Source organism: Lissotriton helveticus, chromosome 6 (genome assembly GCF_964261635.1).
Source record: "Lissotriton helveticus chromosome 6, aLisHel1.1, whole genome shotgun sequence".
NCBI classification, from domain to species: domain Eukaryota; kingdom Metazoa; phylum Chordata; class Amphibia; order Caudata; family Salamandridae; genus Lissotriton; species Lissotriton helveticus.
This window is the reverse complement of record NC_136067.1, coordinates 118,825,245-119,113,602: the sequence shown is the minus strand read 5'-3', so window position 1 is coordinate 119,113,602 and position 288,358 is coordinate 118,825,245. Positions and strand designations below refer to the sequence as shown.

The window sequence follows — 288,358 nt, the reverse complement described above, 5'->3', positions numbered from 1 at the left end:
GCTTACTGTGCGATAAACTGGTGGTGTTTTCATTGCTGCATATGTGTTCATTGAAAAACAATACAATTGCTTATAAAAAAAATTTATTATTCATTCTCATTTCTCCTTAACATTACAGGACAACAAGCCCAGCCAATGCGTTTCGTCCCTGGACTTCATCAGGGATCATATCAATCATAGGCACTCAAATGATCATCCATCCTCTTGTTCCATCTATTGTGAAGTAGACAACTATTGCTTATGTGTGACAGTCATGTGTAACTTGTGCTTTGAGGTCCAGATCCTCGTTAGTAAGGCTCGAAAAATCCACTCGCATTTGCGAGCCAGATTTAATTAGGACAAGTTACTTTAAGGTCCTACTCGCCTTTTCTGGCGAGTAGGAAGACAAACTGACTTTTGACCTCTGTCTCTGAAAGCAGAGCAAATGTGACAAGATAGCAAGATTTAAAGGCATCTTTATTGCTCACAAAGTGAATGAGCAATAAAAATGCCTTTAAATCTTGTTAACTAGTCACATTTGCTGGGCTTTTTGAGACAGAGGTCAAGTACATTACAGTTAGGTTGAGTAGTTGTTTTAAGTTACTAGACCTGCAGGTCTAGTAAAATGTTTATGATTTTCCGAGCCCTGGTTAGTTTATGGGGCTGCCTCTAAAATCCACCAATAAAGTGAAGAGCCAGCCAATAGATTATAATGCATGGAGCTGGGAAATGTTAGATCTCCTTTGGCCATGCAAATTGTTGTCCATAGGTCTTACTGGCCCAAAGAGCAATTACTTACCCAGGAAGTTTTGCTTAGATGTGGTAATCTGTTGGCTTGCTGTTCACTTTATGGGTGGATTCTAGAGGAGACTCCATGTTCTCATGGGGATCTGGACTCGTTGTACTAAATGTCCCATTGCATTTAGTGCATTTATATGATCTTTTCTCCACACCGGCCCCTCTGACGTTAGATATAGCTTTGTTTAGACAGTCATGGCAAATTCAGTAGATGTCCATCGCTTTTCACCAGTATGGGTTCTTGGCTCCAGCAACAGATCACACTTTGCTTTGAAGACATTGTCCAAACCAGCACATGAACACAGTTTCTCCCTACTGTGAGATGTAGTGTTTGTGCTCTTTCTGATTTAAAGTGATTTTTACAATAAGTACAACTGTATTGTTTTTTGCCAATGTGCGTTCTCTGATAAATCAATAGATCACACTTTACTTTGGGGGGCTTGTCACATTCAGTACATTTGTCTGTTTTGTTCACTAGTGTGGGTTCTCTGGTCTACTAACGACTTTGAAGTCTTATCACATTCAATACCTACAGATGTTTTTTCATCACTGTGGCTTCTCTGATGAGGCTGAGCACTTCTTTCAGTATGGCTGCATTGTTACATTCATGCATTTATATGGTATTGTGCCAGAATGGATCCTGTGGTGTAGAAATTGGTCTCTTTTTGTTCTGAAAGCCTTGTGACATTCAGTACAGTTACATGGTTTTTCACCTAAGTGGATTCTCTGATGTTGCATTGGATCATACATTGCTTTGAAGGCCTTGTTGCATTCAGTACATTTATATAGTTTCTCACCAGTGGAGGTTCTTTGATGTTGAAGTAAGTCTCCTTCTGATGTGAAAACCATGTCACATTCAGTACATATATATATAGGTGAGGGGACTCTGATGCCACCTAAGCACTACTTTTATTCTAAAATCCCTCCCACAATCAATACATTTATATGGCTTCTCACTCCTTTCAATCTGAAATCCTTATCACATTCAGTACAGTCATATGTTTTTTTTATCAGTGGGGGTTCTCACATGTAGCATGAGTCGTTCTTTGTGTGCAAATGCCTTGTCACATTTATTATAGTTATATTGTGTTTCACAACTGTGAGATATATAATGTACTATAAGCCCTTGCTTTCTCTTGAAAGACGTGCCACATTCTATAGAGTCGTAATCTTTTTCCTGCTAATGTGTCACTTTTTTTTGCAAGAATCTGAGTGAGAAATAAGTAAGGAAAAGGCACCTTGCTTTGTATGAAAGTGTCTGCTGTACTTTGAAGAAGAGTGCAGGAGATATGCTAGGGAATGGAGGGTTGCTTTCTTGGCTCCTATGCAAGGGTCCAACAACTTGCCATCCCCAATATGTCTGGCTTCGACTGAAAGTGCCTGGAGACTTCCATCCATCCATGCTTTCAATTCCTCCTCATCCATGCACTCAGCCACTCATCCTTGCACTCCTGTATCTATGTATTCAACCAGTGACTTGTTATTGCATTCACCCTCGCGCCCTGCCACAACACTAAATAAACAAACTAACAAACCAACCAACTTTCAAATATCAGATAGATCTAATGAATCTGCATCAAGTCTGTAAGGGGAGTGAGACTATTTCCAGTAGTGTGTGACTGCTAGTCTGTGAAGCTGTGCTCAAAACCTGCTTTGTACTTATTTAATGATGGAAGGGACTTACTTTTTAAACAACAACGTAGAAAAAAAACCTCTGTGGAATCCTCTTCCACTTTCCCTAATATGACTGCCCAAAGCTTTGGACCCATAAATGATGCAGGCTGCCCATTTTTTACCCTTGTCCAGGGACCACTGGCTTGCAGCCTGCACCCCCTGGATCACTGACTCCTATATCATTTGCACAACTAGCTGCAGTTACTGACATCCCAAGCATCAGTTACACCAGTAGTCACAGATACTCACCCTTGGCTCTGGGTCTCGGCCTCTGGGCTTACAAGAAATGCTCGGGGGCACAGTCTAGCAGCTGATCGTCCTGGTGGACACTGGTCCCAATGCACCAATCATAAATTACCTCCAGCTTCTATGCGTGCATGCACACACAGGGCCTCATTTCCAATGAAGCTGTGCCACGGGAGCATCACTTTTTGCGATGGCATAGGAGTGTGTTCCATATTTACCAGGCAGCTCTAAGCCAATTGGCATGACTTAATGAGGCCTTATGAATATTGCTCCCTTTAATGCAGTTTTCTGTGTGTTGCTGTGGGCTTTCCCAGCAACACCCATGGCTTTTTGACACAGCCCCAGATTTACGAGGAATCGTAACTATGAGGCAGTATTTTTTTGATTTATAAACTCTTCGTTTGTGCAGAATTATAGAGACCACCATACAAATTAGTATTGATTACATCTGTGTCCATTGTCTATTCTGACAGATTGTAACATCCTGCTTTGGCTGTGTCATTCTCTGCTACTCATTGAAGCCGAAATAATATAGAGTGGAAAGACTATATCCCTAAAGCTCTTCTATTGGCACATTAAAGTAAAATACATTTAACTTTCGTATAAAAACGATAGAATGAATGAATGAATTAATTTATTTGTGTGGTTTCTCAAAACCATTACAATAAGACAAAGTAAAAAAAAAAAAGAACACTCCATTTTTAAAAGTCTGACAATTTAAAACAATAAACGTTATGATTAAAATCTGCAAGTCTAAAATTCAATTATCATTAAGTCCAAGAAAACTTTCTTGAGCTCGGCCAACAGTTGTTCATGCTCTCGTTAAGCTAAGCAATTAGTTCAAGATGGTATATGACCTCAGTGCCAAAGTTTGTCTGAGTACTTAGCGGGGAGAGTCCATCAGCTTCATTCAAGTCTGTTGTACAAATTTTCCAAACATAGCCATGTGCTTCACTGTGTCCAGTGTGTACAATTGATGGACTGCCTCCTTTGCAGTTCTAGCCCCCCGTTGTAGCAGGATGGGTCTAAGATAATGTCTGCGGACTAGGCGCAAGGCCGGGCAGCAAAATAGGATATGGGCCAAGGACTCCCGTTTGTATTTGCAGAGCCGACACTCCATGATCGCCAATTTTGTCGGCCCGGAGGGGTACAACTCTTTGAGGGGAAGAGGATGTAATCTGAACGCGATGATCCTGTGAAGGGCTTGTCTTCCCACCGCCTGCGTAAGGTGTAGTTTTGGGTTGTACTCTGTATGTGGGAGGCTTTGGGACTAGTGAAAGCCTCTTGATTTCAGTGATTCCATGTCTGAAATGCGAGAGCAAAGGCAAACTTGCTTTTTTATTGTATTTTTAATGGCAGTTACTTGATTATCTTGGGGTCCCAGTTTTCTGTTGCAAGTTTCAAAGCGTCTTTGGCAACTGCAAGGCTGGCTGACCAGGGTTTACCAGGTTCCAGAAAAATACTGTTTATGATAGACTTCATTGTATTCTCTGGTGCCCCCATGGTAAGAAAAAAGTATTTGCTCAGCGAGGCCATCTCTTCCGGCTTTTGTTGATTCAGGTTAAATTCTAACCGCACTAGGTTGTTCCTGGTGCATGCAGGGAGGTTGAATAATTTTTTATAGGCTGAGCAGTACATTTTTTCTAGATCTCTCGCTACTTTCCCCGGAAATGCCTGTTGTGCATAATTAAGTGATGGTATTATTTTCCCCCTCAGGACTCTTTGGATAGCCATTGTTGTGGGGCTGTGTAGAGTGGCATATAGCTTACAGAGGGCGTAAATAATACTTTCCCCTTTCGTACGCATTTTGTGTAAATGGACTCCTGGGCATCCTGTTTCGCAAAACCAAACCCCCAAATAGTGGTCGTGTTGTGTGCAATTCAAAGTCAGCTGGCCTAGCCTCCAGTTGGCAGGGTATGCTCAGACGTGAGTCCCTTGTTCACTTGGCCACTGGATTCAAGATAGCCTGGCTGATGAGGATTATGAATCCGAAACCGGTCCCAGGATGCTTGTTTCCGGTCCAGGGAAGACATGGCTTGGCAGTTCGGGCTGGACTGTTCCCGTGAGGCACATGGTCAGACTGATTTGCATATAGCCATGTCTGAACTGGGGTGGCTGAGTGAACTAAAGAATGGTGATGGATTAAACCCAGATCAGTTGACTGGGGGTGAGTGTTTGATTTGCTCAAACGCTCCGTCCATCATCCCCTTTTGTATCGCTTTGTTCGCCCTAAGTTGGCAGGGTATGCTCAGACGTGAGTCCCTTGTTCACTTGGCCACTGGATTCAAGATAGCCTGGCTGATGAGGATTATGAATCTGAAACCGGTCCCAGGATGCTTGTTTCCGGTCCAGGGAAGACATGGCTTGGCATTTCGGGCTAGACTGTTCCCATGAGGCACAGGGTCAGACTGATTTGCATATAGCCATGTCTGAACTGCGGTGGCTGAGTGAACTAAAGAATGGTGATGGATTAAACCCAGATCAGTTGACTGGGGGTGAGTGTTTGATTTGCTCAAACGCTCCGTCCATCATCCCCTTTTGTATCGCTTTGTTCGCCCTAAGTTGGCAGGGTATGCTCAGACGTGAGTCCCTTGTTCACTTGGCCACTGGATTCAAGATAGCCTGGCTGATGAGGATTATGAATCCGAAACCGGTCCCAGGATGCTTGTTTCCGGTCCAGGGAAGACATGGCTTGGCAGTTCGGGCTGGACTGTTCCCATGAGGCACAGGGTCAGACTGATTTGCATATAGCCATGTATGGACTGGGGTGGCTGAGTGAACTAAAGAATGGTGATGGATTAAACCCAGATCAGTTGACTGGGGGTGAGTGTTTGATTTGCTCAAACGCTCCGTCCATCATCCCTTTTTGTATCGCTTCGTTCGCCCTAAGTTGGCAGGGTATGCTCAGACGTGAGTCCCTTGTTCACTTGGCCACTGGATTCAAGATAGCCTGGCTGATGAGGATTATGAATCCGAAACCGGTCCCAAGATGCTTGTTTCCGGTCCAGGGAAGACATGGCTTGGCAGTTCGGGCTGGACTGTTCCCATGAGGCACAGGGTCAGACTGATTTGCATATAGCCATGTCTGAACTGGGGTGGCTGAGTGAACTAAAGAATGGTGATGGATTAAACCCAGATCAGTTGACTGGGGGTGAGTGTTTGATTTGCTCAAACGCTCTGTCCATCATCCCCTTTTGTATCGCTTTGTTCGCCCTAAGTTGGCAGGGTATGCTCAGACGTGAGTCCCTTGTTCACTTGGCCACTGGATTCAAGATAGCCTGGCTGATGAGGATTATGAATACGAAACCGGTCCCAGGATGCTTGTTTCCGGTCCAGGGAAGACATGGCTTGGCAGTTCGGGCTGGACTGTTCCCATGAGGCACAGGGTCAGACTGATTTGCATATAGACATGTCTGAACTGGGGTGGCTGAGTGAACTAAAGAATGGTGATGGATTAAACCCAGATCAGTTGACTGGGGGTGAGTGTTTGATTTGCTCAAACGCTCTGTCCATCATCCCCTTTTGTATCGCTAGCCTCCATCTTGCCAGCTTTTTCTAAGGGTATTGCCCAAAGATTGTTTTCGATTTGGATGGATTGACAACCAGCTTATTTTTTAAGTTCCCAGGGCTGTAAGTGCTTTTTGTAGGCCTATTTTTTGTGGTCTAGTAGTACCAGGTCGTCGACGTATTGCATTCATTGGATCTTGGCATGCCCAATCCTAGGTGTAGCTAGTGAGGCTCCAATCAAGGCTTGACCCATATCTGCGGTGTATAAGTTAAAGAGCAACGGAGCTAAGACGCACCCTTGCTTTAGGCCGCGATCCGTATTGATTTTCTCTGTAGCAGATGCGCTCGAAAGTTTAATTCTTACCCAGGTTCTCGAGTACAATGAGCGGATTGCTTGTAATAAAGATGGGTCTATGTTCCAGCGTGCCAACTTCTGCCAAAGGATGGAACGGTCTACGCTGTCAAACGCTGCCGAATAGTCAATAAAACAAGCAAAAAGCAGCAGGCTTTGTCGTGACACGGCTTGATGTGCTAGATATGAGAGCGCTATTATATTGTCCACTGTTGATGCCCCAGGTCTAAACCCTGTCTGAAAAAAGGGCAAAAGGCCTTCAGTACTGGTCCAGTTTGATAGTTCCACCAGGAGGGTGCGCGCGTAGGCCTTGCCCTCGATGTCAAGCAGGACAATCATGCAATAGTTTTGTGGAATGTATTTTGGCCCTTTCTTATGTAGGGTGCAATAGCGACCCTCTCCAGGAATCCGGAACGTCCCCCAAGAACCGGCATTCAGCATATAACTTGGTCAAATTGTCCTTCCAGAAGTCGGTGTCAGCCCTGAAGAGGGAACCGGGCAGGCCGTTGAGTCCTGGTGCCCCATTATGTCTGATCTTTTTCAAGGTTATACGAACTAGAGTTTTTACTGGGAGTGCTCGGTCATCCAATGTTTTTGGCGCGTGAGCAATGATGTCTAGTTCTCCACTCGCGTTAAGGCCTTCGTTCGGCAAGGTTATGCTTCAATCTTCTTTGTACAATGTTTTCACGTGTGTGGCCCAGGTGCCTGCGTCGAGTGAGTTCTCTCTATGGTTGTCTATTTGATTAGAGAGTTTAGATATCGCCAGAACTCTTGCGACTTGCAAGGTCTCAGTAAGTCGAAGATCTTCAGCCATTTCGCATCTATGCATTCGCGTTTCGCAGCCCAAACCTCCTTCGAATGGCTATTTCCGGCTTCTTTGAGTAGCCTTTTGGCAGATTCTGAGCCGGTTTTCTGGTAGGCCCTACGTTTGGCATTTAAGTGTTTAGCGCTCTCATTAATTGCTGGGACGCGTCCAAAAGTGTGTGATGGGTATGGGGGGTCCTGCTAATTGTGCGTCCTTGGAGCAGTAAAGCTAATTTGCGTGCAACCTGATTCCATTAGTCTATGGCGCCCCTGTTGTTTGCTCTATATTTCCAGCCAGCCCATGTTTTTTTCCATTTTTAAACTCATTGGTTGGCACTGATCCCCATTTGATTCTTCTTGGTAGCACATGCAATTCATCATCATTAGATGCCCCAATGCAGCACACGGTGTACTGAATATCTACTGTGAGATTTAACGTGGTTGTTAAAGCGGCATGGTCGCTTTCGTTTCGCTGGTGTACTGTGTAGTTTGCCATGAGGTTTTGTATTCTTCCGCTTAATAAGATGTAGTCTATTGTTGTTTGATTGTTATATGTGGGGGCAGAGACTGCCTCTGGCGCGTTCTTTAAAAACAGAGAGTGTGCTGTTAGCAGATTATAAGACTGTATCAGGGTGTTGAAGGCATCTGTAGCCTCAGAATAGTTACTTTGTAATGCCGAGACCTCTATGTTGTGTGTATTAAAGTCCCCAAGGATGATGGATTCCATAAGGGCGAATTGTAAGAGTAGACTTTCTATCTGACTTATCAGCTGGGTCAGCTTGTCTTTGGCACCCGGCCCTTGAGAATTGTAATAGACGTTAATTAAGTGTATTGAGAGAGGACCGTTAGTTGTGGAGAAGCCTTTCAGGGTGCCTGCCAGGAACATACTTGACGTTGTTTTTATTTCTGTGAATTGCACTTTCAGGGAGTGCTTGATGTCTATAGAAATCCTTCCTGATGGCCTTCCAAATATGTTGCCTTTGATGGCTGGTTTACAATAATCCGCGTAACCTCTTCTTGATATTGGGTTAGTTGCCCACGTTTCTTGAGTGCAGATTATGTCGGCTCCTTCTAGAAAAGCCAATGTCGCTGGATTGTGCACAAGCTTTGAAATCCCAGTGATGTTCCAGGTCATGATGTTTAATCTTTGAATAATGGGCTTCAAATTACTGTGTTTGACTGAGCCGATTTTTGGGAGATACGGTGTAGTCACCTTGCTTGCAGGAGGACGGGTATTATGAGCTGGGATTTAAGGCCCTTGACAACCAAGACCAGTCTTTGCTAGTATTCTCCTTCATTGAGCAAGACCGAATGCCTTGTCCCAGATTTGTTGTTATTTTAATTATGCAATCATTTGTTAAATTTCTTTTTGTGCCGCTTTTAGTCCCATGAAGAATGGACTTTGTTGGTGGAAGTAAATAAAGCAAGTCGTTCGTGGATGTCTTTTTCTGAGTGTTCTGTTCCTGGGAAACTATTGGTTCCTTCAAGTTGCTGTTTTTCAGGAGCATTGGATATTTTAACACAGTCTGAGTCGTGATTTTTATGCCCCAGTTTTCCAATTGCTTCTTGTTTCTTTTCAAGGCCTCAGCCATGGCTGGGTTAGTGAAGATTAGTTCTGTGGTCTCATTGATCTCCCCTAGTCCTGGAGAGAGGAAGGAGACACTCTCAATATCCGTTCTGTATGTTTTCTTGACCTGGGATATTGGGGCAAAGTTTTAGGAGATTACTGCGGTTAAGGATATCCCACTTACCCTGTGAGACATACTCAGGGTGCAGCAATATTTTCTGGTCGTCGGGTTTTGTGGAAGGCAAGATTTGTTGGATGATCATTTCCCGCGGTTCATGGACCTTTGTGGAGTTTGGGATTTTCTGTGCCAGGGTATCAGCATTAACCTCTGCCCGGTTTGTTTTGGCCACCAGCTGCTGGGCATTCATCTCGATCTGTGATCTAGTCGGCGTAGGTTCCAACTCTATGTTAGTGGTAGGCTCACTATTGCCTTGAGATGCCCTGTGGTCTGGTACTAGGATGGTAATTTGTATAGTTTCTTGGTTCCTGCTGCTCATACTTTTGCCCGCCGGTTGAGTCAGCAGAGGACCCTTTGCATTAGGTTTCTGGATTTTTTGTAAGTCGTGCTTTCCATCCCTGGTTTGCTGTCCTTGTAAATGGTTGGAACACCAGCTTACTTTTTGTTCCCTCGTGTCCACAGGATTTAATCCATGGTCCGTGCAATCATCCGCAATATCAACAAAGCTAGTTTCGAAGTTAACTTTACCTGATATTGCTGCGCATGCAATGTTTTCATTTAGGTACTGAGGCTGAGGGGGAATATTAGTCTCATAATGATCAACAATGTGTGCCTTGATCTCCTGGTTTCCCGGCAGCAACCATTGCCGAATGGAGCCATTATTATTGGATTTGTTTTTTCTTTGTTTGTTCAGCTTTTTTAGTTTTTTCTTGTTTTTCCGGGAAAGATGATCGGTGTCATAGCTTGCCGGCGTTGAGGTGTTTTGAATTTCATGGTCATTGTCAGAGTTAGGGTTAGTTTTTATTGCAAATTCTATAGCTTTGCATGCTCATCCTCTGCCCTTGTCGTAGTTGTATCTTCCTGAGGTTCTTTGTTGTTGATTTGCAAATTTTGCGAGTTTTTAGTGTTTGTATGCTCCTTGGTGTTTTGCTGGGAGTGTACGATATTTCGTTGCATGGTAGCTTCCTCCTTGAGATCCTCAATTAGTGTGTTCATTATCTCTCGAAGTTTTTCTAAGTAGAGCAATATAGGGCTGCAGCCACAGCCCTCTTGTTTAACTGTTAGTGTTGTGTTTGCCTGGGCTCTGTGAATCAGAGAGTTCAAATGTTCTAGCTTGGAATATATTCCTGAAATCAAACCAGCAACTGTTTGTAGTAGGCTTATTTGAACGCCCAGTTTATCTGCATGCATTATTGCTGCTTTAGGCATCATTAATTAATGCTAAGTGGTTTTCTGGGCGGCTTCTGCTCTTTTCCTGCCCCCCCTCTAAAAGGGCTGGGGATCAGAGGATCATTGTCATGTACAGGCCCGCTGTGGTTTGAAGAGTTGGTTTCTAATGTTTCAGATGCTTCTGCTGATGCGCTTATTACATGGGCTTTGGCTATGCTGGCTCCATTGGCTTTGTTGACCGCATTAGGTGTACTGACCGCGAGGCCCGTTTGCATGTCCCAAAGTCGTTGGGTTGCTGAATTGCGTGGACTATTATGGCTAGACATGCCTGATGCAATTTTTTGTTTGTGCTGTTCTGCCCCCCCGAACCATAATTATTTCTGGTGAGAGTGGAATAGCTAGGGGCCTAGATGAGCGTGGTCCTAAAGTTATATTACTGGCATCTGTAGGAGGACTGACAATACTGATGATTTGTCCTGAGCATGGTGAGCTCACTGCTCCTCTCGATTCACCAAGTTTATCGTTTGGCGTCGTATGGAGCAGAAATTCTCTTATGTCTCTGTTGCCGGCTGTGCTGGTTGTTCTTTTTCTAGAACTGAGACTGTTCTTATTAGCCATGGGCTCGTGTGGAGTAGAACCTTTTCCTAATGGAGTTGCAGTGCTAGTACTGGGGCTGGTAGTAAGACTTCTGTTTGCTGGTCCTCCAATGGGCCCTCCTTGGGGCCTGGCCCTAATTTAGAACTCCCTCTGCCCAGAAGGTAGAGCAGTTTTAATTTTTGGCGTCTTGCTGATTTATGGGGGCGAGACTTTTCTTGATGTTGAACCAGATTTGAGTTTCTTGTTCTCATATTTGTAGTTGCCCTAAGGTCGCGTAAGGTCGTGTAAATAAAGAGTAGTCTCGTTGAGGTTTTTTTGGGCTACTGGGCTACTGAAATAGTTAGGGTAGTGGTACTTGATGAATTAGTGCAATCAGTGGAGGTCAATGGAGGTTAAGTTGAAAGACTGCCAGGCAATCTGGCTATTGGGCAATCTGACTGTACAGGCCCAGAGTCTATGTCTCAGGGACTCCGAGCTAGTAGATGTTGTGGGAGCAGCAGATGTACTTATTAATGCCCTTTGGAAGGGAGGGTAGCCCGCGAGATGGAGAGAACTACGGCTATCGATTACCCCTTGCTTAGTCCCCAATTTATTACACAAACGTTCGATGCGAAACTTGGTACTCCGTACTTACAGGAGGGCTTAAGTGACTGCCCTTGGTGCGCCCTTGGTGCGTGGCGCAATGCTTAAATGTTAAATGTTGCTTTTCCACGGTCGAATGCAGCTTTGCGGCTCCTGCCAGATTCTAAAGGCCTTTGCGGTTTTCAACAAACAGAGGAAAAACAAAAAGGGTGCCTCATAGTTCCAGCCTTTGCAATTGGTGTTTATTGCTTTTGTGGCTCCAACCGCGTTGTGATGGCGTTGTGGTGGCGATGGGGCCAAAGGGACGGCAGGCTGCTCCCTCCACGCTAAGGCGGAGGCTTTTACGAAGATATAATCCAGCCGTGTAAGGTGGGCGCTGGCAGGACGTGGCGTTAGAAGGGCGGTTAAAATGGGCGTTGGAGGTGCCTTGCCGCGATTAAGCAAATTTAGCGGGCCCCGGCCGCGTTTTAGAAGGGCATTTCCTTAACGCTCCTGGCTCCCGGCGCCTTCTTAACGACTCCTGCCGTGACCAAATTAAGAGTTTGTTGGAGGCGGCTCGTTTAGGAAGAGCCTATTTGCGGCTCCAACGAAGCCCGTACCCCCCGGACCCAACTGTCGGCGGTTGGGCCTGTTACCATGGCCACTCCGTCCGCGGCGGTCGGTTTTACTATGGTTCCGTCCGCGGTCGGCGGTCTTAGGAGGCATCCGTCCGCCGCGGTCAGGTTTTGCTGGAGAGGAATCCTAATAGCACCGCCGGGTTTCCCACGGTGTGGTCGGACGGTCATTTCCCGACGAGACTGGCGGTCCGGACGCTTCCGTCCGCTATCCTAATCGGCCCCTAAGTCTGCGTAAGTGACCACTAGGCTTGCATCAGATCAATTGATTACATATGATTGTTGAGTATTTGTCACAATGTTTAGGTGTACATCTAAGTATACAGAAGGTGATTGCTCGCCTAGAAGAGTTAAATCGCATAGTTTTGAAATGCATTTAATATGTTTTCTGCATAAGAGATGGGTGATATATTGTATTCATATTGCAGTTAGTTTTGATATGTTTTCTTAGAATAAAAAGTAATCACTTTTATTTTACATTGTAATAGGGGTCACCGTTAACAATTATTACTGTCCTGAAGATGGTCTCGTGTATGGCAACGTAGAGACCGAAACGTCAACCAACATCTTCTCTTCTATAATTTGTCTTAATTTGCATTAAGAAGAAAGGTGTCTATAAATGCTACAGTGAAGGTCTTCAATCACTAATGTCACCTCTCACATTGTTCATTGACTGTTTGTAAAAGTAACCCCTTTTTCTGAATAAGATAAAGTTAAATATTTTCCTATATACACCCTCTCATTGTTTTTTTATTAATATTTGTCTTGTTTTACATTGATGATTTGAATCATATGTGAAAAGCTAAGATTTCTTGACTTACTATCAAATCAAGGTACCAAATATCTGGTATTTATTACCACCCAAGGTTATCATTGATTTTGACCTTACCAATTTAGTATACTATTAATTTAAATCATAACATGTGACTAAATCCCTTGACGGCACTTCTACTCTACCATATAGGTTAACACATCTGCAGCCTAAGCAATTGCCCATCAAGAAGTTGTTCTCCAACGCCCCTCCCTTTAAAATAGTTTTTAGGTCTGGTTTGACAGTACAGATGTCACAAGCCATACGTGATCAACAGAAAAGGAGCTTTAAGAAATACTAGCAAGAGGGGCTTTGGCACCAACCACATGTTTATTCACTTGAGTACAGTATTTCATTGGCAGAACTTGTGTGTCTCCACTGAAAAGAGAGATTGTATTGCAATTATTGTCTTGTGGTACGCTTATGCTCAATACAGCAGAACTGAGTTGCTTACATTGCTCCACCCTAAAGCCAGAGCCACTAGAATTATGTGATTTTGAGCCTATGGTGCTTTCCACATAATTATGAATTTGCCACATAATCCATCATCTGCTCCATAATCTGCAAATTTTCACAAATAAAATTGTTTATAGGTCAAGCAGATCAACATTTACTAAAAACTGGTGCGACACGTATTACCACGCTGCTGAAGGCCCTTTGTAAAGGTTGATCAGTCACCTATCTATAATTTATTTGGAGTTTTGAACCGGCACTGATGTGAAACCATTGCCCAAGTAGTGTTAACCTGTGTAAAAATGTCAAAGTGGGAGAGAATGTGGCGTTATGGCCCGAGCTTCTGACTTTGGAACAGAGAAACTAGGTTTGAGTCTCTGTGTTGGCTTAGCATTCTGTCATTTTGTGCAAATCACTTAATCAAGCTGTGACTAAAAAATGAATATGATCTTGTGTAATGTAGCTGGTGCTCATGTAAAGGACTCCAGTACCTTTGGGACAGAACAAAATTAAGTGATGCTATTGTATTGCTTTGTATTATATTGCAACGTTTGTATAGCGCTTATTACCTCTGTGTTTGACGCTGAAGCACTTGCCTGCATGGGTAGCACGCAACACTTTGTAGGGTGTTTGGTTGGAAGTGTGCTGTCTTTGTTTTAATCCTGTGTGGGAAGTGTTTCCATGTTGTGCATGAGTACCACTGAGGTAGGATTATCCTGTTATGGGTTGCAGCACTTAGCAGTGCGATGGATGAGGAATTGTGAGAGATAGTTGTGCTGTTTATGGTTTTCAGGTAACTGGCAGGTTTGAACAGTTCTGCAGGTCCCTTTTTAGTATTTCTTTTGTTCACAGTTCACTTAGCCGGTTAATGGACTGGGTTGTCCATTATGATATATTTTGTTTAATGGTTATGGTCCTGAGCAGGCATAATATAAAGGGAAAGTGGTGGAGATATGTGCTGGGATGGACATTGTTAATATCATCATATCAGATTGTCATTGCGGGATGCCAAGAGGTGGTGGTAGTATGTTACTTGTCAGGATCTACAGTGTTGAACTAAATTAAAGCCCCCTGTTGGCTAGCGGTGGATCTCTTCAGTTATTCTGTTCCTGTTCCATTGGTGATGGGTGGTTTATTGCTGTGGACTGGTATAGTACTAGTTGATGGACATGACCCTTAGCACTTTTGTCTTAAGTGATTCAAGCAGTAATAGGGAATTATTAAGCTGGCTGTATGAACCACAATCGACTGTCTGCTGAGTGTTATGGTATTAGTTTTGGTGTGAGTTATAAATCGTATTGTAATTGCATTATTTGTTACTTACTACCCTTGACAAGGCATTGGTGTGCTTTTAAGCAAGGCAGCACACTGCTCCAAGTCTCAGGATTTGTATTTTTTAGTAACTTATTGGAATTAGTTTGTGCTCTACAGGGACCATTGCATGCCTTCACTTCTGTTTCTATGTGGTAAATTACATTAGAAGATATTAGAAGTGATCTTTGCTGGGCGAGGGGGATATGGGAATTTCTGCACTTGTTGGTGGCATTAATAGATGAGCTATTGGAGATAAGATATTGTTAGGATGTAGTATTATGACTTTTAAAGGAGAGGTTGTGATCTTTGAAATATGGTGGGAGCAATTTTCTGAGAAATAATCATCAAGATTAAGGGAAACATGCATGTGACGTGATTTCGAGTAGGCTGTACTCGTAGAGCGGTGGCATGTAGAGGCTGGAAAACAAGCAGTGGCAGCTCCTCCATAGGGGCATTTGGGTGTCACCCCACTAAGTGCAAGAAGCAGAAACATACATTGGTAAAAACTACCATTTTATGTTTCTGCTTTCCGCACTGCAAGAAAGCAGAAGTGCCTGGTTGGGGGCGGGAGGGTGGGTAGTCCTGCTCAAGGGCACGGGGGAGTGGCTTGCCCACTGTTGTGGGTACTGACCAAACAGTCAGTACCCACAACAATGGGTAAGCCACTCCCCCCTACCCTCGAGCTGGACCGTCCCCTCTCTGTGTTTTTCTATGTAGGCTGCTGCATGCAGCCTATATAGAGAAAATGGCCCTGCTAGGGTACTCTCCGCTGTGCCTCATCAATCACAACACTGCCATTGGAGCGTTGTGATTGGCTCCCATGTTAAGTCACGGCGGGTGGCATCATGGCTCGCGAGCCACGAGTCCACCGGCCGCGACTGGCTTCTAATGGATAGCTTTTCTTGATGTAATGAAATTGAGTTACTTTGGCATTTAATATAAGGTGCAGTTATTATTTACTAGGGCTTCCTGTGCGCTGTGCGCTCTGAGCTGGGAGGTTGGAGCAGAGAGATCTCCGTGGCACGCGGCACCAAGAACAGAATGGCGCTGGACACCCCGAGGCCGGCGCTTTGGCCGGAGCGCTGACTTTGAGCTTCTGCAACCTAGTAGTGTCGACCAGTCGGGACACCTCAACCCACTGCTCTATTTCACAGACAACTGGATTACAACCAGATCAGCTGCATTGAAGATGGAGCGTTTCGAGCACTGCACGACCTGGAAGTCCTAGACCTGTGAGTACCCTCTCTGCATGCTCTCTGTATGTTTTCTTTTCTCAGCTCGAGGGGTCTCGTGGTGAAAGGGGTACTGTAGCTTCTGCTGCAGAAGGTTTTTTTAGTTTTTTTATATATTGTGTGTTTTTAAATCTTCAGAGCACTTACCTACGAAAACTGAACACCACTCCGAGTAGGGAACGCGCCCCTGGCGCTATGCTGTGTCATCTTGTTTGCACAGACATTAAAATCAATAAGGTTTCCACATGGGAGCATTACAAGCGCCCGGTTCTTATGAAAAAGAAATGACGTCAAATGAATTGTGTGTTAAATATCTATTTATTTTACAATCTACAGACACATTTTCTCTTGTTGAGATGCACGCATTTTTAAGGGACGAAGTATGTTAGAACTATTGCATGATTTGACAGCGCAGAATGCTTTCTCTCTTCCACGCAACATAGACACTTAATGTAAAGCTTGCTGCACCTTGTTGATTTTACTCCTGCGACTGAAATGCCGCTGTAGTTTGTTTAATATCTTGAACTTCAAAAGGGCAGGCATTTTGGATATTTTATTACCTTTGATGAAAGACGCACATGTATTTTTACTCTAAAGTTACAGTAAAAGGATTTGGAAGGAAAACGTGCACACAGGCTGGCATGTTGCTTTATGTTAGACTCGTATTGAAACCTATATTTCTTTCTATTCAGGAGGGTATTTTTAAAATTTTGGTGCACTTTCTCCCTTTGTGTTTTGTAAATCCATAGTGTGGTCACGTGGTTGTCTTGGTCTTGGAAATGACCGTTCCCGAGGAAAGAGAATACCTTTCGTCAGGTCATTCTTTAGCAGGGTAGCAACTCGTTTTAAGTAAGCCCCTGGTGCAGGGGGCTACAGATAAGATTTCTCCTGAATGTTAAATGGTAGTGCCTCTGTTCAGATAAAGAACATCAGGAAAAAATCCAGCGCTAGCGCTTCAACATATGCCTTATGGTAATTAAATATACATCTGTACAGCCCCTCTGCAGAGACAATTATCAAATTTGCTAAGGCAAAGCTGATTTCAACCATTTCCTTTTGCCATCTGGGCAAACACATTTTAACGCGTAAGAGGCAGAGCGAGCAGAGTATCAGACCTGGCATTATACATCTGAGTCCCACACCATCATGGGCATTGTCTCTTGGTTATCAACTCTTTTTCAAATTAGCTTGAAAATGCACCACTTTCCTACTCTTTTTTTTAAAATGTTCTCAGTGGAAGAACCCCCCCAAACCCACTCTAGGTGGTGCGGCCCCGCTCGCTACGCTCGCTCGCCACAGTGCATTATGACAATTGTTTTATGCCCTATCCTTTTCAAATGTCACCAGCCTCCACTGAAAACAAGGAGAGAATCATTTGAAAGAAAAAAGAGAATCAAGAGTTGGGAGTTTTAAGTCAAAGTCAGTTTCCAAGCCGGGTTTTTTAATATTGTGGATGGTTTTTAAGACAGCATGCAAACCTATCAACAGAAATACCCTTATTTTCATGTGTTGCAATACCTGTAGGCCATGAAAACACTACTGAGTGCACACACCACCATTGCCCCTGTGTAAATTGTAATAGAATAAATATGGTTTCATTTTCTCATAAAATTCAATGGTAGGAAAACAGAATAGGAAAAATCGTACTTTAAATGTTTGTGCAGGAATTGTCCCTCTTGTTTCACTCTGATGATCAGGGTCAGATTAAGGAGAACAGAGTCTGTTTTAGTTCATTTGTTTAAAGTAATGCCTATCTGGACAGGTAGCATTGGTCTGTCTCCAACCTTGAGCACCCACAACATACACACAACAAAGTGTGAGATCCTCTATCTGGCTGTCATTCAATCTTCCTGTAGCACTAATCAGATACACAAAAGGAAGTCCCTGCCTAGAAGCTTCCTTACCTGAGCAATAGAAACTACAGTCCCACTCTTCACTCTTCCCAATTGCCAAACCAGCAGTGATCAGGGAGAACACGTAATTAGTAACTCTCCATAAAGAGGGCCTCAGTAAATTTCCAAGGGGAGCCCTGTCTCCATTCCTTCCCACCTCAGAGTCTGGTGTCTACCTGTTGTAACCTGTATTGTATTTATCTGGTTACTTTCTCCCTAGCTGCTCAGCCAGTGTGAATGTGATGCATGGAATGTTGGTCTGAGAGTCTTGAATAGAATGTTTGGGTACCTGGATGCTTGAGTGTGTCATTTGGAGTATGGGCTGAGCAGCAGGCAGACTTCTCCTGGTGGGGCTGCTTCTCTACAACTCAACTACCTGTAACTAAACTCAATAAATCTACATAAAACTACATCCTGGCTGTGGACCTTGTCACTACAGATTTTTGGCTAAGATTCTTGACTCTACAATTCAAAGCATCTACTTCAGTTGACATCTTATTACGCCTGGTCTCTCTGTGCAATCACTCAAACTACGTTGTTCTTTTCGGTAAGTCTTCTGCTGCATGGTATCGTACCTACCTGCTGTGTGTTATCACTGCTGAGATATGCGCAATGGTTCACGTGGAGCTCGCTGCTGGGGAATGCACAGTGGTTCATGTGGAGCTTGATTTTAGGTGCCAGCAGCATATGTGGTACTTTTGTGCATAAAAACACCTTAAAGGCATTATTTTGTTACACTATGGTTTTTCAACTGCATCTGAGGCATCTATGGCATTTCAACGGCTGCGGTTATTTTTCAAAGTGTGGCATGAGTCAAGTATCTCACGCGTGCACTTACCCTCTGTTTGTGGGTGGCCCAAAGTCTCTTCAGTGACGTTCTCCTACGAGGATCCTGGTTTCTTCATCTGTGACGAACCAGCCTTTCACTGCCTCTGTTCTGCTGGGCGGCAGCTTTTGGCACGCGCATGTGTCATGAGCCAGCCGGCGCAGGCGTGTCAGCGTGCCGCCATCTTGAAATTGGTTTCTGCACGGAAGCAGCGGGGCTTGGTTTGCCTTGTATTGGCCGACTGGTGCAGCGCAATGTACATGCTGCAATCTTCCTTCCGTGTGGTTGTCATGGAAACTACGGCAGTCACCATAATCGTGTGCATGTTTTCGTAAAACCGAAAGGGCATAGTCGAGGGGCAGCCACAAATTTCTCCTTAAGGCAGCCACAAATTCCTCCTTAAGACGATTGGTGTCTGTGACATGCACAGCTCTGGAAACAATGTATTTTCTCAAGGTATTTGTATTGCGGTGATTGAAACTGCGACTGGTGGGGCCTACGACAGACTCTCTGGGCCCGATTCACTGAACTAACTTAAGACAAAATCCTAAACTTACTACCATTTTGTTATTCACAGAAGTTAGGACTCCTAACTTTAGGACTCCTAAATGCGTTCTGTGAATACCGAAAGTCTTAAAGTTAGGAAATTTCTCAGTTTAGGAGTAGTAAAGTTAGGACTCCTAACTTTAGGACTCCTAAATGCCTTCTGTGAATACCGAAAGTCTTAAAATTAGGATTTTTCTCAGTTTAGGAGTCCTAAAGTTAGGAGTCCTAACTTTACTACTCCTAAACTGAGAAAAATCATAACTTTAAGACTTTCGGTATTCACAGAAGGCATTTAGGAGTCCTAAAGTTAGGACTCCTAACTTCTGTGAATACCGAAATGAGTAAGTGCCTTCTGTGAATACCAAAATGGTAGTAAGATTAGGATTTTAGGCCAGATGTAGGTCGGTCGGTAATGGCCGAAAATCGGTATTTTCGGCCGTTACCGACCGGTATTCCAGAAATGATATGTAGGGCCCTTAATTTTACAGAACCGGTAAATTTACCAATCGGTAAATTTACCGATTCTGTAAAATACCGAATCGGTATTTTTACCGATTCGGTAAATTTGAGATGTAGGTGGGACTCTTCTGAGTCCCACAAGCCTTACAAAATCGGTATTTTACCATCAAATCCAATTTGATGGTAAAATACCGATTCCGGTGTGCATGCACATGTGTGCATGCACACCTCTGCCATATGACGGGCAGACCTGCCCTTGGGGCATGTATGCCTGCCACATGGCACCCGAGCCTGTTTTGGGGGGGCCAGAGGGTGTCAAAGTGACACCCCCTGCACCCTTGCTAAAATCGGTAATTACCGATTCTGTAATTACAGAATCGGTATTGCCCATTGATTCCTATGGGCTTCACAGCCCATAGGAATCAATAGGAAATACCGATTCGCTATTTCCAAATTCGGTAAATACCGAATCTTAAAGATTCGGTATTTACACATCTGGAAATACCTACATCTCCCCCTTCATATTTACCACTTCTTAAATACCGTATCGGTAAAATTCTGTATTTAAGAAGTGGTAAATAAGAATTACCTACATCGGGCCCTTTGTCTTAAGTTAGTTCTGTGAAACTGGCCCACAGTGTGTTGTGTAAGCATAATGGTTCTTACATGTCAATCCTATCTACAATGTATTATCACCATTATTCACGGATGAACACTAGAGTAAAGTTGTGGTGTAAAAAGTAACAGCTGACTTTGTTGGCAAATTTGTGTGAGGCATCGCTCACAGGAGGTCTTGTTGGGTCTGGATTGGTTACTGTTTTAGTTAAAAACAACGTCTGAAACAAAGTGTTTGTCTGATTTTGTGCTGAGGTTGTAGTAATGTTCATCACTTTCATGTTGTTTTAGGGATGCAAAGGTATTACATGGGTATTGAGTCAATGTTTATAGAGAAACGGCCAATCGATTAATATTCAGCTTTTTGGTTTGCTTCACTATGTATGTTTAGTGCCTTATTATATTTGTAGTTCACTATGGCATGACACGGGTGAGATGTCCCTCACCGGCAAATTAATTTGTTGTGTTTTTTCATTTTGTCTTCATTCGGTCAAGTTCTCCATTGTATTCCTGCCTCTAGTTCTATATGTTTGTTTTGATGCTATATTTGCAGTTTTTACATGTTCTTGTTTATCCTGCGTGGGATTGTTGTTGGGTGTTGTAGTCCCATTCAACACTGTTAATGGGTTTTAGTCCCATTCGACACAGTTCATGGGTTTTAGTCCCATTCAACACAGCTTTCGCAGTTAATGGCTTTTGGGGTCTAGTCCCACTAGTCCCATGGATACAAGCCCCATGTGTTACATTGTTCTGTGCACGCTTCTAAACTACACATAGGGGTTCAAACGGGTACGAGTCCCATGTGTTCTACTGTTCTGTGCACGTTTCTAAACTCCACATAGGGGTTCTAATGGGTACGAGTCCCATGTGTTACATTATTCTGTCCACGCTTCTAATCTTCACATAGAGGTTCTAATGTGTATGAGTCCCATGTGTTCTGCTGTTCTGTTCATGTTTCTAACCTCTTATTAGGGGTTCTAACAGGTACGAGTCCCTTGTGTTTCATTGTTGTGCGCACTAGTTTGCTGCACTCATAGTTGTCTGTCGCTAGGCCTTTTTGGCTGTATGGTTAGCAGTCAATATTTTTTTTTCTTTCTCCGTAACAATTTTTTTGTGTTCATGTTTGGTGTAGATGTTCCAGGTTTCTGGTCCATTTATTTAACCTATATTTTTGGGGAAGTCAGTTTGGGTGTCTGACATCCATTTCTTATGTTTCTTTAAAAAGATGATAGGAGGATGATGGGTGGGTAATATATATTTTATGTATATTTATCTTTGCATCTCCTCTACATTGTTTATTTTTCTTGCATGTACTTATTGTACATCTCTTGTGTATTTTCTCTGAATTTACTTTCCATCGCCTTTGTACTTTGGCCTTAACCTTTAATTTAATTTTCTCTTGTACTTACTCTTGCATTTCTCCAATGTATTTTATCCCTTGTCCACGCTTGATTTTTCTTGGTATATTTGCTTTGATCCCTTCACTTTGGGTTAACTTTTTCTTGCTTTTTCTCCACTTTTCCATTTTTCTATTTCTTGGGGTTCTCCTTGTTTGAACCTTTTTCTTCTTTGTGGTTTCCATTTTTGTTTTGTGGAAGAAGAGAAGGTATGTTGTTTCCTGTATTGTATTTATCTGGTTACTTTCTCCCTAGCTGCTCAGCCAGTGTGAATGTGATGCATGGAATGTTGGTCTGAGAGTCTTGAATGGAATGTTTGGGTGCCTGAATGCTTGAGTGTGTCAGTTGGAGGATGGGCTGAGCAGCAGGCAGACTGCTCCTGGTGGGGTTGCATCTCTACAACTCAACTACCTGTAACTAAACTCAGTAAATCTACATGAAACAACATACTGGCTGTGGACCTCGTCACTACACTACCCTTAAGTCATAGGAAAGCAAACAAATGCTGCATTTACACTTTTACATTTACACTTTATCTGGAATGGGGATCAGTAGCAGGACATCAACCCTCACCGCATACAAAGCTAGAAAGATAAAGAAACCTGGTGCCAGATGTCAGCTTCCCTCCCTCAATGAATTGTGTGACTGAATGCAAATCACGTTGTGGTTCACATCTCTGCCAAAATTGAAAGCTTTGCGAGCCAGGATTAACAAAGGAGCACCGGCTGGCTGGCTGGCTGGCTGGCTGGCTGGCTGGCTGACAGCTGAACACCTCCTTTACCCGAAAGTCCTTTGCTCACTGCCTCTGTCCGCCCATTCATCGATTAATCTCAAATGGAACAAGCATTTACAATGCAATGGTCTCAGCATTATTAATGGTAGAGCTATTGGCATTGCTCGTGACTTTTTTTTTTTTCAATCATAAATAAATGGCATTGTCATTTACATTGCCAATAGCTTAATCGCTCGCAAATGCATGACCTATTGCATTTACACCCACACAGAGCCACACACACAAAGTCACCCAGACACACATACAGAGCCACCCACACAGTCATTCACATAGAGCCACACTCACTCAGACAGAGCCATCCACACATAGAGCCACCTACAAAAAAAGCTATCCACACAGAGCCACACACACACACAGAGTCACACAGCCACGCAAACAGAGCCCCTCACACACACACAGAGGCCCCCCACACACACACAGAGCCCCCCCCACACACACAGAGCCCCCCACACACACAGAGCCCCCCACACACAGAGCCCTCCCCCCACACACAGTGGCCCCACACACACAGAGCCCCATACACACACAGAGCCCCACACACACACACACAGAGCCCCACACACACACAGAGCCCCACACACACACAGAGCTCCACTGCTCCTACTGCACAAAACGTAGAGCCACATAAAGCTGCATTCACAGGGCCTGGTGAAATATGGAAAGTATTTCACAGGTCCTTATGAAATAACGGCTTCATCACCGCCAGCCTGTAACTGCTGTGGGGCTTCACCACTGCCCTTTGCCTAATCAAAATTCTATTCATGACAAGTGCACAAATCTGCACATTCTAATTCCAATCAGGCCCATTGTCAGCCGCAGCTCGCGCATGACAAACTCCTCTCTTCTTTAGGCGACTTATTTTTAACCCTAGCCAAGTGTGTTTCTCCTAAAATTCTACATTCCACTCACTACAAGACTAGTTTTTTCTACAAACGAGCAGCATTCCGGACAGTATCTACTGTTTATTACATGTCGCACGGTTGTAGATATATGTTCATGTATTCAAGCCTAGTACCTGAAAAAAACATGGAATATAAAAATAAACCGGTAGTGTTTGTTACTTTTCTACACTGCCACTTTGGGGTTCTGTTCACATTTACAAATGCTGGTGGCACAGTAAACTGACAGTACACGGTCACTTGGCATGCATAATACATACGCACACACATATATAGCTATTACACCCTTGTCTGCTCGGAACAGGAGCTGGCACTTAACCTACACGATTGCAGAGGACATAAAATACATACGTGTGCCTAGAGCCGCTGACCAGCGATCTAGGCACCCTTGGAGTCAGATCTGATGTAACTGCAGCGCATATGGTGAAAGCCCTGATGGGCGCCGCGCCAGGGCCTGTGTTGTTCTGCCGGACCAGCGCCTTCTGCTGCCGAGCTGAAAGCAGCTGTTCCGGGCGCTGGGAGCGGGGGCTGAGCAGGGAGGGGAAGAGGGCTTTCACTTTAAGACTGCCAGTCTGAAGCCGGGGGATCCTTCAAGCTCAAATGTGAAACCACTAAGACAAACCAACCCGTGTGAGCGTATCCATTCCTCTGTCGTAACGGCCAACATTATAGCGCCTAGTAGAAACGGAGTAATAAAGCTCATATGGTTCATGCAGCCTCAAGTCAAAGGAGAGCGAACGGGCCAGAAAATATTAATACCACGAATCCATAGCGCCCTAATCATACATACCTTGCGGTTTATGGATATTATACTACTGTTTTGCATTTATGTAGCGCTTACTGCCTCTTATGCGAACATAATGATTATCTGTATAGGCAGAGGGCGGTGTCATTACATTTGTGCCCAGCGTGCCATGTCAGGACTATGACAGTCGTGATACGGATGGACTTCCGGCCAGGGGGCATTGCTTTTGTTTCAGTCACGTCTTTAACACTCCGCAGAGAGCGGACTCTGCCGGGCTATGGCGCCAGCATCCAGGGAGAGGACGCAATGGCCTGGAGGCACCCCTGGACACACTGGGCACCAGAGGAAGGGCCATGCCAGGCTGGTCATGTTCCGCGCGCCTCACTCGAAACACGGATTTCCGGGGAGTTTACCGTCACCTACACAGTGACGAAGGAGGCCTCTGGGCCAAGCAAAGCAGTTCTTACTGTAAATCAAGCTTCGGGGGCAGCACTGGATGAAACCTAATCCCCACTAAACCTTCAGTACCAGTCAAGAAGGTGAAAAGGATGGGAAATAACGAGAAGTGAAAAGAGTTGGCAACTGAAAGAAAAAGAAAAGAGGGGGGGTTGGGAAACAGACCATGTCACACAGCAAAAACTTCAGTACAGCTGGTATATAATTTAGACCTCGGTGTATGGAAGGGGAAGGGGGCTTATTTCGTGGGCAATTCATGAGAGCAGTGCGTCAGTCGCACCAGTGCCCGGAACCCTGAGAGGCCCGCTGGACCCTGAGGATTGCTGGACTTTATTACCGGAGCAGCAATAGAAGCTCGTTTTCTTTGCTGCCCGGGGGCCCATGGCACCCCTCCCAGGGCCCTGGAGCCAGGGCAGCCGCCGCTCTTGGCTGCACTGTGTTGTACATCTGGAAGGCCACGGTGCACCGAAGGAATCAATGCGGCTCCTACGCAAGTAGTCTAGAGGGGCCCCTATGTGCCAAGGCTGCTCCCAGCTTGCATACGGGAGGGCTGCGGTGCTATGCCGTGCCAGGACAGCACCTAGATTCTGGCTGGACTGCCGCGTCATTTATGCAGAAAGCTTTCGGCGCTAACCGCGCGAGGGTAGCTCCCACATCGTGCGTTCCGTACAGTCTCAGTTAAGGAAGGGGCATCGGTGCCAGCCAGTGCTTGGACTGCACCTGGCCCGCATCAGTTATAGAGGAGGCCTTCACTGCCTGCCCCAGAGTGGACCGCTCACTCATCCCGGCTCGCTTCATTTATACAGGGGGCTTTCCACGAGGACAGCTGATGAGCCCCCAGCTTAGACCAGAAGTGTCTACTTCGACCAGTCTACTTACTGTCTACTTAGACCAGAAGTGCCTACTCGGGAGCCAAGACCGAAAAGCATCTTTGAAGGGTGTATGCACCTCACTAGACTCGGCGGCGGCCGGGCAACAATGGCGGCCGCAAACATCCGAAAATATCGGATTCGGGGGCGTGTTTTTGGCGTTCTGAGTGACGGATGACGTCACAGGTGGAAAGAACACCAAAAACACGCCCCCAAATCCAAAAGAGACGGGGCTTGATTGGAGTGACGCCCCTCTCATCCAATGGCTGGCCTCCGTTTAGGAAGCCAGCCAATGGAGGAGAGATGGAGGAGAGAGGCGGGTTCAAGCCCCGTCTAAAAAACATTAAATCTCCGACCAAAGACTGCGCAAGCGCAGCCTTTAGGTCCTCGACCTAAAACTGCTTCCTCCGTGAGGCTCACCCTGCCTTTTCCACAGTGCGTGTCACACAGCATTGGCGCATACTGTAGCTGCACCGTATACGGTAAATCCATCAGACGCAGTGTACTTTACAGCAATCAGCTCAGCAGTTGAAGTGCATAAATAAAAATATGGGAACTGTGATCCCGGATACAATGGGGGTGTGATCAGAGTATGAGGGCAGGGTCAGAGATGTGGCTAAAAAGAACAAAATGTTCTCTAACTTTTTTGTTCGCCTGTCACCTACAGGTAACTGCATACACAATATACTGCACACACCTTATTTGAAAAATACATTTAAGTCAAACATATTTGTGTGAAATGCTTTTTTATAGTACACAGCTCGGCAGCTTAGTGTGATCACTTCAGATGTTTGTGGGTGTAACCTGATGCTCACTAATTTGAATCCTGGACGGGAGACATGTATTTATAGTGTCAAGAGGTCCAAACTGTGACAGAAAGCACTGTGAATAAGTAGGCCATTAGTTTAAAAAATGCATTCCACATAATATAAGATAGGTTGTGCACAGTCTAAATAGGCTGTCGTAAAATGTGCAGATTTTGGTTTTATATTTACACTGCATTCAAAAGTTATGTTTTAGTAATACACTGATTGTACTTACGTTATAAACCTTGTTATAGGTTTTCATTAAAATGACAAATTTCTGTTTATTTTAATTAAAGAGTAAACTGGCTGATAAGTTGCCTTTGCATCTGCTGAATAACCAGTTGCACAAATTTACATTTAGCCCAGATAGCAGGCAATATAGGGAGGTTGAGCTGTCTTTCTCTTCGCTCACGTCATGGAAGAGGAGTCCTTCTAGTGTTCATGAATGGTTGATTTTACCTAAAAATACGGGAACTGTTCTGAGAAAATTAATAAAGCTGGAGGATGTCGTTCTCCTGCCCACTTCGACCTGAGCAAGCAATCTAGGACTAACAAATTTCCAGTAACTGGGCCCAATTCATTACTCTACAAGTCCCTTCATGCTGGGTGAGTGAATACCAAACTTACCAATTTCTATTATCCTATCTTCCTCGCATTATCCTTGGTGGCGACGCAAGCTCTAATAATGTAATCTGGATTTGGCAAACTAACATTTGGGTCTAGAATAATACTATTGCATGCACATCATAAACAAACTAAAAAAAAACGACAACTCACTTATGAATTAATAATGCTTTTTCTAAACTAATGTGATTGCTCATCAAATACAATACAGCTTGAATCATTGATTACCATACAAGAAACAATAATTGTGATGTGACAAAGAACATCGCATAATCGATGCATTGGGTGAGTGGATAGGTGTAGAAACAAAAGATTAGATACAAAAGACATTTGCAAAATAATTATGCAAATTCAGATATAATACTAACTCACAAAGGACATTAGGAAAACCACTCTCTGGCCATGAGAGCAGCAAGGCCCCTCGAGAAGAGTTGAACAGCAAAGACTAAGTCAGGATTCAGCAAACAGGAACAGCCAGCCCAAGTAGGAATAGGAGACAGCAACGCAGCCCTATCCTCTCGTGAAGTAGAAAATCATGCAACCTAACCCCACCCAATGGGTACCTAAGTTGTACTCTAAATCCCAAGAAAGACCAACCCACAACGTATCATCACACACACTTTCTCTTCCTTCTATTGGTTGAGGAAGGGGGTGTACTATCACACCACTCTTGTCATGACAACTCTGCAAAATAGTCTATTGTCCATTTTATTCATGTTATCAACTTCTAGCCAAGGAAATGCAAATGTGAGCTTCCTTCATATAGACATTTCGTCCATCTCGGTTATGTAACAAATTTTGTGCTTGATTGATCAATTGCACGGCTCTCTAAGGAAGTATTCTGGATTTGAAGATTAATTTGTTTCTCCATGCATATTTTTCGTCAGGCGCACAGGACCCATGAAGGATGAACAGTTTCTTACTTCCCTTTCTTGCCCAGTTTTAAACACACATTTATTTTCTAAAATTACTCTTGGGTCTTTTCCGCAGGGCAGAAAATCATACTTCTATGGAAAACAAACACTATTATTATTAATCACTTATAATGCTATACCATAAAAGCACCTGCCCTGTGTGTTGCATATTTCTCAATTATACCCATGCGCTACACGAAATAATGTTATTTCCAACGTGAATTAGTATAAAATAAACAAGCAGCAATAGTCCTTTTTATTTTCCATTAGACATAAGCATTTGCGCCCTACTTCAGCATCTTAGTTTGCGCTTTCTTAAGTTCATCTTCCCTCAAGTTAGCCCTTTTTCACATTTAGTTTGCACATCACACGATTAGTAATTTTCTCTATGAGGGTTCAATCCGAGCAGGTTTCATTTCGCGAAAACCCTGCTCCATCAAAGCCCCCTTTGATGGCGACTTTCAGCCAGCACCCAATAACCCACAAATATAATTTGCCACCATTTTATCATTTAGAAAGCTGTAGTTCTCTTTTGTTTCAACATAACTCCATCTATATCCTTTACGATTTCATAGTAATTTCCCCTCCTGTTTTCTAATTCTGTTTCTTCTCTTTTCTTTTTTCTTGCTTTCCTTTTTACATCCTGCATTCCTTTCTTACATTTGCAACACTTATATATCAATAATAGCATTAATATCCCAGTAGCAACTGCAACTTTTGGTATTACTCCCTAATAAGTTATTACCAAAGTAGAAAACCAATTGCCCACGGGGGAAAACCCTTACCAAGTCTCTCCCAAGCACCATCAACGTTCAGTTCTGTTAAATCTTCTTGCAAATGTATAATGTTCTTAATATATCCCTCTAGGCTCTTACTTTTGCCAGGGATATAAGTACAGCACTGTTGAATTTTCAACATGCTGCAGACTCCACCCTCTTTAGCTAATAATACATCAAAGGCAAGTCTATTCTACAAAACCATAGATCTTATTGCAACCATCTCAGTATCAATCATCAAAAACCCACCAGCAGTGTCTGCTGATAAACGATCAACCACTGTGGACAATTTTCTAATTTTGTGTAAATTTAAAATTACCCCAACTCAAGGTATCAATGCTCCAAAAATATTACCCACAATTTCCACAGCACTAATTCCCCTCTTACTACGAATTAGTTAACTCTTCTTTTCCTTGATTCCATAACTTGTGTCTAAATGATAGACCTTAGGAAAAACTATTCCCATATGACACCCATACCAATGTGCAGGCAACCTTTAATAGGCATTCTTACCACACACATAATAGATTCCAGGGAAAACAGGATCACTGCCTCCTCTTATTCCCCATCCTCCTGTAATTAGAAAAACATGATCACACTCACAGGAACCAATGAAATAGTTATTAAAGTCAGTTTTCTATGATGCCAATCTAGAGTCATTGCAGTATGTCTCACCCTTTTTGTAATCATCTTCTCTAAACACCCACAGAGGTACATGGGACTTCTGCTCAGCAGCCTTTTTTCCTAAAACTCTGTCTTCTATCTTCTACCAGATTAATAAACTCAATCTCCTCCTGACGTATCTACAGGTCAAGTCATTTCTATGCGCATATACTATATCAATTGTTTTGCTCGAATGGAAAAACTCACCCATAGATTCTGCATTTCTAGCACTATACACTCAATTCATATTCCTTCTAATGGGAATTTTAGAAAACACTAGATCCATGTTTGAGTAGCAGTATTGCTCCATGGCTCTCCATGGCCAAGCATGCTTCTGACATTGATGAGCTTCTGTTGGATGCTAAATTAGATGTTCTCTTTATTACGGAGACTTGGCTTAGTGAGTCCTGTGCCCCGGTAGTGGAGTTGGCCATTCCCAGGGGCTATAAAATTGCCCGTGGCGACCGCCGAACCGGGAGAGGAGGGGGAACCGCAGTGGTGTTCTGGGACTCTTGGTCTTTTTCTAGTGAAGTCTCTGGCGATTGGGTGGAGGGGGAGGCTCTGGATTTTACTTTCATTCTTTCCCCTCACTTTACGCTGGGTGGAACATTGGTTTATCGTCCGCCGGTCCCCCTGGAGCATTTTTTAAAGCGCTTGATGACATCTTTATCCCGCGTTCCCTTCGCTATTCTAAGTTTTTACTTTTGGGGGATTTTAACATCCATCTGGATGCCCCAGATGCACATGATTCTAGGGCTTTTTTGGATTCTCTCAACTTGGCCCAGCTGACTCAATGGGTCAAAATGCCATCACATTCCGGGGCCATCTTATTGACCTGGCGTGCACCAATTTTGCCATGAAGGTAGGAGATCCAGAACCCGTTACTTGGTCTGACCATTATTTGATCAGGTTTTCTTGGGCCTTGGGTAGGCCCTCTCAAAGTCCTATCCTGCCTCCCGCCCTGCTCCCTGGGAAAATTAATCTTCCTGCTTTTTCGGAAGCTTTACTACAGTTACGCCCGGTCCCCGCCTCTGATCTCGAAGGGGCAATTGACAGTTTTGATCGTTGGATCAGTCAGGGGGTTAGCGTCTGTGCCAAACCAGTTCATTGTAGCAAACAGCGTTCTCCTCCCTTGCAGACTTGGTTTTCTAATGCTCTTAAGGAACTCAAATTGGGCTGCAAAAAGCTGGAGCGCCGTTGGCATCAGAAGTATTGTACTTCCACCAAGGCGATCCTTTAAATAGCTCAAAGGGAGTACTATATGGCCATTAGAAAAGCCAAAAGTGACTACTTTGCTGAGAGGATTGCGATGGCTAGAAATAACAGCAAGGAGAACTTTGCCATCGTTAGGAAATTCTTATCGCCGTGTACGGAGCAAAGGACTCTTCCTGTCTCCCTACAATGGTGTGAGGAGCTGTCCACCTTTTTTGTCAACAAGATATCAGGGATTCAGGATAGTGTGGGTTTACATTCCAGGGTATTGGATTCATCCCTGGTGGTGTCTCCCCCTATATCTAGTGTTTCTATCCCTCGGTTCACATCATTCTTGCCTGCTGCAGAGTCTGACATTTTGGCCATTCTTAGATCTCTGAAGTCTGGCTCACCCACTGATCCACGTCCGGCTCGTGTACTTGCTGGGGTGGCCGAGGAGATTTGTCCCGAAGTAGTGGCGATTGTCAATCTCTCCCTTCAGACCGCCACAGTTCCGAGTGAGATGGAAACCGGCCAAACTGTTACCCCTGCTCAAGAAACCTTCGCTGGACCCTTTGGTGCCAGCTAATTATAGGCCCATTTCTCTCTTACCTGCCTTAACCAAAGTCTGCGAGAATGTTTTTTTCGGCAGCTTGAGACTTGTGTCGAATTCTCGGGTGCTTTACACCCAGCCCAGTCCGGGTTTAGAACTGCCTACAGCATGGAGACTGATTTGGTGGAGATGTCGGAGGCGATCAGGGAGTGTCTGGACGGGGGCGGCAGGGCGGCCCCGATTTTACTTGACCTCTCTGCCGCCTTCGATACGGTGCCTCACCAGATGCTTCTTGCCCGGCTCTCTTCTATTGGCATTACGGGCCTGGCTTGGGAGTGGATTAAATCTTTTTTTTGGATGCTCGCACGCAGCAGGTCTGCATGGCTCCATGTCTATCCTTTGTCAGGAAACTCGCTACGGGGGTGCCACAGGCCTCCACTCTGAGCCCTCTGCTTTTCAATGTTTATCTGACCCGTTTGATTTATCTGGCAAAGGAGCTTGGGGCAAAAATCATAGCGTATGCGGACGACACCCAGTTTTATTATTATTATTATTATTATGGAATTTGATTAAGCGCACGGCTACCCCCGCCGGGGGAGTCCCGGCGCTGTGGATTTGGATCTGGACACCAACATCGTCCAAACGTGCCTAGCGTTCGTATTTTGCTGGCTTGCCCATGCCTCTCTGAAGTGCAATGAGGACAAATCGGAGGTCCTCTTGTACGGCCAGTTCCCTCTGGCCTTTAGACAATCTCTGTGGCCCCCTGATTTCCCATGCCCTAACTCTGTGGGAGCCCCGGCAAAGAACTTAGGGGTATGGTTTAGTGAGGATCTTCGGTTCGCTGACCATGTTAAAAAACTGACTGGTGTCTGTTTTGGCACCCTCAAGGTACTTAGAAAGTTCTTTTCTCTGCTCCCTAGAGAGGCTAAAGAGACGGTAGCCCGTGCTTTGATTCTCTCCTGTCTTGATTATGCCAATGCCTTGTTCATCGGGTATTGTGGTTCTGAAAAATCTGGATCCATTTAAAGTACTGAACTCGAGAATAAAAACTTTGTCAAAATAGGACGAATTTGGTATCAAAAGACCGAGAATGACGAGTACATCAAGTACATGTATTTTCGGCGTATTCGAGTGACGATTTCACCTCGAAATCGCCATTTGCATTCTCTACCCTTAGCTACATGTTGCCCTTTACATAGGCCTTAATCCAGTTGAATTTGATTCCACAAGGACACATACTCCTTAATCGACTTCTCCCTGACCCCAGTACAAGTTAGAACCATTGCCCCAGGCCGAACTCGTTAGGTCAGTTCCCTCCCAGTGGCCGAGCAAGATAGCATCTAGGCTCAACCAGCCATAAAACCATTTCAGCGCGCACACCTGCCATATCTGGCTCACATCTTTCTCCACTCCTTTTCTTCATTTGCTTTATAAAGGGGAGGTGACCGTTTTTATTGGGGGTCCAGCGATATCTGATGAAATGTTGGGCCTTGCCGGATGATTTGTTATGGGCAGCACGACGTGAAATATGTGCATGTCATCATGACTCTGCTTTTCTTTTGTAATCAGTAACCATAAATGAAATACCACGAATCCAAGGAATGTTTTGCCCAAGGCTGAATATTATGTATAAGAAGAGAAGCCTAACTTTGTGAAAGTGTGCAGTCTCCTGAATATACTCGAATTGTACTTCGAGGACCCTGTCACCTTGGTTGCAGCCAATAAACTAATCTTTGACTTCACCTAGAAGACTCTGAAGTTTCTGTAGGTCTGACTCAGGAGAACCCGAGGTCTCTGGGTGTTGATCCCCTGGCACCGCTGGGTTACCGGTTCTGTACCGGTTCTTAAAAACCCAGTACCTCAGTTGGCGCCCAGCGTTTGGGGCGATTCCAGTGGTACCAATCAGCCTGAAGATCGTGAGGAGCTTCGTGTGAAAATTCCGGAGGAGGGCCCACCACCTCATCGACCCCTGCATGTCGACGTGGTCCGAAGGTCTTTACTGCGAGGTTCCCCGCTTCCCGACGGCTACAAGGACTGCTGCCCTGGCTATCGCCCTGATGTTGGACCCTTGAAATTTTCGGTAGAGCGAAACGCTGAGACGAGTCTTCTGGTGAAGCCATCGATATTTTCAGTTAAGTATAAGTGGAGCGTCTCCCAGTCCTTAGTTGGACTTACTTTGTGGTATCTTGGAGATACAAAAGGTTTTTATTGGTTCTTGCAAGCACCATAACCGAAGGACTCGTTTTTTCACGAGAAATATCGTAATCGATAAATCCTTTGAAGTTTTGGAACTAGACTAGAGAGCGAGGATGCCTAGTCTTAGACTCGGGAATTGGTTTTGTCTTGGTAGTAACAATAGGGACTCCCGATTGGAGGACTCATGTCCGGTTCCTCCAGTTGGAACTCCGACTTACGAGCTATACGCTAAACATGGGGTAGGCCCCATCGTTTACAACGAGGTATGGATTAAATACACTAGGAAAGATGGTGTTTTAAAATGGCCCCAATATGGTAGCTTTGATTCTGAAATCTTAGACAACCTTGAAGTTAAACTCTTCAAAAAGAAAGCCCGGCCGGCGATGTTTGACTCTTTCCGCTTATGGCGCAAAGAAGCCAAACAAAAAGAAATTAAATTAGCTAAGAAAAATAAGAGAGAAGGGGGACTTTCAGTAATGCAAGCTGCCGTGCAGTTTAAAGATAACGAGGAAGAGCAGATAAATGAGCAGTTGCACAGGCAACGTAAAATGGCAATAGATAAATGTTATCCAGTTTTGCTGTCTCTTCAGCAAGGGACAGCAAAAGAGCGTGAAAAAGACCAATTAATGTCGCAATTATTAAGTTCACCACCCCCCTATGCGCAGAATGCCACAGCACCCCCGCAACCTTTAGTTGCACAAGCTGCGCCTCTGGCTCTTCCACAGCACCCACCAGCTGCTCTTCAGCTGGCTCCTACTTCTTCGGTGCAGCCTCCTCCAGGCCCACCGACCACTTCTGTTTCACCTGTGTTTTCTACGATTTTGCCTACAGTGTTTTCTACATCTCCTAATGCCCCCTCTATGATTTTGCCTAGTACCACATCCATTATTCCTGATACCTCTTCTGCCATCTCTACCCCCGCCTTACCTCACCCCGTTTTTTCATCTGCTTGTCCTTCAGTTTCACCTTCCATTCGGCAGAAAATGGCCAGCACTGTTACTAATCTTCTTTTACCTCTTTTTGGGTCGCCTGCTACGACCCCTAACATAGGAAGAAGACAGTTGCGAAGTCAACTGCCTGATTATCAAGAGAGAGATTCCCTGAATAGTTTAGCTCGGAAATGGGTCCTGGACACTGCAAAATATGATGTACAGTCTGTCATGGAAGTCTTCCACCAATGGGAAGCAGCGACGCAGAGATATGTGTTCGAACAGATGTGCGTCTTTCTTGGCGAAGATTTAGAAGACAATGATCAAGAATGCATCCCACAAGAGATGTGTCGTGTACGATTTAAATTTGGAGTGGGTATGATTCTAGGTCCCGATGTGGAAAAAGCAGTTGAAATGCTATTATCATATCGAAGTAAGGGAAGCAGTTCTGGATCGCCATCGGAATCCAGTGCATCTAGTAGAAAAAAGGCACGACAATACCCTATGAGAGAAGTTCCCCCACAATGGAGAGAGGGTGACGCGACAGCTGTCCCACCTGTCCTGCCGCACTTTCACCGCGTATGGGTACATGTCCCATGGAAGCGAGCTGAAGTTTTAGCACTCAAACAAACACTACCAGATCCGCGTAAAAATCCTGCAGGGTACTATAAAGAATTGTCGCAAACTGCTGGGTCATGTATAATGAATTTGGCCGATATCGATATGTTATTCGGGAACGTTGTTCCACAGCCGTTATGGGGAAAAATTCGTCATGTAGATCATGACCAGGAATTAGGTGACACGTGGGCTAATATTGCTACTGCAGACGCGCGACAAGTCGGTGGTGCCAAGCCTGAGCCTTTGATAGCGGAACTACCTGGTAGAATAGTAGATTACATGAAAACGATAATGCCTGCAATACGCGTAAATTGGGATAAGTTATCTGCATGCAAGCAAAAGAAAGAAGAAACTGTGTCAGATTTCTTCACCAGATTTGAAGAAACATTCATTGACCACAGCGGTCAAGATATGACCACAGAAGGTGGTCAGAGATTGTTTGTCGATAAATTTGTGCACAATCTACTTCCAGATTTGTGTAGGAAATTAAAAGATTCGGAAAGTTCTTGGGCAGTCTCATCTTCAGCCCAGATATTAGCTACCGCACAGTACTACGAGAATAGAGACAAAGATGAGAAAGATAAAGTAGAGAAGAAAACTAGAGAACTCAAAACGAAGGTTTTGCTACAGCAAGCCTATCCGCCACGTGGTGGTGGTAATAAAAATAATAATGGTCCGAATCATTACCAGAACACTTTTCAGCAGCCTCAGAGAAACTTGCAAAGATTCGATTACAATCAAAACCGCGTAGGTCCCAACCAGTGTCTATACTGCAAACAAGAGGGTCATTACAAATATGACTGTCCTGCCCTACCACAACGTGCAAATGGAATTTCTGGCGTAAGAGGTCGTGGTAGTCAGCAAGCGCCTAGAGGTAGAGGGCGTGGAAACGCCCCTCAGGACACACGTCCCCTTCCACCACAAAACTCTATGAACAGGTTTGACCAGCAAAATAACGTATCTGACAGGACAGCTCAATACTACGTTGACGAGTATTACACAGAAAATGAGCAGTGGGAGAGTAATGATTGCTAGGACAGCCTAAGACGAAGAGAGGGAGTTGTTTCAGTTCCAGTAGATCAGAGTGGACCTTACGTTGAGGTGATTACATCGGGTGTGTCAGAACCTTTTCTGTTGGATACTGGTGCTACAAAGAGTTCTATTATGCACTCCAAACTCCCTGGCGCACCTTTGTCTGGCGAAATGAACGTTTCCGTAGGTTTTTCTGGCGCCCCGGTTAGAAATCCAATTTCTGACCCTTTATCTCTTTCTGTTGGTCCTTGTGAATTCGAAGCACCCCTTATTTTGACAACAGGTTGTGGTGAAAATCTGCTAGGATTAGATTTGCTAAAAAGATTGTATGTGACTTTGTACTGTTCTCCCTCAGGAGTACAACTTACTTTAGGTAAGAAAGTGGTTTCTCCCATGTATTTGTCGAGAAATACACTTCCAGCAGAATTGGCACTTCTACCAGATATTCTTTGGGCTACTGGTCCGAATGATGTAGGTCTTTTAGAAATTCCACCGTATGTTGTAACATTGAAGCCGAATGTCAAAATGCCACGAATTCCCCAATACAGGATATCCAATGAGGGCGAAAAAGCTTTGCTAGCGATTGTTTGCGAGTTGATTGAAAAAGACGTAATTGAAGAAACACGAGGCAATGTTTGCAATAGTCCTGTTCTGCCTGTTTTAAAACGAACTGACCCTTCTCAGCCACCTGTGTATAGATTTGTGATTGATCTTAGGGAAGTAAATAAGATAGTGGTGCCACAATTCCCAGTTGTCCCCGACATTACAACATTATTGACTATGATTCCAGCATCTGCATCCTGGTTTTCGGTGATTGATCTGAAGAATGCTTTCTTCAGTATCCCGATTGCTGAGGAAAGCAGGGATATTTTTTCCTTTAGTTTAGGAGGTCGCAGTTTCCGCTTTAAACGCGCTCCTCAAGGCTACTGTGAAAGCCCCTCAATATATAGTCAAGCTCTGAAATGTCAGCTTGACACAATGGTTTTGCCCAAAGGTGCCACTCTCGTACAGTACGTGGACGATTTGCTCATCGCTGCGGATACTGAGAAAATATGTAAAATGGCCACGTTGACATTACTGCGTCATCTATGTGATCTGCATCACAAGGTGTCACTTTCCAAGCTTCAATATTGCCGACAAGAAGTGACCTACTTAGGTCATCTCTTATCGAAGGAGGGAAGGAAACTGACCCCAGAAAGAATTCAGGCAATAGCGAAATTGAATGTGCCAAGAACGCAGAGAGAAGTACGCGCTTTCTTGGGCATCACATCGTACTGTAGACAGTGGATTCCAAATTTTTTGTTATTAGCCAAACCCTTATTGGCACTAACGTGTACAAATACACCCAATCCCATTCCTTGGTCTGATGAGTGTCAGAAAAGTTTTCTCGAATTACGCACAGCATTATGTTCGGCCCCTGTGTTAGGCAACCCCAACTACAGTAAGCCTTTCACATTATACGTCCACGAGAAGGAGGGCTGTGCATTGTCTGTACTGACTCAGTTATACGGAGATAGACAGCGGCCATGCGCCTATTTTTCGTCAACTTTGGATCCGGTAGCACGAGCATTGCCAAGTTGTTTAAGGGCCACAGCAGCAGCAGCTGTTTCTATTCGACAGTCTGCAGGTCTAGTAATGAATAATACACTAATCGTGATGGTCCCGCATGCAGTAGACACGTTGTTAAATAGGACCAAGACACAGCACTTAACTAGTGCTCGACTGTCCAGTTATGAATTGACGCTACTAGCAAGCCATGTGCACATAAAAAGGTGCAGTACCTTGAACATTGCCACATTGTTACCAATTACAGAGGAATCGGATGCTTCAGAACAGCACGATTGTTTCCTCAGAACAGAGGAAGAGACGAAAGGGAGAGTTGATTTATTCGACACTCCTCTTGCTGAATGTGATGGTACATTGTGGGTGGATGGTTCCTGCTTTAAACTCCCAAATGGTAACGTGACTACAGCATATGCTGTCACAACTTTGCACACAATCATTGAAACTGCGCGAATACCACATGGTTCAGCTCAAGCCGCTGAACTCGTGGCACTGACGAGAGCATGTGTGTTATCTAAAGGAATGAAAGTGACTGTCTATACCGACAGCCAGTATGCTTTTGGAGTGGCTCACAGTTTTGGACGATTGTGGAGAGAACGTGGGTTCCTGACTTCGCATGGAGCCAAGATTCAGCATGGTCAGTTGGTGAATGAGCTTCTTGAATCACTGACGTTGCCCCTGAAAGTAGCGATCGTGAAATGTAGTGCACACAAGAAAGTGACTGATGATGTTGGTCGTGGAAATGCATTCGCTGATGAAACTGCTAAGTGTGGAAAAGTAAATTTTACCATGTCATATGTGCCTATGTGTTCCCCATGTTATGTCATATGTGCATGATCGATATGCATGTATCCCCTTTCTGATCGATTAAAGACGCAATTACAGTTGTGTCCATCTCTAGTATGCCAGTTTCCAGTCCTCGTGAAAACAACGAATATTAGGCCTATGTAAACCTACGTTGCCACGTTTTACAGTGTGCACGTTAATTCATTGAATTGTCCATGTTTCTAGGCCTCAAAAGGGCCCGGACTCAGATTCAGCTCCTGTCTCCTGAACCCTCTCCGAGGAGCGATACAGCCCCACCTGTATCCCTGACCCTTCACTTACTTCATGCCTCGCAGTGCCCGGCCCGGCCTGGCTCTGCCTCCCAGTCTGCCAAGAGTATGTTATGTTTCTAGTTATCAGTCCAGCCCTCCTTCTCTGCATTCCTAAGCTACTGAATCACATCAATAGTTTCCGTCATGGTCTAGCCTTTATGTCTCCATGTAAGAGAAATACTGTATTAATATTCATAGAATATTCCTCGCACACGCACTACATATAGAATTATGTATGCACCAGTCTTAGTGTCTGTTAGCCTTTGCCCTGATAACTTTTGGATTCTATCAACATGTACTCTAAACACCAGATACTAGATATGCCTGGGTACATGTCGCTCTGACCCTCCAGACTTTAGTCTCCTCTTCTAGGGCAGAAGTCATAGCCCCCAGTTCTCCCTGGTAACACGTCATTGCCAGTTTGCGCGCACCACTAGGTTAGAGGTCCCAGCTGCTCAGGTAGCCCCCTCCATGTTTCCGCCCCTTTTTATGACATATTCTGTTACGTTTACATCACATGTCTATGTATACGCCCTGTACACGCCTTCTTGTTACATCATTTTGCCCTTATCTTTCGCGACTGCTACAAACCACGCCTACTGCTACGCCCCCTGTATTGAATGTAATGTATTTGTTTAACTATAAATATTGTGCACTGTTATTAAAAGCTAGCCAATTCCCAGATCCTGCCCCCGGCAGCTGCCATCCCATTCCCATGCAGGCTGTCCTGTTCCTGTCCTTTATGTCTGATTAAAGCCTGTAGACTCCAGCTACCTCGAATCTTGACTCTTATTTATTGAGCTATCTGTTTATATAGTATCCTGAAAAATAGAACCGGTAATTAATTATTTATTTACCACATAATGGCGCCCGAATAGGGACTTGCCCTTTTCCCACGCGCCGGAGAAGCCACGCAGGCCCCCTGATCCTCTGCAGCCGTGACGGAACCATACCGGCCACGTGCAGATATTTCTGCTTCAAGTATCCCTCAGGCCCACGGAGGAGACGGAGGTTGCGGTCCAGCGTCCAGACGAGGCGGTGGAGGAACGCGGCGAGTCCCGACCAGAGCCCAAGCCGAGAGTCCAAGGTCCGAGGTATCCGGAGGCCCACCTGTAACTGAAGTCCGAAGTTCGTCCGTCCGTCGTCGTAGCAGTCCAGTCCAGTCCGAGGCCTTCCGTTCTTGCTGCCCGGTGAGTACCATTGCTGGGGTAGTATCTAGACAGGGTCAATTAATTTGTCTCTGGTCCGTGGGTTTGGGTACACAGATCCAACACAAAGTGTCCACCTAGGTGGATGCGGGTCCTGACGTGTCCCTTTATGAGACCGGTAAGTTTCGTACTGTTTTAGCAGTGCATCTAGTCATTCCAGTAAGTTCTGTTCTGTTCTCGAGAAATTCATTTCAGTATTCCAGGTAATATTCTGTCCGAACTGTTATTTTAAATGTTATTTCATGTGTTTTCAATGTTGTGGTATGAGTGATTTGTTTTCAAGTTATTATCGTGTTTATCGTGTATTGTATTGTGTCCAGATTCCAGTCTAAGTCATGCCTCTGTTCTCGAAATTACATCAGTTAAAAACCAGAAAAGGTCTGCTCGAAGAAGCAGTTCCTGTCCCGCCTAGGGACAGTCCAGGTCATTTTATGTATCATAAACATGGCATAAGTGCCATATTATATCTAGACTTATGGGTCGAGTATACTAAAGATCTAGAAGAGAAATATAGATGGCCTGTATCAGGTACATGGGATGCCGAGTGCATCATGCGAGTAGAAGAAGCATTATGGAAAAAGAAATCCAGACAGTCCCAGAAAGATGCCATCGAGTTATGGCGCAAAGAATCTCATAAAAGAACCGAAAAAGAAATCAGAAAGTTAGAATTAAGTAGAGAATCCTCAGAAAGAGCCCAAGAAAGGGAATTGATCGAAGTAGGTGAACGAGTTAAAGCCGAACAGTCAGACAGACAGAGAAATGCCCTTATTAAGGGTATGTATCCTCTTCTTGCCGAGGGCTTGTCGAAAGCAACCCCGGAAGCACCATGTAATTTCCCGCCGCCATTAGTTCCGATTAAGCTACGTCACAAACCGACCGCAGCTGATATTTTTCTCTCGTCCTATTTGGACGACACGGTCCCAGAATATGCAAATCCTGTTCCGCCCGCTCCTGTAAATAATGTAATTCCTGTCCCTCCAGCCACCGGGGCACCTGTTACAGCACCTGTTACGGTACCCCCGGTCCAGCCCACAGTACAAGTACCCGCTACATCAGTCACTCTCCCAGCACGAAGAGTATCAGTCGACGATTCCAGTTTAGGGGCCGCGGGGGGAGGTCCTCCTGGTACCCCGCCGCCACACAAACGTGTAACGTTAGTCGAGTTACATGAACGTGCGTTACAGCGTACGCCCAAACATCAGTCCGTTGCAGATATCAAGCGAGCTCTTACCGAATGCCGTTATGATCCAGTCCCAGGCGATGATAATATGGTTATATATTCATTGCGCGTAAGACGGGTGACCGAGTATTTGGACACCCTACCGAATATGAAAGAAGATCTAGACAGAATATATCGTTTCATCCGTACAGGAGAGGATCCAGAAGGTATTGGCGAAATCATGTCTCTAAGGAAAGCTGAGACTCAGCTCATGCTATTAAAGTTTCTAATTAATTGTTTAATAAGGGAACAAGATTATCCGACTAAAGATCCGACCGAAATGAGAGTCCTGACAAAGTGGAGTGATAATATAGCCGAGGGAAGACACAGGACATTAAGTTGTATAGAGAGTATGTACAAGAAAATTCGTAAGGAAATAATAAGGTTGCACGAGAAACGCAAAGCAGCACAAGTAAGCGAGAAAGAAGACGACTCTGATACTGAAGAGGTAGACGACGAGAATCCTACCAGAATAGCGTATGTAGGTAAATCTAGACTTCCCGACCGACATTCACGCCTAGAACACAAGAAAGTTTTTCCTCCTCCAGCACCAGAACAAGGTTCTCTTGAGCAAGTATTTCAAGTTACCGATCACATTCTGAAATCACGAATCGGTTATAGTGAACTTAGTACTATGCATGGACAAGAACTAGCCCGATCAGCAGTCCGATGGACTACTGATTCTACCACTTTTCCAGACGAAATAGTGGCACAAATGTTTCTGAAACTGCCCCCAGCCGAGCAGCGACTGGTGGGTATGTATATGATCCAGCACCTCATTACACTGTATGAGGGACAACATTCTGATCCAGGTCCGTTACATGATGTTCTGAACGAGTTACTCCAGTATAAATGGAGAGGTTTAGGTACCGATTTAATTAGTGTCATTCTAGAACAGCGCCAGAAATATAGAACGTTCCTGAACCCGCATTTTGTTCACGTCTCACCCCCAGAAAGTAAATCATTCTACATAGATAGACAGCATCCGTTACGAGAAGTACACCCAGTTAGGACAGCGGGTGGTGAAATGCAACGAGTATTTGTTTACACCCCTATCACAAAAATGGAACTCTTAGAGATGAAAAAGTTAATTCCCTGTCACGACAAAGACCCAGCAGGGTTCCATCGAGAATTAAAAGACATGCTCCGTATGGGAGAATACACGTATCCAGATATCATTAAAATGCTAAAAGTCCTGTTGCCCGCAGGGGTATATGAAAAACTCAAGGAAAAAGAATGGGAGGTGGGAGAGAAAAAGATTGATTGGACAGCTCTAGAAGCTGAAGATAAAATACGAGTACCAGGTACCGGTCTTGGGGACAAATGTAAAGAATTGCCCGAGTTATTGATACAAGTTTTGCCAAGGTTATTAGCCACGAAAAAGGAAGATTGGGATGCAATCTCAGCATGTAAACAGAAACAGGATGAAGACACTAGTGATTTTTATTCTAGATTTGAAAAATGTTTTATTATTAACAGTGGTCTGAAGACGAGTAGCGAGTCATACCCTCATCTTTTTGTTACTAAACTAGTCGAGAATTCAAGCCCACAAGTTAAAAATCGAGTTTTGAAAGTCGAAAGTACCTGGCAAGCTAGTACCCCGTCACAAATGCTTCAGATGCTCCAGTATCACCAGAATAGAATCAGGGAAGAGCAAGAACACGAAAAGAGACGTATGAAAGACACGAAAATGAAAGTATTAGTTGCACAATCTGTTCCACAAGACAGTCAGAAGAGGGGTCCGAATCAAGCCAGTCATCCTGCAGCTCCCGTTAAAGGGACATGCAATTATTGTAAACAGCCAGGTCATTTTATAAACGAGTGTGCAGTTCTGAAACACAATATAGCAACGGGTAAGACTAAAGAAAGACCACGTCCGCCTAGACCAGAACAAGTACCACAGACTTCTCAGTCACCACAGAATGCACAATAGACAGTTCCAGCACCGCAGCCTATCGCTGCAACACAGCATGTTACACAGCAGATGTACCAGTATGCCCAGACAGAGTATCCAGAGTATCAACAGTATTCATGAAACAGCCTAGAGAGGGAGGTAGGCTTGCCTCTCATCGAGATACCTGTAGATCAAGAGGGTCCCTATGTACACAGTCAAGTATTAGGGAAAGACAGAAAGTTTTTGATTGATACAGGGGCAAGTAGGACTACTATCAGTCATGACGAGGTTCCAGGGGCTCCGCTCTCAGGCTCTAGAAATGTTTCCCTTGGATTTTCAGGAAAGCCTATTGTGAACGAGATTTCAAAACCAGTTTCTCTAGAAGTTGGTCCATTGTCCCGAACTACTGATTTATTACTTACGAAATCATGTCCAGAAAATTTGTTAGGCATTAAAACATTGAAAGAATTAGGGGCAGTTATTTGCTGTTCCCCAGAAGGAATCCGATTGTTTTTAAGAGACTTTAAAGGTCACTATGTATTGCATGATTTTGATCCAAGACTATCAAATGTACCGCAGCATTTATGGGCGCAAGGTCCAACTGATGTAGGTTTTATGCACATCACACCCCATCGTGTGACTCTCAAGCAAGGTATAGTCTTGCCACGAATCAGACAGTACAGATTGCCACCTGAGGCTGTAGCAGCCTTATCCAAAATTATTGATGAGCTCATTGCTCAAGGAGTGGTTGTAGAAACTGACTCCAATGTATGTAATTCTCCTATCATTCCAGTCATGAAACGTACTGATCCAAATGCACCTCCAGTATATCGATTAGTGATTGACCTTCGAGAACTTAATAAATGTATCATACCCCAGTACCCAGTAGTCCCAGATATTTCATCCCTATTGACAGCTATTGATTCTGAAGCTACGTTTTTCACTGTTATCGACCTCAAGAACGCATTTTTTCAGTGTTCCGATTCATCCAGACAGCCAGTACCTTTTCGGTTTTTGTTTAAATGGAAGGAGCTATAAATTCACACGAGCTCCTCAAGGTTTCACAGAAAGTCCTAGTATTTATAGTCAAGCACTTAAGAGACAACTAGACAATATTCACATGCCAACTGACACTGCCCTGCTCCAGTATGTCGATGATCTACTGATCACAGCCCGTTCTGAACGTGACTGCGAGCGTGCGTCACTTATAGTCCTGTATTTTCTGGCCGAGCAGGGGCACAAGGTGTCCCCTTCGAAGCTTCAATTCTGTGTCCAGCAAGTGATCTACTTAGGCCACTTACTGTCCAAGTGGGGTAGGCAGTTGACACCAGACCGTATCCAGTTGATAGCGAGTCTTCCACAGCCCAAGACACAGAAGGAGGTACGAGCTTTTATTGGCCTCACTTCTTACTGCAGACAATGGATTCCTCAGTATGCATTTCTAGCTAAGCCACTGATACAGTTAACGACACAGGAGGCAGCCGTATCGACTGTCCTCCCTTGGACATCTGTACATACACTTGTTTTTAATGAATTAAAGAAAGCCTTATGCCAAGCACCTGTTCTAGCTACACCGAACTACAGTAAGCCGTTTACACTTTTTGTCACAGAACGTGATGGTACTGCATTATCTGTTCTCACACAAGATCAAGCCGGACAGTACAAGCCCTGTGCTTATTTTTCGAGCACACTAGATCCAGTAGCCCAGGCTTTGCCTGCGTGCCTCAAGTCAGTTGCAGCTACAGCTCTAGCTATCAGACAAAGTGATTCCATAGTGTTAGGACACTCCCTGACAGTACAAGTTCCACACTCCGTGGAGGTTCTTTTAAACCGAACACAGACTCAGCACTTGACAATTGCACGTTTAACAGGTTATGAACTGACACTGTTCCAGCCACACATAGAAATCAGACGCTGCAACATTCTAAATCCTGCTACACTGTTACCGTCAGTTACTTCAAATCCTGCCACACATAACTGTGTGGAAGTCATTAACACTATGACTAAGCCAAGACAAGACCTGACAGACATTGCATTACCTAATCCCGACCTTACACTTTATGTGGATGGTTCATGTATGAGAACTAGTACAGGAGAACTAGTAGCCGCGTATGCAGTGACTACTGACACCGAAGTTATTGAAACACACCGTATTGACACCCTGTCTGCTCAAGCAGCAGAGCTAGTTGCTCTGACCCAAGCCTGCATACGTGCCAAGGACCTGAAAGTAAACATATATACAGATTCACGTTACGCATTCGGAGTTGTACACGACTTCGGAGTGCTCTGGCAGGAGAGAGGTTTCATGACTTCTCATGGAACCAAGATTCAGCATGGTCTCCTCATTCAAGCTCTGTTAGATGCAATACATTTACCGACAGCTATTGCTATCATGAAGTGCAAGGCACATACGAAAGTTACTGACATCATTTCCCAGGGTAACGATCTAGCAGATCGAACAGCCAAGCTTACAGCTCAGACCCCAGACATTCCAGTTAACACGACACGGACACTCACTCTAGATCCGACTACTTGTATGACAGTTAAGGACCCTACACAAGATGTCATAGACATACAGTTACATGCTACTCCTGAAGAAATCAAGAAATGGTCTGAACAAGGAGGGGTCCAGACAGATCAAGGATGGGTGACGAAGGGAAAAGCCACATGGTTTCTCCCCGACTCTATGGTTCAAGTCATTATTAATACCGCACATAGTCCAGCACATCTAGGAGAAAAAGCTATGTTAGACAGTATACAGAACGTTTGGTTCAACAAGCACCTACGAGCTGCAGCCAAGCAGAAAGTCCGTACTTGTATGATATGTTGTCAATTCAATCCAGGTAAAAGTGTCCCGGTGGAACAAGGTGGATTCCAACCTCCTGACCACCCTTTTGAAGTCCTCCAGATGGATTATATTCAGATGGAGCGCTGTCGAGGTTTCAAGTATGTCCTCGTAGTTGTATGCGCTTTGTCCAGGTGGACAGAAGCATATCCAGTTCCAGATTACACCGCTGCGACCACTGCCAGGCAGTTGGTTCGTGAATTCTTTCCCCGTTATGGACTCCCTAGGGTCGTGTATTCAGATAACGGCCAGCCATTCTCATCCGAGTTAATGAAACATGTTTCCCTTCTGTTAGGGTACCAGTGGAAGTTCCATTGTGTGCGCCATCCTGAAGCAGCCGGTCTCGTAGAGAGACATAATCAGACCCTGAAAATCCGCATTGCAAAAGTTTGTAAAGAGAAAGGTGTAGACTGGCTAGTTGCCCTGCCAGTTGCATTATTTTATATGCGAATGGTTGCACATTCCAGATCAGGTCTGTCCCCTTATGAGGTCGTATTCGGCCGCCCCCCAAACATGTGGGGTACACCTAGACCCCGCAGTATTACAGATGTTTCCAGTAATATGCTGACAGATTACCTAGCTTCCTTGATGTCTGCCCTACACTCTTGTCGTTCACAGGTTGCCGCCGCATTTCCAGACAATACTGAAGTGAAACCGCATGAGGTCATTCCAGGCGACCTCGTATTGGTGCGGAATTTTGATCGTTCAAGTCCGCTGGAGCCTCGTTGGAAGGAGCCACGACTTGTCCTCCTGACCACCCGTACGGCCGTGAAGTTGGAAGGCCGCAAGGGTTGGGTCCATCTGTCCCATATCAAGAAATTCCATGGAGTCCGGAAAAAGACATTTTTAAAGGACATTTCTAAAGACTGCCTGAAACCAGACATTGATCTAAATCCCGAACTGAAAGTTCCTCTGTTAGAGAAAACTCCGCAGCAGGAGTATAAGTTGAAGCTACGGTCTAGTAAAATAAGTCAGCCAGTTTAATTGTCTAAGTCCCTCTCGGGTGAAACGGTTAGACAGGTATCTGACATGTATGAGATAGACCCCCATAGTGAGAGAGTTAGTCAAAACTCTATACGATGTATCGTCATTTTAAGTTTCTTATTGTTTCTAAGTTTAATGGTTACCTGCACAAGTTATGCATTACATTTATGTTTTCCAATTTCTCATGTAAATAAGTTTGCTAATGCTACAGTAGAGCACACATTTAGTGATCTGCCTCCTCACGAGCTATCCTATCGTCTTGCTATGCGTAATAATACATTCATCCGAATGTTACACTATTCACACCAGACCAGCAATGCCACTAATTGTTGGGTGTGTGGTCGACTCCCCCCTTTCCAGACACCGAAGGGAGTTCTGCCACTCTTCCTTATCCGTTTTCACATAATGGTTCGTGTGGAGCATGGTCCACGTTAACGTCATCCTCCAATGATATGTCCCTTCTGAATAGAACATGTTTTCCAGACAAGCAAGGTCTCCCCCATAGAACAGGGTTAGATCTAGAAAATGAAGTTTATAATTTAGGTAATTATTCTTCGAATTTTATGGTCCTGAATGTTCAGTCTGATACTACTCCAGATTTGCCTGCTATTTCAGTACTACCAGTCAAAGGCGAATTATGTGTCAGAAAGAATGGTTCCGCACATGTAGGACATAGTGATTGTACTATTACTGTCGAGTATAGAGACAGTGGGAAATCTATTTTCAAAGCCTCACATCATTCTTATTTTGTTTGTGGTCAGACCGCATATATTTGTCTGCCCCTCGATTGGGATGGAACATGTTACATTGCCTTCCTACTGCCACCAGTTTTTCTAGCCCCATCTGATTATCATAGAAACACACATCTAGTACACGTCAGACATAGAAGGGAGATCGAGTCCCCAATTGTCGATCAAACTGAAACTACTCTAGAACAGTATCAAGACTTCAATAAAGGTTTCTTCTTCTTTATAGGCCCTGTCCAGAATAGTAAGTTAATACGTAGGTTAACCAGAACCCTCGAAGCAGTAGTGAATGAGACTACTTCTGCTCTAGGTAACTTAACCGAAGAGCAATCTGCTATGAGATTTGTCGTGCTCCAAAATCGTCTCGTTCTTGACGTCATACTGGCCGATAGAGGAGGAGCATGTAGAGTCATCGGATCTAGTTGCTGCATTTTCATTCCTAATAACGCGCCGTCTGTTTATTCAGCTATAACCAGACTTCATCAAATTGCCCATCAGTTACACCAGAATCCAGGCACCTGGACATGGTCCGGTTGGCTCTGGAGTATTATATCTGCCTGGGGATGGAAAGTGTTGTCATTCCTAGGTATTGCAGTAATGATCATATTCAGTTGCTGCCTCTGTATACAATGTGGCCCTGCGATTTGCGGCATGTGCGCTACCTCTTGTATTCCTAGTCCTAAATCTCGTTCCAAGACAATTCGAGACGAGCAAATGATGCTATATGAAATGATAGATGGTATCATGAATATAGATGTTTCCTGATGGAAACGTAGGGCACAAGGAGGGAATGTGGAAAAGTAAATTTTACCATGTCATATGTGCCTACGTGTTCCCCATGTTATGTCATATGTGCATGATCGATATGCATGTATCCCCTTTCTGATCGATTAAAGACGCAATTACAGTTGTGTCCATCTCTAGTATGCCAGTTTCCAGTCCTCGTGAAAACAACGAATATTAGGCCTATGTAAACCTACGTTGCCACGTTTTACAGTGTGCACGTTAATTCATTGAATTGTCCCCGTTTCTAGGCCTCAAAAGGGCCCGGACTCAGATTCAGCTCCTGTCTCCTGAACCCTCTCCGAGGAGCGATACAGCCCCACCTGTATCCCTGACCCTTCACTTACTTCATGCCTCGCAGTGCCCGGCCCGGCCTGGCTCTGCCTCCCAGTCTGCCAAGAGTATGTTATGTTTCTAGTTATCAGTCCAGCCCTCCTTCTCTGCATTCCTAAGCTACTGAATCACATCAATAGTTTCCGTCATGGTCTAGCCTTTATGTCTCCATGTAAGAGAAATACTGTATTAATATTCATAGAATATTCCTCGCACACGCACTACATATAGAATTATGTACGCACCAGTCTTAGTGTCTGTTAGCCTTTGCCCTGATAACTTTTGGATTCTATCAACATGTACTCTAAACACCAGATACTAGATATGCCTGGGTACATGTCGCTCTGACCCTCCAGACTTTAGTCTCCTCTTCTAGGGCAGAAGTCATAGCCCCCAGTTCTCCCTGGTAACACGTCATTGCCAGTTTGCGCGCACCACTAGGTTAGAGGTCCCAGCTGCTCAGGTAGCCCCCTCCATGTTTCCGCCCCTTTTTATGACATATTCTGTTACGTTTACATCACATGTCTATGTATACGCCCTGTACACGCCTTCTTGTTACATCATTTTGCCCTTATCTTTCGCGACTGCTACAAACCACGCCTACTGCTACGCCCCCTGTATTGAATGTAATGTATTTGTTTAACTATAAATATTGTGCACTGTTATTAAAAGCTAGCCAATTCCCAGATCCTGCCCCCGGCAGCTGCCATCCCATTCCCATGCAGGCTGTCCTGTTCCTGTCCTTTATGTCTGATTAAAGCCTGTAGACTCCAGCTACCTCGAATCTTGACTCTTATTTATTGAGCTATCTGTTTATATAGTATCCTGAAAAATAGAACCGGTAATTAATTATTTATTTACCACATAAGGACACTGCAAAGAATATGATGAGCCGAATGTATGTTGCGAGCCCAGAAAGATGGACTGGTGATGTTGGAATATGTGAAGACACGATAGAAAGTGTGAAGTCCATCCAAGCTGAGGCCACGGAGAAAGAGTTAAGCATGTGGAGAGAAAGTACAGGGAGAATGGATGCAAATGGTTGTTGGATTGAATCGACAGAGCAACAGAGATGGTTGTTACCCGATGCATATGTGCCTGCAGTGGTTACAATGGCTCATGGGATGGCCCATATCAGCGCGAAAGGGATTTGCGAGTTGTTGGCCCCAGTGTGGAAGAATTCAGGGATTCCCAAGTGTGCAGAGAATGTTGTCAAGAATTGCATGGTATGTCTGAAGCACAATCCTGGTAGGGGAACCCCAACTCCAGCTGGTCATTTTGCACCTCCTACGTATCCGTTCGAGGTTTTGCAGCTAGATTTCATACACATGGAGAGGTGCAACAACTTAAAATACGTGCTCGTGGTTGTTTGTGCCTTCTCAAGATGGGTAGAAGCCTATCCCCTAAGGGACAATACTGCCTTGTCCACAGCGAAAGCCCTTGTGAAAGAGTTCTTCCCCAGGTTCGGAATGCCTAGAATGGTCTGGTCCGACAACGGAAGTGAATTTGTGGGTTGTGTGATGAAAAGAGTGTGTGAAGGGCTAGGCATTAGGCAGAAGTTCCACGCTGCAAATCACCCCCAATCAGCTGGATTAGTGGAATGTTACAATGGCACGCTTAAACTTAAATTGGCCAAAATCCAAGCGAGCACAGGTCTTAAATGGCCTGACGCTCTACCCTTAGCACTCCTATCCACCAGAATGACTGTGCATTCTCGAATGAAACTCAGCCCCTATGAAATAATCTTTGGTCGGCCAGCCAACATATGGGGAGTGCCTAGACCCACGAAGTTTAGCGAGCTGCAACACCCCATTTTGCTTGACTATTTGTATGAATTGACGGCTAAATTGCGTGTTTTATATCAACAGGTTCACAACACCTTGCCTCCGGTCTCTGAGACACCGGGTCACTCCATTGACCCCGGTTCCTGGGTGCTTGTCCGAAACTTCCAGAGGACAAGAAACGACCAGCCCAGATGGACCGGGCCTCACCTCGTCCTCCTGTCTACAAGGTCGACTGTTAGGGTGGAGGGGAAGACCAATTGGGTCCACGGGATCCATTGTAAGAAGATACCCTTCCCTCTGCCACATGACCAATGGGTCCGGAAAGGAGGCACTGACTCAGAGCGCACAACTGATGAACGTGTAAAAGAAGCTAAACGTGATTGTAAGAGTGAGAACATTTTCCAAGAAACTGTGCCACCACCAGAACAATTGAACTCTGTGGAACCTGAACTACTATTTCTGGACCAGACAGTACCCGGGAAAAGACGCTACAATTTACGACCAAGAAAAACAGATTAAAGTAAAAGTGATTTATTTTATGATCCGAGAGAAAAACCTGTGGACTAATAAAAAATGCGTTTTTCCCAAATACTATTTTTGAAAGTGCAGATTCTCCCATCTAGGTAACTTGCTTATTTTTGTTTTTTTTTTGAACCGCCATCCGGGTTCCGCTGCTAGGGTCGCGGTTGATTAAAGACTTTTGGGTGCAGCTGACGACGATAGGTCGCTGGTTCCGGTTAGTCCAAGGGAGCTGCCCTAGACTGACGGAAGTATCCTTTAGCAGAAACAACCTACCGCCGCGGGCAGCACCTTAGAGAGGATGGAGTTTCCTGATGTGGAGAGGCCTGCCAAACAAATGAACTTTAAACAGAGACTTTTGAAAACAATGACGAAGAAAAACTTTATAATAATGTGTATTTTTATGCTATTTAGCGTAATGGTCTTTTTGATAAGCTATGTTTTATTCTCTTTTCACGTGACATTTGCGCCCACTACATCACCCATACCTCCCCCTACTGTTTCCTCTCATTCTTTCCACCCTTTGCCTGACCACGAATCAAATAGGAGATTAGAGTTCATTAATAACTCCTTCGTTCAGTTATTACACCAACACCAACTTGTAATGAACACAACCAACTGTTGGGTGTGCGGTCTCATGCCCCACACCACGGATAGAGGTATCCCCTATTTGGTCCTGCCATTTAGTCGCAATGGGTCAGTATGGGCATATAGGACAATGTTCATATATGCACGAGAAATCCAACCCCTACGTTCTGTAAAAGACAACCTCAAGACTAGCGCCCTAGTCAAGGGTATAGTTAACATGATCAAGGAAGTAACTTCTTACGAAGATACCCCGGATGATGAGATACTTGCATATGTAGGTTAGAATGTGACCGGATATGGCACTACATTAAGTGAGAAACAGCAAGCCAAAAGATCGTCCCCTATCTGGATCGTACCCCATCAAGGTCACCTGTGTCTGCAAGGTATTGGCAGGAATCCCAGAGCTCAGCTAGGGAAGAGTGTCTGTACAGAAACGTATGTTTTTGGATCTCAGACTTCCCCTGCCTTTTTAGCCGCTAAGGGTACTTATTTCATCTGCCATGATAGAGCCTATACATGGTTGCCCCCTGACTTCTCGGGCTCATGTTTTGTTTCATTCCTGTTACCTCCCACCTACACAGCAGCGGCGGATTACCATCGGACAAGGGTAGTTAGAGGTGTTTTGAGTAAAGAAGACACTGCAGGTCAAGAATTTGGTGACTTTGCAATGGGTTTCCTGCCGTTCTGGGGAGCCATGGCTAACAGCAGAAACATAAGGCAATTGACAAGGGTAGTTGAATCCACCGTGATTGAAACTGCTGGTGCCCTTAGTAACCTGACTGCTGAGCTCCAGTCGGATCGACTGATGACCCTTCAGAACCGGGTCGCTTTGGATGTAATACTTGCGGACCGAGGTGGAGTATGCAAATTGATCCAGTCCAGTTGTTGCATTTTTATTCCAGATAATGCTCCGACAGTGTACGGGGCCATCTCCAAACTACATAAGATTTCCGAATCTATTCATGTGGATAAAGGAGATTGGTCGTTAATGGGATGGTTCTGGGAACTAATATCTACCTGGGGATGGAAAATTCTGATGGTCATTGGGATGGTCTTAGCCATTCTTTTCCTGTTCTGTCTATGCATACAGTGTGCTCCTGCAATATGTGGCCTCTGTGTTACATCATGTGTAAGGAAGCCTGTGTCAAGACATGCGCTCAGCACTAGAATGATGTTGCAGCAACATCTCAATGACTTTAGGAATATAGATCTGGACTCAGATTAACATGAGGATAGATTAATTGCCTATGTAAGGGCAAAAGGAGGGTCTGTGGTTCTGAAAAATCTGGATCCATATAAAGTACTGAACTCGAGAATAAAAACTTTGTCGAAATAGGACGAATTTGGTATCAAAAGACCGAGAATGACGAGTACATCAAGTACATGTATTTTCGGCGTATTCGAGTGACGATTTCACCTCGAAATCGCCATTTGCATTCTCTACCCTTAGCTACATGTTGCCCTTTACATAGGCCTTAATCCAGTTGAATTTGATTCCACAAGGACACATACTCCTTAATCGACTTCTCCCTGACCCCAGTACAAGTTAGAACCATTGCCCCAGGCCGAACTCGTTAGGTCAGTTCCCTCCCAGTGGCCGAGCAAGATAGCATCTAGGCTCAACCAGCCATAAAACCATTTCAGCGCGCACACCTGCCATATCTCGCTCACATCTTTCTCCACTCCTTTTCTTCATTTGCTTTATAAAGGGGAGGTGACCGTTTTTATTGGGGGTCCAGCGATATCTGATGAAATGTTGGGCCTTGCCGGATGATTTGTTATGGGCAGCACGACGTGAAATATGTGCATGTCATCATGACTCTGCTTTTCTTTTGTAATCAGTAACCATAAATGAAATACCACGAATCCAAGGAATGTTTTGCCCAAGGCTGAATATTATGTATAAGAAGAGAAGCCTAACTTCGTGAAAGTGTGCAGTCTCCTGAATATACTCGAATTGTACTTCGAGGACCCTGTCACCTTGGTTGCAGCCAATAAACTAATCTTTGACTTCACCTAGAAGACTCTGAAGTTTCTGTAGGTCTGACTCAGGAGAACCCGAGGTCTCTGGGTGTTGATCCCCTGGCACCGCTGGGTTACCGGTTCTGTACCGGTTCTTAAAAACCCAGTACCTCAGTATTTGCTGAAAAAACTGCAAACTATACAGAATGCCGTAGCTAGACTCCTTTTTAACATCTCTAGGAGATCTAGTGTTCGACAGCATTTGCGGGATCTGCACTGGCCTGTAGCCCAGCGAGTATAATTCAAAGCTCTCACTCTCGCGCACAAGGCCCTTCATGGTCTTGGTCCTTTTTACCTTAGGAGACGCTTCGCCCTGTATGTACCCAATTGATCTCTGCGGTCTGCCTCTTTATGCCAGATGGTAATTCCGCGTTTCCGCAGAGCTCGCTTGGGAGGCCAGTCTCTTTCTGTTAAAACAGCAGTGGCTTGGAATTCGCTCCCTGCGGATCTTCAGCTTACTCAAGATTTACAACTTTTTAAAAAACGCTTAAAGACACACCTGTTCAGTCAGCTCCCTTAATTGGTTTCCATCTGCTCCGCCCCAGTCCACTTCCGCGCCAGGACACTCTAGAGTATTAGTGCGCGATACAAGCTTTCTATAACAGTATTGTAGACTACTCTTGTAAAACAGACTTGTTAAAACATTACAAGAATCTCCATAGGTTAGAGGTAAGTGAAGATAGGTCACTCCCTTAGAGACAGACAATGGTAGTTGCATGCACACATAACAATCTCTCGCATCCATCCTATCAACATACTTGTACAACAATTTTGTAAAAGCATTTAACGAAAAGTCATTAATCGAGTTATCTCGGTGATAGACATTATCATCTATCATCTTTTCCATGTTAGTTTGTGATTTTCTTTAAGTTTATCCACATGTACTTTCTCACTCAACACACTATGGGCCAGATGTAGGTAATCCCATTTTACCGACTCTAAAATACCGAATCTTACCGATTCGGTATTTCAGAATCGGAAAATTGTATGTAGAAAAAAAATCGGTAACATTTACTGGTTCAGTAAATTCAGATTCTCCGATTCGGTATTTACTGATTCGGTAAATACCGAATCGGAAAATACCGATTCGGTAATACCCATTCAACCCTATGGGCCTCCAGGCCCATAGGAATGAATGGGAATTACCGAATCGGTATTTACCGAATCGGTAAATACCGAATCGGAAATACAAAATACACCCAATTGAGCCTGTCAACCAATCAGGATCATCCACCACACCCCACAACAAAGCAACAGAGGAACCAACCAATCAAATGCATCTACCCCACGCCACTACCAGGAAGTGGCCACACTCATGCAGGTGCAGAGTAACTGAACATTCTGGAGAGCTGTGAGACACTGAGGAACTGGCTGCCCTGAGCTGAGCTGAGCTGCACAATGGAGTCCCAGGAATCACAGAGGGATGGATCTGAGCGCAAAAGGAAACTGAAATTCAGCACAGCTGAATGCAGGTGCTGGTGGAGGAAGCTGTGAGACACCACACCCAGCTTTTTGGTAAGCAGTCTCTGCATGTTGCAGAGTCTGTGAAGAGAAACACGTGGTTGGGGATACAGTCCAAGGTGAATGCCATCGGGGTCACAACAAGAGAAATTGATGACCTGAAAAAACGGTGGTATGATCTGAGGATCATAACCAAAAAAAGCTGGCAGCACAGAAAAAAGAAGCCAGTACCACAGAGGGAGGAAGGAACCAGGCACCTGCACTAACAGACCTGGAGCAGCTGGTGGAGTCCACCCTGGAGCCACAGAGTGTCCATGGGATAGGGGATGCTGACAGCTCAGCCAGCGCTGCAAAAAAACAAGGTAAGCTGCATGGACAGCAATCCTCACCCCCTTCCCTGTCCTCCTTCCCCAATGTGGTTGTGTGTATCCTACTCCAGTACAGGTTTTAGTATTTACCTGCAATGCATCATGGCAGACGTAGTCAGAGAAACATACATCACTACATTCATCACAGAAAACAGCAAGGCATGCCACACACTACATCCAGAAGCAGTTGAGGACTATGCAATTGTGTGACAGGAATGTGATTTAATATTGACACATAGGTGTACATCACCACTGACCCAATGTCCATATCTGTCCACAGAAGAGTCATCGCGCAGGACAGCGCAGGATAGGGAGGAGAGGGCACCGCAAACGGAGAGGAGTGATGACGCAGGCACAAGTGCAGGGCAAAGCATTGAGCCGCCACCCGCAGCAACAACACCAGAGCGACCCACCACAGCACAGCCTTTGTCGCCTCTGCTGTACGACTCACCACAGCAGGATTCACCAGCACTCTCCCCCACACCAACTACAGTTTCATCAGAACTGGTAAGGCCAAGGAGGCATGATGTACCCCCTCTCAGAATCTTGGAGACGTCTGATGAGGATGATGGGGAGGGTGACACACAAACGGATCCACTGGATGCAGACAATGCTGGACAGCAGTCTGCATCTGAAGGTGTGCGTACTGGTGCCAGACGCCAAAGGGTACGGGAGAGAAGCGATGCTCAGGATGGAGAGGGTGTCTTCTGTGGGTTGGAGACCACTATGGTCAAAGTGCAGCACCTGCAAACAAAGGGAATATTAGCAGTGCAGAGACAGGTGCGCCACTTAAATACCAAGATGGGTAACATTGACTGGGGGATTGACTCCATGGCAGAGAGCATGAAAGACATGGCAGAGGGAATGAGGGACATGTCGCAGTGCATGATGGCTCTCTGTGAGAAACTAGATTCTGACCACACTGAGAGGCGCCGGGATAGGCAGTACATGCGGCAACACACCAAGGCCATGAACCGGCTTGCTACAGCCACCTCCCTGCTATGTTGGCGCTCTGTCGCCATGCAAGATGGCATTGTGCACTGCTGCACGGATTTGTCTAGGGGGATGGGTAGAGTAACCTCTGCCATGGAACTACTACTGACAAACCAGTCAGCCAACGCTGGGGACACAGGTGTGGGGGACACCGAAGACACCACCAGCAGGAGCAGCTGTAGCACTTCCATTCCAGAAATTCGAAGAAGCAGCAGGCGCCAATCTGCTGAGCCTGGCTCCACTGCCACCGTTCCCACCCAGCCTCGGGCATCCCGCACTGTTGTGAGTGGGCGCAAAAAATAATGGTACCCACAGTCCACAGGACATGTCAGGATGAAGTAACCTGTGACCACCCTGTGAGGTATTCAGACATTGAAGTAGCATGGTGTGCTATCAGTATATTACCCTAGTGCTCATTAAACTACGCCATTCACATACAAAGCCTGGCTGTGTCTCCTTACTTACTTAGAAATAGCTGCGTGTGATCTCTGCCCGTCTCAGTCTCCCATCTGTGGCCGGCGTTGCTCCTGCTGCATAGGGCTCTGGCTGTTCAGTTCCATCATCAATGTCCTCATGATATGTCATTTCCACTTCTGTGCCTTTCTTGGTGGCAAGGTTGTGCACCATGGCACAGGTCGCACTTATCTTACAGCAGATGATAGGAGTGTATTGCCGTGCACCTCCGCTCTTGTGGAGGCAGCGGAACCTGCTTTTTAGAAGTCCAAATGTGCGTTCTACGATGCTGCGTGTTGCTCTGTGTGCCACATTGTAACGCCTCTCACTCCTGGTAGATGGATTAAGGTAGGGGGTGAGCACAAAGGAACGCACAGCATAAGCGCTATCGCCTAGGTGGAAAAGAGAGTGCCATTACTTAGATACTCAAAATACATTCATCTGCTGTAACTATCAAGGTGTGTCAAAGTTATTTACCTAGCAGGTATCCTTCCCCAAAATCCCCAGCAGCAAGGCGTGTGTTGATCCCACTGTTCTGGAATATGTAGGAGTCGTGGGTGCTGCCAGGGAATTTGGCTACAATGTCTGTTATGATGTTGCCAGCGTTGCATATCACCTGCACATTGATTGAGTGTGTTGACTTCCGGTTCCTGTAAATGTATTCTGTGGCTGCAGGTGGGCAGATTGGGATGTGGGTGCCATCTATACAGCCTATGACGTGAGGGAAGTGTGCCAGTTGATAGAACTCAGTTTTGGTCTTCACAAGTTCCGCATGTGTGTCAGGGAAGCTAATATAATGATGCATTCTCCGCATCATGGCCTCCAGGAACTTCCTGAAGAAACGGGACAGGCAGCTCTGGGACACCCCACCTACCGCAGCAATCACACTCTGGTAACTCCCAGATGCAAGCAGGTGTAGGCTACACAGCACCTACACATGGGGTGGGATGGCGTGCGCCCTTGGTGTTGGGTGCTCCAGGAGTGGGTGCAGGTCCCTGATCAAGTCCAGGATGGTTTGGGGGTCAAGCCTGTACCTTTGCAATGTCTCGGGCTCTGGGAGTTGGAAAAGCGTAATCCTCTGCCTGTAGACTTGCTCCTCCCTTCTCCAGACCCTCTCTCCTGCTGCCTGTAGCCGTACCCGCCTTGCAATGACGTAGAATGCCGCCATCATGGTCACACTGTTGCATTTTGGGGCCTTTTTTATAGCCTGCACCAGGTTACTACCTGCTTTCACTCTATGGTAAATACCGACTCTTAAATACCGAATTTCGTGGAATTCGGTATTTTTGAGGTTTCCTACATCTCAATGGTCTTTTTTACCATTTCTTATTTACCGATTCGGTGAATAAGTATTCGGTAAATGAGAATTCGGTATTTCAGAATTCGGTAACTAAGAATTCGGTAAATTCCGAGTTGGCAAAATACAGACTCGTATTTACCGAATCTTTCTATTTTTGACTCCTACATCTCAAGAAGCCAATTCCGGTCGGTAATGGCCGAAATTCTGTATTTTCGGCCGTTACCGACCGGTATTTGCCTACCTACTTCTGGCCCTAATAGTATTAATATTTCTATTAGAATACATAAAGTAAGGTACGACAACAATTTATGTAAACCAAACCAACATTAGTAATAAAACACTAACAAGGCAAGCGTTAACACATCTACATTTAAAACTTCGGTTTTGATATCCAGTCTCTGTAACATTTGCCTCAGCCATTTCTATAAAAAAAAAAATTTTTTAATGAAACGTTTACAAAATAGTGTATCCAAACACTTTTAAGACCTATTGCTTGCTTCACACCTCTTATTTTATATCTTCACAGCCTTTGACTCAATTGCAGCTTTAATTTTCCACATTCCTCCGATTGAACTTTAAATTTTCTTCACCCCAATTTTTTTTTTACACAGTTCATTTAGGGTGGCTTGTAACCGTTTGGGTGATACGATTCTGTAACAATGTTTTCTCCACACCAATCTGTGTGCTCAGCCGTGTCAGACACCACATATGTCCATTCAGGTGCTGTGTATTTCTTGGTGAAACTCTTGATCTTTTTGTTCTCCGAACTATATCTTCTTCTGAGTCACTTTGTTCTGTTTGGCTCGATACTTCCAATATCGTGTCTGGCGATTTTTCTTTTAGAGGGTATTTCAGCCTTTTCACTCCTTTCGGCCACACATCTCCTTTTCTGGCTTTTTAACTTGCACACTTTCACCAGTTTCAGAGCAAAGTTCACAACTCCTTTTATTCGATTCTTTTCTCTGCTGAACTTGCTCTTGATCTTTATTTTCATGCAGCACTTCTCCTTCATTGAAATCAACAGCAGTCTCACGAGTCCCAGTAGCTGGTGCCCACTTTATTAGACTTTGCTCAAGCTCAGGTTCAAACTCAGGCTCAGGTATTTCAGGTTCGTCTTGACGCTTTGCCTGTTGCTGTACTCCCTCTTATAGTCTTTCAAGTGGACTTGTGACTCTTCTTGTGTGACTCGCATGTATCTAATTTGGCAAGCCACCACACTTCACTGCTGTCGTTTTCACTAGTATCACTTGGTATGGCCCATGCCAAAGTGGCTCCAGACACGACTTTCTCACATGCTTCTTCACAAGAATCCCCTCTCCTGGACTTAGGTCATGTGCTTGTTTTCCTGTGTTGTGGGTACAACTTCTCCAACCTGAAGAGACACAGAACGCACTACATTAGCCAATCCTTTGCAATAATCGAGCACTAGATCATCCGTAATCTTCATCAGTTGATTGGCAGGTACTATCGGCTGACTCATTGCTCTCCCATAAACACAATTTGTATCTGAGTTTTCTGGTCCTTTGCTTATTGAAGTTGAATTTTGTGCACAGAATCATGCCACTTGATCAGCATACTGATATTCACTCGTCACATAGTCATTTCCAGATTTATGTGCCGGACATTTGACCACTACAATTTCTTGGGCAATTAACAAATCCTTTACATCTTTACTGTTTCTGATCGGTGATCCTAAAGAAGTCAGGAAACCACGTTGCATCCACAATTGTCCAAAGTCATGCACCACCCTAAAACCATATTGACGGTCAGTGAATATGATTACTCTCAGATTTTTGCCAATTATATACGCTCTGGTTAAAGCAACCAGTTCTGAAATTTGAGCTGAATGTACTCATTTTAAAACTGATGCTTCAAGAACCATGCAAATGTACAAACAGCATAAGAAGCATGAAGAGCACCTCTTTCATCTCTCAAACAAACGCCATCCACAAACATTACACAATCTGATGATACAATGGTGTATCTTTTATATCTGGCCTTGGTTTGGTACACAACTCTGTCACATCCAAGCAATCATGGTCTGCTTCATCCACCACTTATTCACAATTTGTACTTGGCAACAAAGTTGCTGGGTTCAGTGTTGTACATAACAGTCAAATTTTCAGCTCCCAATATTACTCTCTCATATCTAGTCAAACGACTACTCGTAAGGTGTTGCGTACATGTTCCCGTCAACAAAATTTCAACAGAATGTGGCAGATACACTCTCACTGGATGTCCCATTACAATCGACTCACTCTGTTCCAAATTCACACAAGTAGCAGCCACTGCTTTCAGACAACCTGGCAATGCTGCTGTCACTGAATCCAAAGTGGCAGAAAAATATGCCACTGGGCGACGCGCCATTCCTTGTGTTTGCGTTAGGACTGAAAGTGCACCTCCATATTTTTTGCAACAGAATAGTGCAAAGTTCTTGCTATAATCTGGCATTCCCAATGCAGGTACTTGACAAAGACTGTCTTGCTACTCTACAAAGGCCTTTATGCTTTCCTCATCCATTTGGATTGGATCAACTACATCTTTGTGAGTCAATCTCTGTAATGGCTTGGCTGTCAGTGAGAAAACACTAATCCACTGTCTGCAGTATCCAACCATACCCAGAAACATTCAAACTTCTTTCTGTGATCTGGGAGGACCCATTTGCAAGATCACAGCAATTCGATCTTGTGATACTTTCCTGACTTCTTTCTCAATTTTGAGTCCCAAATACTGAACCTCTTTTTGACAAATCTGTAATTTAGCTGGTGACACCTTATGCCCACCTACTGCAAATGATTTAGTAGAGCAATTGTATCTGTTACACATGCTTCTCGCGATCAATAGATCATCTATGTACTGCACCAACACCTAGTCTTCTGGAACTCAGCACCATGCCAAAACAATCTCCGAACCCTAACGCAAAAAGATATTGGCTATCCAAATGCAAAGGAATTGAGATAAATGCTTGACACAAATCGATCACTGAAAACCATTCTGCGTCACATGGAATTTGATAAAGAATCCCTGCTGGGTTTGGCCCTATTGGACAACAAGGTACCACAATCTTATTCACCTTTCTCAGGTCCTGAACTATCCTGTACGTTCCGATCTGTTTCTGAATCCCCATTATAGGTGAATTACAAGGGCTCCCTAGTATCTCTGTCAAAATGTCTTGTTCAATCATTTGCTCAATTACAGGTGTAACTCCTGCAATAGTCTCGGGGCTCATTTTGTACTGTGGCATTGTTGGACATTCTGCTCCCTGTTTGACTGAGATCTGAATAGGATGTTTGTTATGTTAAGTTAGCCAATTTATAGAGCGCAGCATTTACCCGGAGGTGTCTTGGCGCTATTGGATAAACTCCTTCCATCAATCCAATGTCTTTCCCTGAAAAATCCCACACATCTGTCATCACTGTTTTTCTCAATTCAACAGATACTTCGCTGTAAATAAAGGATATAAATCATTCACCTCTATTGTTGACCTCGCATCTTTTGCGCGGTTTCCCCTGACTTTTTTGCCTCTACCTCCTGTATTTTTGACGCTGCACTGGATTTCGTTTTTGCTGGTTTAGATGCTTTGGGCACTTTGCCACTGCTGATTAGTGTCAAAGTGAAAGTGCTCCCTGGGTAAATTGTTATTGTGATTGGTATCCATGATTAGCAGATTTGTTTAATCAGTAGGTCCCTAGTAAAGTGCACTGAGTGTGCTAGGGCTGGTGATTCAAATGCTACTAGTGGGCCTGCAGCACTGATTGTGCCACCCACAGGAGTAGCCCTAAAATGGTGTCTCAGGCCTGCCACCCCAGTGCCTGTGTGCAGTTGCTAACTGCCATGCTAACCTGACCAGTGTCCCCACTGGCCAGGCCTCATCCTTCCCTTTCTGTACACATTGGACACCCCTATGGAAGGCCCAAGGTACTCCCCTGGGCAGGGTGCAGTGTATGTGAAAGGTGGAGCATGTCCTAGTGTGGATGACATGCTCTGATAGTGAAATATTGCCAATTGTGTTTTTCACTATTGAAAGGTTATCTTGCCCATAGGTTAGAATGGGGAATGCTATGTATAATGTTACCCTGTATATCTTCCCATAGGAGCAAGATAGAAAATTGAAGCCTGGTATCCCTGAACTCAGAATTTAATAGCCCATATTTTAGGAAGGATGTTTTTTAAATCCTGTGTTTGAAAACAGCACTTTTAGAAAGTGGCTGTTTTCTTGTCTAACCTTTCTGTGTGCCTCTGCCTGTTTGTGAATTGACTATCTGGTTTGTGAGTGACAGGGGCTGGGGTGGCTTCAGGAGGCTGGGTGAGTCAGCACTAGGCTGAAAAAACTCCATCTGCATCTTGAGTGGTGGGAGGGGATAGCACTTGGGCCTGAATAGGGCTGTGCCTGCCTTCCACAATGCTGGCTCCACCTCCTGCTGGCCGGCTGATGACCCTGCCCCTCTCTCTCAAAGGAAGAAGCTGTCCACTGGCAGGAAGCACCCAAAGCTGGTTTGAACCAGGCTCCAAGCCCTCCGGCACAAAGGGATCAAAGACTTTCACTTGAGATAGTCCTGGAATCATGAAGGAACCTCTTCCAAGGAGAAAAGCTGGAAGACTGAAGAAGAAGGACTGCCCTGTTGTGTGTTTGTAGGCTGACTTACAGTTGCTATTCTGCCAAGGAGAGGGGGAGGACTTTCACTCCTGAGACCCTGGGGAGGCGATGCGACAATACCGCTGCACGCAGTGGACGTATTGCGCCGAATCCGGTCTGCATGGGGGGTGATGCGATACCTTGTACGGATTCCGGTTTGCAGGTTCTCCGGTAGAAAGCGACTCGCACAGGCATGATGCGACGATCTTCAGGGCGGCGACAATCTTCGGTGCAGGGCGATCCACGGCACAGTGTTGATCCTCTTTTGGTGCAGCCCCTCGATGCACTGGTGTTGGACTTGAATGTTAATGTATTGAAATCAATACTTGTGATGCTTTAAACTCACTCACTCTTCCTCTCCCCTCAGGCACCGTCATTGAGATGATTCTGAATCACTCTCCAGACACTGCAACCAGTATTGTGAAACCATTTGTAGATTTTGATTCTTACCAACTTGTTCACCTGTATGGAAACCAGCATTCACACTGTATCTCTGTACTTCAACATTCACATTATTAGGCATAGGAGCTTGTGGTATTTGTCCCTATTGTACCTGCGGTGTAACTACCAGTTGCTGCTGCAGCTGCTGTTGATTCACAGCCACCTCATTCACAGCCACCTCATTCTGCATCTGTGGTTTAACCACATCGCAGCTTTAGAGTTTCCCCTGCTGTGCTGGACAGCAACGAAAACGGGTGTGGTCATGATGAGCTCAGCTCGTCATGAGCACCTGAGAGGTATATGCCATGACGAGCTGAGCTCGTCATGAGCATGGAAGGGGTTAATATTTTGATTAATTCCATTATTCACTTAAACGGTTTTACACTCATTCTTCCAACTTTCCGCTCGCATGACAAGGAAATCTTCGTTTCGTTTCATATCTTCCTTATTTCTTTTGCCTCTACCTGTTCCTTGAACAAGAACACCACCATTTGTCACAACACCTCCCATGTTAGAAACCTGACAATTTTGAAAGTTCTGATTCTGCCCTTTTGCTTGGAAACCTGTTTGAGAATAATCCACAAAATTCCCACTCTTATGTGCTGCTTTAACTTGTGCCCACATTATTTTCTCCTACAATTTCTTATGTCTTGACTCAGCATCATCACTACAGTATTTTGCATATCACAGTATTTCATCTACTGATTTATTCTACCAGAAAATCAAATGCTGCTGAATCATGTTACAAATCTCTGGTTTCAATGCAAACACAAACTTATATACAAAGTGTCCCTTATCTTTGTCAGTTATGCTCTCAGAACCACTATATTGTTTGACACCTGTAAAAGCCTCTCATAAAAACCATGTACCGATTCTTTTGACTCCTGAGTTGTTCTATCGATCTTAACCCAATCTGTTTCTTTTGGTGAAATCTTACTCTTCAAGTAAGTAATTACCTAATTATATTTCTTCATCACTTCATCTGACGGGGCTCCAGTTTTTATAACTCTAGGATATTCCTATTTCAGCCAATCTACTGCAATTTTACACCCAGTCCACAAATCAGCTGGAATCACAATATCAAACAAACCATCTAAGTCTTTCAACAAAACTTTTGAAACCTTCACAAACCTCTCTACTTGTTTATACCATTCAACAGGTGTTTCTCTCAATCTGAGAAACTCATTCGTAAAAAGACAATATGTCCTGCCTTGACCAAGGAATGTGGACATATCCACCACCTGGAACTTCTCTCATTGGATATATGATTTCAGCTGTCACTGTTTCTATCCCTGTTTCTCTCACCGATGCAGTCGCACCCTCATACGCAAGCATTTCTTCGTTCTTTTTAGCCCATCTGCCTATCCAACGTTCCAATTCATCCCATCTCTTCAAGGTATTAATCTACTCATTTATCTGCAGTTGTTACCAGAAGCATTCAAACTCTCCAAATCCTTGTCCAAGTCCTTGTAACTATATGTCTTTTGCAAAGCCTTTGATTATTCAATGTCCACTCTATATGCCTGTGCAGCTTCAGCAAACTCCTCATGTAAGCTCTTTCCTCTCATCGTAATGTTCTTACACAAAAATAACAACTCTTCTTCCTGATATTTACTAAATCTCTCTGGACTAATTGTACCTAGAATAATTTCTTCCAAATCTGCTTTCAATCTACTCACGCCCATGCTCGGTTTCATTTTACTAGACACCATTTCTCTGATCCATTCATCTAACTCTTCTGGCGACAGTCCTACCAATCCCCGAAGTGGGAGTCACTTCTCTCACGTTCTGCATCAATTTCCTAGGCTCTACTTGCACATTTCTCTTCAGTGTTTCTATTTGTCTCTCTGCTATTTCAATCAAGGTTCCCATCTCATTTGCTCCAGCTCCATTATTGCTCCTAGCATTATTCATTGGTTCTGTTAATGCATGTACTCGTGAAATATTCTGACCCACACTATACAAGAGTACTATGGGACCAATTGTCACTGGAACTGATAACGCCTCCGCATTTAAGCACATTTGACTAATTCTCTGTGTCAAATCTTTCGCCTTATTAATCACATCTAAATCTCTGTACTGTGGAGCTTGTGGAGTTTCTATTTCAATGATTGGAGCATTTGGTGTAATTCTTTCCTGATCCTCATGATATGGTGGAGGTCTATTTAATAACAACTCATCCAACAACTCATCATCAATCTCATTTGCATCTGGATCTGTACTCTCTACATTATTCTTTTTCTCTTTACATTTCCCTCCAGCCTGATCCTCAGCAACAATCACCAGATATAATCCCTCTGAGATTACATCTCTCTTCCATCTTTTCATTTGGGCATCTCATTTCGCTACTGAATACGTACTCACTGTATTTCTATATTTTATCGCAGTTCTGTCCCTCTCTCTTCTATACGTGCATGTTCCCATTTCTCAAGCGCCTCATACTGCATAGGTCTAGGATTTGGTCTCAATAGATTCATCTGATTTCTCAAGTTCTTTAGTAGCTTTTTCTGGAAAAGCCAAAATTCCATCTGCGTCCGTATACTTCACCCGGTTTTCCAACCATGTACATGCATGATATCCACACTCTAATATCATAAAAGAAGCAGGCAAACTAGCAGGCGGTATAGGAACTCCCTCTCTAATAGGTATAGCCTCATCCTTTCGAAAACAAGGTCTTCATCATTTTTAATAACTTCATTTTAACTCTCTTTTGTTACTCTAAACTCAGAAACAAACAAGGAAATCCTTTGGTAATTTCAGTCACGCTATTCATTCACGCTGTCCAATACCAGTGCGACTCACACCAACCAACCAATAGCAGCACAATACTCTCTAATGACGCTTCCGCAAACTGCCCAATGCCAGCGTGGCTCTCTGTGACGTCAGTCTAACTCCTACTACTGACTCTCTCTTCACAAAATATTCTGGCAATAAATATACAAAGTCTTTTCTAAATAAAATTTATTAGATACAACGCAAACATTGCTGCTTTGTCTTCCCACTAAAAAAGAGATAGTTCAATCACTCATAGAAGTCCTTTTACATCCAGCGGAATATCAACCAGCATTACTCTACTCCCAATCGAGTCAAATAACTCTTGGTACTTCTTCAGGTGCGCTCTCTAAAGGTTCCCAATAATTTCCCACTATTACTAGCTTCAGAATAAGTCCCTATGCAATATTAACAACCTCTTTTGTTGCTTAATATAACACCAGCAGACAAAACACTTCTCTAGTGTGTACTATCCACACTCTTCCTCTGCCCATGAGGCTAAAACATCCCGGTATCTTAGGCAACTCTGTACCCGTTTCTTCCAGACAACATAAAGCGCTAGCACAATATATTAGTAACCAAAATCATTAATTACAATTTTTAATTTGCCAAAATAATTAATTAAAACCATCAAGCTGCTACCAAAACTGAGCCAGCGATCTAGGACTAACAAATTTCCATTACTCGGGCCCAATTCATTACCCTACCAGTCCCTTCACGCTGGATGAGTGAATACCAAACTTACCAATTTCTATTACCATATATTCCTCGCTTTATCCTTGGTGTTGATGCGATCTTTAGTTATGTAATTAGGGTTTGACAAACTAATATTTGGATATAGACTAATACTATTGTATGCTCATCATAAACCGACTCTAAAAAAATCTGACTCACTTATGAATTAATAATGCTTCATCTAAAATAATGTGATTGCTCGTCAAATACAATACAGCTCGTATCATTGATCACCATACAAGAAACAATATTTGAGATATGACAAAGAATATCTCATTATCGAAGCATTGAGTGATGGTATAGGCGTAGAGACAAAAGATTAGAGACAAAAGACCTTTGCAAAATAATTATGCAAATTCATATATAATACTAACCCACAAAGGAAATTAGGAAAACCACTCTCTGGCCATGAGAGCAGCAAGGCCCCTCAAGAAGAGATGAAGATCAAAGACTAAGTCAGGATTAGTAAACAGGAAAAGGCAGTCTAAATAGGAATAGGAGACAGCAACACAGCCCTCTCCTCTTGCGAAGTAAAAAATCTTGCAACCTAACCCCACCCACCAAGAATCTAAGATATACTCTAAATACCAAGAAAGACCAACCCACAACGTATCATAACACACAATTTCTCTTCATTCAATTGGTTGAGGAAGGGGTGTACTATCACACCACTCTTGTTGTGACAACTCTGCAAAATAGTCTATTGTCCATTTTATCAACTTCCAGCCAAGGAAATACAAATTTGAGCTTCCTTCATATACACATTTCCTCCATCTCGGTCATGTAACAACTTTTGTGCTTCGATTGTACAATTGCACCACTCTCTCTAAGGAAGTATTCCAGCTTCGAAGATTAATTTGTTTCTCCACGCAAACTTTGGCAGGCACACAGGGCACATGAAGGACGAACTGTTTCCGACTTCCCTTTCTTGCCCAGTTTTAAACACGTATTTATTTTCTAAAATAACTCTCGGGCATTTTCTAGAGGGCAGAAAATCATACTTCTACGGAAGAAAAACACAATTATTATTAATCACTTATAATGCTATACCATAAAAGCACCCACCCTGTGTGTTGCATATTGCTCAATTATACCCATGCGCTCCTCGATATAATGTAATTTCCAATGTAAATTAGTATAAAATAAACAAGCAGCATTAGTCCTTTTTATTTTCCATTAGTCATAAGCATTTGCGGCCTACTTCAGCATCTTAGTTTGCGCTTTTGCAAGTTCATCTTCCCTCATGTTAGCCCTTTTTCGCATTTACTTTGCACATCACACGATAAGTCAATTTCTCTATGAGGGTTCAATCCGAGCAGGCTTCATTTTGCGAAAACCCTGCTCCCTCAATACCCCCTTAATTGATGTTGGTTGCCCTGTCGAGTGTGGTGGTCATAAAATGTACCACATTAAGCCAAAGAATTTCCCTTTCCTGGCAGCATAACTTAACTCTGCTGCATAATTTGGCCCCCTTGCCATATAATTCCAGTGGCCCTGTCTATTGCCGTAGCATTGTATTCTCGCGAAATCTATTCATTCTACTCATCTACTCATTCAATCGACTAAAATTTCCACCTTTCTCAACAACCCAATTCCCCTGGCAAGCACCCACTTCCCCAAACTCCCGGGGAATACTTTGCTCCCCCACCCCAAAAAAGACACACACAATATGTGTTCTGCAGACATCGCTAATTTACTGGCTAGTTACAAGACTTCTAACACAATCCCCCTCCCCCTCTCCACTTAAGTCTACACTGTGCACTATTCAGACCATCTCCTCCGCCAGAAGTAAACATCAGCCTTATTCTAACCTGGCACCCTCATACAGGAACATTATCCCTATCACCCCTATAAGCCCGAACACCCCCTTCACCAAAACAGTCTTGTCAGAGTTGAGCTGTTTGCTCCACAACTGCAGATCTGCAACTAAACACAAGCTGGACATTTCTGACACCATCATTCTTCACAATCTTAACATTCTTTTCCTCACTGAGACCTGGTTCAATGACACCTCTCATACTATTTTTGATCTTCTGCTACCCACCGACTACTCCATCATTAGAAATGACAGAACAGATAAAGTTGGGTGATGTATTGCAATCATCTTCAGAAACTCTCTTCAATTCAAGGTACTTCCTAACAGCTCCTTCCATACATTTGAATGCCTTTCTCTGGAGCTTCAAGTGTGATATTGCTCCCCTTTCAGATTTCATGCCATATATCACCCACTCGGTGAATGCTCCTCTTTCCTGGTGGAACTCACTGACTTCGCCAGCGACCAATACTCTCAAAGTGAAAGACAGATTTTTCTGGGAGACTTTAATCCTCACTGGGGCTCCTTGGAAGACTCAGCTGCCAATAGGCTTGTCACTTTTCTCTTAGTTAATGATAGTTATCCAGCACTGCACGGAAACAACACACTCTAAGCGCTCAATTCTGTATCTTGTTATATCCAATGCAGAGATGCTAACTATTGCTGTCTCTATTCCAGTAGACTGGTCTGACCACTTTCTCATCCCCATCCCTCTTCACCTATCTCACTCTATACCTCTTGGCCAACCTAAAAGGACAGATACCTGGTTCCGTAACAACAAAAACATTGAGCTTGACATTCTTTGTGCTTCTGCTATGCTATCACTTCCAAAGTTAGACCCTAATTCGGGTGTCAATGATCTTACCACCCAATGCCTCTCCAGCCTTGCAGTCGTAATTGAAAATGTTGCTCCACTTCAAAGCAAAAAGAAAAGGGCTATTCCTTCTGCTCCATGGTTCAATAAATCCCTTTATGATGAAAGAAAGAACCTGAGATTCCTGGAGAAACAATGGAGACAATCTCCATCCACCACTAACCTCTCTACTCTGCGCTCAGCAAGATTAAAATACCACAAACACATCTTCCGTGAAAAAGCGTCACACTTCAGAAACCTCCTCAACTCAGCAAAAAAGAGACCCAAAAAACTATTTGATCTCATTAAAAATACAAACTTCTCTCTCTCAACCTTCAAGCCTGACGATCCTACAAAGAATGCAGCAGAATTTGCTAAATTCTTTGATGAAAAAATGAAATCACTGAAGGATCACGTCATTTACCCTACACCCCTGGAGAAGCGCAAATCCTTAGTCACTTGGCAGAAGTTTGACTTCATCTCTGAAGATACCCTCCTCTTATGCATTCTTGAAACAAAACCCTCTAACCATTCTTTTGACCCCATCCTGAGTGACATTGCCATTGACTTCTACACCCACACTCTTTCCTATTGGACTTGTCTGGTTAACCTCTTTCTCAGCCAAGGCTCCCTTCCTGGTGCCCTTAAAACAGGACAGGTTACCTCACTTCTTAAAGAAAACGCTGATGCGAAGGACCTCAACAAATTCTGCCCCATCACCAACCTCCGCCCATCACCAACCTCCACCCCATCACCAACCTCCGCGGCTCCGCCCCATCACCAACCTCCCTGTTCTTGCGAAAATCACAGTAAGATGTGTAGCGAAACCACTTTCCCTACATATTAAGGATAACAATCTTCTAAAAGAATTCCAATCTGGTTTCATACAAGACTGCGGCACTGAAACAGCCGTGCTGCAAGTGATCGACGATGTCCTTCCTGTACTTGATTCGGGGGAGTCTTGTCTTCTGATTCTACTAGACCTTTCTGCAGCCTTTGACATTGTTAATCAAAACACCCTCCTAAACACTTTAAAACAGAGAGTGGGCTTGGAAGGCACAGTGCTTACATGGTTTGCTTCATTCCTCTCGGACAGATCTCAAGTGATTAAAATAGCGGGCAGCCTTTTGTCTTCAATGGCAGTAGGTCAAGGCATTCCTCCAGGATCTATAGTCGCCTATTCTCGCACCCAGTGTGTTCAATCTTTACTTGGAACCATTGGGAAATCTCCTAAGTAAATCTGGGTTACATTACCACCTCTATGCTGATGACACCCAAATCTACCTTCAGGTGTCTTCCGCACACAACATCAAAACTGGATGTTAGCTCATCAACTCATTCTGCATCCCTCCAAAACTGAATTCCCCCTCCTCTCTACCTCACTCTCTCCTCCTTCTGTTCAATCTTGGATGGATAAGCTTACTTTACTGAACAACAAACCCATCGTTGTCGACAGCCCTAAATCACTTGGTGTCATACTGCACAAAAAGCTCAATCTACACTCCCATATCAATTCCATTGCAAAGAATGCATGTTACCAACTGTGCCTTCTCTGGGGGATTTGTTGTTTCTTTCCGGAGCAAGACATTATAACCTTGGTCCAATCTCTGGTTCTCTTTAGATTGTGTAATGGTGGGAGGTCTAGTCTTTTTCTTCCACGCATCCCTACATCCACAGGCCAGGCGTGGCCTGCGGGGATCCAATAAATGAAGGGCGGCCGCTCGGGGACGTCACTTCCCACCAGGCAACCTGTGTGGCCTGAGTGTCTGTCCTTGCGCGCTCCAGTCTAACACTAGGCCACGCGATACTCCAAAGTACCCCCACTACATTGGTGACAAGCGGAGGGGGCCCAACCCTCGCTCGCACGTTCGCGCTGCTCCAGAGCGCGTCATCTCTCCACACGTGGCAACGCTGCCGCACATTGCCGCCGGAGCCGGCGCGTACTCGCAGCTCTGTCCTGCGCGCCATCCCGACCTCAGCAAGGGCAGCGCGTGCCTCCTGTGCAATACGCCGGCAGGCCAAGAAAAGCCGTCCTGTCTCCCGCGACCCGCTCGTAGGGCAGAAATCTGAGACTGGTGCCTTTTACATTGCCCATCTTACCGACGCCAGTGCAGGGGCACTCCTGTGGCCCTGAGCCCAGCGGTAAATAAGCACACCAGCACCTGGGTGCATCTTCATAAACACTGGCTGCCCCATCTTAAGGTGCACGTGTGCACAGGCCATTCCTGGGGGACAGTTGGAATAAAGCATTGGCAAAACCATCGGCAGAGGTGGAGAGAGGGGGCACACCTGCGTCTGGAAGGCCTCTGAGTTGCCAAGTAACGAGCGTGGGAGCATTGCTGAGCACTAGACTGCCCTGAAGGACAAGGGGGAAGCCTCATCAGAGTGCGACAGAAGGCGTACATCGCTATCCTTTCCGTGCACCGACCAAAGCATCCCGAGACTCTGCTTACCAAACATCATGGAGGAAGATGACAACACAGCCGTGCCAACCCGCATTTTATTCCAGCATGCAGCGTCAGGAGTCCTGCCTCCTTTTAGCGAACTAGAAGACTCCGCGACAGCCGCTCCCCGGTGGAGGACGTGGATCGAACGCCTAGACAACTACTTTGTCGCGACAAGGGAAACAGACAAGGCGGTGAAGAGATCCTTACTGCTCCACTATGCAGGAAACAAGATCTTCAAACTCTTCAAGCGCCCACTTTGACCCGCAACTGAACCCTGATTTTGAAGTTTTCAAACTCGGACAAGCCCGCCAGAGAGAGGGAGAATCGATGGATGTATTTTAAGCACGCCTCCGGGAACTAGCCAGCACCTGCACGAATGAAGACCAGCCGAAGGAGATCAGGAGACAACTGATCCAGGGATGTCGCGACAAGACACTACGAGGCCTCATCCTGCGTAAGCCCAGAATCACGCTGGAAGACATCCTGATCTTGGCCAGATCACAGGAGATGTCCGCGGCCAGAGCCACGGCGATGGACCAGGCCCTGACCAAGCCCCAGGGGAAACCAGACCCCATCAAGACAGAGCGGGCTGATGCAGTAAGGGCCAAACCGAGAGGAGACTCATTCAGGGGATCTCGAGGAGACACGTCCAGATCAAAATGCGGGTACTGCGGACATGAGCTACATGCCGCAAAGGACTGTCCTGCCCAAGGAAAGACCTGCACCAACTGCGGAATACCGAATCACTTTGCGTCCGTCTGTAGACGACGCAACAGAACCCCAGACTTCCGAGGGCAAAAATCCCCAACGCGAGCTGTTCGACAACTATAAGTGGTGGATGCTGCGCCACCTGACCACGCACAAAGGAGGCCCGCGAAACACCTACCAACTGTAGAGGAATCGTCAGACGAAGACGATGAAGAGGTCTACGTAGTCTCCTTCGCGAAGGAGCTCAAACAACACCGCAGGCCTCAACCCACCTGCATAGTCCAAGTCGCAGGGACCGAAGTGAAAGCGGTCATCGACACGGGAGCGACAGTAAACATCATGGGCCTACAACAGTACCGAAGCTTACGCCCTCGTCCTCCAGTGGTACCATCCAGAACTCGGATATATGCACATGAAGCAGACACGCCCCTGCCATTGAAAGGAAAAATCTCAGTACCCATCAGAGCCGATGACCTGGAATTAATGGCTACAATCCACGTCATCGACAGAGAGGCAGACACCCTCCTGAGCAGCCACACTGCTGAAGACCTGAAACTGATCGCGTTCGCCAGGCGGATCCGGGCGTACCAGGTAGAGGAGCTCCTGGGACCGTTTCTAGAACTTTTCAAAGGCCTCGGGTGCATCAAGTGCGAACCCATCAAGTTACACATTGATAAGTCAGTTGCCCCGGTCACCATGCGGCATAGAAGAGTCCCGTTCCACCAGCGACCCCTTGTAGAAAAGAGTTGGAGAACCTAGAAGAACAAGGGGTCATTGAAAAGGTGTCCGGGCCGACGCCGTGGGTATCCCCGATGGTCATCACAGAGAAGCCCAAGCAGCCAGGAGCCATCCGCTTATGCATTAACATGCGGCTGCCCAACAAAGCAATCAAGAGGGAACGACACATAACCCCAACAATGGATGACATTATCGCAGATGTGAATGGGTCCAAGAGGTTCTCAAAAAACGATCTAAACGCAGGGTACCACCAACTACCCCTGTCCAAAGAGAGCTGATTCATCACCACTTTCAGCACCCACCTAGGGCTAAGGAGGTACAAGAGGTTGAATTTTGGGATATCCTCGGCGGCCGAAGTATTACAAAACACCATAAGGGAACTGCTGTCAGGACTACCTGCCGACCACCACAAACACCTCCGAGACACTTTGAAACGCCTCAGCGCACATAGAGCCACTCTCCACAAGGACAAGTGCCAGTTTTTTCTACCTTCCCTCGAGTTCTTTGGCTATGTCTTCAACCAGGAGGGCATAGAGGGGCGTGGCTTGGCCGAGCAGCGGAATGATCGTGCATTAGAACGGTTCCGCCAGCCGGGCCAATTAATCCGATATAGTCCCGTCTAATAACACGCAGCACCGAGTTCCAATCAGGCAACAAGTTGCCAGAAACGGACCAGCAGCTGATGGAAGCCGAGCTGAGCCGATAACACAACGAAAGGGGCTAGTGGACTTCGGCGCCGTGGCTGGGCCTGGTTGCTGTGAAGAGCCGGGACCTAAATTTGTCGCACGCCCCGTACATAGAGGAGTGGGGCCCGGAGGCCGGAACTGCTGTAGCAGACTGAATAAAGCCAAAGAGGTCAGCGACTGCTGAGGCGGCACTTACCCTCGGACGGCCATAGACCCGACTCCAGATGTGGGTTTGTGAGGGGCTGGAGCGTGGCTTGGTGAGTTGCTCTCCCGCTTGCACTCCGGCTGCGCTCCTGCGGGGCGGCCGCGGCTGCTGGGGCTTGCGCGTCCGGGAGAGCGGATGAAAATACAGTTGGCGTTCTCCGGCTGCGGAGGCGCTGAGGAGGCGGGCCGGAGCTGGAGCATCGGCGGATCGCCGGAGTTTGTGTGTGGCGTTCTGGAGTTGGGGCCACCATTTTGTGCCGGCAAGTGGCAGATTCGAGTGGCGATGCCCCATAGCGACGACGGCCTACCGAGCTATCGGCCCTGAACGGGAAGACCTGGAGGCTCTCAAGCGGGGGAGCAAAGGACCGACGCGGCGCTGAGGGTCCCGCAGGACACACTTGCCTATGCAACAAGAGCCAAGCAGTAATTGGGGTATGAGCGGTACTCTGCCTGGGTTGAAGCGATTGCAACGCTGTCAGATCGGGAACATCGATACACGGATACAGCGTACCAGGGGAAAACATACTGACGGGGGGCCAGCCTCCCACGGCTGTATTGGTAGAGACAGTCTTTGGCGCTCAGACTAAGGGCATAAATAGAAGATCTTGGAAGAAGAGCACAGAATAACGGAAGGTAGCGCTACTGAAGGCAGTACATTGCGTGAACTGGAGGACGATATTAGCAGCCCATTTAGACAAGGGAGCTGGCGCTGCTGTGGCCGTTGTATTGTGCTGCAGCGCAGCACATATACCGCTGGAACCTATTGGTCGAGCTGCTTCTGTTGGATTAGAGGGAGGATCGCTCCTGGCGTGTCGTGCAGCCTGTAAGAAATCAGCCTTGACTTGTGTGTTTAATGTGGTTTCGACACTTTATTGTGGCCCCTTAGTGTCAGAGCCTGTACTTTATTGACATTCCCTAAGAGGAATAAGGAGGAGCAGAGCCCTCCCGTCATTGCTTGGCTTACTTTCTGGTGACCACGCCCCCTTCCCACTTCCTGGTTCCTGCTCGAGTTTGGTGCTGGCGTCTGAGGGCTCTCTGCTGGAGTTCTGTCTTCCTGACGCTGCTCTTCCTGGTTGCAGCCCCTTTGCCCCTTGAATTCTACTCCTCGAGTGTGTGTGTGAGCCTGTATGTTAAGCGGTAATACTTCGCCGCTTCTTTTACCGGTGAACGCGACGCCCTGCTATATCTCACGCATTTTGCGGGCGTCGTCAGTTCACTTTCTGCAGTCTACTTGTTTCAGAGGCTGCACTACCTCCTTTGCTTATTCCTTTCTTTTGGGCTTCCTATCGAGAGTGAGCGCTCCGCCCTGACTTGCTAGGGGCCGGGTGTCTCACCTCCTGAGTGGGTGCTGCTCCGCTGTACTCGCCCCCTGTGCAGCCGGTCGGTGCCCCTCACTCCTTTTCTTTTTGAGTTGGTTTGCTTGTGTTTGGTGATTGGTGTTACTGCTCCGCTGCACTGGCCCCCTTAAGTCAGCCGGTCGGTTCACCTCACCTTCCTTTACAATTTGGTTTGCGTCAGAGGTGTGTTGAGTCCTTCGTGAGTCCTCCTTGGCCCCCTCCCTGTTGCCTGGACTCATCGATGACGCTTGCCCGATCTACACTTGGGGTAAGATCCATAATTAATCACACTTGTCAATGTTTCACTGTGTTTAGAGTAACCATAGGGAGTGTGACTGTTCATAACGTGCTTTTGTTTCCTAGCCTGGACCATCCCCGGAGACGCCTTCTGCTATTTTTGTTACCCCTCGTATGAGGAGAGTGGTGGACACTCCTTGGGTAAATTCCCTCATACTTTTAGGAGACAGTAGACAGGAGTGTCGTATACTTTGTTATCGCATTCCTGCTGCTGTGTCTTGGAGGTGGAGGGATTCTTCTTCGCTCCTGTGGAAGTTGGCCCTTCTCCTAACAATTGGGGTATGAGCGGTACTCTGCCTGGGTTGAAGCGATTGCAACGCTGTCAGATCGGGAACATCGATACACGGATACAGCGTACCAGGGGAAAACATACTGACGGGGGGCCAGCCTCCCACGGCTGTATTGGTAGAGACAGTCTTTGGCGCTCAGACTAAGGGCATAAATAGAAGATCTTGGAAGAAGAGCACAGAATAACGGAAGGTAGCGCTACTGAAGGCAGTACATTGCGCGAACTGGAGGACGATATTAGCAGCCCATTTAGACAAGGGAGCTGGCGCTGCTGTGGCCGTTGTATTGTGCTGCAGCGCAGCACAGATACCGCTGGAACCTATTCGTCGAGCTGCTTCTGTTGGATTAGAGGGAGGATCGCTCCTGGCGTGTCGTGCAGCCTGTAACAACTCTGTGGACTCGTCCAGGTCTGGCTGCCAGGCGAATACATTTGACACCTTAAAGCAGATACCTGCGTATGGCAATTTAATTGGACTGCATCAGACGTCAATTTTGACTCCCTGTAAAAAATAGCTGCCTACGTGGTGGTGCGTTTAGAGGGACTCACGACTGTGGTGTGGAGTAGAGGATAAAATGGGGAAGCCGGACACCAGACAGCCACGGCTCAGTTTTGACAAGAAAACCGCGAAGGGGGCGGACGTGGAATCGTCGCATCAGGACCCAGTTGCGGAAAACGCAGCGAGCCCACCTCCAACCGACAGCATAAGTGAAATGTTTAAGGATCTTAAAACTAGCCAACAAGGCCTAGATGGCAAGATGGATTCCTTGGCCGAAAGAATGGACCGTATAACGCAGAGAATGGAGAAACAAGAAGGGCGGGTCAGCATTTTGGAAACAAGAGTGACAGAAACCGAGGAGGGGCAGACCGAAATGGACAAGAAAATACGTCAGATGGATGGCGTGTTGTATGCTATATAACAAAATAATGAGGATTTGGAAGCCAGGTCAAGGCGCAATAATATACGCGTTACAGGAATTGCGGAAACCACGGACATCCAAAACATGGAAAAGTACATCGAGACCATGATGACGGATCTTTTTGGTCAAGCCCTGTCGGCAATGTTCCTCATTGATTGAGCACATCGTACGCTGGGTCCGAGACCCAGACCTGGTGCGCCGGCGAGGCCCATACTTGCACGGGTCCTCAACTATAGAGATCGCGATACAATATTGAGACTGGCCAGAGAGAGAGGTGATATACAATATAAGGGCAATCATATTGCGCTATACCCGGACTTCACACTTCAGGCCCAGGCAGCCCGGAGAGAGTTCATTCCTGCAACAAAAAAAATTTCAGCAGATGGGCACCAAATACTCTTTGATATATCTGGCCAAATTGAGAGTACAGGGGCCAGGTAAGCCTACTTTTTTTACTGACGCCAAGGCGGCACTCTCATATGCTAAACAATTAGCAAAGGACAATAAGAAGAAGACAGCAGCCAGTGAAACACAGTCTGAACGCACTCTCAGTGACAATGAATGATGATCGGAGGCCCATGAGATGGAGGTTCAGATAAGTACAGTTTCCTGTGTAGAGTGTAACTGGGGTCTTATATTCCGAAGTCTGCAGCCACAGCAGTGACTTATTGTGTATAAATGCTGCATGGGAATTTGTGTCATGTTCAGTTGGACAGTAACTATTTTGACTATAATTGAAATTTATTGGATTGGATCAGGGTTAAGTGTTCAGTTCCCGGCCACCCTGTCATGAGAACAGGGATGGTTTGCCAGCAACTTGCGTACCCCGCAGGGATGACTCCCGTGGGTTCACTACTGTGGACCTTCTGTTTGCAGATAGGTGGGGTTTGGAGGGGCTATACAGAACCTGATTGGGGGGTTGGTGTGGGTGGGGGGGGAGATGTAAATTTGCTTTCTTCTTTAATACTGTCATGTCATATGCCTATACGCAAAACACATTGCCGCTTCCAACGTCACAGCTCATTAGTTAGGATGGGTCTGATGCGGGGCGTTGTCTCGTGGGCTGGTGACTGTCTCACACCATCCTTGGTTAGGTCATCGGACTTAAAGCAGCTGACCTTTGGTCTTACATATGCTCGTCTTAAGTACACCCAATGACAACACTTAAAAGCCTTTCCTGGAATGTGAGAGGCTTGAATGATCATAGAAAGGCCAGACTTGTACATTCTTACCTCCAACGCCACTCGATAGATATCTGTCTGTTACAAGAGACCCACTTGGTGCCTGCGGCGATTCCCGCTCTGAAACACTCTAGGTGGGGCGAGGTGGTGGAATCAGGATTCTCGAATTATTCAAGGGGGGTGGCGATACTGATCCGTAGAGGACTGCATTGGAAAACTCATCACATCATACGCGATAGAGAGGGACGATACATATTATTAATAGGCACACTCTATGACACACCGGTAGTGCTAGTAAACACATACGGGCCTAACACGGATAATCCTGACTTTTTTCAAACTATACGGCAGAAAATCCATACATTAGACAATGTGGCGGTGTTGTGGGGTGGGGACTTCAATGTTGTGCTGTCACCATCACTGGACAGACAGGGAGCGGCCCGCGACCACCATCCACGTGCAGCAGATATGCTGGTAGGAATTATGGACGATCTTGGCTTGGTAGACCCCTGGAGACTGCAAAACCCGACAGCTCGGGAGGGCACTTGCATGACACATCATCGTAATGCATGGTCGAGGCTGGATTTCTGGCTTGTGACTAGGGACATACACGTTTGGGTCGCGGATGCCTCCCACCTATCAAGAACTCAATCAGACCATACGCCCATCCTCTTGACGCTACAGATCCCGCCACAATATCGCCAGCCGTTTGCCTGGCCATTTCCGACTGGTGCGCTAAGAGACCAAGTATTCCGTGCAGAACTAAGAGAAAAAATAGTGGATTATTTCTCACTGAACGAGGGTACGGTCAATTCGCCGGGCACACTTTGGGAAGCCTTCAAGGTGGTGATTAGGGGCAATTGCATGGTACTCAAAACCGGGGTTCTGAGGGATATACGTAACACACTAGACAGACTGGAACGCGAAATAGGGGAATTAGAACGCTCAGTCCAACAGACCCCTACACCTATTGACCTGGCTCAGTTGAGATCAAAATTGATGGAATATCAGGAGGAGGCGGAGCAGGAGACAGCTTACTTGGGGAAATACGCACAAGCAAGGAGATACGGGGAAGGGGACAGGGCTGGGAAAACAATGGATGGACTGCTTAGAACCCCGAGGGGAGTAAATTATATAACCGAACTTCACACAGAGTCTGATGAAACAGTACGAACGCCCAGCAACTCTTGCACACAATGACCCATTTCTACAAACAGCTGTACACCTCCCAAACTAAACCGGCCCAGTCAGTGATAGATGAATACCTAGACACTGTAGCCCTGGCCTCGTTCAATAGGGGGGGCCAGGGAATATATGGATATGCCTATTAAGATAGAAGACATAAAACAGGTGATCGGAGGGATGCCGGCAGATAAATCTCCAGGCTCGGACGGTCTCACAGCAGCCTTTTATAAAGAATATGCCGATAGATTAGCTCCGTATCTATTGCGAGTATATATAGAAACAATGGAAACAGGAATACTGCCTCCCACCCTCAGAGAAGCCACTATCATCACACTGTTAAAATCTGACAAGAACCCCTCCAGGCCAGAGTCATACCGGCCATTGTCATTAATTAATTTGGATGCCAAGATTTACGCCAAGTTGCTCGCGAACAGATTACAATCAATGCTACCGCAAATAGCATTGCCTGATCAATCCGGGTTTATTCCGGGTCGCTCAACTGCACATAATCTGAGAACGCTGTTTGGGCTATTGCGCTACTTATCCCCACATGTCCAGGCTATAGCAGCCTTGTTGGATGCCACTAAGGCGTTCGACTCCTTGGAATGGAAATACCTGTTTACCCTCCTGCCTAAATTAGTACTAAGCCCAATGTTTATTAGCCAGTTAGCGGTGATATACAATATGCCAATGGCACGCGTGAGGGTTAACGGGCAAATATCAGAACCGTTTGGTATTACAAGAGGGACAAGGCAGGGATGTCCACTCTCGCCACTGCTATTCGCCATTGCAACAGAACCACTAGCGGCCAGACTTCGCCAACACCACACACACAGACGCATAGGTTTTTACATCCAGGGGGCTATTAATATCGATGTATGCAGACGATATGACAGTGTACCTAGTAAATCCCAGAGAGAATTTTGATGTAATAATGAGGGAAATGGTTCGGTTTGGTGGTTTGACGGGTATCCAAATTAACTGGCAAAAATCTACTTTGCTGCCGCTCACGGACGACACGGCCCATTGCGACACTGAATTTCCCATTGAGTGGGCGTCGGGCGAAGTGCGTTACCTGGGTATATGGATAAGCAGAAATATGCAGGAAATATGACTAACCAATTATGGTAAAGTTATGGATTGGATAAACAGCAAAGTCCAAGGATGGAGTAAACTTCCACTGTCTCTTATGGGTAGAATAGCCATTATAAAAATGGTGATACTCCCCAAGCTTCTTTATTTGTTTGTGAACATACCTATGCCCCTGAATACTCCGTTTTTTAGGCGACTCCGCTCAAGTATTATTGGTCTGGCATGGGCGGAGAGGCAACCCCGGGTCTCCTGGAACCTGCGCACACTTCCCTTTGAACAGGGCGGTCTCGGAGCACCTGACTTTGAACTCTATGCATACAGCACGCAAGCGCAATATCTACACTTTTGGCAACACTCTACACCGTTTCAACCACATGTAGCGATAGAATGAGATAGAGTTGAACCTACTCCGTTAAATACAGCGCTGTATTGCCCCTACAAATGGCCCAATATGGAAATTGACACAATGGAAACAACACGCTGGGCATGGAGGGGTATAGCTAAGAGGGCGGGTCACAGTGAGCTTTACGCGCCTTCCATGCCACTGGGGGGTAATCCACTATTAGCACCATTGAAAGACAAAGCTACTACAAAGAGGGCACAGGCCCATGGCCTTATTCAAGGCAGTAATTTGTATCCGGAAGGCAAATTTCTTACACTCCAGCAGATGTGTAAGCAGCAGGCACCTTCGGCATCGGATATGTTGCTGTACTATCAGCTGAGGGCGGCCAGCAGAGCTAGATACACAGAGTTCCCGAAAGAGCCCCCCCACTTTAGCTGCCCTGGAGGATGTTTTAGCGAACCCTTCTTCTCGTAAATTGATAACACGTATATACAGGGTGACACAAAAACACTAACCTATAACTACTAGCCAGTCCAAAGTACACTGGGAGAGTGAAATTGACTCCGTGATAACTGATGGGCAATGGAGTTTTTGCTGTTCGCAATTGGAACACCTTTAATCTAACTACCGACTGAGGTTCATACATTTTAACTTCTTGCACAGAATATATCGTACACCGATTCAATTACATCGCATGGGCCTACAGCAGATCACGAGATGCTGGAGATGCGGGGCGCTAGATGCAACTTTTTTACATTTGGCATGGTATTGTGGTCCGATAGCCCGGTATTGGACTGAAACTGGTTGACACATTGTTGACATACTCGACACTCCTATACACCTGACCCCACTAGGTGCTCCCGCAAACTCGCGGCTATGTTGCTGCTGTTAGCTAAACGGCAGGTCGACATACATTGGAAAAAAAGCAACCCTCCTACAGTAGCCGAATAGATAAATTTGGCGATGTATTTCAGAGACCAACTGATGAATTATTGGGACCTGATGCCTGACAGGTCTAGACCAGTAGACATTTGGGGGCCATTCGCAATGTGGCTGGGAACGGGAGGAGCGGATCTCCTTAGTAATGGCTAAATCATAACTGTAATATCAGGGTGTAAAGTAGAGAAGGTTACTATGATCAAGGGTTGGCTGTAGGGATATATGTCAAAGGACAAAACACAATGAGACAACAAACAAAACATGAGACAGGATAGTTGGTAGACAACTGCGCATATTCTATATTATGAGACTTGCAGAAGGGCACTGACATATTAGGATGGAACAAGAGGGGGGCTTAGGGGGAGGTTAGGGTTCTTTTTTAGAAGTTTGTTAGAAATATAAGTTTTGTACAATACATGGTTTTGCACACACAGAATCAAAATGTGTAATTATATAGCGAGAATGTACAACTAACTGTATGCTGCCGGGCCCTAGGGATGTCGGCTAAACAGCTGTGTAAACCATGCAATAAAGGGGGGGAAATGTACGCTGTGGGCCCCAGGGTTGTAGGCAAATGGCTGTGCGATCTAAGTGTTTGAAAATAAAGAACTTTCAAACCCCCCCCCCCAAAAAAAGACAGGAGGGCATACAAGTAGACCCGAGGAAGTCGCAAGCCATCAAGGATACTCCCACAACACCGACGGAAGTAAGAAGCTTCCTAGGAATGGCCACCTACTGCGGGAGGTTCATGCCAGGGTTAGCCACCCGAAGTGAACCACTACGAGCCCTCACGAAAGCAGACTCGACCTGGCAATTGGGCCCGAAGGAGGAAGAGGCGTTCCAAGGTATAAAAGATGCCCTCCTGGGAGAAGCCACGCTAGCGTATTTCGACCCTGCGAAATGGATGGAAGTACTGGTGGACGCAAGCCCAGTAGGGCTGGGAGCTGTGCTAGCTCAAGAGAGAGAACCGGGCCAGTGGGCCGCCCTGGCATTCACCAGTAAGTCCCTCACCCCGACAGAAGCGATGTATGCCCAGATCGAGCGTGAGGCGCTCGCCATCAAATGGCCCTGTAACCATTTTCACTTACACCTCCGGGAACACCCATTCACTATGGTCACCGATCATCAACCGTTGGTTACATTGTTTAATGGGACAGTACCACATCCACCCCCACGCATCAAGTGGTGGGCGGTCCAACTACAATCGTACGAGATGGAAGTGATATACCGCCCGGGGTCCAAGAACCCCGCCGACTTCCTCTCGAGACACCTCACTCAAGCGGAGGTGCTTGACGAGGACAAAGACGGCAAAGAGTTTGCTCACTGGGTAGCCCTCACATCGTGCCCCCAGTGCATATCCCTGGACGAGGTGAAAGATGCGGCCACTACCGATGTGGCATATGCCAAAACACTGGGAGCTGTACAAGAGGGCTCTTGGACCAACTATCTCCATCAAGCCAACTCGTGGACCCTGGAGGATCAGGAACTCCTCACAAAAATGTGGCGAGTCCGGCATGAGTTGAGTGCCACCGAAGATGGCATCCTGCTAAGAGGACCCCGGCTAGTCATCCCTCAGAGCCTCAAGAAACGGGCTGTCCAACTAGCACACGGGGGACACCAAGGAACCACCAAGATGAAGTCACCAATGAGGGAAAAGGTCTGGTTCCCAGAACTGGAGGACATGGTGGAAGAGTACATCAGAAGATGCCCGTTGTGCCTGCTGACGAGTGGCCCGGAGATGCCCCTCCTGGTCATCACCGAAGAAGCCTGTTCTGTACCGTGATCCAAAGTAAGCGTGGATTTCGGGAGCTTCCCAGGGGGGAAACACACACTTGTCATCATAGACGCCTACTCCAAGTATCCCGTAGTCGAGCCCATCGTGTCGACAGCATTCAACCATGTTGGACCAGTGTTAGAAAAGGTCTTTGCGATGTTCCTACAACAATGAGGCATATCGCATCGTCACATCACACCACAGTGGCCCCAAGCCAACGGAGACGTAGAACGTTTTATGCGCACGCTAAACAAAGTGTTCCGCATCACCGTGGCGGTGCAAGTGGACCCAGAACACAGGCTCCACGAATTCCTGAGAGAGTATCAGAGTACCCCTCACTGTACGACCCAGCAGAGCCCGTGGGCTCTGATGCTCCATGGCCCTCGCCGAGACTTGCTCCCCACCTGCCCGGGATGGTCACCACCCTTGCTAGACGCGGACGGAGCACAAGAGCGGAGACGACGACAAAATCAAGAAGCAAGCATCCGACAGCGAGCCACCCCAAGAAGACTCAGCCAAGGAACGGCTGTCCTCCTACGCAACCGGCGCCAAGGAGGAAAATTCCAAACGCACTATGAACCTGGTACTTTGACTGTCACCGTGAGTCATGGCACGATGGTAACTGCCCAAAAGGGAACAAAAGAAGTATCAAGGAACACATCATGGTTCAAGGAGGTCCTGCCAGAACAACGCCGGGAGACTTCGAACCAAACACCAAGCCCTGGAGCCACGTCAGTGGTCAGCGAAGAAGTAGAAGAGTCCGAGAGCAGCCCAGCCGGAGAGAGCCCTGAACCATCCGGCTCCACTTCACGCGAGGCTGACTCCGAGAGCCCTGGCCAGAACTGCACAGGAGGGCGTGCCAGCTCGCAGCGATACAGCCTGAGGCCAAATCCCCAACCGAGCCAGCGGCTGAGAGACTATGCATGCTGATGATGCCCAAGACTCGTTGGCCAGAACTAACGCAAGTACTGTTTGTTTTGCATATGTGACAAAAAGACATTTTTGAATCATTTGCAGTGTTGAACAAACTGTTTGCAATTAAAGAATCAAGTTGGATAGGGATGTAATGGTGGGCGGTCTAGTTTTTTTCTTCCACGCATCCCTACATCCGCAGGCCAGGCGTGGCCTGCGGGGATCCAATAAATGAAGGGCGGCCGCTCGGGGACGTCACTTCCCACCGGGCAACCTGTGTGGCCTGAGTGTCTGTCCTTGCGCGCTCCAGCCTAACACTAGGCCACGCGACACTCCAAAGTCCCCCCACTACAGATTGGACTATTGCAATTCTCTGCTGCTTGCTGGCCTCACGAAATCCCACCTTTCCCGTCTCAAATCCGTACTCCATTCAGTGGCTCATTTTGTCTTTGGGGGCCAAAAGAAGTGACCACATCACACCCATACTGTTTTCTCTTCGATTGCTTCCCATCAAAGCAAGGTCAGTCTTCAAGACTGCCTGTAACACCCACAAACCCTTGCACACTTCCTCCCCTCGATACCTGGCAAATAAACTTAAAATCTCAGAAGGCTCTAGACCACAGCTTTCCAAACTATGTGGCGCGACACATTCCTGTGTCGCGCCACATATGTAGGTGTGTCGCATCGGCAGAGTCGCGCTGCAGGGGCTCTTAGAAGGGGCGAAGCAACAACAAAGCCCTATTAACATGCAAAGTCTTTAACGACTTGTGAAGTGCTCGGGTGCGGATCCAAATGTCCCGGTTTTAGCATGCTGTTTACATCACCCCCGCGGGCCTTCCAGCAACAGGCAGAGTGGCGCTGCAGGGGCCATAATATGAATAATGGTCTTTTAAAGACCTGTGAACTGCTTGGGTGCGGCTGTGTGTGTTCCCCCGGAAAACGTGCCACAATTCAATATAAGGCAGAGATAAACAGGGCATGCTACGTGCAGTACTATCTACACCAGATGTATTTTAAATTAAGTAGCCCATGTGTAGATTCTATCCTGGAACTTTTCAGAGCAAAATTCTTTCCATCTATTCGATATTGCTTCTTTTCATATGGCTCTAAATTAAAAAAAGATCCGGAGACAGTCTTGTCCACCGCAGTCTGATATGGTTCGGGGCTTCCAAGTATGTTCAAGTCAGTCAATTAAGATTGGAATTTAGGCTTACTAATTTAACTAGGATGGGCGATTTTACTTTTCATTAAATAGTGTCTGGAGAAAAAAAAGTTGTAGTAGGCCTGCTCAAGAATTTCTCAGGGAAGTAGCGTTGTACTGATTTAAAAATGCATGTTACAAATGTCATCACGAATCTTACCAGAATTATAAACGATTCAAGACTTAACAAAGATTGGAACAGTCATCAGAGCTACATCTCCCTCAAGGGAATGGCCAAAGAGTCACTTGAAAAATCTGAGAAAAGAATTACATTTATACAAATCAGGTTCTAACTTCTCTCGGGAGACGTATGAGTGAGCTGGAAATAACAAGGCTCAAAGCACTGTAAATATTATTGCGGTTGTAACTATATTTGTGATTCATTCCCTCTTAAACTCTGTGTCTCCTCTTATTAGGGCTCAGAATTAGTTAATAAGGCCCTGTTTCTTAAAATTGGGGATACACACTATTAATGAGGCGACTGCATTGTGTGTGCTGGGTCAAGATGTACAGCAATTCTGCAGATTGGTGAAATATTGTGACCTTGCTATCGGAGAACTTGAAAGGTAACGTATAGAACCCATGCTCTGGCTCGTAGGAAGGGAAGCATCCCAGATTAATGCACACTGTCACTTATGAATTGCACACCTTCTTTGAAGATTTCTTTCAGAACGTACCTAGCCATACATTGTAGCATTTTTAATTTCCCAATGAATTCCCAATATTTTTCCAAGAAGCCGAGGAATATTTATATATATTCAGTTTGGCTTATAAAAATATTGTAATCTTGGTTTTCAGAGGGAATCGGCACCTGTGCACTATTGTTTTGACCCCTTTTGCAAGGATATTACAAATGAGGGAGAGAGAGTGAGACAGAGAGAGAGGGAGACAAAGGGAGGGAGACAGTCGGAAGGAGAGGGAGTGAGACAGAGAGGTAGTGAGACAGAGAGGGAGAGAGACAGAGAGGGAGAGAGACAGAGAGGGAGAGAGACAGGGAGGGAGGGAGACAGGGAGGGAGGGAGACAGTCAGATGGAGAGGGAGTGAGACAGAGGGAGGAAGACAGAGAGGGAGTGAGACAGAGAAGGAGTGAGACAGAGAAGGAGTGAGACAGAAAAGGAGTGAGACAGAGAGGGATTGAGACAGAGAGAGAGGGAGGGAGAGAGTCGGAGGGAGACAGATGGAGGGAAAGGCCACCTCCGCCACTGATTCCCTCACTAGTACCCTTTAACAGTGCCCTTCAAGTCTCTGTGTGTGGGGGGGGGTGGTGTGTGTGTGTGTGTGTGTGTGTGTAGGGGGGTGGGGGTGGGGGGGGGGTGTGCGGGGTTGTGTGTGTGGGGTGTGTGTGTGGGGTGTGTATGTGTGGGGTGGTGTGTGTGGGGTTGTGAGTGGGGTGGGGTGTGTGTGTGTGGGGCCCAAACCCACCATAGGTGGTTCAGGCTCGCTCGCTGCGCTTCCTCGCGTTACTGTGTCCCTGAAATTTTTTCACAAAAGGGTGTGTCACCAACATGAAAAGTTTGGAAACCTGTGCTCTAGACCTTCACGCAATGCGAAAAATGTACTTCTTGAGCCCTCCCACCTTTAAAAGGGAAAGATCGATGCCTCAATCCTTTTCAGGCAATGCAGTTAGACTCTGGAACTCGCTTCCTCCACTACTCCGTACCACCACCTCTACCCAAACTTTCAAAACTGACCTCTAATCTCTCCTCTTCCAAAGGCACTTTCAGAATTAATACATCCCTTTTTATGTCTCTCGAGGAAGTTGTTAGAATGTTGTACAATATGTAATTTATGCCTTTACGATCCTAATCTTAATGTATTTTTGATTTTTATGTGACTGCTACCTATTGGTTTATTTGACTTTTTCATCTATCTCGTTTGTATCTGTAAGGTGTCAGTATTGTGATGATTTGGGGGCCTAGGCCCTCATGCTGAGTAAATGAGGTGACAGACACAGTGGGGTACTGGGTTAACTGGCCCTGATCACGTGCGCTCAGCCCCTTTTATTGGCAGGGTCATCTGACTGATGACGCCTGTGGTGGGTGGGTGTTCAGTGTGGGTTACACCAACTGCAACACTAGAATGCTGACTCTCCGTCACTACATCCCTCCCAAACTTGGTGAAAAGTCAAACCAAAGAAAAGTCCGAAAACCTGTGGGAGAAAATACGGTTCGCAATTAAAATCATAACCCAAAATTACGACTCCCAAGTAGTCTTTTCCGCTGCTGGTCAATCCCTGACGATGGTGTCTTTACTTGTCTTTCCAGACTTGCAGCTTAGAGATGGACTGTACAGTCTCTCTTTTCCTGTTCCACATCCTGTGATATTGCAGATGGAATGATAGGGGCATTTGTGTTTTACCTTTCGCTGTATCGTCTCGGTTGAGGTGTTCGGTTCAATTGGTGTCTGCTTCGGACAGGATCTGCAGTTGCAGGATATCCCTCTCACGGATATCCCCCTCTCATAGGTGTCTCCTCTCACTGGATGACCCGGAGTCTCGAACCGCATTGTCGGGATGCCTTCACTCGCCTTGGCGATGTTCTTTAGGCTAGCCTGGTCTCGCGGTGTCGATGCATCTGGAGGTGTGGTGAAATTCACTCTGGATTCGGAGACGGTCTCCCTGAGTGAGGCTTTCCTGTGGGATGACGTGCTTGGTGACTTTCCTTACTCCAGACTGCTGAGCGATGTCCGACTTGCCTCTCTCGCCTGGAATCCTCTGCCACTGGAGTCTCTTGGGTGGCCTTTCCTTTGCTGGCTGGACTGTGTGGACCGTGCGGGGCTTCGCGTGAGCCGCGCAAAGGCGTCGCTGAGGAACTGCCAACGGAGTCACAGCCAAGTCGCTCATGTAGGCTCCGGTGATGATGTCGGTGTTTTGGCGTCATCGTAGCGGGACTCGGGTTCTGCGCCTTCCTCTGGGGATTTAGTGGGTGACCAGTCTTCAACCATAACCTCCATGCTTCTTGCGCCTGACGTGGGGTTACGGCCGACACATCTCTCCTACACGGGCTCCCTTTCGCACGGGGAACTCCGTTGAGGCCCTTGTCCCCTGGACTGCCGCGTGACTGCATGGGCTGTGCGGGCCTTTGTGTAGGCCGCGCTGAGGGGTCGCTGCGGAACTCCCAACAGGGCCACGGCCAAATCTTGTGTAGTCCCCAAGGACGGATCTTCCAATGGCCGGGTATGCTTGACTTCGGCAGGCTGTAGGTTCACGGGTGTGTACAGAAGGTTCCTGGGTGATGTGCCTCTTTGACTCCTGGTTGTTTGGGGCGTGAGTGGATTCACTCGGGTGGTGAGATGCTCCTTGGCGATGATGCGCCTGGATAGTGATGGCAGAGTGCTGGATTTCCTCTGTGTGTAACCAGGCGGTGATGGGCATTCACCTCTTCACCTTCTCCTTCCCTTTTGGCGTGTGTTGTGGTGTCTTGTCACTCACACCTCTTTACTCGACTCCTTTTCCTCCTTTTCTTTGTCGTGAGCAGTGCCACTCAGGATGGGTCATCCTCCTTTATTCTTCTCTCTTCTTCATGGCGTTTTGCAACTCACTCGCCATCGTTACTCTCCTTCCCTTTTGCCACGCTGTCCAGTCTCCTCACTTTCCTTCTCAACCTGACCAGGCTTCTCCGAGCAGCGGGCCCTCTGCTCGTTTCCCTCTGGTCTTGTCCCGGCATTAGGACGCTGTTGTTACTTCACTCTGTGACTGGACCTGTCGTTGCAACCTTCTGTTACATGGTACTACTGATGTCAAGGTGATGTTGTGGGACTTCGCATCCGTCACCTTCTGGTCCTCTTTGCGGACCTCTCTTGGGGTCCTCTTTGTCGACGTCCCTACGGTCTTCCTCTTTACATTTGCTCTGACATCTTGGTGGGTCAGCATCCTCCATTGCGACGGTCTGACAGGTCGGCTTCCTTGTTACGACCAACTGGGTGGTCAGCTCCTTCTTTCCTTGCGACCAACTGGGTGGCCGGCTTCTTCTTTTCTTGTGACCAACGGGGTGGTCGGCTTCTTCTTTTCTTGCGACCAACAGGGTGGTTGGCTTTTTCCTCCATGCGACCAGCGGGGTGGTTGGCTTCTTCCTCCATGCGACCAGCGGGGTGGTCGGCTTCTTCCTCCATGCGACAAGCGGGGGGTCGGCTTCTTCCTCCATGCGACCAGCGGGTGGTCAATGTCTGAGGGGTCTGCTTGCCCCTTCAGTGAAGTCCTGTTCGATGTCCTCGTGCGCTGCGATCCGATGTCCTTGTGCGCTGTGAGTAGTGTACCCACTGTGTGGAGTTCCTGCACTCCTGGCGCGTCCCTGCGCCGTCCTTCTTCGTCTTCAAGGGCTGTGTGGTGACTTGGCGCCACACGGGCCTGGCGGTTTTCTTGCGCACACTCCATGCACCCACTGTTCAGTGTTGCCTTTGTCTGCCATCTTGGTGAGGTTTGGTTGCTTCTCCTGGCCAGCCGTGGCACTAGTCTCTGGCAGGCGTGAGCATGTGTCCCTGTCTCTGCAGACGTGTATGCTTTATTCTTTTGCTTTTCCTTAGGAGCAGCCACTTGCCAGCAGGTGGCTCTCTGTCAGTCTCTGGGCAATCTCTGTGCTCAACTGTCACTCTGTCTCTGTGTGGCAGCTGTCCTCTAGCTGCTGTGTACTTTCCTTTCAGCTACCAGTAGTAGCACGAAACGGCCACCAGGTGGCAGGGTTGCTTTGGGAAGAACAGGGCCCAGGCAGTTTTCCAATTGCCGATGCTTCAGGCTCTTTTCGCTCCTCTCTGGGAGTGCCAGTGTAAGGCTTCTCGTTACCTCGGCTCTCCTCGTCACTTCCTCCACAGGGCACAGGCACACCTAAACCAGGTAGGCTCTTTCCACTCTTAGTCCGTACCCTGTTGATTCTGTGGAAGTGTCATTTGTTTGTGTCCACATGATCAGGGCACTTCTCTGCTGCAATTGTGCACGCTCTCGGCTGCACTGCAAATGTTTTTTATTTATTTATTTATTTATGCATTTTTATATAGCGCGGACTTTACCCGAAGGTGTCAGAGCGCTTCACAATAGGAACAGAACTGATACATGAGAAAATTACACGTGAGCAAAATACAAAGGCAAACGTTACATTAAATGAAGCAAAAATGACATCGTGCGCCAACAAAATATAAGAGGTAGCAAACGGTGCATTACAAAAGTGACAATCGTGAGCCAACAAAATACAAGAGGTAGCAAACGGTGCATTACAAAAGTGACAATCGTGAGCCAACATAATACAAGAGGTAGCAAACGTTGTATTGCAGGAGGAAAAAGTGACGTGTGCAGGTTACAGAAAGCATACAAAATAAACATAGAGGTATAATACTGCAAAATATGGAGGACACTCCAGCACAAGAACAAACGTTACGTAGGCACTGGTGGCACTTGTGCAGGTATCGAAACAAACAAATGTAAGAGGTAGAAAACAGTGTGTTCCAGGAGAAAGTGACGGGTGCATGTTACACACGAGTCCCAGATACAGGAAGAAGGATAATACTGCAATAAAAGGCAGACTCTCAAACCACAAGAACGCACTGGGAAGACACTTCCATAGTCATGTAAAGTAGATTTTTGAGTAGTTGAAGGGCTTCCTTCAGATAAAAGAGAGGGCATGGATTACATTTGGAAATGTCTTTGAAGAAGGAGAACTTTGAGGTCAGTTTTGAAGGCCTGGGAGGAGGTGGTGGTCCGGAGCTGAGGCGGAAGTGAGTTCCAGATTCTCACTGCGCTGCCTGAAAAGGATTGGGCCATCGATCTCTCCTTCTTGAAAGTGGGAGGTTCAAGCAGTAGATTTTCCGCATTTCGTGATGGTCTAGAGCCTCCAGAGAGTTTCAATTTATTCGCCAGGTAGCGTGGAGAGGAGGAGTGCAAGGCTTTATGGGTGATGCAGGCAGTCTTGTAGATAGCTCTAGCCTCGATGGGAAGCCAGGGGAGGGAGGATAACATGGGAGTGATGTGGTCGCTTCTTTTGGCCCCATAAATAAAACGAGCTGCTGAATGTAGAACAGACTTCAGGGGGGAAAGGTGGGATTTGGGGAGGCCAGTCAGAAGAGAATTGCAGTAGTCCAGTCTGGAGAGGACCAGCGATTGGGCCAGGGTTTTAAGGTCATGCACCGGGAAGAAGCGACGAATCCCCCAAAGAAGGCGCAGTTGGTATCGGGCAGACTTTGCAATTGAATTAATGTGGGAGAGTAGATTGAGTTTTGTGTCGAGTATGACACCAAGGGATTTTGCGCTGTCGACAATGATGGGTTTATTGTTCAGCAGATTCATCTGGTCCATCCATGATTGCACCAGGGGGAGGAGAAAGTGAGGAGGAGAGGAGGAGGAACTCAGTTTTGGAGGGATTCAGAATCAGTTGATGTGTTGCCATCCAGTTATGAATGGAGTCGAGGGTAGAGCTTAGGAGAGAGAGATCGTGTGTGGAGGCAACCTTGAGGTAAATTTGAGTGTCGTCAGCGTAGAGGTGATAGTTGACCCCAGATTTACTTAAGAGATTTCCCAGAGGTTCCAAATAGAGATTGAACAATGTGGGTGCAAGAATAGAACTTTGGGGAACACCTTGACCCACCGCCAAAGGCGATGAAAGACTGTCCGCTATTTTGATCCTTTGGGATCTATCAGAGAGGAAGGAAGCAAACCATTTGAGCACAGTGCCCTCCATGCCCATTCTCTGTTGAAGAATATTGAGGAGGGTGTTGTGGTTTACAGTGTCAAAGGCTGCCGAAAGGTCAAGGAGAATTAGAAGACAAGACCCCCCCGAGTCTAAAATTCTCAGTGCGTCATCGATCACTTGCAGCAGGGCAGTTTCAGTGCTGCAGTTTTGGATGAAGCCGGACTGAAAATTGTCAAGAAGATCATTGTCCTTGATATGACGAGAGAGTTGTTTCGCAACACATCTTTCTGTGATCTTCGCAAGAATGTCCCCAGCAGGGTCTCTCTGTTAGCAGCACCCCAGCCCACGGCTGCCTAGTCTTGTCGGGCCTGCCGCCCACGCACTCCGTCTCTCGCAGGCTTTGGCGCTGACCCCTCCAGCTGTTCTCCTTCGCCCATGCTGCAGCCTCGCAGCTCACACGCTGCGTGGGGCGGAGGGGGCTGGCTTCGGTTTATGCTGGCCACCTGGAATGGCCATGGGCTGCCTGCCGTTACTTTTCGCGGCTTCCCCCCCCCCACCGCAGCCGTCTCTCGCAGCTCACTTCGCTGCACAGGCAGGGTGGCTGGAGCTGGCGCCTGGGGCTGCGTGCCCCCCTGTGGGCAGAGCTCATCCTCTTCGCCGGGTCGGGGTAGGGGAGCGGGCAGGCACTCTTCTTTGCACGGGGGGCACCTCCTCGTTACTCTCAGCGGGTGGCAGTCATGCTCTGAACTGCGCAGTCTGTCCTCGGCGAGGGAGAGGGGTAGCTACTCCGCTCTCTCTTCAACCGTCTCTCGTTGCTGCGCCTGCCTTTCCTCACCGATACAGCGCTCTCGCTCCTCCTCCTGCGGTTGGGGCCAGCTGCCCCGTGTGCTACAGTCGCAGTTACCGGGCTCACCTCAAGCCTCACGGGCGTCACAGACTATGCGGGTGGGTTACCCGTCTGACCTTGTTTCGCTTGGGCCGTTAGCAGCAGTGGCCGGCGTCACAGCAGTCCGGCCCTGCTTGCGTTATCTTCCGCCCTCACCCGGTCTGTGGGGAGGTGGGCAGCAGGTTCCCTCATGCGGGGTGGGCTCCCGCTGGGTTCTCACTCGGCCACCTGTCGCGACCGATGCGGGTGGGCTCCGGTCGGTCCGCTCCTCGTCTGTGGCCTCTCACCTTCGGCTGGCTGGCGGTCTCTTCTTCCACGCGGGTGGGCTCCGCGTGGATGATCACCCTTGTGGGGGCATTCAGTTGTGGCCGATGCGGGTGGGCTCCGATCGGCTCGCTCTTCACCCCACGCAGGGGGGGCGCCTCACGCTGGGCTCATAAGGTGCGGGGTAGGCTCCCGGTCACCTTTTTATCTCGATGCAGGCCCGGGGCTCGGCACACGGCGCCGTTCACGGGGGGGGGTTTGCCCTCGAGGCAGGTAGCTCCCTCCCCTTTTCTAAACGATGTTTTTCAGCTGTGGCATAGCTTCCACCTCGTCGCCATTGTGATGATTTGGGGCCCTAGGCCCTCATGCTGAGTAAATGAGGTGACAGACACAGTGGGGTACTGAGTTAACTGGCCCTGAGCACGTGCGCTCAGCCCCTTTTATTGGCAGGGTCATCTGACTGATGGCGCCTGTGGTGGGTAGGTTGGTGTTCAGTGTGGGTTACACCAACTGCAACACTAGAATGCTGACTCTCCGTCACTACAAGTATGTATATTTCCTCATGTAAGTACTTGGTTCTTGTGAAGCGCTCTGACACCTTTGGGTATAAAACTGCATTAAATAAATATTGTAAAAAAAAAAATTGTAAGTGAAACAGGTCACACAGCCCCTGCTTCCCCAGCCACACACATTCATAAATCTGAGCACGCAAAAACCTGTCTTTCCATCACGCTTTGAGTTATACAGTTTTATTATGTAGGTGAGCAAAAGCAGATCGTAATTTTCACAACTATTACTCGCGTGCTAAAATAAAGATGTCCATTAAATACTAGTATCTATTCTTTGCACATGCGCAGAGTTACCCTCAGCTACCCGCGCCACAGCGCCTGTGCAGAGATTCGTGCACGGCTCTCCTTAGGAGGCTTAGCTCAGAGCATGCGCAGAAGTTAAGAAAACTTAAACATGAGGTGCCCGTGTCTGGCGTCCTAGAGATAACAGGAAGAAGGAGGATAAATGATGCAGGAAGTGCACGTCTGCGCATGCGGGGATGCATGATCTCTGACACCACCTCGGAGTTGTCAGGCTGCAGGAGAGCACGGAGTTTCCTCTCTGCTCACTCTTTTTGCAGCACAAATATTATGGAGCCGCGGATGTCCGGTACAAATTCAGCAATACAATGCGAAACTCACAAATGGGTGAGTGCGTGTTTTAACTGGCGCGTTGAATGTTTTAACTTTAAACTTGGCTGTAAATGTTTTAATACCTTTCACTTTTGAACTTGCACCTCTTCGATGTGGTTGGCTGTACAGCTTCAAGGATATATATTTATGTAAAGTTGAACAACTGCTTGAAAGCGCGCGGTGATTGCCACCGGCATGTGTGCCATAAATCGGCGCGAGCGCGCAGAATGCCGAGGTCTCTGGGTGAGCACTTGAGCTCATTAGCCTTAGTTGTAGCATATTTTCTTTCCGAATATGATAAACAGCCTAGCAGCGGCTGAACCACAGGTTGTCCCTAAAATATGTCTCACATCTGGCAGAGACTGAACTTGGCGTGCAAGATAGCAGTAAGTCTTGCGAGCTCAGGGGTACGGGGTATTGTTAAGTGGTGAGGAAGAAACATTGATATATTTGTACAGTGGATAGCTCCAGCCCCCACTAATGTGAGAGGAGGCTGGAATTCTGCTAGACACGGGTCTCAGGAATTATGTGGCTGGGATGATAAAATTATGCGGCAAGAAAAGGCACATTTTTTAATAGCATTAATTATTCATTTTTACACATGATAATGCTGTCTGCACAAAGATTTCACTTCATTAGTACCACATAGAGAACTAAGCATGAATAATGCCTAGTTAATTTTTGCAAAGGGCATTCCACTGCCTGTGAAACCCACTTTCCTCTGCTTTAGCAGCTTCAGTGGGGGTGGAGTTCTTGACGTACATCTTCTTTATGCAACGCCAGAAAAGACTAATAAATTACTTGAAAGGGTCGGTGAATGGGTGGCGGAGTCAGTAAAAGGACTGATGGATAGGTGTGTGAGTGAAAGGGTGGATGGATGAGTGAATGGATGGATGGAGGAATGAAGGAAAAGATGAATTGTAGCTGGATGAGTGAAAGAATGGATGGCTAAAAGTGTGGATGATGGATAAGTAAAAGAATGGATCGATGATTGAAAGAGGGTGGGTGGATGGATGACAGGGTGAATTAGTGGATGGATGAATGAGTGAAAAGATTGAGTGAAAGAATGAATAGGAGTGTGAAAGGGAGGCTGGATTGATAAAAGTGCGAATGGATGGATAGGATAAGTGAAAGAATATATGGATGAAGTGAAGCCGGGTCTGGTGGATTAGTGGACTAATGCTTCCACTGTAGGGGCCTATGTTTGACCTCATGGTCACAAGTTCAAATCCCAGTGGGTACACTCAGCCTTTCATCCTTGTGAGGTCAATAAAAGGAGTACCATTGAGTTGGGTAACAATAAAAATCTGTTATTCAGCGCCAAGCGGCCCTTCTGGGTGAATGTGCACTTTAAAAATACATGGTATGTTATGATAAAAGTGGGTGGATGAAAGGGTGAATGTCTGGATGACTGAATTTGGGTAGATGATGAGAAGATGGATGGATTACTAAAAGCGTGAATGGATGGGTGGAGTGAAAGGGTGGCTGAATGAATGAAATGAAAGGGTAGATACATGGATGAGCAAAAGGATGAATGAGTGAAAGGATGTATGTTGGGACGTCGTGACCCCCTCCCCCCCCCCCCCCCGCTTTGGAATCGACAGCAGGGGTGGCGTTCTTGATGGGTCTGTCCATCTGCAACTTGCCAGACAAAGGGAAGTTAGTGAATGGAATGATGGGTAGATGGATGGATGAATTACTTAAAGGATGGATTGGATGTAAGGTTTGATAAGTTAAACAATGTAAAGATGAGTGAAGTGGATGGATGATGAGAGAAAGGATGGATGAGTGAGTGAAAGTATGAATGGGCGAGTGAAAGGGAGGGTGGGACATTGATGGATGTTTGAGTGAAAGGGAGGACGGACAGATGGATGGAGTGAAAGGATGGATGGATGGATGAGCAGATGGATGAATGAAGAAATGGATGGATGGGTTAGTGAAAGGGAGGATGGATGGACAGATTGATGGATGAATGAAAGGGTCGATGGATGAGTGGATGGATGGACGGATGAGTGAAAGGGTAAGTGGATGGATGGCTGAGTGGTTGTGTGGAAGGAAGAGGAAAATGATGGATGGATGAATGAGTGAAAAGGAGGAAGGTGAAAGACTGAATGGTAGAAGAAAGAATTAATGGATGGCAGAATGTAGAGGTGAAATTGTGGATATGAGCAGGTGGATGGAAGGATGGTGAGGGTCGTGATGACTTGCTTGATGCCATAAGAGCTTTGGTTCGAAGTGGGGGCTATTTTAATTTTCTGGCTACTCCCTTGCAGCAGATGATGGATGATGTGGCAAATGCAGAATTCATAATCATGCGTAAAAAGCTGCAGCCACAGAATCACATAATTCCAGTGACCCTGAATATGGCTTCTCTTCTTTCCTGTTAAACTCCAGCAACGAACAAATCAATAATGCATATTACCTGGATTAAGAAAAACAAATAGCATAATCCATGTGAGGTCTACGGACTAACTGGCCTGTGAGGTCATAACAGGACCATTAATCAACAGTCCATTAAACCTGGAGATATTTCTGCAGGACAGCAAATCATCCTTTTGTTTGCAATCCTAAAAGATCCGTCTTGAAAAGTTATTTGTAAATGTGAATGAACATAAACTGTCACTGTTGATCTGCATAGGATGCGATAGTAGATGTCATATTTAAAAAACATTTTTTATTAATTTTTACTAAGAGGTACATCTGCTTACATGGGTTCGCTGCAGTACACAGTACGAAGCAGTCAGTTGAGCAAGCCAGTGAAAACAGTATGTGCACAACACAGCAGCTTCAGCCTGCGAAGATGTAAGATTCCAGACGAAACCAGCAAGAGGACGTTTTCAAGCATAATTTCTTCATCCTATAGGAAAAGGAGTTCATATTAAACTGTTAGAAAAAAAGAATTGTAACACCTGGGAGAGTTGGCGGGAGGGAATCCTTGCCTCCATGTTTTTAATAGTAGCCAAACCTCCTGTCCCTTTTTATTCTATTACAAGACCGGAAGATTGATTATGATGAGTTCAAAGCTGTGCAGTAACACCGCAAGATACCTGATGAACTGGTTTGTAATAAAACATTTTAAAGTTCAATGCTCTAGACCAATCTGCTGCTTTAAGAATATCCTCCAGGCGCACAGGGTGACCAGCTGAAATGTGATTTTTGGAAGCTATTGCCCCAGTAATCGAATGGGCACCCAATAGAGATTCTGAACAGGAGAAGCAGATTCCAGCTCCCCGGCAGGCAAGCCTTGTCTGAGGTTGCTGGGACCTTGTATTGTCTGCTAGTGGTTGGCACATGTGTACACTGATTGGTGGTTATATCTGGTGTTTCTATTGGGTTAGGGTTGATGTCCTCATTGGTTGGGTATTTGAGGGTTCTGATTGGTTTCTCGGTCTGTGATTCAATCGTTGTAGGGTTGGGACTAGGGCTAGGGGTAGGATTTCTGTTGGAAGTAGGGACTGGGGCTTCCTATGTTGTTGGTTGTTGGGAGTAGGGTGGGACTAGGGCTAGGGTTAGAACTTTAATTGGAAATAGCTATTTGGGGCTTCTGGTGTGATTGGTTGTTGGACCGGTTGTGGGACTAGGAGTGGGGTTGGGCTTTCTATTGGAGGTAGGGACTAGGGCTACCTGTGCCATTGGCTGCTTGGACTTGGGTTGGGACTAGTGGTGGGGCTAGGGCCTTTATTGGACGTGGAGATCAGGGTTTTTGAACTGATTGGGTGCTTGGACTGGGGCTGAGATTGGCTGCGGGGTCCTGGTCTCCTATTGGTTCAAGATGTTGGGGCTAGTGGGGTGATTGGATAGTGTTTGGGCTGGGGTTCCCATTGGCTGAGGCGATCACCTGATTGCTAGGGCTACGGAAGGGGCCGGGCGTCGGGGCTAAAGGCGGAGAAGACAAGGGTAGTTGCCTGTTTGAGCCTGTTCGAGACTGGTCAGGACAAAAAAAAAATCCTTCACTCTTGTATCCCTCCACTATCCTTTTTCAATCAAAATTAACAGACTAATATGTTCACTTCTCAAATTCCATATTCAACTATACTAATATACTGCCCAAATAACTGAATAACATATCTACTACTCAAATTACTTCATATTTATACTATACTAATTTTCAACACTAATCCTTTATGGGTTCCGGAGTGGCGCGCTACTCGCCAGAAAAGCGCTTCAACACCCATCAGGGGTAACAAGTGCTATATGAATGCAAATCTTTCTTCCCCTTTTATCCATCCGCTATCCCTCTCACTCCAAGTAACAGACTAACATCCACCACTGAAATTACCTCATATTTCACCATATTGATTCACCACTAATCCTTTATAGGCTTCCTGAATAGCATGCGTCAACAAGCGAGCGATAAATAAATACAAACCTTTGTCCTCCTCTATCCTTCTGCTATCATTCCAAATCCAAATAACTGACTAACCTATCCACCACTTAAAATGTACTTGCATGTTTCACTATACTAATTCAACACTAATCCTCTATGGGTCCGGAGTAGCGTGCTACCCACCGAAAAAGCGCTTTGACGCCTCGTCAGGGGTAGGAAGCGCTATATAAATGCAATTACAATACAATAAAGAAAGGGTAAGAAAGAGAAAAGTGTGCCAATACAAGGCATAGGCAATACATATGAGACCGTACTTACATTATGAAAAGTTATGCAGTTGCTAAAAGAGGGTGTCCCTAGTGACAAGCCTCGAGGACAGGATGGCTGGGAATGGCCTATATGAAAAGAAATGGAAGGAGGATCTGCTTAAAACCCCAATAATGGTGTTGTAAACGAATCTAGGACCCTATTTAAATATTCCCGATCTATGCCCTTATGTGGTTATATCAAATCATATCCTTATAAAGGCATAAGAATCACACCCATATTAAGTCATAGCCAATGCAGTCCAAATACGGCAAGGCTACTCCCATAGACTCCTAGAAAGCACAACGTGTTCTTAAACAAACCAAGCCTCCAGCAGCCCGGGAATTCCCCCTGCTTCTGTATTGATTTGTCCTAGAACTCCTGGAGTCCTGAAAGAACTGCGAGTTCTTAGTGACGTCTTATGTCCACCCTTACGGCACCTTCCAGGTATAAATATACCAGCATCTGCCCTAGCAAACACACGGTGGTTTGGAGCAGATCGGCTATCTACTTGCCCGACGCCCTGCTGTAGCGAGTGCCGAAGGAAGCCGACCCTCCCATTTACGCACTGAGAGAGACGCTGTCTTTTCTGCTGCAGAGAAATCCAGCTCCAGTGTTTCCCTGTCACCCTTGCGGGCTGCTGGGAGATCGAGTCCTTAGAGAGAGATACAAGACCTCCTTCATTCTATAACCAAGGTATGGAGCTGATTAGACCCTTAGAGAATTCTTGATTCAGATTCTTGGCAGAAACTATCTTAACTAAAACTGCAGCTCACTTACTCCTTCCCACGTACTAGGCTTAGGTTAGGTACACCGGGGTAGGCGTATCTTAGAAGCACCAGTTGAGTACGTTTAGTTATGATTTTATCTACATATATATTTTATCTATTTTAAATACTGTATGGCTTAGAAACCATACCATGCTTTTACAGTATTATTTCATAATACTCCTTTTACTGTACGCACTTTACTTTATGGCAAGTATTGCAATTGTGGCAACTCACTTCTCTTGCATGAGAAAGAAGACTTCAATAAATAACCTCTTTTATTGAAAACGCCTGTCTCTCTGTTTCTCTGCGCTTCTGGTGAAACTAAGCATGCACGATTGACTGAGTAAAATAGTTATCTATTGTTTCCGCGACTCTGGAGATATTCTCCTTATTCTGGTGGGAGCAAAGTTGTCATGTTTATGCGGTTGTCAGAAACTAATCCCTTCTTGTCTATTCAGGAAAGTTAACACCTTCTTGTTTACTCGAGAAAGTTTCTAGTGACCTCTGAGCTAGCTGGCATTCATAATTAAGTCTAACAAATTCAATAGAGACCTAGTCGACCTCAGTCCTATGTCTAAACTATCGTTTATGTTATTCCAATGCGTAGAGCCTATTGGGAATATAGGAACTACTCTTCAATGGGTAATACTGGTGAAGGAGAAAGTGTGCCCTAATATGAAAGGCATTGACCTGAGCTGGAAACATGCTGAATACCCATTGGGGGGATGGGGGCTCCAAGCAGCCCTCATGGGAAGTGAGCATGAGGTCTGGGTCTTCGTTTGAGGGCTGGATTCCTTCAGTGGCTTTACTCAACCCAAAAATGGAGCTGCACTGCTAGCTGTCACTGGCAGCTTTGAGTCCTTTCGGGACAGTGAGTGCTAAAGGCAGACGTGAGAGGGCAGCATGCTGATTAATGTAGGCAATAGAAAGAGAGGAAGGACAATGAACTGAATTAAAGAAACTGAAGGTGCAGACTAGGCCTGAAGACAAAAAAGGAAGTAGTAGTGGGCGCTATTTGGTACACCTACACCAAATTCCGCAGGACAATACATAAAAAAATGTGAGACAGAACAATAAAAACCCATATACATTGTGAAAAGAACCAGTGAGGCAAGAGAAACGTTGAGAAGTTGATCTCCTATTAAAAAGCTCTTCGCTTGCATATTCCTTTGCGCTAGCATACTGCCATGAATAACTGTAGAGAGTGGAGCATAATCCGTCATGGATTATGAACATTTTTCAGCTTAAATGGTACCGTTCAATAAACCTTGTTTTTTGTAAAAACATTTGCTCCTCAAAGTTTGCCTCGTCGTTATTTGATGGACATTTATTGTGAATTGCTGTCTTTATTTAGACCTCTCAATTTAGGTATTTAAGTGGAGATATAGCTGGTTAAACATTTCTTATTTGTGTTACCCATAAGTTATTACAATTAAGATACATGTATTTTTCATTTTAATGTAATTCTATTTTTTCTTTTTTAATCTAACAGGTAGCTGTACTGGAAGAAATCAAAAAAATGATTTTCTTTTTTAACCTTCGTCATTAAGAAAAGCTGGGTAAGAGGTGTCTAGCACAATGTCTTTCCATTCCAAAATCCCCAGGAAAGAACCTCCTGAGGCACCTCAAAATCTGATTTCAGTTTGAAGAACAAATCCGGTACCAGAAAATGAAAATGTAAAACTTTGATACGTACATAATGGATTGTTGATCTATAGAAGAGCATACACTTCATACTAAACAGCCAATAGACATCTACTGATTAGGGCACCATTTTACCTCTTGAGGAGACTGTTAATCAACGGTAGAGGTACATAAGAACCAGGCCATGTAAGTATACTAAATGTAGCAATATATATAAAGAGACATAATGCAACATCAGAGAATCAGCAGAAGACTCAGTGACATTAATCTCAAAAGAAGCCACTGAAATTTGCTGCATGTAGAAAGGGGTCCTCTTTAGACCCACTGTTGACAATGAATCTACAAATCCATACAGATCATGAGAACAATTGAAGATTGCATTTAAATCTGCTTGCTTTGGAAGTACATACAATAAAATTGTAATAATAAAGCGAGATTGCAGTTCAATACATTGGCAATAAAAGCGCCTTTTCCCATGATAACCAAGTGACCGAAACCATACTAGCGCTATAATTTTGCCTAGCTTCCTTTAGACTTGAAGATTTCTTTGAACTCAGGAAAGTGCACATAATGGAGAGACTTTATACATGCAGTGAATGTGACCAGATGTTATCCACAAAGGGAAGTTTAATACTACATCAGATAAGACACATTGGTGAGAAGCTACAAAAATGTACTACAAGGCTTTCAAAACAAAAGGAGACCTAAGGCAACATCAGATAGCCCATTCTGATGAAAAACCTTATAAATGTATCAAATGTGAAAAGTGTTTCAAATTAAAAAGTAGTGTTGATGCGACATTAGGAAATCCACTCTGGCGAAAGACCATATCTATTTGGACACGGAAAAGGCCACATGAGGGAGGGACTTTATACATGCCCTAATTGTGACCATGATTTTTCCACAAAGGGAAGTTTAATACTACATCAGATAATACATACAAGTGAGAAACCATATAATTATATTGATTGTAACAAGGCTTTCAAAACAAAAGGAGACTTAAGGCAACATCACATAAGCCATACAGATGAAAAACCATATAACTGTTTCAAACGTCGAAAGGCTTTCAAATTAAAAGCCGTTCTAATTCGACATCAGGGAATCCACTATGGGGAAAAACCATACACATGTGCTGAACGTGACAAGGCTTTTAGTACAAAAGATCAGTTAATAATACATGAGAGGACCCATACTGATGAACGATCATATAAATGCACTGAATATTTATTTATTTTTATTTTTATTTTATTTATTTGTAGAGCGCTACACTCATCCCGAGAGATATCAAGGCGCTAAAGCAAATGTCCTGGTAAGTCTGCAAGGCTATAGCTTAATATTTAGGGAATAGATGTGTTTTTAAATTTTTTCGGAACTGAATATAATTAATAATAATAATAAAAACATTTATTAAGCGCCTGATTACACTAAGAACAGTGCATCTCCGCGCTAGGATGCATTCCAACATGAGTTCAAACAAAGATCACTCCACGCTAAGGGGAAAGGACAGGGGAGGAAGAACACTGACTTAATACTAAACTACGGGAAACAGATAAGTCTTAAGTTTCTGCCGGAACCTTGTTTCCGACGGTTCCATACGAAGCTCAACAGGGAGTTCGTTCCACTGTTTGCAAGCTAGGAACCTAAAAGAACGCCCACCCATCCGTGCTTTATAGATGCGGGGTACCGAGAACTGCATACTGCCCATAGATCTCAGAAGGCGTTTGGACGATAGATGGTTAGCATCCTATGGAGGTAAGCCGGGCCCTTGCCATGTGCAATCCGATGACTTATGCACATGGTCTTGAACCGGATGCGTTCCCGCATGGGGAGCCAGTGCAAGATCTGGAACGCACGTTTCCCCGAAGACTTCCTCGGCAACTTTAGAACCAGCCTGGCCGCCGCGTTTTGAACATATTTATTTATTTATTTATTTATTTTGTAGAGCGCGTAGTCACCCGGAGGTATCCCAGCGCTAAAAAATCTTATCTCCTGAGTACAGTGGACCAAGGGAGGGGGAGAGGGAAGGAGGGACAAGGAAGAGGACGGGGAGGGCGGAACAAGGAACAAGATAAGGGCCAGGAGTGATTCACTGTGGGAAGAGGTGGGTTTTGAGCTGTTTCCTAAACCGGAGGTATTGAGGTTCGAGACGCAGGGCTCGGGGGAGAGCGTTCCAAAGTCGTGCAGTCTGGACTGAGAAACGCCTTCCTCCCGATCGAGCTCTCTTGAATTTGGGGGCAACAATGAGGTTTTCGGTGTCAGAACGGAGAGGTCTTGAGGATTTGTAAGGGGCGATGAATTTCTTGAGAGCAGGGGGGCCTTGATTTCGTCGTAGTTTGTGGGCCAGACACAGGGCCTTGAATTTGACCCGCTCTCTTATGGGGAGCCAGTGGAGGAGTTTTAAGGCCGGTTTGGCCGACGCTCTGGCAGGGGTATTCGTGAGGATACGGGCCGCGGTATTCTGAATTCTTTGAAGTTTATTCAGGGTCATCTCTGGGGCGCCCAGGTATATCACGTTGCTATAGTCAAGCCTCGAGATTATTAGGCCTTGAATAAGCAACTTTTGGGAGTTGGGGGGCAGGATGGGCAGGACTTTCCTCAATGACTTCAAAAGACCAAAGCAGGTCCCGGCCACTTTCTTTGCCTGCACGTTGAACGAGAGGTCGGTGTCAAGCCACACTCCCAGGCTCTTTACTTCCTCTCTGGGTTCTGGAGGAGGGCCCAGACAGGCTGGCCAGATGTTTGGGGACAGTGTGAGTCCTTTTGGGCCCAGGAGCAGAACCTCCGTTTTTGACCCATTTAATTTTAGGGCAGAGGTGTTCATCCAGTGATGGACCTCCACAAGGCAATTAAATAGATCTGCTGGTTGTTGTTTGGGGTGGGATAGTGACACAACCAGTTGTGTGTCGTCAGCATAACTGACGACACTCACTCCGAATGGAATGATGACCTCCTCCAATGTGGACATATAGATATTAAATAAAGTGGGGCTCAGGGAGGAGCCCTGAGGCACGCCACATTGGAGGGGAATTTCGGAGGAGCGGGCGTTGTTCTCCCAGATTTGGTAGGTCCTTTGAGCCAGGAAAGATGTAAGCCAGGCTAAGGCGGAGCCCTCTACACCGGCTCCCTTGAGTCTTTTGATAAGGAGTCGGTGGTCGACGGTGTCGAAGGCCGCGCTTAGGTCGAGGAGGATCACTGCCACTGATCCTCCTCCGTCCAATAGCGTTCTGGCCTCTTCAACCGCTGCTAGGAGGGCGATGTCTGTGCCCTGCCCTGGGCGAAAGCCCGTCTGGGAGCTTTTTAGTATGTTATTGCCCTCCAGGAACTGGGAAAGTTTTCTATTCACCAGTTTTTCAGCAATCTTGCTGATTCCTGGGAGTAGGGAGATGGGCCTATAGTTTGCCAGGTTTTCGGGGTCGAGGGAGGGTTTTTTTAACAAAGCTTTCACGACCGCCGCCTTCCAGCTTGGGGGTACGACTCCCTTTTGGAGTGAGGTGTTAATCAGGTGAGTCACGGGGGGGATGATCGTGGAGGCTACCTTTTTGAGAATTCGGAGTGGGGCGGGATCCTTAGGAGAGCCGCTTTTTATGGATGTTAACGTGTCTTCTACTTCTTCAGTCGTGACTTGGCCCCATGAAGAAAGACGGCAGGGTGTTGACGGTTGCGGGAGATCGTGTTCCTCACCCAGAATTGCGGAGGGAATAGCCTCGAGGATTTTTAGGATTTTCCCGTGAAAGAAATCCGCCAATTGTTGGCATTTGGTCTGGTATTGCAACTGGTTCAGGCCCTTTTTACTGAGGCCACAGAGCAGGGAATTCCCATAGTCAAGATGGGACGTGACCAAGGCATGTACTAATGTTTTCCTAGCTGTAATAGGTAGGAGATCCAAGATTTTACGCAGGACCTTCAGTATGCCATAGCATTTCCCCGCTATCTTGGCAATATGTTGAGAATATGAGAGATTGGTATCCAAGAGAACACCCAAATTCTTCAATTAGAGGTGAGTCGTAGGTCACCTCAATTAGAGGTGAGTCGTAGGTCATTCCACATCTTAGCTACTAAATAGGAGAATGATCGTCCTCCTGTCCTTACTTTCTTAATTCGCCTTGTTCTGGCAAAGGCTAATTGAAGTGACCGCAAACTCCTTGTGGGAACATAGAACTCAATCTTCACCTGAAGTATTCTAGGGCCTGTTTTGTGCAGAGCTTTGTGAGTGTAACTAAGTAGTTTAAATGCTGCTCTTTGGCGCATAGGCAACCAATGTAGTTTCTTCAAGCACATTGAGGCAGAATCAAGCTTCCCCTTATTGCAGACAAGTTTTGCAGCAGCGTTCTGCAGCACCTGTAATCGTGTAAATAGGTGCTCATTCATGCCTACAAATAGTGCATTCCCAATGTCTAACAGACTAACCAGCAAGGCTTGCGTGACAGATCTTTTGCAGTCCAATGGTATCCAGGGGAAAAGTCTGACCAGAAGCTTCAGGATAGCAAAGCCTTTGCCACAAAGGGACCGCACATGTTCCTTCTTGGTCAGGGCGTCATCAGTAATGATGCCCAGGTTTTTAGCATGTTGTTTTGGAATTGGCGCATTACCAAGAGTGTGTGGCCACCAGGTAGCGTCCCACACTAGTTTGGCACCACCAAACAATAGGATTTCGGATTTTCCTGCATTCAGCTTTAAGCAGTGCGTGTGCATCCATTGGGCCATTTCTGTAAGACAATTGTGCAGCTTTGATTTAGTAATCTCTGGTTTTTCATCCAAGGCCACCATCAGTTGCATGTCATCCGCATAGGAGCAAATGCCAATGCCCCACGTCCTACCAATTTTAGCCAATGATGAAATATAGACATTAAATAGGGCGGGGCTTAGTGAGGCTCCCTGCGGGACACCACAGCCGATGGGGCTGGGTTTGAATTGAAATTGACCGAGATGTACTGATTGTGTCCGGTTACTTAAAAATGAACGTAGCCAGCTCAATGCATTGGAATAAATTCCTTTTTCATAGAGAATTTCCATCAGGCTGTCATGAGAGACCGTGTCGAATGCTGCCGACAGGTCCAACAATATCAGAGCAACTGCACCTCCTTGGTCAGTGCATAGTCTAACATTGTCCGACACTGCCAGCAGCGTTGCCTCTGTACTGTTGTTTGCTCTGAATCCTGTCTGAGATGGATCAAGAAGATGATTTGTTTCCAAAAACTCAGACAACTGCCTATTTACTAACTTCTCCAAAACCTTGGAAAGGTAGGGGAGTTGGGAAATGGGACAATGGTTTTCAGGATTGAGGACATCCGTTCCTGCTTTTTCAAAAAGGGGAATTACTGAGGCATGTTTCCATATATCGGGATAAATAGCAGTTTTTAAGGAGTTGTTAAAAAGCTGGGTAATCAATGGACAGAGAGTGGGGGCAATCTGCGCGAAAATGAAGTGGGGGCAAGGGTCTAACGGGATCCAGATTTCACTACGCTCATTGCCTTCAAAACCTCGTTATCTGTGAGGGGTGTAAAATTGCCCATAACTGATGTGGTTTCCGGGTGAGGAGTTAATAAAAAACCTTATTTAGTGTATTAACTTTACTAGGGGAATTAAAAATAGTATAGATCTTCCTTATTTTATCAGCAAAAAAATTGCTTATTCTGTCGCAAACCTCTACTGAAGGGACTAAACTTTGGGACATGCTAGTCGGTTTACTAAGTTCTTTAACAATTCTAAAAAGTTCTTTAGCAGAATTGCAATTCTCATTGATGCGCAGGGAGTAGTATGATTTTTTTGTGATTTTTATAGCATAATTGTAAGATCTGAGCTCGGACTTATATCTCAATTTACTTGTTTGACAGCCTCCATTGGTGTTCAAGTTTCTGACATTTCCTCTTGAGGCTCTTGAGTTGTGGGGAATACCAATTTTCAGTGTAGGGTCGATTGCGAGACTTAGATTTCCCTGTAGGGGCCAGTTTATCCAAAGTTCGGTAAATCTCTGTTTCAAGATAAACTGCTTCTGTACATACTGCAAGGTCATCTGAGATCTGTATGTTAGAGCCTGAGAAATGTGTTGCAAATGCAGATTCAGTGACTAGCCTCCAGGCTCGATTTGAGGTTTGGTATATGACCGGGCTGTTAGGACAAAAGATGAGGTAATGCTCCATCAGAGAACTCACACTGGAGAAAAAACATACTAATGTTCTGAATGTTGAAAGTCTTTCAGAAGAAAGCAACCTCTAGTTCTGAATCCGAGAACTCACACTGGTTAAAACCATTTAAATGTACTGAATGTGGCAAGGTTTGTAGTACAAAAAGACAGCTTATGCCACACCAGAAAACTCACTCGGAGGAACAACCATATAAGTGTACTGAATGTGACAAGGCTTTCAAGTCACAAGGACTGATGCTTGATCAGAGAACCCCCAGTGGTGAAAAACCATATAAGTGTACTGAATTTGGTAAGGGATTTGTAACAAAAGCCGCACTAATGCTGCATAAGTGAATCCACTGCAGGGAAAGACCATATGAATGAACTAAATGTGGCAAGACAAACAAAATAAAGCAACATCTAACACTATATCAGAAAACCCACATGGGTGAAACTCCATATAAATGTACTGAACGTGATAAGACTTTTCAAAACAAAACCACATTTAAGACGACATGAGAGAGTTCACATAGGGAAAACCATCTTGGCAAAGCCACTGAAATTATGCAGCAGCATTGAAAACATGCGGCAAAGAAAGGTGCAGTCTGTAGCAGTATTATTTTTTCATCTCAATAAATATTAATAATGTATTAGCAAAGTTGCATCTATCGAATACCAGTTTTAAACCTGAGTACACCATTCAGCAACTGAAAGGTGACACATTAACCTTTTACAAAGGATCTGCCACTGTACCGAATTATGTGTGTTCGTTCTCGGGTACCAACTTTTGATCTGTTTGAAACTATTTTTTGCATGAAATCTGCAAATGGTGCAGCAATTATTGGATGTTATGGCAAATCCTGAAGGGTAAAGTTTGACTTGCTTATGGTACAGTGGACCATCCCACCCTAATTATGCTACTCAAACATTTTGCTAGGATAAGGGTGATTGAACTTCTGTTATTTTGATCTTCCTGGGTGGAATTAAAAGCACTTGAATGATTTTAAACCACAGCTAAATACAGGCCAAGGGAACAGGCAGAACAGCACCAAGCCATAGAGACTGCAATTAGTGCTGTTCCAAGTATAGTCTTCCATCCACCTCATTTCGACACTGTGAAAAACCATAATAATTTATTGATTGTGACAAGGCTTTCATTACAAAAAGAAACTTATATTGACATCATGTAACACTCCAAAATCCACAGACACAAGTACTCGTTATGGCATAGCTTTTGAAGGAAATGGGACAGGTAATACAACATTGAGGACCCACATTGTATAAAGATACAGTGGCTACAAGGGTGAACTCTTGTAAAGTTTAATATGGATGAGTGAAACTAATTGCCATTCCTGAGTTATTAGCATGTAACAAAGCACCTGTTAGGAATTGATTCATCATACTAGTTAGGAATCAGAGTGGCCACAATTTTAAATGAGCTAGTTGAATATGAAAACAATATACATATTGCATGTTCATCGGTTTATAAAAATAAATGAATGGCACAGTCAAAGATTATACATTCCAATGCAGGAGAACTTACAGACTTCATACAAACAGACTATACCACTAGGTCCTCAAACATAGGTCTAGCAACATACAGAACAACATCAATAGCAGGGAGCTCACCACCTCCTTCAACACATCCATCAACACGGCCGCTTTCCCCGAAGAATGGAAAGATGCAGGAGTCAAGCTCCTACTCATGAAACCATCCGCTAACCCCCAACAAACTCAAGAACTACCACCCCATCTCTCTTTTTTGCCTTTCACCGCCAAAAGTTCCAGACCACCAACTCACAGAAAACCTGGAGAACAACAATCATTTGGGCACTTCTCAGTCTGGATTCCATACCAACCACAGTAGCGCAGCTGCACTGATTGCAGCCACAGACGACATCAGCTCCCTCCTTTAGCAAGGAAAAGCGGTTAGCTAACGTTGTCAGATCGCATGGACTGAACATCATATCCTACACTGACTATACCCATCTCATCCTCTTGCTATCAGAAGACCCCACCACAACGCTGACCAACTTACGCAGGTGCATGACTAGCATCGCCACCTGCATGAGAGACAACTGCCTAAAATTCAACACAGACAAAACAGAAGTACTGATCTTCGGGAACAACTCCCCATGGAACGGCGCTTGGTGGCCTCCCGAACTAGGACTCTCACCCACTCCAACTGACCATGCCTTCAACCTTGGCATCATCCTGGACATTTCGGAGGGCTGGCACGGGCAGTTTCAGACCTACTTCCGCCGGAAGATCGGGTCAGTGTTCTAGTCTCTGTTCGCCTTAGATTACTTAGGGCGCAGAGCAGTTTGGGGTTAGACTGGACAAGGTAGGCTGCGCTATTTCGCCGCCTCTGCTCCTTGGAGTCTGATTTTAAACACTTTTTAACTGATTAATCGTGTGGTATATTTCTGTGCAGTCACTGGTATTTTGTGAACCTTACCTGATTGAAATAACATCTGACACCCGCAGCCCCGTTCCGACGCGGCTTGTGCCGTTTGTTTCGGAGGGCTGGCACGGGCAGTTTCAGACCTACTTCCGCCGGAAGATCGGGTCAGTGTTCTAGTCTCTGTTCGCCTTAGATTACTTAGGGCGCAGAGCAGTTTGGGGTTAGACTGGACAAGGTAGACTGCGCTATTTCGCCGCCTCTGCTCCTTGGAGTCTGATTTTAAACACTTTTTAACTGATTAATCGTGTGGTTTATTTCTGTGCAGTCACTGGTATTTTGTGAACCTTACCTGATTGAAATAACATCTGACACCCGCAGCCCCGTTCCGACGCGGCTTGTGCCGTTTGTTTCGGAGGGCTGGCACGGGCAGTTTCAGATCTACTTCCGGTCATATGACCGGGGTTGTGCCACAGCGATTGGATGGAGAGGGTCCATAAAGGAAACGGTTCCTACGTACGCGCAGCGGACGGGCGCAGCGGGCGCGCCAAAGGCAAGCCCGTCTGTGCCCGTCCGCGCCCGACCGGGACCAGGGGCCACACACCCTGGCAGTTTTTCCACTACCCATGTACGGTATTCCTCTGCACAGATGCATGCGCTACGACCTAAATGGAACTCTAGCTGTAATGTATTTGAGGCATTTAGGCATGGTCCTGTAGCTTGTGTTAATTGTACTTTTGCAATGGACACTCCTCAGCTATGCTACTGTTGCACCCCTACTGCTGAGCCTTTGTTGAAATATTCTCTTTTTAGTTTAAATTGCCGCTCTCTTGCGAAGCACAAAAGAGATATTTTTGATCTCCTAGTTAACAATTCTCCTGCTGCTCTGTTTCTTACAGAAACATGGCTTCATGCTAGTTCAGGTCCTGACATTGCAGAAGCATTACCAGCGGACTATGCTATTGTAAGAATTGATAGACCCAAAAAAATTGGTGGAGGAATTGCTATAGTTTTTAATAAAAAATATCAGTGCAAACTCACTTCATTAAGTCTGATTAATAGTGAAGCAGCACTATTTCAACTTTTTTTAAACCCTAGTTTTACTTATTCTGGTATTTTAGTTTATCGTCCCCCGGGACCTCTTTCCTCTTGGGCTGAACAATTGTCAAATTTGGTATCTTTAAGTTTAATGACTGCATCCAACTTTTCGGTGCTTGGAGATATCAATCTACATCTTGAGGATGAATATGATTTGGCCAGTCAGAACCTAATAGCTGACCTAGCTGCCATGAATATACTGTTATGTAATTCGGGTCCCACGCATAAAGCGGGACATCTGCTTGACCCAGTTTTTTCTAATTTGCCACATACTGACTGTTTCCCTGCATTACCACTACAATGGTCTGATCATTTTTTGATCAAGTTTATTATTACATCAGATGTCCAGCTGGAAGCTCACCAGCCAAGGGCTAGTATTCGTAGAAGGGAGTGGAGGAAGTTAAACATTGAGCAATTAAAGCAGAACTTGGATGAGTGTTTGCCATCTTTCACTGACATCCAAGATGATATGGAATGCATTTCGCAGAGTGTAGATAATTGGCTTTTAAAAGCAGTAGATGTCTGTCTTCCTCTGTCTATTAAAAAATGTAATTCGCACAATGCCCCAGCCCCTTGGTTTACTGAAGCTCTTAAATTAGAAAAATCTAAGTGTAAGCACCTAGAACGTGTATGGAGAAAAGATTACTCCAAGGAGGCAAAAGAAAACTATAAAATTGAACTCAAGTTATATCATAAATCATGTATAACCGCTCGAACTACATATGTTGCCTCGACTATTACAGAGTCTTTCAATAAACCTAAAACTCTATTCTCGGTGGTGAAAGAGTTGGCTGGCTCTAAAACTATTGTCAGTACACCTCCTTTAAATGCAATGAAATGTGAGGAACTTGCCCAATTTTTCACAAATAAAATTGATAACATCTATAAGGAAATAGTGTCTCATCAGGGTATCCAGACCTCCAATTATAACCTTTTACCAGATCTTTACCCTACAGCTGCTTCTCCAGTCATTAATCATTGGCCACCTCTTAGTCTTGAGAATTTGACGGCAATTTTAGGGAAACTAAAATCAGGATCACCCAATGATCCACTTCCGGTGACTATACTAAAACAACTTAGCACCTCACAGCTTTCTGTGATTTGTAATTCCCTTAACTTGTCATTGCAATTGGCCGTGGTTCCAGCGGTTTGGAAACATGCAATGGTTTCGCCATTATTGAAAAAACCTGCAGCTGACCCAAATGTTTTATCCAATTTTCGCCCTATTTCCTTGTTACCAGTTTGTTCAAAAATTCTCGAAAAGCATATTCATTGTCATCTCTCTCAGTTCATTGAGGACAACAGCATTCTTCATTTCTCACAATCTGGTTTTCGTTCTGGCTTTTCTACAGAGACTACATTGTTGGGGATTACAGAGAATCTACGTAGGCTTTTGGATAATGGTGAGACGGTGGCACTGATTTTGTTAGATCTCAGTGCCGCTTTCGACACCATTTCACATTCCATTTTGATAAAAACATTAGTTGACATAGGCATAGGCGGTCCAGCTTTGGGTTGGCTGAGCTCATTTCTTGAGAAACGTACATTCCAGATTTTCTCCAATTCTGCAGCTTCTAAACAACACACATCTCCTTATGGTGTACCTCAAGGCTCAGTCTTGAGCCCACTGCTTTTAAATTTGTATGTTAGTCAATTATCTTTTATAGCAGAAGAAGAAGGCCTCACACTTTTCACTTACGCCGATGATTCCCAGATTGCATTTTCTCTCTCAAACACTGCTCAGGGTTCTCCATCTTGCCTGCAGCTAGGGTTGAGGAGAATTGCCGACTGGATGAATCTTAATTTTTTAAAACTTAACGGCGATAAAACGGAGGTTTTAATACTGGGCCGGCACCATGATTTATGGTCTTCTAATCATTGGCCCATGGAAATGGGCCCACTTCCGTGTCCATCTGATCATGTTCGTAATCTTGGTTTTGTGATTGATAAAACCTTGACAATGCAAAACCAAGTTAACAAGGTCTCGGCCACATGTTTTGTCATTCTACGGTGGCTAAAGAAAATTTTGTGGATGCTACCTGAAGATTCTCAAAAATCCGTAGTGCGCTTATAACTTCACGGCTAGACTACGGAAACATTCTTTTCTTAGGGGCTAAGAAAGATGTAATAGGGCGATTGCAAATGGTGCAAAATGCAGCGGCGAGATTGTTGTGCAGATTGCCTCGCTCCAGTCATATTTCAGGTCCCCTACGTAATCTTCACTGGCTCAAAATTGATAGCCGTATTAAGTTTAAGACACTTACTTACATGTTTAAAATCAAAATGGACCAGGCCCCTCTTTATCTGAAGTCCCTCGTTCATAATCATGTCCCTTCTCGGAACTTGAGATCTGCCCACTTGGCCTATTTTGTAGTGCCTAAACTTAGATTAACCAGAATGGGAGGCAGATCTTTTGCCCTGCTTGGCCCTACTTTGTGGAACTCTTTGCCCTTACACATACGAACTGAAATGAATTTTGTAAAATTTCGTAGAGCTACTAAAACCTGGCTTTTCAATCAGTAACTCCCTTGTAGTTTAGAAGGAGATGTATTGCACCTGCCTGTTTAGCGCCGGGAAACCCTTTGTGGGTAGCTGTTCGCGCTTAATAAATTTAAATAATAAATAAATAAATAAGTGACCCATGAAAAGACTGATCAATGCAGTTTCATCCGCCTGCTTTCTCACCCTTCGCATGCTCTGCAAGATCTTCAAGTGGCTCCCCATCAACACCAGATGGACCGCCACACAAGCCCTTGTCAACAGCCAACTGGACTACTGCAAACCTTTCTACATGGGAATCACCTAGCACCTCCTCAAGAGACTGCAAACTATACAGAACTTAGCGGCTAGACTCATCCTAAACTGACCCACATCACCCCCACCTCAAGAAGCTCCACTGGCTCCCCATTCACAAGAGATGTGAGTTCAAGATGTTGATCTACACCTTCAAGGCCCTCCACAACCAGGGACCATACTCTAGGGTTAAACAAGCAAGGAGCAGCATTATATGCTTCAATTGCCCCATGTGGCTGAATAGGAGTGGGTTGATGCCATTAGCGCGCATATTGTAATAATAAAGATCTATTTCTGGCACACACATCCCGCCTTTGAACAAATGGTAACTTGAATACTTCCCACTCCACTCAGTTGTTGCGCTCCCCTGGCCAGCCCAGTCAAACTGGATCGTAGTGTATGGAGGAAGAATCGGCACAACGGCATCGGAATATCGTTGAAGAGATATAGAAATCTAGCGAGGACCACCATTTTGACTAAAGCGATCAAACCAGCCATGGAGAGAGGATGCTCAAGCCAAGTTGACACCCTCTCTGCAGCCACGTCAATGCTCGGCCATAATGGTCTTGCTATAGGATGTGGAGGTCTCCGCTGACCCAGATTCCAAGATATTTCACAAGTCCAAAAGCCCACTTCAGGGGGAAAGTCGCACGGGAACTCCATCATAGCAGGGGTAAGCGCGAAGAGCACAGACTTTGCCTAGTTTATCATGCACCAGTCAACCAGCTGAACCTGAGGCGTTCCCTGATGATGAGGATATGTTTGTCTGTGGTTTGTGGATATACAATATGACCTAATTTCCGTATAGTGACACAACAAGAGGTCGGGCCCAATACCCTAGTCCTTTCGCAGAGTGATGCTCACAGAGACATGCAGCAATTAGCTTAATCACACTGACAATCATGAATAGGAGAGAAGGCAGGTCACACTCCTGTCTCGCACACCAGTTGATCAGGAACATTGGGGAGGTTTTTCCAATGACCCGTACTCGAGCCACTGGCTGTTCTGATGTAGGAGTTCCATCCACTGGAGGTAACATCCTCTGAGGCCTATGCTCTCTAACAAAAACATATACTGCAACTCCAGCAAGTTAAATGCTTTTGTTGCATCAAGCAGGACCGCTGCAAGTTTAACCAGGGGTTCTAGTGTGTGCAGATAGTGTTCACATATTGTGGGCAATAGATCGCCTCTGTATGAATTCCGATTGGTCAGGCCAAACCATTGTGGGGAGCAGTGGAAGAAGTCTGTTAGCAAGTAGCTTATAGGATCTTATTATCAATGTTAATCATGGAAGCTGGCTTGTAAGAATCACAGTACTAAGGGGGCTTAGCAGGTTTCAAAATAGTGACAATGACAGCCTCTCGAAGGGAGGATCGAAGAGTCCCAGCCTCCTAGGCCTCGCCAAACACTAGGGCCAAAGTGTGTACGAATTCTTTATAGAATTGGGCCATGTAGGCATCACCACCTGGGGCCTTATTGCTGGGCATGCTGTATAGCACCTGTATGATCTTCTCTACAGTGAAATGGGCATCAGAGTACGTCCTGTGGGTATCTTCAAGCCACACAAGGGCTATACAATTAAAACATCAGTGGATATCTGCATTGCAGGGCCTGAGGCCGACTGGTATAGATGTCTGTCTGCATGACATCTGGGGTGCCACAGTGAATGAAGTATTTCGAGTCTTTAAGTTCCTTGATATAGGAAATGGCTCAAGGTGTATTGAGCATGCACGCCAATATTATTGCTGGCCTGTCACCTTTACAATAATGGCGAGCGATGGCCTCACGTCCAAAGTTGTGGACCTCTTGGTCAGCAGCTTCCCTGAACTCCTCTAACTTAGCACTAATGTAGGCCAGCAGCTGAACATTGCCGGAGGCCAAACAGTTAAGATCAAGGACGTTCAGTTTTTATTTTATTTAGGAAAGTTTTGTATAGCGCGAACGTGACCCTTGGGTATCAGAGCGCTTCACAGATACAAATACATGAGGTAGGTTAGAGATACATCTTGCATTGCATAACCATTCAGAGAATGAGGTAGGTAGGTATAGAGCTATGTAGTACAACGTTTCACACTGATATGAGGTAGGTTAGGTATACGACTATAAGGTAGTATAGCATAAAAGTGTACAATGCGCGGTATATTTAGGCTAGTACTTGACATTGGCATGTGCATATTTCCATATAATTTCAGTCTATGTCTGTCTTCAAGGTTATCATACTAGTTATTCTATTTTCCTACTGTACTGTAAATTGTACTACAATAACAATAGATCCAAATTGTCTTTATCTGTGCATTTTTCCTCCAGATTCTGGGTAAGTATAGCGCCTCTAGGTTATCCCCAGTATAAATAGTACTTTCTCTTTTCTTCCATTTCTTGTTCTGCTTTGGCACAACTATGTCGTGGTGGCGGTGATGTCCTTTCTTGCCTAAGTAAGGAATTTGCAAGGTTTTGAGGATGCCCAATTGCTCTCCAAAACAAGTGCCATGAATAACAATCCATAGTGTACTAGCCTCAGTCACAGACTGCACATTGAAAGAGAAGAATGCCAGGATGTCAGATTTTATTGCATCCCGAAACACAGGATCTCAAAGAGCATGTGGCAGCAAGTGCCAAGAAAAGGCTAGGCCATGGGCACCTGGCAGAGCGATCTCTAGGAGGAACGGAGAGTGACCAGATACTGTTCTAGGCAGGTGGGTGGCTTGTATCGCCAAGCTCCTACATCCTTGGTTAGCTGCCAATAATTAATTCCAGACCAAGTATTGTGTGCGATGATGATGCACACTGTCTCTTTGACCTCCTCATGGTATATTCTCCAAACGTCAGCCAGATCAGTAACTGACAATAATTGCACGGACTTGCCAAGCCACCTAGAGGTTGGGATCAGCTGTTTGGGCTGGATCTATCCAGGAGAGGATTATCTAGGGTCACATTGAAATCACACCCCTCCGCCCCCCCATATAACCGTTTTGGGGCTAACCCAACCATCTGTTTACAGACTTCAACAAAAAATTCAGGGCAATTCACATTTGGCCTTTAAACACAACTAATGACAGTGTTGATGCCAATTTGGGTGCCATGAAGGAGTATATATCTGCCTTGTTTATCATAGATGGCTCTAAGTATACACCAAGGGGTATATTTCCTAATGCAATAACAACTCCACATGTGTAAGCTGAGTATGGGGCAATGTATGTTTCTATCAGCCATGTTGTCGGCACCCTGTGCCTGGTGGCTGGGTTGAGATGGAGCTCCTGGAGGAGGCTAATATTAATTGAACACCTGCAATGCCTTGGGTACATTACTAATGCCCTGAATATTCTAAGTTAGCCGTCTACATGTCGCGCTTCGACCACCCGCCGGGGAAGCCTGTTAATCGATTGTTGTACTGAATTGTCCAAAGCCTCCACTAACTCTTCTTCAAAATACCTACTAGCAGAATCCCCGTCAGAGTAGTCCTGCTATTCCTCAATATTGAAGGGCTATTATTCTGCCATAATTCACAGACCAACAGATGGCCACCCAAAAAGGATAAAATAAAGTCAAACTAGGGTTAAAATTAATTGTAAGTCATCGGCCAATCAGCTTTAAAAGGTTGAGAGGTGTGCTTAAATCTATATCTGGGCTGACAGTTTCTTTGGGCACGTTTGTAAAAAATAATACATAGACTATCTGTCATGAATTGTGCTTCTTGTGAAGTGGTCCATCATGACCCCCTTCCTATTGTACTCAACTTATGGGATCCCAGAGTAAACCTTTTCCATTTCTATTACTGCGTTTGCTCAAGACTGTGCGGACAAACTCTGTATCTTAGCAAAATGTTGCTCAGACATTTCCTTCACTCGTTTGCCGTTGCCTGGCCGGCAAGAGCAACTTTGGTATTAACCACATCGCTGCTTAAGAGTTTCCCCTGCTGTGCTGGACAGCAACGAGAACGGGTGTGGTCATGACGAGCTGAGCTCGTCATGAGCACCTGAGAGGTGCATGCCATGACGAGCTGAGCTCGTCATGGGCATGGAAGGGGTTAAATAACTGCAGATCAGTGCTCGCTTGAGCTCGGTTCCAGCAGCTATTTCTGGGCTGGATTGTAATCCAGCTGAACCTGAGAAACATGCTGAATTTGTCCTGGTGTCATTTCCCATCACTGGTACATAATTCAGCATTGCCCATATGTTGTCTGCAGTCGGTTCGGTGCAGCAACATGCAGGCAGCAAGGAGTCTTTCTGATTGTAAATTCAGCTGGACCCACAACAAAGGCCTGATTTAAAGGGCTATCACCCCTCCTTTTGTTTAGGCATCATCCTGGCTGGGAGTCATCTGGAACATAACACTTAAGGCCCAATGTAGGACACCAAATACCGGTCGGTAACGGCCGATTTCGGCCGTTACCGACCGGTATTTGTTTTTTGACATGTAGTGGGCTTTAAATTTACCGATTCGGTAAAATACCGAATCGGTAAATCTAGATGTAGGTGGCACTTAAAACAGTGCCACAGGCCCTTAAGAATTCTTTATTTACCATGAAATACTATTTCTTGGTAAATAACGAATTCCCGTGTACATGCACATCTGTGCATGTACACCTGTGCCATGTGGCACACATACATGCCCTAAGGGCATGTATGTGGGCAGCATGTATGTGCGTCACATGGCACACAAGCCAGAATCGGGGGTGCAACATGGTCTCAAAGTGACACCCTGTCCCCTTGACAATTCGGAAATTTTACCGAATCAGTATTTACCGATTCGGTAATTGACATGGATTCATATGGGCCTCAAGGCCCATAGGAATCAATGGCAATTACCGAATCGGTAAATACCGATTCGGTAATTACCGAATCATACCGATTCTGTAAAAATTACAGAATTTTTACCTAAATCCTATTTACCGAATCTAGAATACCGAATCGGTAAAATTTGGTATTCTAGAGTCGGTAAATGAGATTTCCCTACATCGGGCCCCTAGACACCAATGCAATGGAAGGAAACTAAGGCACACAGGGGCATATTATCAAGGGGGTTTATCTCCGCTTTTTTGGCTTTAAAAGCCAAGAAAGCGGAGATAAAATTATCTCCCTATTACCTAGCTGTCGCTAACACCAGTTAGCGACAGCTAGTAGGAGATAGCGACCATCTTGGGCCCCACTTTGCATGTCAGTGATATTTATCACTAATGACATGCAAAGTGGGCATGCCAAGATGTTAGCGACTGGAAACAGTCGCTAACATCGCTATCTCCTATTACCGACTTTTGGAGATATTCACGCTAAGCGAGATTATCTCCAAAAGCTAACACCTGCCCTGAGCAGTTCTTAGCCATGTTATCCAATGGGAGGTGGATAACATGGCTAAGAGCATTAGCTCGGTAATGCATGAATATCGCTGACTTTTCAGCGATATTCCTGCATTGCGGCCGATTTTTATCGCATTTGCGATAAATCTTGGTAATACCAAGGTTTATTTACAATAAAAATCGACGCAGCTCAGCGGTAAATTTTTGTCTCTAACCAAGCAATAGCGATAATTATCGCTATTGCTTGGTAATATGCCCCACAGTTTGTTACCACTTCACAGGTACTTAAGAGAAACTATTGAAGGCAGGTTTTTAAACTTTGTTCAAATCCCTATGTTAGAGACATGCTTGCACTGTAAGAATGCAAGATTTGTTTGTCTGTATGGCTAGAAGAGTCTGCAGTTTTATTACAGGACAGGAGGCATTTATTGATGCATGTTCAAAGCATACCCACTATGATAGATGCAGCATGATCAACTGGCTTATAATAGCAAGTTCTAAACATTGAAGCTCTAGACCAGTCTGCTGCTTTGAGGATATCCTACAATTTTGCTCCTCCCCAAAATGCTTTAGATGCCATCACTCCTCTTTATCAGTGGGATCTAGATCCACCTAGCTAAATACGTACGGTATTTACCAATCTACTCAGCGTGGTGGAAGACACAGAAGTAAAGGGCCTACGCAAGGCTATTAGTAATTGAGGGATTGGTGTTCTCACATCCTTAGGAGATACATTGAGGTGACAGACACCGTTTAGGGTGTTAAGGAAAACTTGGAAAGAAAGCATAAGTAGATGAACATTTCATATGTCTCATAATATTAAAATGCACGCTATTAGGAGAAAAACTCATTCCCTGAGTATCCAAAACTCTTACATAAGATACTCTCCTAACAGAGACCAAGCACAAAAAGCGTTACCAGTTTAGCAGACCGAAGCCTGAGTGATAATTCCTCATTATCCACCCAGGATATGGATAAATGTATAACCTTACTTTCACCACCATGAAAGTGTTCTTGGGTTTAGGAAGATTCATAAACCTAACCCCTTTCATCAGCCTACATACCAAAAGGTGCTCACCTACAGGTTTTCCCTGCACCTTCCTAGGACCTGCTATAACAGCCGGCCCGTAACCATTAATGTCCTCTAGGACATCTGACCAGTTGCTAAAGAAGCTAAGAATTATTTTAAAATACCACCTACATCCCCTCAAATGGTATCTTCTCTCTCTTCCCCGAACACCAGCTACACTAAGACGCCCATATAGACTCATATGTTCTGAGCGTGGCCTGGGCCCATGATCCTTTAATATATCTTGAAGCAGCTTCTGAAAGTCCTGGCATGTCTGTAATCGCCCTGAAAGGTTCCATGTTACCAGTTGCATCTTGCCCCTAATAGCTAGACTTAGGAGCTGCCCATGTAGACTCTTCAAATTGGAGCAGAAATTGATAATTCACCTACAATTCCAGTAGGACTGGATACCAAGACTGGGTCCTCCAGAGTGGAGTGATCAGTACCACCTGCGCCAGCTGTCAGTGAATCTGAACCAGACATCTGAAGATCATTGTGAACGGAGAGAAAATATACTGAATCCCTCCTTACCACTCCCGAAGACATTCATCCCTAACCAGAGATTCCATAACCAGCATTAAACTGAAAAAATGGCTAATTGCACTGTTAAACTGGAAGTCTATAGATATATTCTGAAAGGCCCCCATATCACTTGAAATTGCCTGAAAATTTGAGACATCTAACTGCCATTTGTCTCAATTTCGTACGCCCTAGTTAGTTCACATATCTGATCACAGTCAGATTGTCCATATACAACAGCATTGCGCACCTTGCTGTTTCTTTCGCCAAGCTTCAAATTGCTAAAGAGCCTTCAAGAAGCTGTAAACAGTTTATGTACAATGATTACTTTTTCTCTCCAGTCCAGATGGTGCCACACCTTGCACCCCATCCCCGAATACTTGCATCTGATTCTAGCTCTATTGCTGGGGATGTAGGGAACATGGCATTACTATTCCAAGCCTGCAGGTTCTCTCCACCATTCTATTTCTTCCCTCAGTTCTGCATCAAGGGGAATATGTTGGGAGTAGGGCAAACCCCATATTTATGTATTTTATGTTCAGTCTCTGAAGTGCCCTGTAATGTAACAGACCTGGGAATATTGTCTTAATAGAAGATGCCAAAATACCTATTATTCTTGCTAGGTGTCTGAGAGATATTAGTGAACATTTTAACATATTTCTCAGTTTTTTTTCCTGATGGCCTTTTATTTCACCTCCAGGAATCTTAACCCACCTTTCTCTGAGTCTACCAAAAATGAAGAAACTCATAGTTCTTAAAGGCACCTAATCCGATTTTCCTAAAACCTGTGATAATATTAGATGTTTGTCTTGTCCCATGAAAATTGTTGTCCAGAAAAACAACCATTCTTAAACGTCTCGACATTCGAGAGGCTGCAACTGGTTTCAGTATCTTTGTAAAGCACCATGCCACTGAGGAAAGACAGAAATGGCAGAGACTTGAACCTGTATGTCTGATTTTACACTATTAAAACTGTAGATACTTCTTGTGTTGTTGATAGATGGGGAGGGATAATTTGGTATGAATTCTCCAGGTTTAATCTCATCAACTAATCGCCCAACAAAAGTATATCTCTCAAGGATTCCACTGTCTCCATTTTGAATTGGTCTGTACACTACGAACTGGTTTAGATCTTTCAAATTTATGAGTGATTGTATTTAATATGATCGCCTTGTGAGCACTGCCTTGCCTGCACTATATTAATATATTTCGCACCAGACAGTATATGTATGAATTCACTGCTTTTTTGACTCAAAATCTTACTTTGTTCAGTACTGTCTTCTATATTGTTTTTTATATATTAATGTTTCCACACAATCAAGTTGAATTAGAATTATGTTAAAAATAAGATAGAGCCCCCCTAACCCATGGATGAGGGCTACTTCCTTTTGAATGAGTCCCGTGACATTTTTTTGTAATGTATATATACATTTATACATGTCCCGTGGGCATATAGGCTTGTTTTGTTGTAGATATATAGTTCAGTCTCTCATAGGTCACTCCTAAAGCAACCATGATTCAGTACTCCACTTCCTTCTCAATGTATGTAGATCATAATAGAATATGGATTGTTATACAGTGTCTGCAATCTTAGACCCAAAACATAATATAAGCTTCTTATACTGTTAGTTATGTTATGCATAATTTTAATGTGCACAACTTGCACAGGAGGGTATTCTGGAGCTGAAGCATGTGCTGAATGCACCGACCCACAGTTGGGGATAGGTGAAGAGCAAGGCCATCACTTTTTAGAGGAAATCAAGAACTGAGGAGGGGGCTCTGATGTGCAGGGGCAGGTCGTTCCCAGGTTTTAGGAGTGAGGTAGAAGGCACAACCACCAGATGGTTCTGCCTTTGCAGGTGTTGTGTTCTCGTATGAGTCTGGCTGAGCAGTGGTGTCTGGTAGGTTTGTGGGAGTTTATGCAGTTGTTGAGGTATGTGGGGCCAATGTTGTATAATTCTTAATATCTGTGTGTGGGGAGTTTGAAGTGTGCTAGTTTTTAGGTACAGTGTGATGTGAGTGCAGGGTGAGTGGTTGAAGGTGAGCCCGGTGGCTGAGTTTTGTATGGTCTAAAGTTCTCTGGACAGTGGTGCATTGATTCCTGCATAGAGTGCCTTGCCGAAGTCCATCTTGGGTGACAGTTCTGCAAGTGTGGAGGGAGCGCCATCTGAAGATGTTCTTGACTATGTGGAAGTAGGAGACAACACTGCATTCACTTGACCGGTCATGGAGAGTATATTGGCAATTACTATTCTGAAGTTCTTCGCATTGGTTGCTGGGAGGGGTGTGGGTCGGAGTTCAGCAGGCCACTAGATAGAGTCCCATGGTGAGATGTCTTTGCAAAAGAGTACTACTTTTGTCTGGTCTGTGTTGAGATTGAGGCAGTTGGTTTTAATCCATCTGAATACTTCAGTCATGCAGGTGAAGAAATTGGTCTGGGTGTATCGCGTCTTGTTGTCGAGGGAGAGTATGAACTGTGCTTCTTCAGCGAAGGATATGATGTTGATTCAATGGGAGTGGATGATGCTGGCAAATGGGGTTATATAGGCATCAAACAGATTCGACTAAAACGGATATAGTCTGGAGGAAACTTCTTGTAACTAGTATTTAAATACCTACTTCTGTCAGAACCATCATGTTAAGCCAGCACTAGGAGGGGGCTTTAAAGTGGTTGTACTGTCAGGAACACTGGGACAAAGAGGGGTTCTGACAAGAAAAAACTTTAGCTGGGCCACAGGAGGGAATGGTTACTCAGTGCAGCTGAATGAAATGTTCGAGGTGGAGAACTCTGGTGGGTCTGTAGAATAACAAGCTGCCTGCCACTTCTCTCTACAGATGACAAAGAGTTAGCAGTAGTCAAGCATCATCACCACTGAAAGAGTGTAGCTAGACTTAAGGCCAAGTGATATGCACTAAAAGAATCCACAATTGATTGAAAAGTAACGAGGCATGAACTGTTACTGCATCATGATGAAGTGTTATTAAAAGGAGTGTGTACCAGCTCTTTCCTAAATTGGAGCAGGATATGGGGTTATCATGATAGATACAGGTATGTTGTTCTAGATACTATGTGCATTTATGGAAAAGACACAGCTTTGCCTGCAGTCTGATTGTGTCCTGGCTGTGGGTGTGCTGAGAGCCAGAAGCAAGCTTGTCAGCCAGATATCATTAAGGTGCAACAGTACGAGGACTGGAGTAGCAGTTCTTAAGTCTCTTTCTGGGAGATACAAGTTTACTGTCTTTCGTATATAGTACTGGTGCCAGGCTGTCTTTGTTTTCTTGGCAACATGTCACTTGATCATGAGCTTTGCGTCCAGGATGAAGTTAAGTTTAGAGTCATTACGGCTTATGTCATTGAGCCAGGTTTGCACTGGTTGTTGTTTGTTGTTCTTACCAAATAACAGGAATTCTGTCTTGGTGGGGTTGAGCTTCAGGTGGGTGCTGGGCATCCAGATATGGAGGAGGTGGAGACAGTTTTTGAGGTATTGACTGTCTAGAGCAGAGGAGATTGGTGTATTGTTAGTATATTTGTAAATGTTGATGCTTTTATCAACGAGTAGAGCTCCAAGGGGCTCCATGTAAAGGTTCAAGGTGACAGGAGACAGGAATGAACCATGGGGGCTTTCTGAATTCTCTGTCAAGTGAGAATTCAGGACCTCACCATTAACAGTAGTTTTCGTAAATTACATTGCTGCCATATTGAGCCATGAAACTGTTTAAATAACTTCCAAATACCTTCTAGGAGTTTCTCAATATGATTTTTAACTAGGTAGAACTCGGTTAAACCTTCCTCTGACCAATGCTGGTTTCCAAGAGGTTTCTGGAATGGTGAGCCCCCTCGTTCAGGTGCTCCAGAAAGAGACAATTTCTTCAGAAATGCACTGTTCAAGCTAGTTGCCAATTTGTTTTTGAAAAAGAATAATCATTGTTTCAGCCTAACCATTAAAACATACTTATTGTGCCACCATTTCATTGAGCCAGAAGTCAGGCTAATAAATCACTGATCAGGCCGCTCCTTTTGTAACTGTTTACCTGCCTTTTAAGTCCGTAGGCATATGTTCCATTTCTTCTTTGATTTTCTATAGTTTTATGAGACCCTCTCAGTAGTGTAATAGCATCAACGGTGTTTGATTTCATTTGTGGGGTAGTGTCTGTGATTTAAAAACTAACATCACAGAACAAAAAAAAGGTTATAGTTACAATTTTTAGTTAGTTGATTGTTGAATGATATGAGAATTCCATCAGCAACTGTTACGGTCTTGAAAGAAGCAGCATTTCCAAAATGTGCATCACTCCAAAATATACAGCCCATTAATAATTACATTTTCATTATCTCAATAAAGCGAATTGAGGTGCGCCAGGTAATGAAGTTGAATCAGTCTTGTTATTTCAAAACCTTTATTTGTACTTATTTTTCTCCAATGCACAAATATCCTTAATAACACATACTGCTCAGCCTTTCATTATCTCATGTAATCTTTCTATGATCCTACTATCCAACAGGTAATGGGTGCATAAGGGATTTTAAGGATGAAGAATATACAGACAATACTGGAACTACAGCCAAAAAACAGCTATTCTCAGTAAACGACAGAAAACGTATTTTCCCGTGCTCTGTGTCATTGAAAACGGTAGGAAGAAAACCGGAAATGTGCAAGGTGAACAAACAACCTCTGGTGGAAAAAGAACTAATCAGCCCCGTACATGCAGATGTTGAACTGGCAAATCGTCAAACTTCACAACAAAGGAAGTTTACCAAGAAGAAAGAACACATGTAGGTAGCAACCTTAATAAGAGATTCAGCAAATCATTAACCATTGAGCATCAGCATTCTCGCCCTGGACAGATTGCTGCAAAATCCAGTGATAATTGGAAACATTTTAACATGTTACCAACCAGAAGAAGAAATCTGCTAATTAATACTGATGAAAAGTCAAGACCATATGCTGAAGATGTCAACAGATTCAGGCGATCTCCATCACTGGACACACACCAAAGAACACACTCAGAAAAGAAGCCATACTCCTGTATTGAGTGTGAGAAGTGTTTCAGAACTTACTGCTACCAACAAGTACACTTTGGAGGGAAACCATATCCCTGTAATATATGTGAGAAATATTTTGCAAGCTCATCATACCTGCACATTCATAAAAGCATCCATATGGGTGAAAAAACATATCTATGTACTGAATGTGGCACTATGTACTGAATCCAACAAACGTTTTAGAGACTTAACACACCAGCACATTCATCAGGAAATACACACAGGAGAAAAATCATTCATATGCAGTGTGGTAAGTGTTTCAGAGTTGTATATTCGCTGCGTAACCACCAACAAATCCACACAGGAGAGAATTTGCACTCCAGCAGTGAGTGTAACGTGTTTCAGAACATGTTCAAAATTGCACTGCCACCGACGTGTACACACATGACAGAAATCCTATATGTGTACTGTTTGTGGCACTAGGTGGAGTGGAAAGGGGAGACCTTCGGGAGGCCTAGCGATTTGGGTAGCTAGTCACATTGGTTGCATTGCGGAAAGCGTTCCTACGCTCTCGCAGGATATCCAGTGTGTACTTCTTAGGTGGCCCAATGCAGTAAAATTGGCAAATGTAAATGTTTATTCCCGTCCTGTCAGTGTAGCTAAGGAATCCCCCCACCCTGGAAGAGCTCTCGTCTTTTCTGGGGTCACTGCCAAGTGACTATAAGATTGTGATGGGCGGAGATTTCAATTGCCACTTCGAACCTCTGGAAGGTTTAAAGGAGGGCGCCCTTACTACTGAAGATGACTTCTGGGATGTCTCACCCTGCTCATCCCCCCAACCTAAATCTTGGTCCCCACTTGCGGTGCAAATCATGTCCCTCACCTTAAACTATGCACTGAGGGCTTGCAACGGTCGCACTCCGTCAGACAGCCCCTCATTGTGTACCTTTAATAGGAAGGATCACGAATCGAGGTTGGATTACATCTTTGTCGACCTCGGTTTATGGTCCAAGGTCCACGATTTCAGAGTATCCCCCAGAACCGATAGTGACCACAATGCTCTTCTACTGGATCTGAAACATCCCGCTCCTGTCGCTGAGTCACTACCTGCCAAATCCTACCACGACCCAGGTAACCTGGCTCTTAGTTCTAACAGGCGAAGGGTAAAATGGGGGAAAATTATTAGTTCAGAGGAAAATATAAGAAAAATCTTTGACATAGCTCTCCCGAAGTTTCTAGAAATAGATGATTTAATTAAACAGCCTAGATCCCCAGATTTTAATAATAAATTGGCAATCATCCATGAAAACCTAGTGGGATCTCTAGCGGAGGTTTTTTACCCAGTGGCAGCCCCTCGACGCAAACAGTCCCGAACCTCAACATGGTACAATTCATCCTGCAAAAAGGTTAAGTCAGAGTTAATTGCCGCCATTAAAGCGGGTGCAGATAGGGCCACAGTCGCCAAACTTAGGCGTCAGTATAAGGAAGCCATGGTTTCGGCTAACAAGGAGTGGGACTGGAACCATTGGCAGGACCTCTCCTCTGCATTAGAAACCAGGGATTCGAAAAAAATTTGGACCCTGGTGAATAATGGCACGGGAGAGGTCAAAGCGGCAGTGGAATCCAACATCGCATCATCCACCTGGGAAGGCCACTATGGCAAACTGTATCAAGATATTGAACAGCCCGCCTATGAAGTGGCCCCTGTTGATACACCTATCCCCGTAGTTGGCTTAGAATTTACCCTTGGCGAGGTGCTTAGTGCAATAGAGAGACTGGCAATGGGGAAGGCCCCGGGATTAGATAGATTGCCCGGTGACCTATTCAGTCAACATCCTGAGATTTGGGGTCCGTACCTCCTTATTCTCTTTAATGCCATCCTGGGAGGTATGGAGATCCCCTGTACTTGGCTGGGAGCTGAGATAGTGCCAATTTACAAAAAGGGTTCCCCTCTTCTCCCAGCCAACTATAGGCCGATCAGCCTCATAGATGTCCCCCAAAAACTTTTCTCTCGTCTCCTTTTGGACCATCTCAATGATTGGATGGAGGCAAACTAAATCCTGAGTCCCCTCCAGGCTGGCTTCAGAAAAAAGACGTCCACCATGGACCAGGTCTTCCGCCTCATCCTCCTGTATTGGAAAACGGTGAGGATTGAGGGGGGGAGGCTATACATGGTGTTCGTGGATCTGAGGTCAGCCTTTGATATGGTTCCACGAAAAAAACTCTGGCAGGTCCTTAGGGAGTTGGGTGTCCCATCCCAACTGTTGCACGCCATAATCAGGCTCCATGATGGCAATTATGCGCAGGTCAGGTGTGGGAGGGATGGAGCGCTGTCATCAAGGTTCCCTGTTCTCAGAGGGGTAAGGCAGGGTTGCGTTTTGGCGCCAGCCCTGTTCTGCCTCTTTGTCAACAACGTTATATCTCACCTTGACGACGTTAAAGACAACGACGCCCCTCTCTTGGCCGGCAGGAGGGTGCCAGCTGTTATGTTTGCTGACGACACCCTCCTGCTTTCCAAAACCCCCATGGGGATCCAAAGGATTCTAGATGGATTTGATCTTTTCTGTAGACAACATGGTCTAGAGATCAATACAGAGAAGACCAAATTCATGATCTTCAATCCTTCCACCAAAACCAGACCCAATCCCACTGTGGGTTCAGTCAGTCTAGAAAGGGTCACAACCTTCCAATACTTGGGGGTAACATTACACGAGAACCTATCCTGGGACCCCCAAATTGTAAGATCTCGGCTCAAGCTGTCTCAACTCTCTGGTGCAATTCTGAAGGCTGTAAATTCCTCAACCTTCAAACCGATAAGTCCGGCACTGGAATTGTACAAATTGTAGGCCAAAGCGGCCGCATCTTATGGCAGTGAGTTATGGGGGCATAGAGCAGGTCCGGTTCTCGCCAGCGCCGAAAACAACTTTCTCAGACGTCTTCTGGCCCTCCCCCGGAGTACACCACTGTTTCCCTTGAGACTGGACATGGGTCTACCATCTATCACTGCTGAGCTGGAGTCTAAGCCAATAAGATTCTGGCATAGGCTTTGGTCCACCAGTGAGCTTGCCCATTATAGGAGTGATCTTGCCCATGTAATGGACCTGAACCAACGAGACAAAATTCCCTGGCTGACTTTCGTAAATAAAGAACTGTATCGTTTAAAATTACCTGAATTATGGGAGGCTCCTGAATTGGGTTGTCAAAGGCTCTCCGGCAAACGTTTAGTTCAGATCCACAAGGAGAAAAGCTTGGATCTCCTCCTGACCTCAACTAAACACGGCACCCTAACTGAACGTTTCCTACAATCCAAAAATTCATATGAATTCGAAGGTTTTATGGACATTATTTACCCTATTTTAGCCAGGAAACTGTTTATACAGTGGAGGCTTGGCACTTTGCCTGTCAAAACCTTCACCTGTAATTGGCTACACGTGGATGACAAAATCTGTCCAGGTTGCAACTCCCATGATGAAGATGAAACACATTTTCTCTTTTTTTGTCCTGCATACCAGAGACCAAGGAAACACTGGTTGGTCCCCTTATGCAGGAACCTGGGTTTTAGGAGCCATATGCATGCGTACAGAGTATTAAGAACTAGTACTCTGCCCCACATAGTCTTCGCAGTGGCGAAATTTATTTTGGCCATGTGGCAGATCAGGAAAAAACTGCTAAATGCACAACTGTCGTAAATATGAAAATTGCTTTTATACTATGGATTGTGCTTTCTGATGGACTGTGCTTTCTGATCATGCTATGAATTCTTTTCCCTAATTATGAATTTGTTTCTATCCTTATCATGTCTTGAACACCCTGGCAATCATTTCTTATGATGTGTTTTTATAATCGTATTCTTCTTTTAATATAATTGTCTAAATGTATTTGCAATGTATCTTTTATGGTCTAGAAGACCGAAATAAAGAATTTTTGGATTGGATTGGTTTGTGGCAAGAGTTACACAAGCTCATCATATCTGCGCAGTCAGCAAACAATCCACACTGGAGAGAAACCACTTCCAGGTATCGAATGTGAGAAGAGTTTTAGAGACTCTTTAACACTGCACAGGCATCCGGAATATATATAGAAAAACAATTACACCAATGCTCTGTGTGTAGGAAGAAATTAAATTATAAATCAGTTTTGAGACAACATGAGCGAATACACAGGAGAAAAACCATACAAATGTGTGGGTGTGACAAGAGATTTAACCAGATATCATCCTTGAGCAGTCAATCAATCGACAGTCTTTTTTCGGTTTCATTGAGAAAACTATTTAAAAAAACAAGAAATACCAATTATTTAATTTATTTTATTTTAGGAGTTTTATATAGCGCTAGCTGGACCCGAGGGTATCAGAGCGCTTTACAACAAGTAAATTATGTGCAAATAGGCAGTACAGAGTATGGTCAAACATGAGGATCGAACCAAGTAAAGGACGGACAGAGGCCCAGTCACGTGGACGGGTATGGAGGATGTAGTTCAAACAAGGTGTGCCCTCCCAAAGTTGCTTTGTTCACACAGGACGCATGTCCAGGAAGAGTTTCAGTGTCGCTGGACAAGATCGAAAGTTAGAAAGAGTGCAGGCTGGGGGGCGTCCTTGGCTTCTATCGGTTCATTCGAGAGCGGTCAAGGAAGAGGATTTTAAGCAGATTTTTGAATTTGGGAAATGGGATCGTTCTGATGTGGAGGGGGTTGGAGTTCCAGATTTTGGGGGCATTTCCGGCAAACGATTTTGTCACGGTTTTCTGCTTTCGAGATTTCAGCTAGATGAGTAGCAGAGTGTTGGAGCTCCTGAGGTTTCTGGACTGGCCGACCTTTTTGAGTTTGGCAGCCCTGTATTCCGATTTGTCTGTGTGCAGGGCTTTGTGGGTGAGGCAGGCTGTTCTGAAGCTGGCTCTCAATTCAATTGGGAGCCATTTGAATTATTTGAGTGAAGGGGAGATGTGATCAAATTTCTTAGTGCCAGTGACCATTCTAGCTGCTGCATTCAAGGTTGTTTTCAGGGGGGCGAGGTGAGATTTTGATGTCCCAGTCAGGGCTGCAATCCCGTAATCGATTCTGGAGAGCACTAGTGCTTGGGTGGCTTGTTGAAGGTCGCTGGGTGGGAGGAAGGGTTTTATTTTATACAGTAATTTCAGATTGAGGAATGCACTTTTTGCGGATCTTGCGATGTGTTTTTTCATGTTCAGTTTCGGGTCTAAGGTGACACCTAGAGATTTTACCGAATCCGCCAGGATGAGATTTGCTGTTGAGGGTATCGATGGCTTTGAGCCATTCAGCGATTTGTGGGTTTTCGTCTTTGTTGGAGAGGAGGAGTATTTCCGTTTTCTCTTGATTGAGTTTTAGGTGATTGTTTGAGAGCCAGTCTTGTACCTCCGTGAGTGTTGCGTTGAGTCTCTGGATGTCAGCATTGGAGGAGGTTTCCAGATAGTTGCGTGTCGTCCGCATATAGGTGGAAGGGGATGTTTGATTTCCTGAGTAGAGTGGTAAGGGATTCGATGTAGATGTTGAAAAGCTGAGGAGAGAGCACTGATCCTTGTGGAACACCCCTGTTGACGGGGTGGAGGTCGGACTCGAAGTTTTTAATTTTTAATCTTTGTGAGCGGTTGTGGAGAAAGGAAGAGAACCAGTGGAGGACTGTCTTTTCAAGACCTGCCCTTTCTTGAAGAGTCTTGATGAGCAGTTTGTGATCGACTGTATCGAATGCAGCCGATAGGTCTAAGAGGATGAGAAGGCAGCATTCGTCCGAGTCCAGTGATTTGTGAAGATCGTCTTTGACATTAAGGGTTGCAGTTTCAGTGCTGCAGCCCTTTCTGAAACCAGATTGGTGGGGGTGTAGGAGATTAATATTGTCCAGGTGCTGTGTTAGCTGAGGAAGTACACACCTTTCCAGGATTTTGGACATAAGGGGTACGTTTGATATCAGACTAAAGTTGTTTAGATCTTCAGTGTCTAGACCAGGCTTTTTCAGCAGTGGCGTGACTTGGCCAACTTTGAGGAAATCCGGAACGACTCCTGAACACAATGAGCTGTTAATGATCTTGCACCATAGCGGAGCTAGGACGAGTTTCAGGTCCTTGGTCACTTGGGGGGGTAGTTGATCCAGGGTGTAGGGTGAGGGTTTAGCATTGGAGATAAGATTGATTATCTCTGTTTCCTGAATGGGAGTGAAGGAGGACCATTGTTTTGGGGGGTTTAACCCGTTCAGCACAGCGCGAATTTTCGCGCTGTGCTGAACGTTCTTAAAAACGGGTGTGGTCATGACGGAACGGTTCCGTCATGAGCACAGCTCAACCGACGGTCATGACGGAACCGTTCCGTCATGAGCATGGAAGGGGTTAAGGAGGCGCAGTTGTTTGATTCAGACGTCTGGATCACGGCGGAGGGGGTGCAATTTGAGCCAAATACGAGGTCGATCTTAGCAATTTTGTCATTGAAAAAGAAGGCAAAGTTTTCACAACGATCAACGGATGCCGGGGTTGAGGATGTCACTGGCTTAGAGGTTTGCTTCCTGATGATATTGAGGAGTTCTTTGGGTCGTTTTTTTTGCAGTGTCTAGTGTGGAGCAGAAGAAAGATGTGTTTTTGTTCTTTTTTTTTATATATAATTTTTATTTTTCAACAGCATCAGAATTACAGATTCATAAGACATTGCCAGAGAAACAAAAAATAGCTTACAATTCAGAAAACATTATCATCAGGTTCGAAACAAATAAAGCATTTTTCAAAAATACAAAAAAGCTATAGAATGGGAAAAGTGAGTTATAAAAAGGGAAAGATTCATCCCAAGAACAAAAGAAAGCCATCATCATGAAATATCATACAGTCTTAATTACGTTAAACTTTACCCCCATTTCATCTTATATCTCATCCAGCCTCATTTTCCATTCAATTATTGGTGCCCATATCCTCCGTCCAGCTTCTTTTTTTTCCCCTCCCCCTTTTTTCATATAGGGCCATTTCTAAGATGTATATGGCCAATACCCGAGAGATCCATTGCTGTAATGTTGGGGGGTTAGGATCCATCCAAAGAGTGGCTATGTATAGTCTACTGAGGGTCATAGCTAAATACAAAAACTCATGGTGAAGAACATCTACACCCTCCCTCGCTACACCTAAAATCATAACTTCATCAGTCAAAGTTAGATGGATCCCCAGAGAATCCGCAAAAAATTGTTCCAAAGAATTTTTATATATATCCAGAGAGGGGCATGATGCAAACATATGAATTGTATCTGCTTGCGTGGATTGGCATCGCGGACAGATGCCCCCGCTTTTCCCCCCCACTGCGCTATTCTATGAGGAGTGTAGTAAAGTTCAAACATAGTCTTGTATTGTTGAGATTGTAAGTTAGCCACTCTTAGAACCGAATTTGACAGTTTTAATGACTTCTCTGCCTCGTTTCCTGTTAGAACGTACGAGAAGTGGAGAGCCAAACTAGGTCTACCACAATCATCCTCTTTATATTTACAAATTTCCCCGTATAGTTGTGAGATAGAGGATCCCCCTTCAGCCCTTACACATTCCAACAATTCGATTCTTTGAAAGTTCATGTCTCCCCCCTGTTTCTTTAGCAAAGCTGACCTCACTTGTAGGTACTTAAAGAAGTCTCTACGCCCTAGGTTATATAAGCGTTGCGCCTGCTCAAAAGAGATCAGACCGGTTACCCCTATAAGGTCCCCAATAGTTTTAACCCCTAATGCATCCCAGCTCCTCATAACTGGGTCATGAAATACCTCCGGCAGCGATGGGTTCCCATAAAGAGGGGTATAATAATTCGTTCTCCCTAGTTTTAATTTTCTCCTAATCCCAGACCAGACTAACCTTGCGGCCACCAAAGTCTTGAACCTTACTTTTTTGTGGTAGCTCCTCTCCTCATATGTAAGTAACCATTGATTAGGATCTTTCACTACAAGTTCGTATACGTCTGGGACACCATCTCTACCTCTCCATCTGTCTGTAACACTCCCCCCGAGCATACCTCTGATGTATTGCAGGACCGTTGCCCAATAGTATGCCTTAAAGTCCGGTAACACCAGCCCACCTCTCTCTCTTGGAAGTGACAACATTTTTTGACTGCGGCGTGTTTTGCCCTTAGCCCAGATGAATCTATTTGTCACCTTCTCTAACTCCCTGAACGAGTTATTGTTAAAAATTAGCGGTATGGTCCTAAATAAGTAAAGCACCTTTGGCATAAACACCATTTTAATAACATTGCAACGACCAATTGTTGTTAGGTGTAGGTTGTTCAGTTTGTCAAAATTAGTTTTAGCCTTATCTATAATAGGGCTTAAGTTCTTCGACACCACTTTAGAAAGGTCTGAGGTTATACGAACCCCTAGATATACTGCTGTCTCTACTACTCTTGGATCGGCTAGAGATATTTTCTGATTTATTACCACTTGGGTCTTGTTTGCATTTAATTTGTACCCAGACAGTCTTCCAAATGCAGCCGCTTCCTGTTCTATTTCTCTTAGGGCTGACACTGGTTCGCTTGATGTTATGGCCAGGTCATCCGCATATCCAAGGATTTTAGTTTCATGCCTGTTCAGTGCTATGGGCAAGATGTTTCTGTTCTGCTCTATCCTCCTAATGAATGAATCTATATATAAAGCGAAAAGTAGCGGGGAGCAGGGACACCCTTGCCTAGTTCCTCGTCCAATATCTATTATACCGCTCAGCTCCCCCATGGTTCTAACCCTTATTCTCGGATTGTGGTATAAGGCTTTCAGAGCCCCCACATAGCCCTCCCCCAGATTCAACTTCTCCAGAGCAGCCCAGAGAAATCCCCACGAGACCCTATCAAACACTTTCTCAGCATCTAAAAGGATCAGCGCCATAGGGTCTCGTGTTTTTGTTCTTAATGTGCTTTTTGTAGTTTCTGCGGGCTGCTTGGAGTTGATTGCGATGAAGGGCGGTGGGATTGTTCCTCCAGATTCTTTCTGAGGCTCTTAGAAGTCTTCTTTCTTCATTGATGTCAGTGGAGAACCATGATCTGGATGGAATGCGCCTGGATTTTTTTAGTTTCATAGGCGCAAGGCTGTGTAGGGTGAGTGTAATATTGGAGTGGTAAAGAGAGGTAAGTTCAATAGTTGAGAGGTGATCAGTGCTGTTGGGGAGGAGCGAGCTTTTTTTTTCTTCTAGTGTCGCTCGTGGGATCTGAGCTGTGTTTCTAACCCATTTGGGAGGGTCCTGTGTTGGGAGTTGAGTTGAGACCATTTGGTTAATGCAAAAAAGGATGAGGTGATGGTCGGACCAGTCTACGGGAAGGATATGGTCAGTGGTGATTGCGTTGCTTTCGGCAATGATTGCGTCAAGTGTTGCTACTCTGTGGTGAGTTTCTTCTGAGCAGTGTTGGGTCAAATTGTTTTCTATTAGGAGGTTGTTTAGGGATTGAATGAGCGGGTGTTTAGATTCATTCCATCTTAAATTGAGGTCACCTAGAATTATATTGTTTGAGTTACCAAGAGCACAGTGTGCAATTAGGTCAGAAAGGTGTTCCCCGAATTCAGAGGAATTGCCAGGGGGGTGGTAGAGGAGATGGCATATTGCTGGCCTGTTATCACATGTCTTGATATTGACTGAGAGACTCTCAAAGGTGCTGTATAGGCAGGATATCATTTCCGTGATGGAGATGGTGTTCTTGTGAATGATAGCTGTACCCCCTCCCCTTTGCTCATATATAAGGCATATATAGATTAAGAACCTGATCGACAGTACCAAGGCCCTGACAAAACCCGCACTGGGTATCAGATAAGACGTTTTATTCTATGGCCCAATCCACTAGTCTATTAAATAAAACATGGCCTACAATCTTGGCTGAAGAACTAATCAGTGAAATGGGCCTATAACACTTAGGGTCTTGGCAATTGCCTTTCTTAAAAACAAGGATGATCACAGAAGAAGACCACTCTTCAGGGATACACATTTTCACAACTGAATTTAAATATTAAGTTAAAAGAGGAGTCCAAAAGTCTATAATTGACTTATATAAGTCAAGCAGAACCCCATCAGTGCCAGGGGCCTTATTAGCGTGGAACACAAAAATAGTATTTTGGACATCATCCAAAAGTAAAACAGATCCGGGCTCATACCTTATGAATGAATGAATGAATGAATATGTGACTTCTAAAGCGCGAACTTAGCCCAAGGGCATCAAGGCACTTAGACAGACATCCTACAGACAGAAACCGAATCCTACATAAACCGATCTTCAGGGGAACAACCATGTCTTGAGAGCTTTATGGAAAAGTGAATGTTCTTGTTGTCCCGAAAGAGAGTCCGGGAGAGAGTTCCAAACATTTGCAGTTGCAAATGAGAAAGCCCTTCCGCCCCATCTCATCTTTTTAACCATAGGAACCACAAGGCGGTTCTTAGTTGCAGACCTCAGGTTTCTAGACGGCACATACTGTTGAAAAATGGTCTTTAAGCCCAAAGGGCCCAGGCCATAGTATGCGCTGTGAGTGAGGGTTTTAAACAGAATTCTGCGGTCCACCGGGAGCCAGTGCAGCGCCCTAAGGGAGGAAGAAACAGAATGATGTTTAGGGATGTCCATCACCAACCTGGCAGCCGCATTTTGCACAAGTTGTAAACATTGCAGCTGCCCTTTGTTGATGCCTAAATATAGGGTGTTGCAATAATCCAGTCTGGACAGTATTAGCGCAACCACCACGTTTTTACGAGCTTTCAGTGAGAGGAACTGAGAAATCTTCATTATGATCCGGATGAGCCCAAAACAGGTGGCCACTGTCCTGGAGACCTGTAGATTCATGGAAAGGGAAACATCTACCACAACTCCCAAATTCTTCCCATGGGAAACCGGGATAGGACAGGCACCCAGGGCATCAGGCCACCACTCCCTAGACCAAATGTTAAGACTATCTCCAAATACCAAGACCTCTGTCTTCTCGCCGTTCAATTTGAGATAGTTTTGCACCATCCAGGACGAAACTGCTAACATGCAGTTCTTAAAATTCTGCGCGGAATCCCTGACATTATGCGTGATCGACACCATAATTTGGGTGTCTCCGCATAGGACAAAACTTCCAACCCAAAGGACTTAACCACCCCTGCCAGAGGGGCCACATAGATATTAAATAAGGTGGAGCTCAGGGAGGAGCCCTGAGGAACCCCACAGACTAGGGGGGAGGACTCCTAGTGGAAGCTGCCCAATTTGACTATTTGGGACCGCTCCTCCAGGAAAGAAGTTAGAAGATCCAAGGCCGAGCCCCCGACCCCTATCTCCCTGAGACGCTCCACCAGTCTATGGGGAGACAGGGTATCGAAAGCTGCAGTGAGGTCAAGTAAGACCAGGAGGGTGGTGTACCCTGCATCCACCTGTACTCGAATCTTATCCACAACTGCAGCGAGAGCTGTCTCCGTGCTATGGAGCCTTCTAAAGCCATGTTGTGAGCTATCCAAAATCTGATGTTCCCTCAGATAGGCACTCAAATGAGAGTTCAGATGGACTTCGAGGAGTTTTGCTGGAACCGACAGAAGAGAAATGGGGCGAACATTTTTCAAGTTAGACGCGTCTAACAAAGGCTTTTTCAAGAGAGGCCTGACCACAGCCGCCTTCCAGCTTCAGGGATACTGGCCCTGTGAGATGGCTTGATTCAGGACCACGGTAAGAAGGGGGACAAGGGCCCCCTTGGCTGCTTTCAGGACCTTGAGAGGGCAGGGATCCAGGGGCGACCCCGATTTGATTCCCCCAAGTAAATTCCCGACTAATTCCGGAGAGAGGATTGGAAAAGAAGAGAGACTTGCATAAGAGTCAGAGGTGTTTGTGAGAACTGGAAACCAGTCACCAGCCAATACATACAGGAGAGAAACCATATGCGTGTAATGAGTGAGCGCAAAGTTTTAGAGAATCTGCACATTTTCATAGTCATCGAACAATACACACAGCAGAGAAACAATACCAATGTCCTGAATGTGGGAAAAGGTTTGCAGATGCATCACAGTTGCTCCGATATCACAGAGTATACACAGTAGAAGAACTGTACATATGTACTGATTGTGGGAAAAGATTTAAATATAAATCTGTTTTGTGTGAAGATAAATGAATACCCACAAGACAAAAACCATACTTATGAAGTACGTGTCGGAGGAAATTTACCCAACACGTGTCACTAGTCATCAACAAATACACACAAGAGAAAACATATGCTTGTACTCAGTATGGGAAACCAACAAGAATACCTACAAGCTGACCAGCAAAGGTACAGCAGAGACAAGTAATACTGACATCTTCTCAGGTCTGAGCTGCATATATTTGCATCATGGAACTTAAAGCAGTAATCTTTCAACCACTCTGCAAAGCGAAAATTATATTATGTGAACTCTGTGAATGAATTAATGATTCTTAATGTCTTCTGGGATAAAAAGGTGTTTTCCCCCAACCATGTTCACAATAGCCTCTGTCAAAAGGCAGTAACAGTGTAACTACCTCTAAAAAAATTATACTGTCCACTTTTCTTTGAAAAAGCCCAGATGGCTTAGTGTAGCACAGTGGGCAAAACAAAAAAGGCAGCAATCTACTGTCCATGCTATGGCTGATCTCAAGTAAAAAAAAGTAACTAAATGCAATTAGATCTACAAGCACTAACACTATAAACAAGACAAGGAGAAACACGAGAGACGGCCTGCGGCCGTCAAAGTGAAAGTACGGCCGGCGGAGGGCATTGCTGTGGGGAGGGGGGAGGAGAAATGCGACACGGCGGGCAGGGGAGGGGGCGGAGCGGGGAGAGCGGCATGAGGGTGTGAAGCAGCAGGGGCCTTTGAAGTGAAGCTCAGCTTCACTTCAAAGGTGTGGGAGGAGTGCTGCTGGTGATTGACTGGCGATTTGATGATGTGCACGCGCATTTTAGGTCAATGCGACACGGCGGGCAGGGGAGGGGGCAGAGCGGGGAGAGCGGCATGAGGGTGTGAAGCAGCAGGGGCCTTTGAAGTGAAGCTCAGCTTCACTTCAAAGGTGTGGGAGGAGTGCTGCTGGTGATTGACTGGCGATTTGATGATGTGCACGCGCATTTTAGGTCAATGCGCTTGCGCATTGACCTAAAAGCGCACGGGCACAGCATCAAATCGCCAGTCAATCGCCAGTCTAGGTAAAGCTTATTTAAGCCCCTATACTCCCGCTCTGCTCAATGCGCATGCGCATTGACAGGTCGCGAGACCTAAAAATAGATCAAAGGGAGTAAGAAACTGTAACATCCAACTTTTCAAAGAGCAGCTAAAAGAGTACTTGAACCTTATGATAACTGAAAGAGTCAAATCTGCAGCACATTTTTTCTACAAGAACATTTTGACTGTAAAATCTTAATTATGAGGAGGTCATCCACTGCCAGATATTAAAGTCTATAACCGATATGCCAGAATGTACAAACTTTTTAATTCCTAGGGGTGGGCGGGATTTTTTTTAATCCCGCAGGCGGAATTTGAGGTATTTAGTAATTTTGCATTACTATTATATTATAAAGCGGAATTACTAATTTATTCTGCCGCTCTGTTGGCGGAATTAATTTATCAGCACAGCTTTTAAACACTTGTTTGAACATGAAAAACATGTGCTGGCTCATTCAATAAGTGAAGTGTTAACTCTTAGCTCTCCAGGTAGCAATTACCCTAATTGGGGAATAAAGGAGTGCTTCCTGCCTGAAAGTCATGCAGCGAGTCATGGCCTGGGGCCTCCCCCGGGCTCTCACAACTCTTGGCTCAGTAACAGAGCTGCCACCAATCTGGGCGTCCTCCTCGAAAGTTCAAGGTCTCAGAGCACGGCACGAGCTTGCAAGAGCGTCCCAGCAGGATGTATGAGCTCCAAACTACATCAGCATGAAAACAGCACTAGTTCTAGGGTCCCTGGCACTGTCCTTCCTGTCCCCCGGCGCGCGTGAAGAAGGTGTGCGTGTATCTTTGTGCTGTAACCCTCTCCGGCACTCTGTGTGGAGGAAAAGGCAGCCTAGTCTGTGGTTTGAGAATTTGTTTAGTGCAATTTTTGCTGGTGACCTGGGCAGCTGCGAAGGCAGACACTCCACACTCTGCTAGCACAGACAATGTGGAGCACTTTCCTCAAAGAAGTGGTGAGTACAGATTTATAGCGCATGTGGCAACATTTCACAAATCACATATGGGTGTACTGCCAGTTTGCTTTTTCAACTGAAACGGAGTAAAAAAAATGTGAAGAACACACTAGTGAAAGGGGGGCGCCTTGGTGTTTGAAGTGCAAAGGAGGATTGCAGAAGCATGATGGCGTCAGCAGGACACAATGTTAATTCCAGAAGTTAAGAAGTGATCTCAAGAAGCACGCCTTCCTAACAACTTCCTAATAATACTAGCAAGTAGAGCTCAAAGGGCGACCCAGAATAGAACACTACACGAGGGGTTGATCGTTCTGTTTGAGTAATGACTTGGGCGAATGGACCTCCACGGAATCTCGCAGTTTTTATGTAACTCAGTGGAATTTTGCGGAGGAAAACTCCATGAGTTCCACCCCCCCCCCCATGCTCCCACATCAGTGTCTATCACCTGTGTATTTATAATTGTAAGTGATCAATAGCTCATGCAGCAATTTGTCATTAAATCAAATTTAAGAGGCAAAATGACAAAGGTTTTTGAAATTTGTTCAATATGTGTGATATGTTATATGTATTTTTATAGTGCGCAAACATCTGTGAGAGTATCCTGATGCTTTACAGGTGTATGAAGGCTAGTCTCGTGGGGACGTACTCGAAGCCAGGTCATGAGCTTCTTGCGGAATTCAAGGAGAGATGAGAAGGGTCTGATGTGCTGTGGAAGTTCGTTTCATACTTTAGAAGCGATGTAAGAAAAGGCACGACCTCCTGACCTGCTTTTATGAATTCGTGGGACATGAGAGTGAGAGTGAGAGTGAGACGTGAGAGTCTGAGTGAGCTGAGGTGCCTGGAGAGTTAGTGGAAATGTATGCAGTTGTTTAAGTAGGCTGGACCATGTGTTGTGCAGTACTTTATATGTGTGATTGAGAAGCTTGAACTGTGTGGCTTGTATATCGGGAGCCGGTGGAGTTTCCTCTGGTATAGTGTGATGTGTGATCGGCCTGGGAGGTAGAGGACTAGTCCAACTGATTCTTTCTCCTCATTCTCAGGGTGTGAAAGCTGGATGTGTTGACTGGACTGTGCTAGGCAGACATGTCCAGTTTACTGTTGATGATGATTCTGAGGTCCCTTGCATGTGGGTTGGAGGTGAGAGTGGGCCAGTGGTCTTCAGGCCACCAGACAGAGTATAATAGTGAGGCATCCTTTCTGAAGATTCCCACTTTGGTCTTGTCCGTGTTCAGTTTGAGATAGCTGGCCTTCATCCAGCTGGCTAATTTGGTTATGCAGGAGCTGGATTTGTTCCTTTTGCTGGGTATTATGTCTGGGAGGGACAGTGTCAGTTGTGTGTTGTCAGCTTAGGTGAGCATGACAATGTCGTTTGCCAGCAGAGTTATGTATATGTTGAAGAGGGTCGGGCTGAGAGAGGAACCCAGCAGAACTCTGCAAATGAGTTCCTGGGCTCTGAAGAATAGGGCGGCAGGTTGATTGCTAGGTTCTTCTGGCGCGAAAGGTGCCGATTCATTGAAGGGCAGATCCTTGGATGCCAGACTCGTGGAGTTATCTGATCAGGATGGGATGATAGACTGTGTCACAGGATGCAGCAACGTCAAGTAGAATGAGGGCTGCATTCTCTCCCCTGCCAAGTATCATTCAGATGTCTGTTCCTGCAATGAGGGTCGTCTCTGTGCTGTAGTTTGGTCTGAATCTTGATTGCATGGCGTTGAGGAGCTGGTAGTTGGCAAGGTGATCGGTCAGGCGTTTGTTGATGGCTTTTTCTAGGACCTTAGCTGGGTATGTGTAAGGACGATCCCTGTGAACCCCCTCACTTACCTGAATTGAACCCCAAGGTCTGCTCTGCCATCTTGCCTCAACACCGGAGTGCCTGTGGGGAGAGAAAGAGATGCAGAATTAAACCAGGCAGGACCTGTGGTGGGTCACACACAGTAACAAGGGACCAATCTGTCACAGAACAGGTGGGCAGGGCCCTAATAGCCGTGAACAAATTCAGACCAAAGGAAGGAGGGGACAAAAACACAGAGGCTGGCAGAACCTGGCAAGATAGAGACAGCGCAAAACTCCTAGAAGGAGAGGATTCCTGCCACAGGATGCCAGAAGAGGATGTAGAGGGAACCCAACCTGGAGAATACATTGACACCAGCCTTGACGAGTCACATGAGAAGTGGACCGAAGAGTGGTGGACGCCGTCGAAGCATGCTGGTTGGCCCGCTGCAACTGAGTTGCGGGTGAGTGGCTCGAGGGAGGGAGTGGTACATTGCAGGGTGGAGAGTCTTGTGGGGTATGTGTAATGCTAGCCTCATTCCCTCCTGCGCCACCTGGAAGTCAGCCACATAATTAGAAAACGAATAAGACACTCAGTACGAAGAATGTAACCAGCACCTTTGTTTTGATTTTAAAAAGCACAACTGTTTGATTCACCTGGTGACTCTGGAGGAATGGGATCCACTGTTTTTAAGTTCATACGTACAAGCTTGTGTGAGGTACACTACTGTTTGCTTAGCGAGTGACCTGGGTGTGGATCACTAAAACTGAGGTTGATAATCAAAGCCCTTTTTGAGGGGAGACTACCCTTGTTTCACGGCGACTAGGAACTCACAGGAGGAATAGAAAGAAACACTTCGACGTACTCAGAGGAAAGTTCAGAAAGGGATTGTTTCCGACCTGGGTTGGGTCATACATGGTTATCCCTGCCCTAATCAATATCACGGGTGAGGAGACTGGTCTTTCTTTTTTCGAGGATCCTGGTGGCGCCATCCTTTCGGGGGACACCTACACGGAAGAAAAGAGACCCCAGCATCAGCCATATTGTTGGGAAGGAAGAGACTGTCAACCCAAGAAACCCACTGAAGCTCAAAGAAATTTATCAGCCTAACTGTGAAATTAAGAAAATCTCAAAATTCAGAAACCTATACAGCCTCTGCGTCCTTATGTCTGCCAAGCCCTCCTACAGTATGGTATACTGAAGGGAAATTGGTCAGTAGACCGCAAGCTTGACTTGTCTGCTGAAGGCTTCTTCAGGAGGACGTTGACGGCCACATGTTTCCAAACTTCCGGGCTGTGTCGAAGAAGGTGTTGAGGATGAGGATGAGAGATTTGCTGATTGGGGCAGAAGCTTTGTTGAAGGTGTGTTGAGGCAAGGGTCAGACGGGGCCGACATGGTTGACCTTCATGATTGATGCAGTTTCCTCTGTGGGTATGGTGTTCTATTTGGTCAAGGTGTTCCTATCCAATGCCGGTAGACTAGTTACAAAGTTGCTGGGGTCTGGTTGTGTGTCAAAGTTGGTGTGCATGGTGGCTAATTTCCTGTAAAAAGGTCCAAGAGTTCTGTTAAACAGTTCATGAGTTAGGGTGATGTTACTGCAGGTGTGGTGAAGACCTTGATGACTGCAAAAATGTCTTTGATGCTGTTGGAGAATTGTTGATATATTTGGCTACGGCATACATCTTTGTTTCCTGGATTTGCTGGGATAGCACCTCAACTGATTTGAACACGTCCTTGTACGATTCTTTCTGGCTTGCTCTGTGCATCAGTTCTAGATGCTTGCAGTGCAGTTTAGTCATTATGAGTTCTTCTGTGTACCAGATGGCCTGTGTTCATGTTCTTGCTAATTAGCTTTGTTTGCAAGTGGCTAGGATGTCAGCACAGGTGGTTATCTAGTCATTAAATTTGTTGATGTCACTTGTTAGGTGACCTATGTGCTCTGGTTTGTTCTTATGGAGGATCAAAGTCGAATCCACCTCTGAGATGATGTTCCACTGTCAGTGAGCTGCTTGAGATTTCCTTATAGAAAAAATAGGAGAATGAACTGTTGAACAGAAATCAATTGAAGCTATATATTGCTAGAGTCAGGTTTTTATTTATTTTCAAAAAAGAAAAAGATCAGGAAATTACATGGGAGGGGGCAAGGAGCTTGAAAGGCATAGAAGCCAAACTTTCAGCATGTCAGTTAAATATGGTGACAAAGCGGTCCCTTGAGGGACTCCATGGGATTGACTTTGGGGGCTTGTGAAAGAAAGTTAGGGGGAAGAGAATCATCTATATATATGTACCAAGCAGCTGTATTGCTGCACAGTATACATAGTTACACCTATAAAAGGTTTTCTGGTGTAAAGTCGCCCGCATGATGCATTCTAGCCTAACCACTAACCGAGGCCATAAAGTATGCACGAGTCATGAATCTAGAAATCTTGATTACTGAAAAAATACAGGAGCCTTATTCTACCCTGGATGAGGGAAGGGGGTCCACATGCATCCTGTTTTATTTTTATATTTCAGAAAAACGGGGAAAGCAACAAAGGGACAGCCAAACCTGTGATCAACAACCCTGTTGTAACCAGTAGGACTCCTAAAACAGCACCATACATTGGAGCACGAACAGAACAAATGAACACCAATCGGGATGTGAGAAATTTAACACGTGGTGTTATGTTGTTATGTTATGTTAATAGTTAAGCGCACAGCTGCCCCAGCAAAGGGGCGTCCCGGCGCTACGTGGTGGGGGAGGTTATGGAACCTATATGCCATGGAGAAACTCACAGCCATTGTAAGGGACAGGGTGGCCAAATTCAACACAACCAACAGCCAGATTCATCAATGCAAAATTCTGCGAATTTCAAATTGCGATATTTACCGAATCGCAATTTAGAATTCGCAGAATGGCATTCATGAAGAAATGCGCGCAAAAAATGCGATTTGCAATCGGCCGCAATTGCTGATTGCAATTTTGCCCCAATAGCATAATAATCGCAGATTCGGCAGATTTCTTGGTTGAAATTGCGATTTCGCAAATTACCAAAATCGCAATTTGCGATCTTGCTAACTGCGAGATCGCAAAAACGGGAAGTCGCATTTTGAGCCCAATGATGACATCACAACCAGGAAGTAGGCTGTTCCCTCATTCAGACCACTGAGCCTGATAGTGGAAGCAGGACTGTGAAGAGCTCCACAACAGTGAACTTGCAGCATCACAGCAGGACATCCACAAGCTCCAAAATGTCACAGGAAGCAGCAGGGAGCAGTGCCCCAGGGAGGAAGAGGAAGATTAGGTTCTCGGAGCAAGAACTTGAGTTCCTAATTGAGGGGGTCTGTAAGGACCATGCACGCCTGTTTGGCAAGGACTCCAGGAGGGTGCCAGAGGCTGACAAGCGCCGCATCTGGCTGCGCATCAGCGCCAAGGTAAATTCTGTCAGGGTGACCCAGCAGTCAATAGACGATTTGAAAAAGAGGTGGTACGACCTCAGAGGGCTTGCCGAAGAGCGAATTGAGGAGAGGCTGGGGGAGCGTCTTGGTGGAGGAGACCCCACTGCCACACCCAACACCCCACTGGAGGACCTCGTGGAGGACACCCTGACTCCTGAAGCCTGCGTGGGGGTCACCCAGCTTGACTCGTCCCGACCCACCCAACAATCCCAATGTAAGTGCCATGTGACTGCGAGCCCGTCCCCTAACAGTGCCCATGACCCCTGAGCTAGCAATTTGACAACCCCAGTACTGCAGGCCATGCACACCTGAAATGCCCTATTGCATTGTGGGAGTTGTAGTGTAAAAACATTCCCAGATAGCCCAACACAGGCAGACCTGTCAATTCAAAGTAATTCCAAAAGCCAGTCAGGGAGAGCAGGCCTGCATGCATGTAGCAACATCTCATGTGCAAGCTACATATCATTAATCATGCACCCATTTACATCACAGGTTTAATATGAACAGGCCAGCACTGACAGCGAGGCCCTACATATAGATGAGTACCCGGAGGACACCGAGGGTGAGGGCCAACCTGAACCAGGACCATCTCAGCCACCTGCAGCACTACCACCACCACCACCCCATGTGGGCAGGGCGACCCCAGCAGTCACAGGTGGCCAGCAACCACCCCAACCAGCACCCACGGCAGTGATACAGGCCACAACACCAGCAGCCAGGAGGCAGACGAGGCGCACAGCCGCAGTCAGGTCGCATTCCAGCGGACTGGCGCGCCAGCAGCGTGACAACTCAACACGCGCGGGCAGGGCTGTCCATGCACGGGATTCTGGCCTAGCTATTGAACGCCGCATGCTTGCGGTACATCAGACGCAGGCGCATCACCTGGCTGCCATACGTCTGCAGCTCACCAATATCGTGCAGCATGTTGGACAGCTGACTGCAGCTGTGTGAGAGAACAACCAGATCCTGGTCTCCCAGCAGGACATCACCCGCCGCCGCCACCGCCAGCTGCTGACCCGCCTGTCAGCCTACACCCGGTCCAATCATATCATTGGCAATGCAACATCCCAACTTTCCCGCCGGTCCCTTGCAATGCAGGTGCAAATGGTCCAGTGTTGCCAGGACGTAGCCAGGGCACTTGATCAGGTGACAGCAGCAGTGCTCAGTCTGCAGCCAACTGCCCATGGAGAACCAGGGGGTGGTGATGATGCCAGCGAGGGCACGTCAAGCCACAGCAGCATGTCCTTGCCGCCGGTGACTGAACGCTGCCGCAGCAGTAGCCCCACTGCAGCATCACGGGCCAACACTGCAATTGAGGACAGCGAGAGGCGTCTGGGTGCGTCTGGACGGAGGCGCCAGTGACACTTTTCACTCAGCCTGCAGGGCCATGCAGTATCTGCAAGCAAGCCCTCTACCCCTGCATGGGGACGTATGACGCAATACTGTTCCCATATGCAATCATGGACAACAAAAGCCACATTATTGTGAATTAACAATAAGAATGTATGGATTCACTTAAATCCGACTCATGTCATTATTACATTTGTCATGCATGAGTGCAGTGTTGTGTGAGGGGAATGTGGACACTAGAAACAGTTAATAGTGAAGTGGTTGCGGCGCCTGTATCCTGCAGGATTCTCCCCGCGTGCATGACGCACATGTGCAGGTGGGCGGTTGTCCCCTTCCGACTCACTGCCAGAGATCTCGACAGGTATCCTGCGCTTGGTAGCAATGTTGTGGAGTATTGCACACACGGCCACGATGCGGCAGCAGTCCTCAGGCTCTTATTTGATGGCCCCACCAGTCTTGTGAAGTATGTGGAATCTGCTCTTCAGAAGGCCAAATGTCCTCTCAATGCAATTTCTCGTGCGTATGTGTGCAGCATGGTAACGCCGTTGCTGTGGTGTTGCAGGGTTGAGGTATGGGGTGAGGAGGTACTCACAGAGACCGTAGGCGCTGTCACCTAAATGAAAGGAGCAGAGGGTGAGTGCCTGTTCAGCGCAGCTACATGATCATCACAGTGTACTATTTGGGGGCATGTGTACTTACCTAGTAGGTGTCCTTCGCCAAAGTCTCCCCTGGCCAGTCGTGTGTGAATGCCGCTGTGCCGGAATATGAATGCGTCATGTGTGCTCCCCGGGTATTGTGCCACTATGTCCGTGATGAAAGTCTTAGCATTGCACACCATCTGGATATTGAGGGAGTGGTAGGACTTGCGGTTGCGGTACATGTATTCCGTTTGTGCTGGTGGGCAGATGTGGATGTGGGTACAGTCAATGCATCCAATTACATGTGGGAATTGCGCAACGTTGTAGAAATGTAGCTTGGTCTCATTCAAGTCCTGTTGGGTGGTCGGGAATGAGATGTAGTGGTGTAGCTGGGTCAGCATAGCCTCCAGGAAACTCCTTAGGCAGCGGGACATGGTGCTCGGGGATATCCCCCCTGCAACAGCGACTATCCCCTGGAAGCTTCCAGAGGCCAGTAGGTGCAGGCAGCACAAGACCTGGACATGGGTGCGCACGGCATTGGTCCTTCTTGTTGGGTGCTGCATCAGGGGGTCCAGGTCCCGGATCAGCTTGATGATCATTGGCCCATTCAGGCGGTAATTAGAGTAAATTTGCTCCGCAGTTTGGCCCAACAGGGTGACCCGCAGGCGGAATATTCGCTCCTGGATCCTGCGTCTGTTCCGTGCTGCAGCCTGGAGCCTTCGCCGCCTGACCACCATGTAGAGTCCTGGCATTGTGAGAGTCCTCATGCTACTACTGTGTTTCCTTAAGTGTGTTTGTTCAGGACTGCACCTGTGGCTCGTTAGTAATTATTTTTTTTCTTTTTTTTTTTTTACTAAATGGTTACCACCTGCTTTTGGTTCTCCTTAAATTGCGCCTCGCAAATAGCGATTTTCAGCTTTTTCGCAAATTGCGAGTTGTCATGAATTGCGTTTGCGATTATTTAGCGAAATCGCAAAACAAATCGCAGAATCCATGGATTCTCGCTATTTCCGATTCGCTATAGGGGATCCTCCTAGATTCTGCGATTTATTTTGCGATTTCGCAATTTTATTTTTGCGAATTCGCAATTCCTGTGTTTTTGGCATGATGAATTGCTTTTCTGTTAATTGCGATCGCAATAGCTAATTCGCAGCTATTACGATCGCAATTTTGCTTCATGAATCTGGCTGATGGTGTCCTTTCACCACTTGCATACGACAACAACATCTGGTGGGAAGTCTACACTTGACGATGTCCAAAACACTAAGGGCCTCAGATCTATGGGTGTAAGCTCCCTCCGACACACGACACAGAGGGCAACCCGGCCTGACTCTGACGACTGCCACATCTAGTATTCGGTGCATCCTAGCTTTATTAGTACTACATGTAGCTATGTATTTTGCACGAAATGTGATGTTTGAACCAGGCTGGGGAGAGACCTTATTAAACATTATGAATTGAGGGACTATGTTGCACCTTATTCGATAAACCAGGTTACGCAACACTGGGTTATGGTTCCTCCTGACAATAGCTTCCATGATGTATATGATGACTGTGCACAGTGTCATATGTTATTAAACCAAAATGCTAAATAAAGTTGTTAAAAAAAAGTATGTGAGAAATTGAGTGTTGGTTGAGTGTGGGTTGTGACCTTCTAAAGCAACAACAATCCTTGTCAGGGTGAACCACAAGCAGCCAGTCTTAACTTAGAGGCAATGTGCAAAGTATTTATGCTGCACACAAACAGCAATAAAGTGAAAACACAACACAAGAAATACATTATTTGACAACAATCCAATCAATAAAACCGGAGATATGCAGTTTCAAAGTTTAAGGTAAAAATAGCACCTAAAAGCACAAACCTCCCTCGTGGTTATCTGGTCGTACAAGACTGGGTGAAACTCACATGTTTAGGCCGACCACGATGGGGCGGGGGTCAGCTAGCTAGAAGGACCAGGTTAGTCCTGCTGAAAAAGTTACCTTCTAAAGTCCAGCGTGAAGAGTTCTGTTCCTGGTGGAGGAGGCGCTTGGAGCAGGGAAAGTGTTGTGGATGGTTGTTGTAATGCGAAGAGCAGGCTGGACATTGCATAAAGTAATCGCTGCAGCACCATGATCCTGTCTGCATCATGGGTGGTTGGTGGAGATCTGCGGTGGCGGTCACTGTGGTCTGTCATTGCTATAGCGCGAAATGCAGATCTTGCATGGCCTGTCATCGCTGGTGGTCGCTTTAGCGCACAGAGTTGGGTTCACTGGAGCTTCATGCTGGTGATCGGTGTGGACAGCAGGATTTTGGTGTAAACAGCTCTGTTCGTGGTCCCAAAAATCCTAAAACATCAGGATTTCTCCTTTTTGAGTCACATGAGTGCGCTCATGCTAGCTAAGTGCCTAGTAGAGTCAAAAAGTTTATTATGTTTTTGGCTCTCAAAGAGGGCCACATAAAATTACACACACAATTATACAATATGAATAATAAGTACATGACAACACATAACGAGAAGAAAACACTACTTATCTGCAAGTAAAGCAATCATCAACATCTCCCTGTACATCATTAATAAATATCTAAAAACCCTTTAAAAAATTTAAAAATTCTGGAACAAAACATTTCATTTGGATGGCAGTAAAGTGCATGGAAGAACATTTTTACATTTACAATTCCTAATTGTAAACAAATTGGTTTTAACCATTTATGGCGCAATGGGCGCAATGCAGGACAAATAAACAAGACGTGGTTACGATCCTGGACAGCATTATTACAAAAATTACATATTGGAGATACCCCATACCATTTTGCTAAAAGAATATTGAGTGGAAGCAAGTCATGTCTTAAAAGGTACCATAGTCTACGGACTCTATGGGGAATATTCCAAATGAGGTATTGTTGGGCTAGCTTTGGGATATATGTTTTTACCAGGGATTCCCTTTCTTGTTGTCTAGGTTGGGCAAGTATATCCAACTTGTAGCACAGTTCCCAAGATGTACATTTTAGTTTAGACTTTAGCTCAGAGGGTGAAAGTAGGAATAAAGTGCTTTCATCCAATTCTAGCAGAGATACTGCTTTTCTAAAGTTTTTTACTAACAACGAGAACTCGTTAAAATTGCCCAGGAGTTCCTTTTTAATAGCTTCTCTTAAGGTACCCGGTTTACTTCTGGCCAAACAGGCTACCCATCTTACGAGGGCAACCAACCCCTGTACCCAACAACTTCGGAGTCCGAATTCCAGCCTGCATGAGGATATAGAACATGCTGTGTTAAAAGAAGAGATTTTCCTTAATACCTTTCCTTCCATTATTTGCAGAAATCCCAATTGTTTCAACTCCACTAATTCAATTCCATATAGTAGAGTTGCAGGAATTTTCGCTCTAAATACATCCAGAAAGAGGGAGAAGTGTCTTTTCCCGGTAGCGTTATACAGAGAACTTAACCCCGTACCATGGGCCAGCGCTTTACGTGAGTTATGTTCGATATGGGGATTCTCACTAAGATTCGCTGATATTATTTTACCTAAAAAGGTATAGGTTTTAACCACCTCGAGTTTTTGTCCGCCAATAGCCCAATTATAACTTCCAGACCTACATTTTTTCTTGCCAAAAATGCACATGATTTTACTTTTCGATGTATTAATTTTCATGTAATGTGCTTCAGCAAATTGGTTCAATGCATGTAGACGATTAGATAAACCCTTCGGGGTCAAATCTAAAACAAGTATATCATCCGCATACATTAGGACCGATATAGCTGACCCTCCAATTGTCGGAGCTAATCCCTCACAAGCTGCAATGGAGGATGGTAGGTCGGCCGTATATAAAGAAAACAATATAGGCGCCAATATACACCCTTGTTTTAGGCCATTCTGAGAGGGGATAGATTGAGAAAGACCCCTTTCTCCACCTTGTAGCACCTTACACCATGTGTTCGAGTGTAGAGACCTAACTAATTCGAGTAGATATCCTGGCATACCCAATGCGGCCAGCTTTCTCCACAGCGTTGGACGATCCACCTTGTCAAACGCCGTGGAGAAATCTATAAATGCAGCGTATATGCCACCACCTCGAACACGTGCATATTTGTCCATAATCACCTGTAATAATGTCAAGTTATCTAGAGTTCCATGCTCTTTACGGAATCCTGTTTGTTCCATAGGTAAAATACTATTTAATTCTGCCCATTCCATTATTAGCATTAAAAGACATTTTGTGAAAATTTTTCCTATTGAGTCCAGTAAAGCTATTAGACGATAGTTAGAGGGCTTATCCCGATCACCCTTTTTAAATATAGGGATTAATATACTTCCCCTCCAAGAGTCGGGGACTGTTCTTGATGTAAAGCATGCTTGAAATACTGGAAGAAGAATCCTACTCCAGGTGGTAACATCTTGCTTAATTATTGACATGGGCAGTTCGTCCGGACCCATAGCTCCGGAAGAGCGCATACTCTTTATCACGGTAGCTATGGATTTCTCGGTAGGGAGTTCTATTTTATGCTCTCTATTTGGGCCTGGATCCCATGTATCCCCCACTGCACCATTGGGTGCATATAAGGTAGTCACAAATAGAGTCCAGACCTCTTCCGCAATAGAGATTGGAGTGGGAGTTGTTATTGAACCACATCATTTCCTTATTATGGACCAGAAATCTCTAGATTTATTATGGGTCGAAGCCTCTCTTAGCTTTATCCATAGAGAATCTTCTTTTTCTCTTTTTAACTTAGATCTCAATCTAACCCTCCTTCTTTTTAATAAGGCTAACTGACGGTCATTTTCCCCAGATCTATTAAGGTATTGTTTCCTAACGAGTTTATTTATCTCCTTATTTAGTATTAGTAATAAGCTAGGAGAGAAGTGTAACTTTTTAGGATTTCCCGTTTTCTTGGCTATCCTGTTGAGTTTTTTAATAAGATTTTCGAGATGTAGAAATTCCATACCTTGCCAATGATCTAATTCTAATAAAGTTTGGGCAAGAATATTTTGTACATCCTTCATATTGGTGGATCCCCAAAAACATCTACCTGACTTACAATTAATAGTAAGACCTCTATTCTTTAAGGACCAGGAATTGGTTTCAGGGGGGATTAATGAGACAGTTATATTAATCATTTTATGGTCACTCAAGGAAGAGTGAAAGATCACCATATCTTTAATAAAAGAGAACGTATCATAGTCCGTATTTGCGTAATCCAAAATAGATTCACCCCTAAATGATCCATGTGTATAGTTAGCGGGCGTATCAGAGGGCATCCTACCGTTTACGATAAGCCCCTCTAAGTGACTAAGTTCCTCAAGGAGAATCTTACCTCTTTTATTAGTTTTTATTTTAGTAGGCAAAAGTGCTTGAGGTATATTGTATACTTCTTCCTTAGATTTGTTTCTAAACATGTCTAAAGTTAGATTAGACACTTTGCTATTTAAGTCACCCACCAGTAATATATAGGGGGGGGCGATCAACCTCTAATAATTGTTTGACATAGGAAAACATTCGCTTTAGAACTGTGTTAAAAGTATCTTCGGGAGGAATATATGCATTTAAAATTATAAACGAAGACCGTCTACCCACTGAGGTTAGATTATTAATGGTTATAGATTGGAAAAGATGACTAGTGTCCGTGTAGTGGGAGAATTGCCATTGTAAAGAGTTAAATAACAAACAGGCAATTCCACCTTTTGCATGGCCTTTTTTAGAAGGAGTTGCAGGGGCCTCCATGACAAAATAATCTTTCCCTCCATATGGGAGATTTTTACACCATGTTTCCTGGATACATAGCACATCTGCATTTAAAGAAACTAAGAAATCAAGTTTCTCTGGGCAATTATACAAACCAGCGGCATTCCAAGAGACAATTTTTAAATGGATGTTAAAGATGTTGAAATAGTCGTGGGTTATTCGATGTATTATTTGATAAAACTCCTGGTAACCAGTTCCACATCTGATTGTCATCTGTTAGAGGAATATCTATGTTGTCAGGTAATGGGAGTACCTGAGAGACCATTCGTTAGCCTCTAGAGACCCAGATTTTTAGGTCTTTATTGCAGGTAGAGGAATCATCCTGCCTAGAAACCAACTTTGTATTTCTTTCTCTAGAGGGATTACACAGAACGCTATTAACATAGGGTAACACGTCAATTCCTCTACATTGAAAAAAAACTTCCGCTTGTTGAAAAACAAGATTAGCAATTATTTTAGAGTAAAATTTTACCCTTGTTCGTTGCCCATTTACTGATCTTATTGGTAAGACTAAATCAATATCATTTGATAAGATTCATTTTAGACTTTCAATCTCTTTAAAGCAGTTAAGCAACCAAGATCTGTTCAATTTTAGGTCTAGATCAAATAACGGGAGAAAATCCAATGACAAAGTATCCACGCATATATTAGGACTTTTTACTGGCTGAATAATTGAGCTCCTAGCTACATCAGGTTGAGGCCGAAAAGTGGGTGCAGATGGATTAAGTACCTTTGCTACTATCGGCGTGTTTCCAATATCTTCAACAATTGATGCTAGGGGTTCAAGAACATTTACCACAGAGCCTGGAACTACCCCATTCATAGTAGATTCAACAGGGGTACCCACCAATACATTGTTAGTGATACACTCCACTACCTCTTGGACGGAAATATCCGATAGTGAGTTATCTCCACTTTCTATAACATCAGGCACTTCAGGTATTATATGTTTTTGGAAAATGATTTGCCTCGGTCTTTTCTTTTTGTATTTACGTAGCACCTTCCTGTTTTTCCCTTTAGATTTTACTTTTGTAGTTTTATTAGTCGTCAAAGTTCCTTCCGGTTCTTTTTTTTCCTGGATAAAAATGGGAAAGAGTTCATTTCCACCCGTTTGTAATACCTCTACCAGACTTTCTTCCTTCACAGGAAGCTCAAAATCTTGTCTCTGTATAAAGGAAGATGGGGTAGGGGTCTCAGGGGGCTTATGAATCTCAACCTTTATGGACATTCCCAACGGTGGATTTTCCCCCAGAACATTAGTTTTATCTACGATTTTTTGAACAACAGGTTCAGTAGGAGGAATAATCACATTCTCAACGTTTTTAGCCAGCAGTGCCTTCAATATCTCGGTAACTGAAGTCAAAATACAGTCGGAACTCACAGCAAATTTACCAAGTAAGAGTAATATAGAGGACAGAATTTGCTCAAGTGCTATCAAAGACTCAGAGATTGGTTTCTCATTTTTTGGATAGCTAGATGGAGTAAACGAGCAAATCCCCGATAGATTAAATTGTGGGGATTTCAAATCACTCTGCATTGAAAGATTGTCATTTGATTTGATAGATGGAGTGCTGCTATATAGCAGCAGTCCTGATGGCGTTGCTCTAATTGGTGTTTTACTGTCCGCAAGCTGAGTCAAAGTTCTCTTGTCCATATAGCGACCACAGAGTTCAAGATCGATACTGGTAGAAATAGATACATCACCCATGTCTTCCTCCACGTTTTCTCTTTCCTTAGGAGTGTTGTGGTGAAGTACTTGCGGATTTATTGACATGGGATCAAAATCATCTCCATTTAATGTATATGTTGGGAAAGTTACTTCATTTGACTGACTCTGAGAAGGCTTATTTGTTTCCGTCTTTGTGTCTAGATTGAGATCTTTCTCCACATTAGGTTGCAGTTGCGCTTGTGGTAGTGTATCTACATCATTTATAGTAGGAATTTCTAGGGATTTATTCACAGTTTTTTCCCAAATTTGTACCAACTGCATCTGACCTTTCAATTGTAAGCTATTTTCGTGCTTTTTTCTCAGGGGAATCGATCCTGATGTTATACATGGCTTCTCCCCTAAGACTTTCCCAGAACGTAATTTCTTTGCCGTCATAATGCCTGAGGGTACTCTAGCCCAACAGCAGGATTCACAGTCCCGAATATAAACACACAAATAAAATATGAATCCACAGGGCAAGGAGGTAACGCTCGTACAGGCAGATAGCGTTTTTCGTAGCAGAAAACCAATCTGCGTGTTTTCATACAAACATATACAATGAGATACTAAAGCAAGATACTGAATGTAAATACCGGGGCCCAGCCCGGACTACCTCGGCCACTGAGGGCCACAGAGGGCCCGCCCTTTGCCCGGGCTTCGCTCCGGGCGTCCCGCTCGCGTCCCGCGAGACGGGGGTGTCGCTCTATTTCTGCGCCTCCTGGCGCGCAAATGACGCGGCGTTCGCCGCTAGGGATGCTGGGTATGGTAGTTTGTTTGCCCTCAACCCGCGCTCCGTCCAACCGCCAACTCTAAGATGTCAGGAGAGTCAGGCGGCGGCAGGCGGGAGGGCTGACACTCGCAAGCAGCGAGATTACACTCAGGCAAGTAGCGGCAAGTAGCGTCCAAGGATCCTTTCACAAGCGTTGTCCACGAGCATAGGTCTCCCCCTCTTGACCGGGGTGTCGCTCTATTTCTGCGCCTCCTGGCGCGCAAATGACGCGGCGTTCGCCGCTAGGGATGCTGGGTATGGTAGTTTGTTTGCCCTCAACCCGCGCTCCGTCCAACCGCCAACTCTAAGATGTCAGGAGAGTCAGGCGGCGGCAGGCGGGAGGGCTGACACTCGCAAGCAGCGAGATTACACTCAGGCAAGTAGCGGCAAGTAGCGTCCAAGGATCCTTTCACAAGCGTTGTCCACGAGCATAGGTCTCCCCCTCTCGACCGGGGTGTCGCTCTATTTCTGCGCCTCCTGGCGCGCAAATGACGCGGCGTTCGCCGCTAGGGATGCTGGGTATGGTAGTTTGTTTGCCCTCAACCCGCGCTCCGTCCAACCGCCAACTCTAAGATGTCAGGAGAGTCAGGCGGCGGCAGGCGGGAGGGCTGACACTCGCAAGCAGCGAGATTACACTCAGGCAAGTAGCGGCAAGTAGCGTCCAAGGATCCTTTCACAAGCGTTGTCCACGAGCATAGGTCTCCCCCTCTCGACCGGGGTGTCGCTCTATTTCTGCGCCTCCTGGCGCGCAAATGACGCGGCGTTCGCCGCTAGGGATGCTGGGTATGGTAGTTTGTTTGCCCTCAACCCGCGCTCCGTCCAACTGCCAACTCTAAGATGTCAGGAGAGTCAGGCGGCGGCAGGCGGGAGGGCTGACACTCGCAAGCAGCGAGATTACACTCAGGCAAGTAGCGGCAAGTAGCGTCCAAGGATCCTTTCACAAGCGTTGTCCACGAGCAAGGGCCTAGTACTTGGGGAGGCACCTTTTGAGGATCAGGAATTCACTCTTGCAGATGTCAGCAGGGCTCAGGCAGTTCCAGGTAGCTAGTTACATGGGCAGATGTGTTATGTACCCCAACCTAGGCCTAAATAGCAAAAGGACCTTTCACCTACATCTGTCCTACCTTGCTCTGCATAACGGTTCTAACACTGACCTTTTACCCAATTATGTGCTGAATAAATGTTGAATGGTTTCCTTGAAACTAGCCTAATTTATTATCCATGATGATTCTTAGAAAAGTCCCCAGCACATGACTTACGCCACAGGATAACATACTCTGAATAAAAGCCATGACCATCTTCATGCTAGGGCGACAGAACTACTTTGCATAATTGCAGGTAATTGATTTAGGCTCATTTACATAATCCTACTCAAAACATATTGATTGTGGTAGAAACCCCAAGGCTATCTTTGTGGTATAAAAGAACTGCCCCTTCACTAAGTAAAGAGAGGAGATGCTTCCACGTTGACCCAAGACACTGAGGTCCCTGCACGCTCAAGCTTCAACACGCAGCGGCCTGACATCCCTTGCGTAGTGTCCAACTGGTGACAAGATGGGGTCTTTCATTCTCTATATGCAAAACAATGTGGACTAACCCACTGTGAAAATAGTTAGGACTCACTGTTATGATGAACAGTGCCAGGAAACCATTAGGTTTTATTAAAAGACCCCTCACACATCAACCTGGTTGGTGTCATGCTTCATCATTGGGGTCCCAACCGGGTGGCCGAATGCCCCCCGGTTGTGCTATGACGCCTGATTACAGCGGAGCTGGTGTGGTGTATTTGTGTGAAGTGGTGTATCGAGGATTTAAAAATATCTCTGGGAATCATTGCCTAATGTGTTTATTAGTGGCGGCCCAGGATACGCAACTACTGGAGTGAATTTTACTCTTAGTTGTCTGAAATATGGTCTACATGTTTCAGCCCTGGATAAATAATGTACGCGCTTTCGTCAGGACCGGGTGAAGAGTGCGTCAGTGGCAAAAATCGTGCCACGTGAAAGGTGATTATCCAACACACGGGCTAAGGTGTATTGTTGTGCTCAGTGGTATCGGTAAACTTACCTGTAAAAACCTATTGAAATAAGGAGACAAGACACAAAAATGCAACATAAAGTGCAATCTTTAGCGTATTCTTTAGTGCCATAGTGCTGTTCTCATGTAAGTAGGCACAACAGTGAGTCAATCTGTAGTCTGAGCCGAGTGGGAGGATTATATTATTTGCACATGGATCTCTCAACAGGTATGCGGCTGTGACTGTAATGTATGTAATGTAATGTATAGGCATTTATATAGCGCACTACTTACCCGTAGGGTCCCAAGGCGCTTCGACCGCTGCGAAACCCTTCCTGGCTTCCCTGAGAGATGGTCCCTTAATGGGTATCTCCAGGGTGAGACCAGGCATCCCCGGCGGTCTGGTGGGGCCGTTAGTGAAGATGAGGCAAGCTAATGCCCAGAGTTGCCGAATGTGAACGCTGATCAGAGTGGGCACCGAGGCGAGAGAATTATCGAGTCCGCTGACCCTGGTCCAGAAACCTGCCGCGCCGGGAATCGAACCCTGGTCCCGGGCCGTCCTCTGCTCTCGGGTCTGCCGCCTCTAACCAGTGAGCCACACTACTTCACTATAACTTGACTATAACGCAGCATGCTAATAGTCCTTAACGGTGTGTCTATATCGCCTTTAACATCATAGACTAACATTCGGCATGCTGGTGAAGTGCTGTGAGTACCCCAAGGTGATTGGAATTGAGAGGTACTGAGGTGCCTGGTGATCGGCAAGGTAGTGGCCGTCCTTGCCGGCGTTTGGCTGGAGCATGCATGGCCACTAAATCATGTGCGTTAAAGAGGATTCCAAACAGTATAGTTGTAAAAAAAGGGGGGAAATCGTTACACAAAATTATAGAGTTAGGCAGAAATTCAGGGTCCAGGAGGGGTACCATCTATAGTCTCACTCTAGGGAAGGAGAAAGAGAGAGAGAGAGTAGAGAAGTGCCATTAGCAGCATGTGTGACCAGCAAATCGCAATGTAAAATTGCCGGCACGGAGTTGGAGCAGAACCACCTTACTTCATCAAGACGAGTGACCCGCTGAAACCTAGTGTGGTCTCCCGTGATCCTAGCTGCTATTGTGTCCTTGCAAACAGCCGGTATAAATGGTAATCATCTTTAGCGTGTGGGCATATGCCAGCATGTGCGTCGAGCCTACGGAGGGGAAAAAAAGAACTAGACCCAGAACTTAGAGCTGTACGGCGCATGCGTGAGCGCCATGTTGCGCATGAAAATGCATTGTCAGAAAGCAAATTTGGGCTGATGTGATGGGAAGCGTTGGTGCATGCGTGGGCGCCATCGCAAGTGAATGGGAATATAGAGAGAATTTGCAAATAAAGATGTCATATTAGCAAAGAATTCACATTGAGTTAAGTGTATAGAGGCGCATATATATGCGAAATAGAAGGCACTTTTGAATGGGCATTGGGACCATGGGCACATACTTCGGGAAAATTGAAGTGTAATTGGTTGAGGCCACCTGGATGCAAAACAAAAGACCACTCGACGGTGTGAGCTGGAGTACTGACTACTGTGTACCCAGGGCAGAGGGCAAAGAATTTCATGTGTGATGGTAAAAAAAACACATTGGGTTAAGTGTGTAGTGTCCCATGTGAATGCGATTTAGAAGGCACTTTAGAACGGACATTGGGACCATGGGCACATTCTTGGGGGAAATTAAACAGTAATAGGTAGAGGCCACCAGGATATATAACAAAGGAGCACTCACCGGTGTGTGCTAGAGTACTGGATTATATGTACCCAGGGCAGAGGGGCCATAGGCATATACATACTTGTAGAGCAGGACCTACTTAACATGTATCTCAGAATAGTGAGATCAGATTTTGTCAGATGTTTTGAGAAAATTCCGATGGTATGTAGACAAGTAGAAGCTAAAGCTAGACAGAGTAAGGAAGTCACTGAGCTGAATACAGTAGGAGAGATTACAGATAATGAGCATCTCAGAATGATTTTCTCAGGGAGTTCCACGGGATGTTATCGTTGACGCCTGTCAGATGGCTGGACAGAAGATAAATTCAACGTTGTTCCTTTTCCAAGGGGCGGCTCTGTATGTTTGGAATCTTCGGGTCAAGTGCTTCTATCACGACCCACCGCATGTCGTTAGTGGTGTGGCCTGCCTTAAGGAAGTGGTTGGTTAACCGTGTGGTGTTTTTCTTGCGTCGGATGGTGCTGCGGTGCTCACATATGCGGGTTGTCACTTTGCGGCTAGTCATGCCGATGTATATGAGACTGCATGGGCAAACAATGCGGTAAATGGCATTTCCAGTGTTACAGTTTGTGTACTGTCTAATATGCCACGTCTTACCAGGCTGTGATGTGATAAACACTGCAATTCCCACATGGGAAGTGACCTACAATGCTAGGGAGATCCCAGGCATTGTGAACTGTGTTAGTAGGTTTGGAAGGTTGGGCAGGGCGCGTGGATACCAAGGTGTCTTTAATGGATCTGGCCCTCCTGTATGAAAGTAGAGGTTTATCCCACTTAAGTTTGCCAGTGTGCAATATCTTCCAGTTTTTCTTGATAATGTGGGAAACTTGGTTTGAGACAAAGTTGAAGGTGACAACGCATGTGAGGGGGGATGGGTGTGTGTGCGTTGTGTTGCTTCTAGCAGCCCTTCCCGATTTTGATTGCGTGCACGTTTTCTCGCCTTCTCAGTTTGGCCAGATGTAGGTAATCCTGTTTTACCGATTCTAAAATACCGAATTTTACCGATCCGGTATTTTAGAATTGGTAAATGGGATGTAGGAAAAAAAATCGGTAAAATTTACCGATTCGGTAAAATTCGGAATCTCCGATTCGGTATTTACCGAATCGGTAAATACCGATTCGGTAATTCCCATTCATTCCTATGGGCATCCAGGCCCATAGGAATGAATGGGAATTACCGATTCGGTAAATACCGAATCGGAGATAGAAAAAACAAGCAATTGAGCAAACAACCAATCACGTGCCTCCACCCCACCCCTCAATCAAGCAACAGAGGAACCAACCAATCCTGTGCATCCACCCCACCCCACAACCAGGAAGTGAACTGAACATCCAGGAGAGCTGTGAGACACTGACTGGCTGTACTGAGCTGAGCTGAGCTGAGCAGAAGTACAGGATGGATTCACTAGACTCCCAGAGGGAAGGTGCTGACCGGAAAAGAAAACTAAAGTTCAGCACTGGTGAACTGCAGGTGCTCGTGGAGGAGGTGGTAAAACACCACACCCAGCTGTTTGGCAAACAGTCTCTGCAGGTAGCAATGGCTGTGAAGAGGAACACCAGGGTATCCAGGCTAAGGTGAACGCCATAGGGGTGACTACAAGGGAAGTAGATGACCTTAAGAAAAGATGGTATGATCTGTGGATTATCACTAAGAAGAAGCTGGCATCACAGAGAAAAGAGTCCAATGTCACAGGGGGAGGAAGGAGCAGGGCACCTGCCCTTACGGACCTGGAACAGCTAGTGGAGTCCACCCTGGAGCCAGAGAGTATATTTGGGATTGGTGATGCTGACAGCTCAGCCCGAGCTGCAACAAAACAAGGTAAGGGACATGCCATAATTCCTCCCCCCTTGCCTGTCTCCCTTCCCCAATGAGGCTGTGTGTTACACACTCCAGTACAGGCTTTGGGACACACCAGCAATGCACCATGGGAGAGGTAGTCATTGCAACATACTTCAGTACAGTCATCATGAAAGAATGCCAGGCATGCCACACACTACATTTAGAGGCAGTTGAGGACCATGAAATTGTGTAACTGGATTGTAATTTAATATTGAAATACAGGGTTGCAGCACCACTAAGCCAATGTCCATATCTGTCCACAGGAGAGTCATCACGCAGGACTGTGCAGGAGAGGGAGAAGAGGGCATCCCAAAGGGAGAGGAGTGAGGATGCAAGCAGGAGTGCAGGGCCCAGCAGTGTAACACCTCCTGCACCCAGAACACATGCAGCTGTCACACCAGAGGCAGGCACCATACCACATCCATCATCGCCTCTACTCTATGACTCTCCACAGCAGGACCCACAAACACAGTCTCCATCAGCAGCTTCAGAGGTGTTGGAAGTTTTCAGGACCAGGAGGCATGATGTTCCCCCGCTACAAATATTTGCGGCCTCCTCTGATGAGGAAAGGGAGGGTGACACCCAAACTGAGCCAGCGGAGGCAAACGTTGCTGGGCTTCCGTCCACTCTTGTACCTGTGCACACAGGTGCAAGACGCCGTAGGGTCCCGGAGGGAAGCACAAGTGGTCATGGTGACCGGGTCTTCTGCGGGCTGGAGGCCACAATGGTCAAAGTGCAGCGCCTGCAGGCAAAAGCAATTACTGCAGTACAAAGACAAATGCGCCACCTGAACAGTAACATGGACAACATGAACCGGGGCATCACCTCCATGGCGGAGAGCATGAAGGACGTGGCAGATGGGATGAGGGACATGTCCCAGTGCATGATGTCACTTTGTGAAGAACTGCATGATGACCGCACACAGAGGCGCCGGGAGAGGCAGTGCATGCAGCATCAGACAAAGGCCATGAACTGTCTTGCAACAGCAACTTCACTGCTATGTCGCCGTTCTGTTGCGATGCAGGAGGGGCTGGTGCACTGCTGCACAGATCTTACCAGGGGGATGGGGAGAGTTACAACTGTGATGGAAGTGCTGCTGACAAACCTGTCAGCCAACGCTGGAGATGTAGGGGTAGGGGACACTGATGACACCACCAGCAGGAGCAGCAGCAGCACCCCTATACAGGACATTAGAAGGAGCAGCAGACGCCAAACTACAGGCCCTGGCTCAACAGCCAATGTTCAATCCCAATCTCAGGCATCCCGCAGTGTTGTGCGTGGGTGCAGACAGTAATGCTGCCCACACTCCAGAGGACATGTTAGGGTGAGGTAACCCGTGTCCGCCTAGTTAGGCTTGGCATAATTTGGACTACAATGTTGTGTGATTTGACATTTACCGTAGGGCCCATTAAACTACGTCATTCACATTCAACCCCTGGCTGTGTCTCCTTACTTACTTAAAAATAGCTGCATGTGATCTCTGCCCATCTCAGTCTCCCATCAGTAGCTGGTGCAACTCCTGCTGCATAGGGCTCTGGCTGTTCAGTTCCATCATCAATGTCCTCATGATGTGTTATTTCCACTTTTGTGCCTTTCTTATTGGCCAGGTTGTGCAGCATGGCACAGGTTGCAATGATTTTACAGCAGATGATAGGAGTGTACTGCCGTGCACCTCCACTCTTGTGGAGGCAGCGGAACCTGCTTTTTAAAAGTCTAAATGTGCGTTCAACAACGTTGCGTGTAGCTCTGTGTGCCACATTGTAACGTCTCTCACTCCTGGTAGATGGATTCAGGTAGGGGGTGAGAACAAAGGACCGCACAGCATAAGCGCTATCGCCTAGGTGGAAAAGAGAGTGCCATAAGTTACATACTCAAAATACATTCATGTGCATTATCTATCAGGGTGTGTCACAGTTATTTACCTATCAGGTATCCTTCACCAAATTCTCCAGCAGCAAGGCGTGTGTAGATCTGGAATATGTACGAGTCGTGGGTGCTCCCTGGAAATTTGGCCACAATGTCTGTTATCATGTTGCCAGCGTTGCATATCACCTGCACATTGATTGAGTGGGTTGACTTTCGGTTCCTGCAGATGTATTCTGTGGCTGCAGGTGGGCAGATTGGGATGTGGGTGCCATCTATATAGCCTATGACGTGAGGGAACTGTGCCAGTTGATAGAACTCAGTTTTGGTCTTGAGCAGTTCCGCATGTGTGTCAGGGAAGCTGATGTAATGATGCATTCTCTGCATCATGGCGTCCAGGAACTTACGGAAGAAATGGGACAGGCAGCTCTGGGACACCCCACCTACCGCAGCAATCACACTCTTGTAACTCCCAGATGCAAGCATGTGTAGGTTACAGAGCACCTGCACATGGGGTGGGATGGCGTGTGCCCTTGGTGTTGGGTGCTCCAGTACTGGGTGCAGGTCCCTGATTGTTAGAAATGGGATCCCTGGTTGGCCAAGGCTTGCGCCAAGGCCAGGTAGAAATCGCCATTTCCAGTTAGGGTAGGGAAGTCACCCGCCAAGACAACCCCTGCTCACCCCCTTGGTAGCTTGGCACAAGCAGTCAGCCCTATCTCGGAGGTCATGTGTAAAGCATTTGCGTCCGCACCCCCAGCAACAACCTCCCGGGCCCCCCCACAAAAGGAACTCCACACAAGATATATACGAGAACAGCTTTTGTATTGAAGAACACACTTAGACATAAATACGCAGTTTGCAAGGTGCCAGGGGCACGGGCAGGGTTTACAAGGGACTATATACAGGGCAGGGCCATGGGACCACTGCCAGGAATATTCACATGATGGAACTGGCATTAGAACACATAACAACTGGGAGCTTCCTAGAACTAGTACTAGAACACATAACAACCAGGAGCTTCATGGAACTAGTAGTCGAACTCACTCTAACCAGGATCAACATACATGGGACATCGGATATTCAGGAGGGAAGGAAGGACAAGGTACATAACACAACAGAGGCACCCTCAGAAGGGCCACATGTAATAACTCTCATAATCACATTAATATTAGCCAATAGCGTTCAACGGGCCAACTGGCCTTCCTGGGGCTAGGACGCCCAATGTCACGATGTTCAGGGCAGGCTGCAGGTAGCCAGGGGCAAACCTACACGTGGCAGCTGCCCACGAAGTGCTGGGCAGCTGAAGGGCATCGTGGGAGCCTCGCAGGCTCGGGGGAATAAATTGCGCCATGGAGGAGCCTCTAGGGCCCAAGAACAAAGATGCTGGGCTGAGCCTCGCAGGCTCGAAAGGACAAGGGACCAAGATGGAGCCTCTCGGGGCTTGGGGGACAAAGGGGCCAATGGTGGAGCCTCTCGGGGCTCGGGGACACTGGTGCAGGGACGGAGCCTCGCAGGCTCGAGAGAGGAATGCCACCGGTGGAGCCTCTCGGGGCTCGGGAAACAACTGGACGGTCATTGAGCCTCTCGGGCTTATGGGTAAACGGGGGGGGTTGGTGGAGTCCCTCTCGGGGGACTCGCGATCAAGGACTGCCCCCCCTGAGCCTCTCGGGCTCAGTCGTGTATCGGTGGAGCCCCTCTCGGGGGACTCAGCATTAGGGTAGGCCCCACGGGCCTCTGAGCACCTGGGCGCTCGCGCTGGATGGGAGGGGCGGGCACCGGCAATGTGCCCCGACGCCCCGCCTCTCCCTCCTGCAGCACTCACCGGCCGTTGGACGCGCCGGTCTCTCCTCGTTCTCCGGGGCTCCCTCTCGCTCCTGCGGGCCCGGGGGGGGGAAGCGGCAGTTCTTCTTGGGGAAGCAGGGGCGCAGAGTAGGCTCCCGCCGCTCCCTGCCTCGTCGCTCTCTCTCCAGCCGCCTTCCCAGCTCCTCGGGCCGCCGGCCAATCACAGCGCGGGCCGGGGACACGTCAGCAGCCAAGCCCGGGCCGGCAGCCAATCCCAGCGCGGCCCGGGGGAGGGCATCACGAGGGGTCCCGGGCCGGCGGCCGTGAACTCGGGGGAAATGACAAATGACGAGGAGTAGGCTCCCTCGGAAAATATAGCAATTACGGGGATAAGCGAGGTAGGCACTCGCTGGGGGCTCGGGCCCTCCACACGAACGGGGCAAATGCCGGGTGGGCACCTGTTTGAACAAGCAGCGCTCCCAAGCGCTAGGACCGAGATGAAGCGCTCCCAAGCGCTATAAGCAGGATAAAGCGCTCCCCAGCGCTAGGGGTCAAAGGAAAGCGCTTCCCAAGCGCTAGAAGCACAGAAAATAGCAGGGTCCATAAGAAGTCCAGGATCTCAGGGGGAGCGCAGCAGCTCCTAGAAGGGAAAAGGCCATCAGAAGTCCAGGAGCAGGGCAGGCCCCAGGGAGGCAAGCCAACCCTGAGCCCAAGCAGCAGCACGCCCCTGGCCGGATTCCAGTCAGGACAAGAAAGAAAGAGAGGGAGAAGAGGTCACCCCCTCCTTTTATACATGAGATTCCTTTGTCTAAAGGGGGCAGGCAGGGTGAGAACCAGCTAGAACTGGTTATAAGGAATTCCTTTTTACTGGCCAGGCTAGGGACACCAGACGCACCCCAGGGGGGTGGAGCCAGCATTGTGGGGAAAGCCCAGCCCCATACAGGATACAGTACAAAAGGGGGTGGTGATGGACGGAGCATCTGAACCAATCAAACACTCACAACCAGTCAAAAGATCTGGGTTAGATCCATCACCGTTCTTTAGCCCACTCTGCCACCCCAGTTCAGACATGGCTATATGCAAATCAGTCTGACCCTGTGCCTCATGGGAACAGTCCAGCCCGAACTGCCAAGCCATGCCTTCCCTGGACCGGAAACAAGCTTCGGAGGACCGGTTTCTGGCATTACAGCCGTCTTCAGCCCGGCTTGCTTGAATCCAGTGGCAAAGTGAGCAAGGGACTCACGTCTGAGCATACCCTGCCACACTTATGGCGGCCAAAGCGGTACAAAAGGGGGTTGGTGATGGACGGAGCATCTGAACCAATCAAACACTCACACCCAGTCAAAAGATCTGGGTTAGATCCATCACTGTTCTTTAGCCCACTCTGCCACCCCAGTTCAGACATGGCTATATGCAAATCAGTCTGACCCTGTGCCTCATGGGAACTGTCCAGCCCGAACTGCCAAGCCATGCCTTCCCTGGACCGGAAACAAGCTTCCGAGGACCGGTTTCTGGCATTACAGCCGTCTTCAGCCTGGCTTGCTTGAATCCAGTGGCAAAGTGAGCAAGGGACTCACGTCTGAGCATACCCTGCCACACTTATGGCGGCCAAAGCGGTACAAAAGGGGGTGGTGATGGACGGAGCATCTGAACCAATCAAACACTCACACCCAGTCAAAAGATCTGGGTTAGATCCATCACCGTTCTTTAGCCCACTCTGCCACCCCAGTTCAGACATGGCTATATGCAAATCAGTCTGACCCTGTGCCTCATGGGAACAGTCCAGCCTGAACTGCCAAGCCATGCCTTCCCTGGACCGGAAACAAGCTTCCGAGGACCGGTTTCTGGCATTACAGCCGTCTTCAGCCCGGCTTGCTTGAATCCAGTGGCAAAGTGAGCAAGGGACTCACGTCTGAGCATACCCTGCCACACTTATGGCGGCCAAAGCGGTACAAAAGGGGGTGGTGATGGACGGAGCATCTGAACCAATCAAACACTCACACCCAGTCAAAAGATCTGGGTTAGATCCATCACCGTTCTTTAGCCCACTCTGCCACCCCAGTTCAGACATGGCTATATGCAAATCAGTCTGACCCTGTGCCTCATGGGAACAGTCCAGCCGGAACTGCCAAGCCATGCCTTCCCTGGACCGGAAACAAGCTTCGGAGGACCGGTTTCTGGCATTACAGCCGTCTTCAGCCCGGCTTGCTTGAATCCAGTGGCAAAGTGAGCAAGGGACTCACGTCTGAGCATACCCTGCCACACTTATGGCGGCCAAAGCGGTACAAAAGGGGGTGGTGATGGACGGAGCATCTGAACCAATCAAACACTCACACCCAGTCAAAAGATCTGGGTTAGATCCATCACCGTTCTTTAGCCCACTCTGCCACCCCAGTTCAGACATGGCTATATGCAAATCAGTCTGACCCTGTGCCTCATGGGAACAGTCCAGCCCGAACTGCCAAGCCATGCCTTCCCTGGACCGGAAACAAGCTTCCGAGGACCGGTTTCTGGCACAACAGCCGTCTTCAGCCCGGCTTGCTTGAATCCAGTGGCAAAGTGAGCAAGGGACTCACGTCTGAGCATACCCTGCCACACTTATGGCGGCCAAAGCGGTACAAAAGGGGGTGGTGATGGACGGAGCATCTGAACCAATCAAACACTCACACCCAGTCAAAAGATCTGGGTTAGATCCATCACCGTTCTTTAGCCCACTCTGCCACCCCAGTTCAGACATGGCTATATGCAAATCAGTCTGACCCTGTGCCTCATGGGAACAGTCCAGCCCGAACTGCCAAGCCATGCCTTCCCTGGACCGGAAACAAGCTTCCGAGGACCGGTTTCTGGCATTACAGCGTCTTCAGCCCGGCTTGCTTGAATCCAGTGGCAAAGTGAGCAAGGGACTCACGTCTGAGCATACCCTGCCACACTTATGGCGGCCAAAGCGGTACAAAAGGGGGGTTGTGATGGACGGAGCATCTGAACCAATCAAACACTCACACCCAGTCAAAAGATCTGGGTTAGATCCATCACCGTTCTTTAGCCCACTCTGCCACCCCAGTTCAGACATGGCTATATGCAAATCAGTCTGACCCTGTGCCTCATGGGAACAGTCCAGCCCGAACTGCCAAGCCAAGCCTTCCCTGGACCGGAAACAAGCTTCCGAGGACCGGTTTCTGGCACAACAGCCGTCTTCAGCCCGGCTTGCTTGAATCCAGTGGCAAAGTGAGCAAGGGACTCACGTCTGAGCATACCCTGCCACACTTATGGCGGCCAAAGCGGTACAAAAGGGGGTGGTGATGGACGGAGCATCTGAACCAATCAAACACTCACACCCAGTCAAAAGATCTGGGTTAGATCCATCACCGTTCTTTAGCCCACTCTGCCACCCCAGTTCAGACATGGCTATATGCAAATCAGTCTGACCCTGTGCCTCATGGGAACAGTCCAGCCCGAACTGCCAAGCCATGCCTTCCCTGGACCGGAAACAAGCTTCCGAGGACCGGTTTCTGGCATTACAGCGTCTTCAGCCCGGCTTGCTTGAATCCAGTGGCAAAGTGAGCAAGGGACTCACGTCTGAGCATACCCTGCCACACTTATGGCGGCCAAAGCGGTACAAAAGGGGGGTTGTGATGGACGGAGCATCTGAACCAATCAAACACTCACACCCAGTCAAAAGATCTGGGTTAGATCCATCACCGTTCTTTAGCCCACTCTGCCACCCCAGTTCAGACATGGCTATATGCAAATCAGTCTGACCCTGTGCCTCATGGGAACAGTCCAGCCCGAACTGCCAAGCCATGCCTTCCCTGGACCGGAAACAAGCTTCCGAGGACCGGTTTCTGGCATTACAGCCGTCTTGAGCCCGGCTTGCTTGAATCCAGTGGCAAAGTGAGCAAGGGATTCACGTCTGAGCATACCCTGCCACACTTATGGCGGCCAAAGCGGTACAAAAGGGGGTGGTGATGGACGGAGCATCTGAACCAATCAAACACTCACACCCAGTCAAAAGATCTGGGTTAGATCCATCACCGTTCTTTAGCCCACTCTGCCACCCCAGTTCAGACATGGCTATATGCAAATCAGTCTGACCCTGTGCCTCATGGGAACAGTCCAGCCCGAACTGCCAAGCCATGCCTTCCCTGGACCGGAAACAAGCTTCCGAGGACCGGTTTCTGGCATTACAGCCGTCTTCAGCCCGGCTTGCTTGAATCCAGTGGCAAAGTGAGCAAGGGACTCACGTCTGAGCATACCCTGCCACACTTATGGCGGCCAAAGCGGTACAAAAGGGGGTGGTGATGGACGGAGCATCTGAACCAATCAAACACTCACACCCAGTCAAAAGATCTGGGTTAGATCCATCACCGTTCTTTAGCCCACTCTGCCACCCCAGTTCAGACATGGCTATATGCAAATCAGTCTAACTCTGTGCCTCATGGGAACAGTCCAGCCCGAACTGCCAAGCCATGCCTTCCCTGGACCGGAAACAAGCTTCGGAGGACCGGTTTCTGGCATTACAGCCGTCTTCAGCCCGGCTTGCTTGAATCCAGTGGCAAAGTGAGCAAGGGACTCACGTCTGAGCATACTGCCACACTTATGGCGGCCAAAGCGGTACAAAAGGGGGTGGTGATGGACAGAGCATCTGAACCAATCAAACACTCACACCCAGTCAAAAGATCTGGGTTAGATCCATCACCTTTCTTTAGCCCACTCTGCCACCCCAGTTCAGACATGGCTATATGCAAATCAGTCTGACCCTGTGCCTCATGGGAACAGTCCAGCCCGAACTGCCAAGCCATGCCTTCCCTGGACCGAAAACAAGCTTCCGAAAACCGGTTTCTGGCATTACAGCCGTCTTCAGCCCGGCTTGCTTGAATCCAGTGGCAAAGTGAGCAAGGGACTCACGTTTGAGCATACCCTGCCACACTTATGGCAGCCAAAGCGGTACAAAAGGGGGTGGTGATGGACGGAGCATCTGAACCAATCAAACACTCACACCTAGTCAAAAGATCTGGGTTAGATCCATCACTGTTCTTTAGCCCACTCTGCCACCCCAGTTCAGACATGGCTATATGCAAATCAGTCTGACCCTGTGCCTCATGGGAACAGTCCAGCCCGAACTGCCAAGCCATGCCTTCCCTGGACCGGAAACAAGCTTCCGAGGACCGGTTTCTGGCATTACAGCCGTCTTCAGCCCGGCTTGCTTGAATCCAGTGGCAAAGTGAGCAAGGGACTCACGTCTGAGCATACCCTGCCACACTTATGGCGGCCAAAGCGGTACAAAAGGGGGTGGTGATGGACGGAGCATCTGAACCAATCAAACACTCACACCCAGTCAAAAGATCTGGGTTAGATCCATCACCGTTCTTTAGCCCACTCTGCCACCCCAGTTCAGACATGGCTATATGCAAATCAGTCTGACCCTGTGCCTCATGGGAACAATCCAGCCCGAACTACCAAGCCATGCCTTCCCTGGACCGGAAACAAGCTTCGGAGGACTGGGGTGAATGTATGACATTGTTCTACATTCTGTCCATCAACTGTGTTTTTTGCAATTTTCACCCCGAGTGGGCTGGGTATGCTCAGACGTGAGTCCCAGGCTCTCCACACCTCTCGAGTCAAGCTATCCAGGCTGATGAAGGCTGATAGCCAGAAATCGGTCCTTGGATGCTTGATTCCGGTCTGGGAAAGACATGGCTTGGTAGTTCGGACTGGACTGTTCCCATGAGGCACAGGGTCAGAGCTGATTTGCATATAGCCAGTGTCTAACCCAGGGTGGTGTGGAGTGCAAAAAAACGATGGATTTAGGCCCAGATCCTTGTACTGGGGTGAATGTATGACATTGTTCTACATTCTGTCCATCAACTGTGTTTTTTGCCATACAGGATACAGGCACAGCCCCTCCCTCACATCAGCATGTTAATCTCTCCATTCACCACCGGGGCAGACCCACACAGACTCCTGGAGCCAGGCTCCCCAGCCGGCTTCAGCCAATCACACGCCAGCACACCTACTGCACACACACACACCATGTCTAGAAGTGGCACTTCCCTTCTAGACACACACACGCCGCATACATCATCTTGCAGCATTCAATCACACGAGTCCACACATACCAGACTCAAGCCTGTACCCCCCACGCATCAGGAACTATCAGGGACACACACATTCCCCATGCATTCCTATGGGAGGGCAGGCCTCCCCCATCTACACGCACTCAGATCAATCAATCAATCAGTGGCACTTATAGAGCGCGCTACATACCCGTAGGGTCTCAAGGCGCTGGGAATCACCATCCCCAGGTCACATATAGCAAGCAAAAACTTCGGGGGTGGACCTGCCAGAAGGGCCCAGTCCAACACGACCCCCTTCCAGCCAAAACGCAGGGTAGGCCAATCACCACAGTGATGGACTTCCCTGCTTTGGGCGATAAAACATGGACGCGGGCCCGCGCTGCAGGGACACCCTCCATTTCTACGCCACGTTGATCTATAGACACACACAGACTTAAAAAAAAAACATAGGTCCAACCAGGCTACCCCACTGGCACTCCTTAGTTGACCACGGCTAGGACCAGGCCCTAGGCCACCCAGATACCACTGGTCCATGCCAACCCGGAGTGGGGGGTGGTAACCCCTGGCCACGACAGCCATTCTCCACTCCCTTTCTTCGTGTAGTTCCACGCTACCACTTTCTCTTCCACCTAGGGTCTGCACCCTCAGGCTGGCCAGAGGTCACGGGCAAGAATGCCCCACCCTACCTCTACTTCTGAGGTTCCGCGCTCTCCCAGGAGAAGCACCCTCAGAACACGCTCTCCTACCAGTTTCGGAACTTCCTCCCTCCACTGGTCTACCACCTGGGAACTAAGTTCACCGGATGCCCAGGGGTCAGACTCCCTCTGACCCCCTTCCAGTTCCGCACCTAACATTCATTCAGCAAGATGAGCCGCGGCAGCGCCAGCAGGCCCAGTGTTCAGCTCTCCCCAAGGCAAGCCGCGGCCGAGCCAGCAGGTCTTCCTTGTCCGGGATACAACTTAACATTCATTCAGCAAGAGGAGCCGCGGCAGCGCCAGCAGGCCCAGTGTTCAGCTCTCCCCAAGGCAAGCCGCGGCCGAGCCAGCAGGTCATCCTTGTCCGGGATACAACTTAACATTCATTCAGCAAGATGAGGCGCGGCAGCACCAGCAGGCCCAGTGTTCAGCTCTCCCCAAGGCAAGCCGCGGCCGAGCCAGCAGGTCTTCCTTGTCCGGGATACAACTTAACACTCATTCAGCAAGCTCCCCCTCTCAGAGAACTTACACTCCATTATTCAGCGAGCTCCCCCTCTCAGAGAACTTACACTCCATTAATCAGCACACCTCAACATTCATCCACACACCCTCCCCCGGACTGGTAAGACAGTTTCTACCGCCCCTGATTCCTCAACCTGACCCATGTGGCACAGGTACCATTACTCTAGGGAAGGGACAAGGACCACACACATTGGACACAATTTCGCTGCCACCACTGGATCCCACCCTTCTGGTGAATCCAGAAAACACATTGCACTTAGGGGGATGATCTACCCTCAGCCTTGCATTCTTCTCTACCCATCACAGCATATCATTCTTTGGCTCTTTCCCAATACTTCCTTTATTGTGCCAATGGTTAATGCCTCTTTGTCAGTAATTACACATAACCGGGTACAGTAAAACGTCTTTATTGTGTGGTTTTGGTACAAAACCATACACTATAACAGAGCATTTAAAGCATTTACATAGAAGAGTATTCATAAAACGTGCAAGACATTGCACACTTACATCTCAATAAAACATCTAAAAACAATTTATAACATAAGAAACACAAAATGATGTAGATTCATCTTCATGCAATTTGATATGAGCATACCTACTTAACATTTCATTCTGAGAATACTGTACAAAAGCATCAGTTCTGCAAAGTAAAATGTTAGACACACTATAGAAGCAAAAAACTAAGGAGCATATTATCAAGAACAGGCGATAAAATTATCGCCGCTTTATCGGCAGGAAACTGCTGCTAAAGCGGCGATAATGGGCTTGATAATATGCCCTTGTGAATTCCTATAGCAGTCCAGGTTAACACCAGAACCTGGGCTGCTATGGGAATTCACAAGGACATATTATCAAGCCCATTATAGCCGCTTTAGCGGCAGTTTCCTGCCGATAAAGCGGCGATAATTTTATTGCCTGTTCTTGATAATATGGCCCACAGTTATCATTTATTTCCTTTATTGCATAAAAGATTATTTAGGTGTCCCAATTTAAACAACAGACAATCAGACACAATATGTATTCGATACCTAGTATAGCTCAAGTACAAGAATGTTTGTTTTTGCTTATTACCAAAATTCTGAGATCTGTCACAGATGGGGTAGGTGAAAGACTGAACTTGCTCTTTATGCATCTAAGGAATGCACATTTCAAAAGAATATGCTAGTCTTTTCTTATCAAGTGTGTGCGTGATTCAAGTGCATCCTATGAGCTGTGTCTAGTTTTCTAGCTATTTTACAAAGAGATAGCTCTGAAGCCCTACACTTGGACCTAAACGACTCAGAGCAGCAGTTTCTTGGTTTTGGGGAAATGTCTTCATGCTATCCATAGTACATCTTCATGCAGTTCTATCCTTTCCAGCACTGTCTGTCTTGAGCATATCCGGTCATTAGAAGGCCCAGGATATCACACAATAGCTTCAGTAATCACTCCCCAATCCTCAGACTGCTAAAACAGGGCTCTTCTACTAATAGGTCTGTAGCATGTTTGTCGGTAGTCATTCCTAAGCTTGTCAGTTCCAACAGAACAAAATAAAGTGTAGTGTAGAGTGGGTGACATATTCCCCTGTGGGGAAAAGGGGTTTTGCAACTTGCTGTTCAAACCTGTATAGGATTGGTATCTGTTTAGGTCGTCTATGTGTGGTGAATCGCCTTTTGGGTGTGGATCTTGATTACTGGATAACACCTAGATCACATTTACTTTCAGGATGAAGTGCCACATGTAAATTAAGATCCCTTCACAAGAGTCTACATAATAAACTCGTAAACTATCTGACTTTTTGACCCTACTAGTTTCACAAGCTGGACTATGCGAGGAAGTTCTCCAATTCAGGCATCAATGGAATTAAGACCAAGGCCTCAATTCTAGGATGATAATATGCACTGCACAGATGTGATTATTTACTGGATGCACAATAGTGTCCCATTATGATTTAAACACCTCAAAACTGGGGATAATATCTTTATTGGATGGATTATTAGTAGACAAACTCTGGGTGCATGATATTTGCACACTTTATTTTTTGGGGGTTTTACCTGGCGAAAATAGTGCAGGCAAAATTTCTGATGTGAGCAATTTGTGTAAGATTATAACCCTTATTGAGGTACAAACAGGAGTTTGTGTATCTTTCAGATAATAGATGGGCTCAAAGTGAACTTGTAAGACAAACTAATTCACACTTTTATAAAAACATAGTACCTTGGGGAATCCATCAAAATGTTATTTCCAGCAGGATTTCCACTGTGACAGCAATGCACCATTGAAGTAAAATGACTGTAACAGGGTTATTGGTTTTCACCACTGTTGTTCCTATTTAGGTGGTCAGACAGTTGGTTACGCGTTGTAGACTCCTCCGTTTCCATCTGCTTCTCCTTGTGAAAATGACACACATTCACCAAACAAATCCAGGCTTGTATACTTAATGCGTTTTTTGGGCCAGGACATCCAGGTATCTCCTTTTGCATATCATTAGTCATCAGCAAATCATTAGCCTTTAAAAAAGGCTAATGATTTGCTATGTCAGGTGTAATTTAGTAACATTCTGCTGGTGGTATCCTCAATGGAAGATGTGTTTCCTTAGCAGAGACATGGATTGGATGGAGTCTCAGATATGATAAGAGCTCAAGCTACGCAGGGCAGCAGGCAAAGTTGTTGCACTATGTGAACTGGAGAAAGCAGAACTGTGCCATATCTACAAAGAAATTACATTTCTGGACTTTCCATGCACCAGTACGCTTTGTGCAGCCAAGCACCAATGCTGTAGACACCCTTGGCCATAGTGAACAGGTGGCTGTGTTGTGATCTGCATAGTTTTTGTACAGGAAAGGGGTTCCTTCCTTAACAAAAACTATGCTTTACAGCTATTTACTCTATGTGTGTTGCAGAATGCAGCACACATTCAAAAACAGGTAGAAATAAAGATATTTCTTCTTGTCACACCAGCCTGAGATTAGTGCAGGACTGTGGCACACATCCATGTCTACAAGTCTTTGCAGATGAGCATTTGCGTCAAAATCAATTGATGGATGCACAGTAACACCCATGCACCACCCATGGTACGCCTCCCTGACGCAAAGTACACAGTCATTGAAATATTTCACCTAGTTATTTATGTCACATTGCACTACGACTACATGCGCTCCAATTATCTTTTCAGATGGCTGGGAAAATGTGGAGGCCATAGTGCTATACTTAACAGATATGCTCCGTGGATCAATGAGTAGTGAGAGTGCTAGCATCAACCCCAAGACAGACACAAATATTTATGTGCTTAAGAGTATAGGAGACCAGCGATCTAAAAGTGCTGAAACCTGGGATGTAAAGTGAGGCAGTATGGTTTTATGTTTCAGGATGTCTCTATTTAACAAAGTGATCTTTAGTGCCGAATGGCATCTTCCTAAGGTGGCAAATGTCTTATGTGAACCAATTTCCATTTAATTATGAATTGTTCAGCTGTAGAATTATAAAGCATTCAACTGGCTTAGAGGCACACAGACAAATATGTGCATTCCTTTTTGAGGCATTTGTTTGTTTTGTCCATTCGCAGTGAGCACATATGTGTGCAAGGGCCAATATTTGTAATCCACACGGCTTCCTTCACCAGAGCTTTACTGTATGATCTGTATCAGCCTGAAATGAATTGAGGATGTGACAATCTTCTGATAACATCTTTAGTTTCTTGTAAACCAGTTTTTAGTCTATGCACTTTCACCCTACATAAACACAAGGCTATTATGCAGAAGAGTAAATAAGCAGAAGCACTATTACCAACTACATTGGGTATAGCGGAGGGGTCTTTGTATCTGTTCATGATGGTGTGTAGTCAGGTTTTAAGATGATTATATTAGAACTTAAAAAAAGGTTTTAAGATGATTATAATTTCATTTGGCATAATCAGATGTGATTGGTCCTCAAAGAGGATAACAGAACATACTGCACTAAGGGCCTCATTAGGATGGCGGACGGACCTGTGTCCGTCCGCCACCCCCGTGGAAGAGGACCGTCCGCATGGGCAGCGGCGGTCCCTCCATGCAAATTAGGATGTGACCGCCACCCTGGCGGTCACATCCTGGATCTTTAACCTTGCGGCGGGTGCTGCTTGAAGCAGCACCCGCCGCAAGGTGAAAATAGCATGTTTCACATTTACATGCACAAAGCGGCAGGCACCGTGCGGTGCCTGCCGCTTTGTGCATGCAAATGCAGGGGGGTACCATAGGTACCCCCCATGTGCACCCCCACCCCCCTTTACCCTGGGGGCCCGTAAGGGCCCCCCAGAAGCAAAGGTCCACATGCTTTTCCACGGCGGAAAAACCGCCGCGGAAAAGCATGTTTACTCATGCTTCCTAATTTGGCTGACGGTGTCTTGCAGACACCGCCACCAAATGGCCCGGCAAAACTCGCGCATCAGCGGCGGACGGACCTGCCGTCCGCCGCTGGTCCCACCACATTCCCACCGCCATACTAATCTGGCGGTGGGTGTTTGATGTGGCCGCGGCGGTGAATCCGCATCCTAATGAGGCCCCCAGTATGTGAATATATATTTTGATCTGTATATTTCACGAAAGACTCACTTCCGTTTAGCTTTAAATCCAATGCCTTTCGGGGTTGAGTTTTGAATTCTGTAGTATCCAATATCGTTCGCACACGCTTACGGAGCCATACGTCACCGATATTCTTTCTTGGGCCAAATATCCAAGAGATTTAATAGGTTACAGAAGGATCTGTGCCTAGAGTATTTTTAACTCTGTGTCGTTGTGTAAGCGGTTATTATATTTTCAGTGCCTCTTGTCTACTGAAAGCTCGGGGGCTGTAACCTGGAGGGACTATAAGAATTTGTTAACACTTAATTCCTCAAAATCCAAGATTCAGCTCATCCACAATAACTCTGCAAATTGAAACTGTTGTTTATGGTGCAAATCTTGGTGCCCTTGACCTGCTTCCACTAAGACAGTGAAAAACCAAATCACTCTGATCAACTGATCTTTTCCTTAGGTCTCGACTGCTCCTTAAAATCCCTTTCCTCCATCTGATACTATTAAGAGCACTTCCTCTACTTAAAGGCTTTCAAAGAGCAGCAGGGGCAAATGCCTAAATTGAGTCTCAATTTGACTCAATTCTATTTATTTGGGCTATTATCGAGCTACATCGTGTCTAAAATACTGCAAATTGTGAGCCACTTGGACTGAAAAAAAGAGACCAAGTGGTACTTCAAGTGAGGGACTGCACTTGCTGCCTTTTCACAAAAAGATAATTTATTAATCTCTACTTTTTGAATCACGTCTTTTCCAAGTAAGAACGTGGGTTTCTGAGGATGACTTTTTCTAAACATGCGCAGTATGGCATCAACTTTTAGCTTTCAAATGACGATTTGTGGTTTCAAATGTTAGATATTATAAATGGTTTGGCAAATCTGTTAAGAATACAGCAAGCAAAACTGTGGAACATTTTTGCTCTGCCTCTAAAACTGAACATGATCATCTAAAATTCAAGAAAAAATGCCAAACATATCTATTCTCAAAATATTTTCATTTGTGGTTCTGGGATGACGTGGTTATTTTACAATGTATCACAAAGACACTATAGGGTCAAAGCGTGTGTGAAATAAATAGCTAAATAGGCAGTGCAATTGGAGACAAATTCAGCAGACGGTTGAGATTCTGTTATAGAAATCATACTCCTTAGACAGCACTAAATGTTTGAGAAGAATACAGAGCAATAGAGATTTGTTTTTCCAGTTGTGTAAGGTGGACCAAGCTCAGAGTCTGTATCAGTGTCTGATTATCTGTGCCAAGCAATGCTACATTTTAACTGAGAGCGATTTATGGTAAGTTTTGACTTCTGTGTTGTAAGAGTGAAGAAATAAAGTGACTATTGTCTTGGCGCATTCCCTGGAAGGTGAAAGGACATGAAGTTCCACCTGTACTGTCACAGCAGATGTTCAGGATAACCTATGCCAGGACTCATTTAAAGACCCTTTTGTCCTCCAACTCAGTTGGAATTAGGGAAAATGCTGCATGGTGAAGAGGCAGCATCTTAATGAACAGTCAGACCTGGACCTCATTTAAAGCATCTCCTGATCAACCTCTTCTTCACCTTTCTACCCAAATGGAACTGGAGCAGTCATCCATGCATCAGTTTCTTCTGCTTAGTCATGAAATGAATGGGGATGATGATGTAGGTGGCGATATGCTCTATTTACAAGAGTCAAGAATTGTTCCAGCCCCATACAGACTGATCTCCCTGTTAGGCGCAGCCTCAAAGGTCTTTGCAAAAATGGTGAATCAATACATTTATATATGGACTGCAGATAAAATAATCAACCCATATCAGAATTTATATCCACTAGGGATGGGCACCATCCACCAGTGTGATGCACTATGTTACTTGAAATTAAAGTCCATAATTACAGAATATGAGGAGGCTTGCTTGATGAGGATAATAATGAGTAGGAACATGTAGAGTACTGTCCCGCCAAAAGGGCATCCTTGCAATGGACGTGTAGCAGAACACGAATACAATAAATTGAAGAGAGTTCGGGGAAAGGAAAACTTTTTGAACCTTTAAAAAAATGAGCTGCCCATCTCTCACACGAAGGGTCAGTGGGAGAACACTTTAAACTTAAGCTATCATGAAAAGAAAAAAAAATGGCTTGTAAACTGGACTTAAGGAATGTGCACAATCTCTGAGATGAGGAGCGGAGAACAGGAGAATTTCTGTGAAACATAAAATGGGACTGAAGATAGTGAAAATTAAATCATGGAAGGACTGATAAATCACTGAATGAGCTGGATGGTAGCATGGACTTCTGCAGCCTAAAACCAGGATAACATTTTGAGAGAACACTAACCAAGGTAGAGAGAATTGCAGTGATCTATAGGCAAGACAGAATAACTGATTGAACCACAATTTGTTAGGCAGAAAGCGGAAGGAAAATCAAGATTTTACAAAGCTAATACAGATGATGAAATCAGAAGGAAGACGTTTTGGGATGCTGAGGGAAAAGTGATTGATAAAAAATAAAAACCAAGATTCGTGGCATACTTAAAAGGTATGGGAGCAGGGTTGAGTCCCGGAAATCACCAGTCATCAGATCAGATGGAGATATCTTTGCCAATTGCTAATATATCTGTTATGTCAGTGTTACTTTTCAGATAACTTTCGCCTAGCCAGCCACTATATCTCATAGAATTAAGGCCAGTTTACCATTGGAATGAGGTAGAGACAAATCACATTGAATGAACTATTGTGTGTATATGTCAACTTATGCTGGAGGAGAAACTGTGAAACAGAATAAGAGAGGCAAGAGGGGTCACATAAATGTTGAAGAGGGTCAGGTTAAGAGAAGAATCTTGAGGGGCAACATGAGCCAAAGGCAGGAAGGACGACTTGAATATAACTGAATATTAAGATAAGAGGTGATCCAGGCCAAAGCATTGCCTGTGACCCCAATCTGAGAGAGCCAAGCCTAAAGAGTATGATGACAAACCACGTCAAATGCTGCTAACAAGTTTAAAAGGATGACAGCAGCAAGCCCGCCCAGGTCCACAATGAGCTGGCGATCATCCACAATGGGACCGCAGATTCAGAGCTGTGGAGAGGACAAAGACAGGACTGATGACTATTAACTAAACCAACGTGTATCCAGGGCTATAAACTAGTATGCAAATGACAGAAGATGAAAGAGAGAGAGTGACTTTGAGTCCACAGATTTCAATGTGAGCAAGGAGTCACTGTTGATGAAAGATGCAATAAATGGTTTACAGATTACAGCCAGTACAACCAATACTACCCAAGTGGGGGTGGTGGAAAGAGCAGTACATAGGAAGAGCTGCAGAAGCAAAATCAGGAGCAGATGTCTAATGAGCACATAACTCAGTAATACAAAAAGGTGTTTAAATGATGGTTGAGGGTACAATCATGAAGTCCAATACATGTTTCTTTAAAGAATGTACGTTGATAAGACAGCATTTGCAATATTGGGGAGCAATTGTGGGATCAACAGTGTAAGAGAATGGCAGAGCCTCAGAAGATATAGTAAAGAATGAGCATTATCAGTGCAATCAAAAGTAGAATCTAGAAGGTTAGCAAGCCAAGAAAACACTCAAAAGCGAGGCAGGTTGGTGCAGAAATGTGAGAACGAAGGGAGCATGACCAGCATGAAGGAGGTTCATACGGGATGTTAAAACAGTGGTGACCTCACAGGGGGGTGTAATTAAGGAGTGAGACAAGAGAATAAATAAGTCTTGAGGAACTAACCAGAGGTTGAGTGATGAATCCGGTAGCATGACCAGGGCTGGTTGGCATCCAGATATGCAAATGGTGTCATTAAGTACAGTTGTTGGGAGTGACACGTGACAGTAAACTCTCGACCAATCTCCGCAAAGGAGATCATTGAAAGAGACAAAAATATTGCAGGACAGGTGGTGAAAGCAGATCGGGGCTAAAGTCTCCAGACCAAGAGCTTCTTACAACCTCCCTAGCCGTTAATTGAGCAGCTGTATACATATAAATATATTTTTTTAACCGCAGCATAGCAATAATGATCCTCCGGAATTCACATAACAGAATAATATAACAGAAGGTAAGACAAAAATGCTGTGATTAAAGTTAGGTAAATTAAGCATGCCAGAGGTCCTAAAAGGAATGATGAAATCCCAACATATCTGTATAGGCTTAGGTGTTACTGAGCAAAAGAGGATAGTGTTTTCAAGGGTGAGTTCTGGACCCAACTTAACTTAGTTTTTGAACTTCCTGATATGCGTTATCTTGCCAACATTTGGACCTTTCCATTTAAAGTTGTTAATAGCCATGTAAATACCTAGATTGCACATCAACACTCCCGGCAGAGTAAGTAAATATGTTAAGGCAGAAACAGAGAGTTGCAGATACCCTTCAAAGTGGTTTAGAAGGTTAAGATCACTGCTGCAGCTATGATATTGATCACATAGTCTTGACCATATGTTCTTGCAGAAGTATACCTTGGTAAGTCCATTGTCCAGGTGTTGAAAAAGGCTATGATTCAGATACATGTTCTAGAGTTGCGTAGTTCCATAAATGGCAAAAGAGGCAGAATTACTTATGCTTAAACTCATACTTAAATTACGCTATAAAATATGTGCAGTTCGAAATGTCAAAATTGCAGGTACATTCATGGCTAAAATGACAGTGAGCATGTTATACAGTTGAGTATGCTGAGTGATATTATCATGGGAAGGTGAGACCTTCGGAAAGATTAAGTGAGCTATTGCCCAGAGTCACATGATGCTGAGCTGAGCTGCCGCCGGAGCCGGGGAGCGAACCATTAACCTTCGATCTCCGGAGTCAGCTGCTCTGGTCTCTGTGCACACCTCTCCCTACGTGCAGACAAAGATGTTGGAAACTGAAGTAAATACGATTGAAGAGGCAACAACCAAATGTTATGAACGGCATTAACAAGCATAACAACCGTATTAGTGATTTATTAGATAGGAAATATGGTAGAGCTTTTTTAAATCTGTTAACTTTCTGAAGAAGATTGGAGGGCCGAAAGAATGGGATGTGTCTTTCTGGATTGTTTTTTTTTTATTTGCTTGGATATACCCAAGACGTAACTGTAAAAGTGAAATGCCTCAGTAAACACAGTTTCAAATTCAAGTGGTTGCTAATTGTCTTACACCAGGTCAGTGTCTATGCTAGCACTCAGCCCTAGATCTCTAGTTAATCTTTGCTGGCCCACATCTGGCCGGAATCTGGGCAAGGTGCCTGTGTGCAGGGGCAGGTGGCTACGATGCATGTACTCAGATTAATGTAGAGCTTGTGACAGAAATAAAAACATGAATTCAAAGCAGTAGTGCCCAGCAAAGGAACAGAAAAGACCATAGTATGGCAGATTTTCAATATACCCACTATGTAAATTAGTTAGTGCCACCACACTTATCTGAAACCTGTCTGGAAGGAAAAGGGCTTGTGGTATTTCTCGCCACATAGGTTTCAATGGACTTCTAATGCCCAGCTCCAAGTAGTTTTCATGATAATTAGTCATCAAGATCAAGGACAGCAAAGGCACCTGAGAGGAAGCAAAGCCAAAGTATCGCCTGAAAGAAGCAAAAGGGGGATTTTTTGGGGGGTGGAGCAGATGAAGAAGGTCTTAAACAATCCACTACAATCTGTAGTGATCATTCACAACCATCCACAAGAGACGATGTTACAAATGTTCATGAGCTAGTAGGACCTACTTAAAAATGCAGCAATCTTGGCTCAACGTTCTCAGGCACTGATTCAGCTCTTATGTTTACAATTTTATAATTTCGCTATTGAGTCCGTCTTTCCGATTACAGTTTGATATGAAAGTTTTGTTGCCAGCATCAGGTTTGTGATTGCTTCAAACATCACTTATTCGATTCCTTTCACCTTTCTTATGTGTTACTTTTACTTTGCTTGATGACAAATCATCTGTTTAACAAGTGTAAAAACTTGATTTAATATTTGGCCTTTTGGTGGCTATTTTTATTATCTACATACTAGTCCTGATAAATTGATTCTAAAAGAACTTCCCGTTTTACTTGTCTGCTCTGCTTCTCTTACAGAATGGGCCATCTCCATATGTATATTGCATTTTATGTTGGCTTCCATAGTATGAGAACTCTGTTCTAGTGCTATATATCTGACTGTTCTCTTGCTCTTTCAAGGATGTCCTTGCTTGCATAGCTGTTTTGGCTCCATGGCACCATTCACTGTGTCTTTGGTACAGCATACATTGTTTCTATAGTCACTGGACTGGCTGTGACTAATTGGATATTGTGTTTCTTGTTCTCAGTGTCTTGTTCTAGTTTTGTCAATTATAGTATTTCAATATTTCGTTTTCTATACCCACATGAAAAGCATTCTGAGATGATCAATGTTTTCTTCAGAACATTTTTCATGACTATCATATTGTGAATTTTTTCCCTTCTCCTTTCAGTCACTGTACTGATGACATACACAAATACTTTATTCATTAATGTTCAAACTTAAAGGTGGTTTCACCTCACTGAAGTTTGTTAACAAATCCATTGCAACGAGCCACATAGTGCAAAGACACACAGCCTGGACACAAGCATGACTTCTTAGGTGAGCCGGTATGCACTTGGGCTACCTGTAAGGAGTTTTCTATTGAGAATTTTTCTCACATCTGCACAGTAATTTGAGATTTCAAAACGCCCAGGCACAGATGTTGTGCTTCTCGTGTGTTTGTGGTAACTGGTCAGGGATGAATTCTGAATAACTCTTCCCACAAGCCATACATAGGTATGCTTTTCTTCTGTGTGTGTTAGCTATTTGCACAAAACCGATTCATAAACTGATCTCTAACATTTAATTTCTAAACAATTATTACTCTTAGGTGTGTTCGTTGATGCCTGTGCAACTGGGAAGCATCGACAAACCTTTTTCCACATTCACTACATACAAATGGCCGCTCTCCCGTGTGGATCCTTAGATGACTTTGCAGTTTGGAAAAGTCTCTGAAGCGCTTATCACATTCAGTACAAGGGTATGGTTTTTCACCTGTGTGTAATTTTCTATGCCTGATCAGGCATGATGCATCACTGAAACTCTTCCCACACTCCGCACAAGGAAATAACTTAGCTCCTGTGTGTGATCGTCTGTGCCTATTGAAGTATACCATTTTACTAAATGTCCTCCCGCAGTCTGTGCAAGTGTATGGATCCGCTCTTGTGTGTATTATCTGATGCATTTTCAGATGTGTCCAGTCCCTGAAACTCTTCCCACACTCAGTACATGCATATGGTTTCTCTAAAGTGTGTGACTTTTGATGAATGGTTAAAGATGATAGATAGAGGAATGCCTTGCCACACTCAATGCATGCATATGGTTTTTCTTCTTTGAACGTTTGCTGATGCTCACATACAACTGACTTATCGGTCCCATTATTTCCACAGTCAGTGCATGGGTTGGATCCATTGACTGTGTGCGTCTTTTGATGTCTCTGCAGCTGTGATGAGTCTCTGAAATTTTTCCCACACTCGGTGCATGGATATGGTTTTTCTCCTGTGTGTATTCTATTATGACTGTGCAGTTGTGATGAGTATCTAAAATTCTTCCCACACACAGAGCAGGGATATGGTTTCTCTCCTGTGTGTATTCGTTGATGGATGTGTAGGTTTGAAGAGGTCCTGAAACTTCTTTCACACTGATCGCAGGGATGAGATTTCTCTCCTTTGTGAATTTTTTGGTGGCTCACAAGGGAGGACGAGTGCCTGAAACTCTTTCCACACTCAGCACAAGTGTATGGTTTCTCTCCTGTGTGTATTTTTTGGTGGCTGTGTAGATATGATAAGTCTCTGAAACTTTTCCCGCATTCAGTGCATGAATACAGTTTTTCATCTGTATGTATTTGTTGGTGGGTCCGCAGGTTTGATGATGTTCTGAAACTTTTCCCACACTCTGCACATGTAAATGGTTTCTCTCCTGTATGTATTTTTAGGTGCCTATGCCGGGATGAGGAATCGCTGAAACTCTTCCCACACTCAGGACATGTGAATGGTTTAGCGCCTTTGTGTATCTGTTTGTGCCTGCTTAAGTTTCCGAGATGACTAAATGACTTTTCACACTGAGTACATGCAAATGGCTTTTTGGGGGGTAGTGATGAGGAGTCTTGTAAGCTCTTCTCTGTTTCAACAGGTGTGGATGCTCCATCACTTGGTATCCCAGCTGCATTCTTTTTTGCAGCCTTCTGTTGTGGAGACGTCCCACGCTGTCCAATATTGTCTGTATGCTTCTCTTTCTTTAATTTCTTTGCATATTCATAATCTGTTCAAAGAGAGGATCATAGAAACTAGTTAATATGTTAGTGAACAATGTCAGATTATTAAAAATAACGGATTTTGAAGTGACGCACATCTCTCAAATGCGGCCTTTCACATCAATCAATTCAGCAAGCTACCCTACAAAATGTCATAATCAATCTGTTCTGGTGCAGTAACTTACAGATGCTATGCAAAAGAGGAAGACAAACATTGCCACCTTTTATACATTAACGGACTATAGTGTCTACTCTCTATAAATGCGTCCATACTCAAGCCAATAAGCTCTGGGAGCAAGGCTTGCCCTTCCCCAAGTTTATGCTTAATCTTTTTGTATTGTGTCATCCGAAAGAGATCGCAAGACCTTATTAGCCAGAAGGGTCTACAGGGGAGAAATGGATGCTGAACATGCACGTCTCTTGGCTAATAAGGAGACTTACTTTAAAACCAGTCCATGGAGCAGGAACGAGATGGTGGGAATGTGTCAACTCATCTAGGATGCCTGTAGCCAATCTTTTAAATGCCCAGAAAGGGCAAATTGATGCAGACTTTATTGGACACACCTTCTTGCCTTTGCATGTAGGCATAATTTAACACAGAGTAATAGATTTTTACAGAAACACATAGGTTTTGGTCTGTCTACACAAATTTTGGCAAGTTACTTTAAACCATATTTTCAAGGTAAAGGAGTACACTTCCATTTGAGCTGAATATGCCTCCTTGTATTTGCTGAGTTGTTCAGTAATCTCATGGGAAGTATTAGACTGGAACCTGTTGGTTAGGAGATCATTGAATGCACAAAAGAAGAAACTGACAAAGCAATTAAGTGCTCCATTCTCTGAAAAACAGCAAGTTAGAAGTAATCAATACCAATTACTCAGCCATCTTTTGTATCACAAAAGTAAAAGAACAACCTTTGTCTGACGGTGAACCTGAGGTAAATGGTTCGCTCCTTCTGGTGAAGTATAGGTAAAGGCCAGCATCTATATTGCAAGAATAGCAGAGATTTTTTGATTCTCAATTGTCTTTCCCAATACATTCCTCTGCTGCCTTTTGTACCAAAAAGGTAAAGGAACAAACTTCTCCTGAAGATGTATCTGATGTATAAGGTATGTAAAATATATTGTAAAATGGGTAAAGGTTGTTAGCCTCCGAATCGTCTACCTCCATGCATCAATAGTCTTTACTGCCGATATACATTGGGGAGAGGGGTTGGCCTAACGGCTAAGGCGCCCGACCTCGGACCTGGGGAACTGGGTTCGAGTCTCGGTAACGACGCCAAAAACCCCCTGTGATTCTGGGCAAATCACTTAATCTCCCCGTGCCTAAAATGAAAGTGTCCTCATGTAACGTAACTGGTGCTATGTAAAGCGCTCTGATAACTGATTCGGTTCGGTTCTAGTTCGCGCTATATAAAACTCTGCAAAAATAAATAAATAAATAAATAAATACAGGGCATCAGAGTCAAAACTGAAAAAAGTTCCTGTATTCATGCAAAACTCTGGGCCCTAGGGTGGTGCTGGAAGCAAAGCGGTACCAAGGGGCATGCTGAGTGGGAAAGAAGCATTAGACCGCCGTGGAGGAAAGACTGAGGAGCATGGACAATGCATGGCCTAGAGTGCCTGCTTCTAATCACTAATATCGGACACAAGTGAGGTGAAAGTGTAAAGCGACCAGAAATAACTGTTTATATGGAATAACTCCTTCATCATGACTCATTTAAAAAAAATTTTTTTTTAATGTTTTAAGACCTTTATTGTTTGAAGTGCACAGTACACAGCTTTCAGCTTACAACCTGTTCGGGCCAGCCCCGTATGGTTGAAACTCTATCTCATGTATTAAATGAACACAGCCACAAGGCCAGCAACCCTGGGGTCCGGCAGCGTATGGGAGATTGAATTAGAATTTCACAATCATGGAAACATTCGGCAATGCAATAAAACGAAAAAGAAAATAGTGAGTGTAGATCCGCAGGTCTTTGTTTTACCTTTTGTTAATATGCAAACTCATAAACACAAAGCTATGTTAGCGCTCATCGATGTCATTTTGTGAGCCGTGGCCCGCTGTAACACTAGTAAGTCACATGGAAGGATGACAGACTGGCTCACTCTCTAGGAGGGCGCGGGATGGCATCAAGGGGGGGATGAGGCTGCATAGCTTCTTGGGCGTGTTGGTTATCGGGTGATTATACAGCGTATCCGACCTGATGGGGGTGGCTGGTGTCCGTAGTTGTGTTCGGGTAGGATCACCTCGACCCTGGCAGTTGCCCTCAAAGGCCCCATGATGTAGCGTGTATGCAAAGCAATGTTAAAGGGTTTGGTCCAGAGGAAGGCGAGACCAGTAGGTCAAGAACGTTCATAACAGTAACTTGGGAAATACAAATGAAAGGGAGGAGGGGAGTGGGACGGAAGTAGCCATGTGTTAGGGGGAGTGGTGTGGCGTCAGTGTGTCAGTTGCTATTCAGCGGGCGGGGTAGCTCGGGAGGCACAGCAGGGGGCCCGTCCGCGTGTCAAGCACGTAAGGGAGGGTTACCAGCGTGAAGGTATGTCAGTTGTAGCAGGATAGTGTTGGGCATAAGGTAGTCGGTGGTAGGGCCCCTGGCTATGGTATAATGCGTGGGGGCGAGGGTGCGGAAGAGGCAATACACCCGTCACTGCGAGACAGCCGGGTACGTAGCATACAATAAGCAAGACCCGGGAGTCATGGAGGCAGCGAGCAGTGCAGCATAGGCTACATTGTGATATCGCGGCAGGACTGGAGAGGGGGGAAATGGAAAAGGGGGAATTCGCCAGGTGCAATCACGTTTCGTGTCACCAATCACAGTGTGGGGAAGTTGAGGTAACCTACACCTCATCACGTGATCCCCTGCTCTACACATTTCTGTTGGAAGGATTGGAGGATAGTGTCCCAGTGTTGTGCAATCGGAAATTTCCTGAGGCCCGCTGTTTCCTCTCGTCACAGGGCAGCGCTCTCTGCCCGTGCCCAGTTTACAAACGATAGGCTCCAATGTCGGATGTGCGGAGGTGTGTCGGCCTTCCACCGCTTAGTGAGCAGTCGCTTGGCCGTGATGAGCCCGAGATCCCAGTATCGGGCCTGGACTTTATTCAGTCGTGTACGTTTGTATAGTCCCAATATGTAGGCCTCCCAAGTTCTCGGCACTCGTTCGTCAGTGCAATGTGTCAGTAGCATGGTCACCCCGTCCCAATATTGTTGGAGGGCAGGACAGAGCCAGAGCATGTGTAGGAGGTCTGCTCCTACCTGGGAGCAGCGGTTGCAGGCCTTATCTGTTACCAAGAAATACCTATTTATCTTGTCTGGAGTGAGGTATGCGATCATTGCCCACTCCTTATCCGTCCAGTCTCGTCCTCTGTCAGTCGCCCATTTCTCCCTCAGTTGCGCAGTGGTGGGATGAGTATGGAGAAGAAGAGCTTGCGCCAGCCAGTGGATTATGTGTGTGCCATTAGTCATGACGTGGAGGTACTGCAGGAAATGATGGGTGGGCAATTCGACAGTTATGTCACCCCAGGCGGTAGTCAGTGTGCGGGTGAGGGACGCATGTAATAGGAACTGGCCAGCTGGTAGAGATGTGTCATCTACGAGGGTGGCAAATGGGAGGAGGGCGCCGTCAGAGTATAGATCTCCCAACGTTTCCACTCCCGTTGCGGTCCAGCTGTCTAGCTTCACAGCCGTCAGTGCCCCTGCCGCAGTCGGGGTACCCAACAGAGGGAGTATTGGGGCGTATGGTGTTATCGCCCGCGTTAGGCGTAGGAAGCATCTGCGCGTTACCGCAAGATGTAGTTGCGACGGGCGCGGAGTCCGGGTCAGCGGGTGAAACAACACTTGGACCTGTGACTGGGTCCAGACCGTGGCATCCGTGGCCGTATCTCCCAAGTCCCTTCCGCCTAGCCATCCTGACACCCACTGCATTTGCGCTGCCAGATAGTATAGCTCCAGATTGGGAACAGCCAGTCCCCCCGCTTCAGTTGGCATATATAATTTCGCCAGAGCGATGCGTGGCCGGCCCTTGTTCCAGAGCAGATCGCGTAACAGGGGAACTCCTTCATCATGACTCATGCAGTGAAACCAGTTCATTCCTTATCAGTTCTTTTGGGGATCAGTGTGTTGTGTGGTAGCAGTAAGGCGCAGAGTTTGCAAGAGCCTGTGGCAAGTTATTGCTCTAAATTCCTTGCTGAGGATAGTGACAAATGGAACCCACATTTCGGGGTATGCCTCCACTTTGTTTTCTGCCAAAATAGATAGTTGCTCCATTTCCCGAACCAACCACAGCTGCCCCAGCCATGCCTTATGATCTGGGACTCTCTTGGTGCCCCAGTGGGCCAATAGCTCTCGTCGTGAAGCATTAAGGGCTAAGGCTATCTGCTTCATCTCAGAGAGCACAGGGGGAAAGGTCAGAGATTTAGGAGACCCAGCAAGATATAAGCAGCGAAACGTGGGATATTTGTTTTGAAGGCTGCATTTATGTCCTGGAGTATCATGTACCAATATCTCGCCAGTTTGGGACAATGCCAAAGTAAGTGCACTAGTGAGCATGTTTGTCCACATCCCCACCAGCAGTAAGCTGAGCGGTCTTCGTTCCATTGGTTTATTCAGGCCGGTGTTAGATACCAGTATGTAGCAACCTTGTATGCTGCTTCTGTACCCGGAATGTTGTGTGCTGTATGATGGGACCTGAAATAGATGTCCTGCCACTCTTTGTTCGTGAGGGATCTGCCTATTTCCTCCTCCCACCTTAGCTGTCCTTTGGTTTTCCTAGGAGAGGTGTCCGTCGAGAGGAAAGCGTTTGTCATCGTCCTTAGTAATGAGCCACTTCTCAAACTGGGTTAAGTGGCGGGAAGCCCCTGGTCTCATCTCCTGAGAGGTTACCCAGTGAAGAGCTTGGTTATAAGTGTAGTGGTCAGAAGCGCGGATTACGTAGTCTTCCTGAAACTGATCAAAAATAATAATTCCATTCTGGTCACATAGGGAACCTACTCTTTTGCAGCCCTTTCCACGCCACTGCTGGAATGGCTCCGATTTACACCCCGGCGGGAAATCAGGGTTGTCAACCAACGGGGGTCATCAGGGAGGCAAAGGAAGCGAAACCGTGATGCATCGTCGTTGCATCGCAGATTTTCAGGGTTGTCGCCGTGATGGGAGAGGAGTACAGTCCCCACGCCCTATGTCCATGCGGGAGCCAAATCTCTTGCCAGATTTTCACTCCTGCGATAGCTTGGTCCATAAACGACCAGTGCTTCTGCGAGCGGGGACGATTCCACCCCAGGATCAAGCGTAGTTGGGATGCTTGAAAATACCGTGCTACTACCAGAACTCCCAGCTCTCCTCCTATTTTAGGCTTTGTTATCTGTGAGAAGCTGAATCACGGTTGCTTCCCACCCCATATGAATCGGTTGATGGTGGGTTGTAGGCTCCCTAGTATGGCCGGGGTGTGGTGAGGGGAATAGTTTGAAAAATATAGAGTATACGCGACATGAGTGTGATCTTGACTGCGGCAATACAACCCGCCCAAGAGAGACCTGACTGTGTCCATGTGGCTAGGGTTTTATTAGTCTGTTCCAGGAGTGGGCCACAGTTAGTTATTAGTGATTTGGCAGGTGTTAGTGCCAGAGAATACCTAGGTATGGTATATGATTGCTAACCCAGGAGAATGGAAATTGTCTGGCCAGAGCCTCCACAATGAAAGGGTTAGTGGAGAGGTTTAGAATTTGCGACTTATGGAGGCTCACCTTAATTCCAGACACCTCACAAACTCGAGAGAACTCGTCTACTAGGGCCTCGAGAGAGGCCGCAGGATTCGTCAGGGACAAGATCACATCATCAGCGTATAGGCTTATGATTAGGGCTCCCGGTTTTCCGTTTTTACGGATTTATACATATAAATACAGACGGAAATCTATATTTCCTTTGTCTGTATTTATATTTATAAACGGTAAAATACTAGCAAATGTTTGCCACGCTGCCGGCGGGTATTTTGCTACCGATGGGGCACTTGGAATGCAAGATAAGGCGCATGTACCGTGGCAGACATTTGCCACATTTACATTTTCTACACCGCAACTTTTTAACTGTTTGTTAAAATTAAAAAAAATATATGGGCACGTAGCTCCAACCCGTGTCCCGTGTAAAAGGCAGTGCTCACAGTACTGTCCGCAGTGCCCCCTCCTTGGTCTGTACCAGGGAGCATCGCTATGAGCCCCCCCCCCCCTTGCAGACAGTCGCCTCCCTCTGCTTGTAAATTACATTGAGTCCACATGTCGCCTCCGCTCCCTTACACCTCACTCTTCTCCCATCAGCCAACATCAATAGCCCCCTCAGGTGTCAGTCCAGACAAAGCCCAGCTCTCCATGGCGCCGGTACCAGTCTGATGGGCAGCAGGCTCCTGCCCTCCCCTCCCATCACTGTAAATGAGGTGTGAAAGGCAGGCTGGAAATGCGCCAAGCAATTAGAGCAGCCCCTCCGAACTGCTGAAGGACCTGCGCCCCCTAGACTGGTAGCAGGAGGGGGAAGGTTTAAAGACACCATTGTAGTCCAACGACTGAGCGCTTGAACAGTCGCACATTTGCGCTTGCAGTTTAATGAGGAGTGCGTGAACAGTCGCAGAGCACAGCTGTGCTTGCAGTTCAGTGAGGTGCACATGCACAGTCGCACAGCTGTGCTTGCAGTTCAGTGAGGTGCACATGCACAGTCGCACAGCTGTGCTTGCAGTTCAGTGAGGTGCACATGCACAGTCGCACAGCTGTGCTTGCAGTTCAGTGAGGTGCACATGCACAGTCGCACAGCTGTGCTTGCAGTTCTGTGAGGAACGCGTGCATGCTCGGGGCCACCCACAGAGCTCTTTTTCGTGAGTGCACCTCAAGACATAATGATAAATACGCTGTTAGTGCATGCACAAATGCCATTGATGAGTGATGCTCTCAAAACAATGTATGAATTCATGAAAACATATGAATAATTTCGGATTTACATGAAATAGTGGTATAGACAAAGTGCACGGTGCTGAAGGGGAGCAAAACACTCAGGGCTACTCTCACTAGCAGGCACGAGGGTGCGTTGCCGAACAGTCAACCAGCAGAGCCAGGGCGCATTTTTTTACTATCTGCTAATTTCCATGCAAATTTAAATCAGGTCAAAATGAACAATGCCCAGGGCAACTCGTTGTATATTGGAAATTGTTTAACATAGAACCAGCTAGGATGAACCCAAACTGCATTTCCCAGAAAGCATTTGGCAACTATTCTTATGCAACTCTGACTCAGATAGGTGTAGCGCGCGTATATTTCCCAACCATAAAACAACCCACCACACTTATCCTTCATACTTTCAATAGGCGAGACATGGTTCCATGAGCATAGACAGAGAGAAGGGACTAAACCCCGGGGAGAGGCAGCAGGTTTCGTTACAGTGCAGGAGCTGCCTCGCGCGCCTTTAGGGTGCCGTCAGAACCTCAAGTCTGTCAGGAAGACAGACATCTCAAGGACTGAAGCGATGTCTCGTCCACTGTAGATTTTATGTACTATCCACATGACTGCCACCTGACACTACTGGCTGTCTCACAGTACTACACTGCACTGGGTCTGGCCACACTACCATCTCATAGGCACCCGTACCATTCCAGTAACTAAACTCTCCAGAGGAGCCCCTGGCTGCCTGGTTCCGCACTGCCCTCTGAAGTACCCAAATGTCTATAGTGGACCTGGTTACACTGCCTACCTGACTGCCCAGTCCATGCAATAGGCACACGACCACTTTGTATTTGTTTTAATTTTATTTTTGTCTCGGATTTGGAGCTCCTTTTAAGTTGGCATCACAGCCTGCACTAACTAAATGAAGGGACCACTGCTGCTGAGACCAGGGACCCCTTAGCCTGCTGGTACTCTAGGTCTGTAGCATTGTGGGCATCACCGGCTGTAGCGGTTACAATTAGTAAGTGGTAGCGAGGCCTGGCACAGCACGATAGCCTGATGCCAGCGCTGGCACAGTCCCAGTTATTCATGTATCAGCCTCTTTCACGTGCACTTCCTTCCTATCTTGGCACCGACATAAAAATTGCCCCATTATCGAACCATAAACCTTGACAAGCATTGGCATAGCCAATAGGTCTCGCCTTTGGGACCTTATAAGTGGTTATCCATGCAACAGTTGATGTTGATGCACCAAGGATATTGTGCTGCATAACTAAATACTTATAAGGTCCCAAAGGTGAGACCTATTGGCTATGCCAATGCTCTTTATTTGTTTTCTAGTACAATATATACTATATTGTACTAGAAAACGAATAAAATTGTCAATTTAAATAATTGTGGAAAAATACTACCTATAGCGTTGTCTTTTGCTTGTGGCAAAAATAAATGTGGATAAATACAGAAAAAATGCCCCAAAAATAAATATGGATAAATACAGACGGAAATGGCAAAAAAATAAATACCATAAAACCGGGAGCCCTACTTATGATATGTGTGTCTGCCCCCAGGCGAATCCTGGAGATCAATGGATTGTCTCCAACTCTCTGGGCCATCGGCTCCATATATAAGGCGAACAGAAAGGGGGAGAGTGGACATCTCTGTCGAGTCCCCCTGCGTATGGTGAAAAGCACGGAGTAGTATTCGTTGACTCTGACTGATGCCCTGGGTGCTTTGTATATGCATCTTATCTAGCCAAGAAACCTCTCCCCAAAGCCGAAGCGGCGGAGCGTCTCGTACAGATATGGCCAGTGGACCCTCTCAAAGGCCTTTTCTGTGTCAACCGACAACAGGAGGGCATCCTTTCAGGGGTGGTCGATGAGATCTGTGAGATGTATAAGGCGTTTGCATTGTCTTGTCGGTATGAAACCGGCTTGGTATGGGTCTATGAGCCCTGCTATGTATGGGTTAATGCAAGCTGCCAAAATGCTCGTACATTTTTTAGCGTTGACATTTAGTAAAGCGATTGGGCGATAGGATGCGCATTCCAAGGGGTCTTCTGAGGGTTTTAGGATCACCGATATAGAGGTTTCCGTAAGGGAATCAGGTAGTGTCCCCTTGTCAATAAAGGAGTTAAATGTCGTGCCAATATAGGAGCGAGTACCTGGCAGAATTTCTAGTACAACATAGCGGTAAAGATATCCGGGCCCAGGGACTTAGCAGTTTTGAGACGGGCTATCGCTGCAACCACCTCGTCTACTTGGATAGGGCGATCAATGTGAGTTGCAGTGGCAACCGGTAGCGTAGTCAGCTGCACGCCCTGGAGATAATCAGCTAAGTCTCCATTTGGGTTGCCGCCCTCCACCTAAAGCCTGTAGTAGAAGGGATGGAAGGCCTCTGCTATTTCCGAGTCCGCAAGCACTATTGTCCCGGTCGGAGCTTTGATTGCCGGCACCGTCCAGGAGACCTCCCTTTGGCGCAATGTGTGGGCTAGCATGCAGCCTGAGTGATTGCAGATTAGGAAGAATTTGTGCTGGAGATGTAGTAGGGCATATTCTGCTCTGTCTAGATTCAACCTGCGGAGGAAAAGTGGTTCCTTTCTAATTCCCTCCATATATGGGGAGCACCTGTGTGTGTGTTTATGGATTCTAGCTCCGCTACTGTTATCTCTAGTTAAGTTCTGTGCTTCTTTTGGAGCCTGTTTTCACCCGCTGATCACCCACGGATCTCCTCAAAGTCATTATTGGTGAGATAGTCTGTGGGTGACTTGTGGATTGCATTTGTTATCTGGTCTGAGTGAAGCATTGCATTTCGAAGAAGCCACCTTGATGGGAGTGGGTGAGAGACGCCCAGGTTCAGCGATAGTGTAATCAGGGCATGATTAGAGAGAGAGCGAGGCTCGATTGTTGCTTCAGCTACGCAACCCATTAGCGCATCTGTAATCAGAAAATGATCAATACGGGCATAGGTTTTGTGGGCTGTGGAGGAATCTGTGTAGTCTTTAATGGAGGGGTGTGTCTGCCTCCATAAGTTGTTAAGAAAGCAATTTGTGAGCCATTGCAGTCCAGTCAGTGATACGAGTCCTGGCTTGTGTGGTGCGTTGTCCGGAACGGTGTAAGTCTGTGTTCATTACAAGGGTCAGTTCCCCCCCACCACCACCTCTCGGTCAGGCGTGGCTAGCACTTGTGTAAGGTAGTTAATCAGGAAGCGTTCCTGGTGTTTGTTCAGCGCGTATATAGACACTACTGTGAATTGTACTTGGCCCTATTGTAGTCTAAGCCCTAGTGCTCTACCTTTCTGTTGCGCTATTATCTCAGTGACCTTTCCCTGAAAGCTCTGGGCAAGCAGTATGGCTACCTCATTCCTTTTAGATGAGTCTGAGGTCCAGTATTGTCTGGGAGAGCGCATACGGTGGGTGTCCTTGGCAAGCAGATGGGTTTCTTGTAATAAGCAAATGTCCCCCTCGGAGTGTTCTAGATAGGATAGGAAGGCTTTGTGCTTCACCGGGTTACGGAGGCCTCGTTCACTGAGGCTCACTAAGGCGAACGTTATGCATTCTGGTAGTTTAAAATACCCCCATGTCACTGGCTCCCTATGCCCTTGCTGCGCCTGCAAGAAAGCAATGGTACGCCCTGCTATATGGTTACCACTACAATTGCCGCCCGTGCAGTGCCTTGGTTGGTGCGGAGGAGAAGAGGAGAAAGAAGACAGAAAGACACCCATAGCCAACAAAAAGGATACACTTGGAAAAAAACCAACAGGAGACCAAAGTCTGTCAAATCCGACGATTCGGGGTGAGGCGTATCCGACCAAGAGAGGACTGTATCGGAAGAGTACCTACTAAAAGACCCAGAGTGGGTCCACTCATCGTGCGAAGGACTGGTCATCTGGAGGTCGACTGTTTGTCTGCCCCTCTGCAGCCTCACTTAGGGCCTCACCGGACCCATCCTACCACCCGGGGTAGGATCCTGTACAACTCAGGAAGCCGTTGAGAGGGTGAAATCCGCAGATGGGACCTGCAGCACTGCCTGTCTCTCTTTACTGATGGTGTCCGAGTCGGGTCTAGGCCCACGGCGGTTGCTGGTCACCCACTGCCGTGCAGGTCGCTGGCATTTAGGAGAGGTGGATTGTTTCTTAGGGTCTTCTTGTGTGGTGATGTGTAGGAGAGTACAGGCCTCTTTGAGGGATCGAAACTGGTACAGAACTCCTTCGTATCTGAAAATTATGCGGAAAGGGTGACCCCAGGCATATGGTACCTTGGCCCTCCGTAGGTGCTCCCTGACAGGGCGGAAGTCCCTACGTTTCTGGAGAGTGATACTGGAGAGATCTTAAAAAAAGGTCTAGAGTGGCCTTTGAAGTTAACTGGGTTAGAGACCCTGGCATTCCTGAGGATATCTTCTTTAATCTGGAAGTCATGGACACACACCAGTATATCCACCGGGGGTCCTTTCCCTGGTATTTCAGGGCCTATCCTATTTACCCGGTCTAGTTGTAATGGAAAGATCTTTAGGAGGCCGGAGACATGTCGGAGGAGGTCTGTGATGTACTCACGTAGATTGGGGCCTTCTGCTTTCGTAGGGAACACCTCTTATCCTTATGTTGTTCGTCCTAGATCTGTTCTCCAAGTCCTCATTGTGTGCCTGAAGGTCCAATTGTTGATATTTTAGCCTCAAGATCTATTGTTGAAGTTAAGCTACCTCCTCCACCCGGCTCGACTCTCTGTCCTCAAGCTCGGCCACTCTCTCGCCCACCTCGTCCATATCTCGTCATACCTCCCGGAGTTCGGAGGCGATTTCCGTTTTCATTGCCTGCAGGTCTGTGCGTAGTGAGGCGAACAGTGATTGGGCCTTTTCCGTCATCTGAGTCCAGCCGGTTCTCAGGCCCTTGGCTTGCATTTTTTTATCATCTGTCCCTGAGCTGCCTGCTTTTCTGAACATTTCTTTGAGGGATCGCTACTTTTTTTGCCCTGTTCCCTGCCATGATGTCCAGGTTTGAGGCAGAGGCTATCGCCCGGCGCCCTAATCGGTGTGCTCCCGCACTCCGAGTGGATGGCCAAGTCCCGGGCCCGCACGTGGATGCAATCTCTCATCCACGTCCTATTCCCAATAGGTCTCTGGGGGTGGGTGCTCCAGCACATTTGAGGTTTCTATACGGCTAAGGGAGCAGTGGCGGTGTCCGTCAAGGCCCATTGTGCAGTCCAGTAATGCAAGGCCCCTCACCCCGCACCGGTCTCCGCCAACTCCACAAGTTCTACTTCAGTTGTTAAGTGACTCCCACAACGCGCGTCCTGACTACAGCGACATTACGTCCGCCCGCACCCCGCCTGCAGCCTCTGGTTCAGAGGCTACACGGTCACCCATGTGAGGGGAATCCTTTCTCTCCGACCAAGGCCGTCCGGCCGCTGTTCTTGATGGTCCCCTACACCCACCTCTGCCAAAACTATAGTGGACTGGTTATCGTTGGGCCCATGTAGGAGGTGAGGGGATGGGCCCCGTATCTAGCCTTCAGCTCTTCCGCAGTCGTGTGAGAAAGACGAACTAGGCCTACCTCTGTCTCCGCAGGCCGAGTGCGTCCTGTTGCTGCCCCGACTGCCATCACCTGGGGGCGCTACTCGCTTTAGCAGTCTCAAGGGGTGAGGCAGGGTCGCCGGGGGCCAGAAGTGCGCCACGAGTCTGGAACCCACCCTGGAGCTTGACGGCTCCGCTGTCTGGGGCTTGGGTGCTTTTTTTTATAGCCTACCCCTCTGCTCGGGAAGCACTCGTTGCTGGGGGGGCCTCGGCCAGCGTCCCATGAGAAGAGCCACTGTAATTATGTGGCAGGTGAAGACCAAATTATGCATCAGACGAGACAAATGATGCCATTTTGGAGCACTTTAATGTCACTTTTTTGTCATTTTTCATTCGTATTGGAAAGGTTTCACCTCAAATAAAACAAGCATTTCCAATGCAATAGGTCTCACATTTGCAAGAGTTTAAGCAATTGGCATTGTAAATGACAATGCCTTTTATTTATCTGTTTTGATAATTAAAACATAAATAAAAGGCATTGTCATTTACAATGCTAATAGCTCAAACTCTTGTAAATGCGAGACCTCGATTGCACGGACGAGTTGCTTGGAAAGTAAAAGCACACTTAGCGCACTGAATGTTGCAGGAAAGTATGTTGTGCCTGCAGTAGGGGAAACGCATTAAAGAAAATAGTGCTTACAGACCAAAAAAAAGAGGCTGCATTCCGCTCTTTTCTTTTTTGCTCAGTGTCATTACAGACCAGGAGCAACCGTGCACAAATCAGTCTTGAGGCTACTCCAAAAGAGAGAGTGGTACAATCCAGGGCAAACAACTCGACCTGTTTGGCGGTAAAACTGCTATGAAGTTGTAGTGGTGGCTGAGTGATGCATAGAAGATAAAGGCCTTTAACCTGCATACCAGCTTTGAGGATTTCTTCTTGGTGTATCCGAACAGTTTGTCTTGACTGAGCCGACGCTTCCTGCATAGCGAGAAATGTGTGCAGTGTGTTATTAGGAACAGGCTGCAAAAAGGCGGGCTGCCATGTTGAATGACATTTGTGCACTTGTCTCTCTTTGTCCCCACACATTTATTTGCTCTGTTTCTTCTCCCTACACACGTCGGTTCCTTCAGCACCAACAAAATGACGTAGAGCACTACGCCGTGGGCTTATTTATTCTTATTTAGCTTTCTGCAAGCATCGGAGATGCTGCACAACATAGTTTAAAATCCAGTGACTAAACTAACAGATCCCAAAGTCGAGACCCACTGGCTTTGTCAGAGCTTGTTATGATTCTCGCCGCACTGTCCCTGGATGCTCACTGCACTATAGACCTATTAGGGCCCTGCGAGAGATGCACTCCCTCCTTATGTACGTTAAACTCACCCACCCACGTGAACTGCACTCTTTTTACCCTTGTTGTGTTCCGATTGGATCCAACATCAGACTAATACAGTGCAGAAATCACGTGAATCTTCTCACATCTGTGCAGAGTTGTGTGTGTGGGGAGGTGGGTGAAGTAATGACCCCATCTCTCCTCTCTCCCCCTCAGTCTGCGGGACTTCCTCTCTGCTCACATTTTCCAGAGCACACATCCTCATACCAGGTGCATACAATACTTCTGGTTGGCGATCGCAGGAGTGCGGGGGAGAAAACATGAAAACAGAGAGACCGACAACCGTAGGAAGGCAGCAGGCAGGAGTTCACAGGACAGCTGCACCGCCACAGAGTCACTAAACGTAGGGTCCCTTTCTGTCCGTCGGGTCTCTTCAGTGCAGCCTTTAGAGCAAGATTGTCATTCACCGGTGCTTTCACAGGGCCCGTTTCTGGGACACACGATTGTACTGTCTCTATTGCAGTACTGAGTGTCTCTTACTACAGCTGCATCATGTGGCAGTCGCTGACGCACACTTCTCACTAGTTCTGTCGCTGGTTCTAACTAGGTTTTTCTTTGGGACGGCTGCTCGGTGCCTCTACGTGGCACGGATTTGGTGTTGTCTTTGTGTGTGCGCTGTGGTCTGTGGCTTTCTCAGTTCCACCGTCATGCCACTGGTGTTTCTGCTGCGTCGCACTAGTGCTGCCCGAGGGCAAGTGCAGCATAGGTGGCTCCTCTAACTAGTGCTGTTTGGAGATCGGCGTACTTTGGGTTTTCCAAACAGTAAGGACCCCCCTCCGACCCCTTGAGCGTGTCGATCTACAGGCTCACTGCAACAATTTTCCCACAAATTCGCCCATAAGAAAAGTGCGTTTAAGCACTTTTTCTGAAGGCTTTTTGCGCCCATGTCTGCTCTTGGTGTGTTTTTTCCTTTAATGGAGCTACCCTATTTTGCCCCCTTCACCTGCTCCTCGAAACTTTCAATGCATAGACAATTAAAGAGGGCGATTGGGAGGGGGGCAAATATGGTTTTGTCCAGGGCTCTCCAAGCAAAGGGCAGCTCTTGATAAGAGAAAAAGACTAGCATTGGCCTAGCCAATAGGTCTCGCCTTTGGGACCGTATGTAGTGGTTAGTCATGCTGTACATTGTCCTGGGTGCTGTGCCGCTCTGCAGGAATAGAGTGGGGTGGGATTTGCCGAGATGTGGGTCCCTTGCTCGGTGTGCCACTGGATTCAAGCTAGCCTGGCTGATGAGGGGTGTTAGCCCGAAACCGGTCCCAGGATGCTTCTTCCGATCCAGGGATGACCTGGCTTGGCAGTTCAGGCTGGACTGTTCCCATAAGGAACAGGGGGAAGACTGATTTGCATATGGCTGGGTCCAAACTGGGGTGGCATAGTGAGCAAAAGAATAATGGATTTAACCCAGATCTCTTGACTGGGGGGGGGGAATGTTTGATAAGTCAGCATTCCGTCCATCATTTGTTTCCACAGCACTTTTCGCCCTAAGTAAGATGGGTAAGCCCAGATGTGGGTCCCTTGCTTGCTGTGCCTCTTGATTCAGCTAGCCTGGCTGATGAGGGGTGTTACCCCAAAACCAGTCCCAGGATGCTTTATTTCGATCCGAGGAAGACCTGGCTTGTTAGTTCGGACTGGACTGTTCCCATGAGGAACAGGGTAAAACTGCTTTGCATATGGCTGGGTCCAAACTGGTGTGGCGTAGTTAGTAAAAGAACAATGGATTTATCCTAGATCTCTTGACTGAGTTTTCTCAGCATCAGAAAGGCGAAGGAAGACTTCCACATCACTTCATGAGTTAACGAAGAATATGAACAAATGCAGGTAACCCAGCTAATCAAACTCCAGTCAGAATGAAAAGTGTAATCTGGGGAGTAAATTATTAAACACATTTTCACAACATGATTTTACAGAGAGACGCACTGCCATTCAGTATTCCTACAGATGGTAGTTAATGGCAAAAAAGTCCTTAGAAATTTCATATGGATTCAAACCCAACCAGATGGTAAATAAAGCCTGAGAAATGTTCTAGAATACATGTTAACACATTTCCAGGCGCTCAGTGACAAACCCTAAACCATTTCCTTCTTCAATGGGGTCTCATAATGGGTTTACATTTTGCACGTAGCTAGGAAACCTGTACACAAAGATACCACAATTTGCTTAGATTAGGCAAAGCAAATGGTTAAGCCCAGTGACTAAGGATAAGGTACAACACTGTCTCCTTTTGTGGTGCTAGAAGCTCTCCCCATAGCGGTACAAGTGGGTGTTTTATCAAATATGGCATTACTACGGATCTTTAGGATAATCTGGCATTCCCGATTCCACATCAGCAGATAAATCAATTCCTTAAAAAATGAAGGGAAATTATTCTGAAAATCTGCTTTCCTTGAATCGAAATGCCAGAGTCTGTTGAGTTTTGTGAAGATTAAAACAGATTCACAATCAATAAAAAAAAGTGAAGAGTGGTGCCCTGCTGCTTTTTAATTAAAAGACCGTTATGGTGTTACCAGTGAAGATCAGAACTCTTATTTCTAGTGCTGTCAAGAAAGCAACCAGCACCAAGAAGGTCTTTCAAATCTAGGTGCTGATGTGCAGGTGGCTGCCTTTACAGGCACACATTATGAATGTGAAGACAAATCACACACGGATTGTTCAGCTCCCTCTCCATCTGTACCCAGAACAATTTATTACTAGACTTGAAAGAAAAAGAGGATAGCCATTTCTGGATTCTCTGAGGACCATCACAAGTCATGAGCTATCCTTGCGACCTTAGTCACACACACAAGACTAAATATTCTGCAGGATTCCTTAATAACCAACATTTAAAAAATCCGGGATAATATCAATGTTTCCACTCCTATTGTCCACTGCTGAGAAGCACTAATGAAGAACAAGTTACTCAGTAACACTCTTTCTGGTGGATACTCTAACCACAGATTCCTCGCTTTTAGAATATCCTCAAGAGCCAGACTAGATTAGATTTTTTAGCATAGCCCCTGCATGCTGACAGGTAGTTATGTGTGACTCCGGCCTACCCCAAAAGTGATGACTGACGCCGTGGTGTCATCCACGCACTCTGACGTCAGTTTCTTCCTAGACGCCATTCATGCACTCGGATGCGAAACCAAAGAGTGTTCATTTATTCTAGTGTGTAGATCTCTAATTTGGGACCTTTTTAGATGGAAGAGCGTCCATTCCACAGAACAGGAAGCTGGAAGCGTGGTGAGGAAACTGCAGTTTGAGAGTTTCCACCAGAAAAAGCGTTACTGAAGGTAAGTAACTTGTTCTTCTGATGGATACTTCTAACTGCAGATTACTCACTTTTAGTACCAAAGCAGTACCTCCCAATGTGGTAGGTTGTGGAATGACCAAAACGTCCATGGAACAGCCAAAACCCTTCCCGGTGGTCCTAGCTATCAAGGCAGAAATGCTCTGTATAAGTGTGCAGTGACGCTCACATTGCAGTCGGGCAGAGATCCAGGACAGGCACTGCTAAAGCGGTGGTAGCAGCCTTGGTCCTAGTGGAATGGGCCCTCGAGCCTTGAGGAGGCTGCTCCTTTGCCATTGCGTAGAAAATTGTAATGCAAAGGAATATCCATCTGGACACAGCCACCTTATGATCTGCTTTGCCTTTCTTTACCCCATCAAATCAAAGGATAGGATAGGATAGGATTCATATTTATAAAGCGCACAAATGCAAACAGCGTCTTGGCGCTAGTGTAAGTGAGGGGATGCTGTCCAAATGTCGAACTATAGCTGCGAAAACAGCAGCGTCTTTACGGCCTTCCTGAAAGTTTGATAATTAGACTGCAATCAGAGATTAGAAGGCAGCTTATTCCATAAATGAGCTGCCTGGTGAGAGAATGCTTTCCCCCCCCCCATCTTACTCTCCGGATTTTATTTACTTGCAAAAAACAGGCATTACTAGATCTTAACATCCTAACTGGTGTGTAAGGCCTAAAAAGTCTCTGCATGTCCTTAGCTCCTCTACCGTAGAGTGCTTTATGCACAATGCACAAAGCCTTGAATTCTGCTCTTTGTTGTACAGGGAGCCAGTGAAGAGCTCTGATTCCCTTTGACGTGGAGCTACCTTTAGGAATATTCAGCAGCAGCCTAGCAGCTGCGTTCTGCAGCGACTGTAGTTTATTACTCTGGGCTTTATCAATTCCCAGAAACATTGCATTGCAATAGTCTAATTTAGACAGCAAATGACTAGGTAGAAACAGGACGATGTGAGACTATTTACCTGCGTTGAGAAATTGAGCTGGGTATCAAAAATTATCCCCAAATTTCTCACCTTAGAAACCGGCTTAGGGCATTCTCCTGCACTAGTCGGCCACCACAAAGATTGTCCTGGCTCAAATTCCATGATCTCTGTCTTATCGGTGTTAATCTTTAGATAGGCTTGGTTCATCCAGGACAGGATATCCAAAAGGCATCCATGAAATCTGGCTGCTGTGTACTCGGGTTGTTTAGCCACCGAGATGATTAACTGTGAATCATCCGCGTAGGACACCATCGCAAATCCATGATTCCTAACAAGTCTTGCCAGTGGTGTGATATATATATTAAAAAGTGTTGGCGAGAGTGCTGAGCCTTGCGGAATGCCACTGGGGAGAGTGAAACCATCTGATTGCATTCCCTCCCAAACCAGTGTCTGTTCTCTATCTTCCAAGAATGATGTCAGAAGGGACAGAGCTAGGCCGTTAATACCAATGTTTTGTAACTGTTGGATCAGTACCGAACGATTTACCGTGTCGAAAGCTGCCGACAGATCTAGCAGGACAAGGATCGCCTTGCCCCCTTTGTCGACAGTCTTCCGAATCTCTTCCGCTGCTACGGTAAGTGCAGTTTCTGTAGAATGGTATGTCCTAAAACCATGTTGGGACAGGTCCAACAGATCATTGACTTCTAGGTATTTTGTAAGAGTATTATTTATTGTTTTTTCAAGCACTTTGGCTGCCATTGGGAGGCCTGCTATGGGGCGATAATTCTTATATTCCAACGGGTCCAGAAAAAGATCTGATCATCAACCCGATGGTCTTAGGTATGATCGATATATAAGCTGACAACCCAAAATAACTAAATGGACCTTTGACATTGACTTCATGTGACAAGCACCTCCTAAAACAGTGTGAGTTCGTTTTTGATCCAGAAAGACAGCAAGTTTCACTTCTTGGGCTCACACTCTTCGATCAATAGGAGGTAGCTAGCAGCAACGTTGTGGTGGATCTGTTGGAGGTCATGAACTAAAGTTTTGGTATTAGGTAGCACAACTTTCTTTTCTATTTATTTACTTTTGTAGCATTCGCGGCATGTCATGCTTTAGCTTTAAACATGTAAAGTTAAAGCTAAAAATAAAAAGAAAAGAAAGGCTGGCAGCCGCCATGTTGCATGGCAAAATACTTATAAGTACCAAAAGGTGAAACCAGTTGCACTGCAAATGCTTGTTTTAATGGCTGCTTAACAGTTGACCTTCAGAGTGAATTGTTGTTCTGCTCTTCAATGTTTGAGCCTCCATCTGGTCCAAGATACTGTATGGCGGAATTATTTTTTGTTGGTCATTTAGGGATCAAAACATCAAAGAAAAGATTTCTCCAAGAGCTATTGAAGTACGGCAGCATTTAAACATATGTAAAATTGTTTAGGCGATACAAGCTTTGTGCTTAGACACCAGGACGACAAACAATACAAATCGGCCATTTATTTTGTGCATCTGATGTGAACGTCACTGGGTACTATGACTGATTTAGTGGTTTTGGTGGAATACTACACTAAATAGGTAAAGTGATGCGTGGTCTGTGAAATGATCAGAGCACGTGTAATCAATTTTCTGAATTACTATTGGCTCTTGCAACAGGTAAAAGATGGCAACTCATTTCAACCAAAATTAATCCTGTCCTTTTTTGTTAGAGGTGAGTGAGAAACTTCCCAGTGTGGTACTTTATAAACTACAGGCCATTTGATAGAAAAGGTAAATAGTTTAATAAAGGATAGTATCCGATATATTGTGGCACTTGACAAGATTTAGGAGGGTGTTTACAACAGTACCACTAGTTAGCGGGATGCATCTTTCAAATGTAAATGATCCCAACATGAGACCCAGCTCTACACACCGAATCTGGGGATTCCTAGATAAATACATATATACAGCAAATCAAAAGGGAGAGAGAGGACTAGGTAAGCCAGTCCGGGTCCCCTGGTTATATGTAGAGATATCAATATAGGACTAGCTATGTTGTGTTAGAGGAAACTCAGAAGGTATATCTGTAGGCAAACCCTTAGGTTTGGTCATGAAGCCCTCACACACCAACCTAGTTGGTGTCATGCTTCATCATCGGGCCCACCACAGTGACACCGAATGTGTCCCGGGTGTGCTGCGACTCCAGATTACTGAGGAGCTGGTATTCTTACTGAGTGTGCAGTGTTGGTGAGAATGAAGATGAAAGGTTTTAAAAGCTATACAGGTGGTCCCAGTTCCCGAGGGTAAGAGGTAAATTTAATACCTGGGCCCCTGTTAGCAAGATAAAAAGGCTGTGGACGATGTGGAGTATATTAGGGGCTCCTACGTCCTTGTGGTCTACATGTTTCAGCCAGGCCTTTTGATTAAAACTGGCTTTCCTCAGGACCAAATGAGTATGTGTGGGTGAAAATAAACTATATTAAGTGAAAGTGTGTGGTAAAAAAGTGTTGCACTCGCTAAGGTGCCGTACGTGTAAGAGGGGGATTCCCTCTGCTTTACTGTACATAAAACACAAAGACAGTACAGACATACAAAAAGAGTCATTGAGAATGGTATTAACCAAAACACAACAAATAGCCGGCTTCTGGTGTGCGTGAGCGACCTAGAGCGGCAAGTAACAATGCCATGAGTGTGCCATGGCTAAGGTGAACTATGGCGGTTAAATATTAAACGCAGTGGCAGTGGTGGGCTACACAGCGAAACAGGCATAGCGTGAGGTACAGGTAAGTATGGTACATAATTCCTCACACTTGCTACTTGCTGTTAAAGCCTCATGGGTCACTTGGCAGGGAGGGAAAGAAGATCCTAAATGTTTGTAGAGGATTACAGTTAGGATAGTACCTGTGGAGAGAAATTGTTGCTTACCCAGAGCGTTGTGCAGAGATCAAGCTTACTCACGGTATTTCCGATCAGCGGTTCCTGCGACCTATCGTCCTGCTCCAGTGTCCCGAATGAGCTTTGCCAGAGTCAGGTATGGGCTTAAATAGCCGGTTTGATTGTTATCACCTGGAGAGGGGAGAGGGCGCGGTCGCGTTTCCTTTTTAGAGCGCGGGCGCTGGGAGCTAGCGGTCTGCGCGTTGCGCATGCGCGATGTGAGGTTTCCAGCGCATGCGTGGTAGAGGTGTGTGCGAGCGCTATCCATTCGCGCATGCGCCATGGTACCAGGACTAGGTTAGCATTGGTAGTGGCATGTGCGCGCGAGTGCGTGCGCAACTGGGGCAAAAAAAGGAAAAGAAGCCCGTGTGGGTCTTTTAAGGTTTAAAAAGCAACAACAGCGATTGCAAGGTATATAGGCAAAGAAGGCAATTACAGAGTAGGGACAGATCACGAGTCTGAGCGCAGACAGGGATACTGACCAATACTTTACATAGGAGTGTTTATCTCGCCAGAGCATTCCACGGGATGGAATCATTGAGCCCCTCTATATGGGTAGAAAGGCGATAAATCCAGCGTTGCTCTTTGGTGAGCAGAGTCTTCTCATCACAAGCTGAAAGTGCGAATTGTTCGATGACCGTCCAGGTGAAATCATTCGGGGTGTGATTTTGCACGATGAAGTGCTGGGTCAGTTTGCTGATGTTTTTACCACAGCGCATGGTGCTCCTGTGTTCAGTCATCCTGGTTCTAACCTTCCTGGTCGTCATGCCTATGTATCTCAAGCCACAGCGACAGGTGATTAGGTATACTAGGTTAGATGAATTACAGTTCGTGAATTGTCGTTGTGTCCAGGTTTTACCATCTTCCAACGACAATGTTTTGGAAGGGGTAGTCAGGTGGCAGACGCTACAGTTGTAACATGGTTGGTGGCCTGTTAGTTCTGGTAGGCCCCAAGTGTTTAAAATTGTATGGCCGGTTTGCTGTGTTTTTCTGGGTCTCGTGGTTACCAGCTGATCCTTCAGATTTTGTGCTCTTTTGTAAGCAAAGCGGGGGAGGTCCCAGTTCCTCGCGCCTGAATTGATGATCTGCAGCAACCTCCATGACTTCAAACACCAGTCCAAAGCCTTGGTCCACAAGTTGGGAGACCGTGGCTACCCATCCAGAATCATCACAAAATCCTGTAAACGAGCACGCAACCAAAACAGGGAGGCCCTTCTTGAGACCGTGGTCAGACCACCAGAAACACCCATCATGACGTGTGTCACCACCTATAACACCGCCTCCAATCAGGTCTCCAGCATAATTCGCAAAAATTGGAAGATCATCAATTCAGGCGCGAGGAACTGGGACCTCCCCCGCTTTGCTTACAAAAGAGCACAAAATCTGAAGGATCAGCTGGTAACCACGAGACCCAGAAAAACACAGCAAACCGGCCATACAATTTTAAACACTTGGGGCCTACCAGAACTAACAGGCCACCAACCATGTTACAACTGTAGCGTCTGCCACCTGACTACCCCTTCCAAAACATTGTCGTTGGAAGATGGTAAAACCTGGACACAACGACAATTCACGAACTGTAATTCATCTAACCTAGTATACCTAATCACCTGTCGCTGTGGCTTGAGATACATAGGCATGACGACCAGGAAGGTTAGAACCAGGATGACTGAACACAGGAGCACCATGCGCTGTGGTAAAAACATCAGCAAACTGACCCAGCACTTCATCGTGCAAAATCACACCCCGAATGATTTCACCTGGACGGTCATCGAACAATTCGCACTTTCAGCTTGTGATGAGAAGACTCTGCTCACCAAAGAGCAACGCTGGATTTATCGCCTTTCTACCCATATAGAGGGGCTCAATGATTCCATCCCGTGGAATGCTCTGGCGAGATAAACACTCCTATGTAAAGTATTGGTCAGTATCCCTGTCTGCGCTCAGACTCGTGATCTGTCCCTACTCTGTAATTGCCTTCTTTGCCTATATACCTTGCAATCGCTGTTGTTGCTTTTTAAACCTTAAAAGACCCACACGGGCTTCTTTTCCTTTTTTTGCCCCAGTTGCGCACGCACTCGCGCGCACATGCCACTACCAATGCTAACCTAGTCCTGGTACCATGGCGCATGCGCGAATGGATAGCGCTCGCACACACCTCTACCACGCATGCGCTGGAAACCTCACATCGCGCATGCGCAACGCGCAGACCGCTAGCTCCCAGCGCCCGCGCTCTAAAAAGGAAACGCGACCGCGCCCTCTCCCCTCTCCAGGTGATAACAATCAAACCGGCTATTTAAGCCCATACCTGACTCTGGCAAAGCTCATTCGGGACACTGGAGCAGGACGATAGGTCGCAGGAACCGCTGATCGGAAATACCGTGAGTAAGCTTGATCTCTGCACAACGCTCTGGGTAAGCAACAATTTCTCTCCACAGGTACTATCCTAACTGTAATCCTCTACAAACATTTAGGATCTTCTTTCCCTCCCTGCCAAGTGACCCATGAGGCTTTAACAGCAAGTAGCAAGTGTGAGGAATTATGTACCATACTTACCTGTACCTCACGCTATGCCTGTTTCGCTGTGTAGCCCACCACTGCCACTGCGTTTAATATTTAACCGCCATAGTTCACCTTAGCCATGGCACACTCATGGCATTGTTACTTGCCGCTCTAGGTCGCTCACGCACACCAGAAGCCGGCTATTTGTTGTGTTTTGGTTAATACCATTCTCAATGACTCTTTTTGTATGTCTGTACTGTCTTTGTGTTTTATGTACAGTAAAGCAGAGGGAATCCCCCTCTTACACGTACGGCACCTTAGCGAGTGCAACACTTTTTTACCACACACTTTCACTTAATATAGTTTATTTTCACCCACACATACTCATTTGGTCCTGAGGAAAGCCAGTTTTAATCAAAAGGCCTGGCTGAAACATGTAGACCACAAGGACGTAGGAGCCCCTAATATACTCCACATCGTCCACAGCCTTTTTATCTTGCTAACAGGGGCCCAGGTATTAAATTTACCTCTTACCCTCGGGAACTGGGACCACCTGTATAGCTTTTAAAACCTTTCATCTTCATTCTCACCAACACTGCACACTCAGTAAGAATACCAGCTCCTCAGTAATCTGGAGTCGCAGCACACCCGGGACACATTCGGTGTCACTGTGGTGGGCCCGATGATGAAGCATGACACCAACTAGGTTGGTGTGTGAGGGCTTCATGACCAAACCTAAGGGTTTGCCTACAGATATACCTTCTGAGTTTCCTCTAACACAACATAGCTAGTCCTATATTGATATCTCTAAATACATATATACGACAGACACAACTTCCTGTAGATGATACTTCAACGTCCCAGGGCAGAAGGCTTAAAGCTAGGCAAGAGTTTTTGGCAAATCCTTAAACTGTGCAAGACAAGCAGAGGATCCCAGAAGCACCTGCAGCAGGTAAAAAGAAACCAGAAGGCCTGGAATTTATTGAAGGATCAACAGTGGTAGACACCAATGGTCTTTGCAGTCCTCCGTGATCATAACCTGTGCGTTATCAAAATTCAGCTTGGGTCAACTGCTGCTTACCCGGCACTTTCGTTAGACATTGCTGAAAACGATAGGCCATGACAGCCAACTTTCCAACTTATTTTATGAAGGGAGCGGGTGCCGTCGCCATACCCTACAAAAGTGAATACTGGGCTACAAATGCTGCATTGTAACACGATTACACCAGGCAGGAAGGACGATTACACCAGGCAGAAAAGCAAGCCTTGAGGGTCACTATTAATGAACAGTGTCCTCATAGGGAAAAGGATGAACCTAGGTGGAAATTATAAGCACACTGGTTGCCATTTAAACATTCCTCACTTGGTCTCAATAACCTCATAGGGTAATTAAACGTATCCTCCATCGTGTTCTTTAGGTACAGTCAAGCCACTGTTACACAATGGTTATCTGGAAGGAACAACCTGTAAATTATGTCGTTGTTTGGGCACCTTTGTAATTTAATAAAAACAGACTTATTGGTACATCATTCTCCAAGCCTAGTCTATCAAGAAAAACATTAGGAAACGCATGAAGAATCCTTCTCAGAGAGAGACGCTAATCAGTCACTATCAAAGATTAATTATTACTAAATGCAGTAGCACTTATTCTAGATCTTGCTGAATATTTAAATATTTAAAGATTACTTGTAAGTACCAATTGTTTAACATTGGTCACCAACATGATATGACTTACCCTAGAAGCTTGGTGTACCAATCACTGTTTGTGATACAACGCACATATTGCTTCAAAGCACGGTTACAATTTCTTACATTTAATCAATAAAGTAGATTAAAAAGAGCAGAATTTGAGACATGTTAACATTCTAACTACACAATAGAGGGGAGTTAACTTACAAGAACAATCATGACAAGAGATAATCAACTTTTAAATTGGTTTTTAAATAGGACAGACCTTCCTTCTGTGTGATGAGCTCTATCTCCTCTTCGGTCTTGACGACAATGCGTAGCTCATTGTGCTGCAGTGAAAACTCAGGGTCCTCTTTTTCCAATTTGATTTTAATCTGAAATATTATCATCATTGTTACCTCTAAGATGTAAGACATATACACTTTTACCATTAGTACATACAATTTTGTGCATTTGTACGAAGAGTAGTTGTAAACAGCAGCCGTCAGGCCACTTGCGTGTGTGTGCAAGCATCTGTAGATATGGATGTACATATGTACGGGTATTTGTCTAGCACAAACCTAGCAAAAAGAAAACATATGGGGTCAGAGCCAAAAGTACAGTCAACATGTGATTGGTGGGGTAGCTGGTTTCTAGGAATAAAATTGGAAGTTAGACAGTGATAAAACTAATTTCAGATTATGTTAACAGACATAATTAACTAATACAATTTGGAAATGCCAAGTCTCAGAAGTCAGGCATGCCAGTTCTCAGAAGTGAGGCAGTGAGTCACTTTCAAAGGGACTGTGAGGGACTACAATCCAGTGGGGATGGGTCTAGCAGCCCACTTTCTCTTGAGGAGGTAGGATACAAGGGCCAGAATAATTTTGAAAATGGAACTTTTATTTTGTTTGACTTTTTTCTCCACAGAGATTCCCCTATACACATCATTGTCATTTTCATGGATAAAACATCCTTTACAATATTCTCAAAATATAAAGGCTGACAATTCCTGGTACAACCTGAACTCTAAGCCAAGTTAGAATTGTGTTCCTCTAAGTTTTGGATGTAAAGGGCACCTCAAGGGAGGAATGTGTATCAGTTCTCTTGAAATATAATTAGTCTCTAAATGTGGACTTACAGTGGAAGCAATCTAGGGGTACATTTAGAGACAAATTATCTTGCAAGAGAACTGATACACATTCCTCTCTTAAGGTGTACTTTAGATAAAAAAACGGCATACACATCCATGGAATGGAATAGGAAATATATTGGTAGGACCACTATAACAATTCTTAAGTCTGTTAGAGCGTGTCCTAAGTGCAATCAGATGCCGTCGTGCACGATGGCTCCTTCCTGCACGCCCATGTTGGATGCCCTCAAGAATGTTTGGTCTGACCCAGTGCCCAGTACCCGCCTCACTGTACACTGATTCTTGTGGGCGGCACATCGAGAAGATTGCAATGCCTGCACTGTCTCTTATTTCTGGTTCTTTCACTAGAGCATGTTTTATTACAAGCATTTACAATGCAATAGGTCTCGCAGCAATAAAGTTTGAGTTATTGGCATTGTGTATGACAATGACAATAGTTATAACTTTTGCAAATGTGACACCTATAGCATTTGTAATGCAATATGTGTTGTATTACACAGAGTTAATCAATCACACGTGTTTAAATCAGTGGATAGGAAATGCTACATAAGGCCGAGGACTACAAGGTGTAGGAGTCACGTGTTATCTACACTGATAAGCAGTGTTGTTTAATAGTGCTTGCTCTGAAAAAGCACAAACTCAGAATGTAAAACTTAACACCATGGTTGGGGGTTATCTTTAATGATTTGAATTGATTTGTATCCAAATTAACCATTTTTCCAACATTAGGATAATAAAAGGATGGGGAATAAAATCTTAACTGCTCATGGTTGAATCTAGGAATTTTAGGATCTCAGTACATGTGGAAAAATAATCAAGAGGGTTTAACATTTTAACCAGCTCACTCACAATAACATGAAAAACAAAGTGATGATTAAACATATTGGATCTGTATAACCAGGACCTGAAAAGACGGGGGGGGCGGAGTCTCTCAAAGGGGCGTGGCGATGTAATTAAGGGCTTCTGTCCTTACATTCAGATATATAAAGCAACAAGTAACATTACACCTACAACAAACCGGCACTGTTGTGTTTGCCAATGGTTGTTAGTTGCGTAAGATAAAGAAGCAACAACTATGGCTTCGTTGTACAGACTATTGAAAATGCTTCTGTTCTGAAATGAGACAGTAAAATAACTAAAAGGAGTCTCTGAAGTTACCTCAAAGGCAGTGAAGGGTGGCACTGCTGCAGAAAATAAGATGCATGCAACTATGGCTTCGTTGTACAGACTATTGAAAATGCTTCTGTTCTGAAATGAGACAGTAAAATAACTAAAAGGAGTCTCTGATGTTACCTCAAAGGCAGTGAAGGGTGGCACTGCTGCAGAAAATAAGATGTTTTTTCCAACATGAGGGTGAGGGCAAAAATGGAGAGCCTGATAGGGACACGTCTCTCTCAGCCCCTGCTTTTTATAGCTGCTGTGCTGACTACAGGCAGGACCTGGCCCACTTTAAGCCATGAAGGGGATGGCAAAATGGAGGGCCCGATAGGGACACGTCTCTCTCAGCCCCTGCTTTTTATAGCTGCTGTGCTGACTACAGGCAGGACCTGGCCCACTTTAAGCCATGAAGGGGATGGCAAAATGGAGGGCCCGATAGGGACCTCTCTCAGCCCCTGCTTTTAAGAGCTGTGGTGCTGAGCACCGGCAGAACCCGGCCCACTTTAAGCCATGAAGGGGAGTGCAAAAATGGGGAGCTTGATAGGGACCCTTCTCAATCCCTGCTTTTTAGAGCTGCTGTGCTGAGCACCGGCAGGACCCGGCCCACTTTAAGCCCTGTGTATAACTAAATTACTCTAAGATGAGGGAAGCTTAGGTAACGAGGACCTCTCAGAGACCCCCGGGAGGCGGCGCTATGGCGGCACGTACCGAGCACCAGCAGCCGGTCCTCCGTCCGCAGCTGCGCCTCTAGGAACCGCTGAAGCTGCTCCGGCCGCCGAACCAGTCCCGCGGGGGCCCGTCCGCCCCGTACAGCCCGTCCCAGAACCGCACCGAGGCATACAGCGCGTTGGAGCCCGGCGGAGCCTGCATCTCTGCGGCCGGTGAGCGGAGGCCAGCGGGAGGAGGGCGGTACAACTGCGGGGAGGGGGTGGAGGCCGCACACAGGGCAGGTGATACCTTCGAGGGAGGGGGCGAGGGCACCGGCTGATCGGATGGACTGCTCTGCGATTCGGCTCGAATCTCGGAGGTCATGAAAGTAAGTGTAACAAAGTACCTTAATGTGTAATTTTTGTTTTCATGCTTCACAAAAAGAGCTTTGCAGTCGCATTAATTGCTATCAAGCACTGAGGACACTTTTTTTCACATTCATCAGTACGCTAGGAGAAAATGGACATTGAGTTTTTACTCTTGAGAAGCCCTCTCTGCCTCGTTAAGCTCGACAACAGCTTTCCATCTATTCAGGGGGCGTAGTGGAGCTGGGACTCCAGGGGGCTCCATAACTTACACGAGCAGTGCTATGCCACCATCACAGAATGGACCTAATTTCCTTGGCTTTGCTCCAATGCAAAGCATCTCGCCGTCTCACATCCCCCGCTCTGCATGTCACATCGGTTTTGCAAAAGTGAGCTCGAAGCACTGAAACTCCCCTCCCTAGCTGCTTCCTGCAACGAGTCGTATTTCTATGCCTCCACAAGTTAATGGGGGAGAGGCAGAGAAATACGCCCAATATACAAATAACCGACCATTTTAACTCGAGTCTCAAATATTTGCATGAAGTTGTTTTCTGAAGCCTTGCCTAGGTCTCTGCAAGCAGGCAATCACGCACAGTGGGGTGTGGAGGGAGGTGGGCGAGTCAACGAATGATCAAAACGCTTTGTCGTTAGACCTAAAGGCGGCAGTTTATTCAAACAAAAGCTGAGACCTCACGCAGGCAGCCAATATCAAGGCACGATCCATTTCTGATTGCATAAACACAGCAGTAGTCAAACCAACTGAGTATAAAGCCGGATTGCTACGCAATAATAACCAGAGGTGCGTCGTACTCACAAACCGGCTGTGCCGAGGCGCGTAGCTCGGAACGTGAACCAAACAAGCCGCGCGACGTCAGCTCAAGCTCACGCGCGCGACCCAAGGCGCGCGTCGGAATCCGACTCTGCCATGCGTCTGAATGTGCGTTCGCAGGGAGCCCTAACGAAACCTGCCGTGGGGCGGGACTTCCGTCTACGGAAGCCCGCGCCCACGGAGTGCCTGGGCAGAAAAGCAGTGCTGGTGATGCGGGGCTCCCATGCCCGAGGGAGAGCCCAGCGGAGGCTGCAGAGTCCGGCGATGCGGTGAGTAGGGTTAGTTGGGGGGGGGGGTGTCTCTGTATGTGTGCGTGTGTGTGTGGGCGGGGGCGGCGGCGGGGGGGATTGTCTGTGTGTGTGCGCTCGTGTGTGTGGGGGCGGGAGCGGCGGCGGGGCTGGGGAGGTGTGGTGTGTGTCTGTATGTGTGCACTCGTGTGTGTGTCGCTGTGTGCGTGCGTGATCCATGGTGACTGAGGAGCCTGCCGGAATCGGAGCGCGTGCTCACGCGCGCGACCTAATCCGATTCCGGCGTGCGCGTGCCAGTCTCTTGTCTCCTCTGGGTAGTCCTTGAAAGCTGAAAGGACTGAAACGATTGCAATAGACTCGCTTTGCGACAGCAGGGGCTTTGCCCCTGCAATCGCAGGCGCGAGACCTAAAAAAACGCTCAGTAACGGAGAACGATTACCCAAGATATCACACTCATATAAATTTTTTTGTTTTAAAAAAAAAAACGCTCCTTGCTTGAGAGCGTTTTTATTTCAGTGAATCAATTGCACAACATTACATTAATTTGTATCGAAACCGCTTTAACCACAAAGTTTTCTACTTCAAGATGGCGACTGAGGTTGATGATCTAGTGCACCTTCATCAGTAGCGTATTAGATGTGCGCACAATGTGGCCACATCTGAAATAGTTCCTGTCCCCTCTGGTTACGCTGCCATCTGAGGAGACAGAGCCGGGGTAGGTCGCACGGAGGACGCTACTACGCATCCGAATAACTAGACATCAGCATCAATGTTACTCTTCCAAGACCATGGGAAGACACCTTCAATATTTAACAAGCTGTGTTTTTCCACCGCACAGGGTGCAAAATCATAGGGTTCCTGTGTCATCTCCTCGTGGTGTGTTTGTGATACCCTAATTGAATACGTTTGATTGTATCATCGAAGTAAGCCTCAGCCTTCGTTTTTCCAGGATGTAGCTTATTGCACCACAAGATGTTTGCGATTTGTTTGTCTTTTTATGTTCTAGGTTTTCTCCAGGTTAAGGTACACCATGACTTTCTTACCTGTTGTGCGACTAGTCACTAAACCATGATTTGGATTTAGTCAAACGTAGAGTAAGTTCTTTATGGAGGTCCTGAAGAATCGTCGCATGATCACTGGCTGACATACACAGGTGAGAAACATGTTGATCCCTTTTTATAGAACAATTCCTTTACGAAGCTTAGGGGGACCATTATATCCTTAATTAGAACCACATCTTTTTAATTGGGTGAGCAAGCTCTATCATTAAATAGTGTGACCCTGAGCATCTCTTAACCTATTTTAACCCACTTGTTTCACCACTCTACACACACTAATCAAGCCCACACACCATCACTTCATCAAACGTCTAAAGGAAAGATCTCTGGCCCCTAGTGGGTGCGAGTCGGGCATTGCAGCGCCGGCCCGATGAGAGGTTAGCCCAATGATGAAGCATGACACCCATCCAGGTGAGTGAGGGCTTTTGTCCTATTGGAGCACACCCCCTCTACTGGAACTTTAAATCCCCTTCTCTTGTTATCTTTCCTTAAGGAACTACACACCCTTCTTACCTCTACCATTACTGCTGGACCTGATAAGCTCCTGGTACCTCTTCGTTGTAGAGATGATGTAAGGTGACCATCTTGAAAGACCATCAGGTCTTCTGAAAAACAGCAGGGAGTGCCCTAAATGAACTATCTGAAACACTGACTAGTCTGAGGTAATCTCACACTAACTCACCGCATAATTCACCACCTACCCCACTACAGTTATATTATTGCAAATTTAGATCAAATCTTCAATGTCCTACAGTAGAGAGCATGGAGGAAGATGAAACTTGCTGCTGGTGGCAGCCTCCGAATGTTTGTTTGCATCTTTGTAGTGGTTAGTGAACAGACGAGGTGATGGCTGTTGTTTGCTGATACGACCATATGAACTGTTTTAGTCGCAGAACTTTAATGCTGGAGAGACCGGCATGTGCGAGTGGCCATATCAACGGTGAAGTGGTAATCCTGCTCTGTTTCAACCTTTTCTAAACTGTCCAATTTCTACACAAACAGCTGTTGCCCAGAGAAAGGAATGTTAAAGAGCTGAGGTTTGAAGAATAATCTATGTAGACATCTAGGCGTACCTTCTCAGGATTACACCTGATAGACAAAGCACACCACACGTCCACCATATCCAAGTCTGCACACATTCTTACCATCTTTTGTAAGTTGCATAGATAGTCAAGTCAACTATGTTTAATGCATCCAAATCTGCCACTTCCAAAAGACAGTCTGAACAGTGAAACTTCAGGCAGATGGTATTACATGCCCTCAGTGCTAGGCAGCCTGAAGAGGTCCTTGTGGCCCAGTGCATGGGCAGTCTCTCAGGAAACATTTGGGGCCATATGTAGGTAATCTACATTTACCGATTCTATAATACCGAATTTTACTGATTCGGTATTTTAGAATCGGTAAATGCTATGTAGGAAAAAATTCGGTAAATTTTACCGAATCGGTAAAATTCGGTAATTACTGATTCGGTAATTCCCGTTCATTCCTATGGGCCTGGAGGCCCATAGGAATGAATGAGAATTACCGAATCGGTAATAGGGGGAAGACTTACAAGGGTGGCAGGGTGTCACATTGACACCCTGTTGCACCCCTGAATAGTGCATAAGTGCACATGTAGCACACATACATGCCCTAAGGGCATGTATGTCTGCCACATGGCACTTTTGGAAAAGCACAAATTTGCTTTTTCAAAGGTTTTCAATATTTACCACCAACTTGTAGTTGGTGGTAAATACTGAATCCTTAAATTGGTTGATTGATTGATTGATTGATTGAAGCTTTATTTCGATATAAAAAAATATCATAAAAGCATGGTACAATGATAAAAAACAATAATTAGACAAACACATACTATATACAAGAGTAAAACATTGCAACAGCGGTTAAGACAAGTATTAAATTAATTGTGAAAGTCTTTTCGTTCGAATAGTCCAGGACCATTTTAAAAACTTTGACACACCACAAGCCAGAAGTGGACGTGTGTCGGACATTAAAATGCGCAATGCCTCTTTGTAATGCCGGATACCTAAATGTCTGCATACAGGTTTGAGCCAGTGTCGCCTCGGCGCTAAATAGGTCGGGCATTCAAAGCAAATGTGGGCAACCGACTCAACTCGTGTTTGACACGTCACACAGAAAGGAGAACGCTGAAGGTGAGTTTTCCAGCGGGCGGTCAATTCATTTACAGGTAGCGACCCAGTTCTGAATCTGAAATACAGGGCTCGGGCTGAGGGATTGGATATGATATCAAGGTAGAGTTCGTAAGCCACCACATTCTTGATCATCAAAAAGTCACTGGTGGTTTTGCAATGATTAGGATCAGTTGAGGTTTTGTAAGATATCCACTTCCAATAGAGCTTCTTGAGGGCAGCTTTAGGAGGAGCGCTCCTGGATACCCAGACGAGGTGATGGCTGTTGTTTGCTGATACGACCATATGAACTGTTTTAGTCGCAGAACTTTAATGCTGGAGAGACCGGCATGTGCGAGTGGCCATATCAACGGTGAAGTGGTAATCCTGCTCTGTTTCAACCTTTTCTAAACTGTCCAATTTCTACACAAACAGCTGTTGCCCAGAGAAAGGAATGTTAAAGAGCTGAGGTTTGAAGAATAATCTATGTAGACATCTAGGCGTACCTTCTCAGGATTACACCTGATAGACAAAGCACACCACACGTCCACCATATCCAAGTCTGCACACATTCTTACCATCTTTTGTAAGTTGCATAGATAGTCAAGTCAACTATGTTTAATGCATCCAAATCTGCCACTTCCAAAAGACAGTCTGAACAGTGAAACTTCAGGCAGATGGTATTACATGCCCTCAGTGCTAGGCAGCCTGAAGAGGTCCTTGTGGCCCAGTGCATGGGCAGTCTCTCAGGAAACATTTGGGGCCATATGTAGGTAATCTACATTTACCGATTCTATAATACCGAATTTTACTGATTCGGTATTTTAGAATCGGTAAATGCTATGTAGGAAAAAATTCGGTAAATTTTACCGAATCGGTAAAATTCGGTAATTACTGATTCGGTAATTCCCGTTCATTCCTATGGGCCTGGAGGCCCATAGGAATGAATGAGAATTACCGATTCGGTAAATACCGAATCGGTAATAGGGGGAAGACTTACAAGGGTGGCAGGGTGTCACATTGACACCCTGTTGCACCCCTGAATAGTGCATAAGTGCACATGTAGCACACATACATGCCCTAAGGGCATGTATGTCTGCCACATGGCACTTTTGGAAAAGCACAAATTTGCTTTTTCAAAGGTTTTCAATATTTACCACCAACTTGTAGTTGGTGGTAAATACTGAATCCTTAAATTGGTTGATTGATTGATTGATTGATTGAAGCTTTATTTCGATATAAAAAAATATCATAAAAGCATGGTACAATGATAAAAAACAATAATTAGACAAACACATACTATATACAAGAGTAAAACATTGCAACAGCGGTTAAGACAAGTATTAAATTAATTGTGAAAGTCTTTTCGTTCGAATAGTCCAGGACCATTTAAAAAACTTTGACACACCACAAGCCAGAAGTGGACGTGTGTCGGACATTAAAATGCGCAATGCCTCTTTGTAATGCCGGATACCTAAATGTCTGCATACAGGTTTGAGCCAGTGTCGCCTCGGCGCTAAATAGGTCGGGCATTCAAAGCAAATGTGGGCAACCGACTCAACTCGTGTTTGACACGTCACACAGAAAGGAGAACGCTGAAGGTGAGTTTTCCAGCGGGCGGTCAATTCATTTACAGGTAGCGACCCAGTTCTGAATCTGAAATACAGGGCTCGGGCTGAGGGATTGGATATGATATCAAGGTAGAGTTCGTAAGCCACCACATTCTTGATCATCAAAAAGTCACTGGTGGTTTTGCAATGATTAGGATCAGTTGAGGTTTTGTAAGATATCCACTTCCAATAGAGCTTCTTGAGGGCAGCTTTAGGAGGAGCGCTCCTGGATACCCATGCATCACCAAGACCTAAATCCCCTGAGAGCTGTTTCACATCCCTCAGCCACTTTATCTTAGACCACCCCCATTAGAGCATAACCTCTTGTAAGCCATTCGCATATGAAACCAACTCAGGCACACGCCACAGGCGCGCCCAAAGTAGCAAAGGGCGTAGTTGGGCTTGGTCCTTAATCGATCTGCAACCCAAATCTAGGAGTACAGGAACTGTAGGTGTGCTCTGGGGAAGGGCCATCAAGTCCTTCAGAAATTTGTTCTCAGATCTAGTTAGTACTTCCAGATTACAGGTTCCCCACAGTTCCGCCCCATACAAAGCAGCATTAACCCCTCTTGCTTTATAAATCTCCATAACTGGGGCGATGGGCTTAATAACAGAGGAGCGTTGCTCTTTAAGGAGTGCTCCACCCACCCTTTTGTGCCCAAGTAGCATCTTCTGGATGTGTGAGTGCCAATGCATTGAGTCCGTGAGACGAATGCCTAAATAATCAAATTCGGACACCCTCTCCAAGGGCACAGAATTTAACAGCGGGGGACGGCCCAGTTGTTTGGGTTCAAAACCAAGAATTTAGTTTTGGTGGAGTTGATAATCAAGCCCCTATTAGTGCAGAACTCCTGAAAGCTATTTAAAAGGTTCTGCAAGCCCATGGGAGTCTTAGAGATGAGGAGGGTGTCGTCGGCAAAAAGTAAAGTCGGGATGCGCTTTCCTGCCAGGGACGGTGCATCTGCAGGTTTACTAAGCAGGTGCTCAACCACTCCGTTCACATAGAGAGAGAACAGAGTGGGAGCAAGCACACATCCCTGGCGGACGCCCCTTTCCACTGGGATCCTGTCAGTTTTCTCGCCGTGCACACCCCACCTCACCTGCACAAAGTTGTCAGCATGGAGCCTCACCAAAAGGGAAAGAATGTACGGGGGCAGACCCATCTCTGACAAAACCCTCCACAGCCCCTCCCTCGGTACTAGGTCAAAGGCAGTCTTCAGGTCAATGAAGGCCAGATAAAGACTGCCCTTGCCCAGCACCACCACCTTCCAATAGAGCAGGGCCAATCGAAAGGCCTGCTCTATGGTTCCTGTGCCCGGGCGAAAGCCCGCTTGGTAGTCCGATAGAATGTTATTATTGTCTACCCACTGGAGCAACCTCCCCAGAATCACTTTCCCAGCCACCTTTTGTGTTGAATCAATCAGGCTTATAGGCCTTTAGTTCACAGGGTCGTCCCGGAACCCCTTTTTAGGTCGAAGCACGACCTGCATTCAATGCGTAAGCATTGATTGCAGTGTGCTTCGACAACTATTGCTACCCGTTTTTGGGAATGTGGACAGGAGAGGGTGCACGAGCGCAGATCTGCTCGGTTTTGACCTCGTGAGCGCGCACGGCGCCGTGCCCCTCTCCTGCCTCATTCCCTTGCGCAAACACTCTACACTCACGCATGCGCACATACACACACGCACCCTCCCTTAAACAGACACACGCGCACTCCAAGACACACACACACACACACGCACGCACGCACACACACATACACAGCCCGCCCCCCCCCGCACGCGCGCAAACACATGCTTCCCTCCCCACCCCCCGCAGCTCAGCAACCCACTCACCGGCTTCCTTAGTGCGGCGGCTCTCCTCAGCTGCAGGGCCCGGCAGCAGGAATCTTCTTCCCTCCTTCGGCACCGGGGCGCAGGGTAGGCTTCTGCCTGCTCCGGTGCTCCAAACAATCGCGGCTCTTCCGTGGGAGGCGGGGTAGGCTCCCGCCCTCCTACTTCCTGTTTCCGGTTGTCGCGCCGGCCTGCCTGACTTCCTGGTCGCAGGCCGGCAGAGTGACGAGGATGTTTGATTTGCGGTATTTATTTATTTATTTATTTATGCATTTTTATATAGCGCGGACTTTACCCGAAGGCGGTATTTATTTATTTATGTATTTATGCATTTTTATATAGCGCGGACTTTACCCGAAGGCGGTATTTATTTATTTATGTATTTATGCATTTTTATATAGCGCGGACTTTACCCGAAGGCGTCAGAGCGCTTCACATTAGGAACAGAAATGAAACATAATGAGAAACATTACAAAAGAACAGGTTGCAAAAACATACGTTACTTACATAAGGTAATAGTGACAATTGTGAGCAAACAAAATACATGAGGTAGTAAAAACTATGAGCAACCAAAAATACATGAGGTAGTAAAGGTAATAGTGACAATCGTGAGCAAACAAAATACTTGAGTAAAAATTGTGAGCAACCAGAATACATGGGTAGTAAAGGTAATAGTGACAATCGTGAGCAAACAAAATACTTGAGTAAAAATTGTGAGCAACCAAAATACATGAGGTAGTCAAAAGTGCACAAGAGGAAATGAAAGTGACAAGTGTGCAGTTATAAGAGAAAACAGAGTATAATTAGAGGTATAGTCCTGCAATAAGTGCTAGACACTCAGGCTCAGGAACAAGCGTTACATGGGCAAGGTGGCACTTGTGCAAGTATCAAAGGCAAAGACATGTGAGAGGTAGCAGCCGTGTGTTGCAAGGGCAGAGTGGTGTGTGCATGTTACAAAAGGGCACCGAACACCAGTACATGGAAAATACTGCAAAAAGGCAGACCCTCCAATCACAGGCATACACTGGAAAGGCACTTCCATGGTCATGGAAAGTAGAAATTATCAGTAGTGGGAAGTCTTACTCACAAATAGCAAGAGGACGTGAATTACTTTTGGAGGTGTCTCTGGAGGAGGAGAACTTTGAGGTCCCTTTTGAAGGCCTGGGAGGAAGCGGTGGTCCGGAGCTTTTGTTTTGTCCTCTCGCGGTTTGTAAATACAAAACATATTGCATTACAAATGCTATAGGTATCACATTTGCGAAAGTTATAACTATTGGCATTGTAAATGACGAAGCTATTAATTTAGCTATTTAAAAAAAAAGAAACATAAATAAAAACTTTGCCATTTACAATACCAATAGCTCAAACTTTCCTAATGCGAGACCTATTGCATTGCAAATGCTTGTTGAATATGGGGACGACCTCCGCCCCTTTCCGAGATTCGGGGACTGTTGCGCCATTATTGATGGCATTAAGTAGAGAAGAAACCAGCTTCCCCCACTCATTGTGGTTAGCACGCAACAGATCCCCCGGTAGGCCGTCAGGAGCACCAAAGATTTTATTACACTCACTACTTCACTTGGAGTAAAGGGGTCATCCAATACATCCCCCGGTGGTTTGGCAAAGTGAAAGCTATTATTAGGGGTATTCTGTGTGTTCCTCTTGTCGGTGGTATATAAAGAGAAAAAATGGTTAAACCAAGTTTGGGCTGGGATGTTGCATGTGATGCGGCTATTTGGAACTCTCTCCCAGTTGAGATCCGCATGCTGGAGGATCTTTTACAGTTCCGGAAAGCCATTAAAACTTTCTTATTTTAGTTCCCCCGTAGTTGTTACTTATCAGCTTTTGTGTTGGTAGTGTTGTGTTTTTTCTTGTCGGGCGCCAGGACGCTCCTTTGCTGGAGCAGCTGTGCGCCAAATAAAAAATATTAACATAACATAACATAACATAACATAACATAACATAACATTAGGGTGCTGTCTGGTCTGTTCCTGGATCTAATTAGATTCCAGAACCCTCTGGAGTCTCTTTCCGCACTGGATACCATAAGGTCAACCCAATACTTCTCCTCCCATTCTTTCTTTACTGCACTAATAGTCTGGGTATAGGCTTTCCTAGCAAGCCTGATCTCCAGCGAGGATTTGTTTTTAACAGCGATAATCAGGGCAGATTTTAGATCCCTACATTTTTTGGTAAACCAACCTGGATGGTTTTTTGGTCTCTTGGCAGACCCCGCTGGGGGATCTCTGCTAGGGAGTAGGAACCACTTGCCTAAGGCTTTAGTTAGATTACAAAAAAGAGCTGTCACTTCGCTGGGTGTTTGATTCGAGGAAACCAATTTAGATTGGGCTGTTGTGAGTAAAGCCCCTATAGCTAACATTTTGCCTTCATCCATGGCGATCCTGCACCACTTCAGATGCCTCCCACAATTAGAGGGTAGCGTTACTGGGGAAGATATTAAATTTGGTGCCATGCACCCACCCAGTTCCCCAGGCCATAAAGGGAGCAGAGACAGGGAGAGGGGATTGTGGTCACTATCCACAGTGGATAGAACCTCCATGTCCCGCACAGAGCTCCACAACTTGACGTCGAGGAGAAAATAGTCTATCCTCGACGTGTGGTTCACTCTGTTAAAGGTGTGGGCTCCCATGGAATTCGAGGGCGTCCTCCCGTTCGCTGCCCTTAGCCCAAATTCCAGGGACAGCGAATTAAGTTGCACAGCCCGTTGGGACCACCTCTTAATAGGTGGGATAGTTAAAGTAGGTATACCACTCCTGGCGTCTTCGTCGGCAATGCCCAGGATGTCCTCAGATGCAAGGGGCTCAAACGTGCAATTGAAGTCCCCTGCAATCAAAGCATGTGAGCTAACCGGACGCCCATTCAGAAGTCTCTCCAGGCCCAAAACAGTGGGTGACTTCAAGTCCCCTTTCGGGCCCCTAGCATAAATATTGATAATATCCAGGGTAAGCCCTCTCTGTGTCCCCTTAAGAGAAATGTAAAGCAAGTCGGGGGAATCGGTCACGTGCTGCACAACTTTGCAGCCAAGCAAAGCAGCAACCCAAATGAGGAGGCCGCCTGAAGGTCGACCCTTCCCTGTGGTGGAGGGGACTGCAGGTACAAAAAAAGACGAGTAACCCACCTTGTGGCGGGGTTCCCTGCTCCACGTTTCCTGGAATATGCAAATAGAGTGAGCCTCTACAAGGGTATTCCAGTCTGGTAAGTCCAGTTTCCTATCTATACCCGCAACGTTCCAGCTGAGAATCCTAAAAATTGGATCCGCCACAGCTGGGACCAAGCGGGATTCAGGCCTAGCACTACCTGCATTCCCAATAAGGATTGGTGGAGAGTCCGCCCTTGCAGATTTCTTGGATTTGGTTACAGCAATACTAGGTGCTAAAACTCTTAACGATCTAGGACGTGAGGGAGAAGTAATAGAAAAGGAGGGACTATCACAGGTGGACGAAGAAAGGGGATTGGTACTATATGGACCTAAAGCACGGGCCACAGAGCCCACTATTGGGCTCAAACAGGAGAGAGTGTCCCGGGGACAGATATCAATTCAGTAGCCAGGCACCCTCATGTGATTTCCTGGCCATGAACACGATGGATAAGAAAAGGGGTAGTGGTAGCTCTCCGGGAAAAAGGAATCCTGTCTTCCACCCCACCCTTGGTGGCTAGAATACGAAATACGTGGGAGCCCGGCATAAAAGTAATTCAGGTCCACTACTCCAATGCCCTCTCCACCTTGGGCTGGGTGTTGGTTACAGATGAATGGAGCAACCCTGGCATCCTTAAAATTCACCACCACAGAGTCCCCCTGAATTTGCTTATGGCCGTTCCCCACCCACCCTACCCTCCTAACGTTGATTATCAGGCCATCCAACTCGCTGGGGAGAGGTCTATTTACTCTTAACCAGTGCATAGATTTGTTTTTAAGCGCCTGGTAAGGTTCATGCTGGTCGGCCTTTAATGGCGGGACATTGGTGAGGACAACAACATAGGGAAGACTCTCCGGTGGAAGATTGATAGAGGGGAGTCTCAAAACCTCGCTCGGAGGTGCAGAAAACTGCTGTACGGCAGGGACAAATTTACGACTGTTTGTACTGGGTTGGTCTGAGCGGCCTATAAGGGCCTTTCTCGTGTCCTGTACATTCGCCCGCATGGTATTGGTCCCTTTAAGTTTGTTTCAGGGAAAGCGGGTCTGGCTGGCCGTTGGCCGGATGCCACCGACACACTGTTACTGAATGGCAGCGTACCATCGATAGAGGAAGACGGACCCACCAGAGTCGTAACTTGCTGCAGAGGTGCAGAAGTACGAGCCGTTATAGGGGTCGGCTGGAGTGGTTCCACCTCAGGCGCTGGGGCATCAAGGTAAATTCTAGCCTGGTCGCTATCTCTAGAAGAGTTCTTGGCCTGTAATTTCAGCAGGGATTTGAGTGAGAAAAAATTATCCAGAGTTGACTGCTCAAATCTGTCTAGACGATCTGCTATATCCTTAACCCTTTGAATTACAGGGAGGATCATTGACTTTAACAACTTCTCCATCTGTTCTATGGGCGGTGTAGAGGATGGAGGGCCAGTAACAGTCGTACTCTCTGGAAGTATAGCCAAGATGGGCTGGTCTAAGGTCGTGCTATTTCCTTCAGAAGGTATCCCAGGGAGTGCCCCCACCCTCCCCGGTGCCACAGGATCCTCCCCATTGCCAGTATGTTTGACATTGAGTTTCTTGGAGCGCTTAGCCGTCCTTCCCCTTGTCCTGTTGGTGAGTCTTTTTATTTTGTGGGCAGGATTTCCAGAACCCCCAGCACCCTCCACTCTCCCATTAGGGTGTAAAGTGCTCACGGGAATAGGCACTTGGGGGTGGATATTGGCCTCCTTTAAGCCCCCAAGCGATAAGGAGGGGCTAACAGGTACCAGCAACTCAGGAGGAACCGGGAGCTCTGATCTTAAGGTGGCTAACCCGTTCAACCTGTCCAAGCTGGCCCTGATGGCTCCTATACTCTCGCGATCATTAGCCAGGGGTACGTCTACGCAACACACAGCTTTACTTGCAGGAGAAGTTGCTAAGGCTATAGCCCCTAAAGAGGAACGCTTCTGAAGGAGAGGGTCAAGATACAATTTACGTTCAGTGAGGGCAATTTCCTTCTCTAAAACAGAGAAGGCTCGAGTTACAAAATTATCCAGGGTCCAGAGTACACTCCCACCTCCCTCCACCCTCCTACCCTTTCCTGATCTAGTTGACATGGGCATAGGCGGTATAGTAACCTAGATAGAGCAAAACACAACCCCCAGTGGATAAGGTAGGGACAGTACTTGCAAGCCACAGGATGTAATCGTGGTAGTCTAGATGTTAGGGGGGAGGCCCGGCCCACCTCCTCCAGCCTCGGACGGCCGCAGACGGTCCCGCCCTTGTCCCGGGCTTCTCCCACGCGCGTCCTCGCGGGACGAGGGACCGGTCACGGCTTAAAGCGCCACCTGGCGCGCAGCGGTGACGCGACTCGTGCCCCAAGGGCTGCTGGGACCTGTAGTTTTCCCGCTGACCGGCGACCCAGTGATGGCAAAGAAGTGAGGAATTTTATGCAGAAGTGCGGGCGGGGCTAGCCGCCGAACGCGGGACCAGCTGAATGTGGTCAGGCAGGGACTCCTGGTACTTGGAGTCGCTGCTGGCGTTCGGCGAGATCTTCAATTCGGCCCACTCGCCCCTTGAGCACTTCCGCACGGCTCCCAAGCAGGCTCCCCGGTGCCACCAGCCGCGAAGCGGCACCCGCAAAGCGGGTGCGGCAAGGTGTAGCGTTCTCCCCCTCGTAAACGGCAGCAGGCAAGAAGGGCTTTCTCCCAGTCACTGGATTGTTCACTGAAATTGTTCACTGATGGCTGGTGGTGTGTGTGCTTGGTGGAAGCGTGCACTGCCGGCTGGAGGTGTGTGTGCCTGGTGGAAGCGTGCACTGACGGCTGGTGGTGTGTGTGCCTGGTAAAAGCGCGCACAGACGGCTGGTGGTGTGTGTGCCTGGTGAAAGCGTGCACTGACGGCTGGTGGTGAGTGCGCCTGGTGAAAGTGTGCACTGATGGCTGGTGGTGTGTGTGTGTGTGTGTTTGGTGAAAGCGTGCACTGACGTTTGGTGTTGTGTGCCTGGTGGAAGCCTGCACTGACGGCTGGTGGTGTTTGTGCCCGGTGAAAGCGTGCACTGAGGGATGGTGGTGTTTGTGCCTGGTGAAAGCGTGCACTGATGGCTGGTGGTGTGTGTGTGTGTGGTTGTGTGTGTGGTTGCATGTGTGGTGGTGAGTGTGTAGTGGTGAGTGTGTGGTGGTGAGGGTGTGGTGGTGAGTGTGTGGTGGTGAGTGTGTGGTGGTGAGAGAGTGGTGGTGAGAGAGTGGTGGTGAGAGAGTGGTGTGTGTGTGTGGTGTGTGTGTGTGGTGTGTATGTGGTGTGTGTGGTGGTGTGTGTGTGGTCTTATGTGTGTGGTCTTATGTATGTGTGTGTGGTGGACTTAGTTCGAGTGTTCTTACCCTGCACACTCACACACTGCCCCTACACCCTCACACACTGCTCACCCTGCACACTCACACACTGTTCACCCTGCACACTCACACACTGTTCACCCTGCACACTCACACTGCAGTCACTGTCACTCTGCAGTCACTCTGCAGTCACTCTCACTCTGCAGTCACTCTCACTCTGCAGTCACTATGCAGTCACTCTCACTCTGCAGTCACTCTCACTCTGCAGTCACTCTCACTCTGCAGTCATTCTGCACTCACTCTCACTCTGCACTCACTCTCACTCTGCACTCACTATCACTCTCCACTCACTCTCACTCTCCACTCACTCTCACTCTCACTCTCCACTCACTCTCACTCTCACTCTCCACTCACTCTGCACTCACACTGCACTCACACTCACTCTGCACCTCCACTCACTCTGCACTCACTCTGCACTCACTCTGCACTCACTGATTGTTTACATTATTTCCTTGTTCACGCTTGTCAGTCCACATCATTAATCTACAACAATGACCACAAAAATAACAGCGAAGCGCTCATTAAGTGGCACAACTGAATATTATGAAGTTGAACGACAGTGTAAAATAAGGGGGTAACATTTTATATATGGCACCTACACTTAATAAAAATATGAAGTCTTGTACTAAATTACATAGGATTATTTCAAATTGCATGGCTCGTAATGTAAACGATATTACCACCAACAAATGTCATACGTGTTCAATCACTAACATAAGGCTTCCAATACGTAGTGTACAACCTGTAGGGAAAGTGCCTCATCATGGCTAGTAAACACTAGACAATAGGTGAAGTGAAAATAGTTCACCATGCCCCCCCGCAAAAAAAAAGGTGCAGCCTCATTTAACATTATTCTAGGTTTTAATGGTGCCCACAGCATTATTTTACTATAAAGCATTAAAGAGTGACTTGCCCCTGAACATAAAAGCATCCCTATTCTTACATACAACTCAAAGGGGCAACTATGTTTTAGTACGAGCAGTATCAATAAAGACGAAAATAGCTTAAGTCCTATTTCAAAGCTAAGCGCAGTTAAACCTTGTACGATCTGTGTATGCCGGTCTTTTGGGCATTATCCGTATTGCCTGGCAACTTGAAACTCCATTGTGTGGGTATTAAACAGGACCGCTGCAGAAACGTTTTATTAGTGTAGGCTTTCACACAATAGCACCGGTAACAGCGATGGCAGTATGAACAGATTAGTACACCCTGCAGATGTTACACGTAGACTGCACAACACAAGCCTCGAGTAACTTCTAGCCCACAACTGGAAGCATCGAGTTCTCAAACTCCACGGGTGCCTCCGAATAAAGACACCACTCCATGTGTTTTTCTTTGCGTTCCGGGACCGTAATTCCTACAATCGTATTACTGAGTCAGAACATTTTTGAAATATAAGAGAACACGACAACTAAGACCTTCCAGAGTCGACAGCTTTATGTTACAGATACCGAATCTCGAACATTAATTCGACAATGCAGACCATGAAAGGGTTCATGTACCACAATATCTCACTTCCCGTCGGTGTGGGAGTCTGTGTTTTGAAGAAGAGCTGTGACTTCGCTCTCGCACACATTCAAAGGATGCCTGGAGAATGCCTCATCTTGAAGTACAGCTTATCGTGCGCGATGCACGCGCTACCAGCCTCCCAGAACAGGAAATGTGCACGATTAGAAGCTCGTGAATGGTGCCAGGCGCGCACCACTGCGAGCATATGTTTTAAATTATCTCGGTTGTCAAGCCGGGATAATTCAAAACATATGCTCTTCTGCTGCGCGTGTCCGCACGGAATATGCAATAGGCGGAGCTACTCTACCGCCTATGGCCTATTGCGTGCTCTCTTCTGAAAACACACGCACGAGAAGGCCAATCGAAATGCAGCTGGCAAAAACAACAACGAAAAATCACGAGCAGCCAGGAATTTTTTAGGTAGGTTTTCGGAGACGCTAACACAAGGACTCTTGGGCTCCGCCCACACTGCTACGCAGTGTGACGTAGGCCTGAGCCCTAAAAAGCATCGACCTCCTTTCTCTATACATAAAATAATTGATGACATATCAAGTGACAGTAATACTGGTCAGTTTTGTTAAGAGGTCTTTATACCTCTTTTTAGGACTATCGTTTTGCTCTTGGAAACCAGCTACCACTTCAATTTGTGGCTGACACCGTCTTTGCCTTTGACCCTGGTCAGTGCTTCGCTACATTTCAGGTTAGGTTCATGCTATATAAATGGCAGATACAGGGACAGCCAAATTATGCAGCATATCTTGTCAGTAAAGGCAAATTAAGCTGTACATCTGTTGCATTATCTAGCTAAATTCATGTTAATACAGAATGATAAATTCTTTTAAATTACATATGGTTCTTAAGGAAGAAAACTATACACAATCAACAGATCTTATTCGAAATGTCATTTATAGCTGCACATTGAGAAGACTGCCTTGCCTTGATACTCCACCGCTGCTCTAACTTTAGTACGCTAGGCTACTGAGATACTAAGGGGTTTTTCTGTTAACATGGGCCAGGTCACTGAGCTGGAAGCCGTACCAGGAAAGACAACTTGAGGATGGGGCCCATGCTGGCCCAAATGCTTAAGACAAGGTAGTCTCTCCCTTGTTGAACAGTGACCTGCTCGCACATGGAGGTAAGAGGCAGCTGAAATGTATGCAGTGACTTTGTCGGGATTGCCTCCCTCCCCCAATAGTCTGACGACAGGAAGCAAGAACACACACCGTGTCAAGAGAAGCTGGGCAATCATCTTTCAAATCCATTTAGGAAGTGTTCCTACATCAGTACAGTATATGCAGAAGGAAGACATTATGCCACCAAACGAAAACAGACAGAAGGTGCTGAAAGAGAAGCTGGACTGTCTTGTGCCAAAGTCTGCGATCTGCAAGGGAGTCAGTAAGGAGAAAACAAGGCTACAAAACTCTGCTACTCTAAAGGTCCTCAAGGGGAATCTCTTTTCATTTCAGTGCTTCAAGACCTAACACATGCACTGAAGCTAAAATAACTTCAGTGAAGGTGGTGCTAGGAGGAGGTACAGTGCCGACAGCACAGATGGAGTTCAAGGTGCACCACTTAAAGCAGGAAGTTACAGCAAAAGAGTAAGAGAGGGATCAAACTACTTCAACAGTGTGTGGTTAAATCTCTGACTCAGATGGAAACTAAGCATGACACTCAAACATGCAAGAGAGCCTACTTTACCTAAACTAAAACTCTAGGTCTACCATCTCTTGCTGACAAAATAGACATGAACACTGAGGTTCAAATATTATTACATATGTTTTAGACACTAAATTGGTTACCAAGATAGAGTTCAATAGAGCTACTATGCTCTCATTAATGGGTCCGCGGAGGAGGCACCTTGCTAGTGCAGCTTTGAAACCCTACACAGCCTATCACCAGAGCATCAGTAAGCAAATCAGTCCTTTGCATGCCAGATGAAAAAAAGGTTGCAGGAAAGACCAGAGGTGAAAGCCATTACATAGGAGGTTTTGACCAGGTTACCAGAAGCCCAATTATGGCTCTAAGCATGACTGACTGCAATAGGCGATGGGAGTGACTACTTTGTCACAAAATCCAAGGCAACATGCAACTTCCCATTGCAATAAAAGGGAGACTGATGTAGTAATCTGTAGTAAATTGCTCAATCCTCTCAGTAGTTAACCAGCAAAGTTAATTAAACAACAAGCAGGTACTGCACATCAGCATATATAGATGAAAGGTTACACAGCAACTGACAAGGGTAAATCGTAACATTCCACACCAGAATAGAGAATACAAGGGAACACATAGTTCCACAACTAATGCTGGGTGACGAAAGCATCAACACAGAGCTCATCACTACATTATGTCCTCCCTCCAGATGTTTGTTTTTTTAAACCACTAACTTACAGCTTAGTAAAAAAACATAGTGCAAATAACAAAAGCAAGAACACCTAAAATGCCAACAATACAAATAAACTAAAGGAAAGAACAGAACACATCCTACAAAAAAACCTAAAGAATTTGACACAAAAAAATACAGCATTTTATAGAACCAAGGAAAACTATATGAAACAAGTTAAGCGAAATCTCATCGGAACATCGCTTGCTCCTACATGGTCGAACATGGGCATCTTCATCACCATCGTTGGTTACAGAACCAAAAGAATTATTATTAATGTAACTCTCCTCATGCTTTTCAATGCTGGTTCATTTATCATGCCCCTGCTGATCCTTCAACTTTACCACTCTGGCAATGTTACACCAATTCCTGTTATTTACTCTTATAGTATTACCACAGACCTTGTCTACAAGAAGGGGTTCAGAAAACTTCATACGCCCCTTTGTTGTGTGAACAGGGGTTTTAATACGCACCGCTTCACCAAAGAGGATTTTCTGTGAGACTGCTCTTTTCCTTTCATCAAAATAATTATTTTTCTGTTCTTGGACCTTGCCCACATTCGACCTGATTAACTCATCCACATCATCTAGAACATTCATCTTTACCCATTTCGACATCCATCCAGGACAAATTTTAGACTAAGGATTCCTGCCTCTCAAAAGTTCAAAAGGCGAAACTTTGGTAGAGGAATAAGGAGTTGTGCGGTAGAAGCAAAGCATAGACCGTACTGCATTCTGTACTACACACTTGCTGGCGATAGCCCACTGGACACAGTTGTTCAAAACTCCATTCATCCGCTCTACAAGGCCATTAGGTTGGGGATGATATAACAAACTCTTGTGGTGAACTATTCCCTCCGGTTTCAAGAAATTTTGAAATTCAGTACTGACAAATTGTACACCATTATCGGAAACAATGGAAGGCGGAAACCCTTCTCTTTAGAAAATGTCCTTAAGAAAATCAATGATGTTTTTAGAAGTTGTTTCACCCAGAAACCGAACTTCAGGCCACTTGGAGTAGTAGTCTCTGGCCACCACAGCAAATTCATAAGAAGCCGGGAGTAAGTTGAAGGGACCAACCAAATCGATACCTATTTTTTAACATGGTCTACTGGGGTAATCAATAAGTTGCATAGGAGGAATTTTCACTTTGAATCCTGTTTCTGCACTCCCACAAACCACACACTTACCAATCAGATCATCAACATGAATTGTCCATCTGTGACCACCAGAACATCTCTCTCAATCTGCGTTTAGTTAGTGTTCTACCTAAATGTTTTTCTTGTGTACCACATAGCAATCTTCTTTCATTGGATATCAACCTCTCTCCCGACATTAAAATACCATCTTCTAGTGAAAGATCTTGAAAAACTATTACAGAAGTCTGGAACTGATATGTGAAATTTCTCTTTAGGCCACCCTTCTTTGACATATTTGATGACCTGCACATGAACCTCGTATCTAGATAACTTCTCCTCCACTCTGATTCACTCACAGCCCACATATCCTCAACATCAATGGACGCTACAAAACAGTCCTCCTGATCTTCACCCTCTGCCAACTCAGTCACAGGAAATCTTGACAGAAAATCTGTTCTGTCGTTCTTAATACCAGGTAAATATACTACATCAAAATTGTATTGCAACAACTTTGTTGAAAATCTCAATATTCTAGGTGCATGCTCCTTGGTTTTTCACCTGAAAGAATGGAAACTAAAGGACTGTGATCAGTTTGCAAAACAAAATGGTTACCCCAAAAAACTTCCTGATGGCCCACCCTCTTTCTCAATCACAGAAACATTCGTTCCTGCTTCTTTCAGTACCCTGGAGGCATAAACTAATGTGTTTTCTGTGTCACCGTTGTCTTGAGTCACTGTTTTGTTCTGAGCAACTGTTTGAATTGAATTCCTTATACTAGGACTGGGAGTAGGGGGTGAAGAAAGCTCAGTCTTATTAAGATGCAAGAGTCTTATTAAGAAATGCAAATGGAAGTATTGAATCCAATGCTTTGTATTTGCTGTTTTTATGTCAGCCCACTTCAGCAATTAAAGGAATCAATGAAATATTTGTAATTGCAATGTACACCTGGAGGCACCTTGGAGCTAAAGTAAATGATGAGAGAAGAGTTCAGATACAGGAATCACCTCAAGAGTATCAATTGTAGAGAAGAATTAAACCCTCTGCGCAAACATACGTTTCAGGTTTTTTTGCAGAATGAAGTACATTCTGAAAGATCACTGAGAGTCATAAGAAGTTGACTCCAAGCTCTATAGGCTCCAACAGAAAACAATTTACCTCCTAATCGAGATTGGTTAAAGTGTGGGACTAATGCTGTAACGGGAGACCCAAAATGAAGGAGGCTATAGAGGAGATAGCTGATAATTCTCTCCGGAATAGCAAGAGCCCTGATGCCCTATAAGGCTGATGGACGAGACAGAGAGATCTAAACCAAAATCTTTGTTTTACTATAGTCTATGCAGATTATGCTAGGCCTCAGTAACTTGGTCGTATTTTCATAGACCAGAAACCAGTCTCATGGCCATGTTTTGGATTACCTGCAATCTATAAAGTGAAAAAGCAATGTTGTAGAACTGGCTACGCAGACGACAGATACATAATCTAGCCTAGAAAGAATAGTGGCAGCCACCACAGCCGCTAGGTATTTTTTAAAAATATATATTTTTATTGTTAACAAATGAAATAAAACAGCAATGACATTAAACATTACACATTGCGGCATCATGGCATATGCATATAGTAAGTGGCTCAATATTCTTGAGCGATTACCATCAAACTTTTCTTCAAAAGCTTCAATGATGAAAGCCTGCTGATATAACAGACTGTACCTGAGCTTCGAACAGAAGGTGCTTGTCCAACGTGATCCCAAGAATTTTAGGAAATGCAGGAAAAGAGAGACTAAGAGCCCCTAATATTCTTGGTTAGAAATTAGTCTTCCACAAATCATCCAGCCCTCAAATGAACACCTTGGTTTTCTCTGCATTCATTTTAGCATGTTTCTATTCACCTAAGACTGGGTAGCTAGGAGGCAGTATTAAATAATTTGCTGAATCTCCTCTATAGGATGATCAAGTCTAAAAATGAGCAGGGTGTAGTTCACATAGGACATGCGATAAAGACTAAAGAATCTATCATTCATAAGTGGTTTCATATAGATGTTGAATAAAGTTGGGGAAAGTGATCCTTTGAGAACTCTACAGCTCACTAAATTAGAATTATATCTAAAGGAAGCCATCATTAAAGACCAGGATAATTCAACCAGGAGGGGAACCCTTCCAGATCTGTAACTAAGTTCCACAGCTACCAGCAGATCGACTAACATGGAATGGTTGACCATTGATGATAGGTCAAGTGAAATCAGACCAGCATGGTCTCCACCGTCAAGGCTCCTTCAAAAATCATTCAAAACTGATTCCAAGTCGGTCTCTGTACTCCTGGCGAAAGCCAGTTTGAACTGCATCCAATAGATTGTAGTGCTCAACATAACTAGATAACCAACTGGCCAAATATTTCTCCACTATTTTCGTAATGGAAGGAAGCAGGGTAATAGGCCAACGGCTAGATCCAAAATTAGAATTGTGTTTCTTTGAAAAAGGCTTTGGAACACTTGTCTCCCAACTTTCAGAAAACCCTAAATTCAGGCGTAATTGTAATGTTCAGCTCATATTGTATTGACAGGACAAGTAACGTCATGAGATATTGACTTGACAGACATTAACACATGGAAAGTAAGAGAATCTTTATTGCAGGGAATAGCATACAATATGGGCTCTTCTTACAAAACTGCAGATGGGTCAGCCAAGTCTTCTCGAAGACCATGATATTTTTAGGTCTCGCCTGCCGATGCGCTTGCGCATTCGAGCTGGCGAGAGATATAGGGGCTTATCCAGAGTTTAACCAAAGTGGCGATTTGATGCAGTGCACGTGCGCTTTTAGGTCAATGCGCAAGCGCAATGAGTTAAAATGCGCGTGCACAGCATCAAATCGCCAGCCATCTGTTCCCCAGCTTGGTGCCGTCAGCAGCTCTTCAAAGGATTTCTCCTCCCTTTTTTTCATGGCCGCCAGGTCGTGAGCTGCTTCAAAGCGATCCGCTCCGCCCTCGCAATGCCGAGAGCATTTCCCAGCCGGCCGACTTACTGCTTCCTTCCTTTCCATTTCTTTTCACAGTTTCTTTCATTCTCATTGTAACCCCTCTGTGTGTCGTCCCTTTCGCAGGCATCCCACCCCCTCCCTCTCCAGCGCCTGCCTTCTCTCTGCCCACGCATCCCAGCCTGCCTTGCATAATTGCATCAGACCCGACACTTCAAAAGAATGCGCCCCCCGCAATGCCGAGAGCATTTCCCAGCCGGCCGACTTACTGCTTCCTTCCTTTCCATTTCTTTTCACGGTTTCTTTCATTCGCCCATCTCTCACTTTTTAATTAGTGCTCTGTTTTCTTTAGTTTAATATTTCCCTTTTGTTGGAAATGGGATCCCCGGCTGGCCAGGGCTTTCGCCAAAGTCAGCCAGAGACCACCACACCCAAGTCAGGGCAAGGGAGTTACACGCCAAGATAACCCCTACTCACCCTCTAGGTAACGTGGCGCGAGCAGCAAGGCTAAACTTGGAGGCGATGTAGGCTAAGTATTTGCGCACGCACCCCAGCAACAACAACCAAAGGCCCACCACAAAGGAAACTCCACACAAGGTTATATAAAAATAGCCTTTGTATTACACCAAAACACATTAGATAAAACACACACTTTACAATGTGCCAGAGGCACGGGCAGAATTTACAAGGGGATATTTACAAGACAGGGCCACCTGGACCACTGTCAGGAATCAGAAGTAGCACTGTCAGAGATAGCACTTAGTACATAGAATATAGCACAAAATAGCACACAACCAGTAATTACTGGTAACCAGGATCTCACTAGCACCACCTGTACTAGGGAGAAAACAACCACCTATGTATTACAATACCTGTAGGGGTGTAAGAGGAAAACACATGATGCAATGCATAACATTCATTCAGAGGTGTAAAGAGGAAAACACATGATGCATCACAATACATTCAGAGGTGTAAAGAAATAACATTGCGCAAAACTTAGATCAGTCACCACCTGTGACAGTCCCTGTGTCCCAATGTCAGGGCCTAAACGTCGCAGTTGCCCACAAAGTGCTGGGCAACTGGTGCAGGGAAAGTTAGGGCAACGTTGGAGCCTCTCTGGGCTCAAGAACCACTACTGTGGCACTGCGGAGCCTCACTGGACTCTCAGAACAAATGGGCAATGAGCCTCTCTGGGCTTACAAAGCAATCTGCCACCTCGAGCCTCTCAGGGCTCAAAACCAAAAAGGTGCAGCCTCACTGGGCTGTTGGGGACCCTCACGGGGGAATGGCACCCTCAGAGCCTCTCTGGCTCAAAGAACAAATGGCCCCCAGGAGCCTCTCTGGGCTCCTCCACAATTAGCGCCTGGAGCGTCGTGGCGCCAACAAACAAATGCCCCCTAAGAGCCTCTCTGGCTCTAAACACAAGGGCGCGAGGTCGCGCTGCTGAGGGGGCAGGGAGGGGGGGGCGGACACCGACAACGTGTCCCGGCGCCCCTCCCTTCGCTTCTGGCCACACTCACCAAACCAGCAGGCCCCCTTGAGCCTCTCTGGGCTCGGAAAACAAATAGCGCCTGAAGCCTCGGGACTCCTCAACCCTGGGGGGGCTTGGGGTGCACGTCGGAGCGGCCCTCTACCAACGGGGCCGCTCGAGATAACACAGAGAACCCGCCCCCGCACTCACCGGGACTTCACTGGTGCTGCGGGGGGCGGGAACCACTGCCGGCTTCTTTCACACTCACCGGCTGTCTGGCGCTGCAGCTGGGCCACGGGCGGGGCTCCTCTCCTCTCGTCCCGGGGCCTCAGCCAGACGTGGCAGGCTCTGCTCCTTCTCTCTCGTCCCGGGGCTCCCCTCTCCACTCGGGGAGCCTCGGGGACCCGGCCGGCAGCTTCTCTGCTGCAAGGGGCGGGACTTCCGGGTTGCCTGTCTCGGGCCGCGCTGCAATTGGTCAGCCGGCCCAGTGCTTCCGGGTCGCCGCGGGCAGCGCGGCGGCTCGCTTCTTAGGCAGGCAGGCGGGGGATGAATTTACCGAGGGGTGGCCTCCCTCGTAGTAAATTACCAATCAAAAACAGCGGCAATGTCCCGGGCAGGGTGGGCACCTGCCAGGGGACTCCACAATCAGCAAAAGCGGCGTGGGCAGCCGCGGAAGGACAACGACAGCGCTCCCAGCGCTCAGCTGATGAGCAAAGCGCTTCTAAGCGCTAGGGCCGCAAATAAAGCGCTTCCAACGCTTCAGGGGTAAGAGAAAGCGCTCTCAAGCGCTAAGGGCCACAAGGAAGCGCTTCCAAGCGCTAGAGGCAAAGTTCAGGCCCCAAAGTCCTTGTAGGCAGGCAAGGGGGCAAGGCTGGGCCCAGAGCCAGCACACTGGGTCTCCAGGCAGGGAGACAGTCCAAGTGGCGGTCCTCTGGCCCAGCGACAGCAGCAACAGCCCCCTCAGGATCCTGGAAAAGAACAACTTCAGTGGGGACACAGCCCCATTTTTATACAGTGCATTCCTTTGTCTGAAGGTGCAGAGTGGGGGCGGAACCAGTCGCAGCTGGTTCTTGAGTACTCTGTTTACCTCAACCACCCTCTCTATTCACTGGCAGGGCTTGGGTCATTAGACACACCACAGGGGGGCGGAGCCAGCATTGTGTGGGGAAAACCCAGCCCATCCAGGACACAGGTACACTCCTCCCACACATCACTCATGCTAATCTCCCACTCACCACCGGGCAGACCCATCCAGACTTCCTGGAGCCTGGCATGCCAGCCAGCTCCAGCCAATCACACGCCAGCACCCTCACAGCACACGTACAGCCATGTCTAGAAATGGCGCTTCGCTACTAGACACATACATGCTGCATACACCGTTGCGCAGCATTCACTCACACGAGTTCACACATACCAGACTCAAGCCTGTACACCCCACGCATCAGGAACTACCAGGGACACATACATTCCCCATGCATTCCTATGGGCGGGCAGGCCTAGCTCAGCACATGCACTCAGAGTGCGCACGCACTTTCCACTGGGACACAGTGAAAGTGCGCAGAATCCAAAAATCACCATCTCCAGGTCACCATTTCAAGCAAAAAGTCTCGGGGTGAACCTGCCCTAAGGGCCAAAGTCCAACATAACCCCCTTCCAGCCAAAACGCAGGGGAGACCAATCACCACCGTGATGGACTTCCCTGCTTGGGGCGATAGAACACGGACGCGGGCCCACAACTGCAGGGACACCCTCCTGTTCTACGCCATGGTGAGCCCAGGGGATTCCTTCTAAACACACTGTCTGGACCAACTGGGCTACCCCACTGGTACTCCCAAGTTGTCCGCGGCCAGGACCAGGCCCTGGGCCACCCAGGTGCCACTGGTCCATGCCAATTCGCAGAGCGGGGGGTAGTAACCCCTGGCACATAGGAGCCATTCTCCACTCTTCCTGTCTGCAAGACAGGACTAGACTGCCACTGGTTCTCCAGCCTAAGGCCTACAACCTCAGGCGGACCAGGAGTCTCAGGGAAGGCTCTCCTCCCCTTACCTCTTCTTCTAGGGTTCCTCCTCCCTCTGCGAGGGGTACCCCTAGAACGCCATTCCAACCCAGGACTTATCCACTCAGGTTGCACCGGGGTCAGAGGTGGGCTCTCCCACCCTCTGCACCCCCTTCCAGAGGTCTGCCCTCTCCCACCTGGAGAAGTTCCTCTGGAAGAAGAACCGGTCAGGACACTGGTTACAGTCGTCCTACCCTTCAGGTCAGGCTGATCCTGAACCTGGCCTTCCAACCTCTGGTCTAAAACCTTCGGTGGAACAATTGCCTGGCACTCCAGGACTTCTGGGGACTTACACTCCATCCCCCTGAGGCTAACAAATGTCACATCTGTTGTATGACTGTCTGTCTGGCGCAGATCTCCCGCCCTCTGTCCACCTGACAGTGCGTGAAGATCCCCCAGACCAGAAGTGTTGTTACCATGGTCACTACACGGGAACCTAGCCCAACTGGGTAGTCCCTGACCCACTGGTCCTTCCACTGGGGAACTCCCCCAATCACTCCTCACTCTGGACTCCTGTACCCTCCCTACCGGAGCGGTACTGCCAGACTCTAGAACCACAGGAGCTCTGGTTACAGACACTCCAGGTCCTCTACTCACTAGGAGATCTTCCTCAAGTGGACTAACAGGACAGCCTAGGTCCCCAACCTGGTGTTCCCTCAAGAAACCATCCAAGTCCTGAGGCAGGGCTTCGGGCGTCTGGGGAACCTTGGTCTCCCCCTCACTCCTGCTCCACTGAGCCAGGCAGTGAGCCCCTACACCCTCCTCGCTATCCTGGGACCTAGCTGGGCTACACTGAGCCTCCTCCACCACGCTGGGCTGGAAGATCCCTGAACCACTACTTTTGGAGTCACTCACCAATGACTCTAGAGAACCTCTGGCCCTTTCCCAGCGGTCGGCTTCCCTTGCCAGTAACTCTGTATCAGTAAATCCAACTTGCAACAGGTGTTGGCGCAACTCTGGCGAACAACCACTGAGCACCTGCTCTTTGACAATAAGATCAAACAAGACTTCAAAATCAGAGTCAGTGTGAACCTCTACCCAAGCCCACAGTGCTCCACAACATTCATCCTCAAACTTCTCCCACGACTGGTGAGGCAGCTTCCTACTGCCCCTGAATTTCAACCTATACTCCTCCTCTTGGGAAACAGGTACCAGACTGGGGGAACTGGGACTGGGATTTCCTACACTGGAATCTAAATAGCTGCCACCACTGGACCCAACCCTCCCTGGGGGATCCAGAAACTCAACACTGCGCGCAGGGGATAGTCTACCCTCCAGAGCTACTTCGCCTCTGGTGGAGGCCCTCTCAGCCTCCTCTATCCTTTCCTGCGCTAAGACCCTCTCGGTCTCTAGCTGTTGCTTTCTAATGCCCAGCTGTGCCATAGCCTGGGCATGCTCCAACCTGAGCCTCTCTAAAGCCAGCTGGTGCTCCCTTTCTCTCCTCCTATCTTCCAGCTCCTCTGGGGACAGGGAAAGGGATGAGGCGCTGCCTCCTATGCTGGACCCAGCAAGGGACTCCCTATCTATGGGGTCCTCACTATCTGCTGGCGTCCCTGTGCTATCATTTTCTTCCTCCTCTTCTGAATCTTCAGGGCTCCCCACAGACCCACCACCCTCCTGGTGTGAAGCCCGGGCCCTTTCCTCACTGCGCTCAAGGTCCCACTGACACTTTTGCCATAGGATCAGGCTGCTCCTAAGTTCGGACTGAGTGTCTAACTCATCCACCCCTATGTCTCTCTCTTCACAGAACCTTACCAACTCTCCCATACTGTATCTAAACAGAACACAGAAATCAAAAGCAGGCTCCATTCTGGCGGACGTTCTAAAAGAAGAGATCACACAGGGAACCTAGGGGTCTGAGCTAACACAGGAGTACACAATTCACAAGGTATCAGCAAGCTCTCTACCCCAGAGAACTCACACTCATTTGCCTAGTGCCACACACCATTCATCCACACACAACCCCCCCCTCGGACTAGTAAGGCAGTTTCTACCACCCCTGACTTCTCAACCTGACCACAAGTGACACAGGGACCAGACTCTGGGCGCGGGGCAGGGGAACAAATGCACTGGACACAATTGCACAATGATACCTTCAGGAGAAGAAAATATGAAACTTCCAAAAAAACAATCCCCTTAAAATGTGGTCATCTAAAAATGCAGAGCTTTGTGGTGCAGCCAGCCGCTACTAAGGTACAAGGCAAACACAAATCCTTATCCCGCCGCTTGCCGCCAATGTTGGAAATGGGATCCCCGGCTGGCCAGGGCTTTCGCCAAAGTCAGCCAGAGACCACCACACCCAAGTCAGGGCAAGGGAGTTACACGCCAAGATAACCCCTACTCACCCTCTAGGTAACGTGGCGCGAGCAGCAAGGCTAAACTTGGAGGCGATGTAGGCTAAGTATTTGCGCACGCACCCCAGCAACAACAACCAAAGGCCCACCACAAAGGAAACTCCACACAAGGTTATATAAAAATAGCCTTTGTATTACACCAAAACACATTAGATAAAACACACACTTTACAATGTGCCAGAGGCACGGGCAGAATTTACAAGGGGATATTTACAAGACAGGGCCACCTGGACCACTGTCAGGAATCAGAAGTAGCACTGTCAGAGATAGCACTTAGTACATAGAATATAGCACAAAATAGCACACAACCAGTAATTACTGGTAACCAGGATCTCACTAGCACCACCTGTACTAGGGAGAAAACAACCACCTATGTATTACAATACCTGTAGGGGTGTAAGAGGAAAACACATGATGCAATGCATAACATTCATTCAGAGGTGTAAAGAGGAAAACACATGATGCATCACAATACATTCAGAGGTGTAAAGAAATAACATTGCGCAAAACTTAGATCAGTCACCACCTGTGACAGTCCCTGTGTCCCAATGTCAGGGCCTAAGCGTCGCAGTTGCCCACAAAGTGCTGGGCAACTGGTGCAGGGAAAGTTAGGGCAACGTTGGAGCCTCTCTGGGCTCAAGAACCACTACTGTGGCACTGCGGAGCCTCACTGGACTCTCAGAACAAATGGGCAATGAGCCTCTCTGGGCTTACAAAGCAATCTGCCACCTCGAGCCTCTCAGGGCTCAAAACCAAAAAGGTGCAGCCTCACTGGGCTGTTGGGGACCCTCACGGGGGAATGGCACCCTCAGAGCCTCTCTGGCTCAAAGAACAAATGGCCCCCAGGAGCCTCTCTGGGCTCCTCCACAATTAGCGCCTGGAGCGTCGTGGCGCCAACAAACAAATGCCCCCTAAGAGCCTCTCTGGCTCTAAACACAAGGGCGCGAGGTCGCGCTGCTGAGGGGGCAGGGAGGGGGGGGCGGACACCGACAACGTGTCCCGGCGCCCCTCCCTTCGCTTCTGGCCACACTCACCAAACCAGCAGGCCCCCTTGAGCCTCTCTGGGCTCGGAAAACAAATAGCGCCTGAAGCCTCGGGACTCCTCAACCCTGGGGGGGCTTGGGGTGCACGTCGGAGCGGCCCTCTACCAACGGGGCCGCTCGAGATAACACAGAGAACCCGCCCCCGCACTCACCGGGACTTCACTGGTGCTGCGGGGGGCGGGAACCACTGCCGGCTTCTTTCACACTCACCGGCTGTCTGGCGCTGCAGCTGGGCCACGGGCGGGGCTCCTCTCCTCTCGTCCCGGGGCCTCAGCCAGACGTGGCAGGCTCTGCTCCTTCTCTCTCGTCCCGGGGCTCCCCTCTCCACTCGGGGAGCCTCGGGGACCCGGCCGGCAGCTTCTCTGCTGCAAGGGGCGGGACTTCCGGGTTGCCTGTCTCGGGCCGCGCTGCAATTGGTCAGCCGGCCCAGTGCTTCCGGGTCGCCGCGGGCAGCGCGGCGGCTCGCTTCTTAGGCAGGCAGGCGGGGGATGAATTTACCGAGGGGTGGCCTCCCTCGTAGTAAATTACCAATCAAAAACAGCGGCAATGTCCCGGGCAGGGTGGGCACCTGCCAGGGGACTCCACAATCAGCAAAAGCGGCGTGGGCAGCCGCGGAAGGACAACGACAGCGCTCCCAGCGCTCAGCTGATGAGCAAAGCGCTTCTAAGCGCTAGGGCCGCAAATAAAGCGCTTCCAACGCTTCAGGGGTAAGAGAAAGCGCTCTCAAGCGCTAAGGGCCACAAGGAAGCGCTTCCAAGCGCTAGAGGCAAAGTTCAGGCCCCAAAGTCCTTGTAGGCAGGCAAGGGGGCAAGGCTGGGCCCAGAGCCAGCACACTGGGTCTCCAGGCAGGGAGACAGTCCAAGTGGCGGTCCTCTGGCCCAGCGACAGCAGCAACAGCCCCCTCAGGATCCTGGAAAAGAACAACTTCAGTGGGGACACAGCCCCATTTTTATACAGTGCATTCCTTTGTCTGAAGGTGCAGAGTGGGGGCGGAACCAGTCGCAGCTGGTTCTTGAGTACTCTGTTTACCTCAACCACCCTCTCTATTCACTGGCAGGGCTTGGGTCATTAGACACACCACAGGGGGGCGGAGCCAGCATTGTGTGGGGAAAACCCAGCCCATCCAGGACACAGGTACACTCCTCCCACACATCACTCATGCTAATCTCCCACTCACCACCGGGCAGACCCATCCAGACTTCCTGGAGCCTGGCATGCCAGCCAGCTCCAGCCAATCACACGCCAGCACCCTCACAGCACACGTACAGCCATGTCTAGAAATGGCGCTTCGCTACTAGACACATACATGCTGCATACACCGTTGCGCAGCATTCACTCACACGAGTTCACACATACCAGACTCAAGCCTGTACACCCCACGCATCAGGAACTACCAGGGACACATACATTCCCCATGCATTCCTATGGGCGGGCAGGCCTAGCTCAGCACATGCACTCAGAGTGCGCACGCACTTTCCACTGGGACACAGTGAAAGTGCGCAGAATCCAAAAATCACCATCTCCAGGTCACCATTTCAAGCAAAAAGTCTCGGGGTGAACCTGCCCTAAGGGCCAAAGTCCAACACCTTTAAATTACCTTTCTTCTCTCCGATCCTCATTGTAACCTCTATTCGCTCTGTGTGTCGTCCCTTTCGCAGGCATCCCACCCCCTCCCTCTCCAGCGCCTGGTTCTCTCTGCCCACGAATCACTCTCTCACGTTCCATTATTCTCCAGCTGCCTCAGTCTGCCCCGTCTTCCTCATCCTCCCTATGACAGTCCTTCTCTTACTTCCTTCTCTCACTTCAGGGCTTACTTCTTCTTTCCCTGTACTCCACAGTTTCCTTCTCTCAATGCGTAATTCTTTTTCTTCCTTCTTTTTTCCCTTTAAATTACCTTTCTTCTCTCCGATCCTCATTGTAACCTCTATTCGCTCTGTGTGTCGTCCCTTTCTCTTATCTTTTTCTCTCACTTTCTCATCTACCCACAGTTTTCTTTCTTTCCATCTTATGTCCTGCCCTCCCTTATCACACACCCCGTCCTTCCTCAGCATCTTTCTTTCACTATTTAATTCATTCACTTTTTACTCTCTTTTTAAAGTCATCAGACCCATCTTCCTATTCGATGTTCCTTTCTTTGCAATTTCCTTCTATCGCTGCAAATCACAGAACTCACTACCCAGGGGGAGCACCGACTCTGAAACAACGCACAAGGAACAGTCGCATGGGCAATTGTTTAACTCACAATCACCACAAGAAGCCTTCCATCCGATTCTAAAAAACACGAAAGACACAAAACTGTAGCAAACGCGGACATACGGAATTCGTGTACTAAACTCATCAACAAACATTGACATGCGTATAAAACAATACAAGACAACTCTGAAGGATTAAAGAAGCAAGTTAATCCACCCGAAAACTAACTAAACGTGCAACACTGGTTATAGCAGTGTATATTGAACTAAATGCAGAAAAACAGCCTACACTTTAAGTGTAATAATACTAAGAAAACAGAGACTAATTTATTTTATATGTGCACATAAACCGAGCTGCTCATTTTATTGACCGCAGAAGCATGAGAGGCTGCGTCGGCCCTAAGGGTCTCTCCCGCGTGTTAACTGCATATCACAGGTAGATCGGTCGTCAGCGCTTTAACCCTCTGAGCTAGCTTTATTAATCCAGCTATCAGCAAACAACAAATTGCACATTCATGAACTGTACATATATTGCGGCAGTAACCCAAGATAATTTTTGGCCTTTCATCATGTATAATTTACGTGTTATCTGGGGTCATTTGAGCACGAACACTAGTACAGATGGGAGGAAATAAATAAATAACAAAAGCCCTCTGCTTGCATGCTACTTTCGCGGCTCCTTTGATGTGCGTCCAATTGCCACCAGCCACTTAGCCACTTTGTGTGCGCGTGCCGCCTCTGCTGGCGCGCGCCGCCTCTGCTGACAGGCTTCAGCACACCGGGCTGCACACCCCCTCACCCCCAGTCACTTCATCCGCGCCCACTTCACACGCGCTCTGCAGGTCATAAACAGGACCATCTGCTCCACTCCCAGCACTGCATGACCATCTTCAAAGCAAACTTGTAACACGAGATGCCTTCAGACGTTCCAAGACACACACTTTTCATGCTTCTGAGGTCGATAACATGAGCCCCGTTGCATTGACACACACTGCCCTCACACACACAAGTTACTGTCACACACACAATGCTCTCAGACACACAGGCTGCTCACACACACAGGCACTGTTCACACACAATGCTCTCAGACACACAGGCTGCTCACACACAGGCACTGTTCACACACAAGCACTGTTCACACACAGGCACTGTTCACACACACACAGACACTGCTCTCACACACAGACGCAGCTCACACACACAGACGCAGCTCACACACACAGACGCAGCTCACACACACAGGCACTTCACACACACACCGGCACTTCACACACACACACACCGGCACTGCGCACACACACCGCCACTGCGCGCACACACACAGCCAAGGGTGCCAGGGAAAACGTATAAATAGGGATGGTTTTAAAAGAAATTTGCACTTGTTGTGCCTTTCTGCCCTCTGCATCACTACATCATCACTCAGCGCTACCCCAGCATCACTCAGCACCACCACATTATCACTCAGCACCACCACATTATCACTCAGCACCACCACATTATCACTCAGCACAACCACATTATCACTCAGCACAACCACATTATCACTCAGCACAACCACATTATGACTCAGCACAACCACAGCACCACTCAGCACCACCACATTATCACTCAGCACCACCACATCATCACTCAGCACCACCACATCATCACTCAGCGCTACCCCAGCACCACTCAGAACCACCACATTATCACTCAGCGCCACCACATTATCACTCAGCACCACCACATTATCACTCAGCACCACCACATTATCACTCAGCACCACCACATTATCACTCAGCACAACCACATTATCACTCAGCACAACCACATTATCACTCAGCACAACCACATTATCACTCAGCACAACCACAGCACCACTCAGCACCACCACATTATCACTCAGCACCACCACATCATCACTCAGCACCACCACATCATCACTCAGCGCTACCCCAGCACCACTCAGAACCACCACATTATCACTCAGCACCACCACATTATCATTCAGCACCACCACATCACTCAGCACCACCACATTATCACTCAGCACCACCTCAGCACCACCACATTATCACTCAGCACCACCACATTATCATTCAGCACCACCACAACATCACTCTGCACCACCACAGCATCATTCAGCACCACCACAGCATCACTCAGCACCACCACAGCATCACTCAGCACCACCACAGCACCAGTCAGCACCACCACATTATCTCTCAGCACCACCACAGTATCTCTCAGCACCACCACAGCACCACCACTCAGCACCACCACAGCATCACTGAGCACCACCACAGCATCACTCAGCATCACTCAGCATCACTCAGCACCACCACAGCATCACTCAGCACCACCACAGCATCACTCAGCACCACCACAGCACCACCACATTATCGCTCAGCACCACCACATTATCGCTCAGCACCACCACATTATCGCTCAGCACCACTCAGCACCCCCACAGCACCACTCAGCACCACCACAGTACCACTCAGCACCACCACAGCACCACTCAGCACCACCACAGCACCACCACTCAGCACCACCACAGCACCACTCAGCACCACCACAGCATCACTCAGCACCACCACAGCATCACTCAGCACCACCACAGCATCACTCAGCACCACCACAGCATCACTCAGCACCACCACAGCATCACTCAGCACCACCACAGCATCACTCAGCGCAACCCCAGGTTATAGGTGTCACATTTGCGAAAGTTATAACTATTGGCATTGTAAAGGACAAAGCTATTAATTTACCTATTTTCAAAACCAACACATAAATAAAAAAATTGTCATTTACAAGACCAATAGCTCAAACTTTCCTAATGTGAGGCCTATTGCATTGCAAATGCGTGTTTAATGTTGTGGTAAAGTAATCGAACTGTAGAACCTATGATATAACGGGTACTCATAGTACGGCCCGCGGGCGGCCCGGCAAGCCTTCCCTGGCGGCCTGCGGACCTTCCAGACATCGTACCCTTGTATTTAAAAAAAGAAAGGAAATCGTGTCTTCAACCACTGCTGGTTGCTGCAGCGCGAGTCTAAGAGACTCTGCTGATCTGTGGGGGCCGGTGATTCAAATGATAGTGGAGCTGCAGGGGCCTAAGAAGAGGTTAAGTACAGCAAGACCTCATTAACATACAAATGGTCTTTCTAAAGACCTGTGAAGTGCTCGGGTGGGGCTGTGTGTGCCAGGAGGCTGTCTCAGCCCAGGCTGACACACGCAGGGTGAAGTGAAGAGGGTGACAGAAGGAGGTAGTGGGACTTCCCACGTGGCATAAACTAAAGGCACACTTTGCATTTCTACAGACGTTTTACATCGGGTATCACAACAGAGGAAGCAAAATCATTTTTAGAAAGAAGATTGCAAGAGCACTAGGGGTGTCATGGCCCGTTGTACTAATTCAGTCTTAACTTCCATGTGTTATATTATTCGAGAAATGAGACGTGTTTGACAGAATCATTGATTATGTTTATACATTTGTAAAAGAGTGTATGATTGTTTGACTGCGGTCTCAGAGAGGTAAAGCGTCAGCACTGGTAAATAAAAACTGTGCAGGAACATGCTGGCCATCATTGTACTGGCATATGATGATGAGTGTGTGCGTTTATGATGAGGCTGGATGTGTCAGCATTCGCAGATGTGTGTATGGATATGTTTGTGGGTGTATGAAAGTGGTTGTCTGAAGGGTGGGAGTGGGCGTATACTTGTGGCTAGTAGCACATAATGGAACCTGAGTAGTCATATATAACTTTTAGTGGGCGGCTGTACGATGGTGGATGTGCTATCCTAAGATGTTAGGTGGACACATCTACAGTGAGTGTGAGAGACCAGGAGGAAGACAGAGGGAGGGAGACAGAGGGAGACGGACAGATGGAGAGAGGTAGACAGACAGATGGAGGGAGGGAGAGGGAGACAGACAAATGGAGGGAGGAAGAGGGAGACGGAGGAAGAGGGAGACAGAGAGAGGGGGAGGGAGGGAGACAGAGAGAGAGAGAAAGAGGGAGACAGAGAGAGGGAGACAGACAGACAGAGGGAGACAGAGAGGGAAGGAATGAGACAGTCAGAGTGAGTGAGACAGAGAGGGAGAGGGAGTCAGTGAGACAGTCAGAGCAAGTGAGACAGAGAGGGAGTGAGACAGTCAGAGTGAGACAGAAGGAGAGAGATGGAGTGAGACAGTCAGAGTGAGTGAGACAGAGGGAGACAGGGAGAGAGGGAGGGAGATAGAGAGAGTGATAGAGAGAGAGATAGAGTGAGATAGAGAGAAAGACAGAGAGAGAGAAAGAGAGAGAGAGAGAGATATGTGTGTATATCGGGTCTGGTGGCTCAGTGGACGAAGGGCGTCCGCTGCAGGGACCTGTGATCAACCTCATGGTCACAGTTTTATTTGTTTCTCTAATCCCGCCCCCTCCCCCACTGACCCCGCCCCCACTGGTGCGGCCCTCCGACACAAACCACACTGTAAATTTGGCCCCCGAGAGAAAGTTTGTGAGTACCCATGATATAAGCCTTGAGAGGGATTAAACAGGGTGTAGCGGTGAGACTTCTGACCTCTTGGATTAGGGTTTGATACATACAGAATCAAAATTACATAGTAAATATTCTTAGCCTGGCAAAGATAATATGTAAGATGTCTTAAGTGTAACCTGGAAAGTTGCTTACTATATGGGATCAGGTCAGCATCATTTCCTTTCTGTCTGTCTCACTAGTAATCTTTCAGTCTGAGGTTCAGTCATGAAGCACTGGCTAATAGGTCTTTTGAAAGGAATGCACCTGGTAATAGGCAGAATCGTTTTATAAAGGGTAGTAAAACAGTTATTGAGGTATATTCATTTGAATCTGAAGTGCCTGGCACATCGACCCAAAGCTCTACAAATTTCTGAAAAGCCCCAGTAAAATTAATTTTGTGCCATGGCCGTGACAGGGGTTGGGCAAATTTGAGAGCTGCACAGTGCGGTATTGGTAACTGTGTGTCAAACAATAGGAGAGAGTGACCAGTCAAGGCCATGAACAATGAGAACTTGAACCTGATCAAATTAGGAGAGCCAAAAATGAGATCGATCATATAACATCATAGATGGGTGAGCAGATCAACCTCCTGTTTTACCTCAGAGCTAGCCATTAAATCAAATCAGATAAGCATTGAGAAAGACAATAGGTCACACATATTGGCTTTACCAAGGGTTTCAGTATTGCTCTACATCAGAGCTAAAAATTAAAAAAATATGCGCACCTACAAAATGATGTGAGTACTTTTTGTTTACTGATCCGAGTTGGAACAATAAACAAACCATTTTAAATGTAGCATGAACAGGTGGAGGGGGGGGGGGGTAAGATGGGTGAGGGAAAAGCAACAGTAAGGCATGCGTTTGTCACGGTGCATGGGTTGGGTGAAGCAACACTGAAAGCATGGGGGGGAGCAAATGGAAAGAGAGAAGAACATGGATCAGGGAAAGCACGAACGAGAGAATGCCATGCAGAGATAGGGAGAAGCACACAAGTGAAAAGAAATGTATGGGGGAGAAGCACACAAGGTGCCAGGGAGAAGCGCAACATGAGAGTGGCGAAGGGGTTTGGTGGCGGGGAGTACACAAGGAAGACCGCAGAAAAACACACGCACTCTCACGGAGTGCTTAAAAAACAGAGAAAAGTAGTGCCAGAAAAGTGGGCAGTAGAAGAAGATAAGTAATGCGCCCAAGCTCCACAGGTGAGACAAACAGGAAGTAAAAAGCAAAACCCACATAAGCTAACTAATAAGAAGCAAGATAATGTGACTGACAATGAAGACAATCAATGATGAGCAATGGGTGGGTTCTAAGCCCACTGTAAGCTGACAATGTGTTTTGCAACTGACAGTGCATGCCTTGTTTAGTTAGCAAGACCTAGAAAGCCCTGAGTTGACCATGAGGGGTGGTATACCATTAAATAACCCTCCCCCAAAGATAATCACTTTGGGACTATTTCAACAAAAGCTATATGGGTATTTCGTGGTTAATAACAATAAACAAGTAAATGGAGCAGGCTGATAAAACCAGTCAACAACCAATTACCTCCTCTAATTATTTACTACCGGGGAGGGCAGTAGCAAAGGTTAGTTTAAATTATCATAAAATGTGGTAGCAACCACCTTCTCTCGCTCTTTTCTATGACTCTGTATCACATTACAGCTCCTAGGAATGACATCTGCAATAGCCAGACAGGTTGCATCATGCTCCAGAGTTTCTGACATGGCAAACACATCTATGTTACACTCATTCATCAGAAACTTTATCTCATATTTATGGTCATGGAGGTACCTAACACTCAGTAACACAGCCTTGAGACAATGGCCAACAGCTAAAGAATTATGCTACATACTTGCCAGAGAAGGACAAATCCCATTGAGATAGCTAAAGTATATATACTGTACCATACGTGAGGCTGAACGGGACAGTGTCCTTTCCTCAAACTCATTACTTCCATTATTTTGCTGTCAGTAATGGCATTCTGCTTTTTCGCAAGGAGCACAGCCGCAAACAAAGTAAATCAGGTTATGCTAGTGGGTACTACGGAAAGAGATTTAAAAAATAATTTCGCTTTTAGGATTTAAAATTTTTTTTTTTATAATAGGAGAGGGTCCACCATCTCCCACAACAATAACGTCTTTCAAAAGCAAGAACAAAACAAAACAAACACTGACAATGCCAAAGGGCTGGCAGCTAACACACATATCCACCATCACCTACAAACAGTACACAACTCTATCCTATACCACTAACCAATACACTCATCACAAACACAACACTAATCAACACCATACATAACTACATCCCATTCACACACATTCTCCCTGCTGTTATTACACCTAACAGACCACCTTCTATCAGTAACACACATATAATCATCCTTCCATAAGTTGTCCAACAAACACCCTGCTCTCCCTTCTACCATAATAAAACTAACACACAACACACACACTGCACACCACCACACTTTGTAACTCTTGCAACAAACAAATCTAAGATAAACACTCTCACCTCTACTTCAGTCCCTCCTACACACAACATACACTCTACTCATAAACACATCACCACCCCCTCTACGTCACAACCTCCTCTCACAAACAATACTACACAACCAAATCCATTGCATGAAACATATACATCAGCACCCCTTTTCACTACTCTTCAAAAGCAAAACATATCACACACACCAGCACAACAAGATCTCCAAAGCGCAACACCTCATAATACTTACCATCATAAAATAGAAACATATACCCACCTTTCAAACCACACAAAGGAACAAACTCCAATGCCAAGCTTTCACTCTTCCACCACACCTAACACAGATACAGCAATACAGCACCTCTCTTCTAACCGCCTCTCATCCATTGGACAATTTAGAACACTACTACATGACCCACATGCTGCACCACCTCCCCTGACTCATACACATTCTGCCTTAAACACACACAAAAAATATAAGCAACATTCCACACCTCACAACTTCCCCATGTCTACTTCACAACAATGTTACATCACAAAAGCAACACAGCACTCCAACTCACTCTCAAACACCATCTCCAACTCATACACACGCAGACCCATCGAAATGCCTTCTTAGCATGCTGGATGAGGAACACGATACAGAACAGCTACACGATTGCTATCCTAATACAGCTAATACAGCACTAAAAACACACCTGCTACAAACCCACACAATACTGATCACTCTTCTACAAAACAAAGTCACACTATCACCAAAGGTCACTCACTAAACTGTCTACTAATAAATGCTCGATCTCTCTCTAAAAAACAAGCATCACATCTACGACCTTCTCACTGATGCAAAACCAGACATACTATTCATAACCGAATCATGGTTGGGAGAGGATATGGCTCCAGTCCTGCATGAAGCCATTCCTCTAGGCTATCAAATAATCACCCAAAATCATAAAGCCAAATAAGGAGGTGGTCTAGCTGTTGCATTCAGGCAAACAATACATATCACTAAAATTGACAACATCTCCATAAAGAATTGGGAGGCTCTTCTAACAAGATGCAATCCTACACCATCTTCCTCCTGTAACTTCCGCTCCTTTACAGACCTCCATCTATCAAGGCAACATTCCCAGAAGCACTTTTAGACACAGTCTCAAACCTGATAACAATACACTCCAACCTATGCGTTCTGGGTGACCTTAACATTTGGTTTGATAAACCCAATATGACCCATCCAAAAACAATAATCACCGGCCTAGACGCATTGAACCTGCATCAGATTGTCCACAATCCAACACACACAGCTGGACATATCCTAGATGTCATTTTTGCTAATACTAAACTAGTTACCTTTCAAACTTAACTCCAGTCACATGGTCAGACCACCACTTGCTTGCTTTCCAACATAAAACAACGCTAAGCGACTCACCTAAAACGACCTTACATCCATCCACGGATGGATCTGCCGTGCAACAAACTCAATTTGAAACACTTGGAAACCCAACTAACATCCAGTACAAATCTGGAAACCATACATTCTGTTCAAAATCTATAAGAGTGGCTACAGGAAGCTTTTGACATCCTGATACCACTCAAAACCACACAACAAGAACAAAAGAAAAAAAGCGTCTTGGAGAAACATAGAAATAAAAGACATAAAACAACAAATTAGAAAGCTGCAACGTACCTGGCTCAAAACAAACGCCAAACAAGACAAACTTCACCTACAGGAAATTAACAGATTATACAAGTCGGCTACCAAAAAAGCTAAGAAAAGGTACTATTCAAACAGAATTCAAAACGATAAATGTGAAAATAAAGAATTCTATAAAATGCTCAATGAATTTCGCAAACCAAATTGCCTAGAAAGAACTCATCCTGTTACTCAAGATTTCACAGACAAACTGGCAAATCATTATACGGATAAAGCAGGCACGTTGGACTCGTACTTAAAACAAGAACAAAGCACCAGCACTAACCTTTGTACAAAACAACAATCCAAGAATGTTCTAATCAAGCCTCTCCGTTCCTTCCAACACATCTCACACAATGAATTTATGGACCTGGTCAAAGCAAGCAGGCCTGCTGGCAGCCCTTCTGACCCCTGTCCGCCACAAACTTTCAAGACAATTCTTTTAACAACCTCTGCTGCCACTCCAGTAAGAAGAATCATCAACGATTCCCTAACTACTGGAATATTTACAGAAGAACTCAAAAAGTCATACATACGCCCTTTACTGAAGAAAACAAAACTTGGACCTGCTGAACCCTGATAACTACAGACCCATTACAAATGGACCTTTCCTGGGCAAACTGATAGAAAGAGCAGTGTTCGCCCAGATGTCACAATTCATTGAAGAGAATGATATACTTTCAGACTTCCAAACGGGATTCCGTCCGGGAAGAAGCACTGAATCTGCCCTCCTTGCCATCTGGGATGACCTAAAGAATACAGTTGACCGCAACGGGGTTGCTGCGCTACTTCTCTAGGACCTCTCAGCTGCCTTTGACACAGTTGACCATGACACTCTGAAACAAAGACTTTATGAAGCCGGCATAGCGGGAACTGCTATAGACTGGATCGCGTCCTACCTTCGAAACAGAACTAATGTCATCCATACCCCACCTTTCTCGTCCAAACCATACTCCACAAAAGCAGGGGTCCCTCAAGGTTCTATCATCTCGCCCATGCTTTTCAACATCTACATGAAGTCATTACCAGTACTGATCAATAAATTTCACCTCCTTTGATATAACTATGCAGATGACACGCAAATACTCCTTCAACTGGAATGCCCTAAAGACATTGGAAAATCACCAATTTTCAGCTGTCTCAGAGCCGTGGATCAGTGGATGACTTGGAGACATCTCAAATTGAATGCTTCAAAAACTGAAATACTCGAACATTACAACCCGCTTGCCGCATGGCCTGATGAACTGGGATCACTGCCTAAAGTATCAAAGGAAGTAAGAAACCTCGGAATGACCATGGACTCCAAGCTGCCGATAAATGCCCAAGTGGATAAACTAGCAAGATCAAGCTTTGCTACTATAAAAACGCTGCAATTAATTTTCCCTCATTTGGGATTTCCACACAAGGTCCAAGCTTCCATCTCGCTTGTTCTGTCCAAACTCGATTACGCCAATAGCCTCTACCACGGATCACCTTTAACGAACATGAAAAGACTACAACGGATTCAGAACTCGGCTGCCAAACTACTCTTGCATATCAAACTGCGAGACCACATCTACCCTGCCTTGAAAGCCCTGCATTGGTTACCGGTTGCCAGAAGATCCACGCTCACGCTGCTTTGTATCACCCACAAAGCAATACATGGAATAGGACCACTCTTCATCAGGAATAAAATCACCAAACACATTCAACAAAGGAACCTCCGCTCTAAAGGAGCATCTCGCTTCAAAATCCCACCATACAAGAAAAAAACCATGGGTGGCACATCCTTCTCTGTTCAAGCACCCAAACTATGGAACTCTTTACACCCCAACATAAGGTCCACCGACAACTACCTTATCTTCAGAAAAGTACTCAAGATTTGGCTCTTCCACCACATAAGCACCATACACAAACAGAAATTTACAGCATATCCCTCTGTATATAAGCATGTGTTTTCACTATAGATATGTACCTATCTTTGTGTATTACTTTGTGTAAACATGTAAAATAATATTATGTTAAGAGAAAAAATAATAATAAAAATAAATAAAAGTCATCTTTGGTCTACACATACATATGTACCTTCCATGTACTTGGATCTGTGTGTCTGTTACTTTTCTCCTGAAAAAGCATATCCAATGCACTACCCTATTTCTCATCCTGTGCCTCTATCAATATCTTTAATCTACATATACTTACCTCCTTTATGTATCTATACACTTTCAATGTACTTAAGGATCTATATATTTATCACTTTCTTCTAATTTAGCATTTCCAATGCACCACCCTATTTCTCAGCCTATACTTCGCTCAATATATCTTCTAGCCCAACCTTCTGGCTCATCTCAAACTTCTTTCTACTACTCCTTCCAATGCACTACCCTATCTCTCATCCTATACATCTATCAATACATCCTCTACGTCCACTCTCTCATTTATCCCAAACCCCATACCACTACTATGATCCCCAAAATAACCCTTTCTAAACTCTCTCCTACTCTACCCCTCCTTGCACCATCTGACACCTCTTTTTACTATACCAATCCCCTAAAACAAACCTTTCTAAACTCTTCCCTCTGACTCCTCCCCTCCAAAACTCCTTTTTACTCACCCAAAAGCCTCCTCCTACTGCTAAGACCTAAAAAAAAAATCCTTTACTCCTTTATCCCTCCACTATCCTTTTCAATCAAAATTAACAGACTAACATGTTCACTTCTGAAATTCCATATTCAACTATACTAATATACTACCCAAATAACTGAATAACATAGCCACTACTCAGATTACTTCATATTTATACTATACTAATTTTCAACACTAATCCTTTATGGGTTCCGGAGTGGCGTGCCACCCGCCAGAAAAGCACTTCAACACCCATCAGGGGAACAAGTGCTATATGAATGCAAATCTTTCTTCCCCTTTTATCCCTCTGCTATTCTTCTCACTCCAAGTAACTGACTAATATCCACCACTGAAATTACTTCATATTTCACCATATTAATTCACCACTAATCCTTTATAGGCTTCCTGAATAGCGTGCGTCAACAAGCGCTATATAAATACAAACCTTTGTCCTCCTCTATTCTCCTGCTAACATTCCAAATCCAAATAACTGACTAACCTATCCACCACAAAATGTACTTGCATGTTTCACTATACTAATTCAACACTAATCCTCTATGGGTCCCGGAGTAGCGCGCTACTCGCCGAAAAAGCGCTTCGACGCCTCGTATGGGGTAGTAAGCGCTATATAAATGCAATTACAATACAATATCTGTAGCTTTCACAGCAGAAAGCATAGGTCAGTGATGTCAATTTTAACTTCAAAACGCCCTTTCAATTGACAATAAGCATTCTTTTGACGTGCAGATAAGTAATTTTTATGACTTCTTATCATGATTGATTACGCCACTGAGTCCAAGCAGTCTGTGGAGATTGTGTCAAGTCAGCTGGCAGTTTGAAATGTACCCCAGCTTGACAGAAGGATAATCTGTGGATGACTAGTTTCACAAACAGACTTAGAGCCTCCATGATATTATGAGAACAGTATTAATTTCTCATGCTATTTTCTTTAGTTAAATGTTTAGCCTAAGATCATGCATGATCTTATCTTCATAGGTTTCAGTCAAAGACAAAGAAAACCCTCCAAGTATCCTTTCTAAAGCAACCATTTTCCATGGAACACACTAGCACCAAACTCATTGGTATTCATGTTATCAGCCTCAGAAGGACAAAGGATTGTGTTCATGCAAAGTTGCCTACAATAGATGGTTACTCACTGTATTCATGTTTTTAGCTGGGGCCTAGTTTAATAAGCATTTGTAAAAAGTAAGATCTACTGGCATTGTCAATTTTTTTTGCCATTTTGTAAAGAAGCGTGGCTGCTGTACACCATGGCTAAAAGTAAACACAAATAAAGATATTGCTCAGTCATCGCTTGCTGCGTAATTTTTTCTTTCAACAGTGGAGAGTGGGGTTGGTAGTAGAGACGGCCTGCAAACGCATGCACTCTTATGGAGTGCTACAACAACAAAAAAATAAAGTACCTCCAAAGCACCTCAGCAGTGGAAGACAATGGGCACTGAAAGGAAGAACTACTTGGGCCGTGCTCCTAGGGAGGGACAAACACACCAAGTGGAAGTGAAGCTGGCACACGCTGACCAAAGAGAAGCGAGGAATTAAGAGTCATAATGAAGCCAACCAGTAGGAAGCAATGGGCAGGCTCTAATCCCCTGTAAGCCAACAAAACATGAGCTGTCTCAGGCGAGACCTAAAAAACACAATGAGCAAAGCTTTTACATTTAAATTGAAGCATCTTTCCTACATGCTCTTCTTTATATCCTTTTAAACGTACAGGGAGGAGACACCAGTTCCTGAAGTTGATAGCAGATTGCTGCGTTTCATGTGCCATGTTGGCTTCCTATGGTGCTATGCCTTTTATGACTGATTGGATCCATGCTAATCTTGGAGATAGGCTTGTGGTCTTGAATTTGCATTCCTATTTGAAGGAGCGCTTTCAGGCCATAGGCACTAAGAAAGTATCAAGGTCCTGTGTCACATGCCATGCCAGTTCTCATACATGGGAATGTCGTGTAATGGTGCCGTGATCAAGATCTCCAAGCGAGGCCATCATCAAGGATGCCCTCCAAGTCTTGTGATCCAAATACTGGCTCATGGACCACACCCCCAAGTCCATGGCTTACAAACTGACAGCAGCGCACACTTTGCAAGGTAACAGCTTTGGTACCAGTTGCAGAGATGATCAGTGTTGGAAATGGTATAGTGGAGAAGGAGTACCTGGTCAGTTTGGACAATTAGGTGTAGTACAATTCTATGTTCAAGGGTATGTCATTAGTATGGAGGCATATTTCATACATGTTTTTATGTCTCACAGACAATTTTAGCTGTCAGTTTTTTTTTTTAAACTCTAGTGGTCAAAACTAAAAACCTACAGTGGACTTAGAGCCCACGCACTCTTACCATTGGTTGAATTTTCATGCCACTCTTACTTGTATGCTTCCTATTCAGTGACTTTTCTCCTCAACAGTATATCTTCTTACCAACCTTTCGATTAAATGACTTGTTTCCTTCCATGCTTGCATTTAAGGTACTACTTTTTTGAGTCTCGCCTAACGATGCAGCGCCATGCGCTGCTTGCCTAGGCGAGATCTATTGTTGCCGACTTGCATTGCGAAGGGGGACAGGACAGGTGCACGTGTACGGCAAGTCCTGGACAGGAGAAATGCACGCGTATGGTGCGAGCAGGAGTTGTAATAACGTCGCAAGCCGTACGCATGCACAACGACTGTCTGTGCTGAAGCTTAACAGACAGGAGATGTGAACGCGTACGGCTCGCGGCTTTATCACAACTCCTACTTGCACCATACCCGTGCACATGTCTTGTCCAGGCGCAGCGCCCTACATGCCTCCCACTGAACCCCACTCACCAGCTCTTGTGGGTACTCTGCGCTGTTCCCAGGCTGGTCTCCTCGATGGCAGGGGGGACTCACCTCTTCACCCGGTCACTGTTGCAGCAACACGTGGGAGCCCCGCCTGAAATCCTGCTCCGGGCGCACCACGGCACCTTCATGAAGGCAGGGTGGGCTCCCGCTGGACATCTCTCTGCGGGGTGGGCTCCGGCCTCGCTTCTCCAGCTCACGGGAGCCCCCGACACTTCCGGCCGCACGCTCCATGTTCCGCCCATGCCCCAGGCAACTGACATCGTCGCAAGTCTTAAGCAGTTTCGCTTACTTAATGCGCACGCACGCTCAGCTCGGGATGTCCGCAGTAGGTAAGAACTTTCCCTGTGCGTCTTTCGTGCTTCTGTGTCCCACTCTCTGTTTGTCTCCTGGAGATGCTTTGAGGACCCCTCAAATTGCCTTCTTTGCCACTGGCAAGAATGCTGACTGCCTGAAATAATTCTGTGCCCTTCAGTTTCTGATGTAGAAAGCATAAAGGTGTGGCAGATTTGCAGCCTGCAGTTATTGTGTTGCGACCAAGACTTTTTAATCACCGAACAATTAAAATTGATTTGCGATCCTTCATACGATTGCTTTAAAAGTAAATAAAATTTAAAAAGCGTTTGCCCACCATTTTTTTTTATTTGTTTAATTTTGTAGCAATGGCAGCATCAGCTTTTTAGCTTTCTACATCTTAAGCTAAAGTGCTGGCGCCGCAATTGCTTAAAAAGTAAACAAATAGAAAAAAGTACACTTTTTTTCTATTTGTTTGCATTTAAACCAATCGCGGCACACGTGCTTTAGCTTAGGATGTTGAAAGCCCTAAAGCTCGGATGCCATGATTGCTTAAGGTCTCGCATTTGAGAGACTTTGAGCTCTTGACATTATAAATGACCATATGTTTTATTTATGTGTTTACAGAATCTGCAAGCAGTGTTTACGCACCGCTTGCAGGTTTTGTAAACACATCAATAAAAGACCTTATCATTTACAATGCCAATAGCTCAAAGTCTCGCAAATGCAAGACCTATTGCATTGTAAATGCTTGTTCTTTTTCTGTAAGCACCTAATGAGAAGGCATGTGCTTTTCTTGGCCTCTCTTGTGTTCTGCTTACCCCTCAAATAACCCCCGCATGAAGCGTGTTGCTGAGTCATCCACCCACTTGCACTCTCTCATATATGCACTTCACAATAAGTCTCCCCGATCCTCTGTACTCTGCTCTGCTTACTCCTTCCTCTACTGTGGCTTGTTCTTGCTCTCTCTGCCCACTCCGTGTTGCTCTCCTTTCTCCCACCCTTCGAAGGACTTAAAATATTTTCAAGGTCTGACAGCTGCAGTTTGCTAATGAATAGCTCCACTTTCAAAATAGAGTTGACGTGCAAGCAAAAGTTACTTTTATTTACCATTCCAATAGGCATCCGCCATCTTTATTGAGTAAATTAAAACAAATAAAGAAAATAGAGCCCGCGATATTCCATAAGCGCAAGCATACATGATGACTTCTGCACATGTCATAATCATGCATGCGCCTATGGAATGACATGCCTGCCAGTAGCATCATGATGTGCATGCACCTATATGCATGTGTGGGTGTCTTGGGGCTACCCCCCATCCCCCGAAATTATTGCACAGCATAAGCAAAAGGGGTTAGCAAAGTCTTAAGTCAGCAGGTCAAAAAGGTGAGACGCTCTGACTTTGCCAAAGCTTGTTTCTATTTGCTGGTCATACCTAGATTGCTGATGCTGTCTTTTAAGTACAAAGCATAACGTGTGCAGTCCGAGCTGTCGTGCATTATGTTTTCTGCCTGTGAGGCCCATGGCCTGGGGCGGTGCTGCTGGATGCGGACCTTCTTTCATTCGCCCTGCTGGTTCAGAAGTGCCTCTATCGCTGGGATACAACACTAGGATGCCCGTAGTAAAAGGAATGCACAGCTGGGCTTAGGTAGACATCGCTATACACTCTGCCATACAGAATCACTGTGAGAAAACTACAAGACGTGTAGATTATTAATGGCAGAGTGTTGGGATAGGAATGTTGCCTGTATATTGTATGGGCATGTACCCCTGTCCTCCATGCCCGACTGCAGGTATTTCTAGTATCATGACTTCTAATTTGACCAAGGTTTCACTCTAATCTACAGTGTGCACAGAGGCCTAACTCTCTCCAATGAGAGGTCCAGGACCTGTGCTGGGACCGGTCATAATGGCCAAAGAACTACTGCCTTGGATAAAACTTAGTGGTAGTAGCACACCATTTTTTAAAGATCTTATAATTGACTAGACCATTTTACCCGAGTCAGTGAAAGTGTGCCTTCGCTGTTAGGTGAAACTAAGAACCTCACGCTGACATCCTGTGACAAGTGAGTGTGCGTGCAGTGCATGTATATATGTGTTTAAGTCTGATGACTGGGGCATCCATTTTGAATGCCCCTATTTTAACAAGGCACAGCACAAGATGGTGGATGAGTATAGATTACCCAGACAGTAGAAGTGTATTGCCTACCTTCCTCAGGCTGGAAGGTGGAAATCCAGCCACTGAAGTGAGGAGGATAGACTTCGGGCTACCTTCAGAAATTCAAATAAAGGACCTTGTTAGCAAGGGGCAGGTGATTACTTCTTCATGAGCACTGCCATTTGGTTGCCGGAAGTGTGAGTGGTGGGAATGCAGTTTCTGTTCTTCAAGGTGAGGAAGATTCTAGGTGAGGCTGGCCCTTTTTGTCTGAACCCCGATTACTGCTTCAGAGAGTCTGATGGCAGCCACATGCAGAAACCTTGCACTTCATTGAGCCCATGTTGAGCAACCTCCTGTGAGAAGCATCCCTTTAGATGATGGCTGTGTCTGGAGAGAAGTCGGAGTTTGGATTTAGGAAGAGAACCATCCAAAACCAGTTATGACATTTGAGAAAGTGGATCCATATCAACTCAAAAAAGTGTATAAAAGTGGGATCCAAACAACCCCACTTTGGTTGAGTTCATGGTTGTATGTATGTATGTATGTATTTGAGCTTGTAAAGCGCACTGCTACCCGTCCGTAGGTTTCCTGGCGCTGTATAACTCTGGGGAACTCGTCCTGGCTTTCCCTGTGGGATGGTCCCTGCTGGGAGTCCCCAAGGTGGAGCCAGGCATCCCCGGAATTGATGGGGCCGTTGTGGAGATTAGGCAAGCTAATGCCCAGAGTTGCCGAGTGGAACCCCTGATTAGAGTAAGCACCGAAGCGAGAATTATCGAGTCTGCTGACCCAAGTGCACGACCCTGCCGCGTCGGGAATTGAACCCTGGTCCCGGGCCGACTTCTGCTCCCGGGTCTGCCGCCTCTAACCAGCGAGCCACACTACTCCACATGGTTCTTCATGACCAGGGAAGTGAGAGCTCATAGAGTACTCAAAGAACTGCTGTGAGACCAGGACAGCAGTGTGACCTGGAATGGCGTCTGACAGCCCGTCTCCCAGACAGGAGGGGATATACTTGAAGCCTGCACTTTCTGCTGGAGGAACTGACAACCTTTCTAGTATTGAGAAGTCTGTCTACTAAAACAGCCAAGTAGTATGACTGGCCATGCATGAGGAGAGATTGCCCGGGAGGAGAAGCTCAGCATGTTCCAGGCCTCAGGAGCACCCAGAGAAAATAGAATGCATGAGAGAGTGTGTACTTCTTCCCCCTTTGCGCTGCTTTTCCCCCTTCAATCTCACTCTGTTGATGTCTGTGCTGTTACCTGCAATTGATGTCCATGTTTTTGCTGGCCCCCATGAGCACTCCCTACATAATAAACAAAATAAAAGAACTATGATGGAGCCAGTGCAGAGCTAGTCATAGCGCTTTTTTCCCCACCTCTGGTTGTTGCTTGCTCCCACCCTCTGTTGATGCCCGTGTTGTTGCTTATCCCCAAAACGTCCCACTCACCCAGCGTTGTCTAGGTACTTGCTCCAGCCATCCCATGCCTCTGTTGTCCTCCCTGTCCAAACCCCATGCACCCATTGTTGTCCATAATGTCCCCCGACTCCTCCGTAATAAACAAATAATAAAGCTTGACATGGTCAGTGCTGGCCACGTCATATCACTTTTTTCTTACCCTCTCTGTTGTAAGTGTTGACCCCAACAAACATGATGATGCCCCTCCCTCTGGTTTGCTTCCCACCCCACCAGAACAAAAACAAGTACTGGCAAAGTCATAGGCCTCACAGATGCAAGAGCTATTAGCTTTGCCAATGTGTGTTGGCCATGTTGTACACCAGCGTGGCCACTGTTCTGCATGGCTTAAAGTTAGTGTTGTAGAGGAGGGTGGTGTGGAGTGGAGTGTCGTACTGTGGAATGGCAAAGAGTGGAGTAGAGTGGCGAAAAGTTTAGTAGAGTTGTGAAGAGTCAAGTAGAGTGGCGTGGAGTGTCATGAACCGAAGTGGAGCAGAGTGTTGTGGACTGGAGGTGAGTAGAGTGGAGGATCTTAGAGTGGAGGAGCTTAGAGTGGAGGAGCTTAGAGTGGAATAAAGTGTCGTAGAGTAGAGTGCCGTAGAGTAGAGTGGCCTGGAGTAGAGTCTTAGAGTGGAATGGCATAGAGGGAAGTTATCGTAGAGTGGAGTGGCATACAGTGGCCTAGAGTGAAGTGGCTTGTAGTGGCATAGAGTATAGCAGAGTGGCATAGAGTGGAGTGGCGTAGAGTTGAGTAAAGTAGTGTGTCATAGAGTGGTGTAGAGTGGAGCAAAGTGTCAGAGTGAAATGGCATAGAGTGGTATACAGTGCCGTAGGCTGAGCAGCTACCAGAAGAAGGCCAGCTCTAAACAAATGCCACCCACCCTGCACACTACTAACACCAAGACCTTTGGAGAAAGAAACAGAAACCAGATATGAAATCAGTCAAAAAGCTGGAACCTCGAATGAATCTCACACATAGAACACAAAGTGTCCCCTTCGCGTGTCATCAGATGTGTACAAAAGGTGGATGGAATCCCTCACATCCCTCACCACCTGCAAACAAACCATTTCCCTCCTGAGGCGGAAAGCCGGGAGGTCTCTCTTCTTTTCTTTTGCCACCTGCTTTTAACTCTGTGTTTGTGACTTTGTATTTTTAAACATTGTGTGCAATTACGTGAGCGCGCCTGATTCACGAGCGTGCTGCTCAGACTGAGACTTCCTAGCGCTGCTAAGCGCTTCGCCTGCTCCCTTCTCCTTACCAGGGATTTCAGACCGCCCTCGGCCGAGTATTGACGCCGAGGGCTGGGATCTGTTTGGGGCCGCCATCTTGGGGGTAGGACTCTCCGCCCTCGCGCTCTAGTAGCGCTACATAAAGCTCCTCTTTCCCTCCGCGCAGCGGACGCGTACTGCGGACGCGCCTGATCTGCGCCTGAGTCGCGCCAGAGTCCTGCCCGTCTGCGCCCGTCAGCGTCCCGGAGGCGTGAGGCGTGGCAGGACCCCTTGGCTGTCTCCTTTCCTCTCTTAGCATTAATATGTTGTCGTACACATCCAAGGAGCTCCACTCTTTGCGCTCTGTGGAAGCCTCCTGCCTCTCAGTCTTCCCGGGGCGCTATAGGGGTAAATATAAATGTCCAGGCTGTAAGTGGCACCCTACTAGGGTTCTCCCTACTACCCCCCTCGCGAAGGATTGTAGCATTATTCACCCTTGCTTACTCCTTAATACCAGGTCGCTGCCCAGACATACTCAGGAGATTTATGATGTCCTCTCTACAAACAACCCTACCTGCCTTATGCTCACTGAGACTTGGCTATATGAATCATCGCAACCGGATATTGCGGCTGCTATTCCACCTGAATACATCATATATAGACAAGACAGAGCTAAGGGAAGAGGGGGAGGTGTTGCCCTTGTTGTAAAGAAATCCTCTTCGTGTGCTGTTGTGCCCACGCAGAATATCATGGGTGCCGAATCCCTTGCTTTTACCCTCTCCCTATCACCTCAGCAAGCTGTGAAGGGTCTTATAGTATATCGGCCTCCGGGCCCTGTGGGGTCCTTTTTTGAGGACCTCCAGCAGGTCCTAGCTACACTAGTTCTTAGATCAGAACATTGTCTATTGGCGGGAGATTTTAACCTTCATATGGAAGACCGGCAGGCTAAGGACGTTGTGAAGCTATTAGATATCACATCTGCTCTGGGGCTGCTCCCCTATCTTTCCGGCCCGACCCATGACAAAGGCCACACATTAGACCAGGTTTTTTCCACCTCACCAATTACGGTCACTGCACTCGTGCCTGTATTGTGGTCTGATCATCATCTCGTTCATTTCCAAATATCTGGCACTGAGAAACCATCTATCAGAGCCCCCAGGCAACTGGGAAGGAACTACAGGGCGTATCATCAGGTCTCCCCTGACATGTTATCTCAGGCCCTGGTGAATCATCCTCTCTCCGTCACGGGGAATCTGGAGCTCGATCTAGAGACCCTGCAGTCCTGGCTCCTGGCTAGAGTGAATGAACTAGCGCCTGTACAGCCCCCTAGATCAGACACCAAACGATCTTCTGCCCCCTGGTTCACGGCAGAGGTCGCCCAATCCCGCAGACAGTGTAAAGCCGCTGAACGTGCATGGAGGGCCTTATATGACGGGGAGGCAAAAGAGACCTATAAGGCCATGATGAAATCATATCATGCTTTAATCTTACAGGCTAAGAAGTGTTACTTTGCTAGGAAAATTGAAGAAGCAGCCAACTCCTGCAAGGAAATCTTTCAGATCGTACGCGAATTCACTACCTCCCGCTCGATCTCGGACCAGGAGGCTCCAGATGAGAGCTGGGCGAATACCATTGCTAATTTTTTTACGACTAAAATCAGACAGATTCAGGAGTCCTTCTCTCCGAGATTGGCTGGGGACCTTTTGACTCTGTCTAATGAGATAGCACACCAGCCCATCTCTGGCCCGGCCCTTCTGGACTTTCCGCCCCTCACAATTGCTTCATCTTTGGCTCTGATGAGGAACCTGAAATCTGGTTCACCTTGTGATCCTTGCCCGGCAAAATTTTTAGCCAGAATGGCTGATGTTGTCAACCCATTAGCTAATCCTATTCTGAATCTTTCTTTGAGTCAGGGATTTCTGCCACCTTCCTGGAAACAGGCTATGGTGATTCCCCTTCTTAAAAAGCCCAATCTTGCCCCAGAGGTTCCATCCAACTATCGGCCTATTTCTCTCCTTCCAGCACTGACTAAAATCCTGGAGAAGCACGTTCATAGCGTGCTTTCCAACTTCCTGGAATCTAATGAGCTTCTTCATGCGTCTCAATCGGGCTTTCGATCCAACCTAAGCACTGAGACGGCGCTTCTGGAAGTATCAGAGATTATAAAGGAGGTGCTGGATGACGGAGGCAGGGTGATGTTAGTCATGTTAGACTTGTCGGCGGCTTTCGACACCGTCCCCCATGAGCATCTCCTCATAAGACTTCATGACATCGGTCTTGGGGGGACGGTGCTGAACTGGTTTTGTTCCTTCTTAGCCAACCGCCGGCAAACGGTCTGGGTCCCTCCTGGATCTGCCGAAATGCCGCCATTGGGAGTCGGAGTTCCTCAGGGCTCAGTGTTGAGCCCAACTTTATTTAACATCCTCATGACCCCTCTGGCGACTTTGGTGGAGTCCTTCGGGGCCCAGATCGTCTCATATGCTGACGACACCCAGCTTCTTTTCACCTGCCGTAAGAGCGAAGAATTCGATGGGGAAAGTATCCGTGAGTGCCTTGGGGCTGTTTTTAACTGGTTCCATCTGAACAGTCTCAAGTGTAACTCGGATAAATCTGAGATACTTTTCTTTGGATGTCCTCTGGAACCGAACTGGCATGACTGGTGGCCTGTTGACATGTTCCCTCCGGCTCATGCGTCCATTTGGGCTAAGAACCTGGGAATTAAAATTGACAATGGGCTAACGCTTAATTCCCAGGTGGCTACCCTGACTGGAACCTGTTTCGGCATCCTCCGGATGCTTCGAAAGTTTTTTCCTCTTTTGTCCCAGGAACACCGGAGAATAATTGTACAGGCCCTCATCGGATCCAGATTGGATTACGCCAACATTCTGTACTTGGGCCTCCCAGAATACCTTCTACAGCGCCTACAGGTGACCCAGAACGCGGCAGCACGAGCAATTTTTGGATTGCATCGTCGAGCTAGTGCCTCAAACCTGCTGCAATCCCTCCATTGGCTTCCCATACGGAAGAGGATAAAGTTCAAGGCCCTGACATTAGCTCACAAGGCACTGCATGCCACGGGTGCTAAATACCTACAGAAAAGGTTGGCTTTTTACCGGCCGACGCGATCTTTAAGATCGGAGTCTTTGGCCCTGGCCGCGATCCCGCGTATAAAGAGGGCACGCCTGGGAGGGCGATCTTTTAGATACTTGGCCCCTCAGTTGTGGAACTCCCTTCCCTTGTCGTTGCGATCCACGTCCAATCTGTTGGCCTTTAGGAAGGATCTTAAGACTTGGTTATTCTCGAACTAGATTTCTTCTGTCTCCTTCCTCTGTGCTTCCTGTCTGTTGTTATGTTTTTTAGCTTCTTTTTCTGGGTCTGGAGCATAAAAGCGCCGGGACACTCCTTTGGAGTAGCCGTTGCGCTATACAAGACCCATATATAACATAACATAACATTATATAACTCATCGGAGCCGATAAACATGCGCTTAAAGACAAGTCACGTTCATCATCCCGGGTTCTTAGGCACTTAAAACCTGTCTGATTTTATGTCACTTCATGAAACTTGCTACAGCCGCGGATTAACAAGCCTCGGTTTGCTGATGAAATTTACTGGAATAAAGTGGAGCCCTGCCTGAGATAGTTGCAGCTCGTTTCATCAGTCCTTCCATTTATTATTCACAAGAGTGTGCTCAAATGTCAGTCCAGATCTGTGGAAACGGATATCGCCGCCGCCCCCTTCCCTCGGCCGTGTGTTATTGCAGTTTCTCCTCTCCCTTTCCATGTGTTGCAAAATGCCTGCGTAATATATAGCGGTAATAATGACTCATGAACAGGTTGTGCCTTCGCAAACTGGACAGCATTAATATAACGAGGGCTGGCACATGCATACAGCCTGTCTGCGTGGCTCTCAGAGGCAGATAAGGGCTCCGGGCTCCTGGGCTCCGGGCTGGAGCGCCGGAATGCCCTGTTTGCTGTGCGCCATCCTGCGCTCTCCTCGCTCCTGCCGTGCTCCCTCTCTAACACTGTTGTTTCGCCCGTGGACTGAATGATAGGACTGGGGAGGAGGGCGGGCGCTGGGGAAAGGCCCTGTTAAAAAAAACGCCCGCGAGTGGAGCGCGCGCTCGCCACTGCGAGGCATATGTCTTCTATTAATAATTGAAGACATATGGGCTTTGGTGCGCGTAACAGACACCAATAGGCCATAGGCGGAGCTACACGACCGCCTATGGCCTATTGCGTGTTCTATTAAAAAACAGCACGCACGCAAAGCCCAATCAAAATGGACCTAGGAAATCAACACGCACGAGCTGTGTGGAATTTCAAGGTCCATTTTTAAACCCCTACAAAAGAGCTCTTCGCTTCGCTTTGCGAGCCCTAAAAAGGTAAAGCAACAAATTAGAAAGCTGCAACGCACCTGGCTCAAAACAAACAGTAATCAAGACTAACTTCAATTGTGAAACTTAACAAAATAAAAAAGTCAACAATCAAAAAAAGCTAAAACAAAAGAGGTATTATTCAGACAGAATTCAAAATACTAATTGTGCAAATAAACAATTTTATAAAAATTCTCACTAAATATCGTAAACCAAAATGCACAGAAGGAACTCATCCCATTACTCAAGGACTAACTGGCAAATCATTACACAACCAAAGCAGACACGTTGGGAGCCCTATTTAACCACCAGCACCAACCCCTTTCCAAAAATCCCCTCCAAGAGTAGCTAACCCATTCCTTCCAACAAATATCACAAAGTCAATTTATGGATCTGAACAAAGCAACCAGGCCAGTAGTCCGCCCTTCTGACTCTTGCCCACCGCAAATCTTTAAGAACACTCTTAACCACCTCTGCTGCCAGAGCCAACAACTGAAGACCAATTGCAAACTGACTTTTCCTGGGCAAACTGATAGAAAGAGCAGCATTCGCTCAGATGTCACAATTCATTGAAGGTAACTCCATACTTCCAGACTACCAACAGGATTCAGCCCAGGAAGAGGCATCTGGGATGACATTAAAAATACAGTAGATCGGAACAGGGTTGCTGCACTACTTCTCTTGGACCTCTCAGCTGCTTTCGACACAGTTGACCATGACACTAATAAAATATGGAGGCCAGCATAGAGGGTACTGCTCTTGACTAGATCACTTCCTACCTTCAAAACAGAACAAATGTCATCCATTCTCCCCCTTTCTCATCCAAACCGTACTTCACAAAACCAAGGGTCACTCAAGGCTCTATCATTTCACCCATGCTTTTCAACATCTAAATGAAGACATAACCGGCAATGGTCAATGAATTTCACCTCACATGCTATAACTATGCAGATGACACACAAATACTCCTTAAACTGGAAAGCCCCAAAGACATTGGAAACTCGCAAATCTTCAGTTGCCTCAGAGTCGTTGATCAGTGGAGGACATGGAACCTTCTCAAATTGGATGCTTCCAAAACAGAAATACTCACATGTTGCGATGGGAAAAATTATGACCCACTCTGCACCTGGCATGACGATCTGGGAATAGGTCCTAAAGTATCTAAGAAGTAAGACCCTTGGAATTACCATGCGCTCCAAGTTATTAATGAATGCCCAAGTGGACAAATTAGCATGATCAAGCTTCATTACTGCTAAAACTCTACGACGCATCTTTCCCACATCTGGGATTTCCACACTAGTCTGTCCAGGCTACTATCTCTCCTGTACAGTCTAAACTTGGTTATCCTATCTACCATGGTTCATCTTTATCAACTATCAAACGACTACAACGGATTCAGAACTCAGCTGCCAGACTACTTCTACATGTAAAGCCACAAGCCCACATCTCCGTGCCTTGAGGGCCCTATACTAGTTGCCAGAAGATTCACCTTAAAGCTGCTTTGTATCACCCACAAAGTGTACATTCAACAGGGCCACTTGTCATCAGGAAGAAAATCACTGAATACATTCAGTAAAGGAGCCTCCACTCAAGACTGGCACCTCGTCTTAAAACTCACTATAAAAGAAACAAGCACTGGCGTTGCCAATAGGTCTCGCATTAGGAAAGTGTGGGCTATTGGTATTGTAAATGACAATTATTTTTTTAATATGTGTTGGCACTGAAAATATATAAATTAATAGCATTGTTATTTACAAAGCCAATAGCTTACACTTTCCTAATGAATTATTCAGATTATAAACATGAGCCATGTGGCAAGAGCGCCTCCTGCCGGTAGATTTAAGACTGGTGTTAGTCTCTAAAATGTCCTCCTCTTAATCTACAAATGTAAAACTTGCAAAGAAATAAGTAAACAAAATAGAGAAGAAGTACCTGAAGGACGGAGCACATAAAACAAAATAATGAAGACATGAATTATAATGGACTAACCCTCACCACGAAGAAACTCAAGGCTCGTTTTGATATTTCATTACGTAGCTTCATGTTTTTTTTATTAATTGTTGATACAAAACTCCAGCCACAAGGAAAATATAGCATTGCCCAAAGTAGGAGTGAAAGTTAACAGTGAAAACGAGAGATTGTTGATAAGCAGAGTGCTAAACACATGTAGAGATCATTCCGTATATTTTGAAAGTAAAAAACGCTGTGGTTGATACAAAACTCCAGCCACAAGAAAAATATAGCATTGCACAAAGTAGGAGTGAAAGTTAACAGTGAAAACGAGAGATTGTTGATAAGCAGAGTGCTAAACACATGTAGAGAGCATTCCGTATATTTTGAAAGTAAAAAACGCTGTGAAAGCCGTGGAAAACTAGATGTGCGGGCCGGCCAGCAGTGAATAATTAGGGGAGAGAGAGGGGAGGTGCTGGGGAACAGATGGCCGTGAAGCAGGGGGCACCCTTTGAAGTCACGGCCTGCGGCCGTGAATAAGTGAGGGCGGGGGGCGGGGCAGCGGAAGCCTTTGATGAGGCAAATGCTGCTGGCAAAGCTGGCTGGGGAGGGGGAAAGTTTATGGCCCAAAAGCGCGTGTCTGTGGCCACGTGAACTCGAAGAAAACCGCATGGAAAAACCCGTGGTTTCACGAGTATTTTGAGCACTTGAATTCTCGCTCCCTCAATGCGCTTGCGCGCATTGATAGGTCGCGAGACCTAAAAACCCATAGGTGGTACATCTTTCTCTGTTCAAGCAGACACACTATGGAATTCATTACCCCAAAACATAAGGGCCAAGGACAACTATCTTACATTCAGAAGACTAGTCAAGAGTTGGCTATTTCCTATATAACCACCATACACAAACTTAATGTACAACATATCACTGCGTTTGTTAACATTTATAATTTGATTATATGTATGTATCTAGGTATGTGTATTTCTTTTTACAAATGTGTATAATAACTATGGTTTTAAAATATATAATAAATGTATATATCACTTATTGTTATATATATTCTAAGCTTAATATGCTTAAGTCACTGCTTAGTTTTCATATAAGCTATTTAATTAGACGCGTATTAGTCCCTGTTTTTTTCATCTATCAAATTATGTAAATATTATCATAAATATTTTAACAAGTGCTTCACTATTGAAACACCGAGGAAAGGATAAATTTTTTGAAAAATTAAAAAATACATAAACTAGCTTCAAGTACAGCTACACTTGAATGTCTGCGTTTGTACAATACAACTTTAAATTTCAATATAGTATGTTCTTTATAGATGTATACCCATTCTATGTAGTTATGTAGCTATATATTGATTACTTTACTCCTACTGTAGAAAAAGGGGGAAAAAACACGGTTGACTCTCTCTAATGCACTACTGTCTCACCCTATACCTCTCTCAATCCTCTACCCCCACTCTCCGACTCATCCCAAACCTCATTCTACTACTATGATCTACAAAATAAACGTTTCTAGACTCTTCCCCCCTCTAGTCTATGATCTCCCAAGCAACCCTTTCTAAATTCTTCCCTCGTGTATCCCGAACCTCATTTTTTACTACTCTGATTTCCCTAATCCCTTTCTAGAGACACGTCCCTCCTCCATCTATCCATTTACTCATCCCAAGCCTCATCTTACTACTATGATCTCCCAAATAACACTTTTTAGGTCCTTCCCCCTTCTAGCCCTCCATTATCCTATTCAATCTAACTAGCAGACTTGCATGTCCACCACTCAAATTAACACATATTTCCCTATACTAACCCACCACTAATCCTTTATGGGTTCCGAAGTACCCTGATACTCGCCGAAAAGCACTTTGACACCCCGTCAGGGGTAGTAAGCTCTATATAAATAAATATCATTACATTTGTCATTTGATTCATCAGAAGGCCCTTCATAAAGGTGAATACAACCGGAATATTCTAAGTTCACACAGGGCCTGTGGTTTATAGAGCCCTGCAGGTACAGCAACTGAAAATCTCTCACTTCTACATACAGACCATGCAACAAAATACAGCAAATATAGTCCTAAACCTGTCTCCTTCAGAATAACAAAACTCAACACTTTACTGTTGTTTTTACGATGTACAGCCAAACTGTGCTGAAAATACTCTTTTCAATAAACATTACCTTGTTGGAAAATAACACCATTTCATTGTAACAAAAACACACATGCAATATATAAATATATAAGGCTTTGAGGGTGTGCATGACATTTGCTGTGAGATCTGAATCAGGGGCTCACTCTGCAATCAGGGGTTACCAATTTAAGATTATAACAACTGGAGTCATTTACCGCTGGCGTCCTTGGGCCACAGTACAACTGAATCCCAAACTGATTTACCCAGTACTTCCCTATAGCGCTTCAGGTTAATGGTAGGTACTGGAGGAGCGCACACTTGGTCAAAGGAGTAGTGTGGGCTAGAAACCCAGAACTCATCAAAACCCAACAATGCCACTCAATAAGGCTACTGCTTTCCTCCATAAAAAGAACAGCTCTGTATTTCACACAAATCTAAACCTCATGCATGAAATTAAGATGAGCACAGAACACTGATCTCTGCAGACCTACCCTAGCAAGAGATTGGAGTCCCAGTGTCTTTACAGCTTTTAGGTGCTAAGCATTACAGTTTTCTCAAGCTTAACACAACAGGGTGGTCTTGCCTGTGGTGGATGCAAATCCCACATGAGCAAATAACTGAGACGTGTGAGCGCACGCACACTATTAACTCTTGGAGAGTTAGTTCACACAAGCCACATATGAGCATGCTGAACTGACATTAGGAGGCGGCTGCAATACTTCAAAGCCTTACAGATGTCACAGGCTCTACCACCTCCATGCTGCCGTTTCTCACGTTCAAAGATAGCCCACCACTAAAAATGTCCGGAACAGCCCATCCCTTATTTGGGGATGATACTACCAATACAACAAGCATTTACAATGCAATAGGTCTGGCACTGACATTATTTTGAGCTATTGACATTGTAAATGACATTGTTTTTTTGTTTTCTTTTGTAAAACATAAATAAAACGCATTGTAATTTAATATGGCAATTGCAAAAAAAAAAGTTTAAATGTGAAACCTATTGCATTTACACTAGGGTACTCACCGTGCTTTGTCTGCCATAACCCCTTGGGAGGTGAAATAGCTCAGTGGGTTACTGCGCCTGCTGCAGCAACCTAGCAGTTGTACATCTAGGCCTTGGATGACCCGCTTTCAGGTACAGGTTGGCGGAAGTGATTGGGTTAAATATGATGTATCCGAATTGTGCCAGATTTAGAAAGTGTTTATAAGCGGGTCTGCGTGCTTGCATGTGACTCTTTCGGTGCTTTTCTATTGGATTCCTTTGTGACTGTTTGTTAGAACTGGGGGTCTCTAGTTGGCAAAGGTAGGTACCACTGTCCAAATAGGGACCCTTGCTTCTAGTCAGGGTAAGGAGGAAACACTCTATAGATAACCTCTGCTCGCCCCCTTGGTAGCTTGGCACAAGCAGTCAGGATTATCCAAAAGCAATGTGTAAAGTATTTGTATCAACACTCACAGTAACACAGTGAAAACAACACAAACTGACTCCACAACAGTTTAGAAAAATAAAGGTATTTAATCTAAACTACACAAGACCAAAACGACAAAAATCCAAAATACACAGTTGAAGAATATTGTTGCAAAATTGTTCTTACGGTTGCGATAAAATAATCCACAGTTGCGTGAAAAGTCCAAAGTTGCGTCACGTTTAGCCAACAGTACCTTTTAAATGCGACAAAGTTCCAAAGCAGAAGCAGGTGCGGTGGAAAACAAGCGATGCGTTGCTCCTGAGACCCTGGGGAGGCGATGCGACTACCCCGCTGCAGCAGCGGGCGTGTTGCGACGAATACGGTCTGTATGGGGAGGAAGGCGGGCTTGTATGGATTCCGGTGCGTAGGTTCCGTAGGAAGTTTTCTCTCGCAAAGGCACAATGCGATGATCTTTGGAGTTTCGGCGATCTCCGGGGCGACAATGCGCGGGCCAGCGGTGATCTCTCTCTCGCAGCTCCTCGATTTGATGGCTTCCGCGACGATACTCACAGCGACGTAGCGGAGGGAATTTCCTCGCACTGTCTGGGATGCGCTCCGCAAGCGAGCAATGCGTCAAAACTTGCAGAAAGTCTTTAAAAAGCTTGGTTTCCAGTTTCCCAACACAGGTACAACTTCCAGAGGCACCATACATGGGCCACGCATTCCAGGAAGGACAGAACTCTCTCAATAGACTTCAGGAAAGCTGGGGGTGAAGTCCTTTTGTTCCTGGGACTTCATAACAGGGAGCCAGCTCTTCTCAGGCCCTTGGAGATTCCTTAAAGCAAGGAGACACAGCACAAAGCAAAGTCCTTCCCCTCTCCTTGGCAGCAAAGCAACAGCAGGTCAGTCCAGCAAAGCAACAGCAGGACAGACTTCTTTCTTCAGTTTCAGCTTTCTCCTTGGCAGAGCTTCATTCTTGACTCCAAGATGATCTCATTTTCTGTTGTCAGGGGTCCTGTACTTATACCCCTAAAAGTCTTTGTTCTCATTGTGCAAGTGGGCCCTGAGCCCGGTCTGAACCGGCTCTGGGTGTTCCTTGAGCACTTTGTTTTCCTGGCTTCTCCTTTCCTTTCAGAGTGAGGGGCAGGGTCGTCAGCCGCCCAGCAGGAGGTGGAGCCAGCATCGTGGAAGGCAGGCACAGCCCTATTCAGGCCCAGGTGCTATCTCCTCCCACCACTCAAGTTGCAAATGCAGTCATTCAGCCCAGGGCTGACCCAGCCAGCCTCCTGGGGGCTCCCCAGCCCCTGTCACTCTCAAACCAGACAGTCAATTCACAAACAGGCCAAGGCACACAGAAAGGTCAGACAAGAGAACAGCTGCTTTCTAAAAGTGCTGTTCTCAAACACAGGATTGAAAAACAACCTTTCCTAAAAGATGTGTTATTAAATTCTGAGTTCAGGGATACCAGACTTTTATGTCGTCTTACCTTGCTCCTATGTGAAGATATACTGGTAGCCACTGTAGCCAGCATCCCCCATGATAGCCTATGGAGCAAGATAGCCTTGCAGCAGTGAAAAACGAAAATGGCTGTAATTCACTACCAGAGCTTCTCACCTACACAAGTGCATGCTCTACCTTTCTCATATACTGCACTCTGCCCAGGGGGGTACCTTGGGCCTTCCATATGGGCAACCAATGTGCACAGAAAGGGAAGGGTTAGGCCTGATCAGCGGGGACACTGACCAGGAGGACATGGCAGTTCACAGACTGCACACAGGCACTGGGGTGGCAGGCCTGAGACAACATTTTAGGGCTACTCGTGTGGGGAGCACAATCAGTGCTGCAGGCCCACTAGTAGCATTTGACATCACCAGCCCTGGCACACTCAGTGCACTTTACTAGGGACTTCTTGGTGATACAAATATGCCAATCATGTATACCCAATCACAATAACAATTTACACAGGGAGCACTTACACTCTGACACTGATCAGCAGTGGCAGAGTGTCCAAAGCATCTAAACCAGCAAAAACGAAATCCAGCACAGCATCAACAAGCATTGGAAATGCAATAGGTCTCGCATTAGGAAAGTTTGAGCTATTGGTCTTATAAATTTTTTTTTTTTTATTTATGTGTTTGTTAAAATAGCTAAATTAATAGCTCTGTCATTTACAATGCCAATAGTTATAACTTTCGCAAATGTGACACCTATAGCATTTGTAATGCAACATGTTTTTTATTTACGTGACTTAGATGTATTAATATTACAAATAACAATGGCTTTTATTTTTTTTGTTAAATTAATTGTTAAATAATTTATTTCATTTGTAATGGCAATAGCTTAAACTTTTGTAAATAACTTTTGTGAAGATTATATTCAGTGTTTTTTATTGTGACGAAAATCCAAGAACAGAAGTGAAATATTAACATCTTTTTTGTGATTTGTAATAAAGCTTGAAAGCTTGAAAACAGCTTGAAACAGTGTCGCCTGTCGTGAACTGAGGGCTGTAACTCACTGTGTAATGCACTATGTAAAGGTGACCACAAAATACAGAAACTGTGAATTGAACTTTACAGGAAATGGGAGCCGAACAATGGGGAGAGGGAGGGCAGGGTGATTTATGCTTCCAGATTATGAGGTGGAAGTGCTCTGGCGAATACACCGCCCCCTCCCCACAGTTGCAAGTCAAACTTGAGCGAAGAGAGGAACATGCAGTGTTGCAGATCCTGAGCTAACTTTTGTTTACCTTTGTCAGTGGCAGTGTAATCCCTGTCAAAGATTACATGTTGTTTTTTATTTATTATTTACTTTGTGTTTCAGCCTACCGCTCGTTGTGTGCGTGTGTGTCTGAGTGGGAGTATTCACTCACTCGCTCATCTTACATGAAACCGAGCTGCATAAAGCCTTGGGGAGTCCTCAATACTTAGGAACCTCCGCTGTCACAATACTAAGGAAACAAGCTTGGCAATGAAGCCAGCTGGTTTAAAAGGGGGATGGCTGTCGTTTCTCTGACAGCTAAGATAACATAAAGCACAGAGTGATGTTACCATAGTGTAGCCCACTTCTTGGTAAAGTTAGTGGCAAAATAACAAGACGGTTGATGCATCATAATCTTGGTCATGGGCAAAAGCTGGATCAAGGTTATCCAGGCAAAGAACTGGTCACGGGCCACTAGTGCGTGATCGCTCATTATAATGAACCAAAAATAGATCCCCTTAATACACTGCTGCCAGATGAGGCTTGCTACCTTCTTTTTGTAGCCTTTCCTGCCTGTCTCCTGACTTACGGAGACGTTTATTTTTCAAATTAATTGTGAATCGGCATCAGCTATTTGGCCATTTGTGTGGTTGCATAGCGGCAAAGAAGAAACACATTTAACTGCTCCTGGAAAAGGCAGAGAATGTCCTTGTCAAAGCTCTAGGGGAACTAAGTATGTAATTACTCTTCTATTCCCTGAGTACTTTAGCATACAAAATTACATAAAAATACATCCTACGCAAGAGTTTGTGATATTTCTCGTATGTGGCAGAAAATGTGCTGCACATGCTTTCCTTGTGATGGGAAAACATAACATTCCTTGGATGCCGCTAGTTGTGCGCGTGTGTGTCTGAGTGGGAGTATTCATGTGAGTGTGAGTGTGTGTGCATGTGTGTGTGTGTGTGTGTGTGTGTGTGTGTGTGTGTCTGAGTGTGCATGTGGGTGTGTGTATGTGAGTGCATGCATGTGAGTCTGTTTGCAAGTGCATGTGTGTGTGTCTGTGTGTGAGTGAGTGCGTGCGTGTGTGTCTGTGTGTGTGAAGAATTCTCTCATGCTGTATTTTGAGAAAGCTTTTGTGTATGCTGTCTATGTTTGTAAGCGCTGCGTTTAAAAACACAAGACGGAGGGAAGGCAGAGAAGGGGAGGGGGAGGAGAAATGCGACACGGCGGGCAGGGGAGGGGGCGGAGCGGGTAAAAAAAACAAGACGGAGGGAAGGCAGAGAAGGGGAGGGGGGGGAGAAATGCGACACGGCGGGCAGGGGAGGGGCGGAGCAGGGAGAGCGGCGATGAGGGTGTGAAGCAGCAGGGGCCTTTGAAGTGAAGCTAAGCTTCACTTTAAAGGTGTGGGAGGAGTGCTGCTGGTGATTGACTGGCGATTTGATGATGTGCACGCGCATTTTAGGTCAATGCGCTTGCGCATTGACCTAAAAGCGCACGGGCACAGCATCAAATCGCCAGTCAATCGCCAGTCTAGGTAAAGCTTATTTAAGCCCTATAGTCTCGCTCTGCTCAATGCGCATGCGCATTGAGAGGCGAGACCTAAAAATACAGGTGGTAGAGGCAGAAAGATAGGAGGAAACCACGCCAAGGATGCCAGGTCTAACACTGTTTCCCTGATTTTACATTGGATTCTGTTTGTGCCCGTTTCTCTTAACCGTCTTTCTTATTATTTCATTGTTTTGCATTTGTTTCTCTGTTCATAAGATATTTTTTCCGATTGTGTGTTAATCTCTTGCCTGTGAGATTTTTAAATGGATGTTTCTTGATAATTTATTTGACGTCATGTGATTTTTTTTCTCCGATTGTGTGAATGGGCATTTCTCAGTGATTTTTGCTCATGATTGCTCATGATTGTCGGAGAGTCTGATAGTGGGTGGGATCAAATGCAGAGACACACCAATATACAGACAAAAGCTTACACACGCGGAGGCACACGGACCCACACAAGCAAGTGCTTACACACACACAGAAACATGCATCACACAGGTTTATATACACATTGGCACACGCAAGCAAGCAGACATACACGTATGTACGGGCGCGCAGACACGCACACATTCACAGTTCATAAAAACACACGCAGACATACACACACTCGCATGACCCCCCTCTTACACACACACACACACCTGGAATGGCACGTTGGTCTCCACCCCCTCTCGCCTGCTGAGTCTTTAATTACCGAGTGTTGCTCCCCCAGGGCCGGCCTCGGACATTCTCTGCGGCTTCCTTTCATCCATCAGCTGGCCGTACCATGGTCTTCAGTGTCACGGTAATATCTAACCACCACTCATCAGCAAAGCCCCGAAGGTCAGCTGCAAGATTTTTGGAAACCAACAAGCACTGCACAATCCCAACCCAGACTGTGGGCCCAGAGCATCCTTCACCTTCACTGAGGTACCAGGGCTCAATGTGCAGAGGCGATACAGGACGGGGCTTTGGAGTACGGGGGTGGGGGTATTCCTGAAATGAGGAATAACTGCTGGTACCTAGAATTACTGTCTGATTTTCAGAGCAGATTTTCACCATGTTGGTAGAAATCAAAATGCTGACATTGTCTACCGTCTGCTGGTGATGGTGTGGGGGTGTCCAGTGGGGGTGCAGGGATGATGGTCCCTCTTGTGCCTGTGGTGGGGGCATTCACTGGTCGCCCACCGGACTGTAGCACATAGTGGGTAGCAGGGTTCAAGGCTTCAGCCTTGGCGCCTCTCTGAGTGGTCGCCGTGTCTTTTGGATGGATTATCAGGCCTGAAGATTTCACACCCGAAAGTTCCAGGCACTGAAACACTTGTAAGTGCGGAGTGCGTTATTTTACCCAGAGCTACCACAGTGGGTGAAACGCGGCAACTTGTATCAAGGGAAGTACGAAGTCAACAAACCGCCGCCAGTCCAGGAGAGACCTGTAAATGGTCCCGCTCGCCGGGTATTGAACCCACCATCTGCAAAGCGATCTGTGTAAAGGCTTTCACTCTTTTCTTGTTTCCACTCAGCATAACAAACGGTTTAAACTTCCCTTCCATGTACTAATATCATCGAAACCCCCGTCCCCCGGTCTTTTCTGGAGTGGTGTGGCTCACTGGTTAGAGGCGGCAGACCCGGGAGCAGAAGTCGTCCCGGGACCAGGGTTCAATTCCCGATGCGGCAGGGTCGTGGACCAGGGTCAGCGGACTCAACAATTCTCGCCTCGGTGCCTACTCTAACCTGGGGTCCCACTCGGCAACTCTGGGCATTAGCTTGCCTAATCTCCACAACGGCCCCATCAACGCCGGGGATGCCTGGCTCCACCTTGGGGATTCCCAGTAGGGACCATCCCACAGGGAAAGCCAGGACGGGTTCCCCAGCGGTATACAGCGCCGGGACGCCCCTTTGCTGGGGCAGCTGTGCGTTTTACAAGTATACGACATTTAACATTTAACATTTTCCGTCATTTCTTCTCTTTGCTTTCAATCCTCGCAGAGCTCAGAAGTCATTGCTTGGTGGCATGTAAGGGCTTTACAAACGTCCTTCAATAAATAAGTAAATTGAGTGCGTTAGCCCCCACACTGCAAAAGGGACCCACCTTGAGGTGAATTGGTGAAACACAAACCGATGGGTGACGTGCGGGCTCAGAGTAAGGACCCCCCATGGAGTTACATGTTTGTAATAGTTTGCATTTTTGCGGTTACAAACTAAACAAGCAGGGGGAAGCAGCATTTAGGTGGAGCCTGAGGAGAGGGTGTGAAAGACAATACCAGGGGAGCCCGCACCCGCAAGAGCAGCGGGAGGAGACCCGGCTTCTGTGAAATGGCGGGGCCTCGCTGAGCCAGGGAAACTCTTGTACTAACGCTGAATAGGGAGATACGTGTGCGGCGGTCATGAATACAAGCTCCTTGGTGCCCAGCGAGTAAGCACCATGTCTGCTCCTTCCCTCCGCCACCTTCTGTGTGTGCTGGAGGCAGGGCGCTCGTTCACAGGTCAAGAAAACAAAACACAACCTGAGCTAAGGCGGGAAAGGGGTGTAGATCTGAAAGGAACAATGTTAAGAAGCGGACTGAGATGGTGAGCGAGGAGCAGCACAAGCACACGCGGGGCCGGCAGGAGAGGTGCAAGCACACACGTGGCCGGAGGAGAAGTGCAAGCACACACGGGTCAAAGGAGCAGTTCGCCATTCCCACTGCAGCCTGAGCATGGGGATCTCTTGTCTTTATGGGGCCGTGTGTTTAAACACATGACACCATAAAGATAAGAAATCGCTTACAGCAGAAGGAAAGCAGGCGAGCCAGTCTGGGTGGGCCGTCACAAAAATCCAAAGGGAGGCAACACGGATAGCTAATTTCCAATGACTGGCCACCGTTTAGCATAAACGGTGACGCCAGACAATGGAAATGAGGGGCGGGGCTTAAAGCCTTTTTCTAAAAGTACTCATTAGCACAAAATTTCGCCGAGCGAGCTGCGCTGTGCGCAGCAACGCTAAGCGAGACCTAAAAAGGGGGCCGAGGGATCAACAGTGTTTGGAGAAAAGGAAGGCAGCACATGGTTAGAACCTCAAACCCTCCCCCAGCCCCAGTTTCTTCCAAGATAGTGGGCAGAGGGATCAACACTGTTTGGAGAAAAGGAAGGCAGAACATGGTTAGAACCTCAAACCCTCCCTCAGCCCCTGTTTCTTCCAAGATATTGCAGTTAGATTTGCCAAACTTTGCAGGTACAACACAAGAAATTGCAGACAAAAAAGCAAAATTTGCAGCATTTTTTAACAGACACAAAATTTGCCTGTCACAAAAATACAGGGTCCACGTCAACAAACCAGCCTTGAGCAGCAAGCTTGTGCTGGGGAACGGGATGTCTGATGCTAGAGTGTGCAGAATACACTTGTACACTTGCAACCTGGTTTGAACTATGGCAATTAGGCAGACGCCTCACGTTTTCCAAAACTCTGAGACTGTACCTAGAAGAGACCTGGCCTTGCTATTAGGTTCCCTCTTCTACTCAACACTTTGCACTATATGTATTGTCTTTGAAATCATCCTCGTTGCCTTGGGTGGAGGGCACTAATGGACACTATGTAACGGCATTTGTCTTCTGGATGAAACGACATGGTGTAATGCTGTGGAGATTATAGCTGATAATAACATCGTGATCTGCTCCTGTATGACTACTATAAATATCAATAAACATAAGTTCTAAAAAAAATATTTGCACCCTGTATGGCACCACCTTGACATGTCACTTTCGATGGTGACCTACATGCAGTGGCGACTCCTCCGCTATGTCGGAGGAGTGTCGCCTCACTGCTTTCAAGAAGTGCGAAGTAGAAACATAAAATGATTATAACTTATAAGTTATGATCATTTATGTTTGTGCTGCGTTGAGAGGGGGTGGGTGGGCGTTGCTGCTCTGCTTTCGGAGCAGGGCAGTGGAGGAGTGGTTTGCCCAATCCTAAATGTGCAATGACTGTTTGGTCGGCCCTCTCTGGCCTCCCAAACCAGTCATGCGCACTTTCCTGGTTCTCCATGCAGGCTGTATTAGAGCCTGCATGAAGAACATGCCCAGGTCCTCATTCCCTGGTTGAGCGTCGAACCTGGACGCTCTGAACTAATCCCAACGCTGCATTGCAGCGCTGTGATTGGTCAGTGGGGCATGGCTTTGCTTCCTGTTCCTCGAGGAGAGCAGGATCAGAGATGCGGGACCCAGCGGCAAACTAAGTCATTATTGTTTTTTTTTTAATTTTATTATGCGCAAATCCCTCGGCCATCGCCCAGCGGGCCATGCCAGCCACCACTGCATACATGCTGCTGGAGGGAGCTGTTGATGTGCTCCCCTGCAGTATCCTCCTACCTTAATGTAAGGTGGGAAGACGGTGGAGGGGGCTACTGTAACGGCCCCCTGCAGCAGCTCTTGGGAGTATAAAGGTGACATGGGAGGAGTGGGAATACTAAACTATTACGGAGGGAGAGAAGAAAGGGGCCGTAGAAAAAAAGGTGATGAGATGGGGTAGCTGAAAGGAGGGCAGCCAGGTGCAGGTGGGAGGGAATAGGTCTGCTAAACAGGGGGGGGTTAGGGGACAAAACAAGAAACTGAGGATGATGTTTTGGAAAAAGAGAATGACTGCTAAAAGAAGCAGGGATGCTCGCATTCCTGCTGTGTCCCGGTCTCCAGCAGTCTTCTTCTCTTTTAGGCACAGCTTATTTTGAGGTTCTTGGAGGCAGGCTCCCCCTCCAGGAACCTTATAAGGGCAAAGGAGAGAATGAAAACAACTCTTTCCTGGCCATCCCCCTTTTACTTACCCAATGCAGCAGCTCATGGTCAAATAAGTTTGTAATTTTTTTAAGATTTTGCTGGGTTTTTGAAAAAATTGCAGGATTTTTTCTTAATTCTCAATTTCGAGATTTCTTCTGGCAAACCGTGAAATCGACAAATCCTGAAGAGTATGATTTGGGTAGTAAAGATGGTCCCAGTATCCCTGAACTAGGATCCTGGCACTTCAAATAAGGAAAAAGTGCCAATATCTTAGTAACTGCTGAATGCAGTCAGCTACCCATGCTGGTGGTGATGAAAGGGTAACAGTGCTATATCTTCTGAACAATTGCTTGCCGTCAGCTTTTCCCACACCTGGGAGTGCCATCAGCTCCAAGGGTATTTGAGGGGAACCAGGAACCACCACTTATTTCTCAGCAACTACGCAATGGATACACATGCTTTGCAGTGCTGAGATCAGCCAAGCCTCTACTAGCTACCTCTTTGTCACTTTGCGGCCCAGAAGAGGAGACTGAGGCAACACCTTTAACATCTATAGTTAAGATACTGGGGTATGAAGGAATGAAAAGCCGTAGGATTCTAAAGTCTGCTTAATACTTGTCAGGAGTTCACCTCACTTTTTTCCCTCCAAAATATGCCTTTAGAGTTCCCCATACCGTTAGAATTACCTTAATTGTGCCAATGCAAATAATGTGTTATGGATGAATTACATTCAATATTCCAGTACCAGAATTTTGCCATTGATACTGCCCATATACCATGGGTAGACCGCATTTCAAAAATTACCTCCAGTATTTCAGAGCCACCATTTTAACATGACTGGCATCCCCCCATTCACCCCTTACAGCCTAAATATGCCATGGCTGCCTTCTATTAGGCAAAGAATAACCTCCAGTATGGCAGTGCAAGCATTTTGCCATGTGTGTCCCCTTATGCTAAGTATTACTTCCAGTATTTCAGGGTATGCATACTGCCTTGGGTGCCGTCCCGTACGCCAAGAATTATCTGAAATGTCCCAGCGCCAGCAATTTGCATGGGTGCCCCAAGCCATGAATTACTTCCAGCATGCAAGTGCTAGTACTTTTTCACAGGGTCCAGTAAGCCAAGAATTACTTCTTGCATGTCAGAGGCTGCATTTTTCCATGGGCACCCTCCCTTATGCCAAGAATTATCTCCAATGTGCCAGGGGCATCATGTTACCTTCAGTGCTGCCATACACCAATAATCATATTGACTATGCCATAGCCACAATCATAAAACAAGCCAAAAAAACACAATCATACTTACTCACACTCTCAGTATTCTAACATTCACTTTCTTCCCCCTCACTCACTATAACTCCCACACACTGTAACTCACTCACAAACCTATACATACCGACTGGTTCTCACTCTCAATTACAAGCATACTTACAAACACTGGGTTCCTAGATTAGGGGCGTGACTATCCATCTCAAGTTATAATCACAATCATTGTCGGAGGGAACCCTCTAAGTCACTAAATAAATTAGTTCATCCCAATGGTAGCTATGGCAAAGAGCAGGCACGCTTAACTTGAGGGCAATGAGGAAACAATGTATGCAGTACCAAAACAGCAATAAAGTCAAAACACAACACACTAAAAATCCTAAACTAAATTAAAAAAAGAGAAATATTTTAATTAATAAAATTACACCAAAACCAACAACAATCCAATAAGGGTAACTGAAGATAAGAATTTTCAAAATGTTAAATAAAAATAGTGTAAAAAAGAGTTAAGTGACAACTGCGATCAACCAGTTGCAGTAGACAAGGACTTTGGCACGGTTTGAGGTTGAATGCGATGTAGCACCGGTCAGATATACAAACTAGGTTCGATCCGGTCAGAGGTTTTACCTTGGGATTTTAAGTCCAAAATCTTCAACAGGGCAAAGGCAGCAGGCTGTGGCAGAGGAGGGCTCCAATAAGTTGGTTAGCAATTTGACGAGGTTTTGGTCGTGAAAGCTCCAAGCAGTAGAAATTTGAATCTGTGCCTAGAAAAGGTCCCTTCGCTGGCCAGATAATTTTATGCCTACGTCCAGTCAAAATTTCTACGTTTTCAAATATTCACTTTTTTGGGAGCTTGGAATCCTTCAGCGGAGAAAAGATGCAATCTGTAGCCGAGAGGGCACACAAGGCTAGACAGCCTCTCTGTGAGGTACTCTGAATCGGATTTGCTGCTGCAGAGAAGCTCCGAGCGGGAAGAACCTGAAGCTTCAGCCCAGCACACCGTCCCTCAGTCACATAGGTGTGGCAGGTTTGTCCTGGTCCTCCTGGGGTCTTGAAGTTGAAAAAGTTACTAAGTCTCAAGTGGTAGGAGCAGTCAGGCCAGACACAGCCACAGGGTTCCAGGGCCTCAAGAATAGCACGTGGGAGTAAGGACTTGCCCCAGCAGTGGCTAAAAGCAGGGTCAGATACAGAAAAGGCCTCTTGAAGCTTGTTGTATTCCTGTAGCTTCGACAGGAGGTCAGCCCTATTACCCTTGGAGTCCATTTCTTTGTCCTGGGTGCAGTCCTTCGGGTACAGCCCTTCAGGGCTCCTCTCAGGTCACAGACAGCAGGTCCAGTCTTCTACTGTTCATCATAAGGTCCAGCAAGTGCGAAGGCGGTATCAGAAGATACCACATTTATGCCTGGCATTAGCTTGTAGGTGGGGGTGACTCCTGTCCCCTCCCTAACTAATGGGGTAAAAGCTCCCAGGGTAACCCTACCCACTTTTGTAGCACTTCCTGTCTGTCCTACTTCCAATGATCCCATAGCGCCCTACTTTGTCAAAATCCAAGATAGTGAAACACTTCTTGTGCAGGGCCTTTGTGTCCTCCTGGAGGTGTGGCCAGTGTAATGAAAAGTCCTTTCTCTGTGGCGACTCCAAACCAGCTCAGCTCCCCACCCGTTGGGATTTGTGCCTGCCTAACTGGAGGAATAATGGAAAGGGCCTGCCCAGGTGTCATCTGCATGCGACTGGGGAGGCCCTTTGGAGTAAATCTAGTTCCTGTGAGCAGCCAAAATGGTCATCCTACCAGAGAACAAAAACATCTCCCCACACCCAGGTGCCTTTGTTTCTGAGCTAGGAGCAGTTTTCGTGCCTTAATCAGGCCATTCATAAGTTCGGTGACAGTTGAAAGGCTCAAGTGAATGAGCCTTTAGTAGTTTTGGGCAGGGAAAAGTTAACTTTCCAAAAGTTACTTTACCTTAATAGTTATCTAAATTCTGACATCACTATTAAATTTGGTTTATGATAAATATTTTAAAAGTTGCTAAATCATATCTCTAGGCTGGTCCCTACGCTAAGATATTAGAACTAATATTTAATATTGCTTGCCAGTTTTTCTCTATGGACCAGCCAGCCTTCTTACTGTGAAAGTAGCTCTTGGGGGGCTAATCACGACATGTTAACATTGAAATTCTATATATCCTACATTTAAATCCTACACACCCTGTCTTATGGGGTATAATGCCTACATAGGAGTAACAATATTTAAAAAGGTTTTGACCTGTTAAAGACTTATTTTGACAGGTTTAATTGAAGTGTTTACATTGCTACAGTCAGTCTAAAATATTAGGCCTGAAGCCATGTTTGCACTGCCACTGTAGTTGATGGTACAATATGTGCCGTAGTCTACTAGTGACATTTACCTTGCTGACAGGGTGAGCACAGGCACTTTACTCCTGGTTAGCAGGGGTAAAGTGCACAGCCAGCAAAAAATAGGGTTCGGTAAAAAGACAAAAAAACAGGGTGACCATGCAGAAAGGTGGAATTCCTACACTCACTGACTTTGGGCCCTGGTGCTCTGAGTCTGCAGCACCATGGATAGCTACGCTCCTGACTGACTTCCTCTAACAATCTCCAATCACTCACACCTTCTAACCTACTCACACTCCACTCAATCCCACGCACTCATTTTCACTTATTCATACACATCATTCTCAAACTCAGATTCTCACTAACTTTCACTCTCAAGCACACTGACTAATTCTCACTTACCCACAAACACATATACACTCATGCACAGAGAAACAAACAAAAAATCTTTGCTTATCTTGCTTCCTTTACCTGCAACTTGGATGCCCTGTGGCAGTAGCAGAGCAGGAATCCGCTGCTGGACATTGGAACCAGTATGAAAAGATTCCCAACAAGGAGCCAGACAGAGCAGCAAGGCCAGGTCTGAAATGGGGAAGATCCAACACAATCCTTCTCCCAGCTGCTTGACAGTACTGGAAGCACATCCTTATAAGAAGCTGTGGATACTGCCCCGCTACTCTGCGTGGATTCTTACTGGCCTCAGGGATGCACAGATATACGCCCTAACAGACATGTTTTAGCACATATACTGTTCAGCCCGAGGCATGAGCAGTATGTCTGCAAAATAACATGGATTGTGCCTATGTGAGGGGAGCATAGTTGAACTACGCCCCTCAGGCATGCACAATCTACTTACAGAATGCCATGTTTTTAAACAGCACTCTGCAGCTAGATCGTACCTCAGCCCCCTCCTATCATCAGGAGCTGGATATGGGGCTGCAGGGATTGACCTGCCCACTGACAGTGTTCATGAAAACACGAAAGTCGTGTTTTCATGAACACTTTTCAGTTAATTAACAGTTGTTGCAAGGGTCATTAAGTGGCACCTCACCAGAGGCAAGACTGGTCCCTGATAAGGAGCCACCACTGTCTCGTCACCAGCTTCAGCATTAATTGTGGAACTTTAAAGGTGAAGTTACATGTTATCTATTCTTAGAACGATGACGATCACAGGGGGGATTCTGCATGATAAAAAAATACAAATGCAATGCTGTGTTCAAATAGGACTTATTAGGCGAAACTGTTCCTATATGGGGCGTTAGGTTTTGTTCGGTAGTTGCTTTGTTTCACTGTTTTGTTATCTTAGCTGTTTATAATGTAAAACTGCACATGCGAGCATTTGTGGAACATTTCACTCCATAATGTAATGACATAATTATTAAAACTACCAGCTCCGGCGGAGCCAGTCAAAAAAAAATGCATTAGATCTCTGTGAAGTCTTGAGAGAGAAGGGGTTTAAAAGGTGTGCCCCCGAGGCGCAATGGAAACATCCACTAGGGGCTGGGTCTACTAACCCCCTCCCCTGCCCCACCCCCCTGCTCTCGGTCCAACTCCTCCTACCTGGGTGAAATCCTCTCCAGACATGTCTTGGCCTCGCTTCCTTGCCGAGGAAGGCGCCGGGTGAAGGGATCCGGATCTGGGTGAATGAGAGGACCCCCCGCCGCAGACCCGAGCCCCGCACCGGTGACGACAGGCGGAAGACAAAGGGGAGACAAAGGGCCGGCCGGAAACCGCGGACCTCTGCGGTGGAGGGCAAGGAACTGCTTCCGGTGTCGGGTCCACTGAGCGGAAGTACACAACCGGCATATTGGTGGGCTAGGAGGTGGTCTTGGAGCAAAATGATGTGGTGCGCAGCCTATTTCGCGAGAAGCAACTGTGTGCTCACGGGTACTGAGGCTCGAAGCGGCCTGTGCTTGTCTCCCCAGTCCCGGGCACTGTCCATTATGGATTTTTTTAAATATTGTTTTGCAGTTTTATATAGCGCGAACTCGACCCGAAGGTATTGGAGCGCTTTACATGAGCACCAGTAACGCTACAAAAGGATACATTCATTTTTTAGTAGGCATGAGGAGATTAAGTGATTTGCCCAGAATCACGAGATTGTGAGCCAACGCCGAGACTGGAACTTGGTTCGCCAGATCCAAAATCGTCAGCTCTGACTGTTAGGCCACTAGGTTGTGGATTGGTGCCTCTCCTGACTTTATCAAGAGACAGGAACTGTGCATCTATTGTACAAGTCCTGTAACTATAAGTGCATCTAGATAGCGATTATCACTTCTGTCGAGGCATAGAAACTATACACCGGACACCACATTGTTTTTTGTTTCCTACCTGTGCAGTGGAATTCGATGCTACAGAATAAGGATGCTTCTGCAGGAGAAAGCAGCTGTGTATCTGTGCTATGCGGCATGTGCAGTAGAAATGTGCTGTGCAGCTATGTCTCCAAGCTATGCAGCAGAAGAAAAGAACGTACAGGAGAAAGGAGTGGCGTATT

At 46.1% G+C, this 288,358-nt stretch overlaps 1 protein-coding gene and 1 long non-coding RNA gene across 2 annotated transcripts; one reads left to right on the top strand and one right to left on the bottom strand.

Moving 5' to 3' along the window:
• The first annotated feature begins 94,171 nt into the window (after positions 1–94,171).
• On the top strand, positions 94,172–125,266 carry LOC144762328 (uncharacterized). The gene is made up of 4 exons (XR_013596079.1): positions 94,172–94,298; positions 101,179–101,245; positions 102,590–102,639; positions 125,131–125,266. It is a non-coding gene; the product is annotated as an uncharacterized LOC144762328 (long non-coding RNA).
• A 54,622-nt stretch (positions 125,267–179,888) lies between these two features.
• LOC144762327 (uncharacterized) lies at positions 179,889–287,571 on the bottom strand. Its single transcript, XM_078647489.1, has 3 exons — positions 287,425–287,571; positions 209,799–209,907; positions 179,889–184,417 (listed from the first exon to the last, which is right to left on the bottom strand). The coding sequence occupies exons 1-3, from the start codon at positions 287,446–287,448 to the stop codon at positions 182,967–182,969; spliced, it is 1,584 nt and encodes a 527-aa protein (XP_078503615.1). The 5' UTR covers positions 287,449–287,571; the 3' UTR covers positions 179,889–182,966.
• Between the last annotated feature and the right edge of the window lie 787 nt (positions 287,572–288,358).

Coding starts and splice junctions, on each gene's coding strand:
- LOC144762327 (XM_078647489.1), bottom strand. CDS start 287,448: ATGTCTGGAGAGGATTTCACCCAG. Junction 209,908..287,424: donor CTGGAGAGGATTTCACCCAG/GTAGGAGGAGTT, acceptor ATAATATTTCAG/ATTAAAATCAAATTGGAAAA. Junction 184,418..209,798: donor GCTCATCACACAGAAGGAAG/GTCTGTCCTATT, acceptor CTCTTTGAACAG/ATTATGAATATGCAAAGAAA.